At 41.0% G+C, this 265,564-nt stretch overlaps 9 protein-coding genes and 3 pseudogenes across 17 annotated transcripts; 10 read left to right on the plus strand and 2 right to left on the minus strand.

Moving 5' to 3' along the window:
• Positions 1–25,928: 25,928 nt before the first annotated feature.
• On the minus strand, positions 25,929–28,682 carry hlx1 (H2.0-like homeo box 1 (Drosophila)). 2 transcript variants are annotated; one of them, XM_048250587.1, is made up of 4 exons: positions 28,143–28,682; positions 27,647–27,826; positions 27,269–27,453; positions 25,929–26,636 (listed from the first exon to the last, which is right to left on the minus strand). In XM_048250587.1, exons 1-4 carry the CDS (start codon positions 28,576–28,578, stop codon positions 26,319–26,321), a joined length of 1,119 nt encoding a protein of 372 aa, XP_048106544.1. In that variant the 5' UTR covers positions 28,579–28,682; the 3' UTR covers positions 25,929–26,318. The 2 variants fall into 2 exon arrangements, with proteins under 2 accessions (XP_048106544.1, XP_048106545.1); XM_048250588.1 differs by lacking the exon at positions 27,647–27,826 and having other exon boundaries at positions 25,930–26,636.
• Positions 28,683–69,180: 40,498 nt separating this feature from the next.
• On the plus strand, positions 69,181–123,777 carry LOC125299834 (Fc receptor-like protein 5). Of its 6 annotated transcripts, XM_048251304.1 has the most exons (18): positions 69,181–69,247; positions 70,868–70,903; positions 72,409–72,759; positions 72,838–73,116; positions 74,303–74,650; positions 74,803–75,081; positions 75,219–75,566; positions 81,445–81,723; positions 81,858–82,205; positions 82,284–82,562; positions 82,716–83,063; positions 84,520–84,798; positions 84,895–85,242; positions 117,749–118,096; positions 118,214–118,492; positions 119,970–120,245; positions 122,427–122,531; positions 122,829–123,777. In XM_048251304.1, the coding sequence occupies exons 1-18, from the start codon at positions 69,217–69,219 to the stop codon at positions 122,909–122,911; spliced, it is 4,644 nt and encodes a 1,547-aa protein (XP_048107261.1). In that variant the 5' UTR covers positions 69,181–69,216; the 3' UTR covers positions 122,912–123,777. The 6 variants fall into 6 exon arrangements, with proteins under 6 accessions (XP_048107261.1, XP_048107262.1, XP_048107263.1 ...); XM_048251305.1 differs by lacking the exon at positions 119,970–120,245; XM_048251306.1 differs by lacking the exon at positions 82,284–82,562.
• A 3,947-nt stretch (positions 123,778–127,724) lies between these two features.
• LOC125299443 lies at positions 127,725–132,797 on the plus strand. Its single transcript, XM_048250717.1, has 7 exons — positions 127,725–128,053; positions 128,158–128,220; positions 128,337–128,937; positions 131,600–131,674; positions 132,061–132,248; positions 132,353–132,474; positions 132,581–132,797. The coding sequence occupies exons 1-4, from the start codon at positions 128,021–128,023 to the stop codon at positions 131,662–131,664; spliced, it is 762 nt and encodes a 253-aa protein (XP_048106674.1). The 5' UTR covers positions 127,725–128,020; the 3' UTR covers positions 131,665–131,674; positions 132,061–132,248; positions 132,353–132,474; positions 132,581–132,797.
• Positions 132,798–157,104: 24,307 nt separating this feature from the next.
• LOC125298823 (trace amine-associated receptor 13c-like) lies at positions 157,105–171,352 on the minus strand. Its single transcript, XM_048249693.1, has 2 exons — positions 170,372–171,352; positions 157,105–157,461 (listed from the first exon to the last, which is right to left on the minus strand). The coding sequence occupies exons 1-2, from the start codon at positions 171,350–171,352 to the stop codon at positions 157,105–157,107; spliced, it is 1,338 nt and encodes a 445-aa protein (XP_048105650.1).
• A 26,352-nt stretch (positions 171,353–197,704) lies between these two features.
• LOC125298824 (trace amine-associated receptor 1-like) lies at positions 197,705–198,733 on the plus strand. The gene is made up of 2 exons (XM_048249694.1): positions 197,705–198,029; positions 198,102–198,733. Exons 1-2 carry the CDS (start codon positions 197,705–197,707, stop codon positions 198,731–198,733), a joined length of 957 nt encoding a protein of 318 aa, XP_048105651.1.
• A 1,046-nt stretch (positions 198,734–199,779) lies between these two features.
• Positions 199,780–200,754, plus strand: LOC125298825 (trace amine-associated receptor 1-like). Its single transcript, XM_048249695.1, has one exon. It carries the CDS (start codon positions 199,780–199,782, stop codon positions 200,752–200,754), a length of 975 nt encoding a protein of 324 aa, XP_048105652.1.
• A 4,218-nt stretch (positions 200,755–204,972) lies between these two features.
• On the plus strand, positions 204,973–205,986 carry LOC125298826 (trace amine-associated receptor 13c-like). The gene has a single exon (XM_048249696.1). The coding sequence runs from the start codon at positions 204,973–204,975 to the stop codon at positions 205,984–205,986; it is 1,014 nt and encodes a 337-aa protein (XP_048105653.1).
• A 4,447-nt stretch (positions 205,987–210,433) lies between these two features.
• On the plus strand, positions 210,434–225,485 carry stx7l (syntaxin 7-like). 3 transcript variants are annotated; one of them, XR_007194345.1, is made up of 10 exons: positions 210,434–210,555; positions 211,639–211,731; positions 211,857–211,926; positions 212,396–212,486; positions 213,989–214,126; positions 214,374–214,423; positions 221,777–221,873; positions 222,057–222,129; positions 224,561–224,699; positions 225,019–225,034. XR_007194345.1 is itself a non-coding variant. In XM_048250481.1 (10 exons), exons 2-10 carry the CDS (start codon positions 211,647–211,649, stop codon positions 225,112–225,114), a joined length of 783 nt encoding a protein of 260 aa, XP_048106438.1. In that variant the 5' UTR covers positions 210,435–210,576; positions 211,639–211,646; the 3' UTR covers positions 225,115–225,485. The 3 variants fall into 3 exon arrangements, 2 of the variants coding, with proteins under 2 accessions (XP_048106438.1, XP_048106437.1); XM_048250481.1 differs by having other exon boundaries at positions 210,435–210,576; positions 224,617–224,699; positions 225,019–225,485; XM_048250480.1 differs by having other exon boundaries at positions 210,436–210,555; positions 224,617–224,699; positions 225,019–225,485.
• Positions 225,486–235,882: 10,397 nt separating this feature from the next.
• Positions 235,883–236,821, plus strand: LOC125299796 (trace amine-associated receptor 13c-like). Its single transcript, XM_048251237.1, is given in 1 exon segment — positions 235,883–236,821. A coding segment is annotated over 1 exon segment (939 nt).
• Positions 236,822–241,083: 4,262 nt separating this feature from the next.
• LOC125299643 lies at positions 241,084–242,020 on the plus strand (annotated as a pseudogene).
• Positions 242,021–248,244: 6,224 nt separating this feature from the next.
• Positions 248,245–249,184, plus strand: LOC125299452 (annotated as a pseudogene).
• Positions 249,185–255,762: 6,578 nt separating this feature from the next.
• LOC125299534 lies at positions 255,763–256,619 on the plus strand (annotated as a pseudogene).
• Positions 256,620–265,564: the final 8,945 nt, after the last annotated feature.

The following is a 265,564-nucleotide window of genomic DNA, read 5'->3' on the forward strand; positions in this document are numbered from 1 at the left end:
GGGAAATTCAAGGTCCCAGTAGCTCATCACACACAACATACACTACAACATAAACAGGATGATAAAAAATAATAAGAAATCCACATTACTAATAAGGACAGTAAAAGATACTAAATCAAGGACAAATGGACAAATAACACAACAGTTGAAGGGAGAAAAGAGTCAAGCCAAGCGTCTGATACATGTGCCCCTGTGGCCTGGGCAGTAACGCAGGCTAATTGCCAGCCCAGTGCACCGTGTGGAAAAATCACCTTTGGAGGATTGGCAGGCCTTTATGAGGGAAAATGAAAGGTTGATAGACGAGTTTGGGAGGGGTCGCGCCAGCCCAAGAAAAATAAAGAGGGGAGAGAGAGTGTGGCATGTAATTTACAATAGCCGGGTGTTTTTGACAAGTCTGATTTAGTCTGAGGCTCTGTCAGCCTTCTGATGCTCAGCCAGGAGGGTCTGGTCAGATCGTTTGATGGGGAGACGTCGCCATGAAACAGGCGATGCAGGGCGAGGCGCACATGTTATTCTTTCAGACTATGAAAGTGCTCGAGACAAGTTAAATATTGACTCGTAAATTTGATTCACTATGGATTTTGCCTCTCATCCATGGTGTGTACCTTGGTGCCCTGCATGATGCGTGGAAGAATCTCTCTTTTTTTGTATCTGTCTTCTTTTTTTTAATCTCTCTCACACTCATTCTGCCTCTCTCTTGCTCGCTCCGTTTCTTGTAAATGGAGATCATTCAAGTAAGTGTTGAAGTTTTATGAGTTCTTTAATTAGCATTTACAGACTCTGGTCTGTTTTCCTTTCCATGAGGATGACTGTCGCCCTAATGAGCTCTGTCTCTACCACTCCAATGATGCAATAACGGTTTCCATAATCTCTCTCTCTCTCTCTGTCTCTCTCTCTCTCTCTCTTCCTGAAACTCTCTCTCTCTCTCTCTGTCTCTCTCGTCACCACATGGCTTGGCTTAGAGTTGAGTCCAAATCTGATTGCGTAGTTTCTTCTCTCGGCTTCCAAGCGGTCTCCTATGATGTACTTGATAGTTTGTTTTGGCTTAAATGTCATACTGTAACTTAGCACAACCTCGAGTGTTATGGGTCATTTCAGTGCAGTTCAAAGGGCAAGAACTCTGCCTTATGTCAGACGTAAACTGAAATTATAGACTCGGTTAATGGCTTAATTAACATAACCATCAAAAAAGGAAAATCAGATGTTGTGGTAGACTTCTCTTTTAGTAGCTCGAACTAATAATGAAACAAAAACGTTCTCTTGAACACCAGATATTATTAAGTTATTTTGTTTCACAAGACTGAAAAAAAAAAAACTTTTTGAGGCTGCTTTGACTGGGAGAAGGGTTTGATCCAATGTTCAGAGGCCTTTCACTGTCACTATTAGTCTGGTAATGAGTGATTATATGCACTAGTATGCCTTATATTTGGGGCAGCTGTGGCCTACTGGTTAGCACTTCAGACCTGTAACCGGAGGGTTGCCAGTTCAAACCCCGACCAGTAGGCATGGCTGAAGTGCCCTTGAGCAAGGCACCTAACCCCTCACTGCTCCCCGAGCGCCGCTGTTGATGCAGGCAGCTCACTGCGCCGGGATTAGTGTGTGCTTCACCTCACTGTGTGTGTTTCACTAATTCACGGATTGGGATAAATGCAGGGATGAAAAGAGTATATACTTATACTTATATCTCAGTTCGCCAGTTTCTTATTGAACTGAACATTACAAGACTCTTACATCGTATATTTTCTTGGGGGTCTCTCTGTTCTCCTTGGCTGGGTGGAAGGTGGAAGCTAAACAAATATGGTATGATTCAGTTGACAAACATGATTTCTGTAGTCTGTGCACTTTTTCAAAGGAAGCCACGTCTGGTAATAATTTTAACAGATGGCCAGCCTCGTGTTTGTGCTCATTTCTGCCAGAAGAGTAACACAATCTCACATCCCACTGGCAAAATTAACATTTATGAGTGTTTTAATGGGCTACCTCAGACCTGAGCATGTTTAAAAGAGTGCCTGTGCTACTACCGCCTGTGAGATGACTTCAGAGCAATAAAGAAAACATAAATTTAAAACTGACGAATAAAAAACAATTTCCCCTCTACAAGTAATCTTATTTAATCTCATGAGTATGGAAAACTCAGTATTTCAGCGTGAAAGCCCATCAAACAGATAGACTCAAGGGACTTAATGTTATGAACATGACACATCTTAGTGTATAGATACATGCATTTTAAACTCAGTGTATAATTTTTACTGCTCAATGGTATTGCAGCCAACACATTGCTTGACTGTTTTTTTTGTAAGAATTGCATACATTGGGTAACTAATGGCATTTGAACTAAACCATGCCTCAATGACTTTCACTGATGTAACTATACAGATTATATGTCTAAGACTCTATAATGTGTTGATATCAAATGATGTGATGAACTTCCAGCCATTACACTTTCATGAGGATTCTTCACAGATGGTATGACATGACTTTTAGTCTTATTCCACAGCATAGGCCAACAGTGTAAGGTCTGCTGCCCTGTCCAGTTTTCACTGTAGATATGGTATTGATATTGGTATGATATTGGTTTCAGTACTGCCCTGTCAAACACAAAACAACGGTGACCATCAGCTTTCACCAGAAAGGGTTAAAAAAAACTTGGCGAAACCTCTTGGTTTACCAAGCGGATGAAATGTTGCGTCGAGGTGAATTAATGTGCGTGTACGGTGGCGCCCTGTTCGAGGATTTGAGAGCCCTTTATCACCTTCTTGAGCTGTTGAGGAAAAATAATGCTCCCTCTGTTATCCTCATCAGGAGTAGCACGGCGAACGCGTCTGAGGGGATATCCTGTTGGAGAACCCAACGCATTTATCGTTCTCGCAGCGGTTTGGGGTGACTCAAGATTTACAAAATGTTCCACCCGCCTCCACTTACCTCCTCGCAATATTCCAAATATAGAGTAATGGGCCTTAGATCCTCTGTTATTTCAGAAAACAGGGGGCTCTCCAAGTGGTGCCAACTTGAGCGAGTTGGAAATCGGAGCGTGGGTCCACCGGCACACCAGCAGGGATAATGACACGTGTCATTCTGACCAGGAGGGGGTCAGTGTGTCCCAGTGTGTGCAAGAGAGCCCAAGCACCTCTTTATAACGCATGAGAGAATAATCAGCCGTGATAGATTATTATTTGAAGTAATGTCAACCTCTTAATGTCATCGTTACCATTCTCATTGTTCATGTTGTACAGCAATATGTGTTCATTTATATGAAATATAGTGCACTCATGATATTCTTTAATGCTCAGATTCGCACTCGTCTGTGAAGTTCTGCCTTGTTGTTGTTGCTAAGCTCGTCAGAATAACTCAACAGTCCATTCAACAACTTCAGCAATTGAAAGAAACCACAAGGAAACAATTCTGTGGGATTGGTCCGGGGGAAGCATTAAGTGTTTCAAGGGCTTTAAAATATCCATTGACCATAATACTTAGGACGGCTTCTTATTTCTGGAAAACTCTGTGGACCCTGTCTTTTCAAACTGTTGTCTTTTAACTTAAAGTCAATAAACATTTAGCATATTTCCGCATCTCTATCCCCCCAGTTTCCAAAAATGTCATCTTGGTAAACATCATCTCATCAGTTTGTTTCATTTGGTATTGGTGAGAACAAACAGTTTCATCCCTCTTTGTCTGACCCAAACCACACTTGTGGTGGTGACTCCGCAATGAAAAGCAATGACATTAACATAGAAAACCAGAGGAAGTTCGGGGTAAGGGCCACCCAGGTTTCCAATGGAGAGCCAGGGAAAGTGTATCTTGGACAAGTTGCCGGGCTACTCCAGCATTTCCTACTATTAATTTTGCTCAGGCGACTGGGTCCCGTTCATAAATCATACCTGTGGTTTCTGAATGGCTTTGAATGGCTGAGGGTCTCCTGCCCCGTTCATTTGGAATGCACGTTCAGTCTGCTTCCACGTGATTGTTGCGAGGCCCACGTCTCTGATATCATCAGGGCCGCGGAGAGCGAGCGCCGTGATGCAGTGCTACGGACATTAGTGTGCCCTGGGCACGCATTAGCGATAGTTCTCACACATTTTTGCTCTTCTCGTTTCGTGCGCTGTCAGAGAGCGTCTTCGGCGAGGAAGCTGTGGTAAGCGCTGGCTGCCCACGGCCCCATTGGTTATGGCGGGAGGGGGGAACGCAAGCACGGAGGTACCGTAGGTGGGAATCTGTCGAACAGAAACACTAATGTTCTCCTCTTGGGTCCAGTGGAGACCCAAATCTGTATTTAAGGGTAATTCACCCATTTGTTTTTTCCTAAAGCCAAGATCACTTTGCCCAACTATAAAGGTCTAACTGATGTCATGGTTACTTTGATTGAATTGGAGGACTGTTGAGGGAATATATGTTTTTTAAAGAACACCGGCAGTAGAGTACCAGTACATATACCATAAAAGATATCACGTCTCAGTAAAGTAAAATGACTTCACATCAGCAAGAATACTGTCGGAGATGTTTCATGCTTTGCCAAAGCAAATTGGCCATGCAATTTGAATAAAGCAAATATTGTCTGTAGGTCTATTTTCCCTAAGGGAAAAAGTCATTTTGCATTAATAGGGTACCTAAATACAGAGTGTGGCAACATCAAATTGCGGCTTTCACCAAGAAATAACTAATTTCTTATCCTGCCCTAGACCCTAAATGGCTTCTCTGTTTTTTGTCCGCAGTTGACTTGCCAAACCAGAGCCCATTATAGATGTGCCGTCTGCACAACATTCAGAGGGAATATCAGGTAAATCTTTTGTTTAGAAATCTTACCATTTTGTTCTTTTTGTTAACATAACAGGCCTTAATCCCATTATCTTAACAAAATAGATATTGATCTCAGCTTCAGTTGAAATACTACAAATGTAAGTGTTGACAAAAACAGTCTGCAGCCCAGAAAGTAGTGTCTGTCTGGGTTTCCTTAGAAGGGTGTGCACCATATACATGAACAGGAAACATTATGAATGATTCATCATTCTTGAGAAGGCCAAGTATTGTCCAATATGCAGACCTGCATGCCTGAATGCAGCACACAGTGCAACCCAGTGAAAGACTACAACAGCCTTGGAGTGGGTATAAATATAATACTGTCACTAAAGTATGTTAAACCAACATGGGCTTTTGCACATGCACACCAATGCCCAGCCTACATATCCAATGATGAACGCACACACACACACACATTCATTTTCTAAATGGACATATCTGCTTATTTACCTTATTCCAGTTAGAGTCACTACTTCATGTAAGCATAAACATTGAAAGATGCATTTAAACAAGAAATCTGTTTGTTATTTGTGAGACATATATTTTATATTTATTTAAAGATTTAAAGAGATACTAAGCTAAAACTCTATGAACTTTGCATACTGTTTCAAATCCACATGCATCGTAGATTAATCTTTTGCGATGTATCGAGTATTGTGAATCGCTGGCAATGACCTTGGAAAGTGTTTGATGAAAATAATTCAGCCATGGAATGGAATACATAAATGCATAATAATAAATTCAAATCAGATAATCCTCAATAAGTCCTAAATCTAGTCCTAGAATATCCATACCTCATACGTAACAGTCATTTGGAATAATTTATTTCACATAAAATGACCTGTGTTAACAGTGATCCTAGAAGGCCACTGGACTTTGTAAACAAAATGCCATGATAAACCCAAGCTTTTATTTCATGCCTCTAAAATCCCCACCAAGCCTTAAAATAACTCTCTGAAAATATGTTCCCAAAGCACAGGGAAGCAAAACTGGCCTGAGAGTGCAAATGTGCAGTCCTTGCAAGCTGCCACCACAAATCCACATTATTTGACCACTGTTGACAAATCCTCCTGAGATTAGCCTTTCCTCTTTTCTGTGAGTCTCTTCATGACGGTTTCATTTTTGTTATATTTTGGGCGACATTTAATTTAGTGTTTTCATTTCCGTCCACATTTCACTGGACATGCCACACAATGATTAAAAGCACCTATAACTGGAAAGATATGGAAATATTAGAGCTCTGATAGTTGGTAAATGTGTAAGAAGTCTTGTGTAAGACTTCCTTTTACTGGAAAGGCGAGCAAAAGCCAAAGTAAGGATGAGTTGCATGATAGCAAAAATTGATCCACTGGAATTGCATGCAATCACTGATAGATAGGCATATTCTATAGCCTGGCTAACGCCATACCTCATCTCATTGAGATGGGGTCTGGGAACTACACATTCATTTTCTCGTATTTGAGACGTGGTCTACGAATGCCATTTATTGGACGCTACGAATGTCTATCAAATTTGTCTGTACGTAGCTCATAACCGCTTCGGTGTGTCATCATCGTCTTGCTGTCCCCCCTCCGTTCTGTGATTGGTTCCTTCGTTGAGGTGAAAAACGGGTCCATGGAATCCAGGCTGCCTAGCAGCGCAAATAAAATTGTGTGTGTAAGGCAGCATGGGGAAACCCAGGCTACACATTCTAAGTAATTTAAATGAAAACACTCCATGTCACAGGGACAGGGAAGAGTGGGAACAAATTAGCAACAACAGCAAGAGGCATAAGGTGGCACTTCAAGCGCTGTTCTGAAACCAGTCTCTCTGTCAACTCAGATAATTAAGTGGAGAACGTGAGAGCGCCTTAATCTCCCCGGCACTTCACCCCCCCCACACACACACCCCTGGCTGGCTGGCTGCTCTGTGACGAGTTAAGGCCCGTTGGAGGAATGTCCCATTAAGCTCACCAGAATGTGTCTGGATGAATGTGTTTGGATTTGATGTCGTTTAGATGTATTAGAGCCAACATAAACAGGCCAGATATAAGGGGGTCACTTGAAAACACAGACCAAAGACCAAACACCCACTGAATGTGTGAAACAAGAGGCCGGCGCAAAGCAGCACCATATATGCCGCTCGTCCCCGGGTTTGTGCGCCGGCCGTGTCTTCGAAGCAGCTGCTTTTTCAAAAGGAGGGAAAGAATGCTCTGGGCCAGAGCGACGGCAGAGATGGAGGAAGACCCCTTGTGCAAACTGTGCGGGCCCTGGGCGCTGCGGAATTTCCAAACAAGGAGGTGGCCATCTATCATATCAAAACCGTTTTACGTTTTATTTGGGCCTCTGGTATCTTTCATCGGCCTCGTAACATGACAGTAATTACAGCCATCAAGGTGTTTTGGTGGAGACAAGCGGCCGGGGAGAGCTGCTTCTTCTCAGGACTCGCGCCTGACATTACCGCGCCGTTTATTTTAGAAGAGTCTGAAGTATGTAATGACCGTAATTGCTAGACAGGCCAGATTTATATGGAGAACTGTCACCCCGACTAATCCATATATCAACTTAACTGTTACCTAGAGAATAATCCTATAAACAAGATAAAGGATGGGTAAGATGGGGAATACATGATTTCAAATCTTTTTGAGTTGTTTTGGGAGTGTGTGTGTGTGTGCGTGAGACTGTGGAGGGGAGGGGGCTAAATGGAGATGCTTGCACAGTATTCATGATGATGTCAGAGATAGGAGAGGAGGTGGATGAACTCGAGGTGATAAATGTTGACATGTTTATACAGGAACTGGCAAATAAAACAGTCCGCTGCCATGATGACATGCAGGAGTTACTCCATCTGCATATTTCCTCAGTTCCCTGCAAAATATCCCATTTTTTGCCTGCACCAGTGACAGCCCACTCCTGAGCCAGTTCACTTCAAATATACTGTACTTCCAGTTTAGTTTCAGCCATGGTAGGCCTTGCTGAAATTTGAAATGCTTTAAATTTAACTGTGAAAGGTACTGAAATTTAAATCCTTCTTGGGAATGCTGTCATTCTTTTCCCCTCAAATGTAAAAAAAACAGCAATCACTGGTGCATATAATAAATTAGATTACTGCGAATGGGGTGACAAATCTTTTTTTCCTGTATTAAAGTTGCTTGATTGATTTGCAGTGGTCATTATGAAGGCGTAAGTCCGTTAAGTTTGCTGGATTCATGTCTATGAGGTAATCATTTTTCCGCATTACAAATGCCCTCAGAGTGATTTAATAATTGTGGCCCTCGGTGCTAATTCGCAAGGAAATGGTGAGGCTAAATCACGCTTATAAAGCCATAAAATGAACAACAGAGGGGAGGGTGGAAAAACCTAGGGGCCTCTGCAGAGAGCAATGAGTATAATAACATCAACAAGCCGAGCCTGGATGGGAAGTGAGGAAAGTGACCCCTTGCCTAGCGGCCGAGCCCTGCGCCCATTCATCAGTGGACACAGGCCCCACTAAAAGCCCATTTTACAGCCACCCGCCGCGCAACGCGTGAATTATGCCCTGCTGGATAGACAGGACGTGTCAATGAGATGCTATTTCTCAGCCCCAACCCTGTCTGTCTGTTATCACAGGGCATGAAGTGACGGGGGGGGGGACAAGACATAGCAAGAGAGAATTTGTATACATGAGAGAGGGAGAGAGAGAGTGGAGATAGGGGAGAGAGAGGGGGACAGAGAGAGAGAAACAGGGAGAGAGGGGGGGGAGAGAGAGAGAAACAGGGAGAGAGGGGGGGAGAGACAGAGAGGTTGGGGAAGAGAGAGAGAAACTAGGAGAGAGAGAGAGAGGGAGAGAGAGAGAGAGAGCAGGAGGCAAGGAAACATCGGAGCCCTAGCGGATGATTTACATGACCTCGGCAGTGCTGGAACTTACGGCGAGAGCCTCATTAATTCCCGGGGTCATTCCTTTTGGACATAAATTGGTTAAAAATCGGAACGCATGGAAGACTTCCAGACATACACAAAGAATTATGAAATCCTCCCCCTCCGCCATCGCCCACCTCCCCCCACCCCCCAGCCCTCCTCCCACCCAGCACTCATTCCAAATGAAAGCGTTTCCAAATCGGCGGTGTAAATCAGGCCGGCTTTTCCAGTGGAGGCCTTGTAATCCCAATCAGAGGGGAGAGGGAGGAGAGGAACGCTCTGCTTATTAGTCTGCAAATATGGTGTTGTTTTATGCGATTACCGTCGGCGAATGATTTTTCACTCCCATTCGTCTTGCGGACCAGGCCTGTCTTTTGTTTAAAGGGCTGGGGAGAGAGAGAGAGAGAGAGAGAGAGAGAGAGAGAGAGAGAGAAAGAGAGAGAGGGAAAGACTTAAGGAGCCACAGAGCAGGGCAAATTGGAGGCCAATAAATTACGATAATGCACACATTTAAAGCAGTTCATATTCCTCCTGGCCTGTTATCAAGACTGCTCTGTTGAGAATGTAAACTACCTTTCCCCGCTCCCAGGCTCGATATTTAACGTTATCTTTATTTAAAACATCTCTGTTTATGTAATAGCAAATGTAGCCAGATTTTGTCTGTTTCATTGGCTCGTTTTTATTATAGTGTGTGGTTTTTTTTTCAAGGACAAACATCTGTCTAATGCTCTCTGTAGTCCCATTCATTCAAGAAGATTGAGGGTAATGAAGTCCTGCACACAGACAAAAGTCCGATTAAGCCAAAAAATGTTAGTCTAAACGAGGAATAATAAAACAAACATCCTTGTCCAGACAGGATAGGAAAAAGCCGACATGGAGGAAAGTTTGTTTGTGGAAAAGTTAGTAGTTGGACAAGCCTGCGTGCTGAAGACTCCATTGTGACCTAATGAGACAAGCACTCTATCAGGGAGGATTCATCACAGTTTGATCGGCCTTATCAGTTCGGGACCATGCTCCAGCACTTTTAATCACGCGCGGCGGGCTCTCCCTCCCCATCATCAATGCTCTGTGTCTGGACCACTCGTTATCAATCACTGGCCCTGAGACTGGCTGGGGAGGGAGTGTGGGGCTGGGGCTGGGGCTGGGGCAGGGGTGGGGTTGCTGGTGCTGGTGCTGGGGTTGGCTGGTCTGTGGAGTGCATTAGTGAATTATGGGCCAGAGCCCTGGCTGACGTGTGTGTCATGTCTGCCCTCTCTCCTCCGGACCTCTCCACCCCCCCCCACTTATCTCGCCAGGCACGGTTCTGTCACGCTCGCTGTGTATGGATGGTGTGTGGAGTGGACTGTCCGTCTGTCGTGAGAGTTTGCGTTTAAAGGTGATTTAGTGGCGCTGGTGTCAGGGCGGCAGGGCTCCGTGTGATTGACAAGGACGGAGGCTTTTTTTTTTCTTCCTCGTCTTCCACCAGCACGAGAACGAGCTTGCAGCACTCGCCCAGCAGTTCTCTCAGGCAGCTAGGCCTCATTGAGCAAAGGTTTCACTTTTTTATAAACAGACAAAAATGCCACACCGAGGTAAGGTGAGCTGCGCTGCGCTTTAGTAAGTAGTGCTCTGGAGTTTCACATTTTAATATGCGCTTGGGCTACTTGGAGATCAAGTGCTTTGACAAACAATTCAAGGTCCATCCCGGTTTGGACCACACCATAATCCTATCGTCCATTCAATGAACATTTTATAAACTTACAGTAGTTAAGCCGTACAGTAGTTTAGCACATTGAAATCATGACAGATAAAGTATTCATGTATTACATTGTTTTATAATTATCTTATAAAAATGACAATTTATTATGACCACCGCTAGCGAAGCTGTCATATAGGGATTGTCAAAGTTTTTTTTTTTCGTCATCTACTTCCTGAATTTTTGGTCAATGATACCCGGGACACCAAACCACTGGGGCACATGAAATTTGGTGGGTATGTAGCCCCACTAGACCCCACCGCGCTGGACCCCCCGAAACCCAAAAAATGCAGTTTTTCGTAAATAACTACCTGAACCGTGGCACCGAGGATGAAGACATTTTTATGGAATGTTGGTCTCAAGGGCCCTCATCAACCTAGCCCATAATCACTCATTTGTGATTTGCACCCCCCCGGTAAAAAATGAAAATGCAATATCATTCTGCTTTAATCTCCCCTCTCTTCAGTTAAGATGTTCAGAACTGCACCAAATTTTATGTGTATGGGATTAACCTGACATTCTCTGGGGGTATGCCAAGTTTCAGTAGAATTTCATCCATGGGGGTGGGGGTCTAAAAATTAAGTTATGTGTACATTTAGTGACTGTACACTCATTGGCCTGTAGATGGTGGTGCACACATATACACCACACACACACACACACAGGTGCGCACATACCATCAGTATCGGCAATTACAACGGCCGATACATAATTACAAATTCAGTAGGATTAAAAGGAAACCAATATTCATAATAATTTGGCTGCATTTCCAGTATTGGTCACGTAGTCGTTTGTCCCCCAGATGGTAGCATTGTTGCAGTGAGGCGTAATTTTGTTGGAAGTTAATCTAAAGTGGGTTGGAAAGACACTACGCTTCCTACAAGGACAAGACTGTAGTTTACCGCAGAGAACGCCTAATAAGGGTAGGATGATTTCTGCATGACATGTAATTCCCATTTCTTCTTGAAGCGAAATAAATCTGCAAATGTTTATCGGACATGCTTGATTTTACTGCAGGTAGGCTAATGTTAATCTTAAGTTATATCAATAGCCTAGAGTAGGTAAAATAATGTTACCGTTAGCATTGGTTAAGTGATAGAGGTCAATTTGATTATTGATGATGTATTTGTAGAAAACCATAAATGTGATTATAGGCTACCAAGAAAATTGATAACAGCACTAATTGCATCTTTCGACTGTCATCTCATTTGCTTATAACCATAACCTAGGCTACTAACAGGAGCTAAGTGGAGTTAGCCACAACACGTTAAGCTCACGCGGATGGTTTTCTAATGGAAAATATAGGCTACCTGAAAGATGATGATGCATAGGCTACCTGATGATGCATCCTAAACACGCTGGGACATCTCGCTCAAGAGTCAACGTTCATTCCCAAACACCCATATAGGCTACTTCAATCCTCTATTTTCAAAGGTGATTCAAGTAAGGAAGAGCATGGCTCAAAGTAAAGTAACTACTGAAACTACATAAATTCGTCAAAGTGAATAATTTGTGTCAACTTCCAAGAATGTAGATTTATTAACGCACCCGTGATCTACATCTCCATTTAAACCAAATGTTTTAGAGCGCACATTGAGAGATGTATCCAGGGCAGGGCTGTACCTACACATATTTGTTGCACGTGCTACAAAAATCATTCTTTGCTATGGATGATTTAGTACCAACATTACACCGGTCCAATACAGTTTTGTCTATGGCTATACCGTGAGACTGGAGGCGTTTTTGTTTGTTGAAGGCGCGTGTTTATGGTGTGAGAGGGGAGTCAATGTGCTTTGATTCCAGCTTGGTAGTAGTAGTCTATGCGCGATTAAAAACACGTGTGTGTGAAGTATCCAAACAATGATAACGCTTTCATTATGGCTGCTTTAGCCATAGACCTTGAGCTACTGTACAGTGGGTTGGGTTCCATTTAGAAGTGTCGCTTTCCGTGATTCACACAGTTGCGTGACATGTATTAGGCCTACTACTGATATGCAAAACTATTAACTTTTAGGTGGCAACTTAAGTCCGCTTGATACTGTAAGCCATTGGTTCCCAAAGGAGATTTTATTTGGGTCGCCAGCATAGCCTAGTGACAATTTATGTTGTGTAATAGGCCCTACCTTATATAACTAGCTTATATTCAAATAGCTCTGAAACCGGGGGCAAACACGTCGCGCGGGGGGGTTGGAGGGGGGGATGCGCCAGTGCATGGATATCTCAATTGCAAAATTAAACAATATTTCTATCTAACAATAACGAACAGTAGCTCTTCAACTTGGCCCGTTAAAATGTGTATGAACAGTCTAGCAACGCATTTCATGAAGGCCCTTTTGAACATGTCAGATATTTGGACCACTGGGTAAAACAGCATTTTGTTTTAGACTACTGGTATTTAATTTGTGCATTGACAATAAAGCTGAATATCATATGAACTAGATGACTAAATTTATGCATATGTAGAAGAAGAAACATTCCCAAAAATCCATGACATGACTTCTCTTCTTGATAGCTGTTGAAAACTGCATGGAACTGACAGGGATTGTTTTGTTTAATAAAAAATAAAAAATACATTATGCTGCTACCTTCTGCTTTTCCCCAAATACAATGTAGCCTACAGGTGTACCTTTCATCAGTCCAGTTGCAATGGATGGACTGTGATGAACTGCCCTACTTGTGATTGTTTAGATATTTTAAAGGTTTTATAACAATGCTAAAAAAAATTTGGCAAGTGCTACAAATCTATTCACCTTTGCAGCCTAGTAGGCTACTTTGTGTGCGGCCGAAAACACACATTCAAACAAGCATACACAAAAGTTTCAAGAGTGGGGGATGGAGTAGAAGAATTCATTTATATGATTTATTTTCACGGAATGGATGTACAGGACTGAGCGGCGGTCATATTTTGTACCGCTATACGGTACATCTAGTTTTGATACATTTTATAAAAATGAGCATTTTATTAACTCAGATAGGACAGAGTTAATTCTACTTCATCCCATGAGAGGGAGAAAAGTCCCATTCCAATATTACTGTTTGGAGCGAAGAGAGGGAAAGCAAGCCGAATGAAAAGCAAAACATGCAATATAATACAGACAATTCAGATCAATCAAACCCACAAGTTCTTCTCTTTTCCTCTGACTGAATAATGACATCTCAATCATATAGAGTGCGTGCACTTATCTTATGGCTCAGATTTCATTGGGCGGCCCCCATCCCCTTCATTCACGCTGCTGATGTCCAGACCAGTTAAGTCAATAATCCCCATCTTACAAGCAGTGTAAGCGAATCTGCAGGAGGGCGAAACCATCATTTCTCCTCGTTGGCAGCCAGTGAGTTAGGCACGCAAAAAGAAAAAAAGAAAATAATAATGCAGCCTTGGAATGCTCGTGGCAATCTCTCTCGGTAAGCAAAACACCTCGATGGCTAGAAATAGTCAGGATTTAGTGAGTACTCTAGCTGAACTTTTTTTTTTTGGCCCTGTGTTTGGGGGGGGAGATATGAAAAACAGACGTCGCTGAGTTCAGAAAATTAAAGGAGTGTCTTGAAATAAACTTCTGCTTTGACAGTGGATTTCTCTTGCTGGAGATGACCGTGCTAACAGCCTGTGTCCAAGCACTGTTTATACTGCCGCAGCATAATGTCGACAGCATGTCTGGAGAGATATCACTCGCCACCATTTTTGCTTTTGGCACACACACACACACCTTGTTCTGTGTGATTCCTCTGCGTGTACTCCTGGATTTTTAGATCATTTTATGTCATTTTTTGAAGTCATTAGTAGTGCGTATTATAAACAGTCAACTGCCCTCATCCAAGGAGAAGACATAAAGAGACATATCAGGCCTTTGCTTCCTCTATTGCACGACAGCAAAAACAAACTAATATTTTCTTTTTGTTTTTATGACTCAGAGCTCACCTGTGATTGGATAATTTACAGATAATTCACATTCACAGACAGAGGCACAGAACTGTTGGCAGACATGAGACATCAAAGATTACAGTGAGCCTAATAACAACATGAAAAATTGATTTACTGATTTAGTGACAAGCAATTTTCCTGTCCTGCATCAATGCTGGTTGACAGATTTTGTTACTTAGCTGAATCGTTCTTTCATTCTTTTTTTTTAAATTACGATGGCAGCGAAGCGAAAGGCTCAGTATTGTACTGTGATATTACACACTGTTCCAGTCACCACAGGAGTTTCTCAACCCTCAGCAGTGTTTCCCACAGAATTGGATTCAATTTGTGGCGGTAGCTGACTTGGACAACAGGGGGCTAAGCATGCTAAATTCGACATCCAAACAGTATAACGTTAGCTTTGAGATACTGCTTGATTGCATAACTTAACTTAGTTTAGTCTCTTCAATGTAGCCTACTATGTTGTGATAAGATCTTAGCAGAGTTAATTTCAATGCAGCAGTTTTGAACAAATTCCGGAGAGCACGGTCAACGATGCTAAAAGGATTTAATAGCAATTTAGCCAGGCGTCTTCTATGCAATGCTTCTATGTGGCAACAACAATCCTTCAACAATCGTGAATATTTTGTTAAATGCACATGCAGAGGAGGGGCAGCGGGCTACGAGAGAGAGCGGGGCGGGACAAGGAAACGCTGCGTGCGTAAAAAGCGCAGCTCAATGGCAATGCAAGGATTGATACTGCGAATTTGCGAATGGCGATAAAGTTGTTTTGTGTTAGCTCTGAGCCGATACAAGGCCATTCCCAAGCCGCAGCTCGTGGCAGTCTGTAATTAAGGGCCATGTTACATGCTTCCTTATGGGCTGTACCCACCGCCACCGCCCCCCCGGCTCCCCCCAAACGCTCTAATACAAACCAGATGGGCATCTGTTTAGGGCCCATCATCAATGGGGCTTGATGGTTACAAATAGTTTGTTATGAGAGGACGTGTGAAGGCTTACTCGCTGTGCTGCGTGTACAACTGGGGGAGTTGTCAGGAGACCAGAGATAATGTAATTGGATTCGGGACAGAAAAGAAAAGCAAGGGGATATGAACAATCTGCGGTGTGGAAGTGAGTGTGTGTGTGTGTGTGTGTGTGTGTGTGTGTGTGTGTGTGTGTGTGTGTGTGCGTGCGTGCGTGCGTGCGTGCGTGCCTGTGTGTGTGTGCGTGCATGTGTGTTTGTCTGTGTGTGTGTGTGTGCGTGTGTGTGTGTGTGCATGCGTGTGTGTGTGTGTGTGTGTGCGTGCCTTTGTGCATGCGTGTGTGTGTGTGTGTGTGCTTATGGATATGCATGTTTCTATGTGTGTATGCTGACCACATTCAGTACATGTATTATGTGCATGTATTATGTGCATGTATTATGTGCATGCATGTTAGTTGCATAAAAACACAAGTGTATTATTCTGCATCTGCATGTGTGTGTATGTGTCTGTGTGTGTGAGAGTATGAGCGAGAGAGAGAGGGAGGGAGAGAGAGAGAGGAAGAGAGAGAGGAAGAGAGAGAGGAAGAGAGAGAGGGAGGGAGAGAGAGAGAGAGAGAGGGAGGGAGAGAGAGGAAGAGAGAGAGGAAGAGAGAGAGGAAGAGAGAGGGAGGGAGGGAGAGAGGAAGAGAGAGAGGAAGAGAGAGAGGAAGAGAGAGAGGGAGGGAGAGAGACAGGGAGAGAGAGGGGGAGAGAGAGAGAGAGAGAGGGAAAGAGAGAGAGTTTAAGGGATCAGGAGGGAGCAGGGAAGTGATCCTTCCCAACAGGCTCAGCGGTCCACATGACACCCCAGGCCTGCTCTTCAGCTTTTAGGCTGTTGCAGGGATCCGAGGGAGACAGGGGAATTCCGCTGAAATGTTTTCCCTTGTCCAAATAAATAACCTGAAGTGGCACTCGAAGCGATGCAGTACATCGCCATTTCCTCCCAATGTTTCCTGCAGTCACGGCAGATTGCTCTATATCTCAATCAAGCCGCTTGTGATGGGAAAAATGTGGCTTTTTCTCTGTTTGAAAAAAAAGCTGAGCACTCCTGCACACCAGCATTTCCACTCATTAAAGTTGTGGCCAGGGAGGGTGGGAGAGAGGGAGAGGGAGAGAGAGAGAGAGTGCGAGGGTGGGGGTTGGGGGTGGTGATGGGAAATTGTGTGTGTGTGTGTGGGGGTCTGTCAGGGCTGGAGTGCTACAGGTCAAGACCCAGAGCTTGTAATGATCACCTGATGGATGTTGTGCATCTGAGTTCAAGCATGTGTCAGGAGAGGGAAATCGACTGAGTTTGAGAGAGAGAGAGAGCTAGAGTGAGTGAGAGGGAGAGAGAGCGAGATTTAGAGAGGGAGAGAAAGAGAGAGAGAGATTTAGAGAGGGAGAGGAGTAGAGACAGAGATCCAGAGAGAGGGTGTGGGAGTGCGGACTAAGAGGGGAGAGAGACACCATGAGTTACTGAGAGGAGCACTGAGTGGACAGACAGACAGAGAGCAGATGCATGACCACCATCACACACAATATTCCCTTTTCATACGTTTATATACACCGTGATTTATACAGATACGGGTCCATATTGTGGGTCATTTGACAGTGGCGGCCTGCAGCGATGCAGGACGTGATGTCACAAGGAAACAGGAATGCGAGGAGAGGCGAGCGTCCCGCAGACCCATAGCTGTTGGCTTGGAGTGGGAATAGCCCCATTTCAGCTGATAAAAGCAGCTGGCCTACACCACGCTTCGTAAACTTTAATGGCCAGATATGCACAGACGATCAAGCCAGCTGCGCAGTGTCATATCCCCCGAGAGGCTGAACTCTGACCCCCTCGCACAGACGGCCTGGGGAGCGGGGGGGGTTGGGGTGGGGGCCTCTCGGGGTCCCTGAGTTTCCGCGGTCGCGCCTTTTTCGCCGGGCTCTTGTCGCCGGCGCGGCTCCCTGTAAACGCCACACTCCTGGAGACGCGCGCTGCAATATCGCTCCCTCACCCGTATCCCATGCACTCGAGCAAGACATTGCTAAGGGAAGAAACAACGAGGGGAAATAAAAAACGCCCGAGGAGGAGGATGTGAAAGTAACCTTTAAAGCACACCCCCGCGTGCAGACACGCTCACAGCTTTCTAAAAATCTGCTCACACTTCTGGATTGGATCTTTGCACCCTGGTTACTGTGGTAACCACCAACAACTTCGCTGTGTGAAGAGATTTGTCTGCTACTAAATGGTTCAAAAGTTCACCTGCCACCTGAGCCAATTGTAAGCTAGCATTGATAACTTGGCACAACTTAGTAAAAGCAGCATACAACAGCAATGCAATAAACTAATATCTAATTCCAGTCACAGTGTATATGTCCAGCATATTCCTCACTTCTCTACATTAGTTCCAAGATCTACATGAGAGCTTTGGCTGCTTCACCACACTCACACCCGATGCCTCAATCTCACCTCTCTAAATCACTCTTTTGACTCGCTGAACCGTAAAACCAACAGGTCATCAGCGGAGTCGTTCTTCAGGTCACTGGGCCTGTGATAAGTGTATCGGCACGGAGGGCGACACGTCACCAGTCATTTTTTGCCCTCTTTTCTCCCGGTCTGCAGCGTTTATTTTGGAACAAGAGCAAGACAAACTGTAGTGACGTCTTATTTATTTTGCTTCAGTGCCCTCGCCCCCCCTCGCCCCTAACAAGAAGAGCTGGGAAGAAGAATTCCACCCCAATCAGTCACTCTAATTTGTGGCAAAGTGTGTTTTCAGGAGGGTGTTGACACTAGATGCTTCATCTAACCCTACACAAACACACACACACTCCCCGTCTCTTGTGCAGGAGAAACACACACACACACACACACACAGTCACAGACATGCACACACACACACACACACACACACACACACACACACACACACACACTCACAGACACGCATCTGCATGCAGACACACACACACCCGTATAGAGACACATACACATACATACGTATACCCGGACACACATACGCACAATCACACGCACACACACGCACACGCACACACGCACACACACACACACACACACACACACACACACACACACACACACACATACTTACACCCGTACATACACACACACACACACACACACACACACACACACACACACACACACACCAACACACATTCACACATACTCAAACACACACACACACTCACTCACACATACACACACACACACATCACACACACACACACACACACACACACACACACACACACACTCACTCACGCGCACACACACACACACACACACACACACACACACACACACACACACAGTGGGCCCTGATGAGGAGTAGTGGTGTGTGTCCAGGGCCCAGATAATGAGGCGGCTATCAGATAAGGCTCCATGAGGGATGGCTCCCTGTAAGCAGAACAGACAGGCCCTGAGGGTGGTCCCCACGCCCCAGACTCCACACTCATTGATCCTCTTTACAATAAACACACACACACACACACACACACACACACACACACACACACACAAGGGAGTTCCAGCACTGGCCAGCATTCAGCAGGTCGTCCTCTATTTGCTTTCTTCACCCTCTTACCACTGAATGACCCAGAGAGGTGGCGGCCTCCGAGGTAACCAGGTCATGTTGTATATATACTATTTCTAATGAACCAGAGGAATGGGCTGTCTAAAGACAAGTGGATATGTGCTTTTTTATTACCATCAGATATTGGAGAGCAGATCGTTCAGATCATCAAGGTATGTTGTCAGCTGGCAGGAATGTTCAACAGCTGTTCTGGCAGATAAAGGTTACAGCTCAACATGTTCAGTAACGTCATCCACCATTTTATTATCGTGATATAGCCTGCTGTGGCGATGGTGTGGTGATAACACCTTTTACACACCAAGTTGCAGTGAACACACAGGAGAAGTTGATGGTCGTCATCCCTCCGCATGCCCGTGCCTGTTGAACACCAACCGATTCATTAAAACACCACCTATGAGAAAAGAGAGACTCCTATGAGAAAAGAGAGACTCCCGTGGATCTCTGGAGAGGTGCTCTCTCTCTCTCTCGCTCTCTCTCGCGCGCCTCTACCAGAATAGCAACTCTCCCTTTGAAGTTTTGGCTTTTTTCCGCTTTTCACCGCTTACCTCTTCCTCTAAATAGCCCTCTGTCTGCGAGCCATGATAAGCGGGGGAAAGAGGAAACGCGCAAGCCACAGACTGAGCTCTCCGCTCATTACACAGGCTCTGCATCTCTGCTGACCAAACACGACCAGCAAGGCTCTCTCTTTATCTCAGACTTACAAGACCTGCGCTCGAAAAGTAGCCTCGCTGACACACACACGTACACACACACACACACACACACACACACACACACACACACACACACACACACACTCTTGTGTCACATCCTCGCATTTCCAACAAGCCTGGTGGGTCTTTTAGAGGCGATTTGGTTGATTAGTCATTTCAGATCAATATAAGGAATGTTATATTGTGAAAAGTACGGTTCTCTCAAACCCATTTTACTTCAAGGGGTTTGGGTGCATGCACTTTCATGCCTAATGCAATGTAATTAAGCAATTAGGGTTTTAGTGCAATGTGCTTTCCAAGGGAGTGTATCTCTTTTTATGTCACAAGCTGTAGGCTAACCCCAAATTTCACCCTATGGTTCCTAGGTAACAATGTGTACTTACAAAAGGACTGTGTCGTACGTATTAATTATTTCTGGAAAGTATAGAGTACCGAAAACTACTTCAAATAAGATGGGGCTATCCTCTCTATATTGAGGTATAATATATTCACAGTAGGCTTTATAATTTGTGTATTTTATTGGTCACATATGGATTTTAAATAATTGCAGTCAATTTTAAGTCAATGGTAATTAAAGTTGAGTGCACAGACTAAAAATACATGAATCATCTTTCATACACGTTATGAATGAAACCAAGGCTATGACTGGTGCACTGACTGTTAAGGTCATTCTGAGTGAGTCTTTCACAAGTCACCCATGTGTTTATTTGGTATTCACGGGCACACCATTTGTGGCTGGCAGTCAGGGGCCACAAATGGAGACAGGCCATAAATTCAAAAGCCCAACTAACCTCAATTATAGAAACAGACATGAATGTCATCTTTGTTCTCCTTCTGATGACAGGAATTTCATCTGTCCGTGTTCTAGTGCTGCGGCGAATCTGCACACAATCCCAATCACCACCATGTAATCCGGCAAATGCAGTCTCCATGGAAACAGATAGGATCCTCTGATACCACAACTTTAAAGGAACACGGAGAACTAATTAATTACAAAACTGCGAATCTGCGAGTCTTGCAGTTGATGTTCCACAGAGCTGGAAGGGGCTGTCCCGGTTTTCACTGCTCATGCCTCGGTTGGTGAAATGACTTTTAAACAGTCTGTTTATTGCCACATTAAAAGGGGAGAGAAAGCGCTGTTGGAAGCCAGGGAAAGGTTATAGCTAATTACAGCTAGCGGCCTTGGGCTAATGTATGCACACACGGTACTACTTTAAGAAGAAGAGGTGATGAAAGGAGCCCTAAGTAGTCCCATCCAGGTGGCATCCACTCTGAGGGCCTGTGCCGTCCAAACACAACCGGGCGAGGGTCCGTGGGGGGGAGCTTCTGTTCAGCGCCTGGGAGGGAGAGGGGGCGGTATAGGGGCGGAGGGCGGAGGGGTGGGGTGTCTCACAACAGGGTTTTCAGCAGGAGTTGATGCCCCGATGGGGCTGTGGTCTGCCTGGGCAGTACAGCAGTAGGTAACGCTGGAGCCAAGGTGGAGAGCAAGAGGAAGGGAGGGAACTCCGAAAGAAACCATGAAAAATGTCGAGTATGAAAATGTCTCCCTTGGTTTATGGCAGCGCCGATATGCGTCCAAAAGAAACACATCTTTAAATTTAACTTTAGATGCCTCTTGGTTTTTTTTCTCTCCCCCCTTTTTTCTTCTTTCTCCTCACCCTCTCCCAACTGTTGGCAGGGCCTCGGGTTTTGAAAAGCAAGGCCAAGTTGCTTGGAAACAGCGACCATGTTAGAGAGGCACTCAATAATGTGGCGACAGCCTCTGTAGAAAGAGCTTATTTTTCAGCTTGGGTGAACATGTGTGGCTCGAGCTCGAGTCCAGGTCATTCATGAAAACTTGATATTTCAAAAACATTAAGGACTACGAATATTAAAGGATACCAGTATATGAAGAAAATCTATCTACAGCATGGTAAATTGACTGGGAAATCAGGAAAACAGAGAAAAAAGCTGTGCTTTTCAATGCAATGAAGAGAAAATCTGGCAGAGAAAAAAGCAAGCTCTCCTCTTATTTGCATAAGAATGAAATTGCTGTTTATTACTGAATCAGGCTTACTTTGTTATTTACAACTAATAGTTTGCAGAGAAAAACATTAGCTTGCTTGCGTGTGAGTGAACATAAGATTTATGCAGACCAGTTAGTAGAAATATTTTTGATATTATTCCTTAAAATTGGATTAAAATAGAGTCAGAGGCTGTTTTTGGCTGCAGGTCAAATTAAAGGTAGAGCATAATAATATTTGTGCAGTATGCTGAAGTCATTGAGGTGGACGCCGTTTGAGACTGAGCACCTCACCTTATCTCGTAAATCAGTCTCTGATTGAACAAACACACAGCTGAGGTGGAAACAGCGTGTCTTCAGTTTTGTGTAACTAAATAAAACGCACCATTTAGACGAACAGATTTACAGCCATTTTGGTGAAACTTTCCCAAGATAAAGTTGGAGGGAGGAAGGGAGGGGGGTGGGGTAGGGACAGTGCAATGGAATTATTCACACATGCAAATCAAGACACATAAACATATGAAAAAACATGCCAACCAAAACCACCAATTGTTGCAGCCCTGAAAGCATCTCCAATTACAGGTCATGCTTCATCTTCAAAAAAAAAAACAAAAAAAATAGGCAATATCTTTTTTCACAACAGTGCAATGTTCAATAATATATGCAAACTTGCTGTCAACAAAAAAACATGCTGTCTGAAAAAAATGCTTTAAGTTGCACATGAAATTATTATAACAAAGATATAACAGTGCTTATAACAGTGTTTTGCTTTGTTCTTCTGCCCTTGTTTCTCTCTGTTCTGGCACAGGTGGAAGTCGTCATATAAACCATTCATTCAGGAGTTGGTGCTTAGCACCACTAACAATGTGAGAAAGCCAGTAGGCTATCACTGACTCCTAGTTCCTGGCTCCGGCAGAGTAGCCAAGCCAGAAACAGAGCTCATTCCAAGAGTGCTCACTATCAGAGCAACACAATGAGGTGCAGGGAACTCTGCTACTGACGCTTCATTTTTGTTGCTATTTTCTAATTTTTCTAATTACCTATTTTATTATTTTTCTATTTTCTATTTCTTCTTTGTTTTTGTTTTTACTCATATATTTAAAAAGAAAGAATTAAAGAGAAATATTTAAAAATTCTATATTTAACATTTGGACTTTAAAGCTCAGAAATGGCTTAACATGGACCGGCATATAAATAGGAGTATATGACATTAACTTGTTGATTCTGTATCACCTCACCAACTAAGTCTATAGTCTTTTTAAGAAGAAAGAGCTGCATTTATTGTTCAAGGAAAAGTCCCTCTCCGCATAAACAGCTAATCGGTGTCTTGCAGTGCAACATTTTTAGCAAGATTTTTTCTTTTCTTTAACTTTTGCTTTAACTTTTCTTCCCAATTCTCCAATGCAGACAGACCATCTTCAACAACACATCAAGCATTGTCACAGGTAATGCCTCAAAGTAGCAGGTCATTTACAGCTTTCAAGGCACCATAATCCACGATCTTAAATGTTTTTAGGCAAAATACACTGACCCAGTAATTCATTCTAAACACCCACTTTCTCAAAATGTTTTGGTTGGGGTAGACCTTGAAGGCAGACCTTCCCCTTCATTGTACTCAGTGACCAAGGGCCTGCATATATGGGGCTTCTCAAATGGTAGTGAATAGCTGACATTAAATATGGGCCAGATGGACTTTCTCCTAGCCCAGTCATAAAAGCCTATAAGACAGTTCACAAATCAAGACCTGCAGTATTATTTTAAGCATTTAGACTGTTATTGTTAGTTTATGTTTGCACATACAAATGAGATTTATAACTTTGTGAGAATAACTTGAGATTCACACTAAGAGTCCAGACACTAAATGTTTTATATGTTTGTGCTCAACCATTCATAATCAACTGATAAAAATGGCCTGATGCAGGAACTCCATGGCAACCAGACAACACTTGTACTCGTTTCTGTGTTTCTGTTTTCTTCAACTGTCCGACTTAAGGACCTGAGCTGATCTCAGCACCAGTTTATAAGCATTAGGCTCTGAGCCAAACACTGAAGGTGAGAGAAAAGTCTGACGTTTCGGTGTCAAAACTTCCTCTGCATGGAAAAAAAAAGCAGGTAAGGGACTTGGGGGTGGGAGGTGTGTGTGTGTGTGGGTAAAAAAAAAAGGTAAAGTGGATTTCAAGATGCGACCTTAAACGGAAAAACGGTAGATCTCAAGAGGTCTTCCCTCTTTCCGGAGAAGAAGAAAGAGGACCCCATGCATGGTAGAGAAGACTTCTGGTGGTCCTTGTTGAAGTTAGACTCAAACAAAATGCTTCTCTATGAACGTTCAGACTAATTAGCTATATTAAACACAAGGCTGTACTTCTTGGATTATAGAAAGAAAAAAGGAAAGACTTGTGCCAAAATCATGGGCCAAATAGCTTTTCAAAAGACATTTGTCTTTAGTGCAATGTATGTATAGTTCTCCAACAAACGAGTAATATGAGAAACACTATTTCACATACCCTGACCGAGACGTAGCGGGCACAAGGGTTCCAAAGTGAAACAAGAGGAAGCAAAAAAGGTTACTAAGGTTTACTGAAGGTGATTATATTGAAAAAAAGCCAAACACTCTACAATGGACTGTATTACTGCCAATCATCCATTCATTTTGAAATACATGGAGAATAGACATTTCAGGGCATACTGATGTGATATGCTTCTGTCCACACTCCCTTCACTTGAAAACAGTTATCTCACAGTGCGCATCATGGAGGGAACATTATGAGAGGCTTCAGATTTATGAGTGAATTTAAAATTCTAATTACTCTCCCAGATTTTGATCCATTTAGCAGACTCTTTGGTGTATATATAAGGTGTGTGTGTGTGTGTGTGTGTGTGTGCCTGCGTGTGCATGTGTGTGTGCGTGCGTGTGTGCATGTGTATGTGTATGCAAGTGTCTATGTATTCAATGTGCATGTGCATGTGTGTGTTAATGTACATGTTCACTTATAACGTGAATGGATTTGATTGCTACAATGAAGCTTGGTTCAAGTTTGATTAGATTCAAATGCAACTTTAAATTATTTTATTTATCTTTATTATCATTATCATTATAATAATAATAATAATAATAATAATAATAATAATAATAATAATAATAATAATGACAATAATATTATTATTATTATTATATTATTTGCAAAAAAATATATAGCCTATATTTACCCCATAACACGTCGTTATGAAAATAACCAAAAAGAAGAACTGATCTTTGTTATATTTTTGTCAACCAAAGTACATCTGTTTTATGGTTGTTTATATTTCTCCATAGTTTATTATATAACACATTTTATCAATAAACTGTTTTTATCACAAAAGGACATTTAGCAACCAACTTTATTGCCTTTACTCCGGATTGAGAGAGATGGTGGAGGTCCATAAATGGGTTGCGCTCTGATACTTAGATCTAAGGCTGGATTCAAGAAATATACTCATCCGTTTCTTTGCTGATATCTGGAGCCACGCAAATGTATACAAACCCGCCCTCTGCTCATTGTAAGCCGCCAGATTTCTCCTGACTAACATTCTTTTGAGGGTGAAAAGGATCAACGGCATTACATTAAAGTGCTTAAAAGAGAGTTTAGAAGCCAAACGATGTCAGAACTGTCGTTCATCAAGAACTTATGATTCAGAGAGGCAACAAAAGACCTCTGTGAAGAACCACCGACTGAAGATGTGTTGCATCACTTTCTAGTTCGAGTGGAATATTCTGGTACATCCAGGCCAGCTTTTCATTCTAGTCAGAAAATTCAGCCTTTGACTTTTCCCTTATAGTCCAAGGACAGTACGTTTAAAAACAATTAAAACAGTTAATATAAAGTTCAGTATGCATGCGTGTGTTCCTACATTTAAACATAGCCTTTAGGCTAATCTGAATAAAATTAAAAGACCAGAAGCATATTAACCAATGGGTTTGTGAAAGCGCAAGAGAATTTTACTTAGCCTAATCGATTAATTTACAAACCTGATGTAGAGAACCACAATTGGGCTACATTTTGCCAACCAAATGTGTTGGTTCGTCAGATAAGTTCTAAAAATAACCTGAATAAGTAGCTATTTATTTTTAGTTAAAGGCCTGAAGCCTAGCCTATATGAAACAGCTTTGAACAATTAAATATGATAAGGTGTTGATATGGTCGTCACCATTCAATACAAAAGCTATTTCCCTAAAAGCTGTTGAATCAACATCATGTCAAACAATGAAACAAATAGACTATGAGGCAAAGGCCGGATATTTGCATTGAAATATTTAATGACTTCGATTTTAACAATTACATTTAAGAAACATTTAATTTACATTATTTTCAGTGCAAATTATAGGCAAAATATCATACAAATCAAATTAACAAATAGTATAAGACAATACATTTACATTGTGTAAATAGACTATTTTCAAAGTTCAGTAAGTGGTTCAGAGGATAATTCACAAGAGCAATATCTTTTTCCTTTTAAAGGAAAAAAAGTCAAAGACATCGTACTTCATAGTCCTACTTGTGGGGTTGAAGGAGGGAAAATTGGACATTTCTTATTATTTAACACAGTGGAGGCGCTACTGTAAGACACATTTCACTTGTAATCTCGACTTTGAGACTACAGCATTTGTGTTAAATTAGCAGTCTTGTTCTTGTGCTCTTGTATTAAAAGAGCGTGGTGTTCATAGTAAGATTTGCGCCGACCCCATTGTTTCTGTGAGCGCATTGCTTGGTGTCGCGTCTTCACTCATCCCGGACGGAGGCCCGCTGATGATCACACTGGTCTTGTTGTGTTCTGGGATGTCGACGTCACTTTTGTCCTCGGGTCCTTCCTCAAAGTCGGACTCGCTATGTTCGCTTTCGCAGTCGGATTCCTCGTGCTCCTTCTGATCGCTCTCTGTCTGCGCCTTGTCTGGCTGTTCTTTCTCTTTGTCCTTCTGTGCCTGTGCCTCTTTTGAGTGTCTCCATTTCATTCTTCTGTTCTGAAACCAAACTTTGACCTGAGGAGACATAGCAGTGAGTTGAACCGTCTGTCTGGCTCTGCGCATGCAGAACAATACAGTTAGATAGGCTGTTGTGGCTACGAGTGTCATCTCTCTCTCTTTCTCTCTCTCTCTCTCTCTCTCTCTCTCTTCCTCTCTCTGTCAGTGTCTGTGTTTGTGAGTGTGTGCACGCGTGTCATTGTGAGTGTGTGCACGCGTCATTGTGTAGGCCCCAAACTCACAAATGCAGCGCTTTAATGTTTTAATGGTTAATGGCGTATCTGACATTATATCTGAATTAATTTGAATTAGCCTATATTTTCCCCAGTTTTTTTTAAAGGCCGTTTGCTTCTCGAGTAGGCTGACGGGCAACCTTATGAAATAGGATTTCCCTATATGACCCCTATTCCGTTTGCTATAATTGAGTATAATCGACTTTCATTTCCCCAGATCTCATCATTTCGCAACTTTTTTGTAATGTTGGCCGACATACTGACATTGCTGGGTGTGTGCCGCCACTTCCCCTATCGATAGCCCAGTTACATTTTTATCTCAGCTCGAAGAAGGTTTTTCAAACATTAAAATACAAGCCATGGTAAAATGAAAGTATCAGTGATATGTGCTTGTCTGTTCTCAATATGATGACATACCTGAGCGTCCGTGAGGCCTAGCATCGCAGCAAGCTGTTTTCGGTCGGGTTTGGTGACATACTTCTGTATTTCAAAACGTTTTTCAAGACCTTTTCGTTGAAGGTTGGAAAACACAGCTCTGGACCAAGATCTTTTTCTCTTGTACGTCTGTGGCATGGTGTCTTTCGTAAGAACAGCATATGGCCCTGTGTGGGTAAGGAAAAATGCATGGTAAAGAACAGGAGTCATACCCTTTGAAATGTCTAGGCCCATGTTCATTTGTTCAATGCGCACAAATGCCTACTTTAATGAAATATAAATACGTGATAGGACGCAAATCTAAGCTAGGTGTCTATTTGGCCTTGATGATAATCGAGTGTGTGTAGTAGGCTACACTACCTGGAAAGGAGTCCTGAAACTGATGTTGCCCTGAATGCCTCGCTGCGTTGCCTAAAGAACTCATCCTGGACGACGCGTCGTTCATCACCGGATCTAGGGATGCGAAGTACTGGCTCGCCGGAGGTTGCACGGAGACATGGACTGCTGACTGTCGGTTAGAGCTAACAATAGACGTGAGATCTGGTATAAAACGAGAGAAAGGTCAAATGAATTTCGTGTGTGGGTCAACCAGCCCTGACATTCTCATAAAACCACACAGGACTGCAAGCCAATTATGAGGGTGAAAGTTGTGTCTAGCCTGACCTTATGTTTTGCCAACTCTGACACTCTGCATATCAATATTACAATTTTAATTAAATGAAATATTTCAGAATGTAAATCTATAACTTTTGATGCAAGACAGAACTTCCATTTCAAATGCAAGAAAACAAATGTCATGGAAGGCATGTCACAGCCAAAGGAATTCACAGATAAAGTTAAACGAATACTGCCTTACCTCGTAATGACGACATTTCTTTTACTTTTGGATCAAAGTCTGTGGACAAAATTCGATCAATTCCGAACTTGAGATCCTTGCTTGATGGTGGCGGTGCTTGCTGGGAGTTGAGCGTCGTTCTGGAGACCGCGGTTAAGTGTATTCCATGCCTGTGATAAGGGGATGCAGGACTGCCTCTTGCACTGAAGACAGTCGCCTCCGGCGCCACCGGAGAAGGACGCAAAGGGGATCCAGAGGAGTGGATCTGAGTACGGGGTCCTACATGAGCCATCAGTGCTGATGATCCGGGAAGACTGTCCGTATCGCCGACATGTAAAATATCTGCTATACAAAATGACGGTTTTTTCATGGTATCCATTGCGAAACCACCGGAGCAGTATGCTGACCAAAGGCTGAAATTGGACGCATAAAACGGATTTAGTCCGGCGGTGTACATCCTGACCACTTAACACTTTGTTTGTCTGGAACAGTGATATTAGAAAGCGTCCGCATGTAATGGCAAATAGAGTAACCGTATGTGGCTGTCCTACATATGTTGGAGATTTCTCAAACTAGTATGAAACTTTACTCCGATCCAAGTAGTTCTACAAGAAAGTTTGTACATGTGCACTGATTGGCTGCGCAATGGGCCAATGAGAGCAGCGCGCAAGGGTGCGCATGTATTCCATGCTACTCCATAAAAACAAATTAACTGGTGCTCTGTTGTGTTCTACTGTAAGTATGTGACAGAGAGGTATGTTTTTGTTTACAAACAACTTTAAGATCTGATTAACATACTAAGGTATGTTCTATAGCCTAGGTTCTCTGTGTTTAGCATCACTCTCTCTCTCTGTCTCTCGCTCGCTCTCTCTCACACACACTCTTTCGCTGTGTGTGTGTGTTTGCTTGTCTGTGTGTGTCTGTGTGTATTCATGTATATTTCTATTTCTATGTCTATGTGTGTTTCGAACAGCGAGGATATGCTCACGTGGCAAATATGTGTAAGTCTATTCGAACGCATCATTGATTTTCATCTTCACATCATGGACACGCACTGAAATAACATCAGTAGCCTATGGGTTTAATGTGACATAGGATATCTTCGAGCAAAGCTTCGATTTGTGCAACAGTCTGGATATCATTAGCCATATGCAATTACTGTCAGTGTCAAGTGGTTTCAACTCCTTTCGGGAGCACCGCTTGCATTGGTCATTCAATGCTATACGGTCATTAATATTGAACCAAACGTCATCATAATTGAATGCAACGTTGCCTAAGAAGAATAGCCTACCTAAGAATTGTGATAGGTTCCTCACAACAGGGGCCTCTGAGTGCAGGAAACTCGGGTTTATTAGATGCAGGTCATCCTGTTTTTGATGGGCCCTGATTTGCGCTAAATGAGCGGATACGCCTGCTAGATCTGTCCAAAAATAGCACTTGTTTTAGTATTTTAGGATACAGCAGAAATCCTTATTTCTTCCGGTCAAGGGGGGGAATTTTTATAATGACTGTTAGAACTTCCTTTTTTCAATATTTGTGCAACTTTATCTCGACCTGCAAGTTGTACAGTGACGCAAATCCGCCCTCTCGCTCATAATAAACAGAGGAAATCTATTCCCTTCTACAACGAAAACACAATTAACTTCAGAGGCGATACTTCTTCCATTTGGAGACGTTGCACTTGCACAAGACAACGGTCGTAGAGAAGCTGATTATAGATATGATACTGTTATGGTTATTATTGATGATTGATCATAATTTTGACGAGAGCGTCAATAGTATTCTCGCAACAACAATAACATAAACAATAATAATGATGACAACAACAATAACGATAATAATAATAATAATAATAATAATAATACAAATCCATGACCATGACATCCATAATACTACATTAATTTGTGGTTATTGTTTTATTTATGTTTCATTTTGGAAAATAAAAATATTGGTGTTCAGACAAAGATAATACACCGGTATTTTGGGGTCGTAAAATGAATCATTATAAGCACCTTTACAACGGCAGCTATTGTTCCATTGGGACTATTAGTTGACCTGCAAATAATTCTAAAGACGCTATAAATATCAATAGGTTGGTTCTCTCCCACTGCTGCTTTGACCGGCTGATTCATAGCCGGATGAGTCTATGACCCTGGCTGCCTCCTATCACGGTGTTTTCGAGTGACACTTTTCCGGGTTAAATTTAGAGATGAAATGTAACGTTTGCTCTCGACGGAGAAACAAGGCAGAGGAAAAGGATGTCGGCTTACGGGGGGGCTAAGCTCTCACCAATTATTCCAGGTGCCACTAGTGCGGAAAGCTTATAAAAATCCTCTAACATTAACATATGTCGATTTAGACACGCTATGATATTTACTTCATAACATAAAATACTCAGCGACATGCAGTTTACACATCAGTGCTTTCTTTTCAATAATGAAAAATACCAAAGCCAAGGCCTAATGCTGAAGAAAGCAGTGGGCCCTTCTGCGTGGCTTGTTCGCGCTTGTTCACATCAATTTAATGTGATTGGCCGAAGCAAATAAGTAGCGACTAGAACCAATCACATCAGGGGGATATTCCAAGTAGGCTGCGTGGTTTAGTGACAAACTTGGTGACGTTTGGGAAACGTCCTAATAGAGGAGCCATATGGCTTCATTTTCCATAAGAAACTAAGTAGGCTAGGCTATACCAGAGCTCTCCTACTTTACAACTGAGTTAATTTACCCTGTTAGTCACTAAACCACGTAGCCTACTTGGACCCCAATCTGCGCATAATAACACCAACAACTTGAACAACTGGCCTGAGTTGAAATTTAGAGTTCCATTGTCAAAGTTAATGCATTAAAGTTGACTCTTCTATACCTTACCTGTCTGATCAAAATCTATTTGATTGCCATATTTTTAGCATAGGTATAAGACTCTCAACTCTCCATGAATTGTTAAGTCATTGTTCTTAATTCTATGAGGGTGGAGGGTCAAAGCCTGAAGGATACAATGATCCATAAATGAGTCACACATCATAGATACAACTGGGGTTGAGCTAGCAGCTGCCACACACACAGAAACATACGTGCACATACGCACACGCGCGCACACACACACACATTGTTGTTGCTCGAATTTGTTCTGTTATTTTATCCTCAGGAAACTTATAACAACACAGGAAAATTCAATCAACCCTATGGCCAATGACTCTGAATCAAGACTTGGACACAATTAAATAATTTCCATTATTAAACACCCAGAATTATTATTCCCTACAGCGGACCTGCACCTCCCGCCAAGATGACTATTTCTGGTAATGTTTGCCTGAGGAAGGAACTTTTGCAGATTTAATGGGCCTGCGGCATTGTGACCCACGTTCTCTATGGCAGAGTGCCATCATTTCCACTGAGACAGAATTAACTACTGAAGGCTTCTGGTGTTTATACCTTCATCTCAGACAATATCCCAAGCCTGAAAAACAATCCATGGTTTTTGGTGACCTCCCTTAACACCAAAAAAAAAAAAGAGAGAGATTGAAAATACATTGTATGATATTGTCAATCAAGTGACAAAACATTGTGTGATATTGTCTGGTTAACAAAAAGGTGCAATTTAAGATTTGTGGGATGCTGGTCAACAAGTGTGGGCACAGCAAAACAAGAGATTAGGCAAAGAAAGATTAAGCACAGAAAACCATAAACCAAATGGGCAGGACCTTTGAAATTTCACCTCGTTACCCAGGTTGAAATGAGGTAAAGGCTTCATCTCATGTCCATCAACAGAAGGTTATTTTCCCTGACTGCCTTCCTACCTTTTAAAAATAATAAACCTTTTGGCTGAAATAATATGAAGACAATATAACTGTAATCCAATTGAAAATGGCACCGATAAAATACATCGGACTGGACCTTATGGAAATATAAATATAGTATATCTGTAAAGGAGATTTCTCAATAACATCACTTTAATTGAAGAATGTTTAAAATGTTTTTAGACAGAAAAAAAAAAACTTTTGAACATTCATATAGCTCGTAAGATGCAAAACAAAGCATTGATCATGAATTGTGATCTGAAATCATGCATTAGAGCTTATATAGGAAAAGATCCAATCAAGTTTCATTTGCAATGGTAAAATCATCTCCTGCAGTGTGGCCCAGGGAGATTTAAATGTTTGTTATTGTTTCTAGATATTTGAAGTCATCCATGGTGACCTGTTGCTAAGTGGAGCTCTTGGATTTGTGCACTGAAAGCCCCAGCTGCCATTCATAAGAGATTAGGTCCATCATGCAGGAATCATAAAAAGTGAAATATCATAATGCTTGACTACCGATCATGGGAAAATATGGTAACCTCATGGAATATTTTTTTCCATATCCAAGAAATTGCTTCCCTGAGGATTACTCCACACAGGCTTCTGGGACAGGCTCAAGCAACTGGGATCAGGACTTTATGACAGTCACTGGAACCATCTGTCAAATATAAATAATTACATTATTTAACATGCATTTGATGAAAAAGCTACCAGACAAAATTAGGGACTAAAAACATAACATGACTAACGTGCATGTTGTCACATATGGAGATTAATATTGACCAGGCCTAAACGGAACTTAACTTCAGTGTCTATAATATATCATTTCTCATTATTTCCAAATAGTTCTGTAGACCTACTTGTATCTTTGAAAAAGGTACAGATATAGGTAAGAGCAAACTCCTCACTGAATTGCTCCAAATTGTCTATTATTTCAGTTTATTTTCATCTTCTAATGTCAGTCTACAAATATGTGCATTACTCTTTTTAAGAAAATGTGCTTTTGCCACTTGAAGACAACTTTTTTCTCCAAATGATTTCTCATACACATATACACATCCCTCTCTCTCACGTACACACACTATCCTTGGCTTGCATGGACAGGCTAAACGTTCCTGATTCATCTTCAAGAAGGATATTAACAAACTATTATAAGAACATGAGATGAACATAAGAGAGAAAGCCTAATGACATTCGCCTTAGCCTACCCTTTCTTTTAAACAGTCCGAGGGGCTCTTTAATGGAAGCTTTTAAATATGATGGTGTCCCATGTCTGTACATTAACAGGCACTTTGTTTACATAAAAACAGCCTCAGCACAGATTAAAGCTGCTCTTCGTGCTCTTTAGTGTCATGGAAGAAAGGTCCTCTAATTACTCAAGGTCAATGTACACAGGGTTAAATCAAATTCATGGAGTGCCCCAGGTCGCCATGTTAAATACGAAAAAGAGTAATGGAAACGCAAAAAGGTCATCATAACAAACCATTACTGTTTCTTCTCCCAGTATCTTGGCAGGCATCCCGTTAATGCTGTTTAACTGCGCACTCTCTGTAATGGTAGGCCCACTCTTGTGACAGACCCGCTCCGCGGCGTGCAAAAAAAGCTTTTCCCGATTAGGCCTTCGATGTCCCTGTAGTGATCAGTTGTGCATTGTTTACAGCAACCCATCGCTGTTGATGCAGCCCAGAGCCTGCCATTGCTAGAACATTATACAGTTGTCTAGCCCTGTCCCAAGGGCTGGGCTACAACAGCAATTAATTGCCATAATAACAGGACGCAAAACCCATATTAGCAGGTGGTAAAATTTAACACCGGAATAAATCGGGCAGCAGCGACACAGCAGGTGCCTTACTAGCCAGATGTAATGATGGATATGTTAAACTTTTGTCTACTTTCCCTCAAACACATCTGTATGCGTGTGCGTGTGTGTAGGCTATCTGTCAATAAAAAAACACAAGAATCAAATGTCATACAACAATCTTCAGCTACGCTCCAGAATGATCACATAGCCTAAATAGGCCTGTGTAATATTTTGGAAATAGGCCTAGGCCTATATAGCCTATAATTCTTATAGTTGTTTAGTGATCAGAAAACACTGAAAGCGAACTTATAAAGTAGTCCTAACTTACCTAAGTAACTTTTATTTCACCGAGGCCCGTTAAAACATGAACCCAAAACACAGACTGAATTGCGGATTTGCAATTTACCTCGAAAGTGTGCCCAACGTTTAACTGCACACAGGCCTAATAGCAGTAGGCCTATACAGTTAACCTCATAACCTGCAAACCAGACGCCTCAGACAGTCATAAGAAACTATTAGCTGAAATTATTCAAATGATCACTTAGAAAATGTCTTTAGGATTAATTGTTTTATTGCTTCTCTAAGTCTGCCATTTTCTGTCATTCTTCAGTTTTAATCTCCTTCGGTTTGGAGAGGTTTTCATTAGGCTACAAGCAACCTGCATTTTAGTTTGCGTCTCAGGCAATAGGCTACGGACATATTGGCAATAGGCCTATAAGGTTATTCAATGTATTCACAAAATGAAACAAATTGTCTATGGCCCTGCTCATTAAAGATTCGGTGAAATTTCTTTTCACACAATGATTTTTTTTTTATGTAGGCCTACCCCGTCTTGTTCAGCATAAGCTAATTGTTCTAAATTTGAAGATATATTTTGCTATATTTTAAATTAGTAATGATAAGGGTATACGAATTGTAGGCTACATTTCTAAGTATGTACCGGTATGTGTCTTCGTTGTTCTTTTCTTATAGCATACAGAAAATCATACAAGGTCCTGCCACCCGTAATGTCAGTAAACGTCCCGTAAAGTCAGGCCCTATGCATATCAACAAAATTACTTCCTATACATCGTGGTTTCCATCTAGTGGTGGCTTAAAATACTACAAATAGAAGTCAAATATTTTTGTTGAACATTTTCACTGATGGAAATTGAGGTAGTGTGTAAACCGTTAAATATATGTAAATATGTGATCAGTAGACTAACTCACCCTTGCTCTGAAACCAGCACATCATATTCTTCAGGCTGAATTATTCCAGTTTAACCAGGTTCTCCTTATTATTCTGTCATGAACTCAGACTATAGGCCTGGCCTACTGTCATTTAAGGGGGCGGGAAAATCTTGATTAACGTTTTTGACTGAATGATGTTGCAACCAGACAGGCCAGAATTTGACCTTAAGCTTGTTCCCAACATTTTACGAGCGCCAGGGGAGCTGACCGACCCAGGAGCCAAATGCATCTAAACCAAAGCTATTCTACATGAAGCATGTAGACATCAGTCTCATATGATTTACTATGGAAGGGAATCTTTGGCTGTTTACTGTTTGTGCATCCTATATTATACTATACTATATTATTGTTATCTACAAGCTCAGCTGTGGATAAGAATAATAATTGGGAGTATTGCAGCTGCTCTGAGGCTTGTTGTTGAGTAAATGTTGGCTACTATAGTATTCTTGCCTGTAAAAAAAAGCATCCATCTTTCCAGTGTTTTTTTCTTTCAATGTCAGTCTACAAACATGTCTAAAAGCAAATGTTCATGCCTAAGTCAACATTGATTGTTTGCTCTCTCTCTCTCTCTCTCTCTCTCTCTCTCTCTCTCTCTCTCTCTCACACACACACACTAAGGAATAAATATAGCCACAAGCGGTGATGATGGGCCCAACCACCTACAGTTCTGTGACATTTCATAATCAGAGGTGGGCAGTAACTGAGTACATTTACTTGATTACTACTTAAGTATGATTTTTGAGTGTCTGTACTTTACCTGAGTATTAATATTTTTGGAAACTTGTGACTTTTACTCCACTACACTTGAAAGACAAATATTGTACTTTTGACTCTACTACATTTAAAAAATATGAGCATGAAGTATTCGTTACTTTAAACCACATTTAATTCTTTAAATTCAATAGTGCAATTGATTTGAACATGGCTGAATTGGCTGTGGTAACGATGGTAACAACAGGTTCTTCATCAGAGCATCCTCCATGTAGCCTGGGAGAACCTAGGCGAACCTGTTAGCAATTGTGATTTGAGAAGTGGTCTGGTGTTAAAGTCCCCCTTGGTAGGATTAGCTATATTTCCCCCTCTGCTGGAGAAGTCGCTATTTATGCTATTTAAAACTGTGGAAAAAAAAATAAACGATAAAGCACATGGATTTGTTTACAAGCTAGCAAAACCGTTAGCATAAGTTCAGCAGAACAATGTGGATGTTACAAGGTAAGAAACACATTTAAAACAAATTTCTTGTTTCTCCCCTCTCTTACCGGGACCATAGTCCCAATGTTGCGAGGTTGGTTTTCCACCAGGGGACGCTAGAGAAACAGGGGAAGTCACCATTTTCACCGGAGCAGGTCATTTAACTATTCAAATGATTTCTAAACAGGTTTATTAAGTTGAAATAGTTGCCAAGTTCTCCTCTAACCAGGCTATCCTCATGATCATTGTGAAATTGGAATGAAATTAGACAATCCCCTGACATTGACCACATAGCTAGATCTTTAGCCTACATTATTAAACCATAAATAATCTCTTCATAATTGAGTTATCTGGTTTTGTATTCGGCAGTGAAAATGTTTTAGATTTGTGAACACAGAATGATTTAAATGATATTATTGCATCCATTTGAACAGTTGGTTATGGAAATAAGCTAAATGTTTTTGTTGGATGTAAGGAACTAAAGGTCTCTTCAAGTCCTATGACCGACCAAAGGATGTATACCCTAATGACCAAATAAACATTACATTTCAATACAATAAAAAGGAATACTTGAACTTCTGAATACTTAAGCATTTTTAAAAGCAAACTGTACTTCAACTTATAAGTAAAAATCAGACTTAGCAACTTCCACTTGCATTGGAGTTAAATGTCACATGGTGTATCTATACTTTCACTTAAGTAAAGGAATTGTGTACTTTGTCCACCTCTGTTCATAATCCAACAATGCACTCACATGTGGTGTGTGCTGTTGTATGTGGAGTGAAGGGGTGGCTTCCAAATCCTTTTTCAAAAGCCCTGAATCTTTTGTTTTAGGTTTTTTAAACATTAAGCTTTATCATTTCTGATATAATCTTCAGTTTCTCTTTAAAGAAAGTGCACTATAAAATACGTGTATTGTGGCATATCAGAGAACTTTCATCAAATATGCTGAATTGCATTATTGCGTTGTATCCTAACCTGGGGGTCGTTCCTAGAAAAGTTAGCAACGACGTTGCTCAACCACCGTGGTACGACACAACTTGCGACCAAACAACGTTACACCTGTTTCCAAAAAGCATCGTACCTGTGTTGCAATTCGCTACCTCCAACGTTCGAACACCGTAGTTCCAACAACGTTGTTGATGATGCAGCGATGCATATCATTGGTGGAAACAATGGCAACGTGTAATACCCCACCCCCTAGAAATGTCCTGTCACGGCCTATGTCGACATTTTTCTAATTTAAACCGAGTGATTAATGCTGGCATTGTCATTTCCATCAGCAAAAACCTAAACCTATTGCAAGCATACAAAAAAGTTAACTTAAGCCGACCAATATTAGTCATTATTTGGGTTAAATATCTATGTTGGAAAAAATATATAGCCTGGATGAATTACTGGGTATCACAAGTTTTAAGAAACTGTCTCGTGGCTTAAAGGCAGAGCGTCGGTGCACTGCACGCTTGGCCGGAGTTCGCATCCTATCTCTTCTTTTCACCTCTGAGTAAGAGTAGGCCTACGAGACACAACAATAGGTATTGACCATTTATTTACTCTACATCGAGAGACCAATAGGTACAAGACATCAGTCAAAAACTAGAAAAGCATTTCCTGAAGGAAATACAGTGCATGAAAATGCAAAAAATATTATGTAAAATATCATACAGAGTAAAAACAAATAATGCAGATATAGTTACAATAGTATTGCTAGAGTACATATGTTGGTTGTTATGCCAAATTAAGTGGTTGCTATGCTGGTTGCTTGGGTAATCCTGTTGGTTGCTGTGGTGGTTGCTAGGTTGACATTGAGGTGGTTGCTAGGCTGTTGCTAGGGTATTTGACATGGTTGCTAGGCTGTTGCTAGGGTATTTGACGTGTTTGGTAGGCTGTTGCTAGGCTGTTGTTAGGGTAGTAATGGTGTTTGCTATGCTGTTGCTAGGGTACTTTAAGTGGTTGCTAGGCTGTTGCTAGGTTAGTTGTGGTGGTTGCTATGCTGGTTGCTAGGTTAAACTCATTGGTTGTTATATTTTTTGCTAGGTTGTAACAGTGGAAGTGGTTGCTAGGCTGTTGCTAGGGTATTTTACATGGTTGCTAGGCTGTTGCTATGGTACTTCAGGTGGTTGCTAGGCTGTTGCTAGGTTAGTTGTGGTGGTTGCTATGCTGGTTGCTAGGTTAAACTCATTGGTTGCTATATTGGTTGCTAGGTTGTAACTGTGGAAGTGGTTGCTAGGCTGTTGCATGGGTATTTGACATGGTTGCTAGGGTTCTTTAAGTGGTTGCTAGGCTGTTGCTAGGTTAGTCGTGGTGGTTGCTATGCTGGTTGCTAGGTTAAACTCATTGGTTGTTATATTGGTTGCTAGGTTGTAACTGTGGAAGTGGTTGCTAGGCTGTTGCTAGGGTATTTGACATGGTTGCTATATTGGTTGCTAGGGAGATGAGGTTTAATAGTTGGAATGACTGAACAGTTAAATAGGTGGTTAGTTTAAATGGTTAAATTATTTGAGAGGTATATGAGGTTTAATATAGTTAGAATGACTGAACAGTTACATAGGTGGATACCTTAAATGGTTAAATTATTTGCTAGGTAGATGAGGTTAATATAGAATGACTGAACAGTTAAATAGGTGGATAGTTTAAATGGTTAAAATATTTGCTAGGTAGATGAGGTTTAATATAGTTGGATTGACTGAACAGTTAAATAGGTGGATAGTTTAAATGGTTAAATTATTTAATAGGGAATTATTGTAGTGATGACTTTTATTTTGAAACAGTTGTGGACAGAGGAAACAGTTGAACAATATGTGTAGTCTTAAGAGAATGAGACTGTATGCTTAAAGCAGAGCCGGTTGATAAAGCGAGACGATTCATAAGAGGGTAAATTCTGGCACGTTGTGACTTGGGGTTCTAAGCTGTCACGCCCATTTAGGAGTCTAGCGGGAGGTCCAGTGTCTATGTATTCCTATGGGAGAAATGAACATATTCTCGGAATATGACCAATCCCTTAGCCCTACATTCAGCGATGTAAGTTTTGAACCCATTTTCTACAAGCCACATGTCTCCCTAACATTCCGACACCGAAATTGTATTTTCCAACGAAACAAATAAAGACAAAAATAGCTTTGTTTGTGATCTGTCACTGTCTCCTCAAAGCTCTGGTGCACAGCCACCTGTTCTCAGAGGCTCTAGACTAGTTCCACCTTTTGTTTTTAGCCAGCAGCCAGACCAGCACCCTGACTTTGCTGAATTACTGAAGCTAAGCAGGAACAAAGTAGGAAATGAAAACAATTTGACAAGTGTGACTTATTTTTGTGGAAAAAATGTGCCGGACTGGGCGGCGGTCATATTATGTACCGCTCTGCGGTACATCTAGTTTTGTTGGAAGTTAATCTAAAGTGGGTTGGAAAGACAATACGCTTCCTACAAGGACAAGACTATAGTTTACCCAGGGACGGATTAAACAAATATGGGCCCCTGTGCACAATATCAAAAAAGCCCCCCTCCCTCCCCTGACCTTAACGGGCGTTTTTTTATGCGCATGCAAGTGGCGCGGCGCGTGCAGCCAGCGCTTCTCTCTTTGCTGTCGCTGTGCAGGCTGCTGCACAATTTCACACAATGAAAATGTACTACATTATGTCATATATTATAACTCAGGCCCACACAGAAATGAATTCCAGCAGCTGTTTTTATTATTAGGCTGTAATCTCTCTTTGCTGTCCAAACAGTCTACAGCAACATTTTTCACTTAACGGACCGGACAACAGTTTCGAAATTCTGGCTGTTAAATATACCCTTTTAACGCACTTTAACAGAGCAAGCAGGGCCCGTTTTCTGTCTGACTCAGGTGACGTGAACATTGGCTAACTGCATGATAAGGTTTTCACTTCACTGCTGCTTGACACTACCTTGCATGGAGACATATTTCACGTTAACAGTGGAGATGTTAGCAAAACTATAGCCTTTGGTAGTGATGTAGTACTCGAGTCCGGTCTCGAGACCAATTTCTGCTTTCTCGGTCTCGTCTCGGACTCGTTCCTTCAAAGACTCGGTCTCGGACCACAGTGGGAGGAGAAGGACTCGTAATTTCAGACCGAGTCCTCGAGACCAACGCATTTTTTATGTTCATATAAAAAAACAGACAACACATAACAACAATAATAATAAAATGCAATGTTGACCGGCATTATTTAAAGATGACATCCCATGGTGCAATGCATAGATACTGCCGTCAGAGCCGTTTATTTATTTCTATGGCTCTGCTGCCGGTGAGTGTCTGTAGGTCAGCATAGTCCATATTAGGACGTTAAAACTGCTCCTCTAAACAATTCCCAATCTAGCTTAGTCTGTAGGCCTAACTGTTGATTATTAACTGGGGTGATATTAAATTATGAATATTAAAACTGAAATTTTTTTATGGTCTTGGTCTCGACTCGGTCTTGACTCCTAAAGGACTCGGTCTCGACTCGGACTTGCTTCCTCAAAGACTCGGTCTTGACTCGGACTCGACTGTATTTGAAAACCAACAGACTCGGTCTCGACCCTTCAAAGACTCGGTCTTGACTCGGACTCGGCATAGGCGGTCTCATCCCCATCACTAGCCTTTGGTAAATGGAGATGCAAATCATCTCCCTAATTAATTTCTTTTGTTCATTATGCGCTCACTCCAGCGAGACGAGTGAAATAAGTGTAGGCCTATCTGTCATCGGCATCGCCATAGGCTATTTGCTACGATATAAGCTACTGTTAGGCCCACAACAAGTCGCGATTTATTAGGCTATCCAATCGCTATGCTGTTTTCATGAACATTGCAGGAATCCACTTCATTCACTTACCCACGAGTGGGTCAGTTTTACTTTCGCAAACATGCATACACATTGAATGAGCACTCATAGCCTACCACTTCCACCTAATGTTATGCCTCTATATTTTATGAATTAAGAAGTATTTGTTGATCAGGAAAACATTTAGTTTATTTTTCTTTCGGTCCGCGGTTCCATAACACCTTTCAGTTGTGCCGCAAATTAACAGACAGAATCACCGGGCATAATCTAGCCTAAATTCATGGCGATTTTTTTTTAAATCCGAGGGCCCCCATTGGCTGAGGGCCCCTGTGCACGTGCACACTTGGCACAAGCCATGATCCGTCCCTGAGTTTACTGCAGAGAACGTCTAATAAGGGTAGGATGATTTCTGCATGATATGTAATTCCCTTTTCTTCTTGAAGCTGAAATAAATCTGAGAATGTTTATCGGACATGCTTGGTTTTCACTGTCTGTAGGTAGGCTACATTAATCTTAAATTATATCAATAGCCTAGGACACAGGTAAAATAATGTTACCTTTAGCATTGGTTGAGTGATGGAGGCCAATTTGATTATTGATGTATTTGTAGAAAACCATAAATGCGGTTATGCTACCAAGCAAATTGATAACAGCACTAATTGTATCTTTCGACTGTCATCTCATTTGCTTATGACCATAACCTAGGCTACTAACAGGAGCTAAGTGAGTTAGCCACATACGTGATGGTTTTTTTTATTATATTATTTGGGTTTTTTTATGCCTTTAATGAGAGGACAGTGGAAAATGACAGGAAGCAAGTGGGTGAGAGAGTTGGGGTGGGATCCGGAAAGGACCACGGGGCTGGAATCGAACCCGGGTCGCCGGCGTACAGTGCAGGTGCCCCAGCCAGTTGCGCCACAGCTGGGGCCATGTGATGGTTTTTTAATGGAAAATATATAGGCTACCTGAAAGATAACCTGTCTATGATGCATCCTAAACACCGGGCTGGGACATTTCTGCTCAAAGTCTCAAAAAGCATCTGAGTCAACGTTCATTCCCAAACACCCATATAGGCTACTTCAATCCTCTATTTTCAAAGGTGATTCAAGTAAGGAAGAGCATGGCTCAAAGTAAAGTAACTAGGACTGAAACTACATAAATTCGTCAAAGTGAATAATTTGTGTACAAGCGTCAGTACCACGGGGAGCAACTATGTAATTTTGAAGTCCATCGAACGTACATGAAGTGTAACCAAGAGAACAACAACAAAAACATTAGGTTACATGACCCCTAATAATAAAACAACAATAATACGCAGCACTATTTAAAGGGGGTACGACGAGCCTTGTGCTCCGCGAACTCATCCACGATGCTCTGTGTATGTCCATTTTCTTTGCTCTCTCATTCTCTATGGACAACATGGCAAGTCCACTCAGTCTCTCCTGTCCCACTGTGCTCCTCAAGTGGTTTTTAATGATCTTTAACTTGGAGATGAGCGCTCAGAGGTTGCAACCAGGGGGGTCAAGAGCGTGCAGATTAGCTTCGGCATGTTAGCATACGCCATTTTCAAATATGGCGCTGCATGGAGCATTTGGAACCAGCTCCATGCACGAAAATCCGTGTTGGGCACGAGCTCTCATGCACGCATTACATGTTGGTGGTGGTACCTATCCGGCGGCTACAGCCAAACGTTATTCAGTGCGTATTTCTTGAGGAGCCTATGAGAAGACGTGCATATTGTGGTTGTTTATCCATCATATGACAAATAAAGAAAATTGTATTGATCTTGTTTCGTTGTTGTTTGTCCCGAACAAACATAGCCTAAACATGATTAAAGACAATCAATTACACAACAGCGGCATAAAGACCTTGTCTCGTTACACCATGGGTCTCCAACACGTTGCCCTCAACCTATATATAGCCCCTTTGGAGCTTGCCAGAGGCTGAAGCACTAGGCTACTACATTTAAACACAATTATTGCCTTGAGGCATTCCAGCCTACGAATTTAATAAAAAGTAAACCGTGCATAATTAAAAAAAAAACTCAGTTTAGGCTACCCGCTATGCAATAAGGTTTCCATTAGAGCACAGCTACGTTCAATGAATGAAGGAAAGGCCTTGTCTCAAGAATAAACAGCTGAAAATTCCAACACTTTTTTTCAACTACACGAAACTTTACAGTGATCATCAAATACCCTCTAGATTTAAATGCCCATCAGTCTCAACATTTAACTATATAACAAAAGTCAAAAAGTAAATTAAATCCCATACCAAAACCGAAAATCGTCTGCGTTTGATAGCCTGGTATGCGCTCCAAACAAAACGCATGTCTCACAATAACATTACAATGTAAGAAATAAAGGTCTGCCTCGAATAAGCCTACCTCAAATAAATACCTGTGCTTTGCAGCCTAAGTAAATAGCAGACCCTGGACATAATTTAGGATTTACGGAAAATATGTAATCATATGATGTTGGACGCCTGGCAATGCTCTGGCCGTCTACTGTGCCTCTGACACCGCTGCCTCATTTGGATGGTAACTCCACAGGTGAGCGCGAAGATTGGATGTCGTGGATGCGTAAGTAAACTGTTGAGTCCGCAGACAACATTCTCTTTAACCGTTACTTTACCATCTGCGGTGTACAACTTAAAGTAAAGACACCACATTTTAGATGAGTTGGGGACGTAATTGTCCGCTCAGGCTGACCGTTCTGTGCGTTATCTTCAATACTATCATCAATAATATTGAATATCTTCAATATTATTTTCAAAACAGGGTGGCTATTGAGGAATCTGGCTCCAGTCATTATTGTGGCTACTGGCTATTATTGGCTTGATTTGGTCATGGGCCAACGCTAGAATACGTTTAGAGCACCCGCTATGAGATGGCAAACAGTTTATTATGACCGCCGCTAGCGAAGCTAGCGAAGCGGTTATATAGGGATTGTCAAAGTTTTTTTTTTTTTTTTAGTCATCTACTTCCTGAATTTTTGGTCAACGATACCGGGGACACCGAACCACCGGGGCACATGAAATTTGGTGGGTATGTAGCCCCACTAGACTTTACGGAAAAATTTTGTTTTTTGTCCCGGGGCCACTCCCGATGCTGGGGCCCCCGAACAAAAAAAAGCAGTTTTTCCTAAATAACTACCTGAACCGTGGCACTGAGGATGAAGAATCTTTTATGGTATGTTGGTCTCAAGGGCCCACATCAACCTGGCCCATAATCACTCATTTGTGATTTGCACCCCGGTAAAAAAATGAAAATGCAATATTATTCTGCTTTAATCGCCCTATCTTCAGTTAAGATGTTCAGAACTGCACCAAATTTTATGTGTATGATTGACCTGGCATTCTCTGGGGGTATGCCAAGTTTTGTAGAATTTCATCCATGGGGGGGTCTAAAAAAAAATTAGGTTATGTGTACATTTAGTGACTGTACACTCATTGGCCTGTAGATGGCGGTGCACACATATACACATGCACACACACACAGGCACCCACATACTATCGGTATTAGAATGGCCGATACATAATTACAAATTCAGTAGGATTAAAAGAAAGCCAAAATAAATATTCATCATCATCATCATGGCTGCATTTCCAGTATTGGTGATAAGTAGTAGTTTGTCCACTAGATGGCGCATCGTTGCAGTGAGACGTAATTTTGTTGGAAGTTAAAAGTGGGTTGGAAAAACAATGGACGCTTACAAGGACTGTAGTTTACCGCAGAGAACGTCTAATAAGGATGATAAGGACGATGTTCACATGAAATGTAATTCCCATTTCTTCTTGAAGCGAAATAAATCTGAGGATGTTTATCGGACATGCTTGGTTTTACTGCAGGATGCGTTAATCTTATAATATCAATAAGGACCTAGGTAATGTTACCGTTAGCGTTGGTTGAGTGATGGAGGCCAATTTGATTGATTGCATTTGTAGAAAACTATAAATGCGGTTATACCAAGAAAATTGATAGCTGCACTGTAATTGTATCTTTCTACTGTCATTTGTTGCACGTACTACAAAAATCAATGGAAGATTTACCAACGTTACACCGGTCTGATACAGTTTTGCCTATACATGCGTGAGACTGAGACGCCTGTTTATTTTTTTTTAAATGCGTGCAGGGTGTGTGAGGGGAATCGATGTGCTTTGATTACAGCTTGGTAGTTGTAGTCTGTGAAATTAAAAAGCACGGGTGTGTGAAGTATCCAAACAATGACACCTTCATTTCATTATGGCTGCTTTAGCAACACACCTTAAGCTAGGCTACTGTGTAGTGGGTCCCATTTAGAAGTGGCTACTTCATTCGCGCTTTCCTTGACTCATGGAGCTGCGTGAATTTTATTACAACTTTTCGCCACGATATGGCAATTTAAGTCCGCTTGATACTGTAAAGTAAGCCATTAGTTTTCAAAGGAGATTTTATTTGTGTAAGCCAGCATAGCCTATTGACAATTTATGTTGTAAATAGGCCTACCTTATAAGCCTACCTGTAGCTTAGGGAAGCTAACAGCTTTCTATTAGGATCTAGTTACAGTGCATGAAAATGCACTGTTCTGTTATCCGAAGTCTTCTTCTTCTTCTTCTTTTTCTTATTACAGTGCATGAAAATGCACTGTACTGTTCTTCCTAGGCTTCTTATTACAGTGCATGAAAATGCACTGTACTGTTATTCCAAGGCTTTTTACAGTGCATGAAAATGCACTGTACTGTTCTTCCTAGGCATTTTATTAGAGTGCATGAAAATGCACTCTACTGTTATCCGATTTCTTCTTCTTATTACAGTGCATGAAAATGCACTGTACTGTTATTCCAAGGCTTTTTCTTCTTCTTCTTCTAACGCAGTTAATGCAGCTTAAACCGTTTAACGTAGAAACTTCATTCAAACTATGTTACGTAGGTCTTACTTAGGACATGTGGGCTTTGTATTTTTCAACTTTGTAACTTTTATACTTTTTAAACTATTAATTAAAAACTAGTCAAAATTTCCCCATAGACTTAACATGGGCTGATGACATCACAATAGAGCCGTTAAGCAATTAGAATCCTATGGCAGGTGTTCGGGCCACCTGGACCAACTGCCAGTCTCAGGCTTTAAGCATACAAACTGGCCCTATTAAGACTACACATCTTGTTCAACTGCTTCCTCTGCCAAAAACTGTTTCAAAATAAGTCCTCACTACAATATTTCACTGTTAAACAATTTAACCCTTTAAACTACTGAACTTTTGAACTGTTCAGCTATTGTAACTGTTACTTGTCATCAACTATGACTCCTACCCACTGTAGCTAGTTAGCATGGTTAGCATAGTTAACATGTTAGCATGTTAGTTAGCATTTTAGCAAAACTGATAAAATGATTAGCTAAACTAGCTAAATGGCGTGGTTGCATAGTTAGCATGTTAGTTAGCATAACTGCTAAAAATGATTAACTAAGTTAGCTAAGTAACATGGTTAGCATAGTTAGCGTGTTAGCTAATTATTTTTAGCAGTTATGCTAACTAACATGCTAAGTCACATGGTTAGCATACTTAACATTTTAACGTTGTTAGCATGCTAGTTAGCATAGTAACTTGGTTAACATTATTATCTTTGTTAACATAGTTAGCATAACTGCTAGCGAACATTAGAGCCATTCCAAGTGTCAGTTATCGTCAACTATCTACCTAAATAATTTAACCATTTAAACTATCCACTTATTTAACCGTTTTATCATTCCAACTATATTAAACCTTATCTACCAAGTAAATCATTTACCTATATAAACTATCCACCTATTTAACTGTTCAGTCATGCCAACTATATTAAACCTCATCTACCTAGCAACCAATATAGTTTGTTTTTACTCTGTATGATATTTGACATCATATTTTTTGCATTTTCATGTACTGTATTTCCTTCAGGAAATGCTTTTCTAGTTCTTCTTCTAACTTTTTTGTGCGTTTAATACAGCTTCAACCGTTTAACTTAGAAACTTCATTCAAACTGAGTTGCGTAGGTCTTACTTATCTGACTTCAGCTATGTATTTTTCAACTTTGTAACTTTTATACTTTTTAATCTATTAATTAAAAACTACTCAAATTTCCCCATTGACTTAACATTAGATTATGACATCACAATAGAGCGATTAGAATCCTATGCCAGGTGTTCAGGCCACCTGCAGCCACTGTCTCAGGCTGTCTCAGTCTTTAAGCATACAATATGGCTGTATTAAGACTACAGATCCTGTTCAACTGCTTCCTGTGCCCAAACTGTTTCAAAATTGCCCACAACTGTTTCAAAATAAAAGTCCCTTTAAACTATCCAACTTTTTAACTGTTCAACTACTGTCAACTGTTCAACTGTTGTAACTGTCAGTCAACTATGACTCCCATCAACTGTGTCCTCTGCCTTCAACTATTTCAAAATAAAAGTCCTCACTACAATATTTCACTGTTAAACAATTTAACCCTTTAAACTACTGAACTTTTTAACTGTTCAGCCATTGTAACTGTTACTTATCATCAACTATGACTCCTACCCACTGTAGCTAGTTAGCATGTTAGCATTGCTAACATTGTTAGCATTTTTAACACAACTGCTAAAAATGATTAGCTAAGTAACATGGTTAGCATGCTAGTTAGCATTTTTAGTAAAACTGCTAAAAATGATTAGCTAAGTTAGCTAAGTAACATGGTTAGCATAGTTAGCATGCTAGTTAGCATAACTTTTAAAAATGATTAGCTAGGTTAGCTAAGTAGCATGGTTAACATAGTTAGCATGTTAACATGCTAGTTAAAATAGTTAGCATTCCTACTAAAAATGATTAGCTAAGTTAGCTAAGTCACATGGTAAGCATACTTAACATGTTAGCATGCTAGTTAGCATAGTTAGCATACCTACTAAAAATGATTAGCTATGTTAGCTAAGTCACATGGTTAACATAGTGTTAGTTAGCATAACTACTAAAAATGAAAACATTAGCTAAGTTAACTAAGTTAAGTAACTTGGTTAACATTATTATCTTTGATAACATAGTTAGCATAACTGCTAGCAAACATTAGAGCCGTTCCAACTGTCAGTTATCGTCAATTATCTACCTAAATAATTTAACCATTTAAATTATCCACCTATTTAACCGTTCAATCATTCCAACTATATTAAACCTTATCTACCAAGCAAATCATTTAACTATATAAACTATCCACCTATTTAACTGTTCAGTCATTCCAACTATATTAAACCTCATCTACCTAGCAATCAATATAGTTTGTTTTACTCTGTATGATATTTTTACATCATATTTTTGCATTTTCATGCACTATATTTCCTTCAGGAAATGCTTTTCTAGTTCTTATTCTTCCGCTAACACATTTAATGCAGCTTCAACCGTAGAAACTTCATTCAAACTATGTTACGTAGGTCTTACTTAGGACATGGGTGCTATGTATTTTTCAGTATTGTAACTTTTATACTTTTTAAACTATTAATTAAAAACTAATCAAAATTTCCCCATTGACTTAACATTATGATTATGACATCACAATGCGGCCGTTAAGCAATTAGAATCCTATGGCAGGTGTTCGGGCCACCTGGATCAAACTGCCAGTCTCAGGCTTTAAGCATACAAACTGGCCCTATTAAGACTACACATCCTGTTCAACTGCTTCCTCTGCCAAAACTTTCAAACTTTTTTCAACTTTCAAAAATAAAAGTCCTCACTACAATATTTCACTGTTAAACAATTTAACCCTTTAAACTACTGAACTTTTTAACTGTTCCAGCCATTGTAACTGTTACTTATCATCAACTATGACTCCTACCCACTGTAGCTAGTTAGCATAGTTAGATGTTAACATTGTTAACATTGTTAGCACAAAACTGCTAAAAAAATGATTAGCTAAGTTAGCTAACTAACATGGTTAGCATAGTTAGCGTGTTAACATGCTAATTAGCATAGTTAGCATAACTACTAAATATGATTAGCTAAGTAGCGTGGTTAACATAGTTAGCATCTTGGATGTTAGCATTTTTAACAAAACTGCTAAAAATGATTAGCTAAGTAATATGGTTAGCACAGTTAACATGCTAGCATGTTAATATGCTAGTTAGCATTTTTAACAAAACTGCTAAAAATGATTAGCTAAGTTACATGGTAAGCATGGTTAACATAGTTAACATGCTAGTTAGAATAGTTAGCATGACTACTAAAAATGATTAGCTAGGTTAGCTAAGTCACATGGTTAACATAGTGCTAGTTAGCATAACCATAAAATGAAAACATTAGCTAAGTTAACTGCTAAGTAACTTGCTAACATTATTATTTTGGATAACATAGCGGCATAACCGCTAGCAAAACATTAGAGCTGCTCCAACTGTCCTATCATATCGCCAATTATCTACCTAAATAATTAAAACCATTTAAATTATCCACCTATTAAACCGCTCAATCATTCCGTGATATATTAAACCTTATCTACCAAGCACATCATTTAACTATATAAACTATCCACTTATTTAACTGTTCAGTCATTCCAACTATATTAAACCTCATCTACCTAGCAACCAATATAGTTTTTTTTTACTCTGTATGATATTTTACATCATATTTTTTGCATTTTCATGCACTGTATTTTCCAGGGAAATGCTTTTCTAGTTCTTTTCTTCTTCTTCTTCTTCTTCTCTAACGCAGTTAATGCAGCTTAAACCTGTTTAACGTAGAAACTTCATTCAAACTATGTAATGTAGGTCTTACTTAGGACATGTGGGCTTTGTTTTTTTCAACTTTGTAACTTTGATACTTTTTAAACTATTAATTAAAACTAGTCAAAATTTCCCCATAGACTTAACATGGGCTGGATGATATCACAATAAAGCCAAGTAAGCAATTAGAATCCATGGCAGGTGTTCCGCCACTGGATCAACTGCCAGTCTCAGGCTTTAAGCATACAACTGGCCCCATAAGACTACACATCCTGTTCAACTGCTTCCTCTGCCAAAACTGTTTCAAAATAAAAGTCCCTACTACAATATTTCACTGTTAAACAATTTAACCCTTTTAAACTACTGAACTTTTTTTAACTGTTCAGCCATTGTAACTGTTACTTGTCATCAACTATTACTCCTACCCCCACTGTAATTTAAGCCAGTTGGTTAAAGATCGTTAGCTAAGTCACATGATTTTAGCAAACTGCTAAAGAAACGATTAGCAAAAGATTAGCTAAGTCACATGGTTAGCATAGTTAGCATGCTAACATGCTAGTTGGCATTTTAGCAAAACTGCTTAAAATGATTAGCTAAGTCACCACGAATATGGTTAAAGATAGTTGTGATACCATAGTTAATATGTTACTTAGCATAGTTAAAGATAACTGCTAAAATGATTAACTAAGTTAGCTAAGTAACATGGTTAGCATAGTTAATATGTTAGTTAGCATAGTTAGCATAACTGCTAAAAATGATTAGCTGTCACATGGTTAAGATACTCCTAAAGATTTAACATCGCTAGCATGCTAGTTAGCATAGTAACTTGGTTAACATTATTATCTTTTGTTAACATATATAGTATAACTGCTAGCAAACATTAGAGCCATTCCAAGTGTCAGTTATCGCCAACCATCTACCCTAAATAATTCTAGTTACAGTGCATGAAAATGCACTGTTCTAGTTATCGAAGTCTTCTTCTTCTTCTTTTTTTTTCTTATTACAGTGCATGAAAATGCACTGTACTGTTCTTCCAGGGAAGGGTTTTTATTACAGTGCATGAAAATGCACTGTACTGTACCAAGGCTTTTTTTACAGTGCATGAAAATGCACTGTACTGTTCTTCCTAGGCATTTTATTAGAGTGCATGAAAATGCACTCTACTGTTATCGATTTCTTCTTCTTATTACAGTGCATGAAAATGCACTGTACTGTTATTCCAAGGCTTTTTCTTCTTCTTCTTTCTATCCAGGTTAATGCAGCTTAAACCGTTTAACGTGAGAAACTTCATTCAAACTATGTTAATGTAGGTCTTACTTAGGACATGTGGGCTTTGTATTTTCAACCTTTGTAACTTTTATACTTTTTTTAAACTATTAATTAAAACTAGTCAAAATTTCCCCATAGACTTAACATGGGCTGATGACATCACAATAGAGCCGTTAAGCAATTAGAATCCTTATGGCAGGTGTTCAGGCTTACCTGGACCAACTGCCAGTCTCAGGCTTTAAGCATACAAACCGGGCCCTATTAAGACTACACATCTTGTTCAACTGCTTCCTCTGCCAAAACTGTTTCAAAATAAGTCCTCACTACAATATTTCACTGTTAAACAATTTAACCCTTTAAACTACTGAACTTTTGAACTGTTCAGCTATTGTAACTGTTACTTGTCATCAACTATGACTCCTACCCACTGTAGCTAGTTAGCATGTTAGCATAGTTAACATGTTAAGCATGTTAGTTAGCATTTTTAGCAAAAACTGATAAAAATGATTAGCTAAGCTTAGCTTAAGTAACGTGGTTAGCATAGTTAAGATGTTAGTTAGCATAACTGCTAAAATGATTAACTAAGTTAGCTAAGTAACATGGTTAAGATAGTTAAGCGTGTTAGCTAATTATTTTTAGCAGTTATGCTAACTAACATGCTAAGTCACATGGTTAGCATAAACTTAACATTTTAACGTTGTTAGCAAGATGCTGGTTAGCATAGTAACTTGGTTAACATTATTATCTTTGTTAACATAGTTAGCATAACTGCTAGCGAACATTAGAGCCATTCCAAGTGTCAGTTATCGTCAACTATCTACCTAAATAATTTAACCATTTAAACTATCCACTTATTTAACAAACATTTTTATCATTCCAACTATATTAAACCTTATCTACCAAGTAAATCATTTACCTATATAAACTATCCACCTATTTAACTGTTCAGTCATGCCAACTATATTAAACCTCATCTACCTAGCAACCAATATAGTTTGTTTTTACTCTGTATGATATTTGACATCATATTTTTTGCATTTTCATGTACTGTATTTCCTTCAGGAAATGCTTTTCTAGTTCTTCTTCTAACGCTTTTTGTGCGTTTAATACAGCTTCAACCGTTTAACTTAGAAACTTCATTCAAACTGAGTTGCGTAGGTCTTACTTATCTGACTTCAGCTATGTATTTTTCAACTTTGTAACTTTTATACTTTTTAATCTATTAATTAAAAACTACTCAAATTTCCCCATTGACTTAACATTAGATTATGACATCACAATAGAGCGATTAGAATCCTATGCCAGGTGTTCAGGCCACCTGCAGCCACTGTCTCAGGCTGTCTCAGTCTTTAAGCATACAATATGGCTGTATTAAGACTACAGATCCTGTTCAACTGCTTCCTGTGCCCACAACTGTTTCAAAATAAAAGTCCTTTAAACTATCCAACTTTTAACTGTTCAACTACTGTCAACTGTTCAACTGTTGTAACTGTCAGTCAACTATGACTCCCATCAACTGTGTCCTCTGCCTTCAACTATTTCAAAATAAAAGTCCTCACTACAATATTTCACTGTTAAACAATTTAACCCTTTAAACTACTGAACTTTTTAACTGTTCAGCCATTGTAACTGTTACTTATCATCAACTATGACTCCTACCCACTGTAGCTAGTTAGCATAAAACAAGCATTTTAACATTGTTAACATTTAAAACACAACTGCTAAAAAAAATGATTAGAACAAGTAACATGGTTAGCAAAGTTAGCATTTTTAGTAAAACTGCTAAAAATGATTAGCTAAGTTAGCTAAGTAACATGGTTAGCATAGTTAAGATGCTAGTTAGCATAACTTTAAAAAATGATTAGCTAGGTTAGCTAAGTAGCATGGTTAACATACAAGATGTTAACATGCTAGTTAAAATAGTTAGCATTCCTACTAAAAATGATTAGCTAAGTTAGCTAAGTCACATGGTAAGCATACTTAACATGTTAGCATGCTAGTTAGCATAGTTAGCATACCTACTAAAAATGATTAGCTATGTTAGCTAAGTCACATGGTTAACATAGTGTTAGTTAGCATAACTACTAAAAATGAAAACATTAGCTAAGTTAACTAAGTTAAGTAACTTGGTTAACATTATTATCTTTGATAACATAGTTAGCATAACTGCTAGCAAACATTAGAGCCGTTCCAACTGTCAGTTATCGTCAATTATCTACCTAAATAATTTAACCATTTAAATTATCCACCTATTTAACCGTTCAATCATTCCAACTATATTAAACCTTATCTACCAAGCAAATCATTTAACTATATAAACTATCCACCTATTTAACTGTTCAGTCATTCCAACTATATTAAACCTCATCTACCTAGCAATCAATATAGTTTGTTTTTACTCTGTATGATATTTTACATCATATTTTTTGCATTTTCATGCACTATATTTCCTTCAGGAAATGCTTTTCTAGTTCTTATTCTTCCGCTAACACATTTAATGCAGCTTCAACCGTAGAAACTTCATTCAAACTATGTTACGTAGGTCTTACTTAGGACATGGGTGCTATGTATTTTTCAGTATTGTAACTTTTATACTTTTTAAACTATTAATTAAAAACTAATCAAAATTTCCCCATTGACTTAACATTATGATTATGACATCACAATGCGGCCGTTAAGCAATTAGAATCCTATGGCAGGTGTTCGGGCCACCTGGATCAAACTGCCAGTCTCAGGCTTTAAGCATACAAACTGGCCCTATTAAGACTACACATCCTGTTCAACTGCTTCCTCTGCCAAAAACTTTCAAACTTTTTCAACTTTCAAAATAAAAGTCCTCACTACAATATTTCACTGTTAAACAATTTAACCCTTTAAACTACTGAACTTTTTAACTGTTCCAGCCATTGTAACTGTTACTTATCATCAACTATGACTCCTACCCACTGTAGCTAGTTAGCATAGTTAGCATGTTAACATTGCTAACATTGTTAGCATTTTTAGCAAAACTGCTAAAAATGATTAGCTAAGTTAGCTAACTAACATGGTTAGCATAGTTAGCGTGTTAACATGCTAATTAGCATAGTTAGCATAACTACTAAATATGATTAGCTAAGTAGCATGGTTAGCATAGTTAGCATGCTAGTTAGCATTTTTAGCAAAACTGCTAAAAATGATTAGCTAAGTAATATGGTTAGCACAGTTAGCATGCTAGCATGTTAATATGCTAGTTAGCATTTTTAACAAAACTGCTAAAAATGATTAGCTAAGTTAGCTAAGTAACATGGTTAGCATAGTTAGCATGCTAGTTAGAATAGTTAGCATGACTACTAAAAATGATTAGCTAGGTTAGCTAAGTCACATGGTTAGCATAGTTAACATTTTAACATTGTAACAGTGTTCGGGTCACCTGGATCAACTGCCAGTCTCAGGCTTTAAGTATACAAACTGGCCCTATTAAGATTACACATCCTGTTCAACTGATTCCTCTGCCAAAAACTGTTTCAAAATAAAAGTCCTCACTACAATAATTCACTAATAAATAATTTAACTATTTAAACTACTCAACTATGTAACTGTTCAGCCATTTCAACTGTCAGTTGTTATCAACTATGACTTCTGCCAACTGTTATCAAATAAAAGTTTGTTTTGCATTTTATGTTAATATACAGTATGTTTATATTTTCATGCACTGGTAATTTCCTCGAAATTACATTTTCTAGTTTGTTAGTTACAGTTTTGTCATAACTCCCTGATGCATTTTTGCATTTAGAATAGCCAGAGCGTGGATATCTCAATCGGAAAATTAAACAATATCGGGTGCCTATGGACTAGGCTGGGTGAACCCAGCCTGATCTGCCCGCTATTTACAGTGCATGAAAATGCACTGTTCTGTTATCCGAAGTCTTCTTCTTCTTATTATTATTGCATTGCATGTAAATGCAATGGACTATTATCACTGTTCTTCTTATTATCTGTTCTTATTATTCTTCTTCCGACCAAATTTGACGTTTAATGACACTAAAACCACTGAACCGTTTGACGTCATTCAAACACTTCTACAAAGGTCTTGTAACGGACAATTGTACAAAGTATTTTTTACATTTGTGAACTTTATACCTTTTGAGATATTTACGATAAAAGAGCAATAAATTCCCATTGACTTAACATTGACCGCTGTGGCGGCAACTTTAAGCATTATGACGTGACCTCCAGCTGAAAGCAATTAACAGGTGAACGCGAGCTACCGCTGGAGCTGTGAATCTTCTGAACGTCTTCGCCTGCTGCGCCGTGGTCACTTTATTTGCTCGTAAAACTCTCCTTCAGAGGCACATTTCTCTAATTACAGACAAGGTAAGTGTTCCGGTTTTTGGTATTTGAGTATTTTATGTCGTCAAACATGATGTAACGTTAGTGTTATAGGTATGAAATGATGGGTCACAAATAACTAAACTAACGTTAGGTAACGTTAGTGAAATAGTTGACGTTAGCACCTTGCTCCGTTGATATGTATTATGTACGGAAACCCACTGTTAATCAACGTTAATATGTTGTCAACTTTACAGTGACCGATTAGCTGTAGGCCTATGTTTCGATAGCTAACGGCAATCGTTACATTTGTTCATTAGGCCTACTAACCAGCAGCGTTAACTAGAACGTTAACGTAAACCAGATAAGTAGGCCTACACTCTAGTTGTAAACAAACGGTCACATGACATTATGACGTAGGTGCAAAACTTTAATAGGGAGGGAAAGTGAAAACCAGCGCCCCAAGTGGTTGCGTTCCTATCGAAGAGCAGCTCCAATGTTAAGTCCCATAGACCTATTTATTTTAAAAATACTGTGAAGCCAAATCAGCGATCTTATCCACCAAAAATATTTTTCAGTGTCTATACAGTAATAATCTTCTAACTGTGAAAATGTCAGACCATATTTTGCCTTATTTAAAAAAAATCGAAATTGCTCCTTTTGTTTTTACCCTTCTACGTTACCAGAGTAGCATGGTTTGTTTATTAGCCTGGTTAGCATTGCCACTTAACACTTACTGCCAGCTCTTCATGTGAGTAGAAGCACAACACCAGTTATCCAGACATAAAGGTTATCACCACGCGGTTTACATCACCTTCCTTTATTACAAAAATATGTAAGCCAGTTAAGCAAATTGCTGTATTGATCAGTTAGAGATTAAGCGCCCAAACCTGTGACATCACATGCAACTGTAGTTTGTTATCACCATGTTACGACAAAAACTCAAAACAATTCAACTGATCCTAAAAATAAGGTATGACCACTTGAAGCAATAGAGGTGACCCCAGTGCCTAACATATGGAAGGCATTAAATTAAGATCCCAATGTGCACCGAGATATATTTTTTCTAAAAAAAAATCCCATCCCCTCCGCTAAACTCTAGGACCGCAACCACTAGATGGCGATGAGATTACTTTACCTCCCTATAGGCCTACTAGGCTCTGGTTCTATCAGGTCACTTTCCACAGGTGTATAGAATCAAGCACCTAGAATAGATTATGAATGCAGACTGCGTGGTGCTTGATTATAGCCTAGGCTACTGTGTGAAGGGACCTGATGAAACCCATCATGGGTTTCATTCATGGCATGAATAACGTTACTTGTTGATGGTCATAACGCTATAGCTTCTACTGTTCACATTTTAGTTAAAGCTGACAAATATGCTCCTATTTTTATTTCAACAAATGTTTAACGTTGTACACCGCTGTGTATCAAATAGGCCAGGCTACGTTTTCATTCTACGCTCCTGATTCTTATGTAGCCCACAGGTGTATACAATCAAGCAATACTCCTGTGGAAAGGGACCTTATGAAAGCCATGAATAGGCTACTATACTGTTAGGAAAATGACCAAACGACTAAAGTCTTGTTAAAACACACTACATAAGTTGAGCTATAATGTTTGTGTTGTCAACATAGGCTACAATGTTTACTTGGCCTACGTATTGATCTGGTCTATAAATTAAAGTGTCGCCTGGCACGTGAATCAAGCTTTCCAGTTGTAGTACATCGTAATCTGTAGGAAAAAATGTTGCTGACAGACCTAGCAAGCTGTTCAAGTTATAGCAGTTGGTTATCAAGATACTTGAATGATCCGTCCTTACTCATATGATTATCAACAGCAACAACAAACACATTGCCTGCAAAGTTTTCTAAGCTGTTAACGTTATATGTAAAAAAATATGATTAGCTATAAACTATCCTTAAACTGAAAACAATAAAACACAGAATTCTGCTTTGTTTGCAATTTAATACTATAGGCTAGTATTTAAGCTTAACTACCAGTAGCTTGATGGTACAACAATTGGATTATACTCTACCTATTTTTATTGTCCCAGAATTGTTGAGAGAATTGTTTAAAGCTTAAACTGTTTACAATGTTAGTCATTAGGTTAAAAATGTGTCAGCCTAATGTAATGTAACAACTTCACTTAAATAAATGAGTTGTATTGAACAGTTGTACAATTGCAGACATTCCTTGTATTGTTTTGGTATAATTGATAAACTTGTTTGCTTTTGTCTTTTAGGTTCCAGACCAGCCCAGTGGTGATGACCGTGTATGACACTACGTGTGTGCCTGTCTGTGTGCACACCTGTCAACCATACATCTCTGACAATGTTGCTAGCAACATACCTGCTAACATACATTCTTACACACATGTGACCATATCTCAACATATCTGTGCACATACCATTTAACCATACTGAGACTTATCTGAGATCTACACTGAGACATTCTGAGAACTATATTGTTGTGTGAGGACTACTAACTATATGGAACTTGTATACTTGTGAATCATTCATACCTTTGAATCATACCTGTGCTGTAACATCTGTGAAATTTAGCTGTGCTGTTAGACCTCTGTTTTTAGACCTGAGCTGTGCTGTGTGAAAAATAAGATTCTAACCTAAGTTTTGTCTAAAACTGATCATCTGAAGGGCTGACTCTTTTATTCTTCAGTATATATCACCATCAAATTTGACCTATTATCATTACCTGAGGCCTCTACTGTAGCTGTTGCTGCCAGTTCAGAATTTTTTAATTAATTAAAAATTATAAATAGATCTGTCTTAGGATAATATGATTGGCATCATCAAGTTCTATAAGAATGCAAATTCAGTAGACATCTGGTTTCTCCCTTATCATTATTGGTTAACTTTAAAATTGGTTTCAACAACTTTGATTTTTTTGCATTCAAAGTTGCATTGGTTGTTCATTAGTGTGTTCTGAGTATCATTCTGCTGTTTCTGCAGTACTGTATTAAAACAAAGAATGTTGATCAATATTGAATTGACAATTTATTTGTATTGCCTGTCATACTCTAACATCTAACCAAGTAAGTGGTTTTCAAGAATACTGTAAGTCTGATCAATCATACTGTAAGTAATGTTATACACAGCAGTTTTTTGCATTTACATGCAATGGTAATTCCCTGGAATTACATTTTCTAGTTATTATTCTTCCCACCAAATTTCTGCGTCTAATTCAGCTTCAACCGTTTAACGTAGAAACTTCGTTCAAACTTTGTAACGTAGGTCTTGAAAAGGAGACTTGAGGAATGTATTTTTTACTTTTGTAAACTTTATACTTTTTGAGATATTAATAAAAACAAGCTTATTTTTCCCCCATAGACTTTGTATGGGGACTATGACATCATAATGGGCTAATTAACTTGATTTGCACCTGTATCAACTTCCAGCTGCTCTACTAGGTCCCATCAAAAAGCTAGTTAAACTGATTGCATCTGTATCAACTGCTTTCTGCTCAATTAGGCCAACTCTCTCTGTGTATCTCCATTCTACAAGGATATAAGGCACATTCCATCCAACTTTCTATCCATTCATCCTCTTCAAACCATTCACTCATCTACCCATTAAACTATCCCATCAACATCCATTAAACAATCTGCCTATCAACATCCATTCAACTTTCTGTCTATCAACATCAATTACACTATCTATCTTTAACTTTTAAACTATATACTCTGTCTCAGGCTTTAAACATACAATCTGACTCCTGAACAGATCCTGTTAAACTATTTCCTCTGCCCACAACTGTTTCAAAATAAATGTCCTCACTACAATAATTCACTATTAAATAATTTAACTATTTAAACTACTCAACTATTTAACTGTTCAGCCATTTCAACTGTCAGTTGTTATCAACTATGACTTCTGCCAACTGTTATCGAATAAAAGTTTGTTTTGCATTTTATGTTAAGACAGTATACAGTATGTTTATATTTTCATGCACTGGTAATTTCCTCAAAATTACATTTTCTAGTTATTTTTTGATTTCTTAAAAGATTGAGCTTGGTCTGGTGAAAGCCAGACTAGCCATGGACCTCAGTTACACAATGCAAGGAAACATGAATCAGCCTATATTTGCACGAACAATAACGCAACAACAGCTCTTCAACTTTGGCCCGTTAAAATTTGTATGAACAGTCTAGCGACGCATTTCATCAAGGCCCATTTGGACATGTCAGTTATTTGCACCACTGGTTAGATGTAAAACAGCATTTCGTTTCAGACTACTGTTACTTAATTTGTGCATTAACAATAACGTTTCAGACTAATTTGTGCATTGACAATAAAGTATTACATGAACTAAAGATGACTAAAATCTTATGTAGAAGAAGAAACATTCACAAAAAATCCATCCATCCAAAAATTACCTTTGTTTTTGATAGCTGTTGAAAACGGCATGGAACTGACAGAGATGTTTTTGTTTATAAATAAATAAATAAATAAATAAAATAAACAAATAAATAAATAAATAAACAAACATTATGCTGATACCTTTTGCTTTTCCCAAATACAATGTAGCCTACAGGTGTAAGTGACCTTTCATCAATCCAGTTGCAATGGATGAACTGCCCTACTTGTGATTGTTTAGAGATTTCAAAGGTTTTATAACAATGCTACATCTTCTTTGGCTATTCTACAATCTATTCACCTTTTCAGCACCAGTAGGCTACTTTCTGTGCAGCCGCACACACACACTCAGGCATGCCAAACAAGCATACACAAAAGTTTCAAGAGTGGGGGAGACAAACTGAAGTGTGATTTATTTTCGCGGAACGGATGTACAGGACTGAGCGGCGGTCATATTTTGTACAGCTATGCGGTACATCTAGTTATTACATTATTCACGATTCTTTCATAACGCCATCTGTGGGTTCGAGGTAGTGTTGTGTCAGCATTTTGGAGGGGTATAAGTATGGGAGTTCAACCGTTGTTCGGGAGTGCCTTCTTGAGATACACTCATGGTTTATTGCTGATCTACGAGTGTTTTCACAACGTTCTTAAGCAACAATGGTTTCGGGAAACAGTCCACAAATATTAAGACGTTCATAAGAGGGACTTTACGACCTACTTAGGCTTACGGTGCTTTCGGTTAACCGGGCCCAGACACAAATACATACAGTACACATATTAGTTATGAATTAATGGTTAACATGTGTTCCCTAAACTAAAATGTTACCGTGAATTTATGTCCATTATGTCCCTGCATGTGCAGTGTATTACTGTCAGTGCAGCTGGACACATTTCAGTACCCTGGACAGAGACTTTGTCCAACTTTGTTGTCCTTGTTACCTTGAATACTGTACTTAATTCTACCAAAAAAGAATCGGGAGATAAAGATTTAATCATGAATAGGATAAATAAACATAGAAATGCAGTAATAAGCTATTGTAACGGAATGACACGGGTGTTTATATAAACTCAAAACCATACCATTTCAGTTACATAAAAAAATGAGGAACAAGCAGACCAGAGGCGGAAATTATTCGTTCTACCATTTATTAATTTGGAATAAAAGTAGTCTGGAAGCAGCTGTGGGAATAAATCATTGATATAATAATTTATTATTAAAGCAGATCAGTGCAACCGACACATAAAATAGCTACAGCTACAACAGAACTAGCAGTCTTCCAGCCAGGGATTTAGCCAAGGCTCCAGGAGAAGCAGCTGCCTGTGAGGAAAAGGGTGGAGGTCAACTACTCACCACTAGGGAACCTCGCAACACATGCAATCACTCAGGTGTTTAGGTGGTACGATCACGCCTATCGCGCTACACTGCAAGTCTAGAAAATGTGGAGATCAAAGAGTAAGGTGCAACTACACACAAATGCACACACACAGTGAAGAGGAGGGCTAGCTACAAGAACACCCCCACCACCAGACAGCGCGCCACGCCAGGAGGCCTTAGCATCACAAACTAGGAAACAGTATCTACACATTTAAAGAGAGACTACGCTACCAGTTGACCCGCTCACAAACAGTACATACATACATGCGCTACAGTTGGGTTACAATCACCGCCTCACGAGGGAGGAATCCAATGCAGACAAAAGCAAACAATTACACACAATTACACCCGGGCAAAACAGCAACCAGCTGATGGCACCCCTAAAACACAGAGGCACCCAGATAAGCTTGACATGGGGCAAGGCAGTTCAACATTACAATTAGGCAACACTAAATCACTGCAATCCTTATGAAGCAGATATTACCCATGCCGTCAATATCTACCCATACCGAATCGCGGAGGCCGCCAGGGAGTCATAGCTAATTCAGTGATCTCTAATGCCAGTAGATGCACACCGAGTGGGACCTGTATGAAGGGAAAGATTACTTTACGAAGAGCGATCTATATTCACAGAACATGGAAGAGAGTATTAGGCTACCTACCGCCATTCACCTCTGTGAAAGCGTTTGCGCTAGCATGCCATAGAAGGAAAATGTCCTGCAAGTGGAGGAACCAGGCTGACTTAAATAGCCTCAGTCTAACAAGCAATCAGCTCGTCCCTCCCCCTAATCAAGGTTGCCTGCTTGACTAGGCTACTATGCAGTATTCCACTACACTATGAATGAGTTAAATTTCTAGAGTTAGATAACAGTCTTTGGCGTAGGCCCCCATTCCCTAATCTGGCAAACAGCAGGAAGATCCCGGATGATGCCAACAGGAGAAGGCCAGGGGCCGTATTACAGAAACTTCCTAACTTGAAAATCCTATGTTATCTGTTTGGGTCCAATCTGCATTGGTGTTTATGACAATACCTCTAAATAAAGTCAGATGTATACAAATAAATGAAACATCCTCTCTTTTCAGGTCAGAGTGTTTGGGTTTGGAGCAGACAAGCGTGGGCACTGGGATCACTACTTTGAAAAGATACCACGAAAATTTAAAACTGGCCAACATGGGGGCGGTTTTGAGTATAACACAATCAAGGAGTTAAATGATAGAAACATAATTAAAATGTATCGAGGATGGTGAAGGCCTTCTATCTTAAAATACTGTCTGTCTATGGCAACTTGATTTGATTTTTGGCAAATGATTCCCATTTACATCTGTAATTAAATGACAGAATAAACATGCATTTTAAATAACATTTACATGGAGGTCACTTCTGTAGTTTTTCCTTTTTGGTGACTCCAAGATGCTATGTTTTTATATATCTAATGGATTGTTTTGCCTCTCATTTACCATCCTCCTCACTGTGCGTGGGGGCAGGATAAACATGTGTCCTTGTCCTGGCAAGCATATCACTGTTTCAGTTGATTTAAACTTCCTGGGGCCGGTTCCCCGATAACGCTCACTCTTAGCGCACTAAGAAGACTCAAAAGATATATCTTACCAAAGTTGTTTATGTTCTTAAGTGTGTTCCCCGAAGTGTCCCTTAGGAAGCTTCTTAACACGCTGCCTCTTACGTTCGACGTTACAAAGGCGCTGTCCCAAGTGAAGGTGCTGAATTAGTTGGTATCCCTCGCTAATCATCCACCCTCCTTATCCCGTTGTGCCACTTGTGCCGCTTCTTGACATGGGTTTAACGACTTCTAAAAATGATGTACACTTTTATATTAATGGTAAGGTACCTTACAATTAGAATTGATTGGCAAGCAGCTGCAGTTACTTCTGTTTAATGCGGTATTGATTGCCATTGGTTAATGTTTTCAATAAAAAGCAACCTGGCTATCTACAATGAACAGAGAGAGCAGCTTTCGGAATAACTTGTGCAACAGCAACAAAAAAGAGCTATGGAGCGACATGGACTAAACGGCCCCGCGGCCGGCGTCTTTGATTCAATACGAGGACACGTTGGATCGCTGCCATAGTTGGTCGCTTCCCCAATATGCTTACCCATAGATCTTAGCCAGGCCTGTCGCTAGAAGGCCAGCAAACCAAGCAATTGCTTGGGGCCCCGAGCTGGCCAGGGGCCCCAAGACAACGACTGGTTAAGAATAAAATGCAACGACAAACTGTGAGCGCCCCTTTGATAGTCAATGCAGTAAAGTGCAACGACACTGTTACCGGTAATACCGGGATCCCCCTCAAGGGGGCCCCTCTCAGTAGTCGCTGACAGCAGCCAGCCAGCCAAGTTTCTGATCTCTGCTGCCAGGAAAATATAAAACCTCGCAGTCATAATGAAGCGGAGTTATGCGTCCGGAAGCCAGAAAAGAAAGAAGAGAAAGGAAGAGGATGACAAGAAAAAACAAGATAGTGGTAAGTGATAAATTACTCTGGATAAAATAGCTCTACTTGTCTTGTACAAATGGTGTAATGTCACAGCAGGAAGGCTAGCCTAGCAAAAACATTTTTTATGTTAACTACCTGCCTGACGGCCCATGCTGCTTGTAACAAACTGGAACAGTTAGCGCAACTTTTTTTTTTCGGACGGACGGAATATGTATTGGTTACATACTGTAATATGTTTATTAACGGGATAAGGAAGACGAAGATCTGTTCCAGAATCACTGTTTATCGTATTTAATGACATAACATTGCTATAGCTTTCGAATAGGTTTTGATGAAGGTGGCATAGCTTCTCTGCTATAGGCTACTAATCTACCGTGATAATCTATTTACCAAATGGGGGTTAGGAAAACCACACGATAAATTCCGTGCATCAAAGCAGACTGGAACATTCATGTCTAGCAGTATTCATGCATGCCAGCTGTTTACTGTCTTTAAAGCACGGGGTGCGTCTGTCTAATTCTCAAACAGCAGAATGCTTAAATGCTATGTTTAGAGACAAGTAGGCCTGAGAATGAGTAGAATGAGTTTTTTAAAAAAAAAAAGCTTTCTGTACTATGTAGGGCAGTTACCTGAGTGCAATAGATGTGTTTTGACATAGGTAGGTCAAAAGGTCAAGACGCATAATAGATTTATAGCATTTTTGAATAGTAAAATATTAATATAAAATCAAAGAGGGAGTTTTTGGAAAAAAGAAGCTTTGTGTATTATGAAGGGCAGTTATCTGAGTGTAACAGATGTGTTTTAACATGGGTAGGTTGAAAGTGGAAGCCACATAGTAGATTTATAGAAGTTTTGAATAGTAAAAAATTTATATAATATCAAAGAATGAGTTTTTAAAAAAATAAGCTTTGTGTAATATGTAGGGCAGTAACCTGAGTGCAATAGATGTGTTTTGACATGGGTAGGTCAAAAGGTCAAGTCGCATTATAGATTTATAGCATTTTTGAATAGTAAAATATTAATATAAAATCAAAGAGTGAGTTTTTGGAAGAAAGAAGCTTTGTGTACTATGAAGGGAAGTTAGCTGAGTACAACAGATGTGTTTTGACATGGGTAGGTCAAAAGGTCAAGACGCATAATAGATTTATAGCATTTTTGAATAGTAAAATATTCATATAAAATCAAAGAGTGAGTTTTTGGAAAAAAGAAGCTTTGTGTACTATGAAGGGCAGTTAGCTGAGTGTAACAGATGCGTTTTAACATGGGTAGGTCGAAAGTGGAAGTCGCATAATAGATTTATAGCATTTTTGAATAGTAAAAAAATTATATAAAATCAAAGAATGAGTTTTTGAAAAAAAAAAAAAGCTTTGTGTACTATGTAGGGCAGGTACCTGAGTGCAATAGATGTGTTTTGACATGGGTAGGTCAAAAGGTCAAGCCGCATAATAGATTTATAGCATTTTTGAATAGTAAAATATTCATATAAAAACAAAGAGTGAGTTTTTGGAAAAAAGAAGCTTTGTGTACTATGAAGGGCAGTTAGCTGAGTCTAACAGATGCGTTTTAACATGGGTAGGTCAAAAGGTCAAGCCGCATAATAGATTTATAGCATTTTTTAATAGTAAAATATTAATATAAAATCAAAGAGTGAGTTTTTAGAAAAAAGAAGCTTTGTGCACTATGAAGGGCAGTTAGCTGAGTGTGTTTTGTGATGTGTTTTGACATGGGTAGGTGAAAAGGTCAAGCCGCATAATAGATTTAAAGCATTTAAAGCATTTTTTTTTACATTAAAAATATTTATAAAAATCAAAGAATGGGTTTTTGGGAAAAAGAAGCTTTGTGTACTATATAAAGCAGTAATCCGAGTTCACCAGATGAGTTTTGACATGGGTAGGTCAAAAGGGCAAGCCGCATAATAGATTTGAAACATTTAACATTAAAAATTGTATAAAATCAAAGAGTATGTTTTAGGGAAAAAGGAGCTTTGTGTACTAGAAAGGGCAGTAAGCCGAGTTCAGGAGATGTGTTTTAGTATGGATAAGTCAAAAGGTGAAGCTGCATAATAGATTGAAATCTCTTATCAGCATAAAAAATTCATAAAATCAAAACATGGGTTTTTGGACAAAAGAAGCTTTGTGTAATATAGGCAGGCCTTGTTCAAACACATTAAAGTTGGTTTGACACAAACTCGACCCTTATAGTCTACATTTTTCGAATGTGTCGAATATCCAACGTCCAATATAAAACCAACTTTACCACGGTCCAATATCCTTAATGGTAAGCGACCCACTGAATCTGACACAAAGTTGTGTTTGACTGGCTGCGACACAAGATAACAACATTGACGCCAAATTGCATCTATACTCGAACACGACATAGTCATACTTTCCATTAATAACACATGACAACATCCAAAAACGTGTTACAACGCCGTGGTCTTCTATTTTCTTTGACAACATTTTCAGTTCCATTTCATTCACGCTTCAGCAATGGGCGTCTAGGCACTCGCGCACGACATCCTCCGTTCATAAATATTCACGCTAAACTCCGCCCTGGAAACTCAGAATCTCAGAAACCGTATATCCGGTAACACCGGGTCCGCTTACTGCTATGCTGAACTAAACCTAAACTAAATAACGTGAAAACCCATCACCAAATACCACCTAAATATGAATTAACTAAAGACAACAAAGATCAATCCCATACGAGGAACGTGCTTGGGGAACAAAATAACTAAATCTACATAAAAGGCTAAACAAAGAATGTGATGTGCCAGCGAGGCACCACAAAGCTGCCCAGCACCACAAAGCTGTCTGCCGACGGGAGCGGATGGGAAGTGAATGCGAGAGAGCGCCCAGACGTCAAACAGGGCGTCCTTATAGACGTTGCCCAACCCACAATCAGCACTTGGCGGGTAGCGCAGCGCAAACACGGTTCAGTTTTCCCTTAATAGCTTAACATCCATTTAGAGGCAAATTCTTTGCCAGCTTTTAATTATCAAAAGTGATTGCCAATTTGAACGCTTTAATGACATTACGAAATAGCCTAGGCTAATTACCACAACATTAGTTCTGATACCAAATAAAGTAAACGTAGGCCTGTATCCATTGCGAACATATTTTATTATTAGTCTTAAAATGTCCATAACATAAAATCATCATTGAGCCACAACATTGTCAACATACTGTACCACAGTTTGACTTACTGCGCTGCGCTGATTTCTAAAGTCTGCTGCACAGTGGCGGCGACTATTGTCTTGAGCTCAAACAACGCTAAGAAAGAGCTTACGAATGGTCCAGACCAACCTTACAAACGTGTGACTTACAGAAGATATACTTAGCGTATGAACGTGTCGGGAATCGTGCCATAACGTTAAGAGAGAGGTTAAGGAATTGGTTAAGAACTACTTAGCGATAAGAACGTTTTGGGGAACCGGCCCCTGGTTATTAGCCTGGCTAACGCCAGACCTCATCTCATTGAGATGGGGTCTGGGAACTAGACATTAATTTTCTCATCATCGTCTTGCTGCCCTCCCTCTGTTCTGTGATTGGTTCCTTCGTTGAGGTGAAAACGAAGTCCATTCAGAGGTTGAATATAAATTGAAAACGTTAGTTACATTTTGTTTCTCTGATATTTTATGAGTGACAATAATTTGGACATATGTTTTTCTTTGGAAAATAAATCTGTGAATTAGTGAAACACACACAGCCCACAATGAACACACAGGGGTGAAGCACACACTAACCCGGAGCAGTGAGCTGCCTGCTACAGCGGCGCTCGGGGAGCAGTGAGGGGTTAGGTGCCTTGCTCAAGGGCACTTCAGCCATGGATTTCCTACTGGTCGGGGATCAAACCGGCAACCTGAAGCCCTAACCAGTGGGCCCCAAACTTATAGGGTAAGTTGAGCTTTGGGGTAAGATGAGTCACCCCTTTTTTCTAGGACACCATAAACAAATGTTATCATGTGACAACATTTTAAGGAAGAGGGAATCATTCCTTACAATCTGTGGAAAGGTACAGCACATGGCAAATGTGGAAAAAAATATGAATGAAAATATGATTTTTTTGCTCTCCAAATGGATTCCATTCATGTCCAGAATTAGGGTGATGTAGAGAAAATGTGAACAAAACAACATTCAGATGCATTACGCCTCAGTTGGTGCCCTTTTAAAGGTTGTTTCAGCGATGGAGGGGTAACGTCACTTCTGTTGATGTTCAAACAAAACAGAGAGCTAGCTCGCTACTTCCTCCCCCTCCCTCTCGTGCAATTGAAACTCTCCTAAACATGCATCTCATTGGTTATTGGTTGGAACACTTTATTTTTCCTTTGAGTGGTTGGCAACACTTGTTGATAGCATTTGTTTTTGTGTGCAGATCTCAGAGCCCTAGGCTGCCTACAGATACGTTTTTTGACGGCCTGCTTATGGGGCGGGCAGCTAGAGGATCGTTAGGAAAGATTAGATGAATGTGATCATTTATGTTTGGGCCTGCAATCACTGATACAACCTTTAAGCTATGATATGAGGGATAAACAAAATCATGAATGTTACCTTAGCTTGTTGTAAGAAGCATTTTCTTTCAAAATAGTGGTTGTGGGGTAAGATGAGTGACCAGGGCTGGGTTAAGTTGAGCCACTAGCTAACTAGTACTTGTATTGCATCTGTAAGATTGTTAAGTTTGCCTTGATTTTGTGACGTCATTCTATATAGTTTCTTAGTACTAAGAGCTAAAGAGACTAGGCAGCAAATTAATCTGACTTATTTAAGTAAATTAAATGGGCGAATTCAAAGGTAAATAGGCAACAAAGGTAAATTTTTTTTATGCCTACGGTAAATCTGTCTGTTCAGTTCAGTTTAATCTATTTGGCAAATTCTCAGTTAAATGTTGGTGTTTGTTACTGTTTGACTAGAAATTCAATTATTGTTTTAAGAAAATAAAAATGTTTTAGCTGAAATCTCTGTTTTGGACCAACTTACCCACCACCTAGGCTCATCTTACCCCACATATGGGGTAAGTTGTGCCAGAAGACCAACTTTTTTGCAGAGAGCATCTCTAAACCCTTATAAGTTATCAAATTGTTGTTTATTTTTGTTCACCCAAGACAAAATACAACTTTTGTCTTGGGTGGTCCTCATAATTGAAACTGAATTACCTGAGACCAAAACATAATAGGTGACATGAATTTCAGACTAAGGGGGAAAGGACAAAAGTACCACAGATGTTTCAACTGTGGATGATATAGTCTGTAAGCAGGTAGGTTGATTCAGATGAAACCCAAGTCAGTCCAAGAGAACCTGGAGGCTGTAGAGCATCTTTAATGGCCAGCAGAGGGCCTCAGAGACTGATGAGTCTAAGGTCACTGCCAAAAAGTACTAAAAGAATCTCTGATGGTCATGTACCTAATATGTTTTCATGTACCTAAAATACTGCTTTTTTCCTTAAGTGACTTATCATATCAAAGCTAGAGCCCTGGTTTGCACAATCACATCCATGTACAAATCTTGTCTTGTCTTAATACCATGTTACTACAGCTGAATAATGCAACAAAGGCTCTTTTGTTTTAGTGGTAGCCGACTGTCTTTTTTGTACGAGAAAAACATTTTCTTAGTTCTAGATCGAGTTCACTCCCAGTTTTTTTCATCCAGTCCAACTCCTTTATCTTGTTTCTTTTGAATACAGTGTTTACCATCAGGAGGGTCAGCAATAAAAAAAGTCCATAGTCCGAAAGTATGACAAGAATGGGCCCACAGCAAGTAGACTAGATATTTACGTCACTTATGAGAACAGTAGATACGTGTGAGAACAGGGTCAGTCATTCCTGTTACAGCATGGAGCTCTCTGCATCGTTTCGGCTGTTATGTGAGTTATGTCTCTGTGCCTTTCTTTCATCTCTCTGTGATTTTACTTTAACTTAGGAACAGGGACACCGGCTAGATCAATTGATAGGCTACCATCTAATGTGCTCACTCATTTGAATGTATTAATTAACATAAATATACCTGTCAACCTGTCTTCATAAAATAAAAACATTCTTCACAGCATCCTCACACTGATTATGGGTAGTCTATTATTCATTATTCATTTGTCTTATTTGTTGTTGGATGATAAGTGTAGACTAAACAGGTTATTTCACATGCATTAAGTTAATGAAAATCCCCACTTTCATATCACTGCTTGGATGTGGGAAATTTAGGTTTTTGCCATTTTTGGTATTGCTTTACATACCATATAGCCAAGATGGTTATGATCAAACTGATGGCGTAGGATAAAATTTTTGATATAAAATCACTGCATCTATCAAAACAATATGAAGTTATTTTTTGAAATTCAAGTGAAGTCTGAATAAAGCATGCATTGCAATGTGCTGGAATAAATGGCCTGAAATGCATGAAATGTTTTAACAATACTTGTTTAGCCTCATACCTCTCATTGAAATCATCAGTGTGCCAATGCTTCAATGCATCTTTCTTTTAGGACACTTATTAGTACAGGCAGTCGTTACTTCCTCTGAGGTTTAGGTCATACACCACTGTAAATTGGATACTGCTATAGCCTATCTAAATTGTTTATATTGAAATGCAAGCACATAGGCACGATGCGTAGGGGTTTAAAAAAAAATTTATGGACACTTTTTGCACCAACGTTTTTATAGTCCCACTGATTTTTGTTATTCTGATGTTGACATATGATTCCTGTGTTGAGACTTTTTCCAAGATCCGTGGGGACCCTGCACTCTAAGTTGGATGTGGGTTTGAATCGTAGCCTACTGCCCAGCTCAAGGACTGTCTGTGTACTACTGTAAACTTTGACCAGTAGGGCAAAACCAGTTTCAGTTTGCTGTATATGTGATGACATATTTAACCAGCTTTAATATATCATTCTTCTTAAGAGACTTAATATTTTTTTCTGAAGAACTATTAACCCATATTATCATGTTGTAATGGCAATATCTAGGCTCATCAAGTCCTCCTACATGCCCCTTTAGCGGCGGTCATAATAAATCACAAGATGGCTATATGTACGTGGGTCATTATATAATTCATGGTACATTTTGTGTCTCCGATATAAACGTTTTGTTATTTTCTTTATTTACTTTATTGAGTAAATTTTGAACAATAATGCAAAGTATGACAACCTTACACCAATATCATAATAGCTTAATATATATTTTAGACCCAATTTATTCATAAAATATGACCTAAATGGCTCCCACCCTATTAACCGTCTCCGACTATTGATTCATATTCAACTTGAATAAACACGATGCTACCGTCTAACAATAAAAATTTGGGGCATTAGGATTAATCCATTGACTGTGTTAATGACCCATATATAACATACTCCACAGGAAAATAAACGTAGAAATACTCAAAATTGTTTCTGCACTGCCTTCTGAGCTCTACTATATTTGAAAAGACTTACTGTCCGTGAGTGAATCAACATGTTATATGACTGGAAATTCTACTTCTATTTGAACAGGGACAATTTCTGTTGTTCTACTGGGCCACACTGAAGGTAACTTGACAACATATATTAGTAAAACGCGTATGATTATGAAACGTTTACATTTATGAAACGTTTACCTAGAGGTGGTGTGTGTGTGTGTGTGTTGTTCAGTCCTGTTCAGTCCTCTGTGTATGTGTTCTAGTTACAGGAACCGTATGTTAAAAATGTATTTCAATTAATCATAAAATGGCCCTGATATATCACTAGACATTAAAAAATCATGTTCATTTCAAATACTTCCGGCCAGGCCAGGATATTGTCATTTACAAAGTAAACTGATGTTGTGTTTTGTCACGTCATGTTGTGTTTTGGCCTGATGTGCCACCCTCCACCTATCTACTAATCACAAAGTCAGTAGTGTTTCGGCATCCGGGTTGGCAACCTCGAGTCAGGGAGGAGGGGGAGGGGATACACCGCTCCACAATAATTTGAAAGTGATTGCAGTACCAGTTTTGGCCAAAATTATTCATGCCCCTGGCAAATATTGATGCAATGTTGATTTTCTCTTGAACAATATGTTTGTTCTGACTGAAAATGACACTGCCACATGCCAAAAGGTTGTAAGACAATGGTAGAAACATGGAATCAAAAAAATAATCGTTTTTATTTTTTTTTTTTAATTTTTATGAAAAATGGCATGTCCAAAATTATTCATACCCTTTTTAAATAATCAATGGAAACATCTTTATTTGCCATCAAAGTTCTTAAAATGGTTCTTATAATACCTACAGTACCAAGTCTCCATAATAATTGTAAATCGCACCTTTTTAGCAGCAATTTGGGTTTTGAGGCAGGGACGATTTGCCATCACCTTGGTCTTGTGCTAACTTTTTTGACTGATTGAGGTCAGGACTCTGGCTGGGCCACTCTAAAATGTTGACATTGTTCTCTGGTAACCATTTCTTGCCTTGTTTGGCTGTATGCTTTGGATCATTGTATGGTTTAATGGTCCAATGATGCCTATTGGGGCAGATCTCTTGGCACACTGCCTGATCTTTTCCTCCAGAATCTCAGTGCAGCCTCTTGCTTTAGACATGGAGAGGCTTGGTAGATATTATAAGAACCATTTTGAGAGTTGTGTAAGATCTTTTGATCCTGTGAGGGAAATATGGTGTCTGGTCAGGGTTCGAACCGGCAATCCTCCGCTTACAGGTCTGAAGCGCTAACCAGTAGGCCACGGCTGCCCCCTGTTGTGAATGCAAATAAAGATGTTTCCATTGATTATTTAAAAAGGGTATGAACAATATTTTTTATAAAAATGTTAAAAAAAGATGAAAATGCTTCTTTTTTTTAATTCCATATTTCTCCCACATTGTCTTACAAACATTTGGCATGTGACAGTGTCATTTTCAGTCAGACCAAACATATTGATAAAAAGAAAGAGAGAAAATCAGCATTAAATAAATATTTGCCAGGGGGTTGAATCATTTTGTTCTTAACTGCATATATATTTTTATTTATTTGGGTTTTTTTTAACACATTTTTATGAACATTTTTCAACTGCTCATCAACAGCGAGACCCCGTCCAGTTCTCAGAGTTTCTTCACACAGCTGGCCAGCTGAAGGAGACTCAGTGACTCTGAGCTGTGAGGTTAGACACACCTCCTTAAACTGGACGTTCCTCTGGTACAGAGCAGTTCCCTCCAGAAGAGCATGTCTTTCCAGACAGAACTCAGCTGATGTTCGCTACAGAGGGAACACTTACTCTGTGAAGCTCCTCTCAGACAGCAGCAGAGGAGCTGGAGGCTCCTACACTCTCAGCCCTGCTGCTTTTCAACACACTGGGCTTTATGTGTGCAGAGCAGAGAGAGGAGATCCAGCCTATCAGACAGAATTCAGCGATGTGGAGGCTCTCTGGGTCACAGGTAAGGGAATATTTTCAGCTGCTCTTTTGTCTCAGTATGAACTCACTTAAGTTCACCTGTTTCTCATCTGTGTCTCAGGTCTATCTCCTCCAGCCTCTCTGGTCATCAGACCCAACAGAGCTCAGCTGTTTGAATCTGAGTCCGTCTCTCTGAGCTGTGAGGTGCAGGACAACTCTACTGGATGGAGGCTGAGATGGTCCACAAACAGAGAAGAGGAGTCAGACTGTCCTCGTAATTGGAGATCAGAAGCTGGACCCACATGCAGCAGCGGCAGCACTTCAGTATGGGATAGGGGAGTGTACTGGTGTGAGTCTGAATCTGGGCAACACAGCAATGCTGTCAACATTACATTTAACTGTAAGTATGAAAGAAAAAAATTGTGTAGCAGAAAAATGAATGTTTATTGATCAGTTATTAAACAGTTCTCTGTATATGTTTTTTAGTTAAATAATATCTTTTTCGGAGTGTCTATTTACACCCCTGGTACGAATAGCCTTGGCCACACAGCTGAGCTATTCACACCCTGTGACATAACAACAAAAAGTCGTTGCCCACGTGCACAAAAACATGGCGGACATACGTTTTTTCGTCAGCAGAAAGTGAAGAATTCTGAAAGGTTTCGGCACTAATATCTGTTCAGATTGAAAAGTTGTGTTTTATTTTCATAATCTTGGTTCAGTGAACACATACAACTGTCAGTTTGTTAGTTAACAGAAATTTTCGTGAATATGACGTTCAGGCCTATAAACTATAAGATTACCTGCAAACACCATTTGCTTGTGGAAGAAGATAGTGCAGTGGTCACAGACAAGGGTTAGCATGTGGGAGACCGGGGTTTGATTCCTGTGTAATGCATTTTGGTAGAGTGAGTGTGCATGTGTACCAACGTCTCTGGAGAGAAGGTGCGCAATTTGAACAAGAAATCGGTTCTCAAACGGAAGTTTTGATTGCAACAATTAGCTAGTTCATGCACCAGGGTGTAAATAGCATACAGTACTATAAACACCAGGGTACGAATAGCATCCACTTCTAACTATACATTGATGCAAACAGCATACCTTATTCAGAGTGTCTGTTACACAGCTGAGCTATTCACACCCTGCCATGCAGAACAAAAAAAAAAACATGTTGCTTGTTTTTTTTTATTATTATTACATTGTGTGATCAATATGCCAGAATAAATGCACAGGGGTGCAAATAGCATACACTGATATTTGTACCAGACAGGGTATTAATAGAACACATTGCTGTGTGCACCAGGGTACGAATAGCATACAGTACATTGATATTTGTACCAGACAGGGTACTAATAGGACACATTGCTGTGTGCACCGGGGTACGAATAGCATACATTGATATTTGTACCAGACGGGGTACTAATAGGACACATTGCTGTGTGCACCGGGGTACGAATAGAATTCACTTCTTATTGCACCAGGGTACGAATAGCATACACTGCTAATTGTACCAGGGGTGAAATAGCCTTACCCTATTTTTTTTCATAACACATTTTTATGAAATTCTTTCAACTGCTCATCAACAGCGAGACCCCGTCCAGTTCTCAGAGTTTCTTCACACAGCTGGCCAGCTGAAGGAGACTCAGTGACTCTAAGCTGTGAGGTTAGACACACCTCCTTAGACTGGACATTCCTCTGGTACAGAGCAGTTCCCTTCAGAACTGTTCCTTATAGACGGAACTCAGCTGATGTTCGCTACAGAGGGAACACTTACTCTGTGATGCTCCTCTCAGACAGCAGCAGAGGAGCTGGAGGCTCCTACACTCTCAGCCCTGCTGCTCTTCAACACACTGGGCTTTATGTGTGCAGAGCAGAGGGAGGAGATCCAACCTATCAGACAGAATTCAGCTATGTGGAGGCTCTCTGGGTCACAGGTGAGTAAATTATTAACACAAGAGACACTTTGCTTATCGTTGGTCAGTGTGGACGCTTTTATCATTATGGTTATTGTTATCGTTATCATTCCTGGTATGAACGGCCCTTAACCCTGAATCTTAAATTCACCTCTTTCTTCACTGTGCCTCAGGTCTATCTCCTCCAGCCTCTCTGGTCATCAGACCCAACAGAGCTCAGCTGTTTGAATCAGAGTCCGTCTCTCTGAGCTGTGAGGTGCAGGACAACTCTACTGGATGGAGGCTGAGATGGTCCACAGACAGAGAAGAGGAGTCAGACTGTCCTCGTGATTGGAGATCAGAAGCTGGACCCACATGCAGCAGCAGCAGCACTTCAGTATGGGATAGGGGAGTGTACTGGTGTGAGTCTGAATCTGGGCAACACAGCAATGCTGTCAACATTACATTTAACTGTAAGCATGAAAGAAAAATTGAGATCGATCAAAAATAATTTCCATTTTATTTTATTTGTTTGTAAGTGTTCTACTTACAGAATAAAACTGTTTGTATAACACATTTTTATGGAAATCTTTCAACCGCTCATCAACAGCGAGACCCCGTCCAGTTCTCAGAGTTTCTTCACACAGCTGGCCAGCTGAAGGAGACTCAGTGACTCTGAGCTGTGAAGTTAGACACACCTCCTTAGACTGGACGTTCCTCTGGTACAGAGCAGTTCCCTTCAGAACTGTTCCTTATAGATGGAACTCAGCTGATGTTCGCTACAGAGGGAACACTTACTCTGTGGAGCTCCTCTCAGACAGCAGCAGAGGAGCTGGAGGCTCCTACACTCTCAGCCCTGCTTCTCTTGAACACACTGGGCTTTATGTGTGTAGAGCAGAGGGAGGAGATCCAACCTATCAGACAGAATTCAGTGATGTGAAGTCTCTCTGGGTCACAGGTGAGTAAATACTCATTCATGTGCTCATTTGTCTCAGTTTGTACACCACTGAGTTTCAGTTTCTTGACTGACTCTAAAGGGCCGTTCACACCAAGAACGAGAACTATAAAAAATATTGTTCTTGTAAATATGAATGACGACGTTCACACATAAACCTTCAACTATGGTACTTTTTGACCAAAAGATTTTCAGAAAATGAAACATTTTGTATTCAAATATTATTGCCATACTTTGTTTCCCCATTCTGTCTAGATACATGCCCTGAAGCTGGCTATGCTGATTTTAATTGAATAATATATATTTTTTGCCATTTTGTCTAAGCACAGCAAGGAAATTGTAATTTTCCATCACCGAGATAAACATGTGTTTTAAAGCAAAAATGTTAAAGCCAATATATGTATAACAGCAAATATTTAAACATCACATTCACATCTTTCCCAATTTTACATTTATTTATATCTCAGAAATGTAACTGTTATGATATTATTAAGTTAACACTAAGAAACGCTTAAAAATAGGTCACTGAAACCATTCATTCACATTTTTACCATTTTGAAATCTGATATTTTTAAACTAATACAATATACCTTACCCTCAACTGCACAAATATCAACACCACAACCATCATTACCATAAAACTATTATTTTTAAACATTTTACCTTAAAAAAGGTGTGGTTGTGGAAAAGACAAGGAGTTGTGGAAAAGACGGGATATGGTGAAAAATACATTTCAGAATAAAATCTCTAGTAAAAATATAAAAGATAGTAAAATATAACTCATGCAATATGTCTCACAGATGTATTTTTAATACAAAACAATATCATAAAAAACATCATCCTCATTTTGTCAGAACAATCTTCATAAAACAATTCATGAACTTCATAAAAAACCTACATCATGTTGTCATAAAAACAAGTCTTTCACTGCCTAGGTTGACATTACAGGAGTGGTTTCTAGGTTGTTGCTAGGGTAATTAAAATGGTTGCTAGGGTACTGGTGGGCCAACATAAAGGGCCAGCATTGCGCCATTCATTTCAATGGGGCCAAAAAACGCAGAAAAATGGGAATACCGCGAAAACGACAAGGGCCAGTGACACGAAAGTGACAAGCAAACTGCACCGGTTCGGGCCTGAATTTTTGGAGTTGGAACTGCGTCGATAGCTCAAACAGTCTAGGAGCAGTAGTTCATACAAAAAGTGGGTGAATAGGAAGACATAATAATAAGAAAACTTAACAAGAACAATAGTGATAGATAGATACTTTATTGATCCCCAGGGGAAATTCAAGGTCTCAGCAGCATACAGACAACACAAACACATTCTTTAACAGCAGAAAGAGTAATTAAAGTATATAATATAAAAACACAACTAAGCAATAAGGACAGTAGAAGATAAAGAATATGCCAAATATACTAAAATACAAATTATACTAACACTTAATCTAAATCAATTCTAAAAACAGTATCCACATAGTGGTGATTAATCAATCAGAGGCGCTTGCAATGACTGAGGCAGGGACTGAGCCGGTGATTCTCTGTGAATATTAAGGTAAGGTAGGGTAAGGTGCTCTGTGTGAATGAGTGTCATGGTGATAGTGCAATGGTGATAGTGGTCATGGAGTAAGTCCAACAGTGCAACAATGCAGAAATAAAGTAAAGTAAAGTCTATATATCTATATATTTAACTATTTATTTTAAGAAAGGTATAAGTGTGGCCACAGTTCGGCTGTGGTATGGAGGGAGGGGTTATGCATATGTGCTAATGTGCTAATATAGCACGCAAACAGTGAGGCAAAAGACAGTGGTAAAAGTGGCTAGTGGACAGACAGTATCCAAACATGGAGGGGGTGAAGAGGCAGACAGACTATGCAGAGAAGTCTATCTCTCCTCTTCCCTTAAGTGAAGCATTGAACAGTTCAATGGCCTGGGGACAAATGACTTTCTCAGTCTGTCTGTTGTGCAAGGCAGTGAGCGAAGTCTCCAGCTGATCAGGCTCTTCTGCTTAACAATAGTGCTGTGGAGTGGGTGACACTCATTGTCCAAGATGTTGATCAGTTTGTTCAGGGTCCTTTTGTCAGATAGTGAAGTGATGCACTCCAGTTCAGCTCCCACTACAGAGCCAGCTTTCTTTACCCCGCATCCTTCTTCTTTGTGCTTCCTCCCCAACATATTACTGCATAGAAGAGGACGCTGGCAACAACAGACTGGTAGAACATCCTGAGGAGCTTGTTGCACACATTGAAGGACCGCAGCCTCCTCAGGAAGTACAGCCTGCTCTGCCCTTTCTTGTAGAGTGCATCAGTGTTGGCTGACCAGTCCAGTTTATTGTCCAGGTGGAGACCCAGATACTTGTAGGTGCTAACCACCTCCACATTGACCCCATCAATGTGGACTGGTAGCAGAGTGGGCTTAGACTCATGGAAATCCACCACCATCTCCTTGGTCTTTGAAGTGTTGAGTTGAAGATGATTGAGTTTGCACCATTGCACAAAGTCCTCCACCAGGCTCCTGTCCTCTTCCTCCTGCCCGTTCCTGATACACCCCACAATTGCAGTATCATCAGAAAACTTCTGCATGTGGCATGACTCAGTGTTGTAGCAGAAGTAGTGGGCTTTCTCCGGGATTTTTGTTTTGTTTTTACAAAAACACAACAACCAATGCTAATAGCTTTGGTTCATCTCAAACACAATGTAGCCAGGTGAGATGTTTGCAACTACACAACCTTTTATCAATCCAGTTGCAGAAGGCCTAGATCCCAAACACAATTGATGAACTGCCCTACTTGTGATTGTTTTTAGAGATTTTAGAGGTTTTATATCGATGCTACAGAATTTGTGGCTGGTGCTGCAAAATTTTTAACCTCTGTAGCACCAGTGCTACTTGCAAAAAAAGTTAACGTACAGCCCTGCTGCATTACGTGATTATTTCTGAGATTCTGATACGTTTTTAACCATGGCCTATGCACAGTTCTGGTTTGAAAATGTATCTCTTAAAATAATCACTTTATGCAGTCAGCTTAAGATGGCTGCAGGCGGCTACATGAAGTTGAATCACCCTATTAATTGGCTTTAACCCTAGCAACCACCATAGCAACTGTGTTATTTAGCATAGCAACCACCAGTACCCTAGCAACCATTTTAATTACCCTAGCAACAACCTAGAAACCACCTCTGTAATGTCAACCTAGCGACCACCATAGCAACCAGCATGATTGCCTTAGCAACCAGCATAGCAACCACGTTATTTATGCGTTTTGGCTTATTGGATGTTGCGTTAATGCAGATAACTTTTGATCTGTGTGCCCGATTTTCATAAATGAGGTACCGTTGGAATTCTTGGATTAAGCCGAGTTCCATGCCCCTGATCAAACCCACTCTTGCAGTTCCTCGGAAACGTAATTCTAATGTTACCCCTTCCAGGAACCTCTCTGCTGCTGAGACCATTTTAAATCTGTTACGTCTGTTGCGTTACTTAGTTCGCCACTGTCTTCTCATCATTTTTTGGTCTCTCACTGACATGTCTGCAACAGTCTTAACTAATCCTTGTTGTTTTTTCTTTGCATATCTTTCTCTGTCTTTCCTTAGGAACTCAGCATATTTTACTGGATCAGATTTTAGTATTTCCCTGCATAGTCTGGCCTTCTCTGCTGATGTTTGGGGTGCCATCTTAAAGGAACAGCAGAGAGACTATGTCAGACTTAGTTGTAACCAATAAAAGACTTTAATTAATAATATTCCCTAGGTCATAATATGCAAATCATGTTTCTACACTACATTTTTTAGCACTATAGGCAAACTACTTTGCTTTTTAGCCCTGACAATGTCAAATTTCAAATGCAAAATGTCTTTTCCACAACCATCTGTATTTACCACAACCATGGAGATAGTTGTGGAAAAGACGGTTGTTGAAAAGACATTTTCCCCATTTCCCTCCAAAATCTCAAGCCTGATTAGCCTGATAGTGTTAGTTTTAGAGTTAGCAATAAATAATCACAAATTACAACTAATTACATTTAAAAAAATCCAGTTATTTTGTCGGCGGTATGAATTACAAGCGGTTCAGAAGTGACATACAATAAACATACTCTAAGTATAACTCATATTTACCTTGACATATCTCCTTTTTATTACCCCCTATTGGGATACCTCTTTCATTCAGCCATGTGGTTCCCTCTGGAGTGTCTGTTGCTATAGTTACTGAGTATACAAACCTACCAGACTGAGCCTGGCATTGTATTTTGTACAGAGTTGTGGAAAAGACAGTGAACCCAGGGGACAAGCGTTCAACATCTTAAAAATATGTCAAATTGAAAATAAATACTAAAGAAAATATTATATTTGATTGAAATGGATATTAATCCATAACTTATGCTTGAATTTAACATTATATCAGTAATACATTTAAAGTGAGATAAGGTCAAAGACCCTAAGTCTGGCCTGGGGTTATTATTGAACAATAATTTTTATATACATAGGTTCCCCTAAATGTGTAGTAAGTGTGGAAAAAACAAAATAGTGGAAATGTTTTTTAGTTTTTTTTTATTTCTGTTAGGGACAGAAAAAGTACCCTAGTTGAAGAATCACCCTACATAACGACATAAATAATGATATTGTTGGGGATCACTTTCAGAGCGATTGTGACATCGATAAAAAGCTTACAGCCACATTTTAGCCATCACATTCAACACAAGGAGAGACTTTGCTTATCTTTAGTCAGTGTGGACGCTTTTATCATTATGGTTATAGTTATCATTATAGTTATCATTCCTGGTATGAACGACCCTTAACCATGAATCTTAAAGGGACAGTGTGGAACGTTTTCAGTTGTTTGTTTGCTATATTACTGTAACATTTCCCATTCATAAATGTGGCCTCATTCATGTTTAATTACCACCACCACCAATTTGAAGCATACCTATGGGCTTAGATATAGGTATTTACATATACATTATATTCGCTTTATCTTCGTGCGCCATTTTAAAATAACGGTGACCGGTTAGGGACACTTGAATGAAATACAGCGGCGTCTTTGGCATGCAAAGAAAAACTTTCTTGGATCCAGCTGCTGAATTTCCCTACATTCAGCGATGTGAGTTATGAACCCATTTTCTACAAGCTACATGTCTTCCTAACATTCTGACATTGGCATTGTATTTTCCAACGAAACAAATAAAGAGAAAAAATAACTTTGTTTGTGATCTGTCACTGTTTTAGCAAAGCACAGCCACCTGTTCAAAGGCTCTAGACCCAGAGACAGTTGATAAACTAACCTACTATAGTTTTGCTAGAACTAGCAGACTACCAGTAAGTTGCTGAATGTATGTTATTTCAGGTTAGTTTGCAACAATGTATAAGTTTAACCAAAGTCCTTAGCTGCTACCTAGCTAGCGAATATCACTAGCCATTCACTTTCAGTTTACTGTACTAACGTTAGCTCAGTTAACATTCAAACTTAAACGATTTATTCCATGTCCGAAAGTGTGTTTCATGGCATCACACACAAGCAATGACAAAACAAAAAAAGTTAATGTTTTGACACCTATTTAGGAGTCCGGAACTAGGGCCATCATCTAGGTAGATTCGCAATGAGATGAGCTGCGACCTATTTTTTACAGTCTATGGCTGCGACTAGATATGGTAACGTTAAATGCTTTGCGACAGCTTGCAACAGCTGGCAATGACGTGCACCATTTAATTCACACCGCTGCAACTCCTTCTGCGACGGTTTCGTCTCGACACGGCTCTTTGGTGTGAATTGGGTGTTATGTTTTTATGTGACAGCTGCCGTAGTTAGGTTGCAATATAATCCCTAAACAATAGATGGGAGAAGTTCTTACACATAGGACCTTTAAATTGACCTTTTTCTTCACTGTGTCTCAGGTCTATCTCCTCCAGCCTCTCTGGTCATCAGACCCAACAGAGCTCAGCTGTTTGAATCGGAGTCCGTCTCTCTGAGCTGTGAGGTGCAGGACAACTCTACTGGATGGAGGCTGAGATGGTCCACAGACAGAGAAGAGGAGTCAGACTGTCCTCGTGATTGGAGATCAGAAGCTGGACCCACATGCAGCAGCAGCAGCACTTCAGTATGGGATAGGGGAGTGTACTGGTGTGAGTCTGAATCTGGGCAACACAGCAATGCTGTCAACATTACATTTAACTGTAAGTAGGAAAGAAAAAAATTGTGTAGCAGAAAAATGAATGTTTATTGATCAGTTATTAAACAGTTCTCTCTGTATATGTTTTTAGTTAAATAATATTTTTTTCATGAAATTCTTTCAACTGCTCATCAACAGCGAGACCCCATCCAGTTCTCAGAGTTTCTTCACACAGCTGGCCAGCTGAAGGAGACTCAGTGACTCTGAGCTGTGAGGTTAGACACACCTCCTTAAACTGGACGTTCCTCTGGTACAGAGCAGTTCCCTCCAGAACTGTTCCTTATAGACGGAACTCAGCTGATGTTCGCTACAGAGGGAACACTTACTCTGTTGAGCTCCTCTTAGACAGCAGAAGAGGAGCTGGAGGCTCCTACACTCTCAGCCCTGCTGCTCTTCAACACACTGGGCTTTATGTGTGCAGAGCAGAGGTAGGAGATCCAACCCATCAGACAGAATTCAGCGATGTGGAGGCTCTCTGGGTCACAGGTAAGGGAATATTTTCAGCTGCTCTTTTGTCTCAGTATGAACTCACTTAAGTTCACCTGTTTCTCATCTGTGTCTCAGGTCTATCTCCTCCAGCCTCTTTGGTCATCAGACCCAACAGAGCTCAGCTGTTTGAATCGGAGTCCGTCTCTCTGAGCTGTGAGGTGCAGGACAACTCTACTGGATGGAGGCTGAGATGGTCCACAGACAGAGAAGAGGAGTCAGACTGTCCTCGTGATTGGAGATCAGAAGCTGGACCCACATGCAGCAGCAGCAGCACTTCAGTATGGGATAGGGGAGTGTACTGGTGTGAGTCTGAATCTGGGCAACACAGCAATGCTGTCAACATTACATTTAACTGTAAGTACAGTATGTAAGAGAAATTTGTGTAGCAGAAAAATGAAGGCTTATTGATCATCAGTTATCAAACAGTTCTCTGTATATGTTTTTAGTTAAATAATATTTTTTTTCATAACACATTTTTATGAAATTCTTTCAACTGCTCATCAACAGCGAGACCCCATCCAGTTCTCAGAGTTTCTTCACACAGCTGGCCAGCTGAAGGAGACTCAGTGACTCTGAGCTGTGAGGTTAGACACACCTCCTTAAACTGGACGTTCCTCTGGTACAGAGCAGTTCCCTCCAAAACTGTTCCTCATAGACAGAACTCAGCTGATGTTCGCTACAGAGGGAACACTTACTCTGTGGAGCTCCTCTCAGACAGCAGCAGAGGAGCTGGAGGCTCCTACACTCTCAGCCCTGTTGCTCTTCAACACACTGGGCTTTATGTGTGCAGAGCAGAGGGAGGAGATCCAACCTATCAGACAGAATTCAGCTATGTGGAGGCTCTCTGGGTCACAGGTGAGTAAATACTCCTTCATGTGCTCATTTGTCTCAGTTTGTACTCCACTGAGTTTCAGTTTTTTGACCGACTCTAAAGGGCCGTTCACACCAAGAATGAGAACTATAAAAAATATTGTTCTTGTAAATATGAATGACGACGTTCACACATAAACCATAACGACATAAAGAATGATATTGTTGGGGATCACTTTCAGAGCGATTCATTGTGACATCGATAAAAAGCTTACAGCCAATCAGAACTAATCACATTTTAGCCATCACATTCAACACAAGGAGAGACGTTGTTTAAAATTGGTCAGTGTGGACGCTTTTATCATTATGGTTATAGTTATCGTTATCTTTCCTTGTATGAACGGCCCTTAACCATGAATCTTAAAGGGACAGTGTGGAACGTTTTCAGTTGTTTGTTTGCTATATTATTGTAACATTTCCCATTCATAAATGTGGCCTCATTCCTGGTTAATTACCACCACCACTAATTCGAAGCATACCTATGGGCTTAGATATAGGCATTTACATATACATAGCGTTTATAATCGCTTCATCTACGTGTGCCATTTTAAAATAATGGTGACCGGCTAGGGACATTTGTGAAATACAGCGCCGTCTTTGGCATGCAAAGAAAAACTTTCTTGGATTCATCTGCTGAATTTCCCTACATTCAGCGATGTAAGTTATGAACTCATTTTCTACAAGCTACATGTCTTCCTAACATTCCGACATTGGCATTGTATTTTCCAACGAAACAAATAAAGAGAAAATATAACTTTGTTTGTGATCTGTCACTGTTTTAGCAAAGCTCTTGTGCACAGCCACCTGGGCTCTAGACCCAGAGACAGTTGATAAACTAACCTACTATAGTTTTGCTAGAACTAGCAGACTACCAGTGAGTTGCTGAATGTATGTTATTTCAGGTTAGTTTGCAACAATGTATAAGTTTAACCAAAGTCCTTAGCTGCTACCTAGTTAGCGAACATCACTAGCCATTCCCATTCACTTTCAGTTTACTGTACTAACGTATAAGAAGCTCGGTTAACAGGCAAAATTAAATGATTTAATCCATGTCCGAAAGTGTGTTTCGTTGGCATCACACACAAGCAATGACAAAACAAAAAAAGTTAATGTTTTGACACCTATTTAGGAGTCCGGAACTAGGGCCATCATCTACTGTAGGTAGATTCGCAATGAGATGAGCTGCAACTAGATATGGTAACGTTAAATGCTTTGCGACAGCTTGCAACAGCTGGCAATGACGTGCACCATTTAATTCACACCGCTGCAACTCCTTCTGCGACGGTTTCGTCTTGACACGGCTCTTTGGTGTGAATTGGGTGTTATGTTTTTTATGTGACAGCTGCCGTAGTTAGGTTGCAATATAATCCCTAAACAATAGATGGGAGAAGTTCTTACACATAGGACCTTTAAATTTACCTCTTTCTTCACTGTGCCTAAGGTCTATCTCCTCCAGCCTCTCTGGTCATCAGACCCAACAGAGCTCAGCTGTTTGAATCGGAGTCTGTCTCTCTGAGCTGTGAGGTGCAGGACAACTCTACTGGATGGAGGCTGAGATGGTCCACAAACAGAGAAGAGAAGTCAGACTGTCCTCGTGATTGGAGATCAGAAGCTGGACCCACATGCAGCAGCAGCAGCACTTCAGTATGGGATAGGGGAGTGTACTGGTGTGAGTCTGAATCTGGGCAACACAGCAATGCTGTCAACATTACATTTAACTGTAAGTATGACGGATCATTTGCAATCAGATATGAAGATGGGTTTATTCATTCAAACATTCGTTTTTTTATATAAACCTCCAACTGTTCATCAACAGCGAGACCGCGTCCAGTTCTCAGAGTTTGTCCAGACAGCTGGCCAGCTGAAGGAGACTCAGTGACTCTGAGCTGTGAGGTTAGAGACACCTCCTTAAACTGGACGTTCCTCTGGTACAGAGCAGTTCCCTCCAGAACTGTTCCTTATAGACGCAACTCACCTGATGTTCACTACAGAGGGAACACTTACTCTGTGATGCTCCTCTCAGACAGCAGCAGAGGAGCTGGAGGCTTCTACACTCTCAGCCCTGCTGCTCTTCAACACACTGGGCTTTATGTGTGCAGAGCAGAGGGAGGAGATCCAACCTATCAGACAGAATTCAGCGATGTGGAGGCTCTCTGGGTCACAGGTGAGCAAATATTCCTACAGCTGCTCATTTGTCTCTGGATAAACTCTTCGCTCCCGAAGTAAAGATATTTATACAAGTTCTTTGTCTCACTGCATAGCTAGTACCTCTTTTAAAGCTTGTAAAGGAGTGCTCCCGAGCGGATGGTTGGTCAGATTGAAGGATGTAACAAATACTGCTTTGTAGTCAAAAGGCTTTTTTTTTGTTATTATTTGTTTTAGACAAAAAACAAAACAATGATGACAAACAAAGAAATAAAACACTGAGGCAAAATAAGAAATAATCACAGGGACGATGCCCACGCATAACTAGGCATACCTCTGAGGTCTTTTGGCATGACCTCTCGCTACAGAGGAATCTCCCGTTTGAGCTAAACAGCCCCCATTAAAATCAGCGGTCTCAACCATGTACCGATATAAATGAATTGATGCATACACACAATATTTTAGATAACACACAACACACAGGCAATACACATCACTAAAAGAGATTCATGTGAATTAACTATAATGCCCAACAAAACGTCATTAAAGGAGTGATTCAGGATTTTGGACATCATTTCCAAGTTAGCAAGTGTGATATTTATCAGCCGAGACCATTTTCAACATGTTTCATCCAGTCCTTCTAGTTGCAGAGTTCGTAGGTGCTAGGCTAGCGCAAGTCAACAGTATATGTTTGCCTGCCACTAAAAACAGTCTTACCCACTCCTCAGTACACCTGAGGCAAATAAATTATAATGCCAGACTATCGATGAAAATGTCTGTGTTGATAGAATAGTGTTAGAAATAAAACTACCCTTGCATCACATTTAAAATAGTTATACTTTTTCCCCTGAAGTTGGTTGTAGGCATATAAGTAACGGCAGTGGCGGACTGATATTACTTAGGCTACTACTAGGTATCCCCATTGGAGTGCGCTTCTCTGTTTCTCTTTTCGGCGCAGTACTACTAACAGGAGCAAGTAAAATTCCGCCGCTGCTGAGAAACTAGTCCCTCAAAATGTAATGCGATTATTGAAATTCAAGGATATATATGCAAAATATGATGTGGATCATCGCACCGGACTCACCTTTACAGGTACCCTGCCATACACCTGTGGGCCAGCGGCATCGCTCTCTCCACTCTTCTCTCCTTCTTCCCTTCCAAGGCACCAGCGGGACTATGCCTAGCAGGGGCGTCCTCCTCCCTGAGCCAAGTCAAGGGCTTGGCCGCATACCTGAACAAGAGTTGGGTGGCTACAGCCGGTTATCAGAGTAGCGTCCTGGATCTACCCCAGCTGACCATCACTCGCCTCTGCAGTTGTTAATCCTTCCCCAGGTTGGCTCCGCCACCACACATCCCGCTGTATCCAGATCCATCGGGATGCTGTTACCGCCTGTTTGGTGACATTGCCTACCAGCCGCTTCCTGGCCAGACCTTCGATCCCCAATAATCCAAGGGTTCTCCAGAGTGACTGCCCAGCAAAGCTCCTGCAGCCGACCTCCACGGGCAGGTTCCAGGCCTTCCATCCATTTTGCTGGCTTTTGAGGACAAGGTCTTGGTATTTTTTGAGCTTACGCTCCTGTGCCTCCTCCATCCTCTCTTCCCAGGGCACTGTTAGCTCTATGAGCACCACCTGCTTGGTACCTTTAGACCAAAGGAAAATGTCTGGTCTAAGGCTTGTATGGGCTATCTCTTCTGAGAATTTTAGCTGCTTTTTCAGATCGGCCCTCATCTCCCAGTCATTTGCTGAAGCCAAGATCCCTTTTCCCTTTCGTCCTGTTGCAGTGCTCTCTCCTGCCTTTCGAACCTCCATCTGCACCATGGTACGCCGCTATTTTGGATCGGCATTGTTCCAGCTCACTCTAGTGGATCAACCTTGTCCCAGCCTGCCCTGGGCTACTGTCCCCACAATATCTGGATGATGCAATCAAACCTCTGCCTCTGTCAGTGCTCTACTAGCTGACCACTAGCGGCCTGTCCTGACCACAATGCCTGCCTGGCGTACTGTTTCATCTTTGCTGTCTCGCAGCATCATGGCCTGACACATCTTTGTCTTTACATTACATTACATTTAGCAGACACTTCTTGACCAAAGTGACTTACATATGTCAGCTATATTACAAGGGATCACATTGTCCCCGGAGCAACTTGGGGTTAAGTGCCTTGCTCAAGGGCACAACGGTGGAAGCTGGGAATTGAACTGACAACTTTCAGGCTACTGCACGCTAGCCCAGCTCCTTAACCACTACACTACCACCGCCACCACTGATGTCACAGGCAGCTGTAGCTTGCTGCCTGTGCTGTACAGCCCGATGGAGCAAAAGCTTCTTGGGACCCCCAGCCATCTTCTCAGGTAGGTTTTATTCTTCCTTTCCTGCCCCTCGACGGTGGATACAGGTACCTCATTGACTAGCAGAGACCAGAGCAGTCTAGGAAGGACCCCATGCTGGTAACTCCAGGCCTTTTACTTGCCAGGCAAGCCGCTCTTCTCCAGTGATGTCATCCAGGTGTCTGTTTGGATAAGCATCTTCCTCACATTCTGCCTATCATTGAGGTTGGCTCTGAACCACTTCCGCAAGCTCTTCACTGGTTCCTCTTGAACCGTGGGGATGAGCGGAACCAGTTCTGTATAGGGTGGCAAAATTCCGGGAATTTTCAAAGTTGGAAACTTTCCATGGGAATTAACGGGAATATACGGAAAATAACGGAAATAAACAGGAATTAACAGGAATAAACTGGGAATTTTTAATCTGGCAAGTTAGTCTATAACAGGGAACTTAAATGCAGTGGACAAAACCCCATCTTGCAGCATAATATTAGTTAAAACAACCTGATTTAATGCAATTTCAGTCAAATTTCTACCCTGCACATACGTCAATCCCATGCACACAGAAATCAGCATAGGCTACTAGACATAAAGGAAACCTATGGTGCGTTCATGTGCATGGGGAAAATAAATTCCCAGTGAAAATGTCATCTCATGTGGGAATAACTGGTGTGAAACTGGGGGAAGTTTGCAAACAGATTTGCCCAGTTATGGGCTTGTTGTCACTTTTGTCCTCATTCAAATGGGTGTACGTCATTTTGCATAAACTGTAATGGGACGATTAATCTGTCTGATTAAGCTTGACAACTTATATATAATTTACATAATCTATAAGGTTTAGTTAGGGTGGTATGTTGTGTCATTATATATTATATATTTGTTGTACCATTTTCTGGGATTCTAACTGAACAAACTTGACGAGCCAGACCCACATTAAAATGTAGGGTCTGGACACTCACCGTTCGCAGTGCTCAGTCCGAGGGGCGGGATAATCAGTTGTCTTTCAAATTCCCTCTGCACGCAATAGGACAGCGGCAGCGCTATGAGTCCCATGCGTTTCACACCAGCTGAGCTAGTTGGCTAGTTCAAACATTTGCCAACTTAATAAAAGCTTAACTCGTGTCACACTGTTCGCCAGCAGCAACATCCATCTTATTTGTTTTCAAGTAGCAGGGAATTCAAGCCAAACCGTTGCAACTCTGCCATCAATCATTATGTTAAGCCCACCTACTTGACTCTATACACGCATTTCATTGGCCTGATTAAGTTTTCGATTTCTGGAGCTCACAAGCCAACGGAGAGTTGCTAGACTAGCCCTGGCAGCAAATGTAATTCGCTGCCGCTAGGGGCGTGTCTAGATTTCTAGGCTAGAACAAACTGATAGTCAGTCAATGTTCCAACCAATTGGATTTTGTTGTTGAGTGGCGTGGTGTATCTTGGGCAATTCAGTGTTGCTATCTTAGCACGCTAGTAAACCATAGGCAGAGAATGGGATTCCCACTAGCATGGTAGCTAGCTTTGTATGCTAAGCTAAGCTAAGCAAAAATACGAACAAACAAATCCTATTGCTTATTACGAAATAAAATTTTAATGTCTGTATATGAAACAGTATGAATTACCAAAAATTCCCAGTTAATTCCTGTAAATTCCCATTAATTCCCATAATTTCCTTTAATTCCATGAAAGTTTCCCATTTGGCTTAACTTCCCATGGAAAGTTTCCGGAAATTTTCCGCCCCTTCGCAACCCTAGTTCTGTACACACCCCCTCCTCAGTACCAGGCTTCTGGACATTTCAGGTTTGAATCCCATCCTTGCCCACTTGGTGAGCTTGACCAAGTCTTCCAGGATCCATCTACCTTCAGGTACTGATTTCGCTGTGATTGTGAGATCGTCCATGAATGCTCTTACAGGTACCTGTTGGACGCCCGTCACCAGCACCGCACCCCGACGTACCTTCTCTGCTGACTTGACTAGAAGGTTAATTGCTGCAGAAAACAGAATCACTGAGATTGTGCAGCCTGTAACAATGCCCACCTCCAGTCTCTGCCAGTCAGTGGTAAAGTCTCCAGAGGTGAAACGCATTTTGAACTAATTGAAGTAGCACTGCAAGAGCTTCTGGAATCGCTCTGGGACATGGTAGGTCCTCATTGTCAGTTCCACTAACTTGTGGGGTATCGTCCCACAGGCATTTGTTAGATCCAGCCATAGAACTGCCAGGTCACCATGGTTTTTCTTTGCGTCTTCAATTATTTTAGTGATCACGCTGGTGTGCTCAAGACAGCCCGGCACCCCTGGTACTCCACCCTTCTGGACTGACGTGTCCATGTATCCGTTGTCTAACATGAAAGTCCCAAGGAAGATCTTGCCTTCGATGTTGAGGAGTGAAATAGTACGGAATTGCTTGATCCCTGTGGGATTTTCTCCTTTAGGGATGAAGCATCCCTCCGCAATCAACCAGTCGTCAGCAAGGAGGTCCTTCCTCCATGCCACACTCAGTAGCTTCCAGAGTCGTTTCCTGAGATTTCCGCAGTACTTATACACCTTATAAGGGATGCCGTTAGGTCCTGGGGCTGATTTTGCTCTGGCCTTCTTGAGAAACGTGTTCACTTCCTGTCAGCTTGGTTCCTCAGCTTTGAAGGGGACAGTTGGTTCTGCTGGTTTTATAAGTTTCTCCATCTCTTCCAAGTTTTCCTCCCTTCTGGGATCATTATGGACCTGACGGAGGTGCTCCTCCACCTCCTCCTTTGTTGCTTTCAGCTCCCCTGAAGTTTTATCACCCAGAAGTCTTGAAAGGTATTTGAATGGGTTCTTGGTAAAGTCTGTCCTTTCCTTCATCCGTCGCTTCCTGTTCCAGCGGTGACATTCAGCTTTTCACAATATCTTAACGCGCTCCCTCAGGTTGTCTCAGATCTCCATCAGTGCTGGCTTCCCCTCTATTGACGGAATGCCTTCCTTAGCCTCCGCAGATCCCCTCAAAGTATTGCTATGCTCTTCAAACGTCTTCCTTGGGCTGGCTGTTTGTTCCTGCTCTTCGCTCTTCCTTTCCAAAGCGATCAGCACCTATGCTCCAGATGATTGATGCCATGGCCTTGAGCTTCTTTCCCACGTCTCCTGCCAAAGCTGATTGCAGCACCTAGTCCACATCGTGATCAAACATCTCCCACTCCTTCCTTGCTCCTGCAGCTGGCCAGTTCACTCGTTCTTTCCGGACCTCTCTCACGCAGGTGTTCTGTCCAGGTTGTCTTGTGTCCTGAGTGCCTTCCCTCACTATCAGATGCCTTATGTCCTCTAATACATCAGCAGGGTCGTTCCTGCTCCAGTCTTCATCATGTGCATGGAGATTCCGGGGACTGTGGTTTGACTCCTGCCCTGGTCTCTCCTCCATCTCACCAGGTTGCCCTGTGCGTTGCTCATTCCGTACATTGCACATTACGTACGTTGCACATTACTTACGCATTACGTTGCAAGCACTTTATCCTTGACAGATGTATTTTTAGGCACCTCTCATTTTTACATATCTTCCCACATCTGCAGACCCGGAGTAAATTCACTTAGCGGTTCGGTAGTCACTTTTCCGTCATGGGTAGTCATTACAGTGGTCTGTCCTGTGGGTGTCAGGACAAGGCGTCCTCCTCCCTGAGCCAAGTCTGGGCTTGGCTGCATACCTGAACAAGAGTTGGGTGGCTTCAGCCGGTCATCAGACGATCACTGAAATTCAAGGATATAATAATGTTAGAAATAAGACTATCAACACAGACATTTACATTGATAGTCGGGTGTTATAATTTATTTGCCTCGGGTGTACTGTGGAATGCGTAAGACTTTTTTTAGTGGCAGGCTAACACATACTGATGACTTCCGCTAGCCTAGCACCTGCGAACTCAGCAACTAGAAGGGACGCACAAAACTAGAACTAGAAGCGAAAAGAACGTACAAAAGTTCTCTGTGCCTTGCACCTCAGTTTACTCCCACATACCCAGAAGGCACTACAACCAGGCAACAGGTCAGTATGTTCATACATACATCCCTACATACAGACCTAACATTTGTCTTGATCAGCTAGTAAGCATTGATGTTAAAATGCGTGCTTATCGCTTACATCGCCGTAATAGATAGAATATGCTACAGTCGGCCCGACGTATATCGGATCTGCATTTCACTTACAGACATGTACATAAACATGTTCCCGTGTGGAATTAACTTTGCTTTTGACAAACAGCAGGTCTTAAACACAAACACAACTTCCAAACACATAGCCCTATACATAGTGTAGGGAATTATGAGATATGTTGCGGGTTGTACAACAGCTGGCCTAATTCTTCGGTCAGAAAGATCTTCCAGGGAGATATTATTGATAATTTATTCCACACACTACGTGACACTATTACCATTTACATAATGATGACTTGGGTTAAGTTGTGTTAAGTTATGTGAAGTTGTGGTTTCTAGAAAATAATAAATACAGAATACAATCAGCTTCATATTCTAACTGTGCAATTGTAACAGAGGTCGTAATTCATCTGCCGCTCACGGCCCTCAAACCTGCCACCTCGACACACACCGGCATGGGAGTCGAGCACCAAAAGCCCAGGCTTCCAACTCAGCGGTTAGAAGCGTTCTTAAAGTTAGGGCTGTTTGTAACTGTTGTCTACACATATTCCACCCCTTCCTCGGCAAAACGTTGACATGTAAATACATTGAGCCAATCGTGTAGTGTGATGTGAATACATTGAGCCAATCATATGGTGTGTTGTGAAGACATCTTTCCAATCATGTGTTGTGAACTCGCCGCTGGAGCAAGATTGGTGTCGTGAAGCCTTGCGCACGCGCATTTCTGCTGAATAGGATGCCCGATGAGTGCCCAAAAAGCGTTGCTATACGAAATCTGGCCTATCCATCCAGAAGCGCGCATTAGCCGACAGTAAGTGGAGGCAGTGGTTCTCAAACTTTGCCATATCCTACACTGGTGTAAAAGGCGTGTATGGTATCTAATTTTTTGTAAAGGTCTGCCAGGGATATTCTTAGGCCTATGAATGGTGTGCCTTCTCACAAAAGCATAGTCACTGGGCTCAGCTAGATGTAGCTTTCTCCTTCACCAACCTGTGAGCCTATGAGGCAGTCACGTCGTCAGTGGCACTCTCAGGTCCTTCTCATCTGCTGATAAAGCAACATGAGTATTCCACTATAGCATTGCTCCTCATTGCCTTACTCCTTTCCTTTTCAGAATGTTCTTTCTATCCATAATCATAAGTCTTTCTTCACTGAATTAGCAAGATACCATCAGAAGCCAACAATCATAAATAACCTGTGCGCGCGCTCTCTCTCCCCTGCGCATGAAGCTGTCTGCGTGTTGTAGGCTAGATTTGCGTGAGTTCTTTCTATCTGCTTTACTTTTGTGAGTTGCGACCACCTAGACTATGTTATAGACGTTCTATGAGGTACCAGTGTTTAACTGTGTCACAAAACAATAAGCTTTGTCAGACTACTTTTAAAATGATATGGGTAAGGCTATTTAACCTGACTCCACCAGATGGATTTGCTCCTCATATCCATCTGGGAACTTTTCATTGAAGAACTTTTGGGAAGGGGCGGAAATACTGGTTAGCTGATTGGATAAACCATCTGTCTATCACCACCTTTGTTGGTTATCGACGGGCCAAATCAACCAATTAGATGAACAAAGTGTTCTTCTAATGCCTTCGTTTAACATACAATTAAGTTAGGTAACGTGACTAACGTTATGATGTTTTAACTTACCATTTGTATGTGACATGAACCTAATCAACGACAATTCCCATCAAGTTTTCACGGTAGGCCCTACACTTCTGAAGAAAGTATATTCCTCCATTGTGAACTGGAATCAGCCGTGGAGGATGTCTGTGTCGTTCATTCCTCCCAGCTGCATGGCTGAGACTCATAGCTTCACAGTTTACCCAGGAATACTTTCTAATTTGAATAAAACTTGCGCGATAGCTATGCTCATCTCTGTGGATGACGTCATGTTGTTCGTTGCGTCACACCTCAACCCGCCTCAAAGCCAATGCTGATTGGACGTTCGTTTGGTGAACTGCTCCAAATTCTCTTTAACGGAAAGTATCCAGACTGATCTGCGAGTGAAACCCTGAAGCTCGCGAGATCAGGATTGTCTCACGAGGCTAAAGGCTATTAGCACCCCTGTTACAATTAGCAGTGTATGCTATTCGTACCCTGGTGCAATAAGAAGTGAATTTTATTCGTACCCCGGTGCACACAGCAATGTGTCCTATTAGTACCCCGTCTGGTACAAATATCAATGTATGCTATTCGTACCCCGGTGCACACAGCAACGTGTTCTATTAGTACCCCATCTGGTACAAATATCAATGAATGCTATTCGTACCCCGGTGCACACAGCAATGTGTTCTATTAGTACCCCATCTGGTACAAATATCAGTGTATGCTATTTGCACCCCTGTGCATTTATTTGGGCATATTGATCACACAATGTAATAATATTTTTTTTTTTTAAAACAAGCAACACGTTTTTGTTGTTGTCACGTAACAGGGTGTGAATAGCTCAGCTGTGAGACACTCTGAATAAGGTATGCTGTTTGCATCAATGTACAGTTAGAAGTGGATGCTATTTGTACCCTGGTGTTTATAGTACTGCATGCTATTTACATCCTGGTGCATGAACTAGCTAATTGTTGCAATCAAAACTTCCGTTTGAGAACAGATTTCTTGTTCAAATTGTGCGCCTTCTCTCCAGAGACGTTGGTACACATGTGTAATGTCTGTAGCTATCCCTAACAGTCATATATATTAGGCTTACACACTTGAGTTCCTTAGTGTTCTGTTTATTCAACTTCCCTTAACACACACATTCACTGTCAACGTATATCGCTTCTTCTACGATAGGCAGAACAATGCCCCCACTCTATGACAATGACACCTTCAGGTCATTTACCTGTCATTACATCTCCCCCTCAAAGATGATGCCCTTTTCAGTTAACCTGAACTCTTAGTGTAAACATTTCTGTACACTCACAACACTTAGAAAATTCTGTATGTTAATGATGTTCCTTGTTGAAACGCAACTGTATGCAAACGTCTAATGGTGTCTAATGAAAATAACCATTCTTCCTGTTCGTACTTTTACAAAACACAACATTCTTTCTGTCTTGTCAGAACAAAGTGCATTTCCTTCAAATAATAAATGAAACAATTCCCCCTTTTTTTTTAACCCCCACACAATCCATTATCACCAGTTCAGTTTGACTGGGGGCTTGCTCACTCTGCCAGAGCGAGTGACAGTCACAGTCCTTTTTGTGGGTGTGGGAGTGTTTTGTGTCTTGGCACCCTCTGTGTCCTCGACGTTAGTGACCTCGGGAGTCAACTGGTCAGGACTTCCACCGACAGGTGTGGATTGCAGGTGATGCCTGTTCCTCCTATAGCGCTCACCCTGGGCTGTCTCCACGATGTAGGACCTTGGAGTGGAGCTGGAGCTGTGGACAACAGCAGGCATCGTCCACTGTTTCTGTCCATCTTTGTTAGCACGGGGTCCCCCGGGCTCAGTGAGGGTAGGATCTTCACTCCATTCCTGCGGTTGTAGCGTCAGCCTGTCTGATCACCTCTTCGTCGGGCCAGTCAGGTCTCAGATTGTCCTGCAGGATAGGCAAGGTGGTCCTAATTTTCCTACCCATCAGGAGTTCTGCTGGACTGACCCCTGTCGAAGATGTGGGTGTGGCTCTGTATGTCATCAGGGCCAGGAGGGGGTCCTCTTGTCTCAGTATGGATTTCGCTATCTGAACTGCCCTCTCTGCCTGTCCATTGCTTTGGGGGTAGTGAGGGCTGGATAGATAGATAGATAGATAGATAGATAGATAAATAGATAGATAGATACATAGATACTTTATTGATCCCCAGGGGAAATTCAAGGTCTCAGCAGCATCCAGACAACACAAACACATTCTTTAACAGCAGAAAGAGTAATTAAAGTATATAATATAAAAACACAACCAAGCAATAAGGACAGTAGATGATAAAGAATATGCTAAATATACTAAAATACAAATTATACTAACTAAACTTAAATACAATATATAAAAATATACTAAAATACAAATGACAAAAATACAAATTATACTAACACTTAATCTAAATCAATTCTAAAAACAGTATCCACATAGTGGTGATTGATTAATCAGAGGCGCTTGCAATGACTGAGGCAGGGACTGAGCCTGTGATTCTCTGTGCATAGTAAGGTATGGTAAGGTGCTCTAAGGTGCTCTGTGTAAATGAGTGTCATGGTGGTAGTGCAATGGTGATAGTGGTCATGGTGATAGTGCAAGTGAGTAAGTCCAACAGTGCAACAATGCAGAAATAAAGTAAAGTAAAGTCTATATATCTATATATTTAACTATTTAAGAAAATGTATAAGTTCGGCTGTGGCATGGAGGGGGGGGGGGGGTTATGCATATGTGCTAATGTGCTAATATAGCACGCAAACAGAGAGGCAAAAGACAGTGGTAAAAGTGGCTAGTGGACAGACAGTACCAAACATGGAGGGGGTGAAGAGGCAGACAGACTATGCAGAGAAGTCTATCTCTCCTCTTCCCTTAAGTGAGGCATTGAATAGTTCAATGGCCCTGGGGACAAATGACTTTCTCAGTCTGTCAGTTGTGCAAGGCAGTGAGCGAAGTCTCCAGCTGAACAGGCTCTTCTGCTTAACAATAGTGCTGTGGAGTGGGTGACACTCATTGTCCAAGATGTTGATCAGTTTGTTCAGGGTCATTTTGTCAGATAGTGAAGTGATGCACTCCAGTTCAGCTCCCACTACAGAGCCAGCTTTCCTTACCAGCCTGTCAATTCGCCCCGCATCCTTCTTCCTTGTGCTTCCTCCCCAACATACTACTGCATAGAAGAGGACGCTGGCAACAACAGACTGGTAGAACCTCCTGAGGAGCTTACTGCACACATTGAAGGACTGCAGCCTCCTCAGGAAGTACAGCCTGCTCTGCCCTTTCTTGTAGAGTGCATCAGTGTTGGCTGACCAGTCCAGTTTATTGTCCAGGTGGAGACCCAGATACTTGTAGGTGCTAACCACCTCCACATTGACCCCATCAATGTGGACTGGTAGCAGAGTGGGCTTAGACCTGCGGAAATCCACCACCATCTCCTTGGTCTTTGAAGTGTTAAGTTGAAGATGATTGAGTTTGCACCATTGCACAAAGTCCTCCACCAGGCTCCTGTACTCCTCCTCCTGCCCATTCCTGATACACCCCACAATTGCAGTATCATCAGAAAACTTCTGCATGTGGCATGACTCGGTGTTGTAGCAGAAGTCAGATGTGTACAGGGTGAACAAGACTGGAGATAGCACAGTTCCCTGTGGCGCTCCGGTGCTGCAGATCACAGTGTCAGAGAGACAGTTTTTCAGTCTGACAAACTGTGGTCGCTCGGTCGGGTAATCTGTAATCCAGGTTACCATGGTGTTAAAAGCACTTGAGAAATCAAAGAACATGATTCTCACAGCACTTTTCCCCTTGTCTAGGTGGGAATGTGTCCTGTGTAGAAGATAAGTGATGGCATCGTCCACGCCCACTTTCTCCTGGTATGCAAACTGTAACGGGTCTAGTGCATGGCGTACCTGGGGTCTGAGCATGCCCAAGACCAATCGCTCCATTGTCTTCATCACATGTGATGTAAGAGCGACAGGTCTGTAGTCATTAAGCTCACTAGGGTGTGGCTTCTTAGGGACAGGGGTAAGACATGATGTCTTCCACAGTGTTGGAACTTGTCCAAGGCGTAGGCTCAAATTGAAGATGTGCTTCAGTGGCTCCCCCAGTTCAGCAGCACAGGCCTTGAGTAGCCTTGGACACAGATGTCCACAGATAGCCTTGGATGTAACATGGACGAAATCATATTCCTCACTAAACTCCCTCATCTCTGCTGAAGCTAGCTGGGGCCCATTCTCACTCACTATCACTTCGGGGATACCAAAACGTGCAAAAGTGGCTTTCAGCTTAGCTACAACCTGGTGAGTAGTAGTTGTAGGCAGATTCAAAATTTCCAGATACCTGGAGTAATAATCAGATACTACTAAGTAGTTGTGCTTCTTAAACTCACATAGATCTATACCAATTTTCTGTCATGGCCTGGATGGGAGCTCACTGGGCATTAACGGCTCCTTTCTCTGAGTGTTTTTGTTTTCTCTGCAAAAAGCACACTGCTGTACTGTTCTCACTATCTCGTCACCTATTCCAGGCCACCATACTGATTGGTAAGCTCTCTCTCTGCACTTTACTAGGCCTTGATGCCCGTCATGGATTCTCCTTAGTATGACTTCCCTCACTTCTGTGGGAATAACAATGCGCTGGCCTCTTATGACTAAACCCTCTATCTCGGATAGTTCTCCCCTCACTTGATAGAAATCTTTGACTGCCTCCGGCACCTTATGGCCTCCTTACACCAAACAACTTTGTCAAGATTTGGGAAAGATTCTTGAAAGATTGTAGTCTTTTAACTAATGCCCCCCATTCAAGCATTACTCAAAAGACTACAATCTTTCAAGAATCTTTCCCAAATCTTGTCAAAGTTGTTTGGTGTAAGGAGGCCATTACTTACAAAATCAGGCCACCCACTCCTAATGAACCCTATGACTGTCTGGAGCTGCCTGTCATTTGTCGTGTGCTGTTTTAGCTCTAACATCCGGTGTGGTGTGGCTGGAACCTGGCCCATGACGGCCTCAATGTGTGCTGCCACCTCCTCATGACAAACCCCATCCCCCTGACATTGCTCTGGGCCCCTAGATAGCGCATCTGCTACTGCTAATGTCTTACCAGGTGCATGCTCTGCTGTGGCATTGAACCGCATTAATCTCATCAGCAGTCTCTGGCACCTGATCAGGTCTAGGTCCTTGCTGTTCATAAGAGGTACCAATGGTTTGTGATCCGTCACAAGCCTAAAGCTGTCCATTCCGTATAAGTACTTGTCAAAATGTTCGCAGGCCCAAACACTGGCAAGGCACTCCTCGATTTGCGCGTACCTTTTCTCCGCGTCGCTCAATCGTCTGGAGCAGTAGGCCACAGGTTTCCAGTGATCTCCATGCTGCTGCAGTAGCACACCTCCCAGCATGTAGCTGCTGGCGTCCGCTGACACGATGGTGGGCTTGTTGGCGTTGTAGAAGGTAAGAACCGGGGCTGTTGCTAATGCAGTCTTTAAACTCCTAAATGGTTCACACTGTGCAGGTCCCCACGTCCACTCTGTGTCTCCCTTCAGTAGCTCGTACAGTGGGTGGGCCACTGTCGACAGTTCCGGGATGAACTTAGCTAAGTAGTTGACCATCCCTAAGAATCTTTTAAGTTCGGTCACATTTTGTGGTTGTGGAAAGTTCTCTATTCCGGTCACCTTGCTTGGATCAGCCCTGACCCCTGTCTCATCAATCACATGACCTAGGAAACGAACCTGTCTCTGTTTAAACTTGCATTTGGCTTTTTGTTCAGCCCAGCCGCCTCGATAACTTTCAACATCTCTGCTAGGCACTGGTCGTGTTGCTCCTCAGTCTCAGCATGAACTAAAATGTTGTCCATAAAAATCTCAGTTCCTTCCAGGCCGGCCAGAGTCTCCACCATTTTCCTCTGGAAAATTTCGGGCGCTGATGTTATTCCGAAAGGGAGGCGGCGGAAGGCGGCATATCTCCCGAACGGAGTTATGAGCGTAGTGAGCATCCTGCTCTCTTCGTGCAAAGGAATTTGGTAAAATCCACTTGCTGCATCCAAAGACGTGAACACTCTTGAACCAGCTAGCCTTGGCATTATTTCCTCCACTGTGGGTAGGACATACTTCTCCCGTCTCACCGCTTTATTCAGTTTCCTGAGGTCTGCACAGAGGCGGACCTCCCTCTTGTTTGGTTTAAGCACCGGCACCATAGCAGCGCACCATTCAGTCGGCTGTGTTACTTTTTCGATTATGTCCTCTTCCTCCATGCGTTGCAGTTCCCTCTTCACCAGCGGTACCAGTGGCAGGGGTATCCGCCTGGCTGTCGGCACTGCATACGGCTGGGCATCTTCGCGCAGGGCTATTCTGACTGGCTCAGTTTTCAGTAGCCCGCTTGAACCAAACACACCACTGACCTCGTCCATCCTCTTCACTAGGCCCATCTTCACCGCTTCTTCACGGCCTAATAAGCAGCTTGTTCCCTCTTATCACAAACACCTTAAAGTAAAAGTTTTTCTCCTTGTAGCTTGTGGTGCCTTGGAACATTCCTGTACATTTGAGGTCACCTCCTGGGTTTACAAAGCATGTGTCTGGAGGTCCTAACTGTATTTTCGGTCTCATCTTTTTGAATGTCTCTTGGTCGATAATAGTAGCATCAGCTCCGGTGTCAATTTTAAAGGTTACTACCACATTGTTTATGGTTAAGCCTACAGTCCATGTCTTTTCTTTATCCTCCCTGTCAACTGCACCGAGGAAGTTCAGTCTGTTCAGGCTGTTCACTTGTGACTTCCCTGACTGCTTTAGACTGGCATTTAAGTTCCCAAAGTCCATTGTTATGATACTTATTGCACTTACTTTTGAATGCAGGGCAACGCTTTTCATCAGAGTGCTGTGGCTTATAGTGCTGCCGCGATTAGTCGACTTAATCGACCATGAAAATTAGTCGTTAGTGGCAGCACTAGTGGCTTACCACATCTCCCACAATCCTCCTTTGTGTAGGCTCCCTGGCTGCTGTTCCCGCGTCTCATGTATTCATGCCTCTCTCTGCTATACTGTCCGTCTTTCCCCTTCACAGCATTAATGTTGGCCAGCTGAGTGTCCGGTCTGTTGGTTTGAAGACTTACGTGTCTCGTTACCACCTCCGCATGGCGCACACGTTCGATCACCTGCGCAAGCGTCACGTCTGCTTTGAGCTGGAACTGGCGGGAGAGCTCTTTGTCTGATATTCCTACCACCAGGCGATCCCTTATATGTTCGTCCCTCGTGGCTCCAAACTGACAGTGTTCCGCCAACTCATACAATGTCCTAATGTACATCTCTGCCGTTTCTCCAGGATGCTGGCACCGTTGGTAGAAACATGCACGCTCATGTATGACGTTACGCCGTGGAATAAAGTACTCGTCAAACTTTTTCATCACCTCCTCAAAGTCTTCCTTATCATCTTCCTCTCTGAACTCAAATGAACTGAATATCTTTTCAGCTTCACTGCCCATAGCGTAGATAAGCGCACTCACTTGGATCTCTCCGTCCTCTTGGCTAAGTTTCGTGGCTAGCTGGTAGCGGCAAAATCTCTGTTTCCACTCCGGCCATTCTTTTGGACTCTCAAACTTAAACTCACTCGACACTCTAAACTTCGCCATGACTTCCGTACCGACACACTGCCTATTCTGACACCATGTAATCTCTGTAGCTATCCCTAACAGTCATATATATTAGGCTTACACACGTGAGTTCCTTAGTGTTCGGTTTATTCAACTTCCTTTAACACACACATTCACTGTCAACGTATATCGCTTCTTCTACGATAGACAGAACAATGCCCTCAGGCTATGACAATCATTTACCTGTCATTACAACATGCACACTCACTCTGCCAAAACGCATCACACGGGAATCGCACCCCAGTCTCCCACGTGCCAGCCCTTGTCTGTGACCACTGCACTTTCTGGTTCCAAAAGGAAACAGTGTTTGCAGGTAAACTTATAGTTTATAGGCCTGAACGTCATATTCACAAAATTTCTGTTAACTAACAAACTGACGGTTGTATGTGTTCACTGAACCAAGATTATGAAAATAAAACACAACTTTTCAATCTAAAACTTAATCTGAACAGAAATAGTGCCGAAACCTTTCAGAATTCTTCACTTTCTGCTGACGAAAAACGAATGTCCGCCATGTTTTTTGTGCATGTGAGCAACGTCTTTTTGTTGTTATGTCACAGGGTATGAATAGCTCAGCTGTGTGGCCAAGGCTATTTGTACCAGGGGTGTAAATAGACACTCCGAAATGATATTCAGGGCTATATACATTTTAAACATTCGGGGCTGAAGACCCGACAAAGCCTTGCGTTAATTCTTCAGGTGGGAAGTGTCAGGAATTTTCATACGAGAGACGCTCTCATTGGTGGTTAGTATATGGAGTAGGGGATTGACAGTAACATAGCCAATCACATTATGAGAGATGCTGAATTTAACATCAACTGCGATGTTTGATTTTAAATGAATGTAAATTTACCCGGGACTGTAAGCTGGCACACGTGGGTGCTCGATGTTTTCCGTGGGTGCTCGAGCGACGGAGCACTCACGGTATCGGCGCCTATGACAAGTGCGTATCTTGCGGTTGCATCCATTACAAACAAATATGCAATGTGAACGTCTGGGATTGGGGAGAGCACTAAATGCTCTACTGAATAAGCATGAAGTCAAACCTTTCAATGAAAAACACTCTTTAATAATCAAAAAAATAAACGCTAATGTAAAGTAAACTTGTGACCATCAAAAATCGTTTATCTCCTGTAACTCAGTGATAACAGGAAGGCATTTGGCTGAGCAACGGAGGTTAATATGCTCTATATTTTGTCCAAATGATGTCTGTCTATCATCGTTGCACTCTGAGAAAACCTAAATGTTTCATGCGCCCTGCGTTTCTTCTACAACTGCAAACGGGATTCACTCGCAGTTAACCAAATATTTCTTTATTAGGGCAGGGCAGGCATATTTCTGGCTATTAAATTATTTCTAAACCAGTCTGCTAAAGTCTGTAGTGAAATCTGTGTAGGGTTTTCCAGGCTCCATTTCTTTTTATGAGACACCCTGCTCACAAGAGACATCTGCCGGTTGTTTGGGTTGTTGCAGCGTCACTGGAAAAATACAAATTAAACTCGCGTCATACCGCGTGATCCCGCACGCGAACCGCGAGGGAATCTGGCCAAATCGAAGCAATGCCCACTGTAGCACGCTAGCTCAGTTCGCCTCTGTTACACTCACCTCCCTAAATCCTCACTCCCATGATCCGGGTCTATGGCACCACTGTAACAGAGGTTGTAATTCGTCCGTCGCTCACGGCCCTCGAACCCGCCACCTTGACACACAAACTGGCATGGGAGTCGAACGCTCTAACCACTGAGCTAAAAGCCCAGGCTTCCAACTCAGCGGTTAGAAGCGTTCTTAAGGTTAGGGCTGTGAGGATTTACACGGGGAACTAGCACGCTAGCTCAGTTTGCCTCCATTACACAATCAAGCATTGCTAAATAGACATTTATACTGAACAGGTTGACCATCAGTAATAATTACACTACCACATGGCAGTATAAAGTAGCACGTGTGGCAGTATAAAGTAGCATGTGTAAAAGGCTGGAACAACGTGACTGACATGGCTATACATTGTAACAGTCTGCCATTCGTAATTACCAAAGGCCATTACAAAGTGCACAAAACCATAACATGCTAATTGTGCAATTATATAATCAATACTATGTGCTAATCACGATATAAATGACATACTAAATTTGCAACATTCCACACATTTGCGGAAATTATGCTAATATGTTTCCAGACATTTACACCAGAGACGTTCTAATGTGGAGACACAGCACTCAAAAAATACTCCATAGAAATGCATGGGGCTAGTTTGTCACGCCAATATGGCCGTTGTCTACACATATCCCACCCCTTCCTCGCAAAACGTTGACATGTGAATACATTGAGCCGATCATGTGGTGTGATGTGAATACATTGAGCCAATCATATGGTGTGTTGTGAAGACATCGTGCCAATCATGTGTTGTGATCTCGCCGCTGGAGCAAGATTGGTGTCGTGAAGCCTTGCGCACGCGCATTTCTGCCGAAATGGATGCCCAACGAGTGCCCAAAAAGCGTTGTCAAATGGCCGTCGAGTGGAGGGACTTGCCTAAAAGGACTTTGTTTACACTTACTAAATGGCAGTCTGACATATAAAGGTATAACCAAAGAGGTTAACAGTGTAAACAAACTATAGTAAACATCACTTACATTGTCAGCAACGCACAACAGGACAGAAAATAAAATGAAAAGTTTCCAACAATGTGCTTGACCAGCAGTAACATCGCTACAGCTTCAGGGCTGAGCTACACCAGGCACGTAACTGAAGCGTTCCGTTCACGTGGCGTCTGTTCCAACAATTAGCTTCCACTATATTCAATGGAAGTAGCTACACCAGACGTGATAGCGGCGCGTACGTTCGAAAAAAATGGACCATTCCTCTAAAATGGATTTTATGCGTCGCGAACGGAACGCTTCAGTTACGTGCCTGGTGTAGCTTTGCACCAAAAGAAAGAACATGCACACACACAACCCTCATGGCAAAGGGAAATCTCCTAAAGGAACAGCGTCCATTTTGGGAGGAGCAGGGATTTTGTACACATAGGCTTTTATATCCATTCGAAAAAGTGCAGCGGGAAAACTACCTTTGTCCATGACAGATGCGCTGTACCAAAGATAATTAATGCGTAGCAAGATGGGTCGTCCTAGTTCATGTCTATGAGGGCAAAGTGGAGTTCAGTCAGAGATGGGCTCTGGTTCAGTTCCCGCCTGCACAGGGGCGTGTCACTGACGTATGACTGACGTTTGAACACCTCGGTTCCACGCCAGACAGAAGCCAGAGTACAAAGCAAACTTGGTGTACATCTTCATTAATGTTGATTTTCTCCCGACTGGAGGGTCATACTGTCACAACATTCTCCTGAAATTGGGAGGAGGGTTTGGAGATCATGATACCGTGTCCGAAATGTGCATCCATTGCTCAGAAAAATAAGGCTTTGACAAATTCTGGGACATTCTTGGATTCTGCCATAGACCTCAATGTTAAAGCAACACCAAAGAACTTTTCCTCTGTCGCACGCACGTTATTTGTTTATCCAGCAACGGCTTTGCAAATAACGATGTCCATAGACAAGGTAGAATATGTTGCATGATTTTTTGAAATTACGATGTATTGCGACATTTTTCAAGTCAAATTTGTAGTTTCTTATGTCTCATTCTATCGAACTACAGATCCGCTACCCGATCTGGCAAACTTACATAGTGCGGTTATAGCCAAAAGAGGGCCGCGAAGCGAATGCAGAAGTGCCGTTCACCCTGTTACGAGTTGATGAACCACGGAAACTGTAAGATATTCCAGTCAATGTACACGCTTTTAACTAGAGCCAAATGCAACGTTTATTGTACTGCGCATGCGTACATACAGCACTACGGGTAATGCGTTAGGACAGAACAGACTGTAGCAAATCGAACTCAATACATTACATCTCCCTTCTTACAAAGAAAAGCATATACATAAAACATAACTCAGAAATACAGTTGTATCATTAAATGTTATTATTTCATGTCAAATGAACCTTGACACCCATTTTCTATTTAGTTCAGTGACTTAAGGAAACAGTAACAAAACATTCAATGCTTTAGTACCGGTACTTAAAACTTTAACTGTTGTTCATACTAACTTGGAAGGAGAGGTTACTAGCACTTCACTTCCACAGGTGTCTTTACCACACCTTGTCACTAACTTGTAATAACTCAATAAGTCAGTCTGTCGGGTGGCTTGACAGCTCTGCCCCGCCTACTGATGTACAGTTCACCTGGCCGGGCCTGAGCATGGCTCAAGGATTCTGTGGGAGGCGAACGAGGCTGTTCAGCTGGAGTGGGGGACAGCTGTTCTTTTCCAGCTGTCTGTTCTTCAGTCTGCTCTGGTGGTTCGGGCCAGACCTCCTCATGTATCCAGTGGCGTGGACGGTTGGCGGCTGGAGTGCTTGTGCGAAGATGTTGACTGTTGCGACGGTACTCTTCGTTTCCACTGTCCACAACATAGGATCGTGGGGCACTGTGCTGTCTGACCACAACCGCTGGTGACCATGTGTGGTTACCAGGATAAGGTTGCATTCTCACCTCATCTCCAGGCTTGAGAGCAACTCAATGTTTGCCTGCTCTCTTGCGGTCGTGTTGTCGTGATAGTACTTTTGATTGTCTTTTGTCTGATCTAGCAGACGCTTGACTTTCCGTGGGTCATAGGCTGTTGGCGCAAGCTCACTCGCCGTAGGCAGCTTGTTGCGTGGCCTCCTTCCCATGAGCAGTTGAGCTGGTGAGAGGCCTACTGACTCAAAGGGAGTAGTCCTGTAATCCAGCAGTGCAAGATGCTTGTCTGGTGCCTTGTGCCAGAGCCTCTTCACTGTATGCACGGCACGCTCCGCTTCACCGTTTGAGTGTGGTGTGTGTGGGGAAGACGTGGCGTGTAGGATGCTGTAACTCATGCAAAAGTGTTTAAACTCCTCTGAGGAGTACTGTGGGCCATTGTCAGTCCTCAATGTTGCTGGGATGCCGTGCCTGCCGAACTGCGCTTTCATTGTCTCTATGACAGTGCGACTGCGTGTGTCTCTCAGAACATCCACTTCAATGAACTTTGAGTTGTAGTCCACAAGCAGGATGTACTGCTTTCCTTCAAATTCAAAGAGGTCTGATGCTACTTTCTCAAAGGGAATTTCAGGGCTTTGAACCGATTATTTTTAAATAAGTCTTCCTGTTACAGAACATAAAAAATAATAACGTTTCCGGTTTCGTTCCTGTTCCCTGTAAAATACAAAAAGTTCCCGGTTTTCGTTTTCGTTCCTTGAACCGGTTCAAAGCCCTGGTTTATTCTGAAAATCTGCACACAAACTGCAGTTTCTAACTACTTCTTCAATTTGGGCACTCATACTTGGCCAGTAGAGGGCCTCACGCGCTCGCTGTTTGCTCTTTACTATCCCCAGGTGCGATTGGTGTATGAGCTTCAGCATGTGCTCATGCATGGTGGGGGGCACTACTATCCGCAGTCCTTTGAAGAGGAGTCCATCGGACAGTGCGAGCTGACTTCTTGAGTCCCAATATGGCTGTACCTGAACGGGCACCTTACGTCTGAGCTCTTCTTTTGTGCGTTCTTTTAGTTCTGCATATTTCTGATCACTGACGGAGACGAAGTTCAACATAGAGATACACTCAAGGCCATCCATCTCTGTTGTGCTCTCAGATAGCCAGTCCCTCCAGGATTTCGTGAGGATTTTTTGAGATTGTTGCGATCTAAAATACCTGATTTCGCAACAACTTTTCTAAAAAATTGCGATGGAAGTTGTGGTGTTTTTAGCTGTTTGTTACGAAGAAATTGCGAGAGGAAGTGAAAATTGCAAAAATAGTTGCGATTTTTTTTTTTTATTATTATTTTTTAATTGAGGGTAATTAAGGTTAGTAAGACCAAAATTACACGGATCATCTTGATGCTTATTAAAAAGGATAAGTAAAGGTAAATAAGGGTTACAGAAAATCAAAGTAGGTCTACTTTATTTGTGTAAATACTTTGACTGGGGTAATTCACAAAGCAGTATAACCATTCGTAGAACTGTCCAAAAAAGACAGCCCCCTAAAGAGATGGCATAATGTCATATGTTTCAATACATTCATATATGTTGTAATTCATATTAAGTTCATATCTTTTTAATAATTCATATTCTGTGACTTGCATAATTACTAATAGCCAACTAAGTATCTAGTAATTTCATATTGATTTAAACTATTAGACTACACTTTTCTTTAATGTTATTACATTGGTGGTGTGTAAGTCTAATTGACTGCCTGCCACTTTAAGGATGTGAGTAGCGTAATAACATATCTAAGTGGAATGGAACACTGTTCGGCTACGAATGGAAATAACTTTTTGCATAGTGCATTACGATATGTGGGTAGAATTCGGGATGTTTTCTATGTCATTAGTTAAAATAAATGTTAAAAAATAACTCGTATGAAATCATTCTTGGATCATAGAAGAGGTAAATGTCTAACAATGTTATTAATTTCTATGATTTTGGTAGCACTGCACTACACAAACTGAGCCCACAAGCTAGCAAACATGACACGAGCTAAAAGGACATCTCCAGGTGTAAACGTTTGCCAATGGGTTGCATATTGTAGCCTACTCAAACTTGGTGCAGGCATGGACAATTGAGAGTGTCTCCTTCTCGATTTGCGTGTAGCGCGTTTTTGCGTCAGTAAGTGACCTTGAGGAGAAAGCAACGGGCTGGTCATCTTAGGCAGGACTGCTCCTAGTCCACTGCTGCTGGCATCACAGAATATCACTACAGTTTTTACAGGATCAAAATACTTTAACACGGGGATGTGTGCACAGCTCTTTTAGTTTGTCAAAGGCCTGTTGCTGCGCTGGCTGCCATGCAAACTCCACTTCTCTCTTGAGCAGCTGCCGCAGCGGCGCATCTACTTCACTGAGATTGGGGATGAACTTCGACAGGTAAGTAACGAAGCCCAAGAAGCGGTGGACAGATTCTTTATCTGACGGTGGAGACATGTCCCGAACAGCTTCCACCTTCGCTGGGTCCGGCTTCAGACCGTCAGCTGTTATCAGGTGTCCCACATATGGGACGGAAGACTGGCGTATGTGGCATTTGGTAAAGTTAAGCCTCAAGTTGTAGCTAGTTGCTTTCTCAACCACTCTGCACAGAATTGCGTCATGTTCTTGTACTGTGGGGGCAGCTACAAGGATGTCGTCCATCACGCTTACAGTTCCCGCGATGCCCTCGAGCATCTGGTCCATGATGCGCTGGTAGATTTCGGGACATTTAATGCCGAAAGGGAGTCTAAGCCATCTAAACCGACCTATTGGTGTATTGAAAGTTGTGAAGAAGGACGATGGCTCATCCAACTCTATCTGTAGAAATCCTGATTTTTCATCTAGGACGGAGAAGACTTTGGCACCTGGGATCATTGAGACGACCTCCTCTACTGTTCTCATGGGGTGATGTTCTCTCTTTATGACTTTGTTCAGGTCGCTCGGGTCTATTCAAATTCTCACTTTGCCATTTCTTACTGCAGCGACCATGGAACTCACCCACTCAGTAGGCTGCTCAACTTTGGCAATGTAGCCGCCTTCTTCCATTTCATGCAGCTTCTCTATTATCTTGTCCCTGAGAGCGGCTGGCTGCCTGCGTACAGGATGGACTACACCTTTTGCACCTGGTTAGAGCTTTATGGTGTATTTACCTGGCATTTTCCCAGTGGTGCGCGTCAGCTCAAGTCCAGTGGGAATACGCTGCGTTTCGGTGCTGTCAGGGTTCCGTACGTAGCGCCTCTCTGCAGCACTCTCCAGCATATCCAGGCGCACAATCAGCCCCAACGCCTCAGCTGAAGCGCCACTGAGCACATTTTCTTGGGCAATGTCCAAAATCTCAAACACTGTGCTCACTTTACACTTTCTTGACTTTACTTCCAGACTGACAGCAGCTACAGGCTTCAGCCTGTGATTAGAGTATGAGCGGAGCACTATGTCAGAGCGCTGCAGCTCACCTTTGTGGGCAAGCAACTGGTAGCTATTCAGAGTCAATGTGTTACACTTTGCTCCTGTGTCAATTCTAAATGTCACTTCTTTAGACAGAATTTACAATTTGACCACCCATTTATCGACAGTGGGGTCTTCTGACTGCATCATATTTATGCTCAGCATTTCATCAACATCAGGTAAGTCTTGGTTCGTTTCAATACTTACAGTGTTCACTGCACGCTTGTGACACACTGCCACCCAGTGATTGGGCTTGTGGCAGTAAGAACAAACAGAGTCTTTCGCTGGGCACTTGCCTTGGTTCCACTTGTGCTGTGGGTCTTTTCCACACTTGGTGCAGTTTTTTGATGAATTGAATGATTCTTTTGATCAGTAAGTAGCATTTCCTTTGTAGGGCATGTTCTTATTTTCATTTTCTTTTCTTGGCAAAAATTGCTTCGGTTTGAAAGACACTGCTGATATTTGTGAATCCTCTTCTCTAACTATTTTCATTTGTCTCTGTGACACTTCGAACTGCTGTGAAAGTTCTATGGCTTTATTTAACGTGAGGCTCTCACCTCTTTCGAGCAGCCACTCCTGGACGCGTTTCTCCCTCACTCCCACGATTATGGCATCAATTAGCATATCGTCTGGGTTAGCATACTCGCAGTCCATCAGAATTGGCCTAACATCTTTCACAAAGTTATCAAAGCTTTCAGTCGGCCCTTGTTTTCTCTGTTTAAAACGGTGCCTTGCTATCCTTATTTTTTCGAGGTCTGATACAGTATAATTGCTAAATTTGTCCAGTACCTTATCCGGATCCTCCTTTCCTCCGTCTTCCCAGGTTAGCGTCTTCTAGATCTCCCTGCCTTGCTCACCGATCCACGTTCCTAGCCAGCCTGCCTGTTGCTTAGCCGACAGGTCGGAGAGGGAGCCATCAAACACAAACGTTACGTGACTTCGGAATCTTGAAAACTGTTGAAATAAATCAGAGGCGTCCCAATCTATTTTGGGGTGTTCAAACTGCGGCGACGACATTTTTTCCGCTCAGTTTCGGTTCTTAAAATCTTCTGACACCATGTAAGATATTCCAGTCAACGTACACGCTTTTAACTAGAGCCAAATGCAACGTTTATTGTACTGCGCATGCGTACATACAGCACTACGGGTAATGTGTTAGGACAGAACAGACTGTAGCAAATCGAACTCAATACATTACAGAAACAATTTTGGAACATTATTTTAAGGTACAAAAAACTCTTTGGTGTTGCTTTAAAAAGGGTGCCCGATCACTGCATAAATGGGGGATAGTGCCCAAGTTATTTGAGTAGAACTACTAATCTTCATTATCTCCCTGCTTGTTTACATCATATCATGTATTATTTCATGATCGCTAAACGTTTGATTCTTTTTAATGTTATCATCAGTTAACTTCATTCAACTGCGCTTGTATGTAGGCGCTGCCATTCAGTTGTGGGCGTTAAGTAAGTGCGTTTTTATGGATGGAGAAAGGCAGAGAAAGGCGCAGTTTACACTAAAGATTGAACGATTGATAAATACGACGTAAACTTGGGTCTGACGGCGTTCGCAATCTGCGGTGTGTCCATGACGCTGAGACCGCTACGTTCGCAAATGTACGTACATCTGGCCCTCAGTATTTTGTCTGTGTATGTGTACTGAATTCAGTGTTGGGAGTAATGCCTTACAAAGTAACGCGTTACTGTAATTCCACTACTTTTAGTGGTAACGAGCATGTAACAAAGTATTTTTGTAAATCAAGTAACGCAATTACAATTACTGAAATTTCAAAGAGTTCGTTATTTGCGTTACTTTGTTGATCTTGAATGAACGACTGCAGACAAGATGACAGATGCACATTTGCTGCTTCTGATCTAACGTCTCCCGACATTAGCTGTGTTTTCAGCGATTGTGTACATGTTTAGATTGCAGATGCATTCTTTACAGTTAATAGGAGCCTCCTCACATTCCTCCTTATTTCGTATTTATGCTAAAACACACACGAGTGTAGAGAGGTAGTGGTTGTTTTTAGTAGAAGAAAAATAAAGTTTTGTATTTCTGTTTACAAGCGTCAGTGTTCAGTGCGCTGCCATTTTGGATCTCACCCAAAGTCTCGCGATGTTCAGTCTGATCTGCACTTCTGCATTATTCAGGATTATATTCTCCACCTTTTCCAACGGCAACCTCTTCATTCTAGACGTTATGTCATCTGAACCCAGCAAGAAACGCACTCGTGACTACTCAACAGAGACTGAACCAGAATCACCTACGCTTGCGCTTACTTCTACATCCATCGAGGTCAGTTTACTACAATCCATAAACAACAAACTTGCAATACTGGAACATCTGCACGCAGATATTAAGGACTTAAAGCCAGCCCGAATTTTCCCAATCACAGATCGACACACTCGCATTAGAAAACCGTGAACTCAAAGGAAATATTACAAACTTATCCGACCATGTTAATCAACTCACCAGCGAAAATCGGATCATGAAAGAAACAATCCTAGACCTCCAGTGCCGCAGCATGCTGATAACCTCATTTTTCGAATTCCCCTGCCAACTTCTAAAGATACACCCGGCTTGACCCAGAGAAAGCAGTTAAAGAATTCTTGCAGTCATCTCTCAAACTACCGCCAGAAACAGTTGACAAGATTACCTTCCACCGTGTACACCGTCTCACTTCCAAAGACAATAAAAACCTCCTCCAATTATCGCCAAGTTCGAACACTTCAAACACAAAGAACTCATCAAAAGCAAAGGGAAAGAACTGAAAGGCACTTCATTGGGACTAAGCGACCAATTCCCACAAGTAATACAGGAAAGAAGAAGAGCCCTCTTGCCCATAATGAAACAACTCAGGCAAGAGGGCAAAGCGAGCAGCACTGTCAGTCGATAAACTGTATGTCAATGGAACTCTGTATCGCAACCCCAATATCACCACCTGGCTATAGCACATCATACATCATGCCAACATACATCTTGATTATAACATTGTCACCCCTCAACTCTCTCTAACCCACTGCCTACTGATGCTTGGATCACCTCTCTCTTCTCTCTTCTTATGTTTCATTCCTTTTGCTCCCCCTACCCACCCATTCTCTTTTGCTCTCTCAATGTTTAATGTTATTCATGGTGTTTTGTCTATACATGTTTGCTTGTGTGTCCTGTCTGTTTTTGTTTATTATGTCTATAGGCTAAAGTCAAGTTATGATCTGTATGTTTTCAATGCTAAACAGGAAATGTTCATGCTGTCACCACTCCAGAACCAAATTCCTACCTCTTTATGCTCTATATTCTTCTCAGCCCCTACCCTTTACATCTCATTCGCACACCACATTACACACCTATTCCTCCACCCCCCCTTCCCCCTCTCCTATCTAACTGACACCTGCACACACTCTCACACACACAATACCTACCTTATCAAACATTTTCATAACTGTACAATCACAACATGGTAACACTTACATTCCTGACCTGGAACATCCGTGGGATTGGATCTCAGGCAAAGAGGCTGAAAATCTTAAATCATTTGGATAGTTTAAAAGCTGACATATGTCTCCTACAAGAAACTCATCTCTCAGAATTAGACTACACCCGCATCAAATCAAGACAATTCAATCACATTTTTCTCATCTCATTTACAATACAAAACAAAGGGGAGTTTGCATTCTGATTAACAAAAGAATCTCATTCATCCATAACGCCACCATCACAGACCCAGAAGGACGTTTTGTCATCATAAACATCTCAATTCACAATACCCCTGTAACAATTGTTAATGTTTATGGCCCTAATACAGACAACCCAGTTTTCTTTCAGAACCTCTTCACCTCCATCTCAACTCTATCGGGCTGTCCCATCATAATTGCAGGCGACTTTAATACAGTGTTAGACCCCACATTTGACAGATCTGATCACTCTAAAAGCAAACGAATCTGGCAATCCACAAAAACAATAAAACAGTTCATGGCGATTCTGGCCTTGGCGATGGTTGGCGGCTTCAGCACCCAGACTCCAAATGCTACTCTTTTTTCTCTCGGTCCACCACTCCTATTCCCGTATTGATTATTTTCTAACCAGCAACTCTATAATGAAAAATATCTCTGATTCAACTATTCATCCCATAGTCATTAGCGATCATGCCCCAGTTACAATTAAATGGAACATAACGAACCAACAGCGACCAATTAGCAAATGGCGTTTTAATACATCCCTCTTACAAGACCCAAATTTCATCAGTTTTGTTGGGAGAGAGTGGGCATTCTTTCTAGAAATGAACGGCTCCCCTGAATCATCTCCTTCCCTTCTGTGGGAAACAGGAAAAGCAGTACTCAGAGGAAGAATCATCTCATATTCAGATAAAAAAAAAAAGAAGGAAAAAAAGAACAGGAAGTAGAACTCAACAATAACATTAAACAGTTAGAAGAAACCAATGCAAGCAACCCAACTGAAGAAACACAGGCAAAACTTCGGAAACATAAATTCAAACTCAATGAAATACTCAATAAACACACTCAATTTATGATTCACCGTCTAAGGCAGGAAAACTTCCACCATAGCAATAAATCAGGTAAATACTTAGCAAATCAAATCCAACGTAACAAAGAAAAATCAACAATCCCGGTCATAAAGAACTCAGCAGGGGAAGCTAACCAGCTCACCTGAAGAAATAAATCATGTTTTTTACCAGTTTTACAATAAACTATATTCTTCAGAAATAAACCCCAACCAGGAATTCATAGACTCTTTCCTAAACAGCATCGAATTACCACAACTCAATGAGACCCGAAATAAAAACCTAGAATCACCTATAACTCAACAAGAACTGTTTGATGCTCTGAAACAGATGCCCGATAATAAAGCACCAGGTCGGATGGCTTTTCCTGCTGAGTTCTACAAACAATTTTGGACCATCTTAGCTCCACTTTTCATCAGAATGATTAATGAATCAAAACAGAAAGGACGTCTTCCAACTAGTTCCACCACAGCCTCAATTTCACTGCTCCTCAAGCCCAATAAGGACCCAACATTGCCATCCAGCTACCGACCAATTTCTCTCCTCAATGTGGACAATAAGATAATCGCATAAAAAATGCTAGCACACAGATTAGCAGAGGTCACCCCATCCATTATCCACCCAGACCAAACAGGCTTCATTAAAGGTAGAATTTCATCCACCAACACCCGCAGACTGTTAAATATAATGTATCACTCTACAAATTTTCAAGATAATACCATCATTGCAACTCTGACGCAGAAAAAAGCTTTTGATAGGGTGAACTGGAATTTCCTGTTTTCCACATTAGGGAGGTTTGGCTTGGGAGTCGTTCATTAACTGGATTAAACTTCTATATACCTCTCCTTCAGCCACAGTAATCACCAATGGACTAACATCACAAAGTTTCACTCTTCACGGGGAACTAGACAGGGGTGCCCCTCTCCCCTCACTATTTACAATCTTCATTGAACCCCTAGCAGCTGCCATCCGTCAGACCCCCTCATCAAAGGTGTCCAGACTCCATATATGCATCACAAAATCAGCCTTTATGCTGGCGACATTTCTTCTCTTTCTTCAAGACCCCACAACATCAGTAGAAGAAACCATCAAACTCATTGACACATTCTCTAAAATTTCTGAATACTCAATCAATTGGAATAAATCTGCAGTTCTCCCATTACATCCCAACAGCTGGGATGTGACAGCCAACTCTTCACCTATCCCACTCTGCACTAACTATATCCTTACTTAGGGATAAAAGTCTCCCCAGGCTGTCAGACTTATTTAGCCTAAATTATTCCCCTCTACTCACTTCAATAGATGATGACCTTCAAGCTGGAAGAACCTCCCATTATCCATCATGGGCAGAATCTCAGTAATCAAAATGACAATACTGCCCAAAATAAACTATCTATTCTCTATGATTCCAACCCAGCCCACCACCCTCTGGTTTAAGTCTCTCGATTCATTAATCACTAAATTCTACTGGAAAGATAAGACCCCAAGGATCAAACTCGCCACTCTCCAAAAACCAAAAGCAATGGGAGGACTAGAGGCCCCACACTTCCAGCACTATGCCCTGGCCAACCAGCTCCACTTCATCCACAAATGGCTACACCCCACCCCCTCAGACAACACCTGGTTAGACCTAGAACAAACAATCTGTAAAGAAATTAAAATCTCAGATCTCCCTTTCTGCAGTCAGTCGGGTCAAAAACATCCATCCTTCAAAGCCCCAACAATTTCAGCTACTCTGACAGCCTGGTGGAGATTCTACCACATCACTGATTCACCTATAGCACCATCAATTCGCTTTTGATTTGGAATAACCCAGATTTCACCGTCAATAAAAAAACACTTAACTTTCACACATGGATGGGAAAGGGCATCACTCACCTTCAACACATTCTTCAAGACAATAATCTGGCCTCATTTTCCTGTTTGGTCCAGAAAGCACGGCATCGAGAGTAAACACTTCTTACAATACCTGCAAATTAAATCATCTATCCTAGGAAAAATTAACATCCAGACAGCTAACCTTGACATTCCCCACCAATCTCAGAGCTGCTTAATATTCCCTCTCCCAAAAAAAATACTCTCCCAAATTTACAAAATTATATCTTGTTCAGAAAAAACAATTGGCCTGCCATATCACAAATGGGAATCAGACTTATCAATTACTCCCCGGTGCCGACTTCTGGACCAAAATGTGCAAAAACATCTACCTCATGACAAAGAATAGTAATCTACAACTAATACAATACAAGGTTCTTCACAGATTCCACTTCACTGCACATAAAATAACCCAGATACATACATTCATGCGGTTTGGCATTGCACTCCAATCAACCACTTCTGGGTGAGTGTCACAAAATCTCTCTCTTCCATCTTTGGCTGTCACATCCCAGCATCCCCCTTCCTTATGCATACTTGGTGATACATCCACAGTCAATTTAAGCAACTCCGGCAATAAAACACTACTGGTAGCGCTTGACTATCGCCAAGAAAACAATCCTCATGAACTGGAAATCTAAGAAAAAAGCTCACATCACTCATTGGAAAAACTTGTTAACAGACTATATATCATTAGAAAACAGATATCAGTTATTCCTATTATTATACTTATCATTAATAGAATAATTACAACTCCTTTCCTGAAACCCTCCCTCTCTCCCTCTCTATGTTCCAGCTTCTCTCCTCCTGGCCCAACAGCAAACCAGCCTTATACATATGCGCACACACACACACACACACACACACATACATCCTCACATACTCACTACCCCTCCCCCCATCCCCACCCCCATCCCAACACCACCTCATTCACACTCTTAGAGCTACCATCCGCACCCCCCCCCCCCATCCCCCTTCTTTTCATTCCGGTCATCAATTTCATCCCTGATAATCATATCTGTAATCATCCTGGACTTAAAATCATCCTTAGCCTTTCTGTTATTAATGTTATGTTGTGTTATGTTTGTGGAAGCCAAGTCAATGTGATGTCTTGTTAAGTTACAGTATGTGTTTATGTAATGGACGTCTGTTTGTCGTATGTAGTATTCATGTGCATGTCGTAGTGTTGCATTTTCTGTAATGTCAATGATGTTTGCAAATAAAAAAAAAAAAAAAAAAAAAACACACGAGTGCATTAGGCTACAATTTAAATGGGCATCTTAAAAGCCTTTTCCCTTTCGTTTCCATCTCGTAAGCTCCACTACAGTAAAAGCGCATTGTAGTTTATTTTATCTCTGCTCTTTTTTAGCCTATTTTAAAAAAGCCTCGTTATATCAATTTCTCATTCTTACAACATAGCCACGCCACAACACCAATAGGCCTACATACAGTAGCCTATATATAGCCTTGGCACAAGCAAGCACTCGTTTAACTCGAGAGGAAAATGCAGATTTCACTTACCAGATAAAGAAACCTCCAAATAGCCTACCGTACATACTACAGCGACTTGAGTTATTTGCACAGTATGTTTACATCGGAATTGGCGTCCATTGGTGTTATGGATTCATTTGTCTGCGACAGAACATGCAACTTCTCTCTGGAACACCTTATCAGCCGAAGAGTAACCTTCTGCATAGTGCGCGACAACCCCAAACCCTCGGATGCGCATTAGAACTTATTTCGATAGGTCAGCACTTGTGAAGCGCAGGCTTTTCCCAAACTGGTGGTGCTTAAAATGCTATATAATACAACTGTGTTCAAAGCAGGATGAGGATAACCTAAGGTTGTATGTGTGTGTGAGCAGACAATAACTGCTTTGAAAATAAGCCATTTAACATTGTTTCACATTACATCCCATTGAACTCATTCCATGTAGCCAATAGGATTGCAATAATAATGATAATAATAACTTACTATATTGCAGAATTCCGTGTCAGTGCACCACCATGCATACTAGTAGTAGTAGAAGGCAAGCAGTAGGCAGTGTGGTGTACATATCTATCAAACCACCTAGATGGTGAGGGTGGCACAAAACAAGGTCAGGGAAGCCTTCATGCATTGTAGAATGTTTTGTGGTCGGAAAAAGTTTGAGAACTCATGCACAAGGCTATTGATTTGAAGGCCCGTTGAAACTACAATAAATAGGTCTAAAAATTAGGTTTATTGTGTGTGTGACTTCAGTACTGTTCATATTGACATTTTAAAAGCAGACTTAAAAGTAACTCAAAAGTTACTTTCTCTAGTAACTAATTACTTTTGATATACAGTAATTGGTAAGGTAATTCAATTACTTTTGAAAGAAGTTAACTAGTAACTGTAACTAATTACTAATTTTCAGTAACTTTCCCAACACTGACTGAATTAGTTAAGACCAGTTTAATAAATACACTTCTTTTCAAAACACTTTTCTTGGCTTGTCAACAGTGAGACCCCATCCAGTTCTCAGAGTTTCTTCACACAGCTGGCCAGCTGAAGGAGACTCAGTGACTCTGACCTGTGAGGTTAGACACACCTCCTTAAACTGGACGTTCCTCTGGTACAGAGCAGTTCCCTCCAGAACTGTTCCTTATAGACGCAACTCACCTGATGTTCACTACAGAGGGAACACTTACTCTGTGAAGCTCCTCTCAGACAGCAGCAGAGGAGCTGGAGGCTCCTACACTCTCAGCCCTGTTGCTCTTCAACACACTGGGCTTTATGTGTGCAGAGCAGAGGGAGGAGATCCAACCTATCAGACAGACTTCAGCGATGTGAAGTCTCTCTGGGTCACAGGTGAGTAAAACACTCCTACAGGTGCTCATTTGTCTCAGTTTGAACTCCACTGAGTTTCAGACTGTTTCTTGACTGACTCTGAATCTTAAGTTCACCTGTTACTCGTCTGCATCTCAGGTTTGTCTCCTCCAGCCTCTCTGGTCATCAGACCCAACAGAGCTCAGCTGTTTGAATCGGAGTCCGTCTCTCTGAGCTGTGAGGTGCAGGACAACTCTACTGGATGGAGGCTGAGATGGTCCACAAACAGAGAAGAGGAGTCAGACTGTCCTCGTAATTGGAGATCAGAAGCTGGACCCACATGCAGCAGCGGCAGCACTTCAGTATGGGATAGGGGAGTGTACTGGTGTGAGTCTGAAACTGGACAACACAGCAATGCTGTGAAGATATCAATAACCTGTAAGTATTACAGATAAACCAAACCATTAACAGCAATAAAAACAAGTTTACTTATATAGCACATTCCATATAACCTGGACACGCCCACATTAGATCTCCTTTCAGGGAGGGATACTAGTCTGGAACACGACAGGTCACTAGCGTTTCCATCGGTCGGCAGACTACCTGCCCAATCAGCAATGAGAGGGGATGACGCTATAGATTCGAAACCGAAAGAGCAGTAAGAGCAACGCCTGCAAACATAAAAAAAATGCAGTTGGAAAAATACAGACATTTATTTACAGCAAAGGTAGGCCCACATACATTGTTTCCTGACAGTAAACAGCATCAGCAGTCAGTTTGGAAAGTTTAGGAGAAGTAGGAAGTAACGTTAGGAGTCTTTGATCAATGTAGATGGTTAGGCTGAACCAATGATTTCAAAGGTATGGTATGTCTTAAGGGTGTGAATCTCTCATGTAAGACGATACGATTCACATCTAGATACATGGACACGATTCGATACAATTCGATGCAGTTGAAGAATGGAAAGCATTCTGAAAGATTTTTTATCATTTGCTTAAGGTGCACATTCATTTTATATTATCAATTATCATGGTCATGTCAATTAGGCAAAAACAAATGTGTGAATATGATTATCTAAACTGAGGTTTGTATCATATACTGTATTGAAATGAAAAAAGAATAGTCTACATTTCAGTCAAAAACAACAACCAAATACATTTTTATAGACTTTATAGATTTATAGAGTTATATCTGATTGTTTTCAAGGAGCTGTAGCCTATTGTTGAGGTAAGACAATACCGAAATAAAATAAAACAGTGCTTAAGACAATCTTGGCCTTTTCTCATATAGCCTAGCCTACAAGAATAAAATAAAATAAAAAAAAAAGTGAATATGAACAAAATAATAATTTGTGCATAGTTTTAGCAGTAAGGGCCAAATTATTCTTTAACATGAAGGAAATCCCTTCATCAAACGTAAGGCTACTCTACAGACTATCATTGCCGTTTAGGAATGCTACAGTAAGTGTTTAATTTCGCGCTGGATTTTGGTCAAACAAGCGACCCGATTCATGAAGTTGTCATGCTTAAGTTGCAGTAGATGTATGGGTAAAGAAGTCCTTTGACAACTTTGGGCAATGAATGTAGCCCAAAACGAACTGCATTACCCACAAATCCGTGCCACGTGTAGTTTCAAAACCGGAAGTGGGATGAACGCGCTGTTTGCAACGTAAAGGAGAGTCTGAGCGAGCAGAAAAGGTTGTGAACCGATTCGTAACATGTAAATCGATATAACGACCGGTTCATTTCAGTTTTATTCCGATACGGGGCTTCACGTATCGATGTAGCCATATCTTACATGTTAAAAACGGATACCGATACGTATCGGTTAATCTTTACACCCCTAGTATGTCTACTCCTGTCACTTTGTAGGCTAAATAAGTCTTGCTTTGCCATGTGTGTTCACTCTAATTCAGCTGGGTTTGTGATTCTGGAGAGCCCTACCCACCCTGTGACTGAAGGAGATCCTTTGACACTGCGCTGTGTATCTCAGAGTAGACCCTCAACCACCAGTGCTGATTTCTATAAAGACGGCTCTCTCCTTCAGAGCCAATCAGCGGGAGAGCTGACCATCCCTGCAGTCTCAAAGGCACACGCGGGCTCGTATCAGTGCAGACACCCAGAGCTGGGAGAGTCACCAGAGAGCTGGGTCACAGTCACTGGCAGAGAGAGCCCCCAAGTCATAGTCATTGGTAGACACCTTTTTCTCTCTATTGTCTCTCTATCATTTTTAATATTATGTATACTATAACATTATGGGCTCTATCGTGCACACCAGCGCAATTGACTTTGTATACTCGCGCATTTGTCTTTCCTATTTTGCAGTCAGCGCATATTGGAATTTTCCCTCCAGGTACATGTGCGCCCACGGGGGCGTTTCAGCGAAAAGAGGGGGCGTGTTCCGGCGCAAACGGTCCCTGTTGATATTTTGCAGTTTCAGAAAACAATTCCGCCAGTGGCGCAAATTCAGATGCTATTTTAAGGGCGCATGCATGGCCACAGGCCTGCAGAAATGAATGCTATGCACACCGATCTACAGACACCCTGTGCACAGATGGAAACATTCCATGCCTTGATAATATTTGTCCATTTCCCGGTTTTGTTCGTGCATTGGTCAACTAAAAATGTAGTAGCCTATATAGTACATCTACATGCAATATCTTTACAACAACGCCTAATTACGACCTATTAATTTGGACAACTTTATACAGACCTATAAAGTTACCTTTAGTTTTGTTTCAATTTACCGTTGTGTATGGTTTTAAACATTGTGTGCGCTTTAACATCAGCCTATAAGCATTATTCCAGCTGCACTAAGGTTTTGACAAGCACCACAATTTTGCCTACCTTGTTGTAGCCCATCTGAAATAACTCAAACTTTGCTTTGTTCCCTCCATCCTTTCGTTGTTTTCAAAAAACGTTTTATATCCATGATGGCCTTGAAGTCTTGAGTTTGTGAATTCGCTTAAATAAGCTTATTATGTGCTGTTAACCAGCAACCATAGACATTAAAAGAAAGCAGCAAGTAGCCTTGGCTACAATTTCTGTAGTTGCTGCGTCCATTCATTGTTATTCTCTCTCCTGCTCAAACAAAAGTTGTGCGTGCATTAAGTTGAGGATAACGTGTTTACAAACTCTACTTTACATAAAATATTGTAAATAGCCTATTTTCATGCAGTTATAATGGGATACTGTGCAGAGTTGGAAAGGTCAACTGTTTCTGTTGCCGGATGGTAGGTACAGCCGTAGCTTACACCTGCAGGAGCGCTTGCTTGGGCGCCTGTGTTGCGAAATGCACTTTGCTCCTCTCATCTATACGATGCAGTTCCCATTTCTCCAAACCATACATAATTACAAGGACAAATATTGCTACACGAGGGAAATCAGTGTCCGATGTGAAAAAATAGGTATAAATCTAGTGTACACATTTCCACGAATCACGGATGTGTTGATGACATAAATTAGGAAATATTAGAGGACTTAATGAGACGTGATGTTGAACTGCATGCCAATGCTATTTAACCCAAATGCCCCAGCAGCAGCACAGGAGAGGAGAGCTTATCTGACAGATCTGCATTGTCTATACTCTATAGTGAGGTAGATTATAGTGCAAAAATATCACCATACATTCATAACCTCGTGATTCAGTGAGAGTGATCCCAAAACATCGGAAAGTGACATTTCTGTATTACATTTTGTCAAGAGGAAAAATCAATAGCAAACTGTTCCCAACTGAATATAGCGCTGTGAACCGTTCCTGGCTGCGCCTGGCAATTCCGCCATCATAATAACAATCCGCTATGGAACAAGCGTGCCTGTTGTTAAATGACGCTCTGATTGGTTTATTGCACGTTATGCCCAAACCACACCCATGATTAATGTAGCTACTTCAGACCACCCCATTTTAGATTTGCGTCGGGCGCAACAGTCATGATTTCGCCGGTATAATAGAAACAGCGCCAAAGATCCGCCCACAAAACGATTTGCGTGAAGTCAATTGCGCTAAAGTGCAAGATAGAGCCCTATTTGTGTGTAGTGGGGTGCCTATGCACTAATATTTTGTAGCTCTTTCTTTTTGTTATCCTGTCCTTAGAACCATAACTATAATGTCATAACTATAATGCCATAACTATAATGTCATAACTATAATGTCATAACTATAATGTCATAACTATAATGACATAACTATAATGTCATAACTATAATGTCATAACTATAATGTCATAACTATAATGTCATAACTATAATGACATAACTATAATGACATAACTATAATGTCATAACTATAATGTCATAACTATAATGTCATAACTATAATGACTGCTGTACGTATGTCTGTTCATAAATATCTTTGTGTTTGGCTATACCCCTAGATGGAATTCCCGTTTATCTGCTCACACTGGTTGGCTCTCTACTGGTCGTCTCTCTCGGTCTGCTGGGTATCGTCACACTTGTGGTGATATGCCATAGATCTAAAAGTAAGATCTGCATATATTTTTGACGGCTGTAGAATCAATAGAAGCCATGCTGGTGTCCACCTATAATGTCTTGTTTGTGTTTCACAAGCTTAAAGTACAGCCATAGTAGATGTAAACGGATGCATCGCCAAAAACTTGAATATCGTGGAAAAGTATTTTTTCCCTGTATTTATTTCAAAAAGTGATTTCTTTAGATTATTTTTTTTTAGTAATAATAGTATTCTTTTATAAAATATGTAAACCAAGTTGAAAGTCTGATTTGCTAGATTATGTATGTTCTATTGTTTTTTTTTTTAGGTACGGCGTTAAATGTTAAGGCCAGAAACATGAGACACTCGACACCTTCTGTCATTCCAGAAAGCCTCGTGCTATTAAACTAGCCTCCAGTCAGCAGTGAACAATGCAAAGTTCCTAGGTAATGGACTTAATACTGCAATGCACAGTACAGGAGGTTGGTGCTAGTATTGGGCTCTTGCCCATTCACAAAGCTTTACAATGTTCAGGAAGCCTAGGATTTTTACCATTGTGCAACTATAATAGCTGTATGGTCAGAGATTTGGTTGTTTTCTTCCTTTTCTCTATGAACATAGCCAGAACTAGAAATTCATAATTTCATCTAACATAAGGATTTATTGGTCTGCACAACTTCTCTTGCCTGCACAACTTCTCTTGCTGCATTCTAGAAACCTCGGAAGTCAGATATTTCCCAGTTGGAATCTCCCAATTCATTCTAGACAAACTCGGAGGTCAAGAATTTTGACTACTAGGAAAAAGTATAATAGAGTGCCAATTGTGGTCAGAGTTCCCACTTCTAAACACAGGGCAAGTCGAACCACCCCGACTTCAAAATCAGAACAGAAGTCCGACCGGCATCTGAGTTGTCTGGAATACAGCATAAAGTCTACCAACATTATGCAAAATCTGTCTATCTAATGACATGACCAGGGACCTTAGCTCAAACACCAGTGGATCCGCTCAGTGCCCCCACACCACATGATCACTTTAGTTCATGCATGAGACATTTACTCATTGACTAACTTTGCACTTGCCCAAGTAGGGCCTGATAAATAAAATAAATATTGTTAGTCTGTCATGCACCATTGTAACCTGATCTATGTTTTATTGACTGAAATGTAAAGAAGCCTGATTAGCTGAGTTCTATGCTGCATATTATTTTAAACATAGAGGTATGCTCAGCACTATATAATAATACTCTCTTTTTACAATAAATAAAATATTAACACCACTGCATTTCCATTTCATTTCACTTACAGCACTCCTTAACAAGGACACTGTGTGTTGTTCCCAAACTGTTTATAACAGCTGTCCATAGTGAGGAGTTACTCAATAGGCGGACTCCGGGCCGCATCCAGACCCAAACACAATTTAGCCCACCTGTGTATTTAAGCCCTCATGTTTTCTCTGTGCTTTGTTAGTCTTTGTTCGTGTTAAGTCGTGCTGTCCGTTTTCTGAGTAAAAGCGCTCATCATTCCAAATTTGTTGTTTGTCGTGCGTTAGGATCCAAACTCCCTGCAAACCGTGACATGTCAGATTTTTTGATGAAGAAAGAGGAGAATTTTGTAAAGGTCTCACAAACCTCCTTGGACAATACTGACACTAACAGTGATCAAATCACTAACTCTGATTGCAATATGGTTGTTTGATATTGTTGGGGTCCCTGTAATAGAAATGTAGGCCCAGTAGGCCCAAGACATATTCCTGTATTGATTAGCAATAGAACGAGTCAAGAGTCTTTCTTCTCAAATATCATCAGTAGAAGTACAAATAACTCTCGCATACTATTTTCAACTGTGGAGATTTTAACAACCCCACCCCCCTCACCATTAGCACCTGAACTTGTCTCAACTAATAAATGCAATGAGTTTGCACTTTTTTCAAAGGCAAAATTGATAAAATCAGACTGAAAATATCTTCTCAACATCTGGAACTTCAAGCTTCAAGGGAAGGGGAACTTAAAGCTGCAGTTGCCAAGTCTGACAGATTGAGGGGACGTAGCCAAAATTTTGAATGTTTACAACTCTCATGCCCCTCCCCCACTACCACCGAGCACCCTCTCGAGTTTGTGCTCGTCTGTGCGCACCTGACTGCACCAAACTGTGATTGACAATCAGATCTCACACAGCCCTGCTCTGATTGGACCAGAAGAACCGGGAGCTGTGGATTTTTGCAAAACAAATAACAGGCTCTAGGTGGAGGTAGAAATGCGTTTTTTTTTTTTTTTTTTTTTTTAACCGGCTGATATATGTTGTTCTGTCGGACCATAGTGTTGGTTTCAGTGAATATGATCAAAAAAATCTTGCCAACTGCCGCTTTAACTTGATGTCAGAGTTTAGTTTGATAGACTATGAAACTCTTGTAAAAACTGTACAGACCCTCAACTCTTCCACATGTTGCTTAGACACTTTCATTTTTTTTTAAAAAATCTGTTCTTCACCTCATAGCAGCAGACGTGCTTCACATTGTAAATGCATCATTACTGTCTGGCACATTTCTTAAGTCCCTGAAAACAGCTGTTGCAAAGCCCCTTCTCAAAAAGAATAATTTAGATGCCACCATGCTAAACAACTACAGGCCCATATCCAATCTACCTTTTATTGGCAAAATTATTGAAAAAATAGTCTCTAAAATGGGTATTTTGATTACTTTCAGTCAGGTTTTCGGGCAACTTAAACAACTCTTATTAAAGTTTGAAATGGCATACGCCTCAATACAGATGCAGGCAAAACATCAGTCCTAGTGTTATTGGTTCTTAGTGCAGCCTTCGACTAACCTGACTCTCGCCAGATGAATTTCGTTCCGCTTAGCTCCGCCTAGCTTCAGTCATATCCATCTGGGACCTCTTCCATTGAGACTGATTTCTGCACCCGGTTTTATGGTACAGCCAATCAGGACGCAGGGCGGGAGTTTTATAGATGTGACATAGCGTAGAAGCGACTGTGAGACTGTTATCAGCGTCACGGGTTGGCTTCGATGTCAGTGGTTGATGTAGCACGTAAATAGATGACGGACAAGTGGCTTATTCAATCATATGCAAGCATTTTTTGATTAGGCCCAGCCTTCTGAAGCAACACTCCAATGGATTGGTCCCAGATGGATGAGTGGCGAAATTCATCTGGCAAGAGTCAGGTTAGTCTTCGACACTGTTGATCACAACATATTACTACACAGATTAGAGCACTGGGTTGGACTTTCAGGTATAGTCATCAACTGGGTCAAATCATACCTACAAGAAAGGAGTTTGTTTGTTGCCATCGGCAACTGTACCTCTACGCCAACGTCCTTGACCTGTGGTGTCCCCCAGGGGTCGATCTTGGGGCTACTATTATTCAGCCTCTATATGCTCCCACTTGGACAAACCATTACAAACAATTTGATTTCCTATCATAGCTATGCCGATGACACCCAACTTTACTTAGCTCTTTCGCCTTATATAGTCTTCTTGAATCTCTTTGTCAGTGTATTGACAAGATTAACAACTGGATGTCTCAATATTTTCTTCAGTTGAACAAAGAAAAATAGTAATTATATTTGGTAAAAAGGAGGAAAGACTGTGACTGCCTGCCCCAAAACACCTGAGCAGTGCCAGGCTTTCCTTCATTTCTTTGAAGACAAAATTGATCAGATTTACCATAGTTTTCCACCTTCTGCTCAATCTGTCTTTACATATTCTCCTTCACTGGGCCCTAAACTCACCCACTTTACACCTGTTGATGCCCTTACTGTCTCAAATATCATCACTAAATCTATCCCCTCCTCCTGTCACCTTGATCCTGCCCCCACCCCCCTACTTAAAGCGATGGTTCGGAGTAATTTCACCCAAGGGTCCTTTGCACCATGACCCTGAGCCAAATACCCTCCCAGAACCTTTTTTCCCTTGGTCGAACCCTGGTCGAGTAGCGCTGTCAGAAACTATTGACGTTCTGCAGTCGTAATGGAACCAACTTTTAGCTCGTAAATTACCCCACTAATAATGCCCTGAATGGTACGAAACTTCTACAGTAGTACAACTATGACCTTTACTTGGAAAACGAGGCATTAGAAAGTTTGTAAGTACACCAGAAGTTTAGTAAAATAATACTTGCCTGATAGCTTCTACTCTCAGCTACCACCGCTATTGCTGCGTCGACGTCACTTCCGTGATTTTGGAAAAGCCCGTAAAAGTCCTTTTCAAAACGCAAAAGTGTAAGGGGAAAGGTAGTGAATTCAACACTCCGTAAACTTACAGAAAACGGGATGATATAGTAAATATATTTTAAGTGTTGACCTGAAAATACAAGCATTTATAAAACGTTTGAAATTCAGCTAAAGGTTTTGCTTCTCACGTGAAACTTTGTTGACGGAAACAGCTGTGTAACATCACGTGACTGAGCAGAGGATTGTTGTGAGATAGTCAGAGTTACTTCAGACCCTGCTTCAGACCACTACAGTGGGAGTGAAAAGATAGGACAAGATGCCACCCATGTGTATCCATCCCGGCTGCGGTTTAAAAGCCAAAAAGTTCAATCTAGAGACTTTCCATGGTCTACCGTTTCGCTACAATGACCTGGAGCTTCTACAACAGTGGCTTATTGTTCTTCAAATGGACATCACGACGCCAGTCGAGACGCTAATGAAGAAGCGCTACCGTGTCTGTAGCAGACATTTCGATGAAGATGACTTCTGTTATCCCAGTAAAGCCAAGAACCCAAAAAGTTTGAATAAAGTATACCTGAAAAGGAACGCTATTCCACAAGTGGGACCACCGGCCACAGACATAGTAGAGGTAAGCTTAATAAGAGGTAATAGCACTATTTTGCTGATAACATGTTCGTGTACAGGGAACTGTAGGTTGGGGAAGGGCACATCATGAAACACTGTGTGTTTTTATGCAGCCAGAAGTCAAATTTAAAATGTCAAAAGTTTTTGCATTACAATATTCAACAATTTCTCATTACAGTAGATTTGTGTAGTTTTTGTGGGTTAGATAAATTGGGCAAATTTGTCGTTCAGGGAAGTAGAACAACCCTGATCTAATGTGTTAGCTCAGATGGTTGGTAGTGGGGGTGGGGGTGAGAGTGAGTGTGGAAGCTCAGATAGTGGGGGTGAGTGTGGAAGCTCAGATGGTTGGGGGTGGGGGTGAGTGTGAAAGCTCAGATGGTTGGGGGGTGGGGGTGAATGTGTGTGTTGGACATGATCTATTATTTTGCCATAGGACAATAACTGTGTTCTGTCAAACCACGTCAATGATTTCATGTATTGCTGTGTTGGATGTCCTCCACATTTTAGGCTGGTGATCAACAGTCTGCTCAGGCAACTATTGATGAATCAGACATGATTGGACTCCCTCAGTCTACCCCCATAAAGAGCCGGGACACCAGTGTAATAAGCCCACATCTACGAGCATATCCTCAATCCTAACATTATCCCTTACAAGTCCAGAACAAGCTGTGGTTAGACCACGTACCCAGCATTCTCTATCTGGCCAATACATGGCCCGCCATCCAACATGGAAACTTTCAGAGGTAATACAAGCTATATAAGTAATACAATGCACAAGCTTTGCATTGCAGGTGTTGTCACTGTAATTGATCACTGAATTTATACTGAGTTTGTTTTACATCACAAGGAATTGGGTGCTACATCAGCATCTTGCCCTCCCCCTCATGCTGCTCCTGTAATCTTTTCACAAGTGAGTGCATCGTTTACTTCTCTCCTTCCTAAATATACACTTTGTTAACACTGAAGTCTGAAGTGAAACTTTACTTTTTCGTCATAACTCAAAACTTTTTCCCTGTCGTTCCATAGGAAGAAGAGGATTCTCTTCATGAAATGAGTACAAGTTTTGGAGAATGGCGACTAGACGACCCTAAGGACGACAGCTACAAGCCACTAAGTGACACCTCCCCATCCAACCCATCAGGCTCAGGCTCGGCCTCTACATCCAGCCATGGCTCAAAGAATGGATGGTCAGAGAGAAAGTGGATAGTGGATGAATCGAGCATAATGCAAATGTTCCAAACTTGCTGCCATTGTGGAATGGCCATTGAACACCGGAAGTTGACCAAAAATGGTAGCCAATTAAAAATACGATGGACTTGCCTGCAAGGACACAATGGGTTTTGGCAATCCTGCCCAGACCAGAGGAAGATGGGCCAAAACAATTTACTCACCTCTGCCACAATATTATTCACCGGAGCAACCTATACAGATATAAGAGACTGGGCATTTCTTCTAAACCTCCAAATCCCTGGCAAAACTCAATTCTACACCATACAATCAAAGTATCTCATCCCAGTCATCAACCGTGCATACCAAAACCATCAGGGCTGCGTTATTGAACGCCTAAAAATCACTGGCACAGAAGAAAAAGTTGCCCTGGCTGGAGATGCGCGGTGTGACAGCCCTGGTAAGCATAGAGAGTAATGTGCGTAAACTTTTGAAAAGGATACAAGGAAGTTTATTGTCACATGCATATAGTTACTGGAAGTAAGAAATGCAGTGAAATTATGTCTGGTGTCAGCCTATTTGTGCATTAATGGGGGGGGGGAGTAGAAGAGGGGTTTAGTAGATTAAGTGGCAAGGCAGAAAGGCTAGGCAATCAAGGACATGGGTAGATGGAGGAGAAATCAAAAATAATAAATAAAAAGTGTGCAAAAGTTGGAGAAAGTCAGATATATGTGTGTGTGTGTGTGTTTTGACGTGTGATGAAATAAGAAAATAAATAAAAAGGTCTGTAGCATAGGGAGAGGGATGTAAAAGTGCTAAAGTCTTGTAGGTGTGTGTGGGTGTGTGTGTGTGTGGGGGGGTCATGAGTGCTGAGGAGTGAATGAGTGCAAAGTCAGTATAGTGTGAGTTCAGAGTTGGGAAATGTTTGAGAGTGCTGAGGAGTGAATGTGTGCAAAGTCAGTATAGTGTGAGTTCAGAGTTCGGATGGCCTGGGGATAAAAACTTCTCCTGAGTCTCTCAGTTCTGGCTTTGTGAATACATAGGCGTCTTCTTGATTTCAGCGGTAGGAATAATCCATTGTTAGGATGAGAAGAGTCCTTCAGAATCTTTTGGGCTCTTAGGAGTACTCTTCTGGAATAGATATCTTGTAGAGCAGGGAGTTGAGTTCTTATAGTACGTTCAGCTGGCGCACTACTCTCTGCAGAGTACTACAATCTCTAACTGTGGAGTTCCCATACCAGGTGATGATGCTACCAGTTAGAACACTCTCAACCGCTGAAGTGTAGAAGGCCTTCATGATGGATGTAGAAACTTTGAATTTCCTTAGCTGACGAAGGAAGTAGAGTCGTTGTCTGGACTTCTTCAGAACATATTGAGTGTTAACAGTCCATGTTAAGTCTTCAGTAATGTGGACACCAAGGTATTTAAAACTTGTGACTCTCTCTACAGGTTGCCCGCTGATCATTAGTGGGGTGTAACTGTAGTTCTGCTGCTGCCTTCTGTAATCCACTACCATTTCCTTGGTTTTATTGATATTCAGTGTCAAGCTGTTAGATTGACACCACTGTGCCACCTCATCAACCTGATCCAAGTAGAACTGTTCATTGTTGTTACTAATCAGGCCCAAGATCACTGTGTCATCTGCAAACTTGATGATGGAGGTATGACTACTGTTGGCTTTGCAGTCATGTGTGTAGATGTTGTACAGCAGTGGACTCAAAACACAGCCTTGGGGAGCACCAGTGCTGATGGTTAATGAGTCAGATGTCAGACCCCCCACTCTAACCACTTGTGAACGGTTGGTGAGGAAGTCAAATATCCAGTGACACAGGGTGGTGTTCAGTCCTAAGGCCTTCATCTATATCGTGTTGAATGCTGAACTAAAGTCAATGAACAGCATCCTCACATAATTCCCATTCCCCTCCTCCAGGTGAGTTAAGGTGGTGTGTATGAGGTTTGAGATGGCATCCTCTGTAGACCTGTTGGCTCTGTAAGCAAATTGGAGGGGGTCGAAGGAGGCAGGGAGGGATGAGCAGATAATGTTTTTCACAAGCTTCTCAAAACACTTCATCACTGTAGACGTCAGGGCTACTGGGCGGTAGTCATTCAGACATGATGGACTTTTGTTTTTCGGTACTGGAACAATAACAGACTGCTTGAGGCAAGTAGGAACTGTCTCTTGAGCCAATGATGTGTTAAAGATATAAGTGAACACAGGAACTAACTGAGCAGCGCAGGATTTCAAAACCCTGTTAGAAATTCCATCCGGTCCAGTAGCTTTTCTACAATTTACCCTCCTAAAGGCATTGCTCACATCGACCTCAGAGACACAGAAAGGTGCATCCTCATTTGCTTCACATGCTGCAGCTAGTCCAATATAGTCTGTGTTTTTCATGTCAAAGCGAGCATAAAAAGCATTAAGTTCATCAGGGAGGGCTTTACTCACATTCATCATAGGAGGGGACTTTCTTTCAAAGCCAGTGATGGTTCGAGTCCTTTCCACACTCGTGCTGGATCACCCTCCAAGAAATCAGCTTCAACTCTGTCTCTATAGCCGCTTAGCATCTTTAATAGCTCTACGTAAACTATAAGATGCTGCTTTGTAATCCGTCATATCCCCTGAAATAAGCCCAGCATTATAAGTCATGGGTGCGTGTCTTTAATGCCGTTCTCACTTCTCTATCCACCCATGGCTTCTGGTTAGGGAAGCTTAGGATCTTACAGTTGGGATGATGGAATCAGTTAGCATATTGATGTAACTCAATGATACTTCCGTAAACTCATTGATGTCAGCAGAGTTCGTCTTGAACATCTCCCAGTCAACGTTGCAAAGGCGCCCCTGTAGCCTGGCTTCCGATTGGTCAGTCCAGCTTTGACCTCCTTCGTCACTGGGGGTCCGTCCGACTTCTCTGTTTGTACATAGGCAGTAGGAAAACAGCGGCATGATCTGATTTTCCGAAAGCTGGTAGAGACTTCGCTTTGTAACTGTTATTGAACTGTGTGTAGCAGTGATCCAGTGTGTTGTCACCACGTGTAGGGATGCACGTAAAAAAAAACCATAAATACTATACTGATATTAATTTGTGTTCATCTGTATTCATGTCAATGCTTTTGTGTTACAGGTTTCAGTGCAAAATATTCCACGTACTCCTTCATGGATGATGCCACAAAGGAGATTCCACTTTGAATTAGTTCAGGTAAACATCCATACATTATTCAATAAATGAAGTTATCAACTAGCCTGGGTGTTCCCATGCTGCCTTGCGCGTGATTTGATTCACGCTGCTAAGGCAGCCTGGAGACCATGGAGCAAATTTTCGCCTGAGATAGGGAACCAATCACAGAACAGGTGGGAAAGCAAGACGATGATGAGCTATGCACAGACGCATTTGATGGACATCCGTGGCACCCAATAAACGGATCTGGGCATTTTTTTCAAATACGAGAAAATGAACGTTTGGTTCCCAGACCACGTCTCATCAAGTGGTGGCGCTAGCCAGGCTAGTTATCAACCAAAATGTGTGGGTAGTAAATTGCTTCACAGTATTTATGGTCTGTCAACTCTGAACATTTTATTCCATAGGTTACGGAGACTACCAGCTCAGTAGCCATGGAGGTGATAGGATTTCAAAGAGGCCTTGACCATCTCCTGACCATGGGTATGGATGTCGGTGTCGTCACAACCGATAGAGCCCCTATCTATTAGAAAAATTATGAGGGAGACCTACAACAACATCCGGCATGAGTTTGATGCGTGGCATGTCAACAAAAGTAAGTGTTATGCCAACCAGAAAAAACAACAATTTCACCCCATGTCTTTGTGCAGTTTTTTAAAATGCTGATCTTTATCCATCCCTCTTTGTTGTTTCATTTAGGTGTCAAGAAGAAGCTAGTCACTGCAGCAAATAAGAGGGAGAATAAAGAGTTGCAGACCTGGCATAAATCTAGAAGTAATCACTTGTACTGGTCCTGTAGCTCCAGTCACGGAGATGGTGAGGTAAGAACACATTTCTGTCATCATTGGGCAGTTGTACTGTAGGACCAAACACTGCCCAAAAACAATCATGTAAATCTTCAATGAAGACCTCCTCTATCTCCACCAGGAATGTGTGCGTAGGTGGAAATCCCTGCTCCAACACATTGTTGGCGTACACAGATGGGAGGAAGCCGGTGTACAACACACATGCCATCATGCCCCTCTGACAGACAATGAACAACAGAGGAAAAGGTGGATGAAGGTGGATTCTACGGAGCCCCCCGGGTGACATGGGGAAAAAAAAACATGGGTTAAATTTTTTTTTTAAAAAAGTCATGTGGGGAAAAAACACGAAGAAGAAAAAAATAAAAACGATGTACTTTTGCGGGATCTCGCAAAACTTTTTTTCTACTTTTGGAACTTGCTGGGCTTCCTACTTGACCCCAAACCACTACCGCCAGATGGCAATCATATCAGAGGGCCGAACTAGCGAACCGGGAGGAACAAAGGTCCGTTAAATTCTGTCAATAATTGCATAGGCCTTTGATCATAATTGTAGCGCCGAGCTTAGTTGCATTGTGATGTTCCTGTATGTTGTGTGTGTGTGTCAGAGGCATATCAAGCTTTTTAAGTGAGGGGGTTGTGGGATAGGAAAATGAAACACTCTGGCCAAATTATAAATAACTCCCTACAGGGACGTTGTAAGTATTTTCTGAGGGGTGCGGACTATATTGGTGTCCGGGAGTTTCTCCCCCGAAAACAAAATGCTAAACACACCATTTTAATGCAGTTTGGGAGGGACAGAAGAAGCAGCGCCCCTCATATGTGTGGCTCATGTGACATGTAGGCCTACATGCTACCTGCTATCACTTCACTATTTGACACTACCCTACATGGAGACATATCTCATGTTATAAATCAAGAAATCATTTCAGAAATTATGTTTTGTGCATATGGGTTAGCAGGCTACAATAAACAGCCTAACAGCCAGCAGCCTAATTTCGAGGTATCACTAATACCTATTAAATAAATGTAAAGGACACAGAACTGTAAGCTCAAATTCAAAAACGTTTTGAAGTCTACCCAAACATATGCAAAGGGAATATAAATAAATTGTGTTGCATATAGCCAGCTTAATTAATGTCAATTTAAAGATTATGATTAGCAGTTTCTATGCATTTTTCCATTGATAGTTACAGGAGGCCACATTCTTGTTTAGACTATTGTTGCTTCTATCCCACGTTAGGCTACAGTTTCACTTGCTGCAGGGACGCACACATTGCATGAGCGATCATAAGCGTTCTATCTCCGATGTAGCCTAGAACTCAAATGTGTCTTGATGCCGCCGTTTGTAAGATCAGATCAAATAAGACGTTCTAAATGGAACGCGATGTAATTGAGCTGTTCCTTTCCAAGCGTCTTGGAGACGTACTGTATGTGTGCTGACTGGGCTATGTCTATATAGTTGATGACACCAAATGAATAAGTATGCTGCAAATGAGCAGATGTGTGAAGCACCGGGCATAACTTAATTTCGCGGCTACGTGGAGCAGTAGTAGGTTAATTGTTGAGGAGGCCCATAGTTTGAGAAAAGCTGCAGATCATAGGCAGAGAAAGCATAATGCTCTGAGAACAGTAGCCAAAGGTTTTCCTGCAGAAACAGGTGACTTGGTGCACGCACCCCGCTTTCACTTTGACTCCCTGCATTGTGACAAAAACTGTCAGTCAGACAGTGAATTTTGGTTAACTAAATTAGCATAATGCGGTAACAATTATCATTTCAATTCTATCTGAAATCTGCTCACTGCAGACGTTACAATGCAGACCCAAGCAGCAGCATAGCCTTGAAAGCGCGACACTTTGAATTTGATCAGAGCGGCTCTGGTTCTTCACCTAAATTGATGTGATTGGCTGGATGACCGTTCAATCAAATCAACAGACTTATTTGTGTCTATGTGTGTGAGTTATAGATACAGTTCCAACTCTTTACGGGAGCGTTTATTTCCATATTTTACTTTCAATTTAATCTGACAAAAAGTGTGGGGGGTAGAATCGTTTTCCAGCAAAATTGTGTACGTTATAACACCCACATCCCCCGTGCTTGCTACGCGCCTGGTGTGTGTGTGTGTGTGTGTGTCTGCACGCAGGTGTCCCCCTCCCGTGTCATAGGCCTACTGTATGTAATGTGTCCAAAAAACCCACAAAACGCAACAGTGACAGAGCAATCATAGTATCATGATATGATTGCCATCTGGCGGTAGTGGTTTGTGGGCCTATTGGGGTCAAGTAGGAAGCCCTGCAAGTTCCAAAAGTAGAAAAAAAGTTTTGCGAGATCCCGCAAAGGTTTTGCGAGATCCCGCAAAAGTACATCGTTTTTTTTTTTTTTTTTTTTTTTTTTTTTTCTTCATGTTTTTTTTCCCATGACTTTTTTTTTGTTTGTTTTTTTAACCCATGTTTTTTTTCCCCATGTCACCCGGAGGGCTCCGTAGGATTCCCCAGCATACCGGGCTTTAAAAAGTATTGTCCTGGAAAAAAACCTGCTGCGTGACTTGCGTCAGATGGCATTGTTTAAACACACAGGTATGCCTTCACAATAGTTTTGTTCCCTTTCACTCATAGTTTTTTTTTATATCTGTGACAAGTTATTTTGCAACATGCTACTTCCACAGAAATATTACTGCACTTTCCCACTCAAACACATTTAGGTCTACACTGACAAGAGGCTCTTGTAAATATCACTTCAGAGTACATTATCACCTGTTTTTGGCTAATATTTGTATGGGGTTGCATTGCACCTACACAGGGTCCCTGGAAGTTTTTCATTCAGCAATGCTGAAGTACACACAGAAAAGGCTTCACTTTTCGTATGACACAATGCTGGCCAGAACACAACTTGCAGTCATGGACCACAACGCCAATGTTGGCAAGAAACAGGCCAAAACAAAGGAAGACACACACCTTCTACTAATGTCTTCTACTACTGCCTTCTACTAACGTCTCTGTCATTCTAAAATTATATGAGTAAGACCTGATAGTCAAGGTCAGTGATTTTTGGAATGTCAGCTGCAGAAGAAACCAATAGACACAACAGTTGTGCTGTGTGCAAATACTGTATGTACACTGTGTTATTACATAATTTGTTATTATATTATGTGTTTGAAAGGAAAACCCCAATTCGCATTTGCCTACTCAAAGGGCAGTCGTCAGTGGATTGCCAGGCCCGTGTATATGAGAGGTGTGCAGCCATTCCGTCAAGACCTCATGGAACACACCTTAAAGATGAGGGATGAGCGCAACCTAGAAGATTGGCCCCGTCCTCCACCTCGCCAGAAAAGGCTTCTGCAGAACATTGCCCCTGTGCCCAGGCCTGACAAGTCGGAGTTGTTAGAACAATACACATCTCGGTTCAAGTCGCAGTGAAGCTTTGTTGTTTGTTGTGAACGACAGTCCCTCAATCCATTATTTGGTTTTACATTACCATTTCTTTGTATATAGTTCTATAATAATGTCAATAAACGAGTTCTGATACATCTTACACTTTTATTTTAACGACTTTTATTTACAACTTCACATATTTACATTGTGCTTTCACTATGGCATAAACTTACATTATTTAAATAATATTTACAAAATCAGAGAATTGTCTCCAATTCCTCTGCTTCTTCAAAACCTTTGTACTCCCCGGTGGGGGAGGGGTACTTGGTCCTAATGGTGGTCACCACACAACTTGGCAGGACTCTCCTCTCCTTGCGCCCCAGACACTCACCTCGTAAGCCCCAATCCAATACTATCTGATATGCCACCAATCTACACTGTCTGGGGGTGGACATAAGAAAGCAAGAGCAATGAAGGGTCAACAATATTTAGTAATTTGGCCAATTCACACAATTTCATTTGAGGCACTGAAGAAAATAAGTAGTGGTCTACTTACTTGGCAGATAATTGGCCGTTGGGTCCCTCTGGAACAGGTCTTTTCTTCCAGTTTATTTTAGGCACGTGAAAAAATGTCTTTACAACAGATGGGTTTATAAGTGCCGGAAAGTCATCCATTGCTGTAAGACAGGGTGCCTCGGAGTTCTCCAGTTCTTCGCGAAACACATCTGACTCCCGACACAACACAAACACTCATTCTCTGTAGCCATGGGTACAGCTACACCACCAGTCCCCTGCACATCTGTTTGGTGTGTCTAGGTCATCTGCAATCTCCGCCGCCTCTTCTGCAGCTCTCCGATTTTCCTCCATGGCTTGTAGCTCCTCGTCTGTATATTCAGGCTCGAATAGGTACGGGCGACCTTCAAAATTGAGCCTCTCACTTCAAACTCTGCCATGTTTATCTCTTGTTCTCTGGCTTGCTCCTTCTTCACGACTTTACCGGTAGTCACTTCCGGCAATATTTGTGCTCTGTGGAGGATCTCGCGCGATCACTTTTGATAATATCCAACGTTTTTTTTTTTTTTTTTTATATTATTTTTTACGAAGTGTTTTCAACCTAGTGTTACCTAATAATTGTTGCAAACTGGTTCTACTCAAAAAATATGGTTATTCCTGAAAGTTGGCGTCGTTCAACTACATCCTTATGCATCGCTTTCTGCCAGGACTTTTACGGGCTTTTCCAAAATTACGGAAGTGACGTTGACGCAGCAATAGCGGTGGTAGCCGAGAGTAGAAGCTATCAGGCAAGTATTATTTTACTAAACTTCTGGTGTACTTACAAACTTTCTAATGCCTCGTTTTCCAAGTAAAGGTCATAGTTGTACTACTGTAGAAGTTTCATACCATTCAGGGCATTATTAGTGGGGTAATTTACGAGCTAAAAGTTGGTTCCATTCTGACTGCAGAACGTCAATAGTTAGCGCTACTCGACCAGGGTTCGACCAAGGGAAAAAAGGTTCTGGGAGGGTGTTTGGCTCGGGGTCATGGTGCAAAGGACCCTTGGGTGAAATTACTCCGAACCATCGCTTTAAGGCATGCACCACAGCTAGATTCTGTGAACCAGTGGCTGTACTAGTTAACTCTAGCCTCTGCTCTGGTGGTGTTCCCCCTGCTCTAAAAACGGCTGCAGTTACCCCCATTTTAAAGAACCCTGACTCTGATCCCACCTCTCTCTCCAACTACCGTCCTATTTCAAACCTCCCCTTTCTGGCCAAAGTACTCGAAAGAGTGGTTGCTTCACAACTCCTTTCTCACTAACAATACACTGTATGAGCACTTCCAATCTGGTTTCCGTACACATCACAGCACAGAGACTGCACTCCTGCGAGTATTAAATGACCTCCTCCTGTCTGTTGATAACGGCTCACCAACCATTCTCATCCTCCTCGACTTAAGCGCTGCATTTGACACTGTCAACCACAATGTTCTCATCTCCAGCCTGTCAGCTCTTGGTATCTCAGACATAGCCCTCCACTGGTTTCAGTCCTACCTCTCCAACAGACAACAGTTTGTTACTTTGGGTCCACACAAGTCTGCCTCATCCCCGGTCACTCGTATTGTCCCCCAGGGTTCTGTTCTTGGGCCCCTCCTCTTCCTTATATATATCCTGCCCCTTGGCCAAGTCATCGGTAGACATGACCTTCAATTCCATTGCTATGCCGATGAAAATCCAATATATCCGATGATATATCTCAGTACATCCTCCCTCACTGACCCTCTTCCCAGTTCACGCACTAACTGCCTTTCTGATTTAAAGACATGGATGCAAGATAACTTTCTAAAACTCAACACAGAAAAAACAGAAATCTTTCTCAGCCCCAAACCTCAACTGTCCAAATCTCATAGTCTCAGTCTGAACATTGATGGTTGTCAAATTGTCAAATCCGCTCCTGTTGTCAGAAACCTTGGCATATTGCTTGACTCCTCACCAGGGTCGGACTGGGAACAAAATTCGGCCCTGGCAATTTTCTCATGGACCGGCCCAGCACTGATTCCCCCCATAAATAACAAACACACAGTATTATGCTGTAGCAACACTTCATAAACTGAACCCAAACATTTAGATTTGGACCTATAGCCTAATCACAATAACACGGGGGTCCGGGGATGTCTCTCCGGGATTTTTTTTCTAATTCTGGTTGCTAATCACACCATTTTAAAGTGATTTGAGAGGGACAGGATTCAGGGATAGGCTACTAAAGACAGGCTCATCTTCTGTCTATCTCACGTCATGTTACCGCATGCATTAAACCACATGACACTGCTTGACTAAATGAAAAATAGGCTACTGAACATGGACATCGTCATAGTTGACAGAAATTACGTTTTGTGTCAACATTTTGTAGAAACACAACCACAGCCTTTATTTGGTGCTCCTTTACTTTGGTTATAGTCCGCGATCAGTGTTGTGTGTAACGCGTTACAAAGTAACGTAGTTACTTAGTTACGTAGTTCCTTTTTCAATTAGGCGCAACGTTACTTTTCCCAGGGACAGATTTGCCCGCAACACTGCCTTCTCAGCTTGCACGCTTGCACAATTGTCACAAGCTCCACTCCGTAGGCTACGTGACAGAGGCTGGTAGCAGCATAGATACAGAGTGGTTGATAGACAGAAGAAATCATGGCAAGCGCAAGCGGGAGGCAGGCAACGGTAACTTTTGATGGTTGGAGGTACTCACACTACTTCAAACTCGTTGAATGTAAGGAGAGAAATCTGAGTGTAAGGTGTACACTGTGTCCTGGCGAGAAACTATTGTCCACAGCCATTAATTCAACTGCCAACCTCATCAAACACTTGAGAGCAAAACATGCTAGCATGAAGCTTGTAGCTCAAGATCCTCAGGGAAATGATGGTGATATGTTGAGTCCAAGCCCAAATAAGCAGCTAAAACTTCATTTTCACCATCAGGTAACCAAACAAAGAGTTGGACAAACTCGTTGCTTCGTTGATCGTCGAAGAAATGTTGCCCATCAATACTGTGGAATCTCCCACTTTCAAAAAGATACTAAGCAAGATACCTATAGCAGAAGACAGGCACCCATGGTCAGATCGTAGAACTTTCACGGGCTATTTGGATGAATGTTATCTAAAAATGGAGAATGAATTAAAGAAAGCTTTCGAGAGTTTGCAGTATGTGTCAACGACTGCGGATATATGGAGTAGCCATAACAGGAGTTTTCTGGGAATCACTGTGCACTGGATCAATCCACTCAACTTTAATCGCGAGAAAGCTGCCATCGCATGCAAAAGAATAAAGGGCAAGCATACATATGATGTTATAGGCTTTGAAATGGAACAGATTCACTCAGCGTTTGTACTTTCACATAAGATCACCGCCACCGTTACAGACAACGGGTCGAATTTTGTAAAAGCTTTTAAGATGTATGCAGCCCTTGAGCCTGAGGAGGAGGATGTAGAGGAGCAAGATATAGTTTTTACAGATGTGGAAGAGTTGCTTGGGACCACAGAAGGACAGTTTTATCTTCCTCCGCATTTTAGGTGTGCTTCGCATACGCTCAATTTGATATCGTGCAATGACATCGACAAATGTCTGTCATCCAACAGTGACTCAAAATGTGTGTACAGAAGTGCAACGGCGAAGTGCGCTGCTCTTTGGACAAAGGCAAGTCGTTCTACCGTGGCCTCTGAGATTGTTGATGAAATCTGTGGGAAAAAAATGCTAGTGCCTAAATCAACAAGGTGGAATTCCTACCACAATGCCTTGTCCCGTATCAGTGACATCCCGGCCCAAGATTTGACTACGCTTTGTACTAGACTGGACATCAGAGCCTCGACAGAGCGCGAACATCTATTCCTAAAGGAATACTGCAGTGTTCTGAAACCGCTGACAGTAGCTTTGGACATCTTCAAAGGTGAAAATAACTGTTACTATGGTACTCTTCTACCAACTCTGGAGACCCTGATGTCCAGGACACTGGCACTCCAAAATGGACTGTCGAGGATGGCAGCAGACCTACCGGGTGTAATTGTACAGGTAAGCCAATTCTTAATAGCCGATCTGAAAGTTAGTAGCCTAGGCATGCCTATCCATTAACCGGCATTTCTTCATAAATATTCCACATTTTGATAAATGCATTATGCCTTCCTTGATAGAGCGAGTGTCTGAAAACTAAGCTTATGCCTTCTATTTCATTTTGTCCTAGGCTATCAAGATGCGATTCGCACCGGTGTTGGAGAGCAGGGAAGCTCTATTGGCTGCCTTGACGTTGCCGAAATGTAAAGTTCGTTGGATAGGAGGAGCGGAGCGAAGAGAAACGGCACGTGCGCTGCTCATCGCGGAGTGTCGCACTCTACCCCATGATGCAGAGCCGGGTGAGAATAAAAAGCAAGAAGTTGCCGCACGCAGCAGCGCCAGTGAGAAAGATTTTTTTTCTTTTGATGAAGAGGAAGACGCAATGTCCTTAAGCGCAGACTCAGAGGTACTTGAGTACATGAGATCATGCTCAGAGTTAGAAGTTCTCAACCGTTTCCCCCGAGTGAAAGCTGTGTTCATGAAATACAACACTGCCACACCATCCAGTGCGCCGGTGGAAAAGCTGTTCAGCCTGGGAGGTATTGTGCTTAGCCCCAGAAGAAACAGACTTTCAGATAAACGTTTTGAAAAGCTGCTCCTGATGAGGTATAATCACTCATTTTGTGCTGATGTGGAATAGATTGCCTGCCACCCATGCTATAGACATAGCTCAAGCCTATTCCTGTTCTCTTTTCTATCTGCCATCATACTGTGAAGATGGGTCAACATATTCAGTTAACATAGCCTTTTTAATTCTGAGGCTAGTCATGCTTTAAGTTGTGCTTGATTTTATTTTGGCTAAAGTGTCTTTTGCCTCCAAGCTGTATTATGCCATTTTACTTTATTTACACAAGCCACCGACATCAAGGCATTTTTAAGTTATTCTTATTTGTTTTAAGTTATTCTTTTTTCTGTTGGATTTAGATGAGGCATGTTTTATTTTTGAGACATATGACTCATTTGAGTTTATCATGTTGTTTGATACTATATTTTATAATAAAGAGCACAAAAGAAATACCTGTTATGTTTTCCATAGAAGAACTTTATGTAGGCCTACACTTAGGAACAGATATTGGGTTATGCCCAAAGTCAAGCAACATAACAGCAGTAACATAAAAGTAATGAGTAACTTCAGTTACTTTCCATAGGGGGTAACTAAGTAAAGTAACGGATTACTTTTTTAAGAAGTAACGAGTAACGAGCAAACACTACTTTTTAAAAGTAACTTCCCCAACACTGTCCGCGATTCACATTAACTGTAGGCTATCACCACAAGTGTATAGGCCTACCAAACGTTTTTGCCCAAGTTTGTGTGCCATCATCACATTTTGCAAAATTAGGCTACCTTCGTTACTAACCTACCAGTTGATACTTTTTACCTGCATCGACTTGCGATTGATTGTGCATCTAATGTAACACTCGGTGGAGAGACTTCCACTTTCCAAGTTTCACTTTCACTGTCTTTGTGAGCTAAAAGTTAAGCTATGCCTACTATATGGGAAATACTTTGAAGTTACTTTTGAGTAGGATCAGCTCCAAAAATTAATGGGTTTTCTTTAACCTGTGCTACACTTTTCCACCAAGTTGTGCGAAAATTGTAGGCTACCCGTAGTTTCTTTATGTTGACAGAACCACACTACAGTAGCCTACATCCAGCATCCATGGAGCATCCTCTCCAGCTGTATCGCTGTGTGGGGCGGAAGCTGTACTGAATACAACAGGAAAGCCCTGCAGCGCATAGTGAACACAGCTGGAAGGATTATTGGTGCTTCACTCCCCTCCCTGAAGGACATTTACACCTCCCACCTCACCCGCAAGGCGACCACAATTGTGAGTGATGCAAGTCACCCCGCCCACAATTTGTTTGATCTACTGCCCTCTGGGAAGAGGTACAGAAGCCTGCGCTCCCGCACCACCAGGATGAACAGCGAACACAGCCAAAATCATAATTATTGAACGAGGGAGTGGCTACTCTCAGTGGGGGGCTGGGACACTTTGGAAAGATGCAAACCACGGTCAGATGGTTGGAGAGTTGGGTTGGAAGGAGGAGGACACAGACAGAGTTTAGCCAAGGTCACCACAAAGGGTGTATTTATTAAGTTGTCGTTTTTCTTCTTGGCTGGTTATGTGGGCGTGCGTGTATGTGTGCTGTAACAAGAACAAAGGAACAATCGGCACACAACAATCAATAGCAGTTTGAATCATCTAAATTCAATGTTGGTCATTTGCCTCTAAAGGCCATCCACAATTACAACTCTTATTTACATTACATTATTTACAACATAATACTAATATAAATAATCACAATATATAATATAATTGTGTTATATTAACACAATTAACATAAATAATCAAACCACTGCACAAATACGACAAGGCACGGAGATAAAAAATAATTTACTACTATAGCAGTGGGATCATAACATTATTCAGTGTAAAGAAATACAAATAAACGTTTACATAATTAATTACATTCTACTTCCGGTCTACACTACTTCCGGTGGCATACGCGGCCAACTTAATTGCACGCTGGCCACCTGGCCCACAATGGATAACAAAGGCAGCTCTTAAAGCATTATGGATTGGTGTGGCAAACGTACTGTAGTACCACCGCAACCGAGTCAAACGTTCAAAGTGGAGAAAGGAAAGGAAAAGTCACGTTTGGAAGACGCACACAGGATTAATCACATGGGGCTAGCAGGAGATTGGAGATACGAGTTGGGTCACGCCCGGATGCAAACAGGAGCACCGCTTAACCAGGTAAGTTATATCCCTGTCTGATAATTGGTAAAAGGTGTGTCTGTGCAACCCGTGAGGGAATCACAGCTGCAGGCAATTCGGGCCAATCATGGGGAATGGAGCGAGCGAGTGAGGCTTTCGTACAATTATGATCTGTTAACGCTAGGGATGGGCAAAGCGAGGCTTTATGAAACACTGAAACGTTTGAAGCAATTGTGCCGAATTGTTCCGAAGCTTTGAAACAATTCCGACACCTCAGAGCTGTTTAGGGTGAAACAAATCTGTCAAATGCTTCGTATTGGAGATGTAGTCTGTAAAGTTCATGGCTCGCTGTGTTACCCGTGTTCAGTCTTTGTCAAAAGCTAAGCAGCATGCCCTTGGTCAATTACTGGATGGGAGACCTCATGAAGTCACAATAAAGAGAGTCTTATTGCTGCCACTATGTGTTCTCTAAATCACTTTCTTCTTATAAAAACTCTCAATTTTTGACCATTCTGAGAGTTTAGTTGAAACTGTGTGGTTAATGGTGAAGTAAGAAAACATAAACAGATACGATCTGAAACAATACCTTACAAATCAAACGGGGATCGAACCACATTTGAGCAGCCTGGGCTACCGTGCAAAAAACACCCTCACTAACCACTACACCATCATGGTTATTGCTTAAGAGAAAGCTACACTGTTAATTGAACGCACGGGCACGCCTGCCGACACGGTGAAATGCGCGAAGGTTCACTTAACTTTGGTCACATGACATGGGGATTTTTGAGCGATGTTTTGAAGCAGTGGTCACATGACATGGCTGTTTTGAACCACGTTTCGAAGCAGTGTTTCTAAACACTTGTGCTTCGAAGCCTCGACACTGATTCGAGACGTCGGTTTCGAAAGTCACACCCCTAGTTAACGCTTCAAAATGAAGGTACACATGCATCAGAGTGTTTTTGTTGGGATATTTTTGTCCTGAGGTCAGCTCACATGTATCAATAGCTCGACCTAGAGCTGTGTGTGTCTGGAATAAGATATTTTCAATAACAAATTATATGAAATGCACATGTATGCAATATCCAATTTCCAATTTCGAAGGTAAATACAAAAATGGAGAGTAAGAATGACTGTCATCAAAATTGTGTACACCATCCTCCCATTCTTGATAGCGAATCATCATGCCACATTAACTGCATTGTTTGGAATAAGTTGTCACACCTGTATTACATGAAGAAATCATTACAGTAGTGTCACCTAAAACTTGGAACAATAACTAAATACAACTCGATGTTAATTTTACATGCACTTAACAACTCCCTTCAGTGAGATTATTTTTGCTGATTTGGTTATTATGAGGGTTTACTGTGAGGAACATTGGGACATTCTGGACAAAGTTGTTCCTTTGGGATCAGATGCATTGGAAGTTCAGCCTCATTCGCCAAGCCACAAAACTCTGTGGGCAAGTCCGCAGGAAGCTTTTTTTCCCCCTGTGTATGTATTTCACTATTCTTTTTAAGTTTTCTTTTTGAGGAGGGTACCTGTATTCAAGAAAGCAGGGTTCCGTTTCAGGCTCTTCTTCTTCTTCAGCCTCATCATTTGTATTTTCAAAATGCTCCTTCATTGTTTGGATTAGGTGCCACTTGGCAATGCACTTGTGAGTACAAGCCTGTTTTCTTATAGCACAATGACAGTGCCATGTGTTTGATGACTAAGTCAAACATTACCATCATTCTGCCAAACTGGTTGCAGTAGGAGAGGTGTGGCTCATAAACAGACAAATTTCCTTGTGGAAGAGCTTCATCTTGAACCTCAATACTGAAAGGGATTCCTCCCTTACTTGCTGCTGCTTGTTTCTGGAGACATATCTTTTTTTTCTCTTCAACTTGAACCTCAATACTGAAAGGGATGCCTTCCTCACTTGCTGCTGCTTGTTTCTGGAGACATATCTTTTTTTTCTCTTCACTGAACCACTTGCTGCTCACAATTTCTCTGAGGACATCTTCCTCAAGCTGGATCTTAGAGGTAAGGGGTGTTGGACAGTACTTCAATGACTGAATATGTGCACAGCCATATGTAACGAAACCACTCCTGTGCATTACCTCTGTGTTTCGGATACAGTCGTCCAATGTGCACCTAATTTGGTGGTTCATGCCAGATGTCTTTTTCTGGATGTGAATAGGCCCACTCTTACTGTTAACTATCTATCTAAAACATACCTCCATAATGAACCACCGTCTTTAAATGGCTCTGCATATGGGTTTCCACTAGGAATGCAACGGTTTTCGGTATTTTATTGAACTGTTCGGTTCGCCCTGTTTGGTTCAGTTGACCCAGGTGAACCGCGATATTTCGGTATGCGTGACATTAAACTTTTAATTGAATATTTGGTTATAACGAATGCATGCATGTATTGAGCGTTAGACATGACTGCTTAGGACCCAGGGGATGAGTTCTGCTCAGCGTGTCTCTCCACAACCATGCAACAACCAAACAGAATTTTACTGACTTTCCCAAGAGCCAATCAGTGCTCTGAATGCAGACGCTGGAGATCCATGTGAGGGGAAGCAAAACTCTCCCGGTTGCACGATCATGGCGAGTCAACAAGAAACGGAGAAAAGAAAAATTGAATAGGCACAGTCATCTTACAAATCCGCTGTATGGGAACATTTTGGCTTCAGCGTAGAGATGAAAAAGGAAAAAAGATTGTCAGCAAACAAAGCACGGTGTGCAAGCATTGCTTTACGACGATCGCCTACTCCACAGGTAACACATCCAACATGTTGAGCCACTTGCGCCGTCATCACCCGGCTGTAAGTGGAGCAGCACGGAGAGTTGGTTTGTCGTCGCAAACGCAACCATCCATTGCTGCAGCCTTTCAGCAACAATATGCTTATAATTCCGAAAGACACAAGGAAATAACTAACTCAATGGGCGTCTTCATAGGGAAAGACATGCAACCCTATTCAGTAGTTTTAGGCATGGGATTCCGTCACATTATAAAGGTACTCAATCAACGTTTCAATATCCCCTCCTGCACACATTTTAGCAGCAAAATAATTCCAGAACTTTACGAAGTGACTAGGAGAGAAGTTGTAACCGACTTGAGACAAACCCCCTCCGTTGCTCTTTCTACTGATGGCTGGACATCTAGAGTGACAACAAGCTACCTTACAGTGACTGTTCATTTCATATCAGATTGGGAGCTGAAAGGCTACGTGCTATAGACTCGTCCCGTTTACGAGAGCCATACAAGTGAGCATCTGGCACGAGAGCTAATGCAAGCAGTCAAAGAATGGAACCTAGGGAGAGAAAACGCCTCTATTCCAGTTACAGACAATGCCCCCAACATTGTGAATGCCATCCGTGACACAGATGCCTTTGGGCCACACATTGGATGTTTTGGCCACATACTAAACCTTGCAGCCAAGAAAGCTGTAGCTCTAAATGCAGTGTCACGCCTTCTGGGGAAGGTCAGGAGAGTAGTGGCATTTTTCCACAAAAGCACCACTGTGGCTGAAGTTTTGACCCCGAAGCAAGCGATGCTCAATATACCACAGCACGGTTACATGCTGCTATTCCGACATGCCGCTACTTAGACATTGGCGTCTAATTGTCGAAGTGGCGGCATTAACATTCATTTTAAAGCGTCCCAATACTGCGACACATTTTTTTCCATTTTTTGACCTTTTTTCAAACGTCCTGCCATTCCGACACGAGGTCATTAACAGTGGCGTAGCCAGGATTTTTCAACGGAGTAGACTTTTGCGAAGTAGGCTAGGCCTAGGGTGGGCTTTTATTTTTTTTATTCCAATATGGGTAGTATAGCCTAGGCCTACAGTAATCGTCCCAACTTTAAACAACACACGATTTCATCACAGCTCAGACGATTCATGGCAAAAAAAAAAACAATAAAAGGCTACATTGATAAATAGCAGGGGCAACAGGATTGGATTCTGTAATAGCCTACGCACAAAAACTTCAACCGAAAGGTTAGTCGAGTCTCAAGGAGTCCAAGAGTGCGCCTCACACAAACCAGCTCCGTTGAACAGTATTTTTTGTGTTTAAGAGCTAAAAAAGTTGATTAGAGAGTCACATTTGAAATGTTGGGTAGCCTAAATTATATAGCCTATAGCGCGTGCATCTCAGAGGAAGAGATTTTGGAGAGAGAGGACTTAATGATTACACCTGATGATTATTTGTGTCTGGTGGTAATTGGTGGCTTGAGTATGGATACCTACGAATTGTTTTGAATAAAAAAAGATAAGACAACAAATTAAATGTGACCCTGCGAGGCGGAACCAGTCGTTTTGGTAAAATTTACAAAATTAAGTTATTGTACTCACACGAACGGCCATAAACTAAGCTTTCCAACAATATGTATATCGAGGGATATTGCAAATACAATTGCAAATAGTATTGGGTGTTGGATATAGTCGCCGACCCTCATTAGATGTGGATATTTGGAGGTAAGGATGGCCTTCAAGAAACAAGGTTATCGCAGTTGCTGTGAGACATACGGCCCTTTTCCAGTCTCTCTCAAAATCAAAACACACCCAATTCACGCTTGGACTTTACGATTATGTTTCTAAATGTTGGGACTGATGGACACTGAACTCTGGGGGTTATTTGAACGTTCGTTGTGAAATGGTTTACTGTAAAAGGAGCGTCGGAAGGTTCAATATTCTAATATTTTGGATGCTGCACTTTATGTTGTTAATGTTTACATTTTTAAATGACCTGTTCATTACAGGGGTCAGCGCAGGCACTCCCCTGAAGTGTGTCGTAACAATGTTGCCAAACTATCCTGACTGGATGCTGCACTTTACTGTTTATATTTGATATGGTTGCAATGTAATCAAAAATCTATTTGATACTGCACATTATAGAACCACCTCACCAATAATTGACAGCGGACAAGTTGGGCAATTGTCCACCAATTTCTTTTATACATTTTTTTTATTTATATCTAATTGTTTGTTGTTGTTTGTTCTGTTGTTCGTTGAGGGTGTATTTATAACAGTTAAGTATTTTATTTAAGTGTGTGAATGACAATGTTTGTTGTTTGAGTTTACTGAATAATGTTAATGTTTACATTTCATATTACTTGACAGTAGCCTATACTGCACTTTACTATATTTAATATTGCCTGTTTTTGACAGAAGGCAATAATAGTGTTCCTTGTTTAAAATACATTTTGTGATTTGACTTAATCTGTGCCTTTTTTACATTTAATATTTTCTCTGCAAGTGTAAGTAGAAGCACCTTGTTGATTTGAAATAGAAAAGACAAATATAACCTACTGCATGTTAGAGCCAGGATAATATTGATATATCGAAATCGAACCGTTACCGTGGCCCAAAAAACGTGATGCAAACCGAACCGTGGCCACACTGTACCGTTGCATCCCTAGTTTCCACCCTGGCATAGTCACCCTTGTACAGTGGACAGAAAAGGCAGTGGAGCAGTGTGCATCCTGGGTCTGGGCATCTTTGTAAATGCGGCTTCTGACCGCTGGACAGTACTGAAGAATGTAACTACAGTGAAAGGAAGACATATGGAGAACATTAACCAAACTCAAATGTATTCTTATACCATCTTGCTAACTGCTGCTTGAACTTGCTGCGTTGACTAACGTGTTCAACAAACAAGCAACACGAATGCATAATGTTCTTTACATCTTTACTTTGAATGACGTTTAGATGGAAACAAACAATGTACGTTGCTGACATGTTTTTAACGTTGCCACACAAAAACACGATGACTAGTTTTGTCAGTATTTAACTTACCTAAGCAATCATAGATTGTATATAAAAACAAACAATCTAACTCCATTCTGGCTAGCTGAACCTAGGAGTGAACTACTGAAGAACAGCTGAACTACTGTCATGAGCCCTCTCACTCCACCGGGTTACCACCTTAATTGGTTTCCATTATCTTCCACTCTGCTCACCACTCTCTCTACTCAGCCTAACTAGCTCCACCTGTCTCTGCTCTGCTCTAATTACTCTGCCAGCTGCGCTGCATTACCCACTAACCTCTCCCAGTATTTAAAGCCCTATCTTTCAGCTCTCTTTTGTCAGATCGTCTGCAAAGCGCACACCCGGAATCTGTTTGCTCGCGCGTCTGGCTGACTCCTGTTTTGTGACCCTGGACCTGCCTGAATCTTGACTACTCTTCTGCCCCAGAAAACCAGACCTGCTTTCTGCCTTAACGACTCCTGACTACTCTTCGACCCCGGTAACTAGTGATGGGTAAATGAAGCCTCGAGCGCTACTCGACACATTTCCCTAATGTGCCGAGTAATGTGCCGAAGCTTCGAAACATGGAAGACAAGGAAAACACAGCGACATCTGGTGGTTTGCGTAAATTATCGCAGCCACGGACTATTTAAAAGAATGCCAAAGCTTCGAAATGTTCTCATTCATTACATTAAAAGTGTTGCAAGAAATTTGCATTTCTGTTTGTCTCAATTCAATACAATAAAATACGATTAGGCAACATAATGCCGTCACTCGTTATCACGTGAAGATGGGTGTTTCCGTGGAGGCGTGAAATCATGTGTTATCCCAGTCAATGATCCAATCGGTCTCCCATCCACTTCATGCCCGCAGTAGACACTACTTAGCTTCTGAACCAGGACAAAGTATTATCAACCTCAACACGCTATGGACGAGAGTGAAAAGGAAACGACCAGGCGCCTGATTAAACCAAACCCTATATGGCCCGACATGTTTTGAAGTTTCATGAATCAAACTTTTAATAAAAGGAAAATATTATGTCAGCCATTATTGTTAAGCCTACATAGAAATTATTAGCCTGTATTGCTTTTAAATTACATGATTGAAGTTGAGACAAAATTGCAACACCGACATGTTTTAATGTCATTGTTTTAAATGGCAAAGCTTTAGGCTAGGCCTAAGCTATTTCTTCTTTATTTCTATGTGCATGATATTATGGATTATGGACATTTTCCGGAAGGAAAAGAATGTAAATTCCCAAACAGAGAAAGCATCCTATATAAAACAGGGCTACCCACAAATTTCGCCTGACTCTTGCAATACAACACAACTCATTTCGACACTAGAGCGGGTGCCCTAGTTTGCGCAATTCAAAGCCTTTGAGTCAGATTCCGAAGCAGTCACGTGGGTGTGTGTCCTAAACGAAGCTTCAGACGTCACACTCACAAACTGAGGCCTCGTTTGTCATCAGTCACGTGATTTTTATGGAAACGACACAAGCCTCGAACCGGGGCATCATCTGGCACGCCCCTTTCTGCTCGACACAAGCTCCGAAGCCTCGCTTCATTGGGCACATCACTACCGGTAATTCTGACCAGCCTTCTGCCTTGCAACTACGATTTCGGATTTCCCTTGAACTGTACTTCTGCCTTGTTTCATCCGCCCTGTTGTGTCTGTGTTCCCCCCCAGGACTTCCGGACCACCCACCACCGGCGTCATAGGACTCATCGCTGCCACTGGGGGGGACATAGACACAGCACATTGGACGGAACCCCTAGAACCCCTGTAACCCTTGTAATCCTGGTAACCCCTGGAGCCTTCACTCACTCCCTACTTCCCTTTTCCCTGAAGTTCAATAAACTTTCTGGTGTGACTCAATTGTGGTCGTCTGTCTGAACCGTGACCACTACAGCTTACGTTGTGCCTCAATTATAATGTTACCCTATGCCATGCCATGATATCGTTAACTAACTTGCTTGCTTTCGTTGTCACCGAAGAGGGTCCGATCACACCCTAGCATGATGCTGGAATTGCTCAAACTACAAAAAAATTATACTTACGGACATAACCTCTCATGAAACGTTTTGCCGTAGCTTCTACCATAGACAGTAAAGACTTGTAAAGACTTTTACCAAGGACAAAAAGAAGCCAAAAAGCAGAAATTACGCCTTTTCCAGAATGCAGTGCAAAACTCTTTCTGATTGGTTGATTAAATGCTACAGGAATGCCCATTGGGGAGTTTCCTTGGCACGAATGCCCATGCCGCAGTTGGACCCTGCTCGTTTGAGGAGGAACACGTGAAAGGGGGGATGAATTTTGTAGTGAGGTGGTAATGGAAGTTTGTAAGTCACTGGGTTAATCTGCTGTAAGATGGTGAAAGGGCCAATGTACCTGGGACTTAACTTCTTGCATGGGAGCTTCATCCTGATGTCACGTGTGGAGAGCCACACCTTCTGCCCAACCGAGAACAACGGGGTGGAAGAACGTTGGGCGTTGGCATGGATCTCATGGTAGCTGAGTACGCACTGGAAGGGAGTCAGACCCCTTAGATGTTTGTATGAAGGAGTTCAGTGCATACTCGGCCCATGGGAGGAACTGGCTCCAGCTGTGTTGGTTGTCATGGCAGAAGGTCCAAAGGAAGCGGCTGATTTTCTGGACCTTCCTTTCTGTCTGCCATTTGACTGAGGATGGTAGCCCGAGGATAGGCTCACGGTCACACCTAGGAGGGAGAAGAAGGCCCGCCAGAACCTGGATATGAACTGGGGGCCATGGTCAGATACAATGTCTTCAGGTACACCAAAATTTCAGAATACATGAGTGAACAGGGCATTAGCAGTATCAAAGGCTGTAGGGAAATCCTTAAGAGGTATCAGCCTACAAGCCTTAGAGAACCGGTCTACAACAATCAGAATGCAGGTGTGGTTGTTTGATGCAGGGAGATCTGTGATGAAATCGATCCCTAGGTGTGACCATGGGCGATGAGGAATGGGCAGAGGAAGGAGCTTTCCCGCAGGCAAATGTATTGGTGTTTTAGACATGGCACAATCAGTGCAGCCAGATACAAACCGTCTTACATCATGAGCCATACCTGGCCACCAGTAGCGATCTCTGAGGACTGAGAGGGTTTGGTTGACTCCTGGATGGCCGGTGCCCAAAGAAGTGTGAACTGTGGTGATCACCTGATTCCAGAGAGAGGCGGGTACGTAGGTTCGGTCATTGGGGGTACCAAGCAGCAGGGTCGTTCTCGGTCGCTGCGGCGATGTCATCATCCAGGGCCCACTGGATGGGGCTCACCACCACATCGGTAGGCAGAATGGTATTGGGTTGATCGGGTGTCTCCTTAGGAGCATGGAGTCTGGAGAGGGCATCCGCTCAGATGTTCTTCGATCCTGGACGATATGAAATTGAGAAATTGAATCTGGTGAAGAAGAGGGCCCATCGAGCCTGTCGGGGATTGAGCCTGCGTGCCTCTCGAAGGTATTGCAGATTTTTATGGTCAGTTAGTGGTCAGAAAAGGGTGTTTGGCACCCTCAAGCCAATGGCGCCACTCTTCTAATGCCAGTTTAACCGCCAACAATTCTCAATTGCCCACATCATAGTTCTGCTCTGTTTGGGACAACTTTTTAGAGAAGAATGCACAGGTGTGAAGACGAGATGGCTTACCCAGCCGCTGGGAAAGGACAGCACCCACTCCAGTGCTCGAGGCGTCGACCTCAATGACAAAGGGTAGTGCTGGGTCTGGGTGGGTCATGACCGGTGCCTTTGTGAAGGCTTCTTTCTTGGAAGGCTTTGTCTGCATCAGGATTCCAGGACAGAGATTTGGGCTTAGCTCTTAGGAGGGAGGTTAATGGGGCTGTGATTGTGCTGTAATTTGCAATGAAGCGTCGGTAAAATTTTGAAAAACCAAGGAAATGTTGGAGTTCCTTGATAATGGATGGAGTGGACCAGGAACGTACAGCCTCCACCTTTGCCTCATCCATGCTGATTCCCTCTGGACGGATATCGTATCCAAGGAACTGGAGGGAGTTCTGATGAAAAGAGCACTTCTCACTCAGCTTTGAGGAACAATTGGTATTCATGGAGCTTGGACAGGATGAGGGACACGTGCTAACGATGTTGAGCCATATCCCGAGAGTACACTAAGATGTCGTCAATGTAAACAAGGACAAAACGGTGAAGGTATTCCCGAAAGACCTCATTCATAAATCCCTGGAACACAGAGTTGACCAGTCCATATGGCATGACAGAGTATTCGTAGTGGCCAGTTGGAGTGATAAAGGCCGTCTTCCATTCGTCTCCCTCCTGTATTCGAATGAGGTTATAAGCACTCCGGAGGTCGAGTTTTGTGAATACAGTGGCTCCTCTTAGTAGCTCCAGTGAAAAGGGGACAAGGGGAAGTGGATAGCGGAATTTGACTGTGATCTTATTTAGGGCTCTACAATCTATACAGGGCCGTAAGCCTCCATCTTTCTTCACATCAAAAAAGAAACTTGAGGTCTCAGGGGAGGTTAAAGGTCTTATGTAGCCCTGTTTCAATGCCTCAACAATATATCCCTTTATAGCCTCCTGCTCAGGTAAAGAGAGTGGATAAATCCTACCTTTGGGCACCGGCATATCTGGCAGCTGATCCACAGCACAGTCCCAAGGTCGGGGAGGAGGCAGTTGTGAAGCTTGATGGGGACAGAAGACATCAATGTATTGGGAGTACTCTGATTTGTAGCCCAGACAACAATGGGTTTAGTTTAGGGGAACATGATATTTGGTGGAGTGGGTGACTGTGAATGCACTGGCCGATTGGATCCAACCACACCAACAAGGAAGGGAATAGGGGTAGGAAAAAGGTCAACTGTCAAAATAAAATAAAATAATAATATGTAAATAACCCTAGGTTAGGTTTAGGGATGGGGGTTAGGTTAAGGGGTGGAGGTTAGGTTTAGGGATGGGGGTTAGGTTAAGGGGTGGGGGTTGGAGGTTAAGTTTAGGGATGGGGGTTAGGTAAGGGGTGGGGGTTAGGGGGGGTTAGGTTAAGGGGTGGAGGTTAGGTTTAGGTTAGGGGAACATGATATTTGGTGGAGTGGGTGACTGTGAATGCACTGGCCGATTGGATCCAACCACACCAACAAGGAAGGGAATAGGGGTAGGAAAAAGGTCAACTGTCAAAATAAAAATAAAATAATAATATGTAAATAACCCTAGGTTAGGTTTAGGGATGGGGGTTAGGTTAAGGGGTGGAGGTTAGGTTTAGGGATGGGGGTTAGGTTAAGGGGGGGTGGGGGTTGGGGGTTAGGTTTAGGGATGGGGGTTAGGTTAAGGGGTGGAGGTTAGGTTTAGGGATGGGGGTTAGGGTTAAGGGGTTGGGGTTGGGGTTTGGGCCAAGCAGCTGGGTGGGGTTAAAACTAGGGACTGGGGCTAGGGCCAAGCAGCTGGGTGGGGTTAAAACTAGGGACTGGGGCTAAAAGGAAAAAGAAAGTGCATAGAAATGGGGCTGGGAGTAAGGGATAGACTAAAACCAGTGTTATAAGTGCTAGAAATCAAGAGTGCTGTAAGTGCTAAAAATCAAAAGTGTAAAATTCATAAGAAACAACCTTTGAAAATAAACACGACCCTGCAGAAATAAAAAGTAAACATATCTAAATTGTGTCAGGTGAAAATAAATAATAAAAAAATAAAAGGTAAAAGTCCTGGCTTAGTCTAGGGGGGAGTGGAAAAGATGGGGTGAACCGGGGTGGAGAACTTAATAGACTAAAAAGAGGGGGGAAGTAATAACAAAGTAATAAGGGATAAATAACATAGTATAACAGTTTTTTCATATATATATAAATAAATAAGACAGGACCTGGGAGAAAAGGGGAAGGAAAGATGTAGCTTTATTGAGAAGCAGAAGGAAACAGAGGAGTGGATTAATTGAGACCAAGGGGGAAGAAAGTGTGAAGTTTATTTATCCAACTCCGTTCTGCTCGTTGCCTCTGTGCTCGGGTCCAGCCGGGGTTGCTCTCGAGACCACAAATGCCAAGGTGTGCAGTGCTGTGTTGCTGGAAATGTGTGACTATATGGGTGGTGCATGAGTTCCTAGAAATGGTGTATAGATGCTGTTTGAGTCTGGTTTTGATTGAGTGACCTGTTTCTCCTATATACTGTAAGTGACATTTATTGCATGTGATGACGTAGACAGCATTTGTGGTGTCTAGTGAGAGGGGTGTGTTAGGGGCAGAAAGGTGTGAGTGAGGGTTAGTGATGAAGTGTTGTGGTTTGAAGAAGGAGTCCTGTGGTGATGGCTTGAGTGGAGGCTTCCTAGAGAAACGTGATCTAATGAGGAGGTCTTGAAGGTTTTTGTTTTTACGGAAGGCTGAGATGAGTCTGTGATGTTGGAAGTGAGTGTGGGAGGACTGAAAGTGGGTGAAGTGTTGTTTGAGAGTGTGGTGCAAATGTGTGGTGGGTTGTGAAAAGGTAGTGACTAGTGGAATGAAAGGTGTGGCAGTGGGGTTGGGGTCAGGAGTGGGGTTGGGGGGGGCCATTATGGTGGGAGGAGAATTAGTGTCAGAGCGAGTGGGAGCAAGAAGGGTCAGGGTGTCTGTTTTAATTTTCCTGAGAAATCTTTTTGAGTATCCACGGGGAGGAGGGGCTCTAAAGAGAATTTCTATCGCTTCCTGGAGGTCTGTGGGAAAAGTGCAGATACGGTGGAAACGAATGATTTGTGATTTAATGATGCCTCGGAAAGTGTGTTTGGGGTGGTAACTGGATTTATGCAAAAGTGCGTGCGTATCAGTGGGTTTGAAGAAAATTTTAGTACTGAGGGAACTATGTGTTGGAGTGGATGGTGTAAGAAAAAGTGTGGTGTCCAGGAAATTGACTGAGTGAGGGTCAATTGTGGATTTCAGTTTAATTGTAGTGTGGTGTGTGTTGAGTATGTTCATAAAGTCAGTGAATTGGTCTAGTGTGTGAGTCCAGGCGCCGATGATATCATCCAGGAAGCGATAGAAAAAGAGGGGTTTCAGGGGACATTTGGCTAAGGCTTCTTGCTCCCACTCGCTCATAAAGATGTTGGCATATGCGGGGGCGAATCTCTGGCCCATGGCAGTTCCATGGATTTGTAAAAACAGTTTGTCGTCGAATTCAAAGTCATTATGGGTTAAGCAGATTTCTAAGAGTTGAAGTAAAGTATTGTCTGGGCGTGTGGGATCTGGAAATTGAGTAAACTTGTGCTGTACTGCTTGAAGGCCTGAGATGGTGTCTATGTTTGTATAGAGACTGTCAACATCGATGGTGAACAGGTAAGTATGGTTGGGAACTGCCATGGGCCGGATTTTATGTATGAAATCATATGTGTCTTGTATGTATGTGGGGTGTTTAGTGGAGAGGGGATTAAGAAAATAAAAAAAAAAAAAAGAAATGTTATAGGTGGTGGAACTACAATCTGAAACTATAGGTCTACCAGGAGGGACTGCGAAGGGAATTGTCCATGAGTCAGGTGGCTTGTGGATTTTGGGGAGAAGATAAAAGGCGCGGGGTCTGGGTTGGTCTGGTCCGATCAGGAAATCAAATTGTTTTTGGTTATGGAATGATTGGTATATAGTGAGAGGACCAGATTGCGAACTTTTCTTGTGCTTTGGGTTGAAGGGATTGAGTGATGGGTTTGTAATGGAGTGGGTTGGAAAGTTGCCTGTTGGCTTCTAGGAGGTATTGGTGAGTGTCTAGAATAACTATTTTGGAACCCTTGTCGGCTGGTTTAATGATGATGTTTGGGTTGTGGCAAAGTTGGAAAATTGCTCTTTTTTCTGCTGGGGAGATGTTGGGGTGGCTGGAGTCAAAAAGGGCGGGAGAGATAGGTGGACAGGGAATGGAGATCTTGCCTAATAAGGGTACGTAGTCTCCCATCCACCTGGGAAGAGTCAGGTTCCCAGGTGGAGGGGAGAGTGAAAGGGACGGGCTCACGGTGGGGTTTGTGTTTAAAATGATCATGTAATTTCAAGCGTCTATGATAACCATGGATGTCCCTTCGCAGTCCCTCCCGGTCCTGGCTGGTAGGTGTGGGAATAAAAGAAAGACCTTTTTCTAGAAGTGCAGTTTGTACAGGGGAGAGAATAAGGGACTTGGACAAGTTGAGGATGAGGGAGTCAGTGTGAGGTGAAGTGTGATTCAGGGTGTGTGAGGGTGTGTCCTGATTTAGGGTCTGTGAAACGTTAAATTTAGTTGTGAGCACCAGAAGTGGAGGATTTTGGAAGCTACTTCTGGGGTCCAGTGGATGTGATCAAGTGTGGTGGAAAATTGATCTGCTGGAAGTGGTTGGAGGTGGGGAGGTGGGTGGTGATGTAGCGGTTAATCTCGGTGAGATTGTACTTGTAGTGTGGGTGAATAGAGGGGGAAAAGTTGATGACCGGGACATAAATGTTGGCGTTGGGGAAAACTTTGGTGGCCAACTTAAACATTTTGTGAAGTTGTTTGTTGGTGGTGGCCTTAGCATTGTGCTCTCTGTTGTTGGTACCCACCGACAGGACTAACAGCTCAACGGCTTCTTGTGGGGAAGTTTTCTCAAGTAACCGGTTCATGTGGTTGGCTGTGGCACCTGGGTAACTGTCTATCTGTATGTTGGGATATGGATGAGGGGGAATACGGGCCAGATTGGAATCGCCTATGAATAATATGGGTTTGTTAGGTCTGATGTGCCACTCCTGAAGTCTATTGTTGGACCATTTGTGATAGGTAGGAGAGAAGAGGGGGAGAGAGAGAAGTGGGACTGTAGGAGTCCGAAGAAGAGGAAGGGGCCTAGGGGACAGGGGTTGTGTAGAGTGTGGTGTAGGTGAGGGTTTGTGTAGAGGTAGGGGGGAGGGAGTAGGAGCCCCAGACAGTTCTACACCTGTGGAGACAACAATGGGTTTAGTTGTAGAGGAAGCTTAACCAATCAGCATGCAGCTCCCTGGTAACGTTGACAACAATAAACACAATTATCAGACGTTACTAGATGAAGACCACTAACTGCTTTTACAGCTCATAACTGATTGGAAATATAGGTAAATATTTGATCTATAACGATAAATTAACCAGTTGTAAAGATTTAAAGACATGATCATTAATTGTATTCACATGATTTATGATTTAGAAGAACAACGGAATAGTCAACAGAATAGAATGAACTTTCAACTGTAACAACTGTTACTTGTGCTCAGAACCAAACAGTGTCAGAGTACCGATACAGTGTATTATTGAAGTGTTCCCTTAATTTCTTTTAGTAGTATACATGCTCACTGGACCCAATTCTTTCCAACCAACCAACCAACCACCTCCTACCATCACGCTAGCAATCACACATGTAATTAATACTTCACTAGCTTCTGGAACATTTTTCCCACTGCTTTTAAACTTGCTCGGGTAACGGCTGCTTAAAAATCCATCCCTTGCTCCCTCGCAGAGTGAACTATCGCCCAGTCTCACTCCTCCACATTCCTTTCCAATTTCCATTTCCCAAACAAGTTAGTTTAATCTGTGTCAAAAGCCTTACAATTAGCCAGAGCAGCAGCTCACTCCTCTTGTTCAACTTATCAGCTGCTTTTGACACTGTCATCTACCCCAGCCTGCGGGTTGTGTGTGTGTGTGTGTGTGTGTGTGTTTGCTTGCCTGCATGTGTTTGTTTTATGTATCTGTGCATGTGTGTGTGTTCACTTGTGAGTGGGAGTGTAGGGGTAATGGGGTGTGGGTGTGTTTGTGCATGTGTGTCTGTACGTGTTTGTGTTTATGTGTGGCCGTGCATGTGCTTGTGTGCATGCCTGTGTGTGTGTGTGTATGTGTGTGAGTCTGTGCATACGTGGGTGTGTATGCCTACATGTCTACTGTGTGTGTGTATGTCATTATGTGTGTGTGTGTTTATGCGCATGTGTGTTTATGCGTGTGTGTATATGTGTGTGTATGCGTGCGTGTGCATACCTGTGTGTGTGTCTGCTTTTGTGTGTGTCTGTGTGTTAATGTGTGTGTGTGTGTGTGTGCATGTATCTTTATGTGTGTATTTGCGTGTGTTCATGAGTGTGTCTGTTCCTTACAAAGAAAATAGATTATTTACAGTAAAAAACAACTGATAAAAGAGCATTAGACAGAAAAGCAACTTTCAATATGAAAACAAGCCAAACAAGTTAAATACCAAGCTAACGGAAAGACAAGAAATATTGCTATACTTTAAACAATTGTGACTTGTTTATGGCATGTTTATAAAGGGACAGCCTGAGACAGTAGAGTGGGGCAGCACTTTCTGGGAAATTACTGATTACTCTGCGGTTGCGAAATCTCTACATGCTGCCTTGCCAAGTTTGGGAAGCTGACATATGAGTAAATGAGATGTGTTTTTGAAAATCTCCAGTGTACTTTTTTAATTTTAACTTAATTTCAAGTTTAATCCTAACTCAATTCTTTAAAATAGTTGAATGGTGTGTGTGTCAGAGAGAAAGAAAGAGAGAGATAAATTGATGCTATTTTTAATCGGCAAGTGTCTGTTTAATGTCCGAATGGATGAGGATTTACAGAAACTCTTAAAGTCTTGCACAAGCATGTGTGCTTACTAATGTACGTACACACACAGAGCTAGTTTCTAAGGCTTATACTAGTTATGTCCTCATGAGTTTTACATTTTGTTGCTCACTGTCCACCCTCCACGTTGGACAGTCTTTCTCTCTCTCTCTCTCTCTCTCTCACACACACACACACACACACACACACAGAAAAGTATACAGAATACCACCATTGTTATGTTCTTTTGAAGCATTTTTAGGCCCTACTCCAAAGACCATCATCCGTTCTCTACTGAGCTGGGTTAAGGGTATTGTAATCTTTCCTTTCTGTGTATGTGTGTGCTGCCCCTGGCTGGGATAAAATGGTATTGCAATTGAGTGTGTCTGTGTCACATAACTTAGACCTCAAATCGGTCAGGCACACCTAAATTAAATACAAAACCCTTGCATTAGCCTTAAATATGCATATATTTTCAACTAATTAGTGGAGCACTGAAAGTAGACAAATGCAGGCCTCTATGGTTATCACTCTGACTGGTCAGAGGTAGCCATGGAGCACATGATCTCCGTATTCAAGTATATAAGCAATTATGAAAGAACAGTTTCTGCAAGAATTCAAAGTATCATTTAAAAAAAAATAAACTAGGTATATAATGATCAATTTGATAGCAGCACACAAAAAAAATACTGTAGCTTATGTGTAAAGAGCTAAATTACCTAGATTGTGGTAGATCTTGTTGTAATTTACACCAGTTACCACTACAAGACAACTGAAACAACACAAATAAACAGGGGGTCATTCCACATCAATTCAACCAGGGCCCACGCACTTAGGTCTCAAAAAATTCTGAAATAATTACCAAGTGTCCCTATGTTATCCAGGAGACACACTGTAAAATTACTCTTATGTAAGATCAATACTTTCCAAGATACAGCCAGTTTTACAGGGGGAGGGGGCCCACAGCGCAAGAACTAAACCGTGTAGGAGGCTCAAATTTTGCATTCTGGTACATAAATAGGAATAGTATGTAGCAAAATCGTCACGTTTGGTCTGGTTGATCCTGCATGGTCATAGCTGTCCCTCAAAGTTGATCAAAATTTTATTGGATATTTGTACTCAACATAGGCTCTTGATTTATTTTCCTTACTGAGATAAGTAGAAACACTCTCACAAAAAGCAATGAACAGAAAATAAATCCCTTCAGGGTCTGAACAGCAGACCTCACAAGTCTATGTCTTCTGAAGGCCTAAACAGAGCCCAGCCAAAAACTCCAATAACATTTTGATCAACTTGGACAGCTATGACCATGCAGGATTATCCAGACCAAACATGACGAAATTGCTACATACTATTCCTATTTGCCTTGTGCATGCATGACTTGACATTTTGTAGCCAATATTTCTGTCTAACTAGGGGTTTTTAGGGGTGCTGAATCTATCCCAACCATTAGTTTTGAGTAAAAATGACCCCAGGTCCATAAAAAATCTAACAAACCACATCCAACTCCCCTGCACTCCCTCACTCCTGTTATCATCTGGCTGGTTGATGTACTGACAGGAGTTACCATGACAGTTCCAACAAGCAGAAATACATACGACACCTTGCAGCACCTGAGAGTGTCACAGTTGCCTGCACAGTTGCAGCTGACAAACTTCAGAAAGTAGTCCGGTGCAATGGGATCTGGTGCATAACCATATTCTCCTTGTTTCCATCTGTAGCAAAGTGGTTGGTTGCCATATATAAACTACCAGAGCAGGCTATTCAAGTAAATGAACATAGAGGCTGTCTCCGTCAATAAATAGTTTATTTGTTTGTAGTCCTTGTCTTATCATTTTCTTAGAAAGTTTCTTGTTTTTTTTTCTTTAAAAAGAGAGAGAGTACAGGATACACATAACAATAACAAAGGAAAATACACACAGCCAACATAAAAACAAATAAACAGACACAAATGCCCCCAACTCTTAAGTAATATGGGCCCAGACCCACCCACTACATCTCAGTCAGACCACAACCTCTATAGAATCAAGCTGGGAAGTGATGGACTAAGCTATAAGTCACACAAGGTTACTTCGAACTACACACCATTCTATCTAAGGAAGTAATTTCATCACACGAGGATACACAGCAATTGTCAACCCACACTAACAGGTGCTCACACAAAGCAGGCTACTACACAGGTTAGGCTGACTAGATGAAGTTCAGTAGGCCGCAGGCCTTAGATGGACAAAGGGAGAAGAACGGGGCAAAATATATAAGAAATTAAGAAAACCCAAAACAAACCAAAAAAAACAGACAGAGCTCCTGCCCGTATGAAGACGCACGCGCACACCCCCACACACAGACACGATATCAACAACCCCAAACTAAAAGAAAAACATGATACTAGATACTAGAACTACGATACTAGAACTCAAACAAAACACGGAGAAAACAGTGGTCAGAACCCCTTGCCCACAATTCGAAGGCCTTAAAAAGTCAATGACCGGTCATCACAAGAGGTGAGCCGAGGTAGGAGGGGGACAGGCTTTCGGCATACTCTTGCACAGCTGGCGATGAATGCTAACACTACTGGCTGCCACCCAGAGTTTGTCTGAAGCGATTCACGCTCAACGACCGATGTACCGCTAGCAATTCCAGCCTTCCGACGCCGGCAACACGTTACAAACAAATGACGCCGGAAGACCGTGTTTTAAACAGGAAGACATTTGTTGCTCATTGTCCGTCCCACCCCCAGATGCACACAATCCTCCTGGCAGCTGTGAAAAGTTCACCCGACTACATATCCACACTCAAAAACATCTAGTGATGGACTTTGTAGCAGTAGCCAATCTCAGATATGCCCGCAGAGAGTGCTGTGCTGAAGCTCCTGTAGTCTGAGGTAGTTTCTAAGGCTTGATACTAGTTATGTTGTCCTCATGAGTTTGAACATTTTGTTGCTCCCTGTCCACCCTCCACGTTGGACAGTCTTTTCTCTCTCTCTCTCTCTCTCTCTCTCTCTCTCTCTCTCTCTGTCTTTCTCTCACACACACACACACACAGTAACACAGTAATACACACACACACACACACACAGGAACACACACACACACACACACAGTCACTATGTATCTATGCACACTGACTCTCTTACAAACACATTCACATTTTTTATGGATTTGGAGTCATTTTTACTCAAACCTAATAGCTGGGATAGATTCAGCACCCCTAAAAAACCCTAGTTAGACATCTCAACAGCTAATATTGGTCAAACAAAATGTTGTTGGATAAACTGGGAGGTGTTACTATACACCTATAGGAACAGATAGTTAAAAAAAGCTATTGGTAAGAATTTTTGAAAAGATTGGCGAAAAAAATGCCCAACTTTCCCTAACTAACTGTACATCTTGAAGTTAAAGACAATCCATAGTAGGCTCATTAGTGACAGCAGGCACAAAACTTTGTAACAGGGTGTGTTACAGTAGCCAGCTTAATCAATCATATTGATCAGAGATTCATTACAAACTGGTACATTACAAAGCGGTACGAAATCTTACCGAAACCAGTCCTGCACATTCTCTCCGCAAAAATAAATCACACTTGTCAATTTGTGTCCATCTCCTACTCTTGCAACTTTTGTGTATGTAAATGGTGTGTGCGTTTGCTTTTGTGTATGTGTGTGCTTCTCTGTGTGTGTTTTCGCTTGTGAGTGTGTGTGTGTGGGGATAAAAGTGTCTACTAAATGAATAAATGTGCTCTTTATAGAAAAGTTGGCGCTTGGCAGCAGCTCGAGCAAAACATGTCATACCCCATACCTCATTTGTGTGTACTAGCACCCCCCACCAACCTATCCAATAGATCTGTTCAGGATGTATGGGGACACATCAAAGAAAACACAAATATTATCAGATAGGCCAAGGGCTAGAGAGAAGTTGAGATCCTTTGCAGCGACAAGGTCGATGTTATGGCCACGAGTATGTGTTGTAAATGTAAATCAGGTTTCTCTGCCAAGTATACTTGCGTATACAAGGAATTTGTTCCCTGCATTTATCCCGTCTGTGAATTAGTGAACACACAAAGCCCACAGTGAGGTGAAGCACAAACTAACCCGAAACAGTGAGCTGCCTTGCTACAGCGGCGCTCGGGGAGCAGTGAGGGGTTAGGTGCCTTGCTCAAGGGCACTTCAGCCAGTAGGCCACGACTGCCCCACCCTGCCTTACCCTATGTTAGGTTGAAGGTATCAAATAGATATGTAGTTAAACTCTATGGCTGACAACAGTTCACCTAACTCTTTAAGAAAAATGTTAGCTAAATGTTTTGGAGGCCTGCAGTCAGTAGAGGAGAACATGACATTTACTCATCACATTGTTATCATCACATTACATTACATTACATTACAAGGCTATAATGCATTGGGTAATCTTATGTTTTAGACCACTTTCTCCCTGGAAAATAACTAAATCAACAATATAACTTTGAATTCAGCTTGGAAAATATATTATTGAAATCACATAACACTTTTAACCCTTAAGAATGTACTGTAACTATCCATAAAAGTGTAACGTCACACTTTTGTGTTTGGAATGTTGCTATTCCAATTGCTGCTTAATGGTCTACCACTTGCTAGTTAACATTAAACAACATTAACAACAGTACATTCTCAAAGTCAAAGATGGTCATGTATGTGTGGTCCGACTACACATGACAAATCCAGGAATGTGGCAAGTATTGGGAAGATGTTTACTTACAGGAGGCTACAAAGGTTGCTAGCTTCACTGACATTTATTGCCATAGGATATTAAAGGCTAATCTTAAAAATTGACAAACATTTAGAAATTGTCCACTAAGGTTCAGTAATCCATTCAATGACATATTGTGGCCTTAATGATGCAATCAAGCAGTACATTAGGGCCGAGCCAAACTAATTACACTGGCAAGGGATTCACTTTTGTTTTGTATGTGAAACTGAACCAAAACAGAGTGCGGAAAACATGTGTTCCTTTTGGCAGGTGTAAATAAACACCAAACATTACAAACAGGTTTTAACACCCCTGATTGCCTGTGAGAAGTTAATGAATCCCACTGCTCAGGTAAGTGTGAGAGGGTGCTGAGGGAGTCTGGCTATCGACTGACTGAGAAAGGACACATGCTTGCATCATTTCACAACTTTGGATTTTTTCCACTCAATGAGATGAGTTTCTTTCTTTCTTTTTTTTTTTTAGTCCTCACTTTTGCCATTCTCCCACATTTGACCATTGCACAAAATGCTAACATTGCCCCACAACACAGCACTGAATCTCAACACAAAACTGAATCGGCTGCTGGAGTATTATTATGCTATACATAAATACAATCTCCATATTCTTCACATTTCTACAAAGTACCTAATATTTAGGGCCCGAGCACCGACAGTGAAGGGCCGGGACGGCCTTGCGCACTGAGGTGCAAAGCCCTTTTTTTGTAAGGATTATTCTTCATCTTCCCTTGTTTGGGTACACATGTCAGTCGTTGCACCCGCTACTCAGGGACAAAGGCTTGGCCCCGGGTGTGGCCCAGGGACTCGCTAGCCTCTCCCTCTGATCCTGTGGTTGGCATATACTTTCAGCTACACACACCAAATTTGGTAGTTATGTGTATCTCCCCAAGATGAACAGCTTTTGTATGTACAATGCATTAGCCATGCCCAACAGGAAGTGAGGTATTTTGGGATTTTGTGCACACTAACATATGATGAATTGTGATGCCAAAAGAGGTGATTCCAATGGGTGAAAACTCAGGAAATTTGGCACACACATCAATTGGTACAGTGAATACACAGGGATAAAGGCTTGGCTCTGGGCATGGCCCAGGAACTCCATAGCGCCCCCTTATGTCACTGTGACTTGTGGTTGGCATATAGTTTCAGCTACAGCTTTGGTAGGTGTATGTACCTCCCCAAGACAAACAACTTTTGTATATACATGGCATTAGCCATCAGGGGTGCTGCTGGGGGGGGGGGATGATTCTAAGGGCCCAGCACTGACATGGGCCCTCACCTAGGCAGTGGCATAACTACCAATGGTGCAGTGCACCGGAGCGCCCACTACCACGTTCCCGACATGGGCCCCCTCCCGTCATTGCTTCGGCCCACCACTCAACATCATCGTTAGTAAGATTTCGTGGTGGTAGTTCTCAGATATCTGTTTTTTTCTCGCAACTTCAATAGTGTGAGGGATGACAGCTATTTATACCACTCTCTTGCCCTGTAACTATTAGTCATGGTGACCCTATGTGTATGTGTATTTTTTTTGTATTGTGTTTACGTTCAGATGTTACAACATACAATGTGACATAGAAGTAAAACAATTACGTTCCGTGATATCATTTGTTCATTTGATATTCAATTGAGAATCCAAAATGAAAAAAATACTTGTTATTTCATTATTTGTTTTAGCCTGGCCATTGGCCATCCCCTTGGTACGCTTCACTTTTACAAGGGTCTGGGATCTCGGCGCTCGATCGTGAAGTAAGCTACATGCTTACCAGAAATTGCGTGCGCTGTATACAACAACCATTCCCCACCAGAGCGAACAAGATGGATGTAAATGACCGATGCCGGCTTTGCGATACAAATTTAAGTTAGAGTTAGTGGAAGAATAGCAAATAGCAGATTACTATTCAACAGTAAGGTTGAAGATAACATATTGTAACGCCGATGAAAAATTAGGAGACGGGGAGGCTGATATATCGTTCCAAAACTCCGGCAATTTATTTCCTATAGATGTACAGGCTAGTGCACGGGCAACAGAGGTGTCCATTACAAAACAACAAACTGATCGCTGATAAATCAAGGTGTCAATCACTCGTCATTCACACTCATCGGCCAACAACACAATGCCACACAACTCACTCGCACGTAATCCACACTACGCAACACTGAGCACCGACAGATCTAGACCAAGGAAGTGACTTCGGATTGACTTCTAGGTCACAGAAATCGGAAAAAATAAATACCAAAATCAGTTTCGGCCCTGAGGCTGTTTTTTAAATCGTTATACTCTTGATCTGACCATGAAATTGAGGCAGCCATGGCCTACTGGTTAGCGCTTCGGACTTGTTATCAGAGGGTTGCCGGTTTGAACCCCGACCAGTAGGCACGGCTGAAGTGCCCTTGAGCAAGGCACCTAACCCCTCACTGCTCCCCGAGCGCCGCTGTTGTTGCAGGCAGGTCACTGTGCCAGGATTAGTGTATGCTTCACCTCACTGTGTGTTCACTGTGTGCTGAGTGTGTTTCACTAATTCACAGATTGGGATAAATGCAGAGACCAAATTTCCCTCACAGGATCAAAAGAGCTTATATACTTATACTTCAATCAAAAGCCTGAAAAACAAAGCGTAATTTGTTTGTTTGTTGTATCACATTAATAAACAAATAATGAAATAACAAGCCATTTTTTTTTTATTTTGGATTCTCAATTGAATATCAAATGAACGAATGATACACGGACCAATTACCTGCGACTTATTAAATGCATTTTTTTATTGTCAAATTTAACAAAGGAACAAGGCCTGCTGGGAATGTGAAAATGTGTTTATCCAATGATCTTACTTCCTGTCATTTGTGATTACGTTATGTTGTGAAGCTACTTCTGGATGTGAAGATTAAAATAACACTTACCAACTGTCCCCCTACCAGCTCCTCTAGAAGGAAAGTCTGTATAACACAGTGTTTCTCAAACTTTTTCAGACCAAGGACCAAAAAGAGTAGTACCTACTTCAAAAGTAGCCTATATTACACAATAGGCCAACTCACTGAACCACCTTGCTTATTTGTCTTTGCACCTTGCTTATTGTGTCAGAGGATTAATATAATTTAAACTGGCATAGTTTACATAGGCAATATTGCAGAATTGTTTGGATTTACATAGAAGTTGGTTCAATATTGCATCTATACTATATTTTACCACGTCTACTCGCGGACCACTTGGGATAGTTTGCGGACCACCAGTGGTCCCCAGACCACACTTTTAGAAACACTGGTATAAGGCATTATCTTCCGGCAATAGACGTCATGCTCTGTGTGAGATCTCAGTCTTCTGTGAGATTAACAGTCTTCTGTAATAAACTCCGGGTTTGTTAACTATTGCATTGCATTAGATTGCATTCCGCATGCTGCACGCTCTATTTCTATTTCTGCTTGTTTGTTGCTAAAGGAGGAGGACGCACACAACTGAAACCGCCATGGAAGCACGAGCACCTACTGGAGCACCTCCCGTTATCATAGATGACCAACCCGACGATAGTGGTGAACTCGGTGAGGAGGGTAGTGGTGAAGATAACGTCATGCACCCGTGGCCATATTTGCAAGAAATGTTTTTGTACATTGGCAGCTTTCTGTGAAGCTGAACACTCCGCTACTTGCCTCAGGACTTGTCTTGAGTCCAAGAAGAGTAAGACTATATCAGGCCCGGGGTGTAATCGGGAGAATCCGGAGAATTCCCGTTGGGCCACTTCACTTTTGGGCCGGTCAAGGAAAAAATATTGACATTTGTCACGTTAGTCTATCTTTTCTTAAAGTAGGACACGTTCCGCATTCTGTGCATGACACCAATGCAATGCCTCTGCATGGGTTACCTACGTGAGGGAGTTCTCCCCTCCCAAAAAGAGTTGGTTGGGTCCATATAGCCCGTCTTTTCCAAAAAGTTTCCTAAGATACGGATAGCTGAGCAGGCCCTACAGTAGACACAAGCGTCAGGAAGGATGGATGGTAGAAACAGGCCAGGAGAGACTGAGCAGCAGATCAACCAGTCGACCACTGACAATTATGAGCCTGAAATTAGTGATGAGGAGGCCATGACTACAAGGATAAGTAGAGAGGATAAATTAAAGTTATTTAATGTAAGAAAAAGCAATTACCCTACATGATAAACCTATATGCCTTGTTTGCTCAGAAGAGGGTGTAGTAAAGGAGTAGGCTAAATTACCAAACAACAATATAGCCTAGCCTACCCATGCAAAAAACATGTAGCCTAAACATTAGTTCAATATGCCTCTTTGTGGAAGCGTGGGATAGGCTACATTTCAAAGGCTTTCTTTCTTTCTTTCTTTCTGTTTTTTTTTTAACTTGTGGAATAGTGGAATATTTTTTGTTAACTTCTCAGTTGAAGTAAATAACCTTTACACATTTGTTGAACCATGGTACTAATAAAAACTACAGGATAGAGCTGAAATGTTGCTTAATTTATCCAATTTCCACCACTATGGAAAACGTGGGCCGGTCTTGAGCCTGAAACTCCCGGGCACTGAATTCTGGCAACTTTGAAAACCAGCTTCTTTTGAAGATGAACAGACACCTTTTTAGTTTCAACTAATGACTGGCATATTAGCAGCTGCTGGACATAGGTGGCCTGTGTGTGTGTGTATGTGTGTGTATGTGTGTGTGTGAGAGAGAGAGAGAGAGAGAGAGAGAGAGAGTGAGATGGTGACCTGGGGAGTAAGCCCTAGAAATGCTCATACCAAATGACCAAAATGTTCTCCCCACCAGCAGGTCATTTTTTTTTTTTTAAAGAAATAAGTTATTTATTTTTCATTTTTACCTGAAGTTCATACAAAAGTGAAATTTGTGTTTCTGTTTTTTTTTTGATGTCAGCTCTAAAAATATGCTGTTTGTTCTTTGAACTTAAGAAAATTGTGCCTGAAAAGTCATAGAAAAGAATGTGAATATGCTTTATGCTTTACTATAAGAAAGCCAAAATAAAGTTCACAATAAAAATATTTACTTCAAATACTTAAGTACATTAAATGCCAGAAAATTACTTTTCATACTTAAGTACAGTATATATCAGATACTTTAAGACTTTTACTTAAGTAATATTCTAAAAGGTAACTTTGACTTCTACCAAAGTCTTTTTCTAGTACGATACTTGTACTTTTACTCAAGTATTGCTTTCTAGTACTTTATACAACACTGTAAATAGCCCTTCAGCGCTTGTACAGGGTTACAGGATTTTGAATTCATGGGCCGGACTATTTGGGGGGCAGCCGTGGCCTACTGGTTAGCGCTTCGGACTTGTAACCGGAGGATTGCCAGTTCGAACCCCGACCAGTAGGCACGGCTGAAGTGCCCTTGAGCAAGGCACCTAACCCCTCACTGCTCCCCAAGCGCCGCTGTTGTTGCAGGCAGCTCACTGTGCCGGGATTAGACTTCACCTCACTGTATGTTCACTGTGTGCTGAGTGTGTTTCACTAATTCACGGATTGGGTTAAATGCAGAGACCAAATTTCCCTCACAGGATCAAAAGAGTATATATACTTATACTTTTACTGTACAGGGTTACAGGATTTTGAATTCATGGGCCGGACTATTGCATGAGACCCCGTGTAGGCTACATGAATTTGTTTGTAAGTTTGTTTTAAACATTCTAGAGACTGTTAGCAACCCCTTTTAATGTCAGCATGCCATGACAATAAAGTGAGTTCAGAGTGGTGAGTTTTTAAATCTTGAAATTCTAAAATACGCAGCCAGACCCAACTTGCAGGTTAACACAACACATGTAGCCCAGAGGCGAACTCTACTCCCACAACAAATCTGACAAAGTTATGTATCACTAAATTATGATTGCAAATACAAATATTCACCTGAAACATTCTTGCTCTTGCTCAACCATTGCAAGCAGTGAAGGGGGGTTTGTGTGAATGTACAGAAGCACAGATACTATACAGTCCATCTGATCAACAGGTATGTTCCTGGACTCAATTTTATACACTGACCATTTTCTCACCCATTCATTTCTAATGGCCAGTAATTTTTGACAGGGAACACAATGGGTGCTCTAAAGTTAAATAAAACACCCACATTTTTATGAAAGTGATCAAAATGCGCCCACAGATGTGTTAACTTAAATCATGGAGCCTCATGATAGTCAGAATAAGTGAACAACTTTTTTGAGAGAAAATAATTGTCAATTGGACAAATTTGACCGCAAATACAACATGAGGGTTAAACACAAGTCAGTTAAACTATTTCGCATCAGAATTTACATTGAAATAAGAGGAACCTGGATGAAGTATTGTAAGGGTGATAATTTGCTTGATTGAGACTTTAAACCATGGGTAAAATAAAGCATATATTATTGGGTTCATGCAGGAGTTGATATACATAATCCATACAACATACTTCAATAGAAAATGATTGAATGATTGAGTGGCAAACTCAAAAAAGCTTAACATATATGGCATGTAGCAGAGCAAATAAACTGTAACAAGGACCCCTATTGTTTTTGCAGCTTTACGGCTGGATTTCTTACTTCTTATTGTGTCCTTGTTACTAGCCCTTTGTCTTTCTGTAACAGAGTTAATCACCTTTGTATGATACTTAGCAGCACAGAATATTTTCATATTTAAAATTATAACCGTGGAACAAGGCATTATGAATGACACAAAAACATCAACAATCCATGAGAAACTGAATGTGAGCAGACACTCTCCGTGACATGTCCTGTGAGGCTCCATTTCAGTAAGGTGGTCATAAAGCAGGAAGAAACTATAAAGGACACAAAAAACCCAGCTAAGAACAACAATTATAACTACTTTTTTGTGTGTGACTTTCAATGAGTACCTTAAAGGATCACTGACAGCAATGAAACGATCAATGGAAACTAATACAAGGCTGCACAGAGATCCCAAAATAGCCACTAAAGAAATGAACGGGAGTATTTTACACATCATGTCCCCGAAATACCAGCATGTTTCAATTATTAGCGACCCATCCGTAGGCATGACAGTCAGTCCGATCAAAAAATCTGCCACAGCAAGAGAGAGAAGGAACAGGTTGGTTGGAGTGTGAAGCTGCTTGAAGTGAGAAATCGAGATGATCACCAGCAAGTTTAGAAACACGGTAGACACAGATATTGATGACAAAAATATGTACATGATGATGTATAATGCCTGTGGCTTGGCAAACTTTGCACATGAAGAGTTCAGGGCTGGATAACAGTGATCAGTTCTCAAGTGGGTTTCCATTGCTGTGTATGGCGGAGGCTGGTTGTCCTGAAGATGATGTTGTCCCACCTTTCTACTGAGTACTCCAGACACTGACTTTGTATTTATATGTTGATGAAACAATGGCAGCTTATTAGATCTAGAATTGTGTTCTATTAATAACAAAGACTGGCCCACCCAAAATGATCAAACGTAATGGCATGTCATTGCAGTTCCTGTAAGTGCAATGTCATGTGCCCAAATACTTCAGTCCGTATAGTGTATTTTATGCTATTATGTAAGTTTTTTTAATTGCATGTGAGTACAGGTATTCACTTTCATACTAACTTCCTAGTTTGCCATTATTTTATTATTAACACTGCATACTAATGGCATGGCCTTGCATGGTAACTGTCTACTTCTCAACGAAAAGTATTTAGGGCCCGAGCACCGATGGTGCAGGGCCGGAATGGCCTTGCGCACGGAGGTGCGAAGCCCTATTGTTTACATAGATAGATAGATAGATAGATAGATAGATAGATACTAATAGATTCATCCCCGCAGGGGAAATTCAGATGTCCAGAAGCCGTGTTTTCTACCAACAAGCATTCACACTGCAATACACTCATAAAAACCCTGATGACAACAGTTAATAAAATAAAATGAGTCCCAAAACAAGCTACTTTCATTACCATCGCAACCACAGTGTCATGCAGCGGGTGGCTTCTGTTACTGAGGATGGATTTCATTATGCTCCTCATCAGGGTCGGACTGGGAACAAAATTCGGCCCTGGCAATTTTCTCATGGACCGGCCCAGCACTGATTCCCCCATAAATAACAAACACACAGTATTATGCTGTAGCAACACTTCATAAACTGAACCCAGACATTTAGATTTGGACCTATAGCCTAATCACAATAACACGGGGGTCTGGGGATGTCTCTCCGGGATTTTTTTTCTAATTCTGGTTGCTAATCACACCATTTTAAAGTGATGTGAGAGGGACAGGATTCAGGGATAGGCTACTAAAGACAGGCTTCTGTCTATCTCACGTCATGTTACCGCATGCATTAAACCACATGACACTGCTTGACTAAATGAAAAATAGGCTACTGAACATGGACATCGTCATAGTTGACAGAAATTACGTTTTGTGTCAACATTTTGTAGAAACACAACCACAGCCTTTATTTGGTGCTCCTTTACTTTGGTTATAGTCCGCGATTCACATTAACTGTAGGCTATCACCACAAGTGTATAGGCCTACCAAACGTTTTAGCCCACGTGTGTGCCATCATCACATTTTGCAAAATTAGGCTACCTTTGTTACTAACCTACCAGTTGATACTTTTTACCTGCATCGACTCGCATTTGATTGTGCATCTAATGTAACACTCGGTGGAGAGACTTCCACTTACCAAGTTTCGCTTTCACTGTCTTTGTGAGCTAAAAGTTAGGCTATGCCTAGGCCTACTATATAGGAAATACTTTGAAGTTCCTTTTGAGTAGGATGAATGCATCCGATGGTGCAGGGCCGGGACGGCTTTGCGCACCAAGGTACGAAGCCCTATTGTTTTTGTAAGGATTATTATTATTATTATTATTATTATTATTATTATTACTCTCATTATTTTCTTTTATTGGGACCTGACTATGCCAAGATGTCTCTGGTGTTAAATTGTGAAGGAATTTTTGATATGTTGTAATACGGTATGATTTTAATATCTCGCCACATAAACTGGAAATGTGTCAAAGTCACAGTGCATGGAATGAATGGTCTGTCACTTCTTAAGTTAATAGATATTATGATTATGATGATATCCAGACACCCAATGTGCCTGCCTGGCATAGCGCCACCACCTGGAAATGTGCCAGAAATGGGCAATGCCTTAACTGATTAATCTGAAACTTTATAAAATATTAGATATCATTATTGTGATGATATTCACATGTGTTGCTCACCTGCCTAGCATAGCGCCACCATCTGGCCAAGCAGGAAATGTGCCAAAAATGTTCTATGCTTTGACTGATTGATCTGAAATTGTACAAAATATTAGATATCATGATGATGATATTCATATGTCCTATTAACATGCCTGGCATAGCGTCACCAATTGGCGTTAGGTGTATATGACATCCAAACACCCAATACGCCTGTCTGTTGTAGCGCCACCAGCTGGCCAAAGTCAGAATAGTTTTTGGTATTTATTAACAAAATATTAGTTAATATAAATCTGATGATATCCACATGCCCAAACTGCCAACCTGGTCTAGCGTCACACCAGCTGACCAAACAGGAAGTGTGCCAGACATTGTGTGCCAGTTAATTGGTTGAAAACTTTCAAAAATATTGGATATTATTATGATGATGATATTCACATGCCTTGTGTGTGGTACCACCAACTGGAAGGGGTTTTTTTTCATTTATTTTGGATATTAATATTAGATTCATTACATTAATTCAGTTTAGGTGCATGTCAACTTACTAGTGTCCTGACTTCACACATCTACACTAAAACACACACACACACACACACACACACAAAGATACACACACACACACACAATCTGACACACAAAAAAGACATTGTTATTAACATGACCAGTCAAAAAACACACTAGTCTCACTACACACACACACTCTCTCTCTCTCTCTCTCTCTTTCTCTCTGTCTCACACACAGACACACACACACACACACACACACAGAAAAACACTGACCTGTCTGTTCATTGCAAACATAAGAAATATCTCACACACATACATGCACACACGCACACATACACATGCACTCGCATACACACATGCACACACACACACACACTGACACAAAAAAACGTTCTAATTGATGTCACTAGTCAAAAACACACACAGACACAAAGAGGCACATCATAAAAACCTACATATTTGGTCACCTAGTGAGTATCATCATCACAGTGTAAAACGTCACACCCAACAGGAAGTGAGTGAGTGTTTCCAATGTATAAAACAAAACAAATTGCACACACATCAGATATGTGCACTGACACTCACACCACATGTGGGTGCATTGTTGGTTTCCGAAATGGCACGGGTCGCAGAGCAACATGTGCTCGGGCCCGTCATGGCCGGGATGGCCCCCTTTCAAGTCCTTAAAGACTTGAACATCTAAACTTGCTAACATAAATTATGAATCAGCTTATTAACAACAGAGGACTTTTAGGGATGTGGAAGGAGGTTACAGATCTTTTCGTGTGGTGCACAATGTTTAGAATGTGTACAGTATGTGTGTGCAAAGAGTGTGCTTAGGGCGGCGCTTGGCTCTATGAATAGGGGGCGTTCCCCCACACCCTGTGTTCCTCTTCTTTTTCTTCAATATTTCCTTCTCCAGTTAAAGTATACCAACAAAATAAAATTTCTCTAGTCTGAAGGTCAGGGTCGACTACCTGGAACCTTCAGATCCTTGCTGTTTGGGGGTTATTCTGCCCACAGCAGGTCCACTATTCTAAATTAATCCAATCTTTCTTGTGATGTTCTGACCAAGATCCTTTTGTGGGATGGTACACAAGACTTCCAAATGCTGCTCTCCCAAGGACACTGTGAAGTCTGCTGGGGTCTTCAGGGGTGGTGTTGAAGATCAGATCAAAGGGCTGTCCCCCTTTTGATAAGCTGTGTCTTTCATCACACTTCTGTCCCATCCATCACACTTCTGTCCCAACCATGAGCCAGCGGGGGAAGTGAGACATGCGTCGTTAGGATGTTTCTTGGGTCTGCGACTTCAGAGTCTGTAAACAGATCTTGAAAATACATGTACTGTAGCTTGGAGCAAAAGGTTTTAGCTGTCATTCCAGTACTAATAAACAAAGGATCATTCAGTGGAGTTCAACATTTTTCAAAGATGACGTCAGCTGCAGTCAGGTCTGTCTTGACCTCTCAGTTATACCTCCAAACACGCAAACAATACAGTACATGAACTTTGAGGCTTGTGATGCCTCAGAACAGAATTCCTAGTAATAATGTAAACATTTCTTATGACAGTGGTAACAAAACATCTCATCCAAATAAATTAAACAGTGTTCTTGAGAAGTAAAGTTTCTTGAGGAGCCCAAGTCCTTCAACCTATAATGTAACAGGCTATTTACACACATCACCATCACCATTGTTAAAAACCATCAACCATCCCCCTTCGAATCGGTGGCACACCCTCGTCCACCAGATCCACCTCCGAAACTGATACCAAAACAAAGTACATGGTGAGGTTCTACTTGTAGACATCAAATATCATCCAGTGGTGGGTGGCTAGAAGCAAAGCTTGTAAATGTATGAAATAAATCATTACAAAACAAACAAACAAACAACATAAAAAAATGAAATAAAATAAACAACACAGCCAGGAAAGGGTGAAATGGGGATTATATAAAAATTATCCTCCTGTTATCTTAGCACCTATAATGGAATTGGGAAATCTGTAACCATATCATCTGAGCAACAAGTATTCCTAGTCAGGACAAACTGAAAAGGAAATCAAATGAAATAAACCGTAACATAAAAAAATAAAGGTGCAACAGAATAACAAAAATAAAATTTAAAGTCAAAGAGAATCAAATCAAAGAAATAGAAATTATATTAGTTACAACCAGCATCTGTATAGCCTAGGTTCTTTAAAGCAACAAAATTCTCTATGAGTCAAAAGAGTCTATGCTTTTAGACCGGAGCATACAACAAAACTCAAAACTCTCTATGAGTCAAAAGAGTCTATGCTTTTAGACCGGAGCATACAACAAAAACCAGTACATAACTTATCTTCAGCTTTAAGTGACTAGAGTAAAAATAAACAAAGTTTAAAATAAATAAAGTAATCATGAGTCAAACTTAGTATTACAGAGGGGAAAAGGAAGTGTGTAAAGGAACAGACAATAACCACTAGTTATATGCTCATTGCAAATGTTTACCATTGTGTGGAAAGATAAGGAAAGTAACAGTATTCAAAACATTATAAAAACAGGACCGTGATTGTACATCACCAAAGAAATTAAATCTGTGTTACATTTATAAAAAGTTCCCTTTGGTACAAAGCTATTACCATTGTAATTAAGTTTCCACATTCACACATGCTTTCCTGACTCCCCAACCCTGTTGGAAGCCATCTTTAATCATATCAGCCTTAGTTTTTGCATGCTCTATCTCGTCCCCAATCATAGCCATAGCAATCTGTACACTCAAAGGAACCTTAAGACATGAATCCTGTTTGTCCATATCGTGACCAGTTTCCACTATTCAAATAATTCAATTTAAACTTCAGATATCAATTCAATTTCAAACTAGTTGTAAATTTATCCAAATATCAATTTGTAAGCCAAAGATCTTTTTCATACATGTGTGCAGAGGTGGAAAGTAACGAAATACATTTACTCACGTTACTGTATTGAGTATTTTTTCTGTGTATTTTGTATTTTTTAAGTAGTTTATAAAATCGGGATTTTAAATTTTACTTGATTACATTTTGAGTGAAGCATTGTACTTCGCTACATAAAAAATCCCATCCGTTACTTGAGTAAAAAAAAAAAAGTTAAGACTAAAGAAAACAGAAAGGGAGAGAAAAGAAATCGCACCCTAAACCACTAGCCTAGTGATAATGATCAGCATGTAGCCTACAACAGGACATGAATCAAGCTGGCGCCATGCAGTCTTTCTGAAAGTGATGGAGATGGAGCTGGATCACGAGATGCATCAGATTACATGTGTAGCCTAACCTATGAAAGTGTATTTTCTGCTATTTCAATGGGTTGTCTCAGTTCGTTTTACCACTAATGATAGCGGAGATTTTCAAGCAAACACCATGGGATTTCATGTTTTGACGTTTGTGCTCACCTTTCTTTGGAAAGAAGTTTATTAGCAGTTGTTTCCCCTCAATTTGATGTCTCTCTCTTTAGCAAGGGAGAGTGAGAGTGACCTTAGACAGTTTTCACTGTTTTGTATACAAAATCCAAGTCAGTCAAACTTTAAATTTCGTCTGACATTCATTTTGACATTTAATTTGGAAGTTAAAATATTCAGGTAAAATAAATCTATGGTGGACATATATATATATATATTTTTCAGTAATTAGCTTAAACTTCCAGTGAGTCTATTCGAAATTTTCACCACACATTGTATTAACATATTGTAACGTTTGAAGGTTTCAGGACGCCAAGAGTTGTTCAGTGCAAGCTTTATTGGCTGAGAACGAGGGCAGGGACACAGACACAGAACACAATGCACACAGGGCAGGTCAAGAAGACACACACACTACACCAACAGGGGAGGTCGCAGCCCCCCACACAAAAAGGATCACACATGAGGGAAAACTAAAAGGGAAACATGTTACACTAAAGACACTAACTTTACACTTATAACTTAAGAGAATAACGACATAAACCCCCCAAATGTTTGCTCTCGTATCCCAGCATGCCTTTCGCGGGAGAACGCTAACACTGTCTTTTTGCGCCGACGCTACATAGCTCCCCCAACAAGCCATTGCCGTCCTCGGCAATGACCACGAGGTAGCCACATGCTAGCGTCGGCGCGAGTCGCCCGCCACTCTTTTTGCGCCGACGCTACAATATAAAAAATCCAAATGAAGAGTTATGTGTATTAAAGTGGAATGACACAGGAAAAAAGTATTGAACGTGCCTACTGAAATTTCTTCAATACTTTGTGGAAAAGCCTTTGTTTGTAAAGACAGCTTCAAGACATTTCCTGTATGACAAAACGTATTAGTCACAGTACTAACCCCATGCATTACTAGTAACTTTTACTTAAAGTACATTTTAAATGAACTACTTTTTACTTTTACTTAAGTACATTTTCAGATCGGTATTTTAACTTGTACTTGAGTAATATTTCATCAAGGTCTTGGTACTTTTACTTGAGTACAATATTTTCATACTTTTTCCACCTCTGCCTGTGTGACAGCCAGCAGCATATTCTTATACTATTGTTTCAGGTGAGAGACCCCAGGCAAGCAGTCCCCAATATAGTAGCATTTACAGGAGAGTGGCCCTTTTCTCCAACTACCCAAAATATGGCCTCAGAGAAGCCCAACTAGATCTCACTGAGACCACTTGTATACTTGTCAGTACTATGGCCATTTACAGAGCAAGAATGCTCTAACGCCCAAAATATGGCTTCAGAGAAGCTCAACTAGATCTCACAGAGACCACTCGTCAGTGCGTATGGCCATTTACAGAGCAGGAATGCTCTAACGCCCAAATGGCTTCCAGAGTGGGAGCCCAATATCCTCCAAGAGGTCAACTGTCAATCCTCATCAGGATGACTATGGGACTTAACTCACCAGAATCTCACCACCAGAAAACACAAATGCTCACCTTAAGAGTACTGTCAACCAGGATGATGAAGATCTTAGCAGACTGGAATCTCAGTAAATCCAAAATTGTAATCTCGGTGGAACCTCTAAAACTGATGGTAATTTTCATGTACCCCAGTTACCCCATCTTGAAACTCAGTCAGGATGAATGGTCAATCAGGAAACAGGCTTTATTCTTTACAATGATGTGCATCAAGGGAGAACCACAAGTTTCACCAAGAGGATTCACCCGTATCTCTAACTACACAGAGGTGTATACTAACTTTATGTTACAAACAAAAGAAGGAGTGACCTCTAGGTCCAACCCAGTTTGAATATGCAATAGAAAGGGAGGATGAGGATCAGGCCTTCATCAGGTCTGGTTAGCTTCTATTGTCTTTTAATTAAAACTATCCCCTTTCCTGGGAAGTTCCTCAGAGGCCCCTCACTGTTCTACAAACATTAACATTTCACACCTGGTGATAAGCAAAAGGCCTCTAGACAGGCTTTCATTAAATTCTAATCATTCAAGGATAAACAAAGGATGCTTGCATACAAGGACAGGAGAAATACAGTAGACTATAATGCTTATTCACAATTCTTTCAGCCGCTTGCGGCTATATTTATTAGTGTTTTTTTTTTTAATTTTTTTGTTTTGTTTTTTTAGTCCTCACTTTTGCCGTTCTTCCATATTTGACCATTGTACAAAATGCTAACATTGCCCTATAACACAGCACTGAATATCAACACAAAACTGAACCGGCTGCTGGTATACCAAACATCATAATTAGAAAAAAATTATATTGTATTATGCTATCTTTACATAAATACAATAGAATTATCCCTATTCTTCACATTTCTACAAAGTATGTGTGCATACCTAATATTTATTAACTGTTCATTTCCCGATCCCACCCCTTCTCTCTTCCCCACTCGCTTCCTGTCACTCTCTCCACTGTCCTGTCAAATAAAAAGTATAGTATAAGTATATATACTCTTTTAATCCCGTGAGGGAAATTGGGTCTCTGCATTTATCCCAATCCGTGAATTAGTGAAACACACTCAGCACACAGTGAACACACAGTGAGGTGAAGCACACACTAATCCCGGCGTAGTGAGCTGCCTGCGGCAACAGCGGCACTCGGAGAGCAGTGAGGGGTTAGGTGCCTTGCTCAAGGGCACTTAAGCCGTACCTACTGGTCAGGGTTCGAACCGGCAACCCTCCGGTTACAAGTCCGAAGCGCTAACCAGTAGGCCATGGCTGCCCCCGTGGCCTACTAAAAAGGCATAAAAGTCCAAAACAATTCTTAGCAGAAAAAATTCTGATTGTGGGCCAAGACCACCCAAAAAACATTCTAAAACCAAAAGTAAACTGGTCCAGAGTGTGGGCGAGTGAGTGTTTAGTCTCTTGTCTATAGTTACTGTGTACATGGATTGTTAATTTAGAGTGTTCCACTTCTCCACTGTCACCAATTAGGCCTTACCATTCACCAAGGCCGTAGTCATGATGTCAACATTGGGGGGGACCAAATCTGTGGTGGGGTCTGTGGGACCCCCAAACAGAATTTCAATACATTTCCTACCAGTCAATTAGGGTATTCCAAACTTTTGACGGACATAGGCATGGCATGGATGGATTATGAACCCCTGGGCACAGATGCCCCCCCCCCTTCCAGATAGAGGGGTCCAAAAAAATCCCACAGATTTTTTTGTTTTTGTTTAAATGACCCTTTAAATGATGACTGGTGCAACTTCACACAGAGGCTTGGGCTTCAGGGCCTCCTGAGCTCTTGGGCCCAGTAAGCCCATTCAGTAGTCCATCCCTGGACCTGTGGTATGACTCCATTTGTCTTCCAATGGATAAATACTTTAAAAGAAATTACAAACTAGAGTATCTTTGTTAACCTCTATATTACACAGAATGTGGTTCTTTTAACTAAACTGCCTGTCGCGGGAGCTGAAAGTGGCATATTGCGTTTGTCATGTCATGCATATGCATTCATGGGAGAATCCAGGGGAAAGTGTGAGTTTAGTGTAAAAAGATGGGAGGGGAATAGGGCTGGGATAAACAATTATTTTTTAAACGATTAATCTTGCGATTATTCTTTCTATGCATCGATTAATCTAACGATTCATTTTTTCAGTCCGATTCGATTTCGATTCGATTATCTCCCCATTAATTCACTAATAGCAACTTATACATGTTTATTTCCACATCTGAATGAAAAAAACATGAATTCTTTAAAGCTACCTTGTGTAAGAACTTCTCCCATCTATATGACAATGAATATTACTTTCTAGCCCCTCCCATTCCGAGCGCATTTTAACTCCTACGGTGGCCGTTTCATGCCAAGGTTATCATGGCTTCCAGTACTACGACTTCATCCAGTGTTCCTTCCAGTGATGAGGTTACTTTAGAAAACAATTACACATTGCATTTAGTTATATAGCCAGTAAACATGTTGGGTATGACCTCTATGTAAAGTGAATAGCCTAATAGTTTCATGTTTTCGTTATTTTGGTAGGCTACTATTTCATTGCTAGCATCAGCTATCAGGTTCCCAAAGGAATCCATGCTAATGTTAGTACAGTATCAGTGCTATCGTTATTCTGTATGTGCAAGATTAATAGTGTAAAGGCAATGTTTACAGCATAGCCTACTATTTTTCTCAGTGTGCAGAGTCAGAGATCAGTCGATGCAACGGAGGTGCAAGGGAAAGGTAAAGGAAGAGGGAAAGGTAAAGAAAAGCCAAGAGCCGGTGGCAGAGGATCGGTGAGACCTGCTAGGCAAAGAAAAAGTAAGACTCTCCAAAGATGACGAGGAGAGAGTGGAAGAACTTTAAAGACAAAGGAGAGAAGCAACAGAGGTTTGGGTTTTTAATATATTTCTCTGAACAGTATCAATGTCAATGACACCGAAATTAGCTCGAAGCTGCACCAAGCATCGTTCGCTTATCGTTAAGGTCTGCTGCCACTACACCAGAAAAAAAATAGACCATTCTTCTAAAATTGATTTTTACGTTTGTAGAATGGAACGCTTCAGTTCTGGCTTGGTGTAGCTTCCCTGCCTGTTTGTATCTCCATTGTTTATATGTAGCAATTTCTAGCTGTTTCCAGTCAACTGCATGATGCGAGTTGTCTGCCAGTGAAATCACGACACATAATTAGAGTGCATGAAAATGCACTCTATTGTTATCCGATTTTTTCTTATTACAGTGCATGAAAATGCACTGTACTGTTCTTCCTAGGCTTCTTCTTCTTCTTATTATTATTATTATTATTATTATCCACCTATTTAACTGTTCAGTCATTCCAACTATATTAAACCTCATCTACGTAGTTCAGTCATTCCAACTATATTAAATCTCATCTACCTAGCAAATAATTTAACCATTTAAACTATCCACCTATTTAAGTGTCCAGTCATTCCAACTATATTAAACCTTGTCTACCTAGCAAATAATTTAACCTTTTAAACTATCCACCTATCTGTTCAGTCATTCCAACTATATTAAACCTCATCTACCTAGTTCAGTCATTCCAACTATATTAAACCTCATCTACCTAGTTCAGTCATTTCAACTATATTAAACCTCATCCTGTTGGTTGCCAATTAGCACATCATCTGTTTTAACAATATATTTCACACCATATGTTTTGCATTTTCATGCACTGGTAATTCCCTGGAATTGCGTTTTCTAGTTACAGTGCATGAAAATGCACTGTACTGTTATTCCAAGGCTTTTTCTTCTGAACAGTGCATGAAAATGCACTGTACTGTTCTTCCAACTTTCCTTCTTCTTCTTATTCTTCTTCTAACGCATTTAATGCGGCTTCAACCGTTTAACGTAGAAACTTCATTCAAACTATGTTACGTAGGTCTTACTTAGGACATGGGTGCTATGTATTTTTATACTTTTTAAACTATTAATTAGAAACGAATCAAAATTTCCCCATTGACTTAACATTGCCCTTTATGACATCACAGCAATTAGAATCTTCTGCCAGGTGGCCAGGCCACCTGGATCAACTGTCAGTTTCTCAGGCTTTAAGCATACAGTATCATTCTATTAACCCTTAAAGGTGTAGGTTTTTGAACATTCTAAGTTCCGCAACAATTGAAGGTTCTAAAATTCTATGTTGAATTCAATGAACCCAGATATTCTTTAGAATGTTAATTTCCCAACATTCCGTACTCCTTTAAGGGTTAAGACTACACATTCTGTTCAACTGTTTCCTCTGTCCACAACTGTTTCAAAATAAAAGTCCTCGCTACAATAATTCCCTATTAAACTAGATGTACCGCATAGCGGTACAAAAAATATGACCCGCCAGTCCTGTACATCCGTTCAAAAAAAATAAATCACACTTCAATTTGTCTCCATATTTTACCCATCCCCCACTCTTGAAACTTTTGTGTATTCTTGTTTGGCATGCCTGAGTGTGTAAAAGGGTTGCACAGAAAGTACCCTACTGGTGCTGAAAAGGTGAATAGATTGTAGAATAGCCAAAGAAGATGTAGAATTGTTATAAAACCTTTAAAATCTCTAAACAATCACAAGTAGGGCAGTTCATCACAGTTCATCCATTGCAACTGGATTGATGAAAGGTCACTTACACCTGTAGGCTACATTGTATTTGGGAAAAGCAAAAGGTATCAGCATAATGTTATTTATTTATTTATTTTTTTATGTATTTATAAACAAAAACATCTCTGTCAGTTCCATGTCGTTTTCAACAGCTATCAAAACAAAGGTCATTTTTGGATGGATGGATTTTTTGTGAATGTTTCTTCTTCTACATAAGATTTTAGTCATCTTTAGTTCATGTAATACTTTATTGTCAATGCACAAATTAAGTAACAGTAGTCTGAAACGTTATTGTTAATGCACAAATTAAGTAACAGTAGCCTAGTCTGAAACGAAGTGCTGTTTTACATCTAACCAGTGGTGCAAATAACTGACATGTCCAAATGGGCCTTGATGAAATCGCCGCTAGACTGTTCATACACATTTTAACGGGCCAACGTTGAAGAGCTTTTGTCGTTATTGTTAGTGCAAATATAGGCTGATTCATGTTCCCTTGCATTGTTTAACTGAGGTCCATGGCTAGTCTGGCTTTTCATCAGACCAAGCTCAATCTTTTAAGAAATCAAAAATAAATAGCGGGCAGATCAGGCTGGGTTCACCCAGCCTAGTCCATAGGCAACCGCTATTGTTTAATTTTTCCGATTGAGATATACACGCTCTGGCTATTCTAAATGCAAAAATGCATCAGGGAGTTATGACAAAACGGTAACTAACAAACTAGATCCCTAATAGAAAGTTGTTAGCTTCCTAAGCTACAGGTAGGATTATAAGGTAGGCCTATTGACAACATAAATTGTCAATAGGCTATGCTGGCTAATAACACAAATAAAATCTCCTTTGAAACCAATGGCTTTACGCCTTACAGTATCAAGCCGGACTTAAACTGTCATATCGTGGCGAGAAAAAGTTGTAATAACATTCGCGCAGCTCCATGAGTCAATGAAAGCATAAATGAAGTAGCCACTTCTAAATGGGACCCTACTACACAGTAGCTTAAGGTGTTTTTGCTAAAACAGCCATAATGAAATGAAGGTGTCATTGTTTGGATACTTCACACACCGTGCTTTTTTAATTTCACAGACTACAACTACCAAGCTGTAATCAAAGCACATCGATTCCCTCTCACACCCTGCACGCACTTAAAACAAAATAAACAGGCGATCTCAGTCAGTCGCGCATGTATAGGCAAAACTGCATCAGACCGGTGTAGCGTTGGTAAATCTTCCATTGCACAGAATGATTTTTGTAGCACGTGCAATAAATGACAGTCGAAAGATACAAACAGTGCTGCTATACATTTGCTTGGTATAACCGCATTTATAGTTTTCTACAAATGCAATAAATCAAATGCCTCCATCACTCAACCACGCTAACGGTAACATTACCTAGGTCCTTATTGATATTACAAGATTAACGTACCTGCAGTAAAACCAAGCATGTCCGATAAACATCCTCAGATTTATTTTAGGCTTCAAGAAGAAATGGAATTACACTTCATGTGAACATCGCCCCTATCCTTATTAGATGTTCAGCTATGTAAATTACAGTCCTTGTATGAAGCGCCCATTGTTTTTCCAACCCCTTTTAACTTCCAACAAAATTACGATCTCACTGCAGCGATGCGCCATCTAGTGGACAAGCGACTACTTCGCCAATACTGAAAATGCAGCCATGATGATGATGATGAATATTTATTTTTGGCTTTCTTTTAATCCTACTGATTTTCATTTTTTACCGGGGGAATCACAAATGAGTGATTATGAGCCAGGTTTATGTGGGCCCTTGAGACCAACATACCATAAAAGATTCACAGAGAACTGTGTCTGCCCTACCCTCATTTCGGGGGTCCAGTCCAGCGGGGCTGCAGATGAAAGCGAAAAATGACGGTTCCATGCTATCCATATGGGGGTACATGCTCACCAAGTTTTTGTGTACCCGGTCTTTCAGTGTCGGGGAATCCTTGTTGGTGTATGCGTCACTAAATGTACACATAAATTATTTTATTGTAGGCCCCCATGAACGAAAGTACACAAAACTTGGCATGCATTCAGAGGGTGTCATAATGATCCTACACTTTTAATTTTGTGCAGTTTTGACCTTGTCAGCCAGAGATATTGAGATGAAAACACCTAATTTTATGCTTTTTTTTTTAATTTTTAACTAGGTGGCGCTATACATGAAATAAGTGGTAATGGGATGGGTTGACATGCCCCCTTAAGACCAACATACATAAAAAAGGTGGACCTCCTAGGCCCTACGGTTCTCGAGATATTCACAGAAAAACTGTCTCCGGCCACCTACAGGCCAGTTGGTGTATAGTAACATAAATTAATTTATTGTGTGGCCCCCATGAACGGAATTCCACAAAACTTGGCGTGCATACAGAGGGTGTCATAATGATCCTACACTTCCAATTTTTGTGCAGTTTTTTGACTATGTTAGGTCACAAGATACCTTCAATTACACCACCTCATTTTTACTTTTTTTGTGTTTAACTAGGTGGCGCTATACATGAAATGAGTGGTTATGGAATGCGTTGACATGGCCCCTTGAGATCAACACACAAAAAAATAATGGTCCTCCTAAACCTTACGGTTCTCGAGATATTCACAGAAAACTGTGTCTGCCCCTACCCCTCCTTTCGGGGGTGCAGTCCAACGTGGGGCTACAGATCAAAACGAAAAACGATGGTTCCATGCTATCCATATGGGGTTACATGCCCACCAAGTTTTGTCTACCCCGTCTTTCAGTGTCCGGGGAATCATTGGCGGAAATTTGGACATCGCGAAAGAAAAAAAAAAAAAAAAAAAAGAAAAAAAAAAAAAAATCTGACTAAACCTATATGACCGCCCATCAAGTGGCTGGGTCATAATTTAAACGTTTAAACTATCCACCTATTTAACTGTTCGGTCATTTCAACTATATTAAACCTCATCTGTTGGTTTGCCAATTAGCACATCATCTGTTTTAACAATATATTTCACACCATATGTTTTGCATTTTCATGCACTGGTAATTCCTGGAATTGCGTTTTCTGTAGTTACAGTGCATGAAAATGCACTTTGTACTGTTATTCCAGGGCTTTTCTTCTGAACGGTGCATGAAAATGCACTGTGCTTTCTCTTCCAACTTTTTCTTCTTCTTATTCTTCTTCTAACACTTGTTTAATGCGGCTTCAACCGTTTAGCATTAGGAAACTTCATTTCAAACTATATTCGTGGGTCTTACTTGGGACATGGGTGCTATGTATTTATTTTTATACTTTTTTAAACTATTAATTAGAAACGAATCAAAATTTCCCCATTGACTTAACATTGCCCTTTATGACATCACAGCAATTAGAATCTTCTGCCAGGTGGCCAGGCCACCTGGATCAACTAATCAGTTTCTCAGGCTTTAAGCATACAGTATCATTCTATTAACCCTTAAAGGTGTAGGTTTTGAACATTCTAGTTTCACTTAACAATTGAAGGTTCTAAAATTCTATGTTAATTCAATGAACCCAGATATTCTTTAGAATGTTAATTTCCCAACATTCCGTACTCCTTTAAGGGTTAAGACTACACATTCTGTTCAACTGTTTCCCTCTGTCCACAACTGTTTCAAAATAAAAGTCCTACTACAATAATTCCCTATTAAACTAGATGTATTGCCATAGCGGTACTAAAATATGACCGCCAGCTCAGTCCTGTACATCCGATTTCATGAAAATAAATCACACTTCAATTTGTCTCCATATTTTACTCCATCCCCCACTCTTGAAACTTTTTTGTGTATTGCTTGTTTGGCATGCCTGAGTGTGTATTGTGCGGCTGCACAGAAAGTACCCTACTGATTGCTGAAAAAGGTGAATAGATTGTAGAATAGCCAAAGAAGATGTAGAATTGTTATAAAACCTTTAAAATCTCTAAACAATCACAAGTAGGGCAGTTCATCACAGTTCATCCATTGCAACTGGATTGATGAAAGGTCACTTACACCTGTAGGCTACATTGTATTTGGGGAAAAGCAAAAGGTATCAGCATAATGTTATTTATTTATTTATTTTTTATGTATTTATAAACAAAAACATCTCTGTCAGTTCCATTACTTGCGTTTTCAACAGCTATCAAAAACAAAGGTCATTTTTTTTGGATGGATGGATTTTTTGTGAATGTTTCTTCTTCTACATAAGATTTTTAGTCATCTTTAGTTCATGTAATACTTTTATTGTCAATGCACAAATTAAGTAACAGTAGTCTGAAGCGTTATTGTTAATGCACAAATTAAGTAACAGTAGCCTAGTCTGAAGCGAAGTGCTGTTTACATCTAACCAGTGGTGCAAATAACTGACATGTCCAAATGGGCCTTGATGAAATCGTCGCTAGACTTGTTCATACTATTTTAGCAGACCCAGCGTTGAAGAGCTTTTTTGTCCGTTATTGTTAGTGCAAATATAGGCTGATTCATGTTCCCTTGCATTGTTTAACTGAGGTCCATGGCTAGTCTGGCTTTCATCAGACCAAGCTCAATCTTTTAAGAAATCAAAAAAATAAATAGCGGGCAGATCAGGCTGGGTTCACCCAGCCTAGTCCATAGGCACCCGTTATTGTTTAATTTTCGATTGAGATATACAGCTCTGGCTATTCTAAATGCAAAAAAATGCATCAGGGAGTTATGACAAAAGCGGTAACTAACAAACTAGATCCTAATAGAAGTTGTTAGCTTCCCCTAAGCTACAGGTAGGATTATAAGGTAGGCCTATTGACAACATAAATTGTCAATAGGCTATGCCTAGCGACACAAATAATAAAATCTCCTTTGAAACCAATGGCTTCGCCTTACAGTATCAAGGGACTTAAACTGTCATATAGATGGGTGAAAAGTTGTAATAACATTCGCAGCTCCATGAGTCAATGAAAGCGCAAAATGAAGTAGCCACTTCTAAATGGGACCTACTACACAGTAGCTTAAGGTGTTTTGCTAAAACAGCCATAATGAAATGAAGGTGTCATTGTTTTGGATACTTCACACACCGCGTGCTTTTTAATTTCTGAACTACAACTACCAAGCTGTAATCAAAGCACATCGATTCCCCTCTCACACCCTGCGCTTAAAAAACAAAATAAACAGGCGTCTCAGTCTCCGCATGTATAGGCAAAACTGCATCAGACCCGATTATAGCGTTGGTAAAATCTTCCATTGCACAGAATGATTTTTTAGCATGCGTGCAATAAATGACAGTCGAAAGATACAAACAGTGCTGCTATACATTTGCTTTGGTATACCGCATTTATAGTTTTCTACAAATGCAATAAATCAAATGCCTCCATCACTCAACCAAGCTTAGCGGTAACATTACCTAGGTCCTTATTGATATTACAAGATTAAGCGTGCCTGCAGTAAAACCAAGCATGTCCGATAAACATCCTCAGATTTATTTGGGCTTCAAGAAGAAATGGGAATTACACTTCATGTGAACATCGTCCTATCCTTATTAGATGTTAAGCTGCGGTAAATTACAGTCCTTGTATGGAAGCGTCCATTGTTTTTCAACCCCTTTTTAACTTCCAACAAAATTCGTCTCACTGCAGCGATCGCCATCTAGTGGACAAGCGACTACTTCCGCCAATACTGAAAATGCAGCCATGATGATGATGATGAATATTTATTTTGGCTTTCTTTTAATCCTACTGATTTTCATTTTTTACCGGGAATCACAAATCACAAATGGTGATTATGAGCCAGGTTTATGTGGGCCCTTGAGACCAACATACCATAAAAGATTCACAGAGAACTGTGTCTGCCCTACCCTCATTTCGGGGTCCAGTCCAGCGGGGGCTGCAGATGAAAAGCGAAAAATAGCGGTTCCATGCTATCCATATGGGGTACATGCTCACCAAGTTTTGTGTACCCGGTCTTTCAGTGTCGGGAATCCTTGTTGGTGTCGTCACTAAATGTACACATAAATTATTTTATTGTAAGACCCCCCATGAACGAAAGTACACAAAACTTGGCATGCATTCAGAGGGTGTCATAATGATCCTACACTTTTAATTTTGTGCAGTTTTGACCTTGTCAGCCAGAGATATTGAGATGAAAACACCTAATTTTATGCTTTTTAATTTTTTTTAACTAGGTGGCGCTATACATGAAATAAGTGGTAATGGGATGGGTTGACATGCCCCCTTAAGACCAACATACAAAAAAAAGGTGGACCTCCTAGGCCCTACGGTTCTCGAGATATTCACAGAAAACTGTCTCCGGCCACCTACAGGCCAGTTGGTGTATAGTAACATAAATTAATTTATTGTGTGGCCCCCCATGAACGGAATTCCACAAAACTTGGCGTGCATACAGAGGGTGTCATAATGATCCTACACTTCCAATTTTTGTGCAGTTTTGACTATGTTAGGTCACAGATACCTTCAATTACACCACCTCATTTTTTTTTTTGTGTTTAACTAGGTGGCGCTATACATGAAATGAGTGGTTATGGAATGCGTTGACATGGCCCCTTGAGATCAACATACAAAAAAATAATGGTCCTCCTAAACCTTACGGTTCTCGAGATATTCACAGAAAACTGTGTCTGCCCTACCCTCCTTTCGGGGTGCAGTCCAGCGTGGGGAGCTACAGATCAAAACGAAAAACGATGGTTCCATGCTATCCATATGGGGTTACATGCCCACCAAGTTTTGTCTACCCGGTCTTTTCAGTGTCCGGGAAGGAATCATTGAAATTTGGACATTTGGAAAAAAAAAAAAAAAAAAAAAAAAAAAAAAATCTAAACCTATATGACCGCCCCGCTTCGCTGCGGCGGTCATAATAATTTAAACGTTTAAACTATCCACCTATTTAACTGTTCAGTCATTCCAACTATATTAAACCTCATCTACCTAGTTCAGTCATTCCAACTACATTAAACCTCATCTACCTAGCAAATAATTTAACCATTTAAACTATCCACCTATTTAACTGTTCAGTCATTCCAACTATATTAAACCTCATCTACCTAGCAACCACCTCAAGTATCCTAGCAACAGCCTAGCAACCACTTCCACAATTACAACCTAGCAAGCAATATAGCAACCAATGAGTTTAACCTAGCAACAAGCATAGCAACCACCACAACTAACCTAACAGCCTAGCAACCACCTCAAGTACCATAGCAACAGCCTAGCAACCATGTCAAATACCCTAGCAACAGCCTAGCAACCACTTCCACAGTTACAACCTAGCAACCAATAAGTTTAACCTAGCAACCAGCATAGCAACCACCACAACTAACCTAGCAACAGCTTAGCAACCATGTCAAATACCCTAGTAACAACCTAGCAACCACTTTCACAGTTACAACCTAGCAACCAACAAAGCAACCAATGAGTTTAACCTAGCAACCAGCATAGCAACCACCACAACTAACCCAGCAACAGCCTAGCAACCACCTCATGTACCCTAGCAACATCCTAGCAACCATGTCAAATACCCTAGCAACAGCCTAGCAACCACTTCCACAGTTACAACCCTAGCAACCAACATAGCAGCCAATGAGTCTAACCCTGGCAATCAGCAGCGCCAACCACCACAGGTAACCTAGCATCAGCCAAGCAACCACCTCAGGTACCCTAGCAACAGCCCATCAGCCATGTCAGATATCCTAGCAACAGCCTAGCAACCATGTCAAATGCCTAGCAACAGCCTAGCAACCACCACAACTTCGGCCCTAGCAACCACCATAGCAAACCAACAGGATTACCAAAGCAACCAGCATAGCAACCACTTAATTTGGCATAACAACCAACATATTTACCCTAGCAACACTATTGCAACTATATCTATATTATTTGTTTTTACTCTGTATGATATTTTACATCATATTCTTTGCATTTTCATGCACTGTATTTCCTTCAGGAAATGCTTTTCTAGTTGCTATTGTGATGTCATAATCTAATGTCAAGTCAATGGGGAAATTTTAGTAGTTTTTAATTAATAGTTTAAAAAGTATAAAAGTTACAAAGTTGAAAAATACATAGCTGAAGTCACAGACTTACTCACAGTCACAGACATATGCAACACAGTTTGAATGAAGTTTCTAAGTTAAACGGTTGAAGCTGTATTAAACGCACAAAAAGCGTTAGAAGAAGAATAAGAACTAGAAATGCAATTCCAAGGAATTACCAGTGCATGAAAATGCTAAAGTTGTGATGTAAAATATCATGTATAGTTAAAACAGATAATACAGAGATGGTTACTACGGTGATGCTAGGATAGACATGGTGGTTGCATAGCTTAATAAAAGTTGATAGTTTAAAAGTAGACTGTTTAAAAGCTGAATGTAGATAGTTTAAAAAGTTGTTGATAGAGAGTAGATAGTTTAAAAGTTGTTGATAGACAGCTAGTTTAATGATAGTTTAAAAGTAGACCATTTAAAAGTTGAAGGTAAATAGTTGTTGACAGACTGGAAGTTTAATGAATGTTGATATTCAAATAGTTTAATGGCTGTGTATAGGTAGATATTTGACAATAACTGAAAGTTGGAATGGCTCTAATGTTTGCTAGCAGTTATGCTAACAAAGCTAATTATTTTGACCAAGTTACTTAGTTAACCTAGCTCATGTTTTCTAGCAGTTTTGGAAAACATGCTAGCTATGCTAACATGCTAACTATCCTAACCATGTGACTTAGCTAACTTAGGTAATCATTTTTAGTAGTTATGCTAACTATGCTAACATGTTAACTATGCTAACCATGTTACTTAGCTAACTTATCTAATCATTTGTAGCAGCTTTACTAAAAATGCTAACATGTTAACAATATTAACAATGTTAATATGCTAACTATGCTAACCATGTGACTCAGCTAACTTAGCTAATCATTTTTAGCAGTTCTGTTAAAATGCTAACTATGTTAACAATGCTAATGATGTTAACTAGCTAACTAGCTAGTGAGGACTTTTATTTTGAAACATTTGAAGGCAGATGATACAGTTGATGGGAGTCATAGTTGACAAACAGTTACAGTAACAGTTGAACAGTTAAACAGTTCATAACAGTTGAACAGTTAAAAAGTTGAATAGTTTAAAGGGACTTTTATTTTCAAACAGTTTTGGGCACAGGAAGCAGTTGAACAGGATCTGTAGTCTTAATACAGCCATATTGTATGCTTAAAGCCAGAGACAGTTGCTCCAGGTGGCCTGAACACCTGGAATAGGATTCTAATTAGAGTGCATGAAAATGCACTCTACTGTTATCCGAATTCTACTTATTAGAGTGCATGAAAATGCACTCTACTGTTATCCGAATTATTCTTAATATTATTATTCTTCTTCTAAGCTTTTTTGTGGTTTAATGCAGCTTCAACCGTTTAACTTAGAAACTTCATTCAAACTATGTTTGCGTAGGTCTTACTTATGTGACTTCAGCTATGTATTTTTTCAACTTTGTAACTTTTTATACTTTTTTAAACTATTAATTAAAAACTACTAAAATGTCCCCATTGACTTAACATTAGATTATTACATCACAATAGAGAGCAATTAGAATCTTATGCCAGGTGTTCAGGCCACCTGGAGCCACTGTCTCAGACTTTAAGCATACAATATGGCTGTATTAAGACTGCAGATCCTGTTTAACTGCTTCCTGTGCCCACAACTGTTTCAAAATAAAAGTCCCTTTTAAACTATCCAACTTTTAACTGTTCAACTGTTACTGTAACTGTTTGTCAACTATGACTCCCATCAACTGTATCCTCTGCCTTCAACTGTTTCAAAATAAAAGTCCTCACTAGCTAGTTAGTTAGTTAGCATCATTAACATTTTTAGCATAGTTAGCATTTTAGCAAAACTGCTAAAATGATTAGCTAAGTTAGCTGAGTCACATGGTTAACATTGTTAACATAGTTAGCATGTTTTTCAAAACTGCTAGAAAACATGAGCTAAGTTAACCTAAGTAACTTCGGTCAAAATAATTAGCTTTGTTAGCATAACTGCTAGCAAACATTAGAGCCATTCAACTGTCAGTTATAGGTCAACTATCTATCTATATACAGCCTTTAAACTATTTGTCTACCAACGCGCATTAGGCTATCGGTATGTCAACAACCTTTAAACTATCTACATATAACTTTTTTAAACTTTCAACATTCATTAAACTATCTGTCTATTAAACTATCTGTCTATTAACAACTGTTAAACTATCTACATTCAACTTTTAAACTGTCGTCGTCTAAACTATCAACTTTTTATTAAGCTATGCTATGTCTGTCCTAGCTTCATTTTCATGCACTCGTAATTCCTGGAATTACATTTTCTAGTTACAGTGCATGAAAATGCACTGTACTATTCTTCAAGGCTTTTACAGTGCATGAAAATGCACTGTACTGTTCTTCCTAGGCTTCTTCTTATTACAGTGCATGAAAATGCACTGTACTGTTCTTCCCTAGGCTTCTTATTACAGTGCATGAAAATGCACTGTACTGTTCTTCTTCCTAGGCTTCTTATTCTTCTTCTGCTTATTACAGTGCATGAAAATGCACTGTACTGTTATTCAAAGGCTTTTTACAGTGCATGAAAATGCACTGTACTTTTATTTCAAGGCTTTTTCTTCTTCTTCTTCTTCTTATTTTTCTTCTTCTAGCGCTTGGTTAATGCAGCTTAAACCGTTTAGCGTTAGAAACTTCATTCAAACTATGTTGCGTAGGTCTTACTTAGGACATGTGGGCTTTGTATTTTTCATTTTTTAACTTTTATACTTTTTAAACTATTAATTAAAACTAGTCAAAATTTCCCCATAGACTTAACATGGGCTGATGACATCACAATAGAGCCATTAAGCAATTAGAATCCTATGGCAGGTGTTAGGGCCACCTGGGACCAACTGCCAGTCTCGAACTTTAAGCATACAAACTGGCCCTATTAAGGACTACACATCCTGTTCAGCTGCTTCCTCTGCAAAAAAAAACTGTTTCAAAATAAAAGTCCTCACTACAATGTTTTCACTGTTAAACAATTTAACCCTTTAAACTACTGAACTTTTTAACTGTTCAGCCATTGTAACTGTTACTTGTCATCAGCTATGACTCCTACCCACTGTAGCTAGTTAGCTAAGTTAGCTAAGTCACATGGTTAGCATAGTTAGCATGCTAACGTGTTAGCATGCTAACATGTTAGCATCTTTAGTTAGCATTTTAAGCAAAACTGCTAAAAGCGATTAGCTATGTTAGCTAAGTAATGTGGTTAGCATAGTTAGCATGCTAACATCTTAGTTAACATTTTTAGCAAAACTACTTAAAATGATTAGCTAAGTTAGCTAAGTCACATGGTTAGCATGCTGGCATGTTAGCATCTTGGATTAGCATAGTTAACAAAACTGCTAAAAACAATTAGCTAAGTTAGCTAAAGTATTGTGGTTAAGCGTAGTTAAAATGTTAGCATCTTGGTTAGCATGGATTAACATAACTGCTAAAATGATTAGCTATGTTAGCTAAATTAGCGTGGTTAGCATGCTAGCATGTTAACATGCTAGTTAACATTTTTTAGCAAAAACTGCTAAAATGATTAGCTAAATAGCGTGGTTAGCATAGTTTAAATCTTTGGCGATGTTAACATCTTTAGTTAGCATAGTAACTTTGTTAATATTATTATCTTTGGTAACATAGTTAGCATAACTGCTAGCAAACATTAGAGCCATTCCAACTGTCGGTTATCAAGTCAACTATCTACCTAAATAATTTAACCATTTAAAACTATCCACTTATTTAACTGTTCAGTCATTCCAACTATATTACACCTCATCTACCTAGCAACCAATATAGTTTGTTTTTACTCTGTATGATATTTTACATCATATTTTTTGCATTTTCATGCACTGTATTTCCTTCAGGAAATGCTTTTTCTAGTTCTTATTCTTATTCTTCCGCTACGATTTAATGCAGCTTCAACCGTTTAGCAGTAGAAACTTCATTCAAATTATGTTAGGTAGGTCTTACCTTTGGGACATGGGTGCTATGTATTTTTCAGCTTTGTAACTTTTATACTTTTTTAAACTATTAATTAAAAACTAATCAAAAATTTCCCCATTGACTTAACATTATGATTATGACATCACAATGTCGACCATTAAGCAATTAGAATCCTATGGCAGGTGTTAGGGCCACCTGGCCACCTGGACCAACTGCCAGTCTCAGGCTTTAAGCATACAAACTGGCCCTATTAAGACTACACATCCTGTTCAAATGCTTCCTCTGCCAAAACTGTTTCAAAATAAAGTCCTCACTATAATAGTTTTGCTGTTAAACAATTTTAACCCTTTAAACTACTGAACTTTTTTTACTGTTTAGCCATTGTAACTGTTACTTGTCATCAACTATGACTCCTACCCACTGTAGCTAGTTAGCTAAGTTAGCTAAGATCACATGGTTAGCCTAGTTAGCATGCTAGCATGTTAGCATGCTAGTTAGCATTTTTTAGCAAAACTGCTTAAAATGATTAGCTAAAGTTAGCTAATTTTCCACGTGGTTAGCATAGTTAGCATATTAGCATCTTAGTTAGCATTTTTAGCAAAACTGCTTTAAAATGATTAGCTAAGTTAGCTAAGTTACATGTGGTTAGCTTAGTTAGCATGCTAGTTAGCATTTTTTTAGCAAAACTGCTAAAAATGATACTTAAAATGATTAGCTAAGTTAGCTAAGTCACATGGTTAGCCTAGTTAGCATCTTAGCATGTTAACATTTTTAACAAAACTGCTTAAAATGATTAGCTAAAGTTAGCTAAGTCACATGGTTTGCAGTAGTTAGCATGCTAGCATGTGTTAGCATGTTAGTTAGCATTTTTAGCAAAACTGCTAAAATGATTAGCTAAGTTAACTAATTAACATAGTTAGTATGCTAGCATAGTTAGCATGCTAATTAGCATTTTTAACAAAAAACATGGTTAACATTATTATCTTTGATAACATAGTAGCATAACTGCTAGCAAACATTAGGGCCATTAGTGATGTCATAATCTAATGTTAAGTCAATGGGGAAATTTTAGTAGTTTTTAAATAATAGTTTAAAAAGTATAAAAGTTAGAAAGTTGAAAAATACATAGCCAAAGTTACATAAGTAAGACCTACGCAACCTCATGAGACTCCACAAGCGCCAGTTTGAATAAAGTTTCTAAGTTAAACAGTTGAAGCTGTATTAAACGCACAAAAAGTGTTAGAAGAAAAATAAGAAGAACTAGAAAAGCATTTCCTGAAGGAAATACAGTGCATGAAAATGCAAAAATATGATGTAAAATATCATACAGAGTAAAAACAAACTATATTGGTTGCTAAGTAGATGAGGTTTAATATAGTTGGAATGACTGAACAGTTAAATAGGTGGATACTTTAAATGGTTAAATTATTTAGGTAGATAGTTGACGATAACTGACAGTTGGAATGCCTCTAATGTTTGCTAGCAGTTATGCCTACAATTGTGAAAACCAATTTACAAGTTACAAATATGATTTTTTTATTTGTGGATGTCAAAACACGAATGCAAGTCAAGAAATATTTGTGGATGTCGCCATCTACTGGATTGCGATTTCTGTGTGCCGGTGAATTAAAGTAGGCCTATTTACGTGTGGATTTGTGTGACTTTCATGTGAAGAACGTCTCAAAAACACGTAACTTTGGAAAGCGAAGAATGCGTGTGTTGGTGATCCACAAATGCAGAATCACATTTCACAAATGAAATTTTCGGTTTTACAAATGACATTTTATTTACAAATGCACATCTATATTTGTAAAAATCAATATACGAGTTACAAATATGATTTTTTTATTTGTAGATATCAAAACACACATGCAAATCAAGAAATATTTGTGGATCCCCCTCTGCGCATATACAAATATTATTGAGACAAATTTAGCTCCATAGATCCTGGTCAATGTCCCAATCACGACAGTAAAACAGAGGTGACAGTTACACGGATTTGCAAGTTTGAAGGCGGAGTCTGTCCGGAGTCTACTGCTATCTGGGAGGGCACAGACAGTGCTGGGCAAAAGTGTGAAACCGCTCTGGGCAATAGCCCCAGGATGGAAAAGATAAATATGAGTCTTTATCACTTGGAGTTGTCAAAGTTCTGACTGTGGTAAGAGACAATCTGTTTATTTTCTTGTATTTTATTATAACCCAATAATTAATTTTGATATAGAAGTTAATTGACTGAAATTTAAATTGAGTTCTTATCTGTAATTGACTTCTTATCTGGTATTTAAGATGGGTATTGTCCAACTACTACATTTCCAGTGCACTGGGAAAAATATTTGTGATATTTGGTTGCTCTTGTGTTACAATGTATTATAATTGCTGTTTTTGAGAATGTATCATTGATGTAGCAATAGTACTAAATGTGCTGTGAAGTACTTGTGTATCATGTATGGCATCCCTTCACTGTATGGCACATGGTTAATAGTGCGGTTTTGAATGTTTTACTTTCTTTTTTACATTCTTTTTTATTTGATCAGGTAAGATGGCAGGAAAGAACCAAACCTATCCTGACAACAGAGGTGCAGTTCCTCTGTGCTATGAATCTGTGAATGGCTCCTGTCCTAAGTTCATCTATCCAGTGGTGATTCGTGTGCCCCTGTACATCTTCTTTGGGACCACAGTTCTGCTAACGGTGATTGGTAACTTACTGGTGGTCATTACTGTGGTCCATTTCAAACAGCTCCGCTCTCCAACCAATTATCTCATCGTGTCGTTGGCTATGGCCGACCTGCTTGTGGGTGCCTTTCTGATGCCACCTTCCATAGTGCGCTCTGTAGAAAATTGCTGGTATTTGGGTAACTTTTATTGCAAGGTTCACTCGAGCATTGATGTGATGCTTTGCAATGCATCCATTTTGAATCTATCTTTCATTGCTGTTGACAGATATTACGCTATTTGCCACCCACTCCGCTACCAAACCACCATAACTCCCTCCGTGACCATGGCCATGATCTTTATCAGCTGGAGTGTCCCTGGCCTTGTTGGATTTGGGATGATTTTCCTTGAGCTCAACATTTTGGGCTATGAGGAGTTTTACTATAACAACTTCTACTGTGAAGGAGCTTGCATTTTGTTTCAGGGCGGACTGTCTGGGGCTTTATCTTCTATTCTTTCATTTTACATTCCAGGAGTCATAATGCTCTCCATATATGCAAAACTTTACAGCATTGCACAGAAACAAGCTCGGTCAATTCAAGACAAGCACAATACGAATGGGACCTCTGCCTCCAAAATGGAGAGAAAGGCCACCAGAACACTCGCCATTATCATGGGTGTATTTTTGTCCCTCTGGCTGCCATTTTTTATTTGTAACATAATTGATCCATTTATTGGTTATTCCATTCCACCTTTGGTATTTGACATGGTTATGTGGATCGCCTATTTCAATTCAACCTGTAACCCGATTGTATATGCACTGTTTTACAGCTGGTTTAGAAAGGCATTCAAAATGATCTTGTTTGGTAAAATCTTTGGGCAAAATTCATCAAGTGTAAATTTGTTCCGAGAGTGATGTTATTTTGATGTCATTGTATTCTCATTAGCATAAATGAACTACTTGTTGAATTATGTGAAAGATGTGAATAAGAAGTATATAAACACCACTGCCAATGGCAGCAATCATTATTTTTCCAGCAGTCATTATTGGGGAGGAGAAAAATAGTTGTGTGTCTTTCAGTTGAAACTCATTATAAATTTGAGCGGCCATGTCCAGTGATGGGACGGTGGTAGCGTAGTGGTTAAGGATAGCATGCAGTAAGTAGCCAGAAAAGTTGTGGGTTCAATTCCGGGCTTCCACCATTGTACCCTTGAGCAAGGCACTTAACCCCGAGTTGCTCCAGGAACATTGACCCTTGTAATATAATTGACAAATGTAAGTTGCTTTGGATAAAAAGCATCGGCCAACTGTAATGGGCATTTTTGATGCTTCTCTCATGAAGAAAATGTCGCACTCTCTCATGTCTCCCTTTATTGTGCAATAATTTGTATTCTACAGAGATACCACTATGCCTATATAACTCACTAATTGTAAAGAAACTGTATAAATCGTGTACTTGCATGTTTCATTAATTATGCAATGGAGAGGTGAAGTCATTCAGAACATCATGATGTTTGATTGGTCTAAATTTGTAGCCTGGATGCCAGCCGAACTTAGCCCCGCCCATCTTAGTAATAGGCTACTAAATTTGAGCCTTTGAGTAGCCTACAGAGTTTTGAATTTGCCATAGTATAAATGTGAACCCTAGGAGGGAGCACACTGACACTTCTAAACCTCTACCCACTGCTCTCAAAGGAAGGTTCAGGAAGACCGACTTATCACTATCAAAAAGGTAAGATAAGTAAGCTTGTGATGAGTAATGATTCAAAAAAATTGAATTAATAGAAATTACTTTAATATTTCTTTGAGTCCTATCCTAAATCAAATAAGCGACAAAGTGATTAAATGTTTTACTTTTTAAAGGGGGGAACTGTCCTGCTTTTATACTGTCAAAATCCTGCTGAATTGAAATACTAAAAAAAAAAAAAAAAAACAATTTCTTTCCGAACAGGTTTACGAAAATGAACATCTCTGTAGTTCCAAGTGTGCAGTTCTGCTATGAAGGACTGAACGGCTCCTGCACCCGGTCCACCTACCCTTTATCCCTCCGCATCCCACTGTATTGTCTTCTCACCTCCACAATCATCGTCACAGTGGGGGGAAATTTGCTTGTAATGATTACTATTGTTCATTTTGTACAGTTGCAAACTCCCGCCAACTACCTTGTTTTCTCCATGTCTGTGGCTGACCTGCTGTTGAGTATAACTGTAATGCCTCCGAACATGATTGAATATTTGGAAAACTGCTGGTACTTTGGCGACTTTTTGTGTACAGTTTATGCCTGTGTTGACATCACTCTTTGCTGTGCCTCAGTTTTGCATCTGACCTGTATTTCTATCGACCGTTTCTATGCGGTCAGTAAGCCCCTACAGTACCACAACAGAATGTCAACATATGTGGCGTTCACTATGATCTCTGTCAGCTGGATTATATCTGCCATCTTTGGGTCTGCAGTAGCATTTTTCCCTGGTCATAGGGGACACGCTACTGAAAGCGTTTATTTTGACTGCATAGGAGGATGCTTGGCCTTACATGAAAAAGAAATAGGTATCTCATACTTTTTTGTGTTCTATTTCATCCCATTAACTGTCATGTCAAGCATTTACCTCAGGATTTTAGTCATTGCAATAAGACAAACTAACATCATCCATAAGACCAACAGACAAGTCAGAATCGGCAAACACAATGTGACTAAAATAGATTATAGGGCCACAAAGACTCTTGGAATTGTCATTGGTGTTTTCATGTTGTGTTGGACTCCATTTTTTATATGCAATATCATAGATCCAATAGTAGGGCATTCCATACCTGCACTTTTATATTATATTTTAATGTGGCTTGCCTACTTAAACTCTATGTTTAATCCCATAATTTATGCCTTCTCCCATACTTGGTTTAGAAAATATTTTCAAATCCTACTAAAAGGTCTTTTATAAAATGGGTACATTTTATCAATGTGTTATTCTATGACTGAAATGATTTGGTTACATACATTAAAAATGTTTAAATCTGCTTGTAATGATTACTATTGTTAACTGTGTACAGTTGCAAACACCCACCAACTACCAAACAAAAATGAACAAATGTGATTTAGAATCTAGTCAGCTGATTCTCTGTAAACATAGCTTTTAGTAATAAATACGTATTCACTGTTGTTGTTGGTGTTTGTTTACCTTTATTTAACCAGAGAAAAAGAACACATTGAGATTGTTATATCTTTTTCAAGTGGGCCCTAGCCAAGAATTGTCATTTCATGAGATTGACAGGGTCTATATGCTGACCTCCAGTGAGAATCTGAACAAAAATGAAAAGTCCATTGGCTTTTAATTGTTTCAACAGTGTATATCAGTACCAACATCATCTAGCTCACAATTTGTTAATGAAAACTAATGCCAACATGATGGACGATCCAACATTATGCCCATTACAGGCTAGGAATATGAGTGGTGTAGCCTACATAGGCTAAAGTAGAGTGAACACACCATAGATATTTATCATAGATATATAAGTTGTACTTGGAAATCTGTATTCTCGAATGTTCTAATTTGTTCTCGTTGATTTCCACCATCTTCTGAAAGAGGACTTTTGAAATAGACACCCACCAGATATTCACATTGTGTTGAGACCAGTCCTGGAGTGCATAACCACCCAAAAGTTGTGCCTTTTAGATGAGGTCAGTTTTACTTGCCTTTTTCACAATTTACATTAGTGTTTCTGTTGCCCCTACAAAAGGCACACCAGTAAGCGAGACAAAAATATGTTCCCTTTATTCTATTTAATGATAGTGTTATCATCTCCCTTTGCAAATTCATTGTTTTGGGACACTACAAGACCCAAGTGTCCCCAAAATCCAAAACCCAAAACCCAAAATCATTTGACAGAGTATAATGAACAGGAATCGTTTGATCTCATCTCAATTGATGTCATGTCTTAGTATCATAACTACACAAGGAAACTGCAGCAGTGAACAAAGACAAATAAGATGAGTCTTTGTGTCAGCTTAACAGCATGACCTCTGTACAACGCTTCAACAAGGTCATCAGATTTAATCAAAACAGCCATGCTATACTGACACAGTTGGTAATTGAGCCATAGAGAGCTATTACATCATTTAGAGAGTTTGTGTTTACCAACACCTTTAATTGGCAGGGACACACATACAGTACAACATACAGTAGTTCATTCCCAATTAGCCTATACATGCGAAAAAGTGAAACCTCTCCCAAGACCAATTAGCACAGACACTAGGGATGTCTGTGGATCCACAAGGTTACTGCTCTTGCTGGCTACTGTTTCCCGGATGAGTGACCACCTTGAATTATTATTGAAAGTGAGTATTCAGAGAGACATTTTGGAAGTATTAAAGTACAGGATAACACAGATATTACAGGCCTATTCTCCAAAAGCATGTGGCCATAGGTTTATAAAAATACATTAGATTTCACACTCATCTCACATTATACCGTAGTAATAATAATTGTACTTTAACATGCTTTACTGTTATAGAGTTCATAACATCATACAGGAACCATGAGGAAGACCCTTTGGTGCCACAGCCATGTGTTGTTTTATAAGCAGCTGAGTATTACAGCATACTCAGCTGTGAAAGTCACGTGGGCAGCCACCTGCGGCCTTAAGGCCAACGGCCACTGGCAGCATCTGACGTACGTGAAATGACGCCAACGTTTAGAGCTCCATTACTTTTAATAGAACAAAGCCCACTGGCGGCCTCTGGTGCGTGCCAACGCCAAAGTTGGAAAATTGTTCTATCTCTTGAGCGTCAAATCCATTCGTTCGAATGTCGTCGCCAGTGGGCCTTGGCTTTTATATAACAAGAGGCTAAACCTAACTTATATTTTCACAATGGCCACACTTCAGCATAAACATCCTCCACCACTGCTTACCGTAATTACATATGTATTTCTATACATTTCCCTACTGTGGCAATTAGCAAAGGCCTATTTTTGGGACTAATGGGTTTGAGCTCTTGGAGGGTTTTATTTTAGATGCACGGTTGGGTTGGGAGGGGCACACACAATGACAGAGACATTCACTAGACAGAAGGTCGAGAAGTCAAAAGAGAGTCAAACATAGGCCTAATAGTGTTAAAGTTAAAACAAAATATTGGAAATGAGAATAATTTTACAGTGGGGAATAAATCAATCAGTATAATTACATCAATGACGTTTTCTGCACCTGGATTTAATTGAGTGAGTATGTCGATAGGGTTTAAGTTATTTGTAGTGGTAAGGCCTTTTGTACTGCCTCTTCATAAGGCTATAGCAAGCCACTTGCTTTGCAGTATACCAGGGCTCTACACTAACATTTTTTTTCAGGAGCACTTGTGCTACCCAAGTTAAAAAATCTAGGAGCACAGACAAAAATTTGGGCGCACAGTCAGTTCTGTACTTAACTTACACATAATCTAACATTATACTGCAGCTAACAGTTAAACATGCCAGTGCACCAATTGCGAATATTAAGAATGACTGACAACATTTAGGCTACAGGAAACAGGATTTTAAAGATCAGTGCCTACTTTATTTTCAGTCTATTCTATTTTCCTACATTTTGTTAATGTAAAATAATATAATACATTGCCATATTTGCATTTAGCCTATATCAAGTATCCTGCCAAATGTAGGCTAATTTATTTATTTGTGAATCCATCTATAGCTAATCCAAATATGCCCATGGTGACCTATCTGACTGCATACTGCCTAATACTACTACTAAAACAGTCCATTTACTCTTCCACAAAACCCAACATAGGCTAATCAAGGATATATGTTTTATACTTTTAGTTTTTATTTGAAATATCTGCATTGATGGGGGCAGTAGGCAAACGTTAGGCCTACTTTCGTTTTGCACTTCAGCTTGTATTCGGTGTAAACAAACAAGCATGCGTGGAAGCCTGGAGTTGTGAGTAGCGTTCTACCTTTGAATAAAATGTCCGAGTATTACGGAAGGCTACTTTTGTGCTGGTTAGCTACAGCTATGTTTTGCATATTGCAGCCAATACGTCAACTAGGCTAAAAGGCATGCTCCTTCTCTCACTGCATTCTCAGAATATCATCCTGTTCCTCCTATATCCAATGAATTCGGTGGATAGAAGAACTAATTTCTTCAATCTTTGCATCTTGGCTGGCTAGTCTAACTTTCCGCTTTTTCCTGCGCGCTCTTGGATTTGATAGAAGCGACTACTAGCGAGTCACAACGCGAAACTGCTAACGTTGATGGGAGGTGTAGTTTGTATGCTGCGACGTGATTCTATGGTTTGCACCAGTAATGTTTCTCGATGTTGCTGTGTATTTTGTAGACAAACATTGACATGGTTAGAAGTCATTCGCACCAGTGCGCCTAAATATTTTTTTGCACTCGCACGGCATCATTTTTACTCGCATGTGCGAGTGAAATGGGCGCACTGTAGAGCCCTGTATACTCTCATTCATTTGGCGTCACTATATGATTGTTAAATTCAACGTCGCCTGTTTGTTTCACTGCTATAATGTCTACAATGTCATAAAACACATAGGTTTCCTTATCCTAAAACCAGTTTCACGTTCATAAACTCTGAGTCTTCAGATTTGGTTAAAATCTACACACCCAAGGCTACTTAAAAATGTAAGGTTCATTTATCAAATGTTATTTTGTTAAGTATTAAAAAACATTGTTGTTTTAGAATTTTCGAAAGAGTAGTTGGTGCTTTTACGATACAATAGAACAGTTCTGCAATGTGAACTTGACATGTTTTTGTAATAAATAAAATCCTATTAATTTGTGTGTGTGTGTGTGTGGGGGGGTGTCTAAAAAGATGACCACTGTTCATCTAAAATCAGTAGATGATAATGTAATCATCTAATCTCTAATCTAATCTCAAAATTAATTTCCAATTTCTCCCATTTGAGTTTTTAATTTCATTTTCAAATAATTTACCAGCTGTTTAAAATATGTCCTCCTAATATCATACTATTGCTTCAGACATACACTTCTGCATGCTTAAAGATAGTTGGCTAAAACAGAAGAACTGAAGAAGCCCCCTGGGAGCCTCCAACAAAGGACAGGGAAACGAAACATATAAAAGCAAGAGAGACATAGACTCTGGTAAATTACCACAGTGTGTCTCTTGCTTCCGTGACAGAAGACAATTGAAGATGGACATGAAGATTTCTTCTGTTCAATATTGCTATCCATTATTTAATGGCTCTTGCCTGAAAGGCAGTTACAATCAGGCAACGCAAGTAGTTTTATACATTATGTTTTGGACCAGCATGGTGTTTACTGTTCTGGGCAACCTGGTTGTTATTATCTCCATAGTGCATTTCAAACAGCTGCACACGCCGACAAACTTGCTTGTGATGTCCCTGGCCTTTGCAGACCTACTGCTGGGTTTGACTGTGATGCCGTTCAGTATAGTCAAATTTGTGGATGGGTGCTGGTACTATGGTGATGCGTTCTGTTTACTGCATTCCAGCTTTGACATGTTCCTGACCTCTGTCTCGATTTTCCACCTGATATCCATAGCCATTGATCGACACCAGGCTCTCTGTTACCCTCTTCTGTATCCTACAAGAATAACAATACCTGTAGCTTGGCTCATGATAGCTGTAAGTTGGGGCATTGCTGCTGCTTACTCCTTCAGTCTCCTCTATTCCAGGGCAAATGTTAAAGGGCTTGATGACTTCCTGAAGTCCATTTACTGTATAGGTAGTTGTAACCTTCTGTTCAATGCACTGTGGGGGGCACTGGATACCTTGATAGCTTTTTTCTTACCCTGCTTTATTATGGTAGGTTTGTATGCAAAGATATTCTCGGTCGCCAAAGATCACATAAAAAAGATTGAAGATGTCAACCGAGGCCTTAATCCGAATAATGAACATGTTTCCAAAACAGAACGGAAAGCTGCAAAAACTCTTGGGATTGTTGTTGGTGCTTTTATTTTTTGCTGGATGCCATTCTTTGTCAATTCTATTGTTGATCCTTACACAAATTTTTCTACCCCAGCTATTCTTTTTGAGATTTTTACCTGGCTTGGTTATTTTAATTCTACTTTAAATCCAATTATATACGGGCTCTTCTACCCATGGTTCAGGAAATCTCTTTATTTAATTGTGACCCTTAAGATATTTAACACACACTCATCTGACATGAACATATTAACTTCATAGAGCTGCATTTCAGGTTCAGTTGAATTAAGACTCAATATATCCTGTACTTTTTGAAATACTGAATGTACTGTATGTGCCTTTTTTCGGTTGTTCTTATACCTTATTTTATTGTATAATCCTGTCACAGTATTTCAACAGCCAGCGTATTGCATGTCAAGACAGATGAATGTACTGTACAGCCTTTTCTATTGCACTTACCTTACATATTACCTATCAGGGTGTTCAACATTAAATAACAATCTCACAATGTTTGTAACTTTACAGAAATCTCAATCAACGTGTCCTTAAGAACACATACTTTTAGCTATACACACCAATTGATATACCATTGGTAAAAACTCATGAAATGTGGCACACACATCAAGAGGTACCATGAACACTGCAAAAACTGCTTATCTAACACAATCTAACCAAGTGTTATTAATCTTATATCAAGATAAAAAAAACTAGTTGGTATTGTTTTCAGTATAAAGAGACTTACCTAGCGCTTTCTCATGAAATCATTTGACTTAAGAAAAGTTTGACTTATTTTAAGACATCTCATCCTGAAAACAAGCAAATTTGTCTGCCAGTGCGTTAAGCAAATTTGTCTGCCAGTGCGTTGAGTAAATTTGTCTTGATAAGACTCCTTAAAATAAGTCAAGGTCTTCTTAAATTAAGTCAAAATGATCTTTCGGGAGAGCACTAGGTAAGTCTTTTCATACCAAAAACAATACCAAATAGATTCTTTGATCTTAATAAAAGATTATTAACACTTGGTTAGATTTCATTTTTTGCAGTGAATACACAGGGGAAAAGCCTTGACACTGGGCTTGGCCCAGGAATTCCATAGCGCCCCCATATGGCACTGTGACTTGTGGTTGGCATATAGTTTTAGATACACACACCAAATTTGGTGGGTGCATATAACTCCCCAAAACAATCAACTTTTGTATTAACATGCCATTAGCCACGCCCACAGGAAGTGAGGTGATTGGGATTTTGTGCGTTGTGGACATGACCAATTTTAATGTACTCCTCCTAGACGGTTATTCCAATTCATGTGAAAGTCGGTATACATGATGCCAATATGCTTCTGATTCTAAATTATGAAGCTTTTTTTGATATGTTGTAATTTGACAAAATGGCGAAACTATGAATTTTAATACCCTTCCACATAAACAATAAATGTGTCTTAATTCACCATGCATGGCTTGAAATGTTTTAAATTTCACAGGTTATTGAATACCATGGTAATGAAAATATTCACAAGCCCATAATCCATATTTGGCATAGCGCCACCCACTGACAACAAAAAGAATGACAAGAACACTGATGCCACATGATAGATTTGAACGTACTCCTCCTAGACGGTTTGTCAGATTCATGTGTAATTTGGCAAATATGATGGCAAGATGACGCTGACTTCAAATGGCAAAGGGATTTTTGATATGTTGTAATATGTTATGATTATAATATCTTGCACATAAACAGGAAATGTGTCATAAAGTCAAAGTGCATTGAATGAATGGTCTGAAACTTCTCACATTAATAGATATTATAATTGTGATGATATCCAGACACCCAATGGGCCTGCCTGGCATAGCGCCACCACCTGGCCAAGCAGGAAATGTGCCAGAAATGGACAATGCCTTAACTGATTAATCTGACACTTTATAAAATATTGGATATTATTGTGATGATATTCACATGTGTAATTCACATGCCTAGCATAGCGCCACCATCTGGCCAAGCAGGAAATGTGCCAGAAATGTTCTATGCTTTGAATTAATGGTCTGAAACTAATAAGATAATTTAATAAGTTAATAGATATTATGATTATGATGATATCCAGACACCCAATGGGCCTGCCTGGTATAGCGCTACCACTTGGCCAAGCAGGAACATGTGCCAGAAATTGGCAATGCCTTTATTGATTGATCTGAAACTTTACAAAGTATTGGATATCATTATTGTGATGACATTCACATGTGGAATTCACATGCCAAGCATAGTGCCACCATCTGGCCAATCAGGAAATGTGACAAAAATTTTCAATGCTTTGACTGATTGATCTGAAATTTTACACAAAATTAGATATCATGATGATGATATTCATATATCTTATTAACATGCCTTGTATAGCGCCACCAATTGGCAAGAGAAGGAATGTGTTTTTTCCACGTCTGTTGGATATCACAATCAGATGCATCAGATTAGGTGTATGACATCCATACACCCAATATGCCTGTCTGGCATAGCGCCACCAGCTGGCCAAAGTCAAAATAGTTTTTGGAATTTATTTTCAAAAATGTAATTAAATATCATTATTTTGATATTCACATGTGTAATTTCCATGCATAACATAGCCAACCAAAAAGTGCATCAGATATGTTCTTTACTTAAAATGAATGGTCTGAAATTTCTCAGGTTAATATATATTATGATTAAGATGACACCCAATGGGCCTGCCTTGCATTGCGCCCCCACCTGGCTAAGCAAGTATATGTGCCAGAAAATAATAAACAAAAACAAATAGCACACGCATCAAATATGTACATTTCACAAACGCACCACGTCGGTGCTTTGTTGGATTCCGAAATTTCCTTTGCATTCCTGATTGATGACTGAATTAAGTTAATAATATTACTGATCATTTGGACTTGAACCAGAGTAATATCTCCATACAACATATGAGTAAATCATTTAGGTTTTTTATACCTGGCGCAGAATGTAGGCCTAGGTTTTTCATACCTCGGTTACGGTTTGTGTTCATGTGAATAAGCCAAATCGATGAGTTCTAGCTAATTTTTTACTGTCTAGTTTCAAATAAACGTTTCACACTGGATCCTGGTTGTTTTCAACTCACCTGTAGTAAATGTCTGTAAAATCTCTGTAAAATAAAAACTACAAATGCTTGTCGTTTGTGGTACCAACACCATATTCCTACTATTATTATGACCGCCGCTAGCGAAGCTACTGGAAGAAACTGGAATCCATGCATTTCCACTGAATTATTTTTGGAATCTGATCCCTTATCATACCTGTTCATTCTTACTCTTTGCTTGACTTATCGTGACTAAATTCAAGATAGCTGCAAACGCTAAACTTCGTGAAGATACTGTCTGTATAAATCGTCTTGTAAGTAAACTACCAGTGCTTTTTCAAAGTTCTCAATGTCTCATTTTAAATGTCAGGGCCCTCAGAAGTCTACCAATGAAGTGTGGAGATACATTGAGCCTCGTAAATGGGTGTAAAACAGTGATTTATTTGCATGGCTAGCCCGATGCCGAAGCACCACTATTGAAAAAGCTGTTGGTAGCATCGGCTAACTAGCGCCAGATTTTGGAGTGCAGGGGACAAGCCGAGATGGGCTATGAGACATACGTTCACACTCGGTATCATGTTTCAATACACTTTAGGTCAATATCACTGCGGAATTCTCCTTTAAAAGATTGAGCTTGGTCTGGTGAAAGTCAGACTAGCCATGGACCTCAGTTACACAATGCAAGGGAACATGAATCAGCCTATATTTGCACGAACAATAACGGACAACAGCTCTTCAACTTTGGCCCGTTAAAATGTGTATGAACAGTCTAGCGACGCATTTCATCAAGGCCCATTTGGACATGTCAGTTATATGCACCACTGGTTAGATGTAAAACAGCATTTCGTTTCAGACTACTGTTACTTAATTTGTGCATTAACAATAACGTTTCAGATAACTGTTACTTAATTTGTGCATTGACAATAAAGTATCACATGAACTAAAGATGACTAAAATCTTATGTAGAAGAAGAAAATTCACAAAAAATCCATCCATCCAAAAATGACCTTTGTTTTTGATAGCTGTTGAAAACGGCATGGAACTGACAGAGATGTTTTTGTTTATAAATAAATAAATAAATAAATAACATTATGCTGATACCTTTTGCTTTTCCCAAATACAATGTAGCCTACAGGTGTAAGTGACCTTTCATCATTCCAGTTGCAATGGATGAACTGTGATGAACTGACCTACTTGTGATTGTTTAGAGATTTTAAAGGTTTTATAACAATGCTACATCTTTCATTGGCTATTCTACAATCTATTCACCTTTTCAGCACCAGTAGCCTACTTTCTGTGCAGCCGCACACACACACTCAGGCATGCCAAACAAGCATACACAAAAGTTTCAAGAGTGGGGGATGGAGTAAAAGATGGAGACAAATTGAAGTGTGATTTATTTTCGCGGAACGGATGTACAGGACTGAGCGGCGGTCATATTTTGTACCGCTATGCGGTACATCTAGTTTGGGCATTCCGATATCCTATTCCTCTCTTCGGACACTACTCTAGGCTATCAGGGATCCGAGTGTTATCATTGTAGGCTGTAAAGTGCTTGCCTTGGCCTTGAAGGTTACTTCTTGCGTTGCGTGTGCAGCGTCTACTTCAAAATTTGGCCCCTTCCCTCTCCTCTCGCCTTCTGTGTTCTCGTGAAGTGAGGAAATGTGTTGGCAGCGCACGCACCCAGCTGATCATGTGACATAGAAATGACTCAAAGATCAGGAAGCCAGCGCAGAAACTGACTTTGGTTTAAGCGTTGTAAGGTAAACTAGCCTGTATTGCAGGTATATTCATTAACTTTACTCAAGATTTTTGGAACGATAATTTAATTGGTGTCATCACGTTAATGCGTCGCCCCTTGGTAAATCAAAAATAGCCTAGCATATTTTATGCGCTCTCAATGTCCCGAAAAACAGCTGTCGACTTAAGGTAGTCTAACTACAGTCTATAGTTTCGAGAAATTATGAAACTGTGTGTATTTGTTTCAGTCTAACATATATTCTGCGGTGGTTGTTGTGAATACATTTTTAATGCAAGTCCCAATATTATTATGGGACTTCCGCATGAACTAGGCTACTTCGAACCAAGGGCGTCTCACACACACCTCTTTCAGAGCAGGTGTTGAGATTGTTGTGTAATTACCATTAAAAAGGGATTGCTGCCATTAAAAAATGTAAACAATTATGCCTAAGAGGCTCAATGAAACAGGCGAATTTACTTGACTGCTCCACTACCTATCGAACACATTAGAATAGTCAATGGCTCTGGTTTGTCCGAAAAGCACTTAGACTAGGGTGGCATTAATAACGCAAGTAGCATGTTTTGTGTACACTTACAGTAACAGACAGGCTATATTGACATTGAAGGAACTCCTTCAGGTTTTGTGCCTGTTATTTAATTCATATTTCTCTACTTTAAAGAATAAAGAAAAAACAGTAAACCTGCCACAAACAATTGGCGCATGGCCATTTACTCTGCTCCACCAGATTTGTTCGCAATAAATAATTAGACGTTGTTCCTTTAACCACATATTTTGCTGCATGTATGTAAAACATGGATGTGTGTTAAATCTGTAGGCGTGTTTAAAAAGTCATTATTGCAACTTCAATTTGCATGTGGTTATGGTTCTTCCTTTTAGGCCTGTTCATGCATTTTGCCTCTTGTAAAAGGCAAATTACAGACCTGACACAAAATAACAACCTGACAAAGTTCTGGGAATCTTCTCTGCCTCCTTAGAAATAGTGTATTCATACACTTAGACACTAAGCATCTTCGTTTCTGTGAAACAACTTTCCTTTTCTGTGACGGGTCAAGATTTCATATTTCTTGCTGTAATTTGTCCTCAGAGAAGCAGATGGATTACCAGTGTGGAGTGCCCAAGGACCCGAACCAGCTTGCACAGACTATCAGTTCCAATATACAAAAGATCACACAGCAAAGTAAGTGCACAGAGTATTGAGACTTTATATTCATCAACGGAACAAAATGGATATTTATGTTAAGGCTAAGATTGCCACATTTAAAGTGTGTGTGTGTGTTTCATTTGTACCTGTGTTTGTACCAGCATCTGAGATCCAGAGGATTGTCAGTCAAGTAGGGACACCACAGGACACCACTGAGCTGAGACAAACGCTGTGAGTGTAAAATGGACACAAAACATTTACCCTGTTAATTTCATTACTCCCACTGAATCCCTTGGCTGTGATTGTAAAACGGACACAAAACATGTTAGTTTCGTTTTTTACTGTTCATACTCCCACTAAATCCCTTGACTAGGCCTATGAATTGTTTCTGGGCTAATTTCTTCAAAACCTACCCTGTGTGATATGGAACCGTAGTGCACTTCAGGTCATGTAGGCTCCGTTTCCAAAAGGGTTAGCTAATGTGCAAGGTCCCTCTGTCATCTCAATTATGATTCAATTTAGTATATGTCTGAGCAAAGCAAATGTTGAGGAATATTAGGTAAAGTTTGCTTTGGTGGGATTTTATTGTTGACTTACATGGCAGATGGTAATCCTGTGAATTGACATTGGATGAAAGTCTAGGTTTATTAACAAAGAGGGTGGTGTCACACTTTGACTTTATATTGTACTTGCATTGTAGACAACAGAAGCAGCAAAATGTCAACAATCTTGCCAAAGAAACGGATAAGTTGATGAAAGAGTTTGGTTCCTTGCCGGTAACAACAGAGCAGGTAAAGTAATTGCCTTATCATGATATTTACAATGTCAAGGTCATTTTCTCACACAGTATTTGTGTTTCATTTCCTGTGGAATGTGGTAGGCTTTAGTTATGTTTCCATACGACAGTCATGAAGGAAACTGACAATTCAGCTTACTTGCATTTGTATATTATACATTTGTGTGCTATTGAACTGAGCAACTATGTCCAAATGCCAATGCGGAATCATGCGAGTAACACAGGTTGTTCTTGTTTTGGAACAAAATCCAAGTCATTGTTGTTGGAAGGGTGATTCTATTCATTCATGTAGGCCCTACTGTTGCAGAGCAACTGTCCTTTTAACTAACCATAAGCTCAGACTTTAAACCAAAGAGGAACTGCTGCTGATAGATTTGATCACTACTTTATTGTTGACTTCAACCTAGAAAGATATGGTTGACACAACTACCCTAGTTTAAAGGAAAACTCTGCTCTAACAACAACCTATGATAACAAGTGTACATTTTTGGGACCAAAACAATATCAATCGGGGCAGTTTTGAGTAAGACCGGAATATGCATTTACAACTGAATAGTTTGTAGCATAGTCTTTGGGGGAAGCACACAATCCATTTTCCTTGACAGCGGTCTGTTATTAGCAACGGTCTGGTATCGAGAAATATCAGACCACCAAACGTTGGGAAGGCCTATTCAAGTGAAATGGAGCATTCTGCAGCATTATGAAGAGCAGTGTAATAAGAAAACATAATTTGCCCTATGGCTAGATACATTATCATCCTGGAAAATGACTTCATCACCAAAAAAATCCTTTCGATTGATGGAAAGACTTTGAAAGACCTTGAATTTCCCCTGGGGATCAATAAAGTATCTATCTATCTATCTATCTATCTATGTATCTATCTATCTATCTATCTAAGACAAGAGTCCAACATTTTAATGTATACTTGTGCATTTACTGTATGACTGCCATCTCCCCTGGTCCTTTTCCTGACATGCAACCCCATATCATCAGTAACTATGGAAACTTTATTGTTTTCTTCAGGCAGTCCTATTTTGAGACTTACAGCTGACAACAAAAGGCTCTCATTTTCTGTGAAATTCAAGTATTTCAGTATTGGATTGCCAGTATTCAAAAATCACATTAAGAATTAAATGATTGGCAAATTGTCTCCATCTAGTGACCAGTTGTAATATCAAACCTGACTCTTGAGCATGGCACTATGTGTTTGGAATAAATGGCAAAAGTAGTTGCTCAAAAAACATATACCTCCAAAAGTGGCAAATTGTTGCTTTAAGTTAGATGTTATGTACTTGGATTTCATTCGTTGCCCTGGATGTGAATGAATTACAGACTCAAAAACGACCATCCTATTTAAAATGGGCACATACATTTGTAGAAATTTCAGATTCACACAGATTTGTCTTTCTGTAGCAGAAACATTAGCTCAGTTGTTCAGCAAACAAATAACCCCCTTGAAAACCCCAAATCACTTAACTGTCCATCCTCATCATCTAGCGCCAAAGAAAGATCCAGAAGGACCGCCTTGTCAATGATTTCTCCAACGCACTGGCACTTTTCCAAAGGACTCAGAGGGAGGCCGCACAGAAAGAGAAAGAGTTTGTTGCCAGAGTTCGTGCCAGCTCCAGAGTATCGGCAAGTGTGAAGTCTACTCTTATAACTTAAACCTAATGTTTTTTTATGTTAACTGTTGGTGAATTACATCTCCCAGTATGTTTGGTTTAGTTCCCATGCCTCACTGTTAAATGTGTGGCCTGCTAAGATCTGACTAATGCTGTATTTCCTCATTGTGATCATTCACAATTACGGTACAGAAAAACAGTTTGAAGTGTGAAGGTGTATGAGAAATTATTTTTAAAATGGTTTTAATGTTTGGTTTCAGGGTGGTGCCACAGATTATGAATTTGGAGGAAGTACTAATCCTTTTGGAAGGTTAGAATTTAAAACATTTTGTTTCATTTCAAAAGATGGTAACCATTTGGCAAGTGACAGGAAGTTGTGTCTCCACACGAAAACGAAAACAGCCACATACAGTGGGAAGTGCTTCGACTTGGCCAGCTTCCCTCACGGTTCACGCGGCATCACGCGACTTTAATTTGTATTTTTCCAGTGACGCTGCAACAACCGCAGGACAAATTAAACATTCTGGTTTTCTCCGAGTGCAACGATGATAGACAGACATCATTTGGACAAAATATAGAGCATATTAACCTCCGTTGCTCAGCCAAATGCCTTCCTGTTACGTCCTGTTATCACGGAGTTACAGGCGATAAACGATTTTTGATGGTCACAAGTTTACTTCATTAGCGTTTATTGAGAAAGAGTGTTTTTCATTTAAAGGCATGACTTCGTGCTTATTAGTGCTCTCCCCAATCCCAGACGTTTACATTGCATGTTTGTTTGTAATGGATGCAACCGCAAGATACGCTTGTCATAGGCGCCGATACCGTGGGTGCTCCGTCTCTCGGGCACCCACTGAAAACATTGAGCACCCACGTGTGCCAGCTTACAGTCCCGGCTAAATTTATATTAATTTAAAATCAAACATCACAGTTTATGTTAAATTCAGCATCTCTCATAATGTGATTGGATATGTTGCTGTCAATTCCCTACTCCATATACTAACCACCAATGAGAGCGTCTTTTTTATGCTGAAATTCCTGACACTTCCCATCTGAAGAATTAACGCAAGGCTTTGTCGGGTCTTCAGCCCCAAATGTTTAAAATGTATATAGCCCTGAATATCATTTTAAAAGTAGTCTGACAAAGCTTATTGTTTTGTGACACAGCTAAACACTGGTACCTCATAGAACGTCTATAACATAGCCTAGGTGGTCGCAACTCACAAAAGTAAAGCAGATAGAAAGAACTCACGCAAATCTAGCCTACAACACACAGACCGCAGGGAGAGATGAAGAAAGGCCAAGACAGGTGCTTTTATGATTGTTGGCTTCTGATGGTATCTTGCTAAATCACTGAACTGCATTAGGTGACACAAATGGTATTGCCTTTATCTTATAACTCCTTGTCTGAGCTACTACCAGGCCTATGGTTTTTAAAAGTCAGATGTTCCCTGACAAAGACATTCGAAAATTAAGAATGTTTATTGACTTGAAAAACACACTCATTTTTTTGCAAACTCCCTTCATTCAACCCTTGAAGACATCGCGGTCTGGTGCGCTATCAGTGTTGCGCGGGTTTGGTCACAAGCGGCCCGCGGTCGACCGATATTTTAATCAACCCAACCGCAACTCGGTCCGCGAATATTAATTAGGACAAAATTATACCCGACCCGCGATCCGACCCTCTTATTTACAAAATGTGTGCTTTTGGTTATAGCCTGCATGCAGTGTGACAGTAGGCCATTTCTGTAAAACAAACTAATTTATCTTCTTTCGAAAACAGAAATGGTGAGGCAAGGTATAGGCAAGAGAGATACATTGCTGGTTAAAACGTTAGCGTAAGAACTGGTTTATAATGCTAAATGAAGCACAAAGCACATTTACTAAAGCACATCCACTGTTTAAAGTCACAAACACCCGCGGGCGACCGCTTAATTTCGGGCAGACCGCGCAACACTGTGCGCTATGTAGATCGTTTCTCGTACCATTTAATTTCTCAGAATGTAGGTCTACTAGGCCTACAATAACGTCATCACCAAATACATCTTTTATTTTTAGTTGATCAACCACAAAGAGTAGCATAGGCCTACTGTGCACAGTGCACTGATGACTGTAGCAGCCCAAGGTAACCAGTTGTTGTAGATGAGAGGCAACCCCTTGTTTCAGATAGTCTGGACAACATGTTACCTGGGTGTTGCCTACGTTATTAATTAATGGTAGCCTACAATAGTTAATTGATTCGCGTAACATATTAGTTGGCTCAAAGAGTAGGGAATCAGGATGGAGAGAGTCATGCGTGTTGCTTTTGCGGGATCGAATCCAGTTTAATGCTAGATTTCAAAACATATATTTTTTACATGTCTTTTTTGAAAGTGGCTGTAATGTAGCCGAAAGCCATGGCGTATGAAAAGTTTAATTTCAAACCGCCTAAAAACTTGTTTGTGAATGTCTGACAACTGCTGCAGCGCATGCACGCAAAGGAAACCAGTAGGTGGAGAAACCAGAAGGCACGACCGAACGATTTTAAGGCTATTTTGCATAGGCTACTCAGTGGTGCTATTTCACACGATTATAGCAACCCCACTTACCGGGTTAGGTGGAAGGTGTTAATACGACATTGTAGCCTACAGTGGACTAGGGCTGTCAAAATTGCTCAAAAATGACGTTCGAATATCCCCTCTAAAATAAACACATGTATTCGACTATATTGGAATATCTAGGCTATAGATCGGGCATTATGTCATCTGTTTTTAACTTTTTGTATGGTTATTGCTTGACAGGGGGGATCCCAAGCAGCTTTCAGCCATAAGGCATTTCCTAATTTACCCGACACTGATATTCAAAATGTTGAAACTATTTCGGCATAGCCTATAAGCATTAAATGTAATGTGTCTTTAAACGGTAGAGCATACCGCAGCCACCACGCCTGGCAGGAGTTGAGTCCTGCTCCCTCTGTGTGGTTGCTAGCATTGAAGTCGCTCCCCTCAGACGTCTTCCATTAAGGGCAGAGCTGCACGGCATGGACCTGTCAACATCATCGGGTTTTCAAGTGGGCACCCCACTTCACTGATGTTTCGTCAACAAGCCCACGACACCTCAGTGGGGCTTGACAGCAGAACCAGCGTCCTGGAACTACTCCCTCTGCCGATCTGGGACCTACCGTGCAACCCTACTCCCTTCCTCTCTGCCCGCCTGGCTTTGCCAACGTTCACTCCGCTTCAGCCACAGCCCCCTGGATGACTGCTCTGCCTGCTTTGAAATGCTGTTCACTAGGCTCTTGCGGGTTGCACCTCTAACCCCAAGACTCCCTAGTGCTCTCCAGAGGGACTGTCCTGGGAATCCCCTGCACCCCACCTCCACTGCATCCCACCTCCCCTGCACCCCACCTCCACTGATAGGTTCCAGGCTCTCCAGCCCCTCTGCTGGCTCTCTGCGATGAGCGGCTGGTACTTCCCCAACTTGCGCTGATGTGCCTCCTCGATCCTCTCCTCCCAGGGTACCGTTAACTCTATCAAAGCCACCTGCTTTGTTGCAGGAGACCAGAGCACAATATCTGGTCGGAGGCTGGTGCTGGCAATTTCTTCCGGGAACCTGAGTTGCCTACCCAGGTCAACTCTCATTTCCCAGTCCTGTGCCGTGCCAAGGATCCCTGCACACCTGCCCTCCTTGCCCGCCTTTTCCCCTGGCCTGAGAAAGCTGATAAAGCGGGGGCCATTGGTTTGAGTCTGGGGTCTTCTCCGCTTCCTCTCTCTCTCTAGTCCCTCCGCCAGTTGCGCCAGCACTTTATCATGGCGCCACCTGAACCTCCCCTCGGTCAGGCTTGCTTGACAGTATGACAGGATGTGCTCGAGGTTTGCTGGTCTCTTGCACTGTGCGCAAAATGGGTCCTCTGACAGCCTCCACCTTTGCAAGTTCGTCGGTGTTGGCAGTACATCGTACACAGAGCTCAGCAGGAACTTCAGTCGATGCCCCTCCATGCTCCAGATGTCCTTCCAGCTAAGGGATCTTCCACGGACGCTGTCCCACCGCGGTCCAGCTGCCTTGCTGTTTCATAGCCACTGCGCGCTGGCTTGCCTGCTCTCCTCCTCCACAGCTCGGATCTCCTCTTGCACCATTCCTCCACGCTCCTTCCCTTTCGCCTCCTTCCAGCTTGCTCGGGTAATGACTCCAAGGCCCAACCTCCCCTGTGTCACGGTGCCCGTGATGTCGGCGTGTTGCAACCGCTTCTCTGCTTCTCTCAGAGCTCCGCTGGCGCTCCATTTCTGGCCAGTCCCATAGACTGTAAAAAATATGGACAAAGCGTCTGTGACATCACCCATAGATTTTCTGAAGAACGGTTATGAAGCCGTTTATGGGGGGTATGGGCGGCGCCATCTTGGAAAACCTTGGGAAATCCTAACCCCGCCCACCTCCTGAGCAAGCCGGTGAACCCGCCTCGTCGTCAGCCCGAGCAGCCTCAGCTAAGCTATCTGTAACGTTAGGCCTACAAGATGTATTGCAGTTTTTCGAACTTCCGGGTAGGCTTCATTGTTCAGATTAGAATGTTGCCGCTTGGCCAGTCCTCATGGTGATGTCTGCCTGCCGCACCGCCTGATCCTCACTGTCCCGCAGCATCATGATCATGTTAGTTGTAAACAAACGGGCTACTTGGTGAGGCTTGGCCTCACAGATAGGCCTATTAACTGACCGCCCGATTCACGTTGGGCAGGGGGGGCCATCAGATATTTGTTCCCAAGGGTCTATGAATTGTTAATCCGCCCCTGCCCCCAACGAACGCAACTTTCCACCTCTGAGACAGCTTAAAAGAAGTCTAGAGGACTCCTAACTCACTGACCTACTTACTGTAGGCTGCGCAAACCACAGGCCTTTTTTTGGGCAAGCCTGCATTCGAGGCAGGCCTTCTGTTGAAGAATTTTATATAAATATAAATAGTGTGGCATACTCACGCTTTATGTCTCCTTCTTGCAAACTAGGCCTATAGCCCAACCATTTATGTCTTCAAAAAATAACAACTTGCCAGATATGCCTTCATATCTTTAGGCTTCATTCAGCATTTTGTTCTTCCACTGGAAATGACTCTTCTAAATTTGCTGCCTGTTGCATCCTTTCTGTTTGTATTGTTTAGAAAAGGTTTGACGTCTTGAGTTAATGCATTAAACATTGTTTGCTGGTAACCATCCACAAATAGCCTACAGATTCTTGCGTGCGTCATTCTCTATTCTCTCCAAAATGTGCCCGTTCTATAGGCTGGCCAAGTGCGTAATTCTGCGGCATAAAGCAGATGTATTTGTTTATTGTACAGAAAAATAAAAATAACCTGTCAAGCAGTCAATTGACTACATTGCAGTCAATAAGTTGGGCAAATTACGAAACCAAAACGTGGGTCATAGTTGTCTAAGCCTCTGCTGTGAGGCCAAACCCATGAACAAAGACACATGTGATTTCCCCACGGGCCAATGGATGTACAAGTTTTCTCCTGTGCCTATGGTATTTAATCCAGTGTTTTGTCAAGTTGCAAAATGCTATTCGTTTTAACAAATTTTTATGATAGTATGAAGTACTTTTTGTATAGGGTACTATCTTAATTGCTTTATACTCAATACTTGACCAATGGCTATTGCATCTGTCTATTGAAAGTGAGAATGTGGCATGTGATCTACTGTGTAGGCTTCATAAAATAAAATAAACAGATTGCCAATGGCCTACATGGGGTGCGTTTCCCGTACAACTACGGAGGTTAGCTTTTTACTAACAGGATGCATCGTTCAACTAACCAACATGTAAGTTACGACTGTTTCCCAAAACTGTCGTACTTACATAGTACTGTAAGTTTGGACCATGATAGTTTCCAAACTTCAGTAGTCTGGACTAAGGTGGTTAATGACGTTTAGTACAGGCACCTGCACATACTTCTGTGGCGCATTGTGTTAAGGCCGGCAGATGACAGCCGCCGTTGCACAGCAGTTACCAGTCCCCTTTCCAAGAGTTCGAATCTATCTGGGTTAAGATTTTGACAACAATATTGACATCGTTGTTTACCTAAGTTTATCTTTTGTGCAGATCATATTATCAAAATCAGAATCTGCCTTCTTGGCTTGGTTTGCGTAAACTAACAAGGACCCCCCCCCATGAAAATCAAAGTCTACATATTCTCAGCTGACTCGTCAAAAAGTGCGCACCACCTTATTATTATCTGCATGTGTGTGACTTTTTCTTACGTGCACATGGCTGCAAAATGACTTTTAATTTATGTATTTTCTGCCTTGGGCATTAGAAACCTAAATATATTTATAATTATTAATTTGCAAACAAATAACTGGCGTCAGTGACGTCTTGGGCAATTAGAAACCTAAATATATTTATAATTATTAATTTGCAAACAAATAACTGGCGTCAGTGACGTCTTTGACCTGAAGATCCCTGGAACTATGCTTCTACTAGCATTCTACCACAGGTCGAGAGGTGTAGTTGTAACTACACAACTTTACGATAGTGGTTGCGAACGTTCGTTGCTACTATGGTTTTGGGAAACACTAACGTAGTGTAACGATGCATTGGATTAGGCCTATGTAAGTTCCAAATATGAATGTAATTCTGCGGCATAAAGCAGATGTATTTGTTTATTGTACAGAAAAATAAAAATGACATGTCAAGCAGTAAATTGACTACATTGCAGTCAAGAAGTAGGGCAAATGAATTTACCAAAACGTGGGTCATAGTTGTGTAAGCCTCTATAGCGTAGCCTGTTAAAAACGTCGCAGAAGCCTACCCAAGGCTACAGATTAATTCTGAATAGTTATTTCTCTACTGGCTCAATTATCACACCACTGTTTTGATTTGCGTAGTTGCGTTACCCCAACACTGACAATAATGTAGACAGCAAATTTCGATTTCGATTTTCGCTACCAGTAGTCAAGCCTCAACCCAAGTAGCCTAAATCGAGGTAAATCGAGCTTTTTCAGAAGGGGCGGCAGGCAGAGCGATGTACAGTGGCAATGCGACGCACAGTGGCTGAAAGTGGTACTAAAGCTTCACGCAGCTTCACGCCTCGTAATGCGCGACTGAAGTGGCCATTTGAAAGCGATGCCCACTGTAGGCAGCTTTGGGCATTACAGTGGAACTGCAAACATTGACCACAAACCCTACTTTTGTTTATTTATACTCCACAGAACAGTAGCTGCGGACATTTAGGCCTATTTCAGTGCTGTAGATCAGCTACTTGTATGTAAAAGGTGCACTAAGTCATGTTATGCAGTTTCTAAGCTAAAACATTTTTTGTCACATACAGCTAACATCTCCTCATGATCCCCTAGCTGCCTGTCCCCTGAATGAACTGTAAAAAAACGCAGTCTCTGTGAGGAACCCAGGCTCCAAAAACGGCAACAAAAACAGTCGGGTCCAGCCTGGACCATGAAACATAACAAATTGTTCCAGCCAATCACCGATGAGATGCGCATTCATGTCAGTTTCAATTGCAGGGGAGGGAGGGGGCTCTATGTTTTAGTTTGAAACGTCAACAGAAGTGACATTACCCAACCGTGCTTAGAGAACCGTTAAACTAACCCTAACACCAATATGTGTAAATGTAAAATAAAATAGGGTCTTGTTTGTTTTAGTCTAGTATTTTGTCACCGTTGTCATGCCAACTCTTCCCTATCATCAGTGATGGTCAGACACAAATCCAGGCAGATGAGGAAGCCATTACTGAGGATGACCTGTATCTCATCCAGGAGAGAGAACAGTCCATACGGCAGCTAGAGGTGATTCATCTGAATTGATTAGTAAACTGAATTGCAGAGTAAACTCCACACAACTTAAATGTCATACTCTGTTTATCATAGTGTGTACTTTGTTTTTTTACTTCTATTCCATTTCACTTGGAGAATATGTTTTCTATATCTTGCATAATTTGAGCTGCTTAAAATATGTTTTTTCTTTCTCAGTCTGACATCACAGACATCAATGAAATCTTTAAAGACCTGGGAATGATGGTCCATGAGCAAGGAGACATGATTGGTAAGACTTCATTCTCCATTTTCACAGACCCCTTTAGGCCCACAGGCCATGGTAGTGTAAGGACCACATACACATCTGACGGCACATCTCCCTCTTTGTCTCACACACACACACACACACACACACACACACACACATACACGTGCAAGTGCAATCTCAGTATTATGTTGCACTGCCATGCTATAGTAATTTTGAATGAATGACCCAGTCAGACAATGGTAGCAAAAATCAGGAAGTAGCAGGACACATAAAAACAGACATAAGAAACATCAGGACATAATGAATATAAAAATTATGAGATATGAATTTAGATTTCAATACTCTCACATGAAAGGAACCAACAGACTGCTGATATTTTGACACCTTTTGACAATGACACCTAAAGAGAGTTGCAAACCCGCTCTTGGGTGTTGACACCCCTCAAAGACCAATTAAAGGTGTGAAGATCACTAAAGAGCTCACATGGATAATGAGTACCATTGAGATGACAGACCATAATAGTCTGTCAAAGCATGCTGTCAGAACATGATGTAAGTGCTTAATGTGTTGTGTTTATGCCAATGCACACAATTAATAAAAAAAAATACTAATAGAAATCAAATAATATGGAGTCCTTACAGGCCTAAACAGAAATTGGAAAAAATAAATATCAGTTTACGGTGTAAATGGGATTCTACAAAAAACAGCATATCTTAACCTAGTGTGTGATTCAATTCTGAGATTTCAAAGGATTTAAAAAAGCTTTATTATCTATCATATACAGTGGGCATTACTTTAAATTGGCCAGCTTCCCTCGTGGTCCGCGCGTAACATCACACGGGATCACGCGACTTTAATTTGTATTTTTCCAGTGACGCTGCAACACCCAAACAACCGGCAGATGTCTCTTGTGAGCAGGGTGTCTTGTAAAATGAAATGGAGCCTGGAAAACCCTACACAGACTTCACTACAGACTTTAGCAGACTGGTTTAGAAATAATTTAATAGCCAGAAATATGCCTGCCCTGCCCTAATAAAGAAATATTTGGTTAACTGCGAGTGAATCCCGTTTGCAGCCGTAAAAGAAACGCAGGCGAATGAAACATTCCGGTTTTCTCTGAGTGCAACGATGATAGATAGACATCATTTGGACAAAATATAGAGCATATTAACCTCCGTTGCTCAGCCAAATGCCTTCCTGTTACGTCCTGTTATCACGGAGTTACAGGCAATAAATGATTTTTGATGGTCACAAGTTTCCTTTATTAGCGGTTTATTTTTTTGATTATTAAAGAGTGTTTTTCATTTAAAGGTTTGACTTTGTGCTTATTCAGTAGAGCATTTAGTGCTCGCCCCAATCCCAGACGTTCACATTGCATGTTTGTTTGTAATGGATGCAACCGCGAGATACACGCTTGACGGCAATGAGTTGTTAACAGACATGAACCAAGACATATAGCCCAGCAGCATTCTATCTAAAATAACACATACTTGAAGTACTATTCATGATATGTTGTCAAATATTGAAGTCGTGGGAAGTTTACATAATTTAAGCTGTAGGATGTTTAATTCGTTCCCCATGCTGTTCTCCTTAAATAACTCTTGAACGGTTTTGTTCAGAGCTATACATGCAACTGTATTTGACAAAGGACAGATGTATGTTGCTAGTGACAAAATATTAACTTTCAGTGTTTTACAATGTCTTTGTAAATTACGTTTAATTAAAAAGTGTTTCATTCGTCCCGGTTCTCCCCTATGCTCTGGCTCATAGGCGCCGATACCGTGGGTGCTCCGTCGCTCGAGCACCCACGTGTGCCAGCTTACAGTCCCGGCTAAATTTACATTCATTTAAAATCAAACATCGCAGTTGATGTTAAATTCAGCATCTCTCATAATGTGATTGGCTCTGTTGCTGTCAATCCCCAACTCCATATCCTAACCACCAATGAAAGCGTATAAAAATTCCTGACTCTTCCCATCTGAAGAATTAACGCAAGGCCATTGTTTAAAATGTATATAGCCCTGAATATCATTTTAAAAGTAGTCTGACAAAGCTTATTGTTTTGTGACGCAGCTAAAACACTGGTACCTCATAGAACGTCTATAACAGACAGCTTTATGCGCAGGGGAGAGAGTGCGCGCGCGCGCACTGTGCTTTATGATTGTTGCCTTCTGATGGTATCTTGCTAATTCACTGAACTGCATTAGGTGACACAAATGGTATTGCCTTTATCTTATAACTCCTTGTCTGAGCGACTACCAGGCCTATGGTTTTTAAAAGTCAGATGTTCCCTGACAAAGACATTCGAAAATTAAGAATGTTTATTGACTTGAAAAATGGTGGTCGCAACTCGCAAAAAAACTAAAGCAGATAGAAAGACATGGCAGACATGGCAGGACGCCACTTCACAGGTTGCTGTTCCCTGATTGTGATTCAACCACATTTCTTGTAGGACAATGGCAGACTAATCACACTGGTTCTTCCACTTCCTTCTTTGTGGTTTCCCAGACAGCATAGAGGCCAACGTTGAGAGTGCTGACCTCAATGTCCAATCTGCAACTCAGCAGTTGGCAAGAGCAGCAGACTATCAGGTAAAGGGACATATGATACTCACGGGGCACTGTTCTAGAATTAGCATGACTTGGTGAGTTTAGTGAAGTTTATTTGCTGATTATTAATTTAGAAGTAAAAGCAGCAATAAGTGTTATGCCAAATAAGACTGAAAACTTACTGCAATGCTGTAATGTACACCCACAGTGTTTGTGTGAATTATGCTATACTCAACACATATCCTTAAATTCACAAAATAATGCTATACTCAACACTCATTTTGTGTCCTTGTATTACTTTATATTATTCATATTACTTTAATACGTGTCAGTTCACAAATGGCCCTTCATATATTTCCAGCGCAAGTCGAGGAAGAAGATCTGCGTTTTGATAGTAATTTTGGGGATTGTGGCTGTAATTATTGGCCTCATCATTTGGGCATCCCTAAAGGGATGAGGCCTTTACCCGTCAGCTGCTCCTGCTGGCTGTGGACCGTTCAGAGCCATGTCCCCACCCCCCCCAGGGAGACTGCTGCTACCAGGCATGCTTCTTTCAACATGGATGTGGCACTGATTTATTTTCATCACTAATGACACTTCACAACCCACAGTACTGTAAATGCTTTCAAGATCCAAACAAAGGGATGCTCATTTTAATAATGCGCAAAATTTGTTTTTTAGATTGTAATAACCTTTGATGGGACAGTTCCAATTTTTAGATATTTTATATATTTTGACTTTGTATAGTTATGTATGTTCTGATGCCAAATGCAGTAACAAATGACCTATCTATGCAGAAACTTTAATAAAAGCATTCCCTTTAAGTCATAATGATCTTTAACTCTATTGTAAGTAGTGGTAAGAGACATTGTAAAGGCATCTCTTAAATAGAGGGAGAGCAGATAGCTAACAAACGTTCAGAAAAAGTCCTGTTGGCTAATTTGAGGAAAAGTCGGTAAAGGGGCTATTTCACACAATTTGAGGGTGCTGAATTCAAATATTTTGTTTACCAAGCTCAATTTTGAGTTTTAAGCTTGCTAATTAGCATAGTTAGCATAATTCACATACTTTTTGGTTTTGCCATCAGATATCGTAGGAATTCATGGGCGTAGATTTGCGTGGGGTCCGAAGGACGTGTCCACACCAGTATCAAATAATGACTGAAATGTCCCCACCAATATTCAGGTTGAAATGGGGGGAAAAAGCGCCTCATGCGGTACACAAAAGGTTAAATCATTTCCCACTTCAGTACCACCACCCAAAATACGTCTTTGAGACAGATCTGTTTTTTGATTGGCTTAGCTCCCTGTAGACTATAATGCTGTAGATTAGAAGTTTTTGGCACACTTGGCTGCAAAGATCTTAGCTCTATAATCTTTGCTTGGCTGTCGATTCGAGGATGTCGGGCATGAAAAGAAAGGTGGAGGACAACAGAAGTTATTTCAAGAAAAAAAGTGTAGCCCTATGTCCTAATATTATGCACTAGTTATGAAACAAAGTGTAGCCCCAAGTCATAATATTATGCACTAGTTATGAAACAAAGTGTAGCCCCAAGTCATAATATTATGCACTAGTTATGAAACAAAGTGTAGCCCCAAGTCATAATATTATGCACTAGTTATGAAACAAAGTGTAGCCCCAAGTCATAATATTATGCACTAGTTATGAAACAAAGTGTAGCCCCAAGTCATAATATTATGCACTAGTTATGAAACAAAGTGTAGGCCTAAGTCCTAATATTATGCACTAGTTATGAAACAAAGTGTAGGCCTAAGTCCTAATATTATGCACTAGTTATGAATGCCAGAAAATTCGTTTTTTGGTAGGCTACACATTTAGTTGACAGTGCTATATGTGTATAGCCTATTAAATGGACGTTGGAATCAACCAAATACCAGCTATTTCAGCTATATTGCGCTAGCAGATTTGTGTACTATGACAATGGTTACTAAGGAAAGGAAATGCATGCGTTTAACCAGCAATGCAATGTTTGCTAAAATGAATGAAAATGGCACGAGGATGTCAGTGAAAACAAATGCATTTAAATATGGGCTTGACGTGCTGAGGATAGAACATGAATGCAAAACAGATGACAGAAAAAGCAACCCAGCCGCTCCCTTTATTAGACAGCGTTGGTGTGGCAGGGTCACAGCAGCAGGTGAACTTGAATAAGGACATGGTGTTTTTTTAGTGTTAGCTAGTTATAGGCTAGTTATAGACCTAGTGAATACTACTGGTCTTCTTCGAGATTTGAGTCGTGCTATGTCACTGCTCATGACATCAATATTTTATTTATAAAGTGATCGAGGAACCCCGGCCAGGTTGTTGCTCAGAGCTCAGGGGTAGTGTCCCCATCAAAGCTCAGACTAAACCTACGCCCTTGTAGGAATTGCAAAAAATAAGTTGTTAATATACTCTTTATGTATTAGATATGTTGTAGGACAGGACAGGAATTACCCCAATGACCCTCAAGTAGCAAATGAAAATAAGATAAAATTAAAATATAAATTGAAATAATAGCTAAAATTCAGTATGACGTTTAGAAGCAAAATAGATTCTTTGATAATAAATTGATAGAATAGTAGGTGACTGCTCATTTCTCTGTAGAAAGTATTTTGTCACTAACTATTATGAAGAGTTGTCCGTCTTTACAGAGGATTTACACTGTATTTTTTTTTTTTTTACTGTAAAGGCGACTGTGCTTGCCTAGTTAAAACATCACTGGTGCTCTTTCCTATCAATCAAATCCCAGCCATGCAAAAAAATGGAAGAGTGTGCATATTTGAGGGTTGCTGAAGAGTGCTATGGAGATTGCATTATTTGCAAATAAAAATAAAATTTAGACAAGATATCCTTTATAGTGCAACAAAAAGAAACATTCTCCAGTGCATCATTACTGCATATGATGCTGAAAGGGAAGTGGACCTAGGATAAATCCTCAGCTATGAACTGATTAATGTCCCTGTACTGTAGCTATTGTAGATAGCGATGGTTATTTGTGAAGTGGAAATAAGTCATCCTCACTCAAGTGCTGTCTAGCAATGTCGAATGTCCAGTAGTGATCACTACAAAAACTGCTCATTCAACACTGGTAATAGATGCTCAAGATCTAGTTGTCTTTAGGGCACCCATCTGATTGCAGCACATTAAAGAAGTATGCAGAAAAGTTTGTAAGAAACTTTTGTATTGTTATTTGTTATGTGGTAGCAAATGATGTTGACTATCAAAGAAATAGACCTAATGTAGGAATGCACACAGATATTGCAACAGATACGCTCAGGCCAATCCAAACTTTTCTCATCTGTTGTTCCTCGTTGGAACACACTGCCAGTTCCTACAAGGGCAGGGTCATCCCTCTCCATTTTCAAAAAACTCCTGAAGACCCAGCTCTTTAGAGAACATACAGTATCCTCTCAAAGCACCACTTACAACAAGTCTTGCTGATCCTAGCACTTACCATCCGCCTTGAACTGACACTCAACTGTTTAAAAACAGCACTCACTGATGCACTTATTCTTACTGTACTCTACCGTTTTTAAATTGTCCTAAAATTGTTGAGAGAATTGCTTTAAAACTTAACTGTTACCATGTTGTTAGTCGCTTTGGTTAAAAATGTGTCAGCCAAATGTAATGTAATGTAATGTAATAATGGTGTAGGCATATCTGATTAAGACCCAAAGAGTGGATGAGACATACTTATTAAACTAGATGTGCCATGAAGCGATTTTACAAAAATATGACCGCCGCCCCCAGTCCAGCACATTTTTTCCACAAAAAGAAATCACGCTGAAAGGCCTATATGATTCTAACTGTCTCACTAAATTGCATTATCCACAGTCAATTCTCACTGGTATCTGCTAGACAACAAGTACCAAAACATGATTAGTTCATAGATTTCACATGTAAAATTAATTTTATACAACCCCACCTCCATCTTGCCTGTTCATAATTCTGAGAAATTCTTGATTGTTTGTGTTATGTTTATGTTATGTGTGTGGGTGTGAGTGTGTGGGTGTGAGTGTATGTGTGTGTGTGTGTGTGTGTGTGTGTGTGTGTGTGCGTGCGTGCTTGTGTGTGTGCCTGTGTATGTGCCTGTGCATGCAAGCGTACATATGTCTACTGTGTGAGTATGTGTCATACGTATGATTACTGTGAATGTATGTGTGTGTGTGTGTATCTGTTTGTGCACATGTGTGCACATGAAATGGGTTAACATGACCCCTGGAGGCAAACATACGGAAAAAAATGGTCATCCTAGGCCCTACAGTTCTCAAGATATTCACAGAGAACTGTGTCTGCCCTACCCTCCTTTCGGGTGGCGCTATACATGAAATGAGTGGTTATGGAATGGGTTGACATGGCCCCTTGAGATCAACATAAAAAAAAATGGTCCTCCTAAACCCTACGGTTTTGAGATATTCAGAAAACTGTATCTGCCCTACCCTCCTTTCGGGGGTCCAGTCCAGCAGGGGGGGCTACAGATCAAAAGAAAAGCGATGGTTCCATGCTATCCATGTGGGGTTACATGCCCACCAAGTTTAGGTGTACCCGGTCTTTCAGTGTCCCGGGAATCATTGACGGAAATTTGGGCATGCGAAAAAGAAAAAAAAAAAATCTTCGCTTTTATGACCGCTTCGCTGTGCGACGGTCATAATTACACTGGGAGAAAAGAAGACTATCTTCACTTCCCTTTGCAACTGTCAAAGAAATCCCATAAACACAGGAAGGCCTAGGGTAGCCTACATCAGATGGCCTAAAGATTAGACTCTTCTGCATAGCATTAAGTGATTTGCATGCAGTAATTTGAACACTGACCTTGATCTAGCCTACTTTGGCTATTTAAAGCTACATTGTGTACTTTTTTAATTCTTAGCAAAAACCCATTTGTTCTTTCAAAAATATGTGCTCATTCATGTGTAATTATTTCCACCTACTAATCAAAGTATTCTCGTAAGTGTAGAATCTGCTATTTCAAATACATACGCGCGAATGGCTGAATCCATGTTGCGCCTCCATCTTTGAAATACATTCGCCAACGAGGGACATTCCTGGAAATTCAGCTCCGCCTTTCGCGCTTGTAGGCAACACTCATTGCATGATGAGTCTACTCGCGACTGCCGGCAGATTTGAAAGTCTGTTGAGGATGGAGGATTACACCTCAGGGCTCTCAAGTGTCACGCATTGAGCGTGACAGTCAATCATTTCGGTCTTTTGTCACGCTCTCCCGCCACACATTGTATTTCTCACGCAGAAAAACTATTTATATATTTATTATGCTGCGGCCGCGCCGCTCTCACTATGGAACCGGCAGGAATCAAGCGCGTCTCCCCTGGAGTTGAGCCTGCCACTTATCAGCCAATCAAAAATAACGAGAGGGGCTACACAATAGCCAATCAGAAAATAACGGTATTGTATCTGGGTAAGATTTAACGCAACAACCAATGAAAAACGCGTATCCTGGAATTGTTGAACGTGAATTATTGAACGTGAACCTGTTACCTACTTCTTCCAAGTTTCGTTCACCTTGGAGCTTCGAGCTTCAGTTCATGGTTTCAGCACAGAGTAAGTCATCTTTTAATGTTACAACAAATCCACAACTTGTTTGACACAAACAATGACAACGTGACTGCTGCTATAGAGAATGTTTCCCAGATAATTAGCATCAGTTGTTCATGACTGTCTGTAACTTAGCCAACAGTTTCACAGACTGTTCATTGACAACACTTGCTCAGAACAAGTAGCCTATGCCTAGTCATACTTTTCGTTCACGATGACTGACATATTGTCACATTCTAAACATCTCTCTCTCACCAAATAGGCTTAATCATTTTATTAGCACTAAACAAATTAAAGTGTATTGCATAGCCTATTGTTATAGGTCACTTTTAAAATCACGTCATATTATATAATTATATCCTGGCCATGGATGCATTAATCATTGCATCTGTATTCAAAATGTCGGGTAAAAGCAATTAAGCATCCTCTCATTCACCCTGAGAGGAAAGCCCCTAAAAGGTCAGGTTAGTGGATGCTCAGAGGTGGTGAAAAGGCCCATTATTGAATTGTCAGTGCCATGTGTCAAATCATTTCTTTTGCAAATCTGAGCAATTATAAATTATACTTTTGCCCCATTTTGACTTAAGAGGGCATTGCTCCTATACTTTAGCCAATAATCAAACGTCTGCTCTCTTTTGGAAAGCTGAGACACTGTTGGAAAACTGTTAGAATAACTGTGTGATGTACTGTCACAAAGTTACAAAGGCTAGATTATTCTTTTATTTTTCTACCGAATAACAAGCATCTTTGAACTGACCACATTTCAGCCCTCTAGGTCTTGACTTGATATGACTTGAGTCCTAGCATTAGGTCTTGTCATGCTGTGTGCAAAAGTAGATCTATATATATATAGATTCTAATATAGAATGACAACATGAGTACTTTAGACTATTATTTGCCAAGGTATGCTCCTGCATTTGGTAAAATGCCCTATGAAAACTCCCCATAGGACTTTGGGTTATCCAAAATGCATACTGGCAATCAAATGCTTACTGCATATGAACCCCACATAAGCATAATCTTGGCCTCAAATGAAAGGTAATACTCTGAAGTTTCATGCTTGCATTTGGATTGTAGGCTACTTCAGGTTCTGATATGACTACACTAAATATGGAATAATTACAAAAAATACAAATCTTTACAATTTCTATTTCAATTCAATTGGTGTGTATAAGACGGGCTATATTTCTGCACAACTAATATTGGATCAACTGGCAACTGACCTGGGGCTGGTGCAACTCCCATGCCAGTGTGTGTTGACTCTTGCCTGTCCTCAAAACTTGAGAGCCCTGACACCTATTCTCAAGGACATGAAAATGAGTCGCCAAGGAAGCGAAAAAGAGAATTAAAACGCCAACGCGACCGGAAAAACAACAGACCAAAGTCAATATTGGAGTGGCTTTTCTAAGATGGAAAGCTCGTGAGGAGCAAGGATTTTAAAAGGGACGCCGAAGTTGCCTGCTTTCTCCTCGACAGGTAATTCGGCCTATTCGTGTAAACATATACAGTCTATGGTGTAAATTCAAAGTTTTATAGTTGCTTGGCTTACTATAGCATGGTTGTCCATAACGCTAGAATGACGTCTGGGATACTTTTCCTCGCGTCAATGAGAAAGGATTGTCTGTTCTACGTTGTAACATAAATCTGCTATGACGGATCACAGGCAAAGGGCACTGTAAATTGTAGTTATTTTTCATTGCTTTTGCTTTGTAGCCTAAATGTATCCTAATCTGATAATGCTAGGGTAGCCAATTCCAAGGGTGACATTCACATCCTGAGGCCTGTCCTGTAGTCTTATTAATTGTAGACATAGCCTACTAATTACTAAATTGTCTGAAAGTTTTGGGGGAAGGGTAGAAGGGTAGGTCAGAATGGGGGAAGGGTAGACTAGCCTAGTCCATTACACTTGTGAATGGAGCAAGGTAGACCAGCCAGCCCATTGAGACTGATCATTGAGGGTCTAAGTCATTATCATGCAGAACAATAAAATACTTTGATTGAACTTTAGTCAATGCATCTACCAAAATACATCTTTCCTCACGGTCATAAAATGAATGTACTTTGTGGTTAAAGTGAGACATTCTAACATGTACTGCTCTTTTTTTGTCCAGCTATGAGAGAGAACTGAGAGCAGTCACATCAACACCAATGAAGGGAAAGCCCTCTAGTATTAACTACTCCAGAAGTGTCCAGCATTGTGGACAGTGGGACAGACCGGTCAGTCACTGCATGAAAACAATTGTTGATTCTATGTGATTGCTGTTTGATAATAACTGAAAATGTTGTGTAACATCATGCAGTTGACTGGCAACAGCTAGAAATTGCTACATATAAACAATGGAGATACAAACAGGCAGGGAAGCTACACCAAGCGCGTAACTGAAGCGTTCCATTCACAACGCGTAAAATCAATTTTAGAAGAATGGTCTATTTTTTTTTTTCTGGTGTAGTGGCAGCAGGCCTAACGGCATAAGCGAGCGTGCCTGGTGCAGCTTCGAGCTAATTTCGATGTCATTGACATTGATACTGTTCAGAGAAATATATTAAAAACCCAAACCTCCGTTGCTTCTCTCCTTTGTCTTTAAAGTTCTTCCACTCTCTCCTCGTCATCTTTGGAGAGTCTTACTTTTTCTTTGCCTAGCAGGTCTCACCGATCCTCTGCCACCGGCTCTTGGCTTTTCTTTACCTTTCCCTCTTCCTTTACCTTTCCCTTGCCCCTCCGTTGCATCGACTGATCTCTGACTCTGCACACTGAGAAAAATAGTAGGCTATGCTGTAAACATTGCCTTTACACTATTAATCTCGCACATACAGAATAACGATAGCACTGATACTGTACTAACATTAGTATGCATTCGTTTGGGAACCTGATAGCTGATGCTAGCAATGAAATAGTAGCCTACCAAAATAACGAAAACATAAAACTATTAGGCTATTCACTTTACATAGAGGTCATACCCAACATGTTTACTGGCTACATAACTAAATGCAATGTGTAATTGTTTTCTAAAGTAACCTCATCACTGGAAGGAACACTGGACGAAGTCCTAGTACTGGAAGCCATGTTAATCTTGGCATGAAACGGCCACCGTAGGAGTTAAAATGCGCTTGGAATGGGAGGGGCTAGAAAGTAATATCAGAGACTTTCTAATGTGGAGACACAGCACTCAAAAAATACTCCATAGAAATGCATGGGGCTAGTTTGTCACGCCAATATGGCCGTTGTCTACACATATCCCACCCCTTCCTCGGCAAAACGTCGACATGTGAATACATTGAGCCAATCATGTGGTGTGATGTGAATACATTGAGCCAATCATATGGTGTGTTGTGAAGACATCGTGCCAATCATGTGTTGTGATCTCGCGGCTGGAGCAAGATTGGTGTCGTGAAGCCTTGCGCACGCGCAGTTCGACCCAAAGACTGTGCCCGATGAGTGCCCATAAAACGTTGGTATATGGCCGCCGAGTGGAGGGACTTGGCCTAAAAGGACTTTGGTAATATTCAGTTGGTTGTCATATAGAATTTCACCGCTAGATGGGAGAAGTTCTTACACAAGGTAGCTTTAAAGGTAATTTATTGCCAAAACATCACACAATATAAATGAGCTATAATAAACAATAAAGGACTTCACACACAAACTTCTATTTTACTGACTACAAAAATAATAATTATGTAGGAAGTTTAGAAGTTTGAAACCCAGAATTGACCAAAAGTGCACCAAATTCAACACAAATGACAATACACTTGGAGGAGGCCTGCATCCTTTCTTTTCCAGATATTTTAGGATTTGGATATCGCTTCAGTATCGAGTATCAAGATATTTATGGCAGGTATTGTATCGAAGTCATAATTTTGGTATCGTGATAACTATGCCAGAGCCACTCTGTTTTCTAGATGTCGAGGATCGGAGGCTCTACCACCAACAAGTGATGCTGCTCAATGGCATATTAGAAGAGCACATTATCAAGCTCTAGTATGGAGGCAAGCACACATACCAAATCCAGTGTTACTAGATACTAGAAGTAAAATGTTTTTTACTTGACGGTTGTTGCTGATGGTAGATGCAGTTCTGCATTAGGCTTATTGCCGCTATCTAAGTTCATATGTACTGTAGGATATATTCTGAGTTGAAGGTTATCTGTGCAATTTGTTATTGTGATGAAATGCACCACGAGTGACTCACTATTTTAGCAATAAAAATATGGTTGTGTTTTGATTAGAATTTCCGAGTACATTAAAATGCTGATTATGCAGCTTAGAACTCAGAATTGAACTTGGTAAACAAAATATTCAGAATCAGCACCCTCAAATTAGGTAAGAAGGGTGGTTTACCAACTTTTCTTCAAATTTACCGTCAGAAGTTCTCTTCTGTGAAGCTGCTCTCCCTCTAAAAATGCCATTCATGCCATCACCAATGTCCACTCATCAACATTGTAAATTAAACACTATACTGAGAGATTCATTCAAATTCTATCTAGCGCCTTTATCCACTCTAGAAAAGAAGAACCCTAAGGTAAAGCGTTCTGAAATTAGAACCAGTAAACAGGATATGGTAGCAGCAGCACAAGTGGCCTACACAAATTCATCCACATGCTGTGTGTGTCTAAAGCCAGAACATGCCCAGACTTGGTGCTCATTGCTATGTCCTTTTGGTTTGTCCATACTGTGAAGCCCTAGGACCTCAGGTTCAGCCTTCTTCTTCCCAATGCACACTGCCAGGACGTGAGACACGCAGATCTGTGTCCCTTGCTGCTGTCCAGTGAGTTTTGTTGGTTTCTCCAGCTAGCCTGATGCCCAGTTGATGTAGCTTTTGACTCTGAAGAGGATTAGTTGATGCCGGTCTCAGACCTCCTAGGTCGGATCAGCTATCTTAAAAAAATTTCCTTGTCACCTGATCATGCCGACCCTTACAGGCTGCAGTGAATGGACAGATGATTGGTTTGTAACCACTGATCTAGCAGACGCTTATTTTCACAGTACATTAATTCTCATCAACAACATAACCATTGACAGACTATCATACACTGATAACTGACTATTGTGTGCAGGTTTGGCTGATCCTAGGCATTCCAAAATTGTTTTATTGGGCCTGCCTACTGGCCAGTATTAGGCCTTGCTAGAGCAGTACCCCACACAGACCTGGGTACAGGCCTTCATTGTTAGCTGTACTTAAAAAACAAAACATAAAACAACTTGTATGCTATAGTAAGCTTTATTTCACTCTGTCAAATACAGCTACAGATGTAATGTTGAATGGTTAACTCAGTGGTGTAAGGGAAATTGAATGGGCCTGTCATTGTAACCTGTACGCCTAACGTTAATCTTATTCGCTGGCGTAATTCGATAGCCACTAAATGACCCAGTCTCATAAGAGCAAGCCTAAACCTGTTTTCAAACCTCGGATTACAATGCATGATGGTACCATACATCATCAGAGCTTACAAGAAAGAAAAAAAAAATGGGGCGGGAGAGTGAGAAGGCCTGTTTAAAAGAGTATAAATACTATACAGCTAAAGGTCTGATCCACTAGGAGTCCCATCATGCCATTGGATTCCTATTCACTTTCTAGGGGGCTCATTACTGAGCAAACAGACCTAGGAAAAAGCACATTTGAATTCAGCAATCACAGCCATAAGGATAAGTGTGTTTCTTGCTTCAGGAGAACAATGGTTACACCAGAATATGTGTTTTTTTATATATCTGTAATACTTGCTGTTATAGTAACTGTGTTCGCCAACCTGCTTGTCATAATATCGTTGTGTCACTTCAAACAGCTGCATACGGCAACTAATGTGCTTATCCTTTCCTTAGCTGTGGCAGATTTCATGGTGGGACTGTTTGTGATGCCACTGGGATTCATCTGGCTGGTGGAGGCATGCTGGCTCTTTGGGACATATATTTCTGCTTTTTTCAACTTTTTGCATTCCTGTTGACAACAGGCGTCTGTTCATAATGTGGCTCTCATTGCAGTGGACAGATACCTTGCTCTGAACAATCCCTTTCTCTATACCAAGCAAATCACTGTGAATTTCACTGTCAGTGTGGTCTTGTTTACCTGGGCGGTTTCAGTGGGGTATAATGTTTCTGTTCTTTACTGCAGTGGGTTTTTCACGACCTCGCAGGCACTGTGTCCGAGCGAGTGTCCCGTTGCTGTGAGCGAAATTTGGTCTTGGGTTGATTTTGTGGTGGTGTTTGCATTACCTTGCTCCATCATGATTATATTGTATATCAAAATCTTTGCCATTGCCAGGAGGCACGCCAATGCCATCAGGGCAGCTAATAATAATCAGATCAATGTAAATGGAAGCAAGAATGAGAACATGCCCAAACGATCTGAGAGAAAAGCTGCCAAAGTGCTGGGAATACTTGTGTTTGTATTTTTGTTATGTGTTGTTCCATATTTCACTGCTAGTGTCATGGCTAGGTTTATCAATGGCCAAGTGTTAGAGATTGTGCTAAACTGCACAATCAGTATGGTTTACCTGAATTCTTTGTTTAATCCAGTTATTTATGCTTTTTTGTACCCATGGTTTCAAAATAGCATGAAGTTGACTTTGAGGTGTCGTATATGTACCCCCGAGTCCTCTTTCATGCAGCTGAAGTGATTTTTTTTTGCTGTTCTGGTTGGGCCTCATTAGATATACAGTAGATAGATAGATATACTTTATTCATCCACAAAGGGAAATTATGTTTCAGTAGCCATACAAACATCGTTCACATATACATACATACATACATACATACATACATACATACATACATAAATTATTCTAAAAATGTTATTCCTCCCTCTCTGCTCAGGGGGAAGTCCTTAAAAGTGCTGTTGCAGTGGGTAAAAAAGTATTTCTCTATCTGTCTTTCTTACAGCTTAGTTGGTGTAGTAAGTTGTGTAGGATGTGAGCCATTGTCCAATATATTTAAGTTTGTGCAGCATCCTTCTCTCCACCAGCAACTCCAGGGTTGCTCCTCCTTCCTTGTGATCTTATTCGGTTTTTTAGTGTCCCTGGCTGTAATGGTACTGCCCCAACAGATGGCAGAAAAGAAAATTGCACTTTCCACAACACTGATAAAACATCTGCAACATTTTGCTGCACACATTAAATGACCTGAGGTTTCTCAAGAAATAGAGTCTGCTCTGACCCTTCTTGTATACAGCCTCAGTGTTGTATCTCCAATACAGTTTATTGTCTATAAGAACCCCCAAATATTAGTAGTTTTCTACAATTTCTTCTTCCTCACCCAGATTTGAAATGGTATTTAGCTCAGGCCTGGCCCTCCTAAAGTCTACCACCATTTCACTTGTCTTAGCCACATTCAAGACAAGGTGGTTGCTCCTGCACCATGTCACAAAGCGGTCCACCAGTTCCCTGTACTCCGTCTCCTCATCATCACTGACACACCCCACAACTGCAGAATCATCTGAGAACTTCTGCGGGTGACAGACATGACTTCAGTCTCACAACCTGTGTTCTCTCAGTCAGGTAATCAACTAGATGTAGAGAGCGGTGACCGCTGCCCAGTCCTGCACATCTTTGCAAAAATCACGTTTGTCAATTTGTCTACATTTCCTACTCTACCCCCTATTTTTGTGTAAATGAGTGTGTGCATAGTGTGTGTTTGTTTTTGTGTATGTGTGCTTCTGTGTGTGTGTGTGTGTTGGGGGTTAATCAGGTTAATCAGACTAATTAAATCATAGTCATTGTAGTACAGACATTTCTTTGTAATCTTCTGTGTTTCTTTTGCACACTGGTATTGATGCTTCTTAAAAATGTATGTAACCTAAGAAATATGATTTTTTTTTTTTTCTGCTTTGTATGATTATTTAATTCTTAGCTCAAGATGGTGGTTGATTGATTGATTGATTGATTGTTTGTAAACTGGAATTGTGATTGGTCCATTTAAATTTGCCACTTGCCCAGTAAATTATGTCAAGTCTGTGAACTCCGTTGATGTAACTTGCACTGAGGATGGGGTCACCCAAAACGTTTGCTCTTGCACTTATATGGGGTATGGAGAGGTCAATAAATCACTATTTGATGATATACTCATTTTTTTGAAGTCTACCTTTTGAGTGTGATCTCTAGTCTTGTTTTTCTATGATCCTTGAGGAATACATCATGAATCATCAGAAATAAACAGTGCAAGGGGGCAGTGGGGAGTGTCTGCCGAGTTAAACTATAGAGTGTGGTAGACACTACCGTCATTTTGTATGCGTTCAATTAGCATTTTTGCATGTTCCAGTTTGTAAAGAAAAATCCCTATGCGTAAATGAACGGGGTTTCGGGAATCATAAAAAATTATGCCCCCTAATAAATAGGTAGATAGATAGATACTTTATTAATCTAATAGTTGAGTAATTGCTTGTGAGTCCCCACGTTCATATCCTTTTAATAAAATCAGTGTGTATGATGTCTCCATGAGGGCTTTAGAGCTGCTATATCGCTAAAATATGATTTGCTATGCCTCTGCTACCTGCTATAAACTGTCTTCCGCGCTGTCTCCTAGCTGTGCATCACAAGGCAAGCAGTGGCTAACCATAGTTAGCTTTAGCGAGCAAGGATAATAACTTTTTTCACAACAATCACGCTATTAAGTAAAGTAATTACAGAAGGGTTTGGCAGCCGCAATCGGTTGGATAGTATAAATCAGATGAAAACATGAAAAGGGCCCCCCTGCTCACCCTAGAAACTTAGAACATTTACATTTATTCATTTAGCAGACACTTTTCATCCAAAATGGCCAACTGGCCATCCAAACTTTCTTATCAAATTACAGTATATTACAAGGGACTACATTCACTCCAGAGCAACTTTGGGTTTAGTGTCTTGCTCAAGGGCACAAAGGTGGCAACTGAAGCCACAACTTTTCAGGCTAGGCTACTGCATGTTAGCCCAGCTCCTTAACCTCTACGCTACCACCACCCTAACTCAGCAACTTTTTTAAAAGTTTTGTGGAAAGAAATGGACATATTGAGTCTTACAGATATGGCTGCAGTCAGGCTTCTACTACAATACTGAATGAATGAATGGCTATATCCCTATTACCTCAACCTGTTCTTGCACTGAAATAGTTTTTTATTTTACCTTGTCTACATTATACTTTACTCTCCTATTTGTCCATATTATTTATGTTGGTCTCTAGACCTTACTCTTGCACTGTTGCACTGTTGGACTAATATTGGACTACTTTTTGCACCTTCACCATGACACTCACTCTCTTGAGCACCTTGCCAGGCACACATAACTAAGGACTATGGTTGGACTACTGTTTGCACCTTCACCATGACACTCACTACCTTTAGCACCTCACCAGTCCCGGCCCTGTCACTACAAGCGTCTTATGCTTGATCACCCTCAAGCACATTGGACTTTCTTAATTTAATTTATATAGTGTATTTAGTATTTAGTTTTGTTAGTTTTATCTTTCTTATCTTCTACTGTCTTTATTGTACAGTGGAGTTTATTTATATGTTTATACTTATACTTATGTTTACCATTTCTGCGGTAAATGCATGTTGTGTGTGATGTCTGTACTGAGACCCTTGAATTTCCCCTTGAGGATCAATAAAGTATCTATCTATCATCTATCTATCTACACCCACAGTATTTGTGTGTGAATTATGGTATACTCAACACTCATTTTTGAGGAAGAAGATTTGTGTTCTGATAGTCATTTTGGTGATTGTGGCTGTAATTATTGGTGTCATCATTTGGGCGTCCCTAAAGGGATGAGGCCTTTACCCGTCAGCTGCAGTATGGTTTGTCCATACTGTGAAGCCCTAGGACCTCAGGTTCAGCCTTCTTCTTCCCAATGCACACTGCCAGGACGTGAGACACGCAGGTCCGTGTCCCTTGCTGCTGTCCAGTGAGTTTTGTTGGTTTCTCCAGCTAGCCTGATGCCCAGTTGATGTAGCTTTTGACTCTGGAGAGGATTAGTTGGTGCCGGTCTCAGACCCTCCTAGGTCGGATCAGCTATCTTAAAAAAAATCCCTGTCACCTGATCATGCCGACCCTTACAGGCTGCAGTGAATGGACAGATGATTGGTTTGTAACCACTGATCTAGCAGAAGCTTATTTTCACAGTACATTAATTCTCATCAACAACATAACCATTGACAGACTATCATACACTGGTTACTGACTATTGTGTGCAGGTTTGGCTGATCCTAGGCATTCCAAAACTGTTTTATTGGGCCTGCCTACTGGCCAGTATTGGGCCTTGCTAGGGCAGTTTTTGTCTGTGTGTGTGTGTGTGTGGTCACGCAGCCATGAAAAAACGGACCTGCCACTGAAATCTGAACTACTGGCCCGTGCCACTACCCACACACAGACCTGGGTACAGGCCTTCATTGTTAGCTGTGCTTAAAAACAAAACATAAAACAACTTGTATGCTATAGTAAGCTTTATTTCACTCTGTCAAATACAGCTACAGATGTAATGTTGAATGGTTAACTCAGTGGTGTTAGGGAAATTGAATGGGCCTGTCATTGTAACCTGTACGCCTAATGTTAATCATATTCGCTGGCGTAATTCGATAGCCATAAAATGACCCAATCTCATAAGAGCAAGCCTAAACCTGTTTTAAAACCTCAGATTACAATGCATGGTGGTACATGATGGTACCATACATCATCAGAGCTTACAAGAAAGAAATAAAAAATGGGGCGGGAGAGTGAGAAGGCCTGTTTAAAAGAGTATATATACTATACAGCTAAAGGTCTGATCCACTAGGAGTCCCATCATGCCATTGGATTCCTATTCACTTTCTAGGGGGCTCTTTACTGAGCGAACAGACCTAGGAAAAAGCACATTTGAATTCAGCAATCACAGCCATAAGGATAAGTGTGTTTCTTGCTTCAGGAGAACAATGGTTACACCAGAATATGGGTTTTCTATATATCTGTAATACTTGCTGTAATAGTAACTGTGCTTGGCAACCTGCTTGTCATAATATCAGTGTGTCACTTCAAACAGCTGCATACGCCAACTAATGTGCTTATCCTTTCCTTAGCTGTGGCAGATTTCATGGTGGGACTGTTTGTGATGCCACTGGGATTCATCTGGCTGGTGGAGGCATGCTGGCTCTTTGGGACATATATTTCTGCTTTTTTCAACTTTTTTGCATTCCTGTTGACAACAGCGTCTGTTCATAATGTGGCTCTCATTGCAGTGGACAGATACCTTGCTCTGAACAATCCCTTTCTCTATACCAAGCAAATCACTGTGAATTTCACTGTCAGTGTGGTCTTGTTTACCTGGGCGGTTTCAATGGGGTATAATGTTTCTATTCTTTACTGCAATGGGATTTTCACGACCTTGCTGACACTGTGTCCGAGCGAGTGTCCCGTTGCTTTCAGCAAAATTTGGTCTTGGGTTGATTTTGTGGTGGTGTTTGCATTACCTTGCTCCATCATGATTATATTGTATATCAAAATCTTTGCCATTGCCAGGAGGCACGCCAATGCCATCAGGGCAGCTAATGGTAATCAGATCAATGTAAATGGAAGCAAGAATGAGAACATGCCCAAACGATCTGACAGAAAAGCTGCCAGAGTGCTGGGAATACTTGTGTTTGTATTTTTGTTATGTGTTGTTCCATATTTCACTGCTAGTGTCATGGCTAGGTTTATCAATGGCCAAGTGTTTGAGATTGTGCTAAAGTATATGTCCCTTATACTTTACCTGAATTCTATGTTTGATCCAATTATTTATGCTTTGTTCTACCCCTGGTTTCAAAAAAGCGTGAAGTTGACTTTGAGGTGTCGTATATGAACCCCGAGTCCTCTTTCATGCAGCTGAAGTGATTTTTTTGCTGTTCTTGGGTGTAACAACCAGGGGCCTCATTAGATATACAGTAGATATATAGATATACTTTATTTATCCACAAAGGATAACAAATCCTTTATCCACAAATTATGTTTCAGTAGCCATACAAACATCGTTCACATATACATACATACATACATACATACATACATAAATTATTCTAAAAATGTTATTCCTCCCTCTCTGCTCAGGGGGAAGTCCTTAAAAAGTGCTGTTGCAGTGGGTAAAAAAGTATTTCTCTATCTGTCTTTCTTACAGCTTAGTTGGTGTAGTAAGTTGTGTAGGATGTGAGCCATTGTCCAATTAAGTTTGTGCAGCATCCTTCTCTCCACCAGCAACTCCAGGGTTGCTCCTCCTTCATTGTGATCTTATTCGGTTTTTTAGTGTCCCTGGCTGTAATGGTACTGCTTCAACAGATCGCAGAAAAGTTGCACTTTGCAAAATTGCACTTTCCACAACACTGATAAAACATTTGCAACATTTTGCTGCACACATTAAATGCTCCACTCCACTCTAAAATTTTTGGTGAAGAGTCATCTGTAACCATGGATACCTCTCAACCATCCTGCTGGTTACACCAGGCAAGCAGTGCGCTGTAGTCCACTTCATTTTTGCTTTAGCATTTTGGTAGCAAGATTTACGAAACAAGACTACAGTTTATGACAAAATACCGAATAAGAAATACATTTTAACTCATCAAACTGAACGCCAAGGTTTTCGACGGCCATTGCTTTGCTCATACCTTATTTGAACCGTATTGGCAAAAACTCCATTAATTTTCTCATAGAGATTTTTACGAACCAGAGAGTGTTAAAATGTTAACGCTAAAGACTACAATCTTCCGGGTGACTAGCACACTCTATACAGTCAGTGGTTAAAGTGGGACTTGGCAGGTGGGGGAACCCTGAAATCCACTGTCGGTGCAACGGGGAAAATGACTCACCGTTGTACAACGTATTGAGTGTTGTGGTGTAGCGATACTTTTTACAAGAATTGTTAGTTTCTTGGTCACCCCTGTCAGACAAAATAGCTCCAGACATCCCAAGTCTCCCGGAAGTTCCGGGAGTCTCCTGCATATTGATAGCGGCTCTCAAATTAGATAAAATCTCCCGGAATTGGCCTGTTTCGCTAAATCAACCAATCAGTTTTCAGTGTAGGCGGGCTTTTTATCTCTTAACTTAATCAGTTCAGTGTATCCAGGAACAGGAGCGTCAAGGCAAGTATATTTAGCATATTCTTTATCTTCTACTGTCCTTACTGCTTAGTTGTGTTTTTATATTATAGCCTATACTTTAATTACTCTTTCTGCTGTTAAAGAATGTGTTTGTGTTGTATGTATGCTGCTGCTGAGACCTTGAATTTCCCCTGGGGATCAATAAAGTATCTATCTATCTATCTATCTATCTATCGATCGCAGAGTTTCAAAAAAGGAACATGCAGGACCCATAATCATAAGAGTAAAAAATAATGATAGGCCTAGTCTTGCACGCTGCACTGTTTGTAACAGTGACTTTAGCATTGCCCATGGCAGGTTAAATGATTGCAAAAAACATGTTGAGGTGAGTTTAACTAGTGTCAATTCATGTGCATATTATTCAGGCCTATACTAGATGGCTAGTTGGCAAGGCTATATGAAAAGACCAAACTACCAAAATCTACATATTATTTTCACAATTTCTATCTATAGGCCTTCCTTATTTGGTGTAGACTACTGACTAGACATTATTGAACAAACATATTTTAATATCAGATTAAAATCTGTATCTTAGTTTTTTTTTTTTTTTTTGGGGGCTTCATGATATCTCCCTGAAATTAATTTTTGCAGGTTGGCATGTCTGTAGCCCCCATATTGATTTGTACCAGGGGTGTCACCTAAACTGCACTGGGACCCAAGCCCCCCTAGGCATGCTCCCCCGTACGAAATTGTTGTATATTTTAACATTTAAATGTATCAATCTGGTGCACTTTCAGAAGAAATTCAGAGGACAAATTTGCTTATTTTTATCTATGGATGAAAATATTTGTGCTGCAGCCAAAACTGTTTTGCACACACAGGTGGAATAGTTATGATGATGATGATAGCCTACAGCAATAAGTTCACAATTACAAAGCATAATGTACAGTACAATAGTACTGTACATTTCAGCATTCCATAGTTTACATTTTGGCCCAAAAGTTGGAGACCCTGACACCTAAAGAGAGTTGCATACCCGCTCTTGGGTGTCAACACCGCTCAAAGACCAATTAAAGGTGTGAAGATCACTAAAGAGCTCACATGGCTAATGAGTACCATTGAGATGACAGACCATAATAGTATAATAATACTAACTGACAAAACATGGTGTCAGAACATGATGTAAGTGCTTAATGTGTTGTGTTTATGCCATATAAAATAAAGATATAATAAAAAGGAATACTAATATGGCAAATAAGTCAAATAATATGGCATCCTTACAGGCCTACACAGGAAATGGAAAAAATAAATATCAGTTTACGTTGTAAATGGGATTCTACAAAAACCTGCATATCTTTATGGTGTGTGCTTAAATTCTAAGATTTCAACGGATTCAAACAAGCTTTATTATCTATCACATACAGTAATGACAGGACATTGTCTTTAAGCCTCACAGACACTTGAAAAGTGTCAACCCTCAAACATGTTGAGTTAACGGCTGAAACAAGCCTGCCCGAAGCTCTGAGGCCTTGCGATTCATTGTAGGACACCACTTCATAGGTTGCTGTTCCCTGATTGTGATTCAACCACATTTCTTGTAGGACAATGGCAGACTAAACACACTGGTTCTTCCACTTCCTTCTTTGTGGCTTCCCAGACAGCATAGAGGCCAACATTGAGAGCGCTGACCTCAATGTCCAATCTGCAACTCAGCAGTTGGCAAGAGCAGCAGACTATCAGGTAAAGGAACATATGGTACTCACAGGGGACCATTCTAGAATTATCATGTCTTGGTGAGTTTAGTGAAGTTTATTTGCTGATTATTATGACCGCCGCGCAGCGAAGCATATAGGTTTAGTCAGATTTTTTTCTTTTTTTTTTCTTTTTCGCATGTCCAAATTTCCGTCAAGGATTCCCGGGACACTGAAAGACCGGGGTACATGAAACTTGGTGGGCATGTAACCCCACATGGATAGCATGGAACCATCGTTTTTCGTTTTGATCTGTAGCCCCCCCGCTGGACTGGACCCCCGAAAGGAGGGTAGGGCAGACACAGTTTTCTGTGAATATGTCGAGAACCGTAGGGTTTAGGAGGACCATTTTTTTTGTATGTTGATCACAAGGGGCCATGTCAACCCATTCCATAACCACTCATTTCATATATAGCGCCACCTAGTTAAACACAAAAAAGTAAAAATGAGGTGTTGTAATCAGAGCTTTGAACCGATTTTTTTCCATCGGTTCGTTCCGAACAGAAACGGAATTATAACGTTTCCAGTTATGAGTTCCACCAACAAATTGACGTTCCCGAACCGGTTAGAACAAAAAAAATACTGTTCCCTGAACGGTTAATTTCGTTCCTGTCAGCTGTTTAATGCTTTAGAATTATGTCACATCTTTCTCATCCAGCTTAAACCAAATGTAATAATATTACAACCATTATTAAATAATAATAATTATATTATTATTAATAATAATAATTAAATAGGCCTACAATTATTTCAAATGTGTAGTTTATTGTTAAAAGAGAAAATTTCCACACAAACGTAACCACATTATTAAGACACATTGGTTATGCCACTTTCGGGGCAACAACAAATTCCAACTGTCGGGGAAAGGCCCTCCAGTAGGCCTACTCATACCGTAACAAGTCTTTTGTTTTTGTCTTGTTTAGGCCTACTTGCAATTAGGCCTGTTTCATCAGGTAGGGCCTATTGTTTATCAACAAACATAGCCTACTAATTATAGCCTGTAATAACAGTGGCTCACATTTAACAGTTCGCAAAAACTAAAAAAATGCCTATACCAACCTGGCATTTTTAAACAAACAACAAAAAAAACAAAGATTTGTGACTGACATTAGGCCTAACGAGAGTAAATTGCCTTCCACGATGCAAAAAATATGCCTAACAGCCAATAATAATAAAAATAAAAGAAATCATGCAGTCACAAAAGCAGATTACTCCCCATATCTGACGTTAATTAACCAAGAAAGACAGAAGTGCAAATGGGTCAGCCTACATTCCAAACTGTTTATTCAAGCGGATGAAAAGAATATCCTCCAGAATTTTGTCATTCAGGGACGACCTAAGCAGAGAAAGAATAAACTTCAAAGATGAAAATGCGCGCTCCACGCTGACTTAGGTCACGGGGAGCGCTATGACGGACATTGCGAGTTTGTGCATATCTGCATTTGAAGCGGCCATGGACGCCCAATAACGAAGAACATTCTCGGTGAGCTTTAAACGCGCTTCTCTGCAATAGGCAGATGCTGATCAATTTCATCATCATCTTCAGATGAAGATGATGAACGCTCAGCTACGCTGTCTGTGTTGGGGCGGCGGACAGGTTTTAGATCATGTCCCAAGTGCGGCAAAGGTGTAATTTCGCCATCTCAGCCTGATTATCTGTCAAAAATAGCCTATACCTAGAGTCAACAAATAAAGCGGCCACAAATGTGCGCAGGAAAATAATTACTTTTTTTTTTTAGTTAATTAGGCAACGAAAACTTTGAGGAATTAAGTTACCATTATTTTTAAATAAGTGTTCCTGTTCCAGAACATAAAAAATAATAACGTTTCCGGTTTCGTTCCTGTTCCCTGTAAAATACAAAAAGTTCCTGGTTTTCGTTTTCGTTCCTTGAACCGGTTTAAAGCCCTGATTCTGATGCCAAATGCAGTAACAAATGACCTATCTATGCAGAGACTTTAATAAAGCATTCCCTTTAAGTCATAATGATCTTTAACTCTATTGTAAGTAGCGGTAAGAGGCATTGTAAAGGCATCTCTCTTAAAATGCCATTCATGCCATCACCGATTTCCAGTGGACATTGGTAAAGCGTTCTGAAATTAGAACCAGTAAACAGGATATGGCAGCAGCAGCACAAGTGGCCTACACAAATTCATCCACATGCTGTGTGTGTCTAAAGCCAGAACATGCCCAGACTTGGTGCTCATTGCTATGTCCTTTTGGTTTGTCCATACTGTGAAGCCCTAGGACCTCAGGTTCAGCCTTCTTCATCCCAATGCACACTGTCAGGACGTGAGACACGCAGGTCCGTGTCCCTTGCTGCTGTCTAGTGAGTTTTGTTGGTTTCTCCAGCTAGCCTGATGCCCAGTTGATTTTGGCTCTGGAGAGGATTAGTTGGTGCCGGTCTCAGACCCTCCTAGGTCTGATCAGCTATCTTAAAAAAATTCCCTGTCACCTGATCATGCCGACCCTTACAGGCTGCAGTGAATGGACAGATGATTGGTTTGTAACCACTGATCTAGCAGAAGCTTATTTTCACAGTACATTAATTCTCATCAACAACATAACCATTAACAGACTATCATACACTGATAACTGACTATTGTGTGCAGGTTTGGCTGATCCTAGGCATTCCAAAACTGTTTTATTGGGCCTGCCTACTGGCCAGTATTGGGCCTTGCTAGAGCGATCAAAAAACGGACATGCCACTGAAATCTGAACTACTGGCCCGTGCCACTACCCCACACAGACCTGGGTACAGGCCTTCATTGTTAGCTGTGCTTAAAAAACAAAACATAAAACAACTTGTATGCTATAGTAAGCTTTATTTCACTCTGTCAAATACAGCTACAGATGTAATGTTGAATGGTTAACTCAGTGGTGTAAGGGAAATTGAATGGGCCTGTCATTGTAACCTGTACGCCTAACGTTAATCTTATTCGCTGGCGTAATTCGATAGCCACTAAATGACCCAGTCTCATAAGAGCAAGCCTAAACCTGTTTTCAAACCTCGGATTACAATGCATGATGGTACCATACATCATCAGAGCTTACAAGAAAGAAAGAAAAAAATGGGGCGGGAGAGTGAGAAGGCCTGTTTAAAAGAGTATAAATACTATACAGCTAAAGGTCTGATCCACTAGGAGTCCCATCATGCCATTGGATTCCTATTCACTTTCTAGGGGGCTCTTTACTGAGCGAACAGACCTAGGAAAAAGCACATTTGAATTCAGCAATCACAGCCATAAGGATAAGTGTGTTTCTTGCTTCGGGAAAACAATGGTTACACCAGAATATGTGTTTTTCTATATATCTGCAATACTTGCTGTTATAGTAACTGTGTTCGGCAACCTGCTTGTCATAATATCGGTGTGTCACTTCAAACAGCTGCATACGCCAACTAATGTGCTTATCCTTTCCTTAGCTGTGGCAGATTTCATGGTGGGACTGTTTGTGATGCCACTGGGATTCATCTGGATGATAGAGGCATGCTGGTTCTTTGGGACATCTATGTGTGCTTTTCTCAACTTTTTTGCATTCCAATTGACAACAGCGTCTGTTCATAATGTGGCTCTCATTGCAGTGGACAGATACCTGGCTCTCAGCAATCCCTTTCTCTATACCAAGCAAATCACTGTGAAGCTCGCTGTCATCGTGGTTTTGTTTACCTGGGCGGTTTCAGTGGGGTATAATTCTTCTCTTCTTTACTGCAACTTTTTTTTCACGACCTCGCTGACATTGTGTCCGAGCGAATGTCCTGTTGCTGTGAGCGAAATTTGGTCTTGGATTGATTTTGTGGTGGTGTTTGCATTACCTTGCTCCATCATGTTTATATTGTATATCAAAATCTTTGCTATTGCCAGGAGGCACGCCAATGCCATCAGGGCAGCTAATAATAATCAGATCAATGTAAATGGAAGCAAGAATGAGAACATGCCCAAACGATCTGAGAGAAAAGCTGCCAGAGTGCTGGGAATACTTGTGTTTGTATTTTTGTTATGTGTTGTTCCATATTACACTGGTAGTGTTATGGCTGAGTTTCTCTACGGCCAAGTGTTTGAGGATGTGCTAAACTACACGTCCCTTATACTTTACCTGAATTCTATGTTTAATCCAATTATTTATGCTTTGTTCTACCCCTGGTTTCAAAAAAGCTTGAAGTTGATTTTGAGGTGTCGTATATGTACCCCACGAGTCCTCTCTCATGCAGCTGAAGTGATTTATTTTATTTTTTTTCAAACAGCCTTTAGGAAAAAATCTTATCTTTACTTAAGATAGGAATTTGGCCATTACAGAACCATCTTACTTTGGTCTCTGCATTTAACCCAATCGGTGAATTAGTGAAACACAAACAGCACACAGTGAACACACAGTGAGGTGAAGCACACACTAATCCCGGCTGCCTGCGTCAACGGCGGCACTCGGGGAGCAGTGAGAGGTTAGGTGCCATGCTCAAGGGCACTTCAGCCATGGCCCACTGGTCGGGGCTCGAACCGGCAACCCTCCGGTTACAAGTCCAGAGTGCTAACCAGTGGACCACGGCTGCCCTCACATAGCACAGACCCTGTCCTAAATTCAAAATAGCATGCCTCTGTCAGAGGAAGATAGGATTTCCTATTTTTCTGTAATTAGGCCCTAGCTCTCAAACTCATCTGAGGATGTGAATGATTCAATATGCTGGTTTTATCCTGTTCATTGATGAATACACACATGTTCATCAGACTTGATTACTTGCATATCTTTTTTTTATTTTTTATTATTATATTTTAATTGAAGAGACCATATAGCCTACATAAAAACAATATTGTGTGAGTGCATTAACTCTTCATCAGCAAACATTTAGAGAGAAAACATGACTTGAGAGACCGTATATGGACACACTACGTTGAAGGAATATCCTCTGACACTCTATGGCTGTGTAGGAGACCTATGGAATGGATGTTTATACTATTGTTTATACTATTGTTTATACTATTGTTTATACTATTGCTGATGCTACTGTCACTTCTTTTTTCAGTACCTCCCATGATGGGGAACACTTAAAGAGAAAACAGAGATACATTTCCATTAGGTGCGACAGTACGTTGTTCCGTAAGATATGACAGCGCCAGTCCTGACACCTCTGTAGCCTGCTGCTCAGGGCCCCTCCTACCTGACACACGGCCCCGGTAAAGTACTTGCCATTAGTCACAAGTCACCCCAGTGCAACCGACCCCACTTCCCCTCTAGCATCTTTCTTTGTTCGGTGACAGAACAGAATGAGGTATAAACAAATAATACAATCAAACAATACTTCCTTAATATCTGACATTTTCTAGACAATCTCAAGATGACTAAGTTTGATTAACTTTGGCTCCCTCTACAGGCTGGGCTCTTTCAGCATCAGCATACCACTATCAGGACTGCCTGGAAGAAAGTGAGAAAGTACAGCATTTATCCCAATCCGTGAATTAGTGAAACACACTCAGCACACAGTGAACACAGTGCAGTTAGGTGCCTTGCTCAAGGGCACTTCAGCTGTTCCTACTGGTCGGGGTTCGAACGGGCAACCCTCCGGTTACAAGTCCGAAGCGCTAACCAGTAGGCCACGGCTGCCCCAATGACACATAGTTAAGCCAATGCAGTTCTGCCATATGCAATCACACAATTGTTACATGTAAGTGTACACATTTGAATGGTTGAATTAAATCTTGCAATCAAAACATTCATCTTCTGGACTTTCATAATTACCAATGATGTCACCATAGACTTATGCACATGATGGACTGACCACTTGCTTTTGATTAGCTTTAATTTATAAAAAAAAATCTCATTTCTGCCGATGTTTCATTTCATCTTATTGCTGGTAGAGTGAATGCAATTCTTAGGCCTATACAAAGGTTAAGATACAGTTTCTTTAGGTTTTTTTTTTTCCACAGAGAAAGGAAAGTAGCTCAAAAGCAGTCATCATACCTGGCAGATTATGGAAATTCTCAATCTTGTGCGCCAGAGTCATACCGATGGTGCCACAGTCATCTCTAAAGAGTGTTTTTAGCTTCCATGCAGTGAGCCTAGAAAGATTCACTTGACATCTGAGAGGCAGAACTGAGGATCTGTAGCACCTAGTTGTGTGTTTCAAATCGCTCACCCATAAATGTCATAGCATTGACTTTTTCAGTATATCAGGCACATCAGCCATTGGTTCACTGGAGGCCTCATAGCTGCCACTTGCGTTTTTACTCTTTCTCTATTACAGAGAAGCCTCCAAAGAATCATTTCTTTACAAATGCTTTTGGCTGTTGTCTAGGCCAGTGTTTCTCAAACTTTATCAGACCAAGGACCACTTAACCAATAAAAAAAAAACCTCACGGACCACTTGCTAAAAGAAAGAGTAAACCTACTTCAACAATATATTACACATTAGGCTTACTCACCTTGCTTATTGTGTCAGAGGATTCATATGATTTAAACTGGCGTAGCTTACATACTGTAGGCATGTTGCAGAACTGTTTGGATTTACATACAAGTTGGTTCAACATTGCAAACAACTCATCTATATTATATTTTACCATGTCTGCTAGCGGACCACTTGGGATAGCTTGCAGACCACCCTACAGCACAACAAATGAAGAAGAGGAGGGAAAAGAAGAGAGAGTGGCTAGAAGTGCAAAATAGGGAATATCATATAAGTAAAAAGGAGAAGTATGGGTGAAATAGTTTAAGAATGTGTCCACTGAGCCCACCTCTCGGATAGCCCCGTTTTTTATGTGTTTCATATCACTGTGTTTCACAGTGAAGCCCAATTTTGCAGTTTAGAGATATTCTTAAGAATTTAAGCATGCCACCTGTAAATGGGAAGAGCCAGCTGGATGTCCTTGGGCATGATGGTGACTCACTAGGCAGGCACGGGACACAGACTGGTGTCCTCAAACAGACGAACCTCATTGGCCCCCTGAAGAAAAACATGAGTGAAGTTTCCATATTATTTATATTCCTAGAATACTCTTCTCCTTTAGAGCCATTCACACCTCTATCTAAATACCAACCTCAAATCCTGTTTCTGGTGATCTAATCACCTGAGATTGGCTAAAACATAAAATAAACCGTTCTCTATCGTCTCGAGACCATCTCTCCACTCCGTTACATATTCCATATGTACGGGGGAATGACCCCCCACCTGCTAAGGACCGTGGATAGGCTTTAAGACATACCAGCTCACCCGGACACGCCCCAACCCGAAACTATAAAACACCTGTGTTTTGGCGTGTAATCACTGATTGTTTGATCTCCACTGTTACAGTGGGCATTACTTTGAAATGGCCACTTCAGTCGCGCATTACGTGACGTGAAGCTGCGTGAAACTTTAGTACCACTTTCAGCCACTGGGCACCCCAATCCCAAGAAAAGCAGACTCCAGCATTCCCAGATCACCACCTTCCAGCATTCCCAGATCACCACCTTCCTGGGCATGGCCCTGGACTCAAGGAGGGCAACCGTAACTCTCTCACCGGCGAGACAGCAGTCTTTGCCGCATGTCTCGGTTGCTTCACGTTGCACCCCCAGGTGGAGTGCAGATTCTGCCTTCGCCTCTTGGGCCTCCTTCACATGCACCCAGTCCAGAGGTGCCTGTTGAGCCTAGGCCTGTGCCCCCAAGGGCCCTCCCATGCCAAGGTGACTGTGTACCGCAGGCTTCACCAGAGCCCTACGCCGGTGGAAAGATCCAACCAACACCGAGAGGGGGAGTGCCATGGGACCAGTGATTCGTCGCCGGGTCGCTTTTACAGATGCATCCCCAGTAGGCTGGAGTGCCGTTCTCGAAGGTCAGGGCATCTCTGGACGGACCCTTGGCTATCCCAGCACATCAATGTCCTGGAGCTGAGAGCCGCTCTCCTTGCCCTCCGGCACTTTCTACTGTGGCTAAGAGGCCAAAATGTGATGGTGAGGACCAACAGCATGGTGACTGCAGCCTATATAAACAGACAGGGGGGCTTGGGGTCTCCAGCCCTTTGCAGTCTGGTGACGGACCTGTGGCTATGGGATCAGCCCCTGTTCAGCTCTCTCAGAGCATGTGCCGGGGGCCTTGAATGCTGTGGCCGACATCTTGTCAAGAGGTGGCCCACATACCAGAGAGTGGAGACTCCACCGCCAGGTGGTTGAGGAGGTCTGGTCACGATTCAGCAGAGCGGAGGTCGCTTCCTCTCCGGAGGGACCTCCTATCCCAGGCAGACGGTAAACTGTTCCATCCCTTCCCAGCAGGGCTCCGGCTGGTGGCCTGGCCCCTAAGAGGACGGCTGTTCCCTGATCTCCCGTTTCCTCAGAGGAGCACGGAGATTCGCAGTGCTGGCCCTCCTGTCCCACCATGGGATCTGGACCTCGTCCTTGAGGCACTGACGTTTCCGCCTTTTGAGCCCCTCACTCACACCAACCTGAAGTGGCTTTCTCTTAAGAGAGCTTTCCTCTTGGCCATTACTTCTGCAAAGAGGATTAGTGAGCTCCATGCGCTGTCTGTTCATGGTGACTGGGTCGACAGTGGTTCTTGGTCTGGGCCTTCCTGGGCCATCTCCTCGCGGGGTGTCTTAAAGAGTTACCCTGTACATATGAAATGTATGGAAGCATATGGGTAGCTTTATTCAAATGAGAATGCAATCTGCAATATGCAATTCAAAAAGACATTACATTATGCAATTGACAATTCATTATGCAATTTAATATTGCAATTTGCAATAATATCCAACAAATTGTATTTTAATCTGCAAAGTGACAATGAAATCCTAAAATCAATTCCAATAATTTTGGTTAAAAAATAGAATAAACATGGATTGAATTGCATTCCATTTTGCCATGGTACTTCAGTCTCAAAATTCAAATGGCAATTAATTTTGCATTTCAATTTTCAATATTCAGTCTCATCATTTAACTGTCAATTCGTCAAGCGCTAACTGGGTAAGACGTAAACATGGAAGTGACGTAGCCTAGTTCCCGCCTTGACGAGTGACTTGACAGATTGCAATGCGTTTGGCAGATTGAATGGCCATTGAATTTTGCAACACAAAGAGCGTGACCAAAGTGCAATGCAATCACGGGGGGCGCTATTTCTTTTCCATTTGAATAAAATGCCTCAAAACGATGGCAAAACATTTTGCCCAAAATAATCCAAAATCTTTTCAGGCTGGCATTGACAGTTTTGCCAAATATGTTTTTAAAATGCAATCCTACATTGCACTTTAAATATTAAATTGCAAAACGAATTGACAGTTAAATGATGAAACTGAATATTGAAAATTGAAATGCAAAATTAATTGCCATTTGAATTTTGAGACTGAAGTACCATGGCAAAATGGAATGCAATTCAATCCATGTTTATTCTATTTTTTAACCAAAATTATTGGAATTGATTTTAGGATTTCATTGTCACTTTGCAGATTAAAATACAATTTGTTAGATATTATTGCAAATTGCAATATTAAATTGCATAATGAATTGTCAATTGCATAATGTAATGTCTTTTTGAATTACATATTGCAGATTGCATTCTCATTTGAATAAAGCTACTCATATGCTTCCATAGAAATGTAATGGAGTGGAGAGATGGTCTCGAGACGATAGAGAACATTGGGTTATGTTGTAACCCTTGTTCTCTCAGTGAAGAGGCCACCTCTCCAGTCATCAGGCCGCTCGGGGACCCGTTCCGATGAAACTATTAGTGATTACATGCCAACACAGTTGTTTTATAGGTTCGAGTTGGGCTTGTCCGGGTGAGCCGGTGTGTCTTAAAGCCTATCGACGGTCCTTAGCAGGTGGGGGGTCATTCCCCGTACTTTTGGAATATGTAACAAAGTGGAGAGATGGTCTCTTCACTCAGAGAACCAGGATTACAACATAACCCAACATTTTTTATTTTATCAGTGGGTTTCTTATGACAATTTAGTATATGTTTTTTTAAGTTCCTCAAATATAGAATTGAAATTGTGTGCCAAATGCAATGGTGCAATTTCTGGTTTGTTCTTGGTAAGAGTAAAAACAACAAAATTGATAAATCCCAAAAATCAATGAGTACTTACAAAAATGAACAAATCATGAATATGATCAAAATTAAAATGGTCTAAATTGCGATTAACTATAGAAATTCAGTGATTAATCGCGATTTTAAAAAATAATCTCTTGACAGCCCTAGTCCTTTTAATTTTGATCATGTTGGCTCAGTGTAGAGCTCTCTAGAAACGGAATAGGATTCCAATGACATGATCAGACACTTAGTGAATCAGACCTATCGGTGTTCTGTACACATTAGTAAACCAACAATTTGATTTTAGAAATGTAGTGCATTTGAATACGAGATCTGCCATTAAAACATATACTGTATATGTGTTAAACAAGATGTCCATGTTAAAATTAGAGATGAAGATGCTTGATCCTTGAGGAATACATCATGAATCATCAGAAATAAATAATGCATGGGGTAGTGGGGAGTGTCTGTGGAGTTAAACTTTTATAAATACAGAACACCGATAGGTCTGATTCACTAAGTGTCTGATCATGTCATTGGAATCCTATTCCGTTTCTAGAGAGCTCTACACTGAGCCAACATACATAAAGACAAACAGATTCAACAATGACAGCCTTCTGGACGATTGTGTTTCATGCTTTGGGAAATCAACAGTGACTACATCATATGTGGCTTTGTATGTGTCTGCAATACTTGCTGTGCTAATCACTGTGGGTGGCAACCTGCTTGTTATCACATCGGTGTGTCACTTCAAACAGCTTCACACACCAACTAATGTGCTCCTTTTTGTCTTGGCTGTGACTGATTTCTTTGTGGGAATTTTTGTAATGCCAATGCAATTTATTTGGCTGATAGAATCATGCTGGTTTTTTTGGAACAAGAGCTTGTGCTTTTTTCAACTTTGTGTCATTCCACTTGACCTGTGCATCTGTCCATATTGTGGCTCTCATTGCAGTGGATAGGTGCATGGCTCTGAGCAATCCATTTTACTATTCCAAGAAAATCACTGTGAACCTCATGATCATTGTGGCCTCCCTAGACTGGGTCTTTTCTATGGCTTACAATTTTGCTCTTCTGTACGACAACGGTTACTTTACTCATGCACTGACACTCTGTCCACATGACTGTCTCATTGCTGTTGATGAAATATGGTCTTGGGTTGATTTTGTAGTGGTGTTTGTATTGCCTTGCTGCATTATGTTTGTACTGTACCTGATAATCTTTGGCATTGCCAGGAAACATGCCACTGCCATCAGGGCAGCTAACAGTCAGGGAAATCCAAATAGCAAGAATGATAATGTGTCTAAACGATCAGAGAGAAAAGCTGCAAAAGTGCTTGGAATATTAGTGTCTGTCTTTTTGTTATGTGTTGTGCCATATTACTTTGCTAGTGTTATTCCTGGTATAAACTCCCAAATCTTAGAGGCAGTACTGAATTACACATCAGCCCTACTCTACCTGAATTCTTTGTTCAATCCGATTATATATGCTTTGTTCTACCCGTGGTTTCAAAAGAGCATGAAAATAATTTTAAGGTGTCAAATATGTAGCCCCGAGTCTTCTCTCATGCAAGTTAAGTGATTTTCTTTTTTTTTAATCAGCCCTCGATATGAAATCAATCAGAAACAAATTTGTCTGAGTATGTGAAAGAATACATAGATAAAAGACAACAACCTCATAAATACTATATGATCATGCCATAATGAATGAATGACACAATGACTTTATGATATATTTCGACTTAGTTGTGTTTTCGGCAACATTCTGAAATATTTTTGGTTATATTTTATCTATGAAATGTGTATACAATTTATTTAGTACTTACAATGTGTTTGTTAAAAGATGTTATCTAAATGGTTGATGATTGCCAAGTAATACAAAAGCATGCACTACATGACTTTAAAAGTTTGAATAGCCTATTGCACATATATTGATATTATTCTCATATTTATTTGCAGTTTCTTTTACCATTACATGAATTCTTCATCAGTAGGCTTCATGGTGGGATGTACATGTAGTTGGTTATGAAAATGTATGTATTTTGTCCACAAACATTTACTCTTTATCAATAAATGAACACTTACAAAGAAATGAGAAGCAATAATACCTGAGTCAGTGAAAGGTAGCCTACTGTAGGGGCATTGGCTGATATCAAGAATTTTGATGATACTCTGCAGCTTTTAAGTACAAATTAGCAATTATATGATGATTTATGTGATGATGGTGGAACATGCTCTGAAAAGAGGAATGTGTATGAATGTAATTGTAAATCATAAATTAGGTTTGTAGGCCAAGAATACTTGCGTACACAAGGAATTTGGTCTCTGCATTTATCACATCCGTGAATTAGTGTAACCCACAGAGCACGTAGTGAACACACAGTGAGGTGAATCACACAATGACCCGGAGCAGCGAGCTGCCTTGCTGCAGTGGCGCTCAGGGAGCAGTGAGGGGTTAGGTGCCTTGCTCAAGGGCAGGGGCCTATCAAGCTTTTTAAAAGTGTGGGGGTTCTGGGATAGGGAAGTGAAATAATCCTGGCCAAATTATAAATAACTCCCTAAATTTTCTTTACATATTTTATGCAAAGAAAGCCATGCACTTAATAACCTACTGTTAAAGCAACAAATGAGAAGAATTCGTATTTATACCCCTTGGCATTATGGACAGATTATGAGCCACATCTACACATCACAAGAAAGATCAACACAATGGGACTCAATAAACGTGAATTGCTTTCACTTCAACTTCAGTTATTTTACGATAATGGATAGTAGCCCATGGCTAACCTCTGGTTAGCTGGTTCAGTTGATTTACCTTGTCTAGCATAGCATTCTCCATTGAAATTATGCAGGATTAGAATTACTAACAAAACAAAATGTTGTCAGTCAGACAGTCACAACAGTTTTTGATGTACTAATTTAGCATAATGAAGTAACAAGTAGCCTACCATTTCAATTCTACCCATAAGTGGAGGGAGGGGGGGGGGCAGTCGCTCCGGGCCCACGACCGCAAACGGCCCACTTTTGGCCAGATCTATCTTGATTAATTTTTATGTTTAGCCTACCGATGCTTATTTGTACTGATTGCTGGGGGAAAATAATAATTTAAAAAATGCTACTAAAGATGCCACTGGTTCGTAGAGTGCGCTCACAATGGGTGTTCGTCTGTCATGCTGCAAATTAAATAAATAGCCTGCACACTCCCTCTCGCTACACTGTTGCGTTTTAAAAGTGAAACTGATGCCACACCAGTCTGGGTTTGCTGAAGTAGCCTAGGCTACAGGCTGCATTTGTTACAGAAAATCAAGCGACATAGGAAGTAGGTCTAGTCTACACTGTGCCTATTTAGAGACAGGAGCATAAGCTTAGCACGACAACAGCAGTCACTATCAGGCACGCCAGCATGAATGGTAAGCACACACATCTAGAGAACTGGTGCCACCTGTGGTTGTATAGAGTAACCTGTGGTAACTCTATACAAAACATATTGATCTCAATAGTACTTTTTGTCCATGTTCAGGGTGGAAAGTAAAAAAGGAAGATTTGCATTAGACAAGTCAAATTGGTGTTTTTAAAAAGAAGGGATCGTGGAGAATAAAGGAAAAAATATCAAATAAATCGTTGTATATTCCCACAAGGTGTTTAGGTGCTCTGAAAACGAGAACCAAAATGATTTTTCAGACTTCAGACCATGCTCTTCCTGACTTGAAACACCTTTGAAAATAGAGGATTGAAGTGGTGTTTGGGAATGAACGTTAGCTCAGATGCTTTTTGAGACTTTTTTTGGTCTTAACGCAACATTTTACAAAGCACTGACAGGGCCACCAAGGACTGTGTGCGAATCGACAGCAGGAAAACCTATTTAGCAAGCAGAAATGTCCCAGCCTGTTTAGGATGCTTCATAGACAGGTTATCTTTCAGGTATATTTTCCATTAGAAAACCATTGTGTTAGCGAACGCGTTGTGGCTAATTCACTTAGCTCCTGTTAGTAGGCTGGTCAGAAAAGAATGAGATGACAGTCGGAAGATACAATTACGGCGCTGATATCAATTTGCTTGGTAACCGCATTTATGGTTTTCTACAAACACCAATAATCAAATTGGCCTCCATCACTCAACCAATGCTAACGGTCCTAGGCTATTGATATAACTTGTATAAGATCACGCTCAATCACGCTGAAAAACCCGCCCTCATCAGCAAAAAAAACGCCCCAACAACGATTTTGTCATAGAGTGGCGAAGTCACGCCCTTCTACTTCCGGTCCATGGGACCTATCTTTCAAAAAATTATGAACGGGAGTTAACGGAGAGATAACAATTATTTTTTTGTCCAGTTTGAATTGTGCCACGAATTTCACATATGATGTGTGTGAATTTAAAAGATAATTTTTCACGTCAAGAAAGTACTGTTGTTGATAGACTTCAAAAGTTATGTTGGTTTTGTGCAAAATCGGCTCAGTGGACTACATCTCTCGTCTCGAGCGATGTCGTCACCAGCGTAATGAAACGATAAGAGCTGTTATGCTAGTTAACGGTTGCATCTTGCTGCCTGCTATGTCTCTTAACAGTATCTAATGTACAGTCTATGGACGAATACAACTTACCTGATGTGTTTAATCCTCTGACTCATGGTATTTTCATCGGCAAGGAAAGCCCAATTAAGACCTGTTGCTGGTATGCTTGTACAATCTGTGTGGCTGTGAATGAGCTAACGTCACTAGCGCGACTGATGGGTTTGTAGTCACTGGAATTACGATCTTTCACAATGTTGTAATTCAGTAGTTACGAAACAAACTGCAAATGTCTTTACATGAAAAATTGTGTTTAAAATTGACAAACATCATATGGGTAATTCAAGGCACAAGTCAACCGGGACCAGAAAATAATTTATTTTTCGCCATATGCTGGCGTTCAACATTTTTTGAAAGATAGGTCCCATGGAGGCAAACGGAAGGGGCGGGACTTCGCCACTCTATTGAGATCCATTCAACTAAAAGTTTTATTTGCCCGCCTAAACTCTGGCAATCTGGCGAAGAAAGCTCAGCGCCGCCTGTACTAACTGTGGAAACTCAGGCGAGCAAGTGCTCCACCAGCCATCATGACCACATTCTACCGAGGCACCATTCAGAGCATCCTCTCCAGCTGTATCGCTGTGTGGGGCGGAAGCTGCACTGAATACAACAGGAAAGCCCTGCAGCGTATAGTGAACACAGCTGGAAGGATTATTGGTGCTTCACTCCCCTCCCTGAAGGACATTTACACCTCCCACCTCACCCGCAAGGCGACCACAATTGTGAGTGATGCAAGCAGTGATGCCAGTAACGCGTTACTTAGTGTATTTTGACCACTTTTTTCAGTAACGAGTAATCTAACGCACTACTATTTACAAACCAGTAATCAGATTAAAGTTACTTATCTAAATTACTGTGCGTTACTATTTTTGTAATTTTCCTTAGTAAAAAGATATATTCTTTGCTTTCTTCTTGTCTTGGGGATTAATGTCATGTAGGCTATGCTCACGTTTTCAGCATGAGCACAATTCACGTGTAAAACCACGCAGCGACACAAACGTAAACAACAATGGAGGGAGAGAGAGAGATGCACATTTCATCAGTCATTACTTTGAGTTTGTGTCAGCTAAACATGACAACATTAAGGTACATTGTACATTCTGTGCTGGCGACAAAGTGCTGTCTAGCTAGACATACCAAGTCTCCCGAAGTTTTGGGAGTCTCCCACATATTGATACCGGCTTTCTGACGCCCGCAAATTACATAAAATCTCCCAGAACCTAGAGCGAACAAGAGCACGCAAGCCAGACCAGACTTCAAATCGCGTGTGCATATGAGTTTAACGCGCACACAATGGAGAGGGAGAGAGAGAGGAGTGGTGCATTTGTGCCTGAAGCGCATCCAAGACAGAGAGCATCCTGGTCTGTTTTGCTAAATCAACCAATCAGTTTTCAGTGTAAGTGTACTTATATCTCTTTTCTCCCAAACTTAATTAATCAGTTAAGTCAGTGTATCTAGGAACAGGAGCGTCATGACAGCGTCAGTGCCCCTCAAAAAGGAAGATTTAAGACCCATTTTACATCAGACTACGCAAAAGTGTACCCAATTGTCTCATAAGATTAAAACATAATGATAAGTCTTGCACACTGCACTGTTTGTAACAGTGACTTTAGCATTGCTCACGGCGGGTTAAATGATTGCAAAAGACTTGTTGAGGTGAGTTTAACAAGTGTAATTTAATTTGCATATTACTCAGGCCTATACAAGATGGCTAGTTGCCAAGGCTACATGAAAAAAAATCTACATATTTTACTATAACAATTTCTATCAATAGGCCTTCCTTATTTGGTGTACTTAGACATTATTGAACAAACATCTGAATTTCAGTATCTAAGTAGGTTAGGTTGGGATGTCTGCTATACATTGCTGACATTACTGTTAAAATGCACTTCCTGTATAGTGAGTATTAAACGGTCCTCACCGACAGAAACCTCCTTCTCCATGGGCTTGTGGAACTGTCAATCCGCAGTCAACAAAATGGACTTCATAGCTGGCTATGCCAACCACCTTTCATTGGAACTCCTTGCTCTCACTGAGACTTGGATCAAACCAGAGAACACTGCCACCCCGGCTGCACTCTCCACTAACCTTACACTATCCCACACCCCTCGCCTATCTGGGCCGAGGGGGAGGCGGAACGGGCCTGCTGATCTCCAACAAATGGAAATTCACCCCGCTACTGCCTTCAAACAAATATGTCTCATTCGAATTCCATGCCATCACAGTGATCGCCCCAGCAAAACTCTACTGCTGGTCATCTACCGCCCTCCAGGCCAACTAGGCGACTTTATTGCCGAACTTGACACTCTGCTATCCTCCATCCCTGAGCATGACTGTCGGCTTCTTGTTCTCGGTGATATGAACATCCACTTAGATGCCCCAGGCTCAGCGGACTTTTGGCCCTGGTCCACTCCTTTGACCTCGAACTGGTTCAAAGCCCACCGACTCACAAAGCTGGCAAAGAGCTTGACTTGATTTTCACTCAGAACTGCAGCACAGACACCCTCATGGTGACGCCTCTCCATCTTTCTGACCACTTCTTCATCCAGTTCAGCGTCAGCCTGACAGAACAGCCTCCGGCTCCTCAGCCGATGGTCACGTTCGCCGCGCAACATCCGGAACCTGTCTCCAACGCACTTCTCCTCTGTGGTTGCCTCGGTCTACCTCCACTCAACACCTTCTCCTCTCTGGAGGTTAATGAAGCCACTGACTCGCTCTGCTCCACACTGACGTGTCAAGCTGTGCCCTCTTACCACAAGGCCAGCTCGATCCAAACATTCTCATCCATGGCTAAATGATACCCTCCGATCTGGCGCACCAAACTCAGAGCTGCGGAGAGGAAATGGCACAAATCCAAACTAGCTGGCGACCTCAAAACTACCAGACACTCCTGACCTCCTTCTCAGCCAGCATCACTGCTGCTAAGATTGCTTTCTACAATGACAAAATCAACAGCGCTACAGACACTCGAAAACTTTTCTCAACCTTCAAATCGCTACTCAACCCTCAGCTGCCTCCTCCTCCATCCAGCCTTACTGCAGATACCCTCGCCTCATTTTTTTTACAAAGTGGCGGCAATCAGCAGTCAATTCTCTACATGCCCACTCAACGCATCTGACTCAGATACCGCACTCCTACAACCTCTAGGGACTGCTGGAACATCTTTTTTTCAGCATTCCGCCTCTCTCCGAGAGTGAAGTGTCCAGACTCCTGACATGCAGCCGTCCTACCACATGCTCGCTGGACCCTATACCCTGAGAGCCTACTTCAGTCCATCAGCCCGACCATCGCTCCAGCTATCACACATGTGATCAATGCCTCGCTAACCTCCGGCACATTTCCAACAGCGTTCAAAATGGCCGGGTAACACCGTTACTTAAGAAAGCTTCTCTCAACCCTGCTCAAGTCGAGAACTACCGCCCTGTCTCACTACTGCCTTTCCTATCCAAAGGCATTGAGCGAGCAGTCTCCAAACAGGTCTCTGACTTCCTTTCACAGAACAACCTTCTGGATCCAAATCAGTCTGGGTTCAAAGCGGCCACTCTACGAAACGGCTCTGCTGTCTGTAACAGAAGCCTTAAAAGAAGCCAGGGCGACGCTCGATCATCAGTACTCATTCTGCTTGACTTATCGGCTGCCTTTGACATGGTTAATCACCGTATCCTTCTCTCTATACTCGCTGACATGGGAATCTCGGAGCTGCTCTCTCCTGGTTTGAATCCTACCTCACAGGGCCTTTCGTTTAGCATTATCATGGCTTGGTCAGCTATCTGCACCTCACCATCTCACCACAGGGGTCCCCAGGGCTCAGTGCTGGGCCCCCTCCTTTGCTATCTACACCACCTCCTTGGGACAGATTATCCGTTAGCCGCGGCTTCTCATACCACTGCTATGCAGGCGACACACAGCTCTATCTGTCCTTTCCACCTGGCGACCCCTGGTTTCAGCGGATCTCAGATTGCCTTTCAGACATAGCTACATGGATGAAGGCACACCACCTCCAGCTGAACCTCTCAAAGACTGAACTGCTGGTCATCCCAGCTAAACCTACCATACACCACGACATCAACATCAAATTTGACTCCCTGTCTGTTTCACCGACCAGGACTGCAAGAAATCTAGGAGTTGTTCTCGACAACCAACTAAACTTCTCAGATCATGTTGCCTCATTCGCCCGGTCATGCCGTTTCGCACTCTACAACATCACGGAAAATCAGGACTTACTTGACTCAAGATGCTACCCAACTTCTGGTTCAGGCAATAGTCATCTCACGACTTCGACTACTGCAATGCCCTCCTGACAGGTCTCCCAGCCTGCGCAGTGAAACCACTTCAGATGATCCAGAGCAGCGGCGGGCGCCTGGTCTACAACCAACCCAAAAGGGCACATGTTACCCGCTGCTCATCCAGCTACACTGGCTACCTATGGCAGCCCGCATCAAATTCAAGTCTCTAGCGGCTTGCCTACAAAGTAGTCTCGGTTCTGCTCCCACCTGCTTGAATGCCCTCATACAGACTTACACTACCTCCAGACCGCTGCGCTCCTCTGGCCGAGCGGCGTCTAGCTCTACCACCCGGTGCGCTCAAGCCAATCAAACTTTTTCTCATCTGTTGTTCCTCGTTGGTGGAACACACTGCCAGTTCCTACAAGGGCAGGGACATCCTTTTCCACTTTCAAAAAACTCCTGAAGACCCAGCTCTTTAGAGAACATCTACTCTCATAGCAACACTTACAACAAGTCTTACTGATCCTAGCACTCACCAGCCGTTAAACTGACAAGTAACTGTTAAAATACAGCACTCACCGGACGCACTTATTCTTACTGTACTCTAATGTGTTTTTTAAACTGTCCTAAAATTGTGAGAATTGTTCTAAAACTTACTGTTTACCATGTTGTTAGTCGCTTTGGTTAAAAAAGCGTCAGCCAAATGTAATGTAATGTAATGTAATGTAATATTGGCAAAACCGGTTATCATTTTTATGTTGAGGTGGTGGGGGTGTTGTCGGCAGCTGCTGAAAGTAACTAATAAAGTAACTTGTAATCAAACTTAGTTACTTTTAAAATCAAGTAATCAGTAAAGTAACTAAGTTACTTTTTAAAGGAGTAATCAGTAATCAGATTACTTTTTCAAGGTAACTGTGGCAACACTGGATGCAAGTCACCCCGCTCACAATTTGTTTGATCAACTGCCCTCTGAGAAGAGGTACAGAAGCCTGCGCTCCCGCACCACCAGACTCACCAACAGCTTCATACACCAGGCTGTTAGGATGCTGAACTCTCTCCCCCCTCTCCCCCCTCCACCCTCAGCTACATAACATCCTGGACTTTGGACCCACAATGGCTGCCTTGCACTACTCCACTTCTGCACTTGCACACTTCATAACTTGCACCACTATGCCACTTGCATACTTAGGTCAAACAGAACTACCTCAGCCATTTATTGGCCTGACTTTTGCACTTTTATATTGACTGTCTACTGTATGCACAATTGCACATTTTCAACTCAAATTTTGCTGCTCTTATTTTCTTCATTGTATGTGCCTTCTTATTTTTACTTTTTATATTGTTTACTTGAATGTTATGTTTGTCTGTGGACATAATTGGTCAAATATGTCTTGTCTCCACCGTGGGATAGTGGGAAACGTAATTTCGATCTCTTTGTATGTCTGTATTGACAATAAAGCAGACTTTGACTTTGACTTTGACTTTGAACACTGTCTGTGTTGTCCTTGTAGGAAGTGTTTATTGTCTTTCCAACCCACTTTAGATTAACTTCCAACAAAATTACGTCTCATTGCAACGATGTGCCATCTGGTGGACAAACTACTACGTAAATCCAATACTGGAAATGCAGCCAACACAGAACTTAATTTTATTTAGACCCCCCCCCATGGATGAAATTCTATGAAACTTGGCATACCCCCAGAGAATGTCAGGTTAATCATTCACATAAAATTTGGTGCAGTTCTGAACATCTTAACTGAAGAGAGGGGCGATTAAAGCAGAATGATATTGCATTTTTCATTTTTACCGGGGGGTGCA

Source organism: Alosa alosa, chromosome 8 (assembly GCF_017589495.1).
Source record: "Alosa alosa isolate M-15738 ecotype Scorff River chromosome 8, AALO_Geno_1.1, whole genome shotgun sequence".
Lineage (NCBI taxonomy): Eukaryota > Metazoa > Chordata > Actinopteri > Clupeiformes > Clupeidae > Alosa > Alosa alosa.

Coding starts and splice junctions, on each gene's coding strand:
- LOC125299834 (XM_048251304.1), top strand. CDS start 69,217: ATGGAGCTCTCTGCATCGTTTCGGCTGTTAT. Junction 69,248..70,867: donor TGCATCGTTTCGGCTGTTAT/GTGAGTTATGTC, acceptor CTATTTGAACAG/GGACAATTTCTGTTGTTCTA. Junction 118,493..119,969: donor TGTGAAGATATCAATAACCT/GTAAGTATTACA, acceptor ACTCTAATTCAG/CTGGGTTTGTGATTCTGGAG.
- LOC125298823 (XM_048249693.1), bottom strand. CDS start 171,352: ATGGAAACCCACTTGAGAACTGATCACTGTTATCCAGCCCTGAACTCT. Junction 157,462..170,371: donor CAGGTTCCTCTTATTTCAAT/GTAAATTCTGAT, acceptor CCCAACATACAG/ATAGACAGTTACCCAGGTGC.
- hlx1 (XM_048250587.1), bottom strand. CDS start 28,578: ATGTACACCGCCGGACTAAATCCGTTTTATGCGTCCAATTTCAGCCTT. Junction 27,827..28,142: donor AGAAATGTCGTCATTACGAG/GTAAGGCAGTAT, acceptor GTTTTATACCAG/ATCTCACGTCTATTGTTAGC. Junction 27,454..27,646: donor GTTTCAGGACTCCTTTCCAG/GTAGTGTAGCCT, acceptor TTACCCACACAG/GGCCATATGCTGTTCTTACG.
- LOC125299443 (XM_048250717.1), top strand. CDS start 128,021: ATGGCCCGCCATCCAACATGGAAACTTTCAGAG. Junction 128,054..128,157: donor CAACATGGAAACTTTCAGAG/GTAATACAAGCT, acceptor TTACATCACAAG/GAATTGGGTGCTACATCAGC. Junction 128,938..131,599: donor TGCGCGGTGTGACAGCCCTG/GTAAGCATAGAG, acceptor TTTGTGTTACAG/GTTTCAGTGCAAAATATTCC.
- LOC125298824 (XM_048249694.1), top strand. CDS start 197,705: ATGGCAGGAAAGAACCAAACCTATCCTGACAACAGAGGTGCAGTTCCT. Junction 198,030..198,101: donor GTATTTGGGTAACTTTTATT/GCAAGGTTCACT, acceptor TCATTGCTGTTG/ACAGATATTACGCTATTTGC.
- LOC125298825 (XM_048249695.1), top strand. CDS start 199,780: ATGAACATCTCTGTAGTTCCAAGTGTGCAGTTCTGCTATGAAGGACTG.
- stx7l (XM_048250481.1), top strand. CDS start 211,647: ATGGATTACCAGTGTGGAGTGCCCAAGGACCCGAACCAGCTTGCACAG. Junction 211,927..212,395: donor ACTGAGCTGAGACAAACGCT/GTGAGTGTAAAA, acceptor CTTGCATTGTAG/ACAACAGAAGCAGCAAAATG. Junction 222,130..224,616: donor TGAGCAAGGAGACATGATTG/GTAAGACTTCAT, acceptor GTGGTTTCCCAG/ACAGCATAGAGGCCAACGTT.
- LOC125298826 (XM_048249696.1), top strand. CDS start 204,973: ATGGACATGAAGATTTCTTCTGTTCAATATTGCTATCCATTATTTAAT.